At 34.1% G+C, this 288,358-nt stretch overlaps 13 protein-coding genes across 15 annotated transcripts; 5 read left to right on the forward strand and 8 right to left on the reverse strand.

Moving 5' to 3' along the window:
* Positions 1-7,622: 7,622 nt before the first annotated feature.
* Positions 7,623-33,506, reverse strand: LOC137918375 (organic cation transporter protein-like). Its single transcript, XM_068761157.1, has 7 exons — positions 33,318-33,506; positions 17,693-17,903; positions 12,616-12,716; positions 11,175-11,329; positions 9,879-10,511; positions 9,093-9,274; positions 7,623-8,346 (listed from the first exon to the last, which is right to left on the reverse strand). Exons 1-7 carry the CDS (start codon positions 33,488-33,490, stop codon positions 8,149-8,151), a joined length of 1,653 nt encoding a protein of 550 aa, XP_068617258.1. The 5' UTR covers positions 33,491-33,506; the 3' UTR covers positions 7,623-8,148.
* Positions 33,507-54,574: 21,068 nt separating this feature from the next.
* On the reverse strand, positions 54,575-88,362 carry LOC137918381 (organic cation transporter protein-like). Its single transcript, XM_068761165.1, has 8 exons — positions 88,121-88,362; positions 62,171-62,387; positions 60,882-60,982; positions 59,689-59,843; positions 57,313-57,688; positions 56,623-56,882; positions 55,953-56,134; positions 54,575-54,764 (listed from the first exon to the last, which is right to left on the reverse strand). Exons 1-8 carry the CDS (start codon positions 88,249-88,251, stop codon positions 54,612-54,614), a joined length of 1,575 nt encoding a protein of 524 aa, XP_068617266.1. The 5' UTR covers positions 88,252-88,362; the 3' UTR covers positions 54,575-54,611.
* Positions 88,363-89,715: 1,353 nt separating this feature from the next.
* Positions 89,716-132,258, forward strand: LOC137933811 (organic cation transporter protein-like). The gene is made up of 10 exons (XM_068777870.1): positions 89,716-89,780; positions 107,258-107,697; positions 122,013-122,211; positions 122,889-122,989; positions 125,286-125,440; positions 127,012-127,271; positions 127,380-127,589; positions 128,749-128,893; positions 130,384-130,565; positions 131,421-132,258. Exons 2-10 carry the CDS (start codon positions 107,351-107,353, stop codon positions 131,520-131,522), a joined length of 1,701 nt encoding a protein of 566 aa, XP_068633971.1. The 5' UTR covers positions 89,716-89,780; positions 107,258-107,350; the 3' UTR covers positions 131,523-132,258.
* Positions 132,259-139,177: 6,919 nt separating this feature from the next.
* Positions 139,178-158,681, reverse strand: Cln7 (CLN7/MFS domain-containing 8). Its single transcript, XM_068777924.1, has 7 exons — positions 158,372-158,681; positions 144,974-145,214; positions 144,116-144,418; positions 143,682-143,928; positions 142,165-142,291; positions 141,154-141,297; positions 139,178-139,462 (listed from the first exon to the last, which is right to left on the reverse strand). Exons 1-7 carry the CDS (start codon positions 158,561-158,563, stop codon positions 139,208-139,210), a joined length of 1,509 nt encoding a protein of 502 aa, XP_068634025.1. The 5' UTR covers positions 158,564-158,681; the 3' UTR covers positions 139,178-139,207.
* Positions 158,682-160,347: 1,666 nt separating this feature from the next.
* On the forward strand, positions 160,348-163,718 carry LOC137918386 (uncharacterized). The gene is made up of 3 exons (XM_068761174.1): positions 160,348-160,488; positions 161,863-162,017; positions 163,585-163,718. The coding sequence occupies exons 1-3, from the start codon at positions 160,443-160,445 to the stop codon at positions 163,639-163,641; spliced, it is 258 nt and encodes an 85-aa protein (XP_068617275.1). The 5' UTR covers positions 160,348-160,442; the 3' UTR covers positions 163,642-163,718.
* Positions 163,719-164,758: 1,040 nt separating this feature from the next.
* Positions 164,759-176,862, reverse strand: Sec3 (exocyst complex component Sec3). Its single transcript, XM_068777900.1, has 12 exons — positions 176,573-176,862; positions 175,152-175,433; positions 174,059-174,256; positions 173,305-173,649; positions 172,754-172,870; positions 172,255-172,335; positions 170,728-170,891; positions 169,198-169,592; positions 168,342-168,499; positions 166,715-166,826; positions 165,835-165,959; positions 164,759-164,857 (listed from the first exon to the last, which is right to left on the reverse strand). The coding sequence occupies exons 1-12, from the start codon at positions 176,783-176,785 to the stop codon at positions 164,759-164,761; spliced, it is 2,289 nt and encodes a 762-aa protein (XP_068634001.1). The 5' UTR covers positions 176,786-176,862.
* Positions 176,863-177,644: 782 nt separating this feature from the next.
* On the forward strand, positions 177,645-178,489 carry Pfdn2 (prefoldin 2). The gene is made up of 2 exons (XM_068777903.1): positions 177,645-177,978; positions 178,052-178,489. Exons 1-2 carry the CDS (start codon positions 177,839-177,841, stop codon positions 178,338-178,340), a joined length of 429 nt encoding a protein of 142 aa, XP_068634004.1. The 5' UTR covers positions 177,645-177,838; the 3' UTR covers positions 178,341-178,489.
* Positions 178,490-183,941: 5,452 nt separating this feature from the next.
* Mocs1 (Molybdenum cofactor synthesis 1) lies at positions 183,942-197,848 on the reverse strand. 3 transcript variants are annotated; one of them, XM_068777738.1, is made up of 11 exons: positions 197,529-197,848; positions 197,312-197,438; positions 193,872-194,039; positions 192,557-192,720; positions 191,725-191,809; positions 190,177-190,240; positions 188,952-189,090; positions 187,715-187,825; positions 186,706-186,826; positions 185,489-185,649; positions 183,942-185,416 (listed from the first exon to the last, which is right to left on the reverse strand). In XM_068777738.1, exons 1-11 carry the CDS (start codon positions 197,643-197,645, stop codon positions 185,015-185,017), a joined length of 1,659 nt encoding a protein of 552 aa, XP_068633839.1. In that variant the 5' UTR covers positions 197,646-197,848; the 3' UTR covers positions 183,942-185,014. The 3 variants fall into 3 exon arrangements, with proteins under 3 accessions (XP_068633839.1, XP_068633838.1, XP_068633840.1); XM_068777737.1 differs by having other exon boundaries at positions 183,942-185,649; XM_068777739.1 differs by lacking the exon at positions 183,942-185,416 and having other exon boundaries at positions 185,612-185,752.
* Positions 197,849-199,027: 1,179 nt separating this feature from the next.
* On the forward strand, positions 199,028-216,131 carry LOC137918493 (uncharacterized). The gene is made up of 16 exons (XM_068761315.1): positions 199,028-199,134; positions 199,259-199,454; positions 201,638-201,836; positions 202,666-202,825; positions 203,596-203,757; positions 204,769-204,923; positions 205,611-205,841; positions 205,915-206,113; positions 206,513-206,690; positions 208,736-208,906; positions 209,533-209,671; positions 210,696-210,875; positions 212,038-212,164; positions 213,188-213,325; positions 214,076-214,236; positions 215,952-216,131. Exons 1-16 carry the CDS (start codon positions 199,074-199,076, stop codon positions 216,129-216,131), a joined length of 2,637 nt encoding a protein of 878 aa, XP_068617416.1. The 5' UTR covers positions 199,028-199,073.
* Positions 216,132-228,527: 12,396 nt separating this feature from the next.
* On the forward strand, positions 228,528-233,472 carry Tbcb (tubulin-binding cofactor B). Its single transcript, XM_068777860.1, has 5 exons — positions 228,528-228,714; positions 229,935-230,134; positions 231,133-231,276; positions 231,753-231,911; positions 232,995-233,472. The coding sequence occupies exons 1-5, from the start codon at positions 228,592-228,594 to the stop codon at positions 233,110-233,112; spliced, it is 744 nt and encodes a 247-aa protein (XP_068633961.1). The 5' UTR covers positions 228,528-228,591; the 3' UTR covers positions 233,113-233,472.
* A 3,211-nt stretch (positions 233,473-236,683) lies between these two features.
* LOC137933806 (BRCA1-associated RING domain protein 1-like) lies at positions 236,684-238,741 on the reverse strand. The gene has a single exon (XM_068777863.1). The coding sequence runs from the start codon at positions 238,681-238,683 to the stop codon at positions 237,100-237,102; it is 1,584 nt and encodes a 527-aa protein (XP_068633964.1). The 5' UTR covers positions 238,684-238,741; the 3' UTR covers positions 236,684-237,099.
* A 3,617-nt stretch (positions 238,742-242,358) lies between these two features.
* Positions 242,359-248,125, reverse strand: Tango4 (transport and golgi organization 4). Its single transcript, XM_068777846.1, has 7 exons — positions 247,892-248,125; positions 246,672-247,051; positions 245,745-245,831; positions 245,078-245,163; positions 243,943-244,137; positions 243,008-243,328; positions 242,359-242,617 (listed from the first exon to the last, which is right to left on the reverse strand). Exons 1-7 carry the CDS (start codon positions 248,005-248,007, stop codon positions 242,426-242,428), a joined length of 1,377 nt encoding a protein of 458 aa, XP_068633947.1. The 5' UTR covers positions 248,008-248,125; the 3' UTR covers positions 242,359-242,425.
* A 1,386-nt stretch (positions 248,126-249,511) lies between these two features.
* On the reverse strand, positions 249,512-252,548 carry LOC137918438 (uncharacterized). The gene is made up of 3 exons (XM_068761243.1): positions 252,347-252,548; positions 251,567-251,672; positions 249,512-250,023 (listed from the first exon to the last, which is right to left on the reverse strand). The coding sequence occupies exons 1-3, from the start codon at positions 252,546-252,548 to the stop codon at positions 249,555-249,557; spliced, it is 777 nt and encodes a 258-aa protein (XP_068617344.1). The 3' UTR covers positions 249,512-249,554.
* Positions 252,549-288,358: the final 35,810 nt, after the last annotated feature.

Here is a 288,358-nt window from a genome sequence, read left to right on the forward strand (position 1 = left end):
ATACTGCAATTTAAAAAGTATGAATTAAAGACGGATCTTGGAGGCTCCGAAAGAATGCCGAAATTGAGACTATAGTAGCACAGCCAAATATCATTGGCGAATATAAAGCTCAACGAATCCGCTGGCTTGGTCACTTGGAGCGAATGGGATCGGATCGGAGCGTGAAGGTAGCGTACCTGGAAAAACCGAGGGGTCGAAGACCAGTGGGTAGACCCATGTATCGCTGGATCGATCGCGTTGAGGCAGACTTGCGCGAACTGAATGTCAGCCAAGGGCAGACGATGGCGCAAGATAGAGGAATGTGGAAGTCTCTCGCTTCGGAGGCCAAGACCCACTTTGTGTCACTGAGCTAGCGGAGTAGTAGTAGTAGTAGTAAAAAGTACGGTTTTTCTGTGTATAAAATATAAGTTCTTTATTTATTCTTCCAAATCTATTTCATCCACTTCAAAGTTATCTTCTTCTAATAAAACGCACTTTTACCAACGTTTTTTCCGGTAGAGCCTTGAAGATCTTCTTCGATTCAGTTTTAATCCCCTCAATCGTCTCAAAATAGCGTCCCAGCATTAGACTTGAGTTTTCTGAACAGCCAGAAGCTGCACGATGCGAAATCATGCAAATACACTGGTATTTGGTACCATACCTAATTTATGTCCATCAACACTACACAGCTCTACTCGGGTAGAGCGGTTTACCAAATGCGACGACATCTTACAACTGGAATACGTCTGTCCAGCTTCTGGTTTATTTTTAAGTTCACGAAACCTTCTGCTCCGTGAACTCAGTTCCGATGAAGCTGTAAAAGCCTTCGGGCTAAGAGCATCTTCAACCGAAACCATGTAGTTGTAGTAATTTATGTAATGCAATCACAGCGATTCAGTTCTCTTCATCATCCCACTATATTTTAATATCACAATATATAGTACAATATTTTGGCGCGAAAATAAACAAAACACAATGAACTGTCAGATCAAAATTGACAGATTCCAAATTCAAAATTATATTTTTGTTTATTTTTAAGTATATCATTATTTATGACCAGGCTATTTATACATAAATTACACTTGAACATATACATGTACAATATATTTGTCAATTAGAGAGAAGATACAACTATATATCCGTCAACAAGTCTTGAATTTTCTTTTTAAATATGATGTAATAACGGTTTCTTGACAGACGGTTTAGTAGATCATTTTGCTGTGATTATTTACTTGGTGTGCACAGTGTATTCATTCGGTGATATAATCATTTGGTGATGATTATTTGTAGTCTATAGGCTTCTATCAAGTTGAACCTATGGTATTTGAGCTTCTATGAACCGGGCGTGGACCAGATCGTGATCCACCTGGTAGCCGAATGCCCTGCATTTGAAGGGCTCCGAATCGACACCCACTGCTGGTCGGAGAAAAAGATTGAGGAGGCGACCATCGTCTCCATCATGATAGAAGAAGGAAGAGAATCCTTCCTCAAGTCCAGCAGGTTCGTGACAAAAACTGTGATAAATAAGTAGAGAACTAAAATTGAATATATTAGGACAAGTGAAAATTTAATCGTGATAAATTAAAGAACTGTGATATATTATATGTATAAGAGGAAAATGAAAATAAAAACTGTGATATAATAAATAATAATTTGACCTTACTGCAGTGATTGAGGATGGATGAAAGGTTTAAAGAGCATAAGAGTAAATATAAATTATGGAATGAAAGAGACAGAAAGATAGATATTGTAAGGAATGGAAGAAGACAACAAAAATCATAAAAGAAAGTGCGGAATTTAATATAGAAAATGAAACTCCTGTTTTCACATAAATAGCGGTGGAGTGGTGATCTCCAAAAACGCAGGCCTGTTAAAAAAAAACCTGTTGTATGTCTCTTGAGGTATCTTACAACAGCGAACGTGTTACGACTGAAATGTATATATAGAATCATTCTTAACACTTGTCGACGTAATTGAACGCAGGCCATTCGATTGTGGAATGATTTACCGCTGAATATAAAACGTGCTATCTCACCACCTATTTTCAAGAAAATGGTTAAGAATCATTTACTAGACCTATAATTATCTATATCTTAGTTCATTTCTTTTTCTTCTTCTGTTTCTATCTGAGGCAAGTGCGATCGAACCAATACTGATCGAAGTCAGTTAGATGTTTTTATTTATTATTGTATTATATTTATAATATGTATCAAACCTTATTTATTATAAGAATATATGTTATATACATATGTATGTATGCCTATGTATGTTTATGTTCATTTCTTTGTTAATGTATTTATATACTATATGTATTTTTTGTACACGTAAACTACCCATTATTAGTACTTTTACCTTTTCCATACTAGGGTTGTCTGTAAGAGATTGCCTTGTGTGATAAGACCGCCCATTGTACCTTTTGTGTATTTCATTGTAAAACTTATTAAATGTATCTTAACGTGTACAATAAAGTATATTAAATAAAAAAAATAAAAAAAATTGAGAAGATTGAAAAAGAGTTTAATTTATTGAAACTATATCACATTGTCCCACAGACATGATCAATTAGTCATTAGTAAAACTGAATTATCGACTAAACTTACTACTTCATTATTGAGTCGTAAATTCATCGATCGTAGAATATAACGTAGTGTTACAACCAAAAAAACATACCATTGCTCTAAATCTGTTATCAAAAACATATATATGTTGTTACTCTAAGCAGATGGTCTAATCAATCGGTTCTCCCACCTCATTTGCCGCACAACTACAAGATCTTTCTTCGAGCAAATCTATCTAACAAACTCTAACAATTCTCTGCAATAATATTAAAAACTTTATCGAACACTAAGATATGTATTTGTGCTTAGTTTCGATTGAAATTGTTAGCCTGGAGGCTTTCAAAGGTTCATCATTCAACTGAATTCACGTAGCGGAAGCCTCCGTGAACTCACTTCCGGTGTATATATGTATATATATTTATATAAGTATATTTGCATAGTGATGTATGTTTATGTACAAGTGTATTATAATTTGTAGTATATTTTAATGTTTCTTTTTTTATTATCTATACCTCTGTTTTCTCTATTATGTCTCTCATCTTCATCCAAACGTTGTATGGTAGAGATTGCCTAGAGCGATAAGACCGCCTATTGTATCTGTATATGTATCTATATTTTTAGCTTTTATCTGTTATTTTATGTACTTTTTGTGTACTATGAAGAGTAAATAAAAGCAGTTTTCAATATACATCGTGGCCATGTTATATATGTATTTATATTAATCTAATATATAAAATTCTCGTGTCACGGTGTTCGAACTTGAACTCCTCCGAAACGGCTTGACCGATTTTTACCAAATTTTACATGCGTTTTCAGTATGTCTGAGAATCGGCTACTATCTATTTTCCATAACCCTAAGTGATAAGGGTGGTCCACCCCTAAATTTTATTTTTAATTTTTAGACAATTTTTTTGGTTTTTATTTTATTATGATACAGCATACAAAAATACATACAAACCTAAATTTTCACCGCTCTACGATTAACCCTTACATTACATTTTTACATTCATTCATTTTTTTACATTCATTCTTATCTTACATTTGTTAGTTAAAAACTTTAATTTTTTTTGCAAAACAACGTTTGCGGGATCAGCGAGTATAAAATATAATTATTAAGTTAGGAATTTTCGACTGTATTTATACCACGTGAAATGTAATTATCGCATAGTTGCCCTCAAAATGTAAACGATTTGGTCATTACGTATGTGATTCTCGGGCGTTCGGATTGGATTTGGGTCGACTAGATTGATTGCCACAGAAATAATATGGGCCCACGTTTGAGTTGGAATTGCGAAATCCGCGTGAGCTATTCTTAACGTATTGACGTTTTTAGTTTTATAACGTTCTCAAATGGGAATAAAAACCTTTTATTATTACAATACTTTAGTATTTTAAACCATAAACGATAAATTATTGGTAAATACATAGAACTGTTTTATCAATTTTTCTCTAAAAACATACTAGATGGCGCTAGTCAATATGTCACATAGACGTAGTACTGTTTTACCGACGTTTTGTTCATTTTGAAAACCACTCTGTATGTGTGTAATATGTGGTCCAAAAAATAAATAATTACACATCATAATAATTATGTTTTTGTCTTCCTGGACCTTGAAGAGCAGTCTACCATCGTCTGCATATTAGATTCTATTTATTATTTCTGTAATACACTCTATTTAAATTATTTTTTTTAATTCTAGCAGCGATTTACACTCATTTTTGAATCGTCAACTAAATGTCAATGTTGTACCTCCATGCACGATTTCTTAAAACCTTTTACAAAATAGAACAACCTGGAAAAGATGATAACAGAGAGTGAACCATAGTTATGAAGCGACGAAGTAAAGGATGTCTGGTAGCAGATTTATATTTTCAAACTTAAATTGGAAATATTATATTTGACTATAATTTTAATAAATATATTATATGATAGAATATAAACGCGTATTTTATATTTAAATAATTATATTATCCAAATATCTTCAGTTGAGTTTCATATACTGTTTAAAATCAAGTCCTGTTTTCTTCGCCGCACTATCCAAAAAAGTTGCTTCACTTAAGTTGATTTCTCGACAAATATTTGAGTTTAGTTCAAGGATTGTTACTGTAAACTCTTGCTTTAAGATATCTCTATTAGAAAAAAAAATCTATCGGAGTTAAGTCGTGTGACCTTGGTGGCTATGGAATATTCCCAAAGCGATTGATCAGTTTTTCGGATAAAGTTTCCTGAAATAAATTCATCGATGCTCTGGCCGGATGTGATAAGCTTGCAATTTCGGCAAAAAGTTTATAGTTGTCACTGTTGATCTTTGTGCCCTGTCCACGAACATTTAAAAAAAAAAGCTTTTAACCAATTCAATGTTTTAGGAGGTTCTTGAAGATCGACTGGATCCTAACCATGGGTAGTTCATAGCCGAAGCAGTTGAACGATATCTCTGCACCTAGTGATGAGTTAAATTTACATCTGCTCTCTCACCTACCCGTCGAATACTAAAGTGTGAAGAAAATTGTCGACAGACAGTTACGTAAAAATCATTACTCTTAAAAAATGGCCAGGCGGCGCAAGTTCAATGTTCAATTGACAATTATAATATCGTGAATAAAAAATCCGCACAGTTATTGGTTTCAACGGTACCATTTTCACTATACATTATTCACTACGTTTTGAAATATTTATATTTAAAAACCAAAATATTCCACCAGACATCATGTAGAAAAAAAAATACATATTTTTTTTCTTTGGCATTCTATTTATCTGTGGCCAGTATATTCAAACTTCAATTATGTTTGTAAATTAAAAATATTTGTCTCCTCTTTCATTGTTTTTTACACCAGAATTAAAAACTGTCAAAGAATAACACCATTATTCATCCAAATGACACTAATTAAATCAAACATAGAACTAGTCAGTACCTTTTGAAAGACATCAATTACGTGACTTCCATTGCGGAATCTATTTCTGTTATGAAGGGCGCTCTAACCTATAAAATTACTGGAATAATGCGTTCTATTTCACATCTCAAGGAGATTTCAGAATAAAATATGATTCTACATAAAAATATGTTTTTATTATATTACTGTTTCAAAATAATTATTTAAAATTTATACGTAACTCCAATAAGTAAATAGTTTCAAAATAAATAAATAAATGTCAAGGTTTTCAACAAACAACAAAATCGATGTAGAGATGAAATCCGTAGACCAGGCAGTATAACACTTAGAACAGATGCCTTAAGGTTCTGTATTGAAGACCGCAGACTGACAGGCACAGTTTAATACGTCCATCTACACGGTGGACTTAAAGACCGTATTTTTAAGGTCCTCGGAAGACGGTGAATGTAGACCTATTTCAACCGTTCCTATTGGACATCTCTGAGAGAGACTATAATAATAATTATACAATTTTACTTCTTCTCTTTTGTATTTAGCGGACTTTTGACTTTTGTGGTTGAGTGAAGAGTATTTTTGAAGATATCTTCATAACTCTTTTTAGATCAAGGCTCAAACAAGTTATGTTAAAAATACGGAAAACAGCACAATAAGGTGACAAAACAAAATTATAAAAACACGTGCTGAATAACACATCGCCCATCGGTAATGAACATGAGGAGTAGAGGACGGTTGGCGATTTCTTCCGATGACTAAACTTTTGGGTTTGATCATTAATATGTATTTATAGTTATTCAATGTTCTTATGCTGAACAGATTCGCTTGCGCACGCGCGTGCGCACTCACACACACACACACACATACACACACAAACACACGCACACGCGCACACACACACACACACACACACACACACACACACACACACACACAACTGTAAAAATATTGAATGCATCAGAATGCATGAAAATGTTTACAATATCTTTTTATTTACAAATAACACGGATCTAATTACAAATTTATTAAATAAGTTATTATTCGATTTAAATACAATTCCAGTGTAAATGGCATGTCCAGATGGATTATTTTAATAAATATATGTACGATTAAAGATAGCTACGGTCGAACATATGGTAAGACAAGTCATGGAAAAATACGACAATCTTAAATAAAATTTATGTACAGAACCCGATGATATTGCACATCGACCTTTGGAAAGAGAGAGAGCACTATCTCTGTCCTACACTACCTATGTGACGTTTTGTCAGTCGTTGTATTTCGTGCGACAGAGATAACGCTCTACGAAGCCGAAATTAGCCGATTGTCTCTTTTCAAAGGTCGATGTTCAATATCGCCGGGTACTGTAATACTGTGATTAAAAAGTAAGATTAATTTGTTAATAAATTGTTGTCTTTATTTATTCTTCCAATTTCAATTTCATTCCCTTTAAAGTAATTCCTGTCAGATAAAACGCAATTTTGCCAATGATTTTTCAAATGGCCTCCTAAATCTTCTTCGTTTCGGTTTTTATTTCCTCTATCTTGTCAAAACTGTCACTGTATTGGTCTTAAGAGTTTTCTGAAAAGCCAGAAGTTGTACGAAGCCAAATCAGGCAAATACTGTGGTTGCGGAACGATACCAGTCGAGTTTTTGATTCTCTTTTGCACCAATTGAGACTTGATGCATTTGACACAAAAAAACCTTCTTTAAAATGACTGGGTTTCAAATGATATTTAAACTTTGTAAAAATAGACGCTTGGCAAATGTTATAGACAGTCTTACCCACCTTGGAAAAAATTTACCTGCCTTCCTAATGTTTAGAAGTTTTAAATGACAATTTCTCTTTACTTTTTGATCACAGTAGTATATTCAATACATAAAACCTTGAGTACATCTAGTTATAAACTTGTAAACTTGCCTAAAAATTATTGTAAAACTAGACAAGTTAATACTAAAGTGGAATGTTATGAAAATGTAGAAACAATAATAAATTACTCTGTAGAAAATTTATCGACTTAATACTAATTATCTTAATATCTATATATCTAAAATGTTCCTTAGTAAATAGGTTCATATTTACTTCAGTAATATGTGACGATATCACCACACATTTCCTGTAACTATAATAAAACCTTTTATATGAAATAAAAAATAAACTACACAATGATATGTAAATTATCGAGCTGTCTTAGTTGATTTTCATATTGCATGTACTACCAACAAAATATCTAGGAATACATTCAAAATTAATTTATATGCAGTATCAATCGGGGCAGAAATATCTCAGAGATAGAAAAAGATATATATATATAAAAGCGAAATATCTCTTACTATAAGATTTTTGTAGGTCAAAGGTAAATATCAGAAATCTGAAACAGACTTTAAAAACAGTATTGGTAGAATCATCAAGGTGTGGTCGGTAAGGTTTATGCCTATACATTGAAGTTGAAGCCTTTTTAAACCTGCCACTACGCCAAACAGTTTTTCCTACAACGCGGTGGACTACGCGCTATGAGAATCCATGAAATGCTGACAAGTTATATGTCTACGTTAAGATGATTCAAATCCGTTTTATTAGATATCTATATTACCAACATATGTTATTTTTGGCACCAATCTTATTTTATTAGAACAACTAATGGAGGTCGGCTAAGCTATTTATCTGGCTTTTGATGTAATGTTATGTAATATCTAAAGTTTATGACAAAATAGGTTGTAAGCTCTAACATCGCGATGTGACGACTTCTTGTTGGTTGATAACCATCTTCTGATCACGGGGTGCTGCAGATATGTGTTCAGCTTCGCGAATAGTGTCTGGTAACTTCGTGTTGAGGGTCTCAGGTGTGGTCAGCATCAATGCACCAGCGATCAGAGCTGTTGCACCAAATAGCACTGATGGCAGCCAATCGATGTATATAGCCTGGGAAGATATACAATTATATAGTAACCATCATCATTTCATCTAACTTTAATATTCCAGCGTGCATCTGTTCTAAACACTATATGGCACAGTAAAATTTTATGAATCGTACAGTCAGCGACAAATTCTTGAAAACCTAGAAACAAATACGTTTTCTTTTGTATTTGATAGAATTTATTCAACTTCCTTCAGCGCAGTAGTGCTGTATAGTCCAGTAGTTGAATCGACGTGATCTGATCACAGAGTAGCTCTTCTACGTTGTCTATAACCGTCTACTTTTCCTAGTGCCAGACATATGCTAAAGTTTCTGGCTGTTTGCGGGAGATGTGACCAAAATGCAATATTATAGATATACTAGTATTTTGGAATTTCTGATAAATTCTTGTTTATTTTATTGTTTTACCTCGAATGGTCGGTAATGTTATTATAAATAAGTATCCTGGTGTAATAATTGAAGTGAATATTTCAATGGTGGTGTAGATTCACCAACTAACTATACTCGACTTTGGAAAGTAAATTCTGGATTGTGTTCTACCACTGGTAATAGAATTGTTAGAAGCTGTATATAGCATGTCTTTTCAGTACGCAGGCACCCACGAGGCCTAGGTCTTTCCCAAAGATATCTATGGGTGAATATATCATAATCCTCACGCTTGGCACAACACGGGTTAGCAATCGAAGTATAGTATTATGATACGCAGTCCACTTTTTGTAGCATGTATGGTGGTATTTTTATATTAACGTACCAGTAAAGGCATCTGAGGAGCGACGATTGAACCGATGCGCCCGACCATGGAACAGAAACCCAGTAGAGAATGACGCGCGTGTGTTGGGAAAAGCTCCGACGTGTACATATAAATTCCACTGAAGGCTTGCGTAATCGCTATCTTTCCAATCAGGTACAACAGTGTGGCCAGCCAAGACATCGCTGGAAGAAGCAAACAGTAGGAATGATTATAAAATAAATTACTAGATTAAACTTAATATGTATCTGTATTGGAAAATATTGAGAAATCATTGGTCATTTTGGAAGACAAGAGAAAACAAAAACGTAATTTTTGAGACCTCTCCTTTTCAGTCAATTGACGCCCACTGCAAGGCATAGATCTCTTCCAAATATGGCCACGATTACCAGTCCTGCGCTGCCCGCTTCCAGCGTCTTCTATCTTAACCATGTCATCAGTCCACCTAGAGGGAAGCCATCGACGCTGCGTCTACCAACTGATGGTTGCAAATCGACAACCTTTCGGCCCCAATGACCGTCGATTGCACGAACGATGTACACCGCCTATTGCCATTTGAGACCAGCAATTCTTCAAGCTCATCTGATCTCGCTTTTCCTTTTTTTATTAAATATTACACTAATCTAATTAAATTTTAATATTTTCTCAGATTACCATAGACACTCCATCAGCTCCCGCTGTTCAAATATAAACTGTAGCATCCTCGGTACACTATCTCTAATAACATACTGTAAATGTCGACAAATTACTGTAATACTATTCATGGACTGTATGTATAATAATACATACATTTTGGGACAAAAGTGATAGCCACACAGGAAATCCCGCAGACAGTGTACGCCGCGAGCAGGGTCTTCTTCCTCCCGATCCGGTCGAGCACCAGCGCGTTAGTGACAACCGCGATAACCTCCACACTCACCACCAGCATATAGTTCGTATATTTATCACCAGCCAACGACACCGAATTTATCGCAAGCCCGTAGAATACGAAGGTACAGGTTATCCACCACCAGGAGCAAATCGCCAATCGTGTCATTATGATCGGCGAATGCATCACTTGTATCCACAGTCCCTTTTCTTCTTCCATCTCTTTCTTTTCCTCCGTTGTTTTTACCTTCTCCTCGCTCTTCAACTGTCTCATCGTTTCATCGGACAGCGTGACTTTATTCATCTTTGCCGCTCTCATTATTATCTCTACTGCTTCTTCTTTTCTGTTCTGCGATAGCAGCCATCGAATGCTTTCAGGTAGAAGATAGATGTAAGAAAGGAATAGTAAAGATGGAGGGTAGACCACGAGGATGAATGTGCGCCAATATTGAAAGGTTTTCGCTAGTAATGCGAAACTCAATCCTCCGAGCACCAATAATATTCCTAAGAATGCAGTTGTGAGAACTCGTTTGTCTTGGCCTAAAAGTTCGATTGCTGTAAATAAAAAGAGTATATTTAACATTAATTATGTTGAAAATTAAATAAAATATGCAACATGTCTTTACCTATAAGACTGTGACAGAAATATTGAAGAAGCTGATAAAGATTGAAATACGACAAGCAGAAAACATAAACTTATTAAGAACGAGATAAAGACGGACGACGTCTAGAAAGGTTTTGTTGGAGAGTCTGTAAAAGTAATCTTGTAGAAGAAAACTTTAAATCTCTTGACTCCCTCACCTTCCATCTCATGGGTGGTTAAGGACCGTTTTGAACAAATATAATTTTGGTACAGGCTTTTAATATTTACATTCTCTTCTTTCATCTATCACAAACTCTTCTATTCCTTTTCATACTAGTTACATCCAACTTGGGGAACTGATGAAATCAAAGTGGGGGAAGTCGCTGATTAGGGGCAGCATCGAGGTGACCTTTGGGTCAGATCTATGCTTTGGAATGTGCATCTATAGGCTGCCATGATAATGATGATTTGGACGATGTACACTGAACGTCATGCTCAGTATGAAAATAACACTTTAGGTTGATCAGAGCCTTGGGCGTCCATCAACAAGATGGACACGACTTTGTTGATGGTTCCTAGTGATACTATTGAAAATTTATGTGTGAAGCTTATGTCCAGCTATTGACTATACTAACTCAATATGTACGCAGCTGGAAAAGCGCTGGCTCCTGCGACTGTCTCCAGGAATTCCACCACCACGTACATCTCGTACGATATGGAGAAGGCTTTCAAGGAGCCGATGGCTCCCACCAGAGTACAGCTCAGCACTAACGCCCGCTTGCGGCCCCAACTGGATATCAAAATTTAATTTTAATGACCTAATCTTTTACAAATTTTTTCGTAGAAGAAATGAATTAAAAAGCGACGTCTTTTTTTTAGAAAAAATCTACAATAAAATCGACAAAGTACATTGGATATTTTAAAATGGGTTATAGAAAAAACGATATTTATAAGTCAACTATAATATTTGTGTATTATTACTGTAAAGGAAAATTGAGAATTTTAATTCTTTAAAAAAATATTGTGTACAATTCTGTCAGAATTTTCTAGTAAAATTTTTTGGATAGAACATGAGATATATAAGGCAATATTTTTTATACTTTTATGTACCTTAGGCTTTATAATTCATTCAATATATCTAAAATACAATTCCAGTGCCCACCTGTGGAAAATTTCTTTATATTAAAACGAAAGGGTTAAACTCGTGTCGAGTCCACTTTCGAATTTTACTCTTAATCATGTAATTACCCACCTGTGGGACGTGGGTCACATATTATGTATATATTGATAAAAATTGTTTTATGTACCATTCTTAATTTCAGTATATATATGTCTCTATATGTATATATGTACACATACACTGTATTTATAGATGTACATATACTTTATTGTTATTATAATCGTAATTAATACATGCATTAAAAAATCATTGACATTTACATTATCATATGAATGACAATTTTACGTCAACTAAGTTTATGTATATGTATACATACGAGTATGTATACACACATATATGTGTATATATATACATATATTTATTTAACATAATTGTAACTTTAACACGGTTATGGTCTGCTAGTAAAAGATAAAACAGTAAGTGATTATGTAACATGGTAATAGATGGCGCTGTAAATAACATTACGATAACTTTGAACTTTAAAAAGCTACTCTAATATAATTTCTAACTTATAATAATATTTATATTCTTTTCGTGGTCTTAAAATTCTGGAGTAAAGCCTACAAGGTGGACAGGAAACGAATCTGTTAAAGCCGTCAAGAGGATCTGGATCGCTTATCGCTTATTGCTTTACCGATCTTTCTGGATCCTGTTGAACTTAGGTCTCCTGTATAGACTTTCAATCCACAGTGTCCGCTACAGATTCCAAATGCTCCAGAGGCTGGGATTCTAGATCCAGACCACGTAATCAGAGCAAAATCATACCATATTCAGCAGCATATCAATTTATCCACCTGGAGATTTACAATCCCTGTCTGCATGACTTCGGGTTGAATGGATAAAGGGAATATTTAAAGAAATAAATAGAAGAAAAATTAAAAGAAGACATAACTCACCGGTCAGAGATATATCCGAGGATTGGAAGAGACACAAGCATTCCAATGTTGTGTATGGTGCCCACCAGTGTACGTTTCCACTCCTGACATGCCAGGTTGAACTGAAAATGAAAGAAAAAATCATGTCATCATTTACAGTTTTTTTATTTCTTTACTTTAGATCATCGCGGAAAATCCCGCGTAACAGGAAAAACACTTATCATTAAATTTGGTAGGAATTTTACATTAGTAGACTAGATGCTTCTTAACTGAGAATGAATTTTACGAAATTTATAGTTATATTAAATTTTGCCAGAATATGCTTTAGCATACAAGTTAAAAAAATGTATTTTATGAAGTCACATCGTCAAACACCAGTGCGGGCCACGAAGCGGGCGAAGTAGAGGTAATTGTTCTATAGCATTATAAAATTAGTTAATAAACAATATTATTATATTTTACTAATTATTTGCAAGCACTGATACCTCAGCGATAGAAGACTGAAGCTTACAATCGTGGGTCCTGAATTCAGTTCCTGAGATACAATCTTATATAATAAACAATTTGAGCAAAATTATTTAGGATTACCACTACTCTCACGCAAATTTCTAAAGGATCGATAGAAGCATTTTAGTACAGTGGTTATAGATGTAAAACTTTTTAAAAGTGATCACTTTGAAATAAGTAACAATTTTTTTTCTAATAAAATACATCATAACAATAACTTCTAGCAATGAAAAGTCTACCGGAACACAGAGTAAACAAATAATTACACTTAAAATGTAGCAAATTAATTGACAGTAAATGAGCTATAGCTATATGCTATTCAGCTATGCTATGCTATATAGCTTTTTCATCCCTTTAAAGCTTTTATACGTATGACCGATCATCCTATACACCAGTGACGTAACTTTATATGTTCAGAACTAAAATATATATATATACGATTTTCAAGTTTCAAGAGGATGGGCAGAAGTATCTTCTGCATACCATAATACCAGACTGCAATCGTCAACCCGCCTGCCAGGCGTGGTGATTATGGTACATTTTTAAAGTAATTATAATTAAAATTAATTACTTCGTACATACTACTCCACGTATTTTTATACAGGAATACGAAAGGCAGTATAAAGTCTGTAGGGATCAATAGTAAATAAAAAATATATTTAATATGTTGTAATATAAGAAATATAACGCGTTTTAATACTACATTTTCATCACCTTATTTATCAATTCTCAAACTATTGATTTTTGCAGAAAATGTGCTTTACCTTCACCCAATTAAAACTTTCACATATATATACAGATAATCTTGTATAAAGACAAGTCATAATATTATTAATGATAAAAATTCCATTAAAAATTTAGCAAACCTTATCTTTGTTTATAACCATAAAAGCCAATATAATATATATGTAATGATAAATTTTAATACATATAATGAATTAAAAATGTTAATTTCATAATAGATTTGATTATCGCAAAACATAATGAATTCTTGACCGGCTTATTGCAAATGCGTAACCTCGGGTCATACATTTAGGCTGCCGACTCACGAACTTCCAAAAATATATAACTTAATTTATTTGTACAATATTACTTAAGTTTGTTAAGTTATAAATATATATTAAAGCTAAAGAATAAATAAATAAATAAAAAATTATGAAAAAAATTATAGAAACCTGAATGGAATTTTGAAGATGTATGAAATGAATGTATGGAAAGGAATGAGAAATAATGTGAAAGTAATTAGACTAAACAATGAAAAACATTGGACGAAAAATAAGTATAAAAATATTTATGTGAAAAAATTATTATGTAAATAAAGGCATAGTCCACGCATGGGATTGAACGTGGGGCCTCAAAAACGAGGTTATAAAAAAGTTTGTAATGATTTTAAATACGACACTAACTTTCGATTTTATTTATCAACATCTCTATTATTGTTCTATTCTCTTTCTGTTCTCTCGTTCTGTTCTATTCTCAATGATAAAATAATTAAATCAAATAGAATTGTGAGACCTGATTAGTTTTCACCTTTTCAGATATAAGGTTTACTGCTAAACCTTAATACACACGAAGTTAAAAGCCTCCGCTATAGATTCGCATTTAGACTATTTGAAAGCGGTTTATACTAACACCAATGTAAAACTTGCCGGACGGACATATGTATTCGTACGTAGTCCAAAAAAAATGTTACAAAAAAAAGTATATTTTTAAAATATTATTGAGTACATACTCTACCGCGTATATACAGGATGAATGACTTTCACTTTAAAAGAGTGAATGTATGGCACATCGTCTGCAAAAAGTATTTTACCAAACAACCTATATAAACATGTTGCATTAGTTGCTTATTCGTACTTATATAATACCTTTTCCATATAAATATAAACATAAAGATATGTATAAGTGTATGTATGTATATATATTTTTTTGTTATTTCTTCGTTCTTTTATTCGTTCAGGAAACATAAAACTAGTCATATTTTAACAGGCGACTTATACATCAAGGGATCATTACAAGTTTCCGCCTTTAGCATTATTACATACATAGTGGGGACGTGCAAATGCATGTGCATGCACATACACATATGCATACAATATACAAATAATTAAAAAAGTTGTTATTTTTAATTCGAGTATATAATGTAGTGTATATAGTGATGTATGTATTTGTTTGTTTGTACACCCTGAACTGTCCTCTCCTTCATGTCTCTCATCTTCAATCAAAGGTTATCTAATAGAGATCGCTTCGAGCGATAAGACCGCCTCTTGTATCTCTATATAAATGGTTTCTCTTGTGTTATTATTATCTATGGTGTATAAAAAAATGTAAATAAATAAACACAATGAAAGGAAACGTCGCGTGCAATACTTAGTTTGGCATTATTATCGCAGGTATTCCAAATTGAAGTCGAGGACATTATTCAAGCGTTCAGTGCCGCTCGAAAGCGTTCTATTGACGCATGACATCTTGATATTCCACTTGTGATTTTAGGTCAATTGGGACAACACTACACGTTACTCTTATAAACTTAAAACATAACACCAAAATGCTTGATGAGGACCTAGGAGAGATGATCAGTTTTTATTAAACGGTTTTATTTAGTTCGTCCCGTACGGAATTTATTTGGATCAAAATTAGAAATTGAAATTTAAGCACCTTCCCGTTGTCAGATTGATTTAAAATTTGGTACACACATTTAATTTAGATGACGAAACAATATAATTAAATCAATGACATTATAAATCTAAGATGGCCGCCGATTCAAAATGGCGGATTACATATTTTTCCTTAACCCCCTCAATATAGGTATCAAATGAAAGGGCTACACTAGTAAAACACGATGATTATGTCAAAATTTAAAATTCAAGATGGACGCCGTTCCAATATGGCGGACTAGGTACATATTTTTCCACAACCACCACAATATGGGTAACAAAAAACCGTTTAACTTAAAAGTTTTTTTAATGTATTTATTTATGAAACTATTGGTAAAAAATACAATATGTAACAATGCTATATACATATGGGTATATAATAGTTTTTGTCTTTTATAGATGAATCGTTTGACCTCTGTCTCGTCTAATTTTCAATAATCACGAGGTCTAACATAGCACATGCTTGCCCAGAATAAATCAGAAATCCATTTACTCTTGTTTTGAAGACTCAGTTATATATCTGGACACAACGACGTCGGTAGGATGTTCCTTAGCTGTTTGCAATATAAAAGTATTAGCAAAACGTTTAGTGCTAGTGGAAGGAATTTCAACCATGTACGAAAGAAAGGATATGGTGGAATTTTTGGAGTAATTTTGGTTCACATTCTCTAAAATGAAGTCAAAAGAATACCGATAAAATGGCAACTGTTTACCGATGCTCCAAGATATCAATCTTAGAGCTTAACAAAGCCAATCGTTACTAATCAACCTCTTATTTATTTATTTACTTTATTGGAGATAAACAGTAACAAAAGACAGTAAGAAAGTACAACTTAGAAGCTTAGAAATATAAAATTAGTTACAATTGTTACCTTATAACTATCTCACTGAGAATATATAATGATTTATAGTCAAACAATGAAAAAACAAATAAAAACATTACTAAACAGGGATCAAAGACTATTGTTTATATATTTATATTATATAGTTATAATATGGTTTAAATTGTATTGTATGTACTCAATAATTTGGTATATTTTCTCTTGTCTCGTATCTAGAGTCAAAGTTTCAAGCTGGTATTTCGATGATCCATCCAGGCTGAGCTGTGAGTTGTCTTGGTGTTAAATACTGCCCAATCTTCCTCAATATGCTCAGTTTTCTGGCAGCTAATTTAGCTTTGGTCGTAATAAAATACCCAAATTTATATAATTAAATAAATATAAATTTTAATTTTAAGTATATATAATTATATATTTAAAATTACGTGAATAAATAAGAAAACATATTAATGTTGTCAAACATAAGAAAAACGGTCGTATTAACAAAATATTACTGTATTATTATTAAATACTTGCACTGTATGAAACCTTTTTATATAATAGTTGTTCTATATATAATGTTGTTTTTGGGATAGTGACTTTTGTCATATATACTATTATTTCTTATTAATTCTTTCTACATTTCTTCTACCTTTCCTCTTTTTATTCGATCCTTTCGTTCTTCACCTCGTTCCCCAACTTTGAATTTCTTCATCTTTTATTATTGTTTTTATACATTTTGTTATATTTACATTTCTCTTTATTTTACATTATTTGCTATTTTGCTATTTACAATCATTTTTTATGTGTCAACTTCTGTTTCTATTTATTACTTTTGTAGCGATTTCTATATAATAGTTATACATGATCACTACGAAATACATTTGTTTTTCTTACGGCGAAGGGACAGTAACCTTCCTCAAGTATATATCATCATTATTATCATCATTTCATCCGTAAGACCACTGTTGGGCATAGGTCTCCCCCATAGATTTGAAGCGGCTGCATTCAGCGTTTTCGCTTGTGGGTACATCCTACACCGCGGTTTCCGAATGGTCTACATGGTCTACTCCAAATAAAGAAGATCTAATAAGAGAGTTCAGAGTTTCCACCTACCTCTGCAACAATAGTATCCTTAGAAGCATACAGCCAATGATCACAAGCCCTCAACTCTTCGGTGAAGGCGCCGTCCTGACACGGCAGCTGGTCATCCACTAGGGCGCGGCTGAAACATCTCTTCTCCCGTCCACCGCTGGGCAAAGCACTCTCTAACCACGGGGGATTGTAGTCGGTGCTGTTGATGGCTTCACACTCCGGTACCACGCACCTGTGTTTCAAATTAACGGTTAGACTAATATGTGATTTTATTTTGAGATATGTACAACATAAGTAACAGGTGGCGCAAAAGTAATGTCAGACTGTGAAGGTGTCATAATTTTTACAAATAGCGCTAAATGTCACTGTGGATTTCACATTTATGGTGTAAATATATAGAGAATAAGTGGATAATAAGCAATAGAGCGATATACATCTTAAATATATGTAATTATTGTTATTGCATATTTGAGAAATTTACAGTGTATTGTTTTCACGCTATATGCTCGAACAATCAACCGCAAGTTTAAATTTTAAGGCTTTTTAAAAAATTCACGTTTACTACAACTAACTACGTACCATACAAGCCTTGAAAGCTAACATTGAAGAAGATATGCCAATTTGGTGTTAGATGTTTGGGAGCAAGAATTCAAAATGCTGTAATAAGAACGAAAATATTCATCAACTTGATTGGCAACTGGAGGTATATAATTCTTTTCAATTAACGTTCAAATAATCTATTTTCAATAACTGAGTCCCTTTCCTTTAAGTTATACCAAAATGATTGCGTGTTCAAATTATGACATTACTTTTGCACCACCTTTTATTATTAATGTAGTTTCTGATGTTAAAAAAATTATTTCTATCATTCTAAATAGGTTTCTAATCTTTACATTACACTTCAATAACACAGACACACAAAATTATACATACAATATTAAATATTACCAAATAAGTATTTATAATTAATTAAAATATTTCAACAAGTATATTTGAATGTAGAAGAATTGCAACAAGTAGATGGTAAACAGATTTGTATATATGTATATGTACAAATATTAATTTGTTTTTATATATCTACTAATAAGGTTAAATATAGACAATGTCACCATTGGTGTTAGAAACACCAGCATTGCCTGAAACGACCATATAAAAAACACAATACGACCTTTTTATAAGAAGATAAAAACATTAATGTGTACAAAAACTATGCTAAGGTCGCCCATTACATCATAGGCTAATATTAAAGATAAAAAAGATTATTGTAATTCTTAGTAAAAAGAAAAAAAAACTTTTCATGGATGGTTCATTTAAAAACGACAAATTCTTGACAAGACAGAAGCAAAAAAATGTACTACTTTGTATAATTATCTTTAACTACATAATAGTAAAATTAACACTTCGAGTAATAAGATTCCATTTCTTATAATAGAAAACATAACTGAACTGAAAAACTGAAGAAATTTTTAATTATTTATATAATTCTACATTTATTTTCATCCATAATAGTATATATTGAACACACAATTCACATAGTTTAAAAAGATACTGATATTAAAAATACTTCTGTAAAAACCACAATCACAGATTGAAAAAAGGCAATAAATAAATAAATAATTATGTTTAAATATCAAAATTTAAATCCAAAGTCGTTTCAGTCATCGAGTGTTGCAACTTACAATGTAGGTTTCATATAAAACGAAGTGTTGGTTGAACACGTGTAACCTGACTGAAAAACTTACACCTTTGGATAGCAGCCTTTTGATATTCAGAGCCGCGATGTCATAAATTAAGATTGGCTTCATAGTCATAGATCTTCGTAAGAAGATGAAACTTCAGAATAAGAAGATAGAATGTAATGCCCCTGGACCACGGCGACTTTTTATAGCGATACTTTAAGATAGCATCATGTACCTAGATATCTATGGGGGATATATCGCCACACTTGGGAGGCGTGTTTTCGATTGCTGTGTGGTATTATGGTACGCAGAGAGCGTTGCTGTCCATATGCCATAGAACTTTTTTATGATCTATAAATCCTACATAATTAATGCACAAAGTGTGAATTATTTACGATTGAATCCCGAGAAATAAAACCGCAATCTGCGATCGCAAGTCTCAGTTATCTATTGCTGGAATACCAAAAAATAATAAAAGTACATATCTACTAGAAATATTATATCATAACTTCTTTCTTAACGTGACTAATTTCGTAGGGAAGGTAATTCTATAATAGGTTTTCCAATTATTAATTCTGTATGATAAGAAATAGAAGAAAATGAAAAGGACAAAAGAGGAGCGTAGAAATAAAAAAAATATTGTAAATAATGACTCTTACACATAGCAGTATAGCACGAGAGTTCTGTGAAAACGGAGGCCATAAAAATTCTTATTTCGTTAAAATATGCCTTATATTTTTCTTTGTCAGATAGAAAATAAGGGGCGGTAACTCAATTAAATATCTTGTATATAGATAAAAAAGAATAGTCATATGTTGCTAGGCAAAAAAATCGAGGTCGGCACGAATGCAAATAATGTTTTTATTCTCAATTTCGTTAATGCACAGGTAATGTAATAATGGAGAGAAATAATAGAAACATTGCTAAGAAAACACATTATTTTCCACACAAATAACATAGCATTAAACATAATAATTAAGATTTAATGCAACACAAATAATTTGTATCAATAAGAATAAAGATATATAAACATTATTTCTAATCTTGAAGTGTACAAAAAAATATATTTATGCTGTCTTTATAATAAGGAAATTGAAATAATTAGAAAAATAATAATTTTGCAACACTTTCCTCCGCGAAAGTACAATGATTTTTGACAGTGTGATGTATATATTATCTGTGAAAAAAACATGACGTCGGTAGAAAAAATATTTTAAGAATACAATATTATTTATCTGTACTCTATATAGTCTGTTGACATTGGACTTTTTTTACAGAAATTACGTAATGTTATTCATTGAGTCTGCAAATTTTTATGAATTGTTCAGAAACGCTTTTACAATAGGATCCGAGATAATGTTTTTTCAAAATTTCTATTTGCCTGAATTTTAAAAAAAAATTAAAATGTTATATATTTATTTATTACACGAGCAGTACAAATAAATTAAAATTACAGTTTAAGTTACAGAATATATAATGGTTCTGTTATGTATTCCTTTATAGATAACACTAGATTAAAAATTTTCTTTATACAACATTGCAGGAAGATAATACCACGTGAAATCAAAATAAACTGATTGAAAAATGATGGAGGAGAAAATGGATGGCACATAAGATTGTAACACCTGGCTTACTACATATATATATATATATATATATATATATATATATTTACACTGTATATAATTACATAAATATATGTATATGTATATATGTACAGTGTTTCTTTTGCCTGCTGTTCTTAGATCTTATGAGTTCAAACAAGCAGTAGACTCGGATTGATGTCAACAGAAGTTGTGATCTATCTTATCGCGTTGAAATAAGAATTTTTAAATTTGACTTTTGAATATTTCTTTCGAACACACAACGATAATATACAGGGAGATTGTATATAGGTGTAAAAGTTTTGTGGAGTGAATTTATAGCTCATTTTCACGTTTAAATTTCAACCTTTTTCCAATAACCCTGTATAAAGTTGTCACTCTGATATATATTACTTTTTTTTTTCTATTGCAATACGAGAGGCTAAGACTTCTGGCAGTAGAAAGTCTATACGCACAGATAATAAACAAAAAATATTATATATAGATTTTTTTTTAATATTTGGAAAAATCTTAATCGTAATATTACACTGATTTTCGTACAAAATGTATCGAAGATAAAATTATAGCAAATGAAAAACATTCGCCGCTATAAACCTATTACATCAATAATAAATAATTACGTATATTTATACAAATTCTCAAATAAGATAATGACATTATTGTTGAACAGATGATATGACAAAGTGAATATTCAAGTACATATATTAATTATAAAAATCTTAAGAACTGTGACCCGTGATGTTATGAAAATATGTTAAATATTGATCCATTGTTCTTTTAAAAGAAGCTTATAGTACTGACATAGTATTACAATGCCTGATTTTGTAGTTTCAATACAACATGAAGACGTCGAATACAAACGTTCAAGTTTATAAAACAGTTACATGACGTGACATCTTTCCGTTCTGGTGTGCGCTGTGTTCCGGGCGTAGCGGGTTCTTTATTCGATATTTAAATTATTTTCACATCATCAAACGCTTTTAGATGTATTAATATCTATTCATTGATATAAATATTCATTTTAGATCATTTATTTAAGAAGAAGACTTGATGATGTAACAAGTACATTATTAACAATAGAGCTATACATACACTACATATATGACACCAATATATATATATATGTGTGTGTGTGTGTATGTGTTTACAGTGACATAGAACCACGAATCTCCTTGAGAAAGCGTTTTAAAGTCTAAAGTTTTAAAGTTTAAAGTGAATTCTTATAATTCTTTGTACGTTTACAAAAATTATAATATATTTAAAACCTTACTCAAACACTGCTCCCGATTCGAATCCAAAAGACGTAACCACGTGACCTTATGTGAAAACCTTAATATACTTCCGTTCAGCTTCCGGACCTTCTCATATGTACATTACTAAAAATTTGAAATAGCAAACAAAAAAATTCTTTTTTTTTTAAATTCCCTATCACAACGCTGTGCATCTTATTTCATGTAATTGTCAGCACTTCCTGCCTCCGACACAATAACATACGTTCCCATGTAACTACAACCTCATAAATAGTACTTTATTAACTATTATTAACATTGTTACTAAATAGATACCTTGTTACAAGTAAGCCCATGGTCAAGGCTACACTGTAAATACATATATATGTCATCATATAAGTTAAAAGATTGATGAACTAGGGTTTTATTTTAATTAAATACAAAATAACATTCGTCTTTTCCTATGATTACTCGACTTACTCAGTATTAAAATATATAACAAATATTATTTATTATTAATGACAACATACAAACATTAAAAAATGAAATAAATGTAGAAACAATGTCATTTAAATAATTAAAAAGATACTCTTCCACATATAATCTGAAAATAATTATAAAAAAGAATGAAAAATCTTAAAATTTAAAAAAATATGAGATCAAAAGTCTTTGTAAATCCTGACATTGGCCAGGCATATTTTAACATAAAAATAAATTAATAATTATATCAGAGTGACCGCTTCATTTATTTGAATGAATTTTAAAATCGATAAATTAATTTTGTGTTCGATAAATACACCGGCGATAAATATTGCACATCGACCTATGGAAAGAGATAATCGGCTAATTTCGGCCTCTCGGTACCAATATGCTTTTATCCAATTGTTTTATGGAAATAATTTTCATAGATAAATTTTGTATCAAATGTACCGTGAGATAAAAATCAAAAACACCGGAAATAACACTTGAGGCGCCCTATTAAAATTCTTGAAGATCCGTCAAACGCTGTACTTGTGAATTGCGGCTAGACTCTCGAGGATATCCTTCTGACCCATATTCGGACGAATCCGTCTCAGTCCAGTTCCAAACTCTATGACGTAATATAAGACTCATATTAAACGTGTCTAATGGTCAACGACAGGCTTTGTAAGAAGGCTCAAGATCACTCAGCAATAGAGAGCAGTGGCGTACCTAGAACTTTTGCCACCCGGAGCGATCTCCAGTTTGCCGCCCTTTCTATTATATGTCAATCAAATAGTAGTTTTTGATTTTAAAAAATATTGATATATCACTTCAAAGTAATCATATAAATTGTTCAAAAGAAATGACATTTATAAACTGACATCAAAAAAATTTAATTAGGAAAAATTGCCGAACAAAGTCGTAAAGATCCTTTTACGAATTCAACGAATTTTAATGAATACAATAAAATAAAATAATTATCTTGTTCTTGAATTAGAATCCAAAATTTACACTAAAATGCATTTATATACACCGAGGAATAATATTCGAAATCATAAAGTTAATCATAATTTATATAAATCAAATATTAAACTTATAATAATCATTTATTATTCAAGAAAGAAAATAAATTTGAAAAAAATGCCGCCCCAAGGTAAGTGCCGCCCGGTGCGGACCGCACCCACCGCCCCCCCCTAGGTACGCCACTGATAGAGAGTAGTAGTCAGCTATGTTCGGAGTTTCGCTGCGAGATCCAAATCATCGTGCGAAGAATTACTCGCTTGAAGTAGCAGCTGGTGAGACACATCGTTCGTGCAACTGATGGCCTTTGGAACTGAAAGGTTCTCGTGTGACGATATGAGACGGTAGACGTGGCTTGGGTAGACACCAGGTGGAGTGTCGAAATAGTAAAGATCGAAAAGTTACTAGATGGGGATGATGAATCTCCGTTGCGATTTCTATATCTAGCAGTGAAAAGAAGAAAGTAAAGAAGAAGATGATGATGAGATGGGCACGGTATACTACGCTATACAACTCAACAAACTAGACGAAATAATGTTATATTGAGAAAGTAATAAGAAGGTATTATTACTTCCCAAAGTGTTCACATCCGCACTTCATTTAACCGCGGAACTTACTCTTAACTTTAATATTGACCAAAATAATCAATAAAATTAATGATTTATTCGTTTTCCAATTTTGAACACTAAATCGTCCATTTAAACGTGCGTGATGTTAGAAAAATACATATTCCAATCCGACTAAAACTAAATTTCAAATAAATCCTTCAAATTAAAATCAAGCTACTAGATTTAAACACTTGTTAACTTGAAAGGAGTAAGGGTCGAATAAGATCCCAAGGCAGTCATGAGTAAAATGAACATAGGTTTAGTAAATAAGAGTCAAAACTGTTATAATATAACAATCTGTAATCCTGGAACGAAGACGAGGTAAGAAAGGTGATGCACGGGAGACAATTTGAATGTGAACAAAGATAAAGATTGTGAAGAATAGAAGGAACTTGTTACATGAGAGATTGTTAAAGATAGAAGAAAATAAAATAAAAGAATAAAATTAAAATTTTAAATTTGTAAACCACTCTAGATACCACAATAGCCGAAGCAATACACATGGCCAAAAATCGGCAATGATGTTGTAACGTTTATACGTGATGAACATTTCAAAAAGATCCGCAAAGAGGAGAATGTATAGAGAGTTCCTTTAGGGTCTTAGATAGAAGTACTTTACAAAAACAAGCAGCAACAGTCAAACCATTTTAATTATTAATTTAATATTCTTTATTACAAACATTTAAATAGTTTCACAATAATATACAAAAAAGTACAAAGGGTGGACTTATCACACAAGGCAATCTCTCACAGACAACCGTAGTATGGAAAAGGTAGAAGTACTAATAATGGGTTGTTGACGTAACATCAAATTAAAAAAAAATTTAATCAAAGAGATCTAAAATTGGACCTATATATTTTATTATAGAATAACATATCAAGCAGTTCTGAGAGTAGAAATAACTTCGAATTGCATCCGATAAATTGGATTACAAAAGTAATGTTAATACACCGACGACTGGATGTCAGATCATTGATAAATTTATGTTACATGTCACGTTGTATTTGACTGGAGCACATGTGAAGTATTTTGTAAATTCACGACTTGATTAATTTATTTATCATTGGAACAGGTAATGACATTTTTAGAAAATGTTCCCAAATCACTATCTATTTTCAAGATAATGGTTAAGAAATATTTACTAGATCTATGATTATTTATCTGCTAATTCATTACTTTTTCTTCCTCTGTTTTTTATTCTTTCTGAGGCAAGTGTGATCGAAATCGGTTTGATGTTTTTATTTATTATTGTATTATATTAATAATATGTTATATACATATGTATATATGTTTTGCACACGTTAACTACCCATTATTTATAATTCCTTTTTTTTCTGTAATATGGTTGTCTGTAAGAGATTGCCTTGTGTGATAAAAACGCCCATACTTTTTTGATATTATTAAACTATTTAAATATATTCTAGCGAGTACAATAAAGAATATTAAATAAAAATAATAAAATTAGACATAAATTACTTAAATGCACAATAAAATTTTTATCAGCACACAGAATAAAACCATCAAAACACTCAACAGCAGGAGTTGTGGCTGCCACTTGAACCTTTATTTTTAATCTGCCGCTTACAAAGATGCTAGTCCCGATCGACGCCATCTTGTTGATATAACTCGGACTTTGAGCAACGACAGAAAAACAACAGAACTAATGCACCTGTGCGGAATATTCGCAATATTAACACAGATGTCAATATAGATATATTTGACAAATATAATCATTCTGTCTGGAATTACCATTCGGTTTAATACACAAAACAGTATTCCATTTAATTTAGATTAGTGAACCTAACACGACACCTTGGGTTTGGTAGTCAATGTTTATTTATTTAATAACAAAGCATATTTTAATACATATTTTTAAACGGTTTTATTTACTTCGATCCGTACGGAATTTGTTTATTTATTTGGGTCAAAATTAGAAATTGAAATTTAAGCACCTTCCCGTTGTCAGATTGATCTGAAATTTGGTACACACATTTAATTTAGATATCAATACAATAAAATATAATCAATAACATTATAAATCTAAGATGGCCGCCGATACAAAATGGCGGATTACATATTTTTCCTTAACCCCCTCAATATGGGTATCAAATGAAAGGGCAACACTAGTAAAACATGATGATTATGTCAAAATTTAAAATTCAAGATGGACGCCGTTCTAATATGGCGGACTAGGTACATATTTTTCCACAACCACCACAATATGGGTATCAAAAAACCGTTTAACTTAAAAGTTTTTTAAATGTTGTTAACTTGCAAAAAATATGGCAGTTTAAAACCACATAAAGATTTCCGGTGATATTTCATATCTCATCATTAACATCTGTTTTTGCACGAAGCGTTTGTATAGGAAAATCCGACAGATTATAAAAGATAAAAAAATTGATGTTTGGTTAGACGAATCAGACATCGATGTAATATTTGCATATGCCAACAAAAATATTATCAATGTACTTTTAATTTATTCATTGCAAATATTTAATGGCTATAATTGTTTGTGTTTATGTATTTCAAATGAGATATCATTGTTTTTATGATTGTATACGTATTTTCAATTAACCTATATAAAGTAATCATTCTGAACTATATTATATATATGTGTGTATATATATAATGCGACAGATCAATGCCTTCTGGCGTTGTCTGATAGATAGTGAACAATAATTAATTTTAATATGTATTAATTCTAATTTCGAAAGGGCTTTCTTACTTGCATTATTTATTATTTTTGCAACCATTGATTTTTGGTTAGAGTGCACCATATATTAAATAATAATTAAGAGGGGCCGGTCTCGCGCCGGCGCGAGATGACCAACTAATCAAGTTTTATAAGTCAATTCGGTGCCGGCATCGCGAAAAGTAACAGCTGACTTGTCTGCACTGCGCTTGAACGTTGTAACTTCTAGTTTTTAGTTATCTTTTATATTTTTTTTAATGCGCCAGCAATATGAGTACGAGAAAGGGTCTACCACGTTCAAAACACTTGAAACCCTGCGCCGATATAAAGAATCCCTTTCGCAGTGCCGGTCTCGCGCCGGCGCGTGATGTTTTGATTTCGTTTATTATTTTTATAACCTTATAGTTGTTTTCTTGCAAATAGTATTTAATTGATGACATAAATCGTTTTAAAACAAATAAAAAATAAGAAAGAAGTTGACTTCTGACTGACTCCAATGTTCAAAACACTGGCAGTGAATAATATGATGTACTTTGAACGCTTTTTTTTACTTTATTATTATTCCGTTTTTATTGTAATTGCGAGCATATAAGATATACATTCGCCCCTTAAAAGATTTTGCAACTATAACCATTTAGTCTGTATAAATAGATATTTACAAAAAAAGTCTATTTACGTATTACATATTCTTAAAGTGTATGTATAAACGGGGTCATCGGTTAAAGTATATATAGAAGAATAATTTATAAGAATGATGTACAGTGTCCGGCTTCGATATCGCTCAAAGAGACAGTACAGTAATAATTTATGTTAAACAATAACTTTATTTAATTAACTTCGATAAGGATGAATACCAAGTGAATGACGGAAGGTTGAGTTACGTTCACGGCACCGTCTGTTTTATTTTGTTTGATAGTTGTTCCAACAGTTTCTACTGACGGAAGCTATTGGCCAGTGTCATATATAAATGATATATATATATCTAATATATAAAATTCTCGTGTCAAGGTGTTCGAACTTGAACTCCTCCGAAACGGCTCGACCGATTTTTATCAAATTTTATATTCGTATTCAGTAGGTCTGAGAATCGGCTACTATCTATTTTCCATATCCCTAAGTGATAAGGGTTGTTCACCCTTAAAAATTTTTTTTTAAGTTTTTGACGAATTTTTATTTTTTTATTTATTTATCATACAGCATAGAAAAATACATACAACCCTAAATTTTTACCCCTCTACGATAAACCGTTATTTTTTATTTGTTAATTAAATATTTTTTTTGCAAAACAACGTTTGCGGGATCAGCTAGTATATATATATATATATACATGCATAAATTTATGTTTGTCTATGTGTCATTTATAGACTTTAACTATGCATTTGATCATTTATTTATTTACTCTAAAAAATATACAATGGCGGACTTAACGCTATAGGCGTTCTCTACCACTCTACCTTAGGGCATAGGGGAAATAATCGAGGCAGGTGCTAACTATAATAAAATAGAACATACATACTAATGATACAATAACAACACTTACATATATACCTCGTATAAATATTTATATACAATACATAAATAATATGTACATATAATATGATACATATACTTCGTGGAAATAAATATAAATATTAATAATTATTAATACTACTACTACTCATTTAATAATCTTCAGCAAAGCTGTTGTGCATGAATCAACGAAGGTTTCGAGGTTAGTTTGAAAAAATTTTGACAGATGGCGCCACTATCATTCCAATGATTTCAATGATGCTGATTTGAAACGAAAACAGCGAACGAATCATGACATTTCGAGTTATGAGTGTCGTGAGAATTTATGTAAATTGTGAAAATCATGTCCGGTATACACAAATACGATAAAAACAAAATTCAAACTTTTTTTTGTTAAATTCCACGTGATCAAAGCCGCGTCTTACGGCCACAGATCTTCAATCCCCAACCACTGAAGAACTTTAAAGCTAATTACACGAGTAATTGTTGCATTGTCCAAAGCACGTAATATATCTACGTATTTTGAAATTTTCAATTTTATATGTAAATGCTAAAGAATATTGAACAACTGTTTAAATATTTAGCCCATCTCACAAAACACGCGTGTTTACTTGTCCGATGTGTGAAAATTATATTTAAAGAGTCTGCCTATATTTTTTTAAAGACATTAATCTATAAGCGGTAAAAAATTAATACGTAATAAAGAAAACAAAATGTTAATTTCAAATAGCGCTTATTCATATTGTTCCACGTGTTATTAATATTTATCGATTTATATCCGTGTAATAATAACACGGTAATGCAAATTTATGATTTCTTATTTAAATTGTATCAACAACAATAATTTAAATGCGAATATTTCTTAAGATTAAACTGATATTTCAATATAAAAGTTTAAATACATTCATTCGTTTTCGGCGGTAAAACAAAAATTACAAATGGCGGCATATTTTCTAACCTACAAAATTTACGTCAAAACTCGCGAGTCGTTTAAGAGATTTTTATATTGAGCTCCTGGAGAATAGTGTGACGCTGAATCAAAGATATCGTTATTATTTATACAGGATGTTTTGTTATAGATGTAAATGTGTGGTACACTACCGAAAAATCATTGGGTTTCAGAAATAATAATGTTTAATTAAAATTGTTTATCGTTTACTGTCTCCGTAAACATTGCACTGCAAGAAAAAAATGTAACATTTCTCCGAGTGATCATTTTATGCGTAATTAATGAAAATAAGCGTAAAACCTTTTTGCTGATAAATTACCTAATCTTCTTATACTAATCAGCCTGTATAATTATCTCCCAGCGCCATATTTATATAGATCCCTTTCCACTACATTTATTACGATCTATATTAAATACAAATGTTATTAATACAAAAAATACACTTTTATATACCGTTAGGTTTCACCGATTCCTGACAAATAAAAATTCAATTTTTTTTTTCATCTTAGAATGTTTTTTCAACAGATTATAAATACATCAGACTTGATAAGAGCAAGTGAAAGTTAAAAAAAACTTAACCATACATTTTTTTTAATTAACATTAAATGCGTGGAAGCGAAAAACCATTCTCTAAGTTTGCTGTCTTATATGAAGACAAACAAACAGGGCAAAAACTCTTAGCAGATATACGTTCTTATATTTTTTTAAATCTAGTATTTCTAATTAATATCTGTGAATCTATTTCGAAAGAGAATATATTTCGTAGAAACATTTAACTCGATAAGTCGAATATTAAGTATACAAAATATGTTTATGCTATTACGTCACACTTCCTGAGAAAATCTTTAATGTTTTTATGAACATACAATATATTTTCACACGTGTTGAGAAGCAACAGACGATATTGTATATTTATTTTTAATTCTTCTCTCAAAGGCATTTAAGAAGTTCAGATAACAATTCAAAACAATACAGAGAACTTGTTCATTATTATGATTTACAGGTGAAACGGAATTTCTCAGAGCTAACGTTTTCAAGTAACGAATTTAAACTTGTCATTTGTTCTTATGCGTCACAATTACAATTGCTATGCATCGTATGTAGCTTGAGGAAATGCGTAACAACTTCCTTTGCACGATCGACTTGCTGATTAGTTATGAGGTCAAACCAAAGAAAACTTTAAGAGTTTATATTAACATGTTTTGTCTCTCATCAACATTTCAGCCAGACAATTTCCACTGCTAGATAAACATTTGCTTCATATACAGCTTTTTCAATACAACTGGTCGATAGCAGACCTTTTGAAGCTTTAATTTCTGATGATGTTTTTCAATCATCATCATCATTTTAGCAACACATCAACAGCAGGATATATACCTCCTTTATAAATTTCCAGAAGGACCTAAACAAACTCGTCTGTATGTCTTTTGGTTGCAAGACATTACATTAACTACAATTGTAAATCCAAGTTGATGATTGTATCACAGAAAAGAGTTGACTCGGCATTCTATAATATTCGTGTGACTCAGGTAAAGTTTCGTCAAGATAAACCTTTTTGCTTCAAAAACTATTAATTCTTTTGTGGACTCATGTATACGGTTTTACAATTCATTAAAATAAAAATTGCCTTTATTTCTACTAAAATCGTAGTCGCCTCTTTGGCGTAGGCATTTCCTAAAACCATTGATCATGCTCCCATACCTCACGCATACATAAGAGTCCCTGTGTCTAGCTAAAGGTTTTGTTCCAACTTTTACTTGATCGTCCTCGTCTTTTGTGTCTCTTGGCACTTAATAAACCATTTTGGCCTTCTGATGTTCGACCTGTAGGTATTTCTTGTAGAATACGTCAAGTGTTATTGGACACGACACGCACAATATAATAATACTACCTAATTATATATAAGTATCATATTTAAGTTGTTTTCTTAAACCAATAACATAGGAATTTTTAATATTAATAGCTTGAGAACTGATTGTATTATAAAGAAAAAATAATTTTAACGCAGAGCAGTGTTATCTCAAGGGTTTAGAAGAGTCCAATTAAAGGGATACAATCTTATATCAGTAAGAAAAGGACCAATATTTAGCCACTTCCGCACATGCAGTGGTAGTCGTGCAATGAAATGCACCGCCCGCCAGCTCGCTGATAAATGCATATGCGGCAAACAATGCGAATCACACAACCGCCACCACCAAATTACTCAACACGTGTTTCACCCCTCTACGGGGCATCTTCAGGAGTTATAATATGTTACACCGATTAGTGCCAAACACAGAGTAGTGAATAGGTAATAATGAAAAATTCTTCTAGTAAACTAGAAGCTGGTAACAGGAGAGATGATCCATTTGTTTGTCTGTTCTAGATAAATTTCAAGAACAGTCTTATTATTACTTATATATTTTCAAGAATAGTCTTATGAGCGGTCTTATCACTCAAGGCAATCTCTTACTCAACCATAGTAAGGAAAAGATAATAGTACTTATAAAGGGTAGTTCACGTGTACAAAAAAAAATACATATTCACAAACATATGAACATAAATTTACATAAACACACATAGACATAGATACTTAAACATACAAACATACGTATGTAACATATATACTTATAATAAAAAAGGTTTAATACATATTATAAATATAATACAATAATAAATAAAAACATCAAACTGATTTGGATCGCACTTGCCTCGGATAAAATAAAGAAACAGAGGAAGAAAAAGTAATGAATGAAGGTATAAATAATCATAAATCTAGTAAATAATTTTTAACAATTTTCTTAAAAATAGGTTTCTATTTTCATTTCTACCGTAATGATAACATACATAGGTTGACAGGGTGACTATGTTTGTTGCGTTTACTCTCACTGTTTATATTCGAATTCGAATGCCAATTTAAATTGGGTCGTCATCAATGATTTGACCACTGCCATTCTGTTATTCCACTGCCTTTAAAGAACATTACCTGCTTGGGTGGTCGCATATATGACCTCCACATCGATAAGGATAAGATGCATACTCATGTGGTATCTTACTTCTCCCGCTAACGCTTATAACTTGATACTGAGGTAAAACTTAAGTTCTTAAATACCGGTTACACATCTAGTTTGTTTTTTACAAATAAAATGCAATTTTCAACCATATGACATTTAATCTACCGATACGTTTTATATGAATGAATGAATTGTTGTTTTTATTAAAATTTTAAGTTTAAATTTATATTGACTTGTCGTCAATATTTTTTCATAGAGAAACAACAAAACATATTACAATATATATGTAATTACGTACATTCTATAGACTACTATTTTGTTAAACAAAATAATTTTGTTCTTTCATGTTTCAAACTAGTTAATAAAACAAATTCATATATATATATAATATAATTTAATTTATAGTAAAAATATTATTCATTCAATACAATGGATTGTTATGGATTTGTTTCATCAATTAGTGTTAAAACGAAAAGTACAAAATGATTTTTTTTTAACAAATAGTAGTCTAAAGAATATATTATAAAAAATATTTAGTATATATTATAGAATATATTATTAATATATAAGATATACTGTCCAGTGGTGGATATACGACGTCCCATACATATCTTATAAAACCTGTGCGAAATGATTTGCATATAACGACCATAAGAAGGTTATATATCCAGCTTGTGGATACGTCAAAATACTTTCTAAACTGCGCTTGTCGATGTGTGTTTACAGCTTCTATGGCAAACTATATTTCTAAATAATCAAACTAAAATAAATAAAAAAATATATATTTTTGTACCTCTATAAACTTTCGATATATATTTTCTAAGCGTTTCTTATAATTTTATAATAAAGTAAAATTTTCATTAGTCGTGCTTATGTGATTTTAATGATAAATAATACCTGTATGGAACGTCGGCGGCTAGAAACACGTAGTTGATGGCATAATGGGCAGCGGCGAATGCTGGCAATGCCAGAAGGAAGTAATTGATCAGATGGAACCTTCTGAACTGACCAAGCTCATGCATCAAGCGATCTGTGTCCATCGCAACCGCTTGTTTTTCCTTTTCCGTCATAATACACTCAACAAGTATTTTGCATAACTTATATTTATCTTACTTTTGATATTTTAATTTAATTTTTCCTTTTTTTAACACAATTATTTCACAAGTTTTTTTTATTTAAATAATTTAAAACACAAAAATAATATATCACTGTAATTTAAAACGAATGTTAATCATTTGAAAACTCTATCGCACTGACCGTTTTTAATTACGCTCATGTATTTTCAAGATTATATACAACCTTGCGTTTTATTGTCACGATTAACAAAGATAAAAGTAAATAAGATGAAAATTATATATATTTAAATGGATTTAAATAAGGTTCGTAATGGAGGACGTGACGAAGGTTGCCGAGTTGAAATAAGGACACGAGTGGCATGCGAGCATGCGCCGGCGCAACTGAGATGTAGAGTCGGAAAAACTCAGCGACAACTTGTTTACAATTTCAATAATACACAATGAGTTTAAAGAGGTAATAGTGTGTGTTAACAAGTGAAATTCAAGTGTAAATGTCAGTCCGAAAATCTTTTTTTTTAATATGTTTCACTTCAGCCTAAATTAGATAATCAATTAGATCACTTATCATCTCAGCCGTGGGTCCACAGCTGGACTAAAACTCCAACATATTTAAAATAGCACCCCTTAAGAGGGCCTGCTTCCAGTCTAGCGATGACCCTGATAGGGTCAACGGATACTGGCGCAGGGTGGTAAGCAATGCAATAAAAAATAACAAAACCAAATAGGAAAACTTGAACCAAAATGAATAATATGCACATGTAAAAGAACTTATTAAATAATAATAGAATGTAAGACAAGACTAATGTATTAAAAAGTCTAATCTAAACAAACCTGTGATATTAAAAGATAAGGATGGAAAATGTAAGAATAAAATAAAGATTAGAAATAACATTGTACCTACCTATGAGTAAAAAAGATGAGGAAAGTAAGGCGATGAAAGCAAAAAGGAATGAAAGAACAAAAAAAATTGCAAGATATTGTGAAGGATAAAAGAAAAGAATAAAAGAAATTGAGAAGAATGAAAGTGAGTGTAGAATAAAGATAAAACCCTGAAAAAATTATTTGTAAATAAAGTCCCTGTCCCAAACTAAATAGGAGTACGAGAGGCTCCCAATAGCGGGGGACATATTAAAAAAAAACGGATACTGCGCACAACCTGATGATTGCAATACAGAGTAGAGATGATGAAGTGTTCATACGAAACGTAATTTTATAAACTGGACATTGTTAAGGCGTCATTAAAGACACAAATTATCTAATAAATAATAATAATCAGATGTCTTAAATATAGTCTTAAATAATTTACTATACTTAGCAAAACACTGTAAAAAAAAGCAAAAAAAAATTGAACATTTTGATAATGCCACTGTTATTGGGGCCTCACGTTCCATCATTTTATTTTTGGGACAAGGAAATGAACTTCCATATTTTTACCCTCTCTCTCTCACCCTTTACAGTACCTCTCTTTCTTTCCTATTTCATCCTTCATATTTTCTATAATTCTCACAACATTTATTAACATTACATTTACGCATCCCATCCTTTCATATTTCTTGAAATTTTATTTACATACATTTCCAATAGATTATTTTCAATTGTCGGAAATATTAAATGTAACAGTAAAAACATAGGCACGGACGCTAAAGTTTGTGGAATATAGATTCTATTTTTAAAAAATGTTCATCCTGTATTTGAACGTGGATTTTAATGCCACTACAACCGTGTGTTCTACTTGGTATGTGGTTACTGTCACTTCAACCTGTCAACTCCTGAGGTTTTGTCGCATTTATCATATCGTAAATAAAGAAAATTTAGATGAACTCCTTAAAATTAAATGCTACACTTATTGTGATACATTAATAATATATTGTGAGAAATTATTAGAAATTTTCAAAGTGATAATTAAAAATACATGGATTTAGAAGTAGTAAAAAATTATAAAATTTAAATTTGCACTCTGACTAAAAAGGTTACTCACCCCTGGTTTGATATATATTAGGTTCGTTTAGTTTATCTGAAACTGAATCAACTGATTCTTACATAGTTTTGACCTTCAAAATCTATTGGACTTCTATCATCATTTTAAACGCACCAAGGCATCACAAGTTCAAAATATTCCTCGCATCATACCGGAAAATCCAGTATAATTCGATCTCAAGGGAACGAATGAGGTCGTCGCGCTATATCCTTTTGTATGATTTTTAAAGTACTTCCGGTTTTTATTGCTTACTCATGTGATTTAGATAATCTCTTTAAATTATATTCCACATTTACTCACATCTTAATTCCCTAAGTATCATTTATAAGAATTGTCATGTGAAAAATACAAGAATAGTCCAATTAGACAGAAACAACAATCAAATTGAGTTCATATATATCTTCGTAGAAGTGGAGACGAAATATGTCAAGAGACGCAGAAGATGAACGGAAGATGCTAGATGCAAGTCATTATGGCAATCTTTAAAGCAGGCTTATGCCCAGAAGTGGTCATCTATCTGCTATCATAATGATCATTGTGGTCACTTTGCACTTTTTTGGCCCTCGCTATTGGGGGCCTCTCGTACCCCTAATTTATTGAGATCAGGGACTTTATTTACAAAATGAGTTTTTCAATTATTTTATCTTTATTTTTCACTCACTATCATACTTCTCAATATCTCTTGTTCTTACCTTTTATCCTTCACAATATTTTTATTTTGTTCTTTCATTCCTTCTTGCTTTCATCGCCTTCCTTCCATCGTCTTATTACTCTTAGATGGCTAGGTACATTTCTTTTATTCTTTATTTTATTACTTACATATTCTATTTTTAATATCACAGTTTTCTTTAGGTTTTACTTTTTTAATACATTACTACAATTACTTGTCTATTCTATTATTGTTTGACTAGTTCTATTGTTTGTGCAGTTAATTTCATATTTGGTACCTGATTGTCTATTCTGTTTTTTTTCCTTTTAACGATAACGATAGGAATTATGGGCGAAGGTTGTCGTCGCCCGTGTAACACGTTAAAGTCAACCGAATCTCCTTAATATCTGGTATTATTCTAATATATGGAGGGTAGCGTATGTCCAGCAGTGAACATACGGCTGAACTTATTATAGCATAATTTAACTTAAAAGTACATAAGCTTCTAAGACGCCTCGACAAATGAGCTATACATTTACCTTCAAAGCCTTTACACTTATAACTAATCACCCTGTATATATATAGTTCCCTGTTCATATTAAATTGTTTCATGCCAGGTATCTTTCCTACAACCTTTAGTCATAAATAGTTAGAATAGATGATCAAAGAATAATTATCTAATAGATTCAGGCGTTACCTGGCGAAAGTCCATCCTAAGTAAGAAAGGGAGTAATATATAGCTACTTCCGCTATTAAGCAATAGTCGTGCGCCAATCCGCTGATAAATGCGCGTGCGGTAAACAATGCGAAACACAACTACCACCGTTAATTTACTCTACATGTGTTTCACTCCTCCATGGGGCATCCTCAGGAGATGTTACACTGACCAGTGCCAAATCAGTGTTTGGCACTCGCAGGCGATGCACTTTATTGCACGACTACTGCTGCATAGCGGAAGTAGCTATATACTTGTCTCTTTCTGAGCAAAGAATAAATTTTAAAATCAAAATTAAAGTCGTCAACGTTGAAGTCGTTTCTGCCCATAGATGCCCACCGCAAGGTAAAGGCTTCCCCCAAAGATATCTATGGGGAGATATACCATAATCGCCACACATGGCCCATCCTATTGAATCTTGTTTGTTAGCAGTGTCAATCCTATATAATTAACGAACAAAGTGTGAATCATATAATATTGATTCCCTAGATAAGTAGGTACAAAATAAACTGTACAAATAACTAGTCAATTAATAATAGGAAAAATAAGCAAGTAGTATTGTATTAAAAAAGTCAAACCCAAAAAAGGATGATATAAAAAAAACTGGATGAGTAATAAAATAAAGAATAAAAGAAATGTACCCAGCCACCTAAGAGTAATAAGATGATGGAAGGAAGGCGATGAAAGCAAGAAGGAATGAAAGAACAAAATGAAAGATATTGTGAAGGAAAAAAGGTAAGAACAAAAGAAATTGAGAAGAATGAAAGTGAGTGAAGAATAAAGATAAAAATTTAAAAAACTTATTTGTAAACAAAGACCCTGATCCCAACAAATTAGGGGTACGAGAGGCCTCCAATAGCGGGGGCCATAAAAAAAATTGATTCCCGGGAAATCGAACCCGCGACTGATCGCAAGTCTACCAATGGACTACCACTGTTTGATAACAAGATAGGTAATAAGAGAATTCAACCTGACAACCTTATGCGGCATTGGTCACATCGCCTGGGTAGACAGTTAAATTATAAATACTAAAGAATCTTTCGCATTATTTGAAAACCGGTACTAAACATGAAAGTAGTGTATTACATATATTATTACAAAGTATATTATATATCATTAGTTAGTATTTTGGATATTTTTAATGACCCTCATTTTTGGAGATCTTTCGTATCCTCTACCACGTGTGTTCCTCAACGTTACGTTTTAGTTTTTTTTTAAATATTTCTTCCTTTATATCAGAGTTCCTCAAACTTTATTGTGTCGTAGACTCCTTGCCATGTTTTTCAAGTTTCTCAAGTTCAAAATGTATTGCGACCAAAAAGCGAATACCGACATCCTACAACTTACACAATTTTATAACCATATATAATATTTTTTTTACTTTATAGGTACTTTTATAAATAATATAAATGTTTTAATAATATAAGATAGTATGATGTAAGAAAATAGGTACTATCAGTGTATGTGTTGAGATCCACTATCGTGGACCCCCATTTTCATTTCATGGACCCCCAAATTTTTTTTTCGCTGATGTAGACCCCTTGCAGGTTGTCATAGACCCCTAGGGGTCTATATTGACTTTGGGAATCACTGCTTTATATCATTTATTCACATGTTTTATCTTTCCTCATTCGCAAATCTTCTTCCATACATCACCTTTATTCTAACATCTACATTCTGATCACAATTTTACTTTTTATTTTCATTTGATGAACGCCCACTGCAGGGAATAGGATTTCCCAAAAGATCGTGACGATGACCAATCTTGCGCTGCCCGCATCTAATGAGTTCCAGCAACCGTAACTATGTCGTTGGTCCACCCAGTGGGAAATCTACTCAGGTCATAAGATATAAGATTAAAACTAAGTAAGAAAAGGACCAATATTTTGCCACTTCCGCACATGCAGTGGTAGTCATGCAACAAAGAGCACCGCCCGCCAGCCCGCTGATAAATGCGTATGCGGCAAACAATGCAAATCACACAACTGCCACCGCCAAATCACCCAACAAGTGTTTCACCCCTCCACGGGGCATCTTCAGGAGTTATGTTACACCGATTGGTGCCAAATACAGAGTCTCTGTGTGTCTTCGATGGCCACTTTGTTGCATAACTACCACTGCATGTGCGGAAGTGGCTAAATATTGGTTCTTTTCTTACTTAGGATGGAAATCATTAAATATTTAAGATTAAAACTCTTCGTGTGCACATTTTCCATTAATATAAGATCTCCTTTATTTCAGAAGTGGGAAATGTACATACATCATTTGACGTTTCATTTAGAACAAATAAAGAACACGCAAACGGGAAAGTCCCGCGTATCTGCCCACAAATCGCGGTTTTACACGAATAAAAACTAGATAAAGTAAATATATTTCTTCTTCAATTTTGTGTTATGATGAAGCAATTTATGGTACCATCCATCGTGAAATCATGTCGTGAAAATGACTTAATATTTTAAATATGGTAGCAATTTTTACGAGTCACCTTTGCGGTCAATTCTTACCAATTTTATTAAATTTGTTTGTGACGTTAGATGTCTTAGATAAGGAAACGTTTGAACTACGGCAGATTTACGTTTAAGAAAAATTTTATAAAGAAGTTCAATTCGATTCTTGGTTAGGCTATTCTCGTATTCAAGACAAAAGGTATCTTTAATTGATAGGAATAGTATAATAATTTGAATAAAAAGATATTTAATACAGAAGATAAAAATGCATCATTAAAATTATAGCACACATTTCCTAACCTCAAATTATAAGAAGGATTGGAAAGTAATATCGCTTTCTTAAGTTAAACTCGCACGACTAAATTTTTAACAAGTTTTTATTTCAAATCAACAATATTTTCACCTTCGTTATCAACAACCTTTTGCCGTCTAGTATACAAAATCAATGCCAGAGCGGTAACAAATCAATCGGTTTTTCTGTAAAATATGTCGGCAGAAACCACATTACTTTCCAGTCCCCTAATATTTAAGCCTTTTTAATATTTTGAAGCAACGTCTTTTATAAAGTAAAAAATATAATTATTATTACAACGTGAGTTTATTAAACAAAAAAATATAAAGTGTACTAAATTTTTTTTAAACGATAATACAACTAGAGAATGAATAACTCTAACTACGGAATGAACAATATTTGTAAACACGGAAAACTCCCGGAATTATAATATCATAAAAGGTTCCAACATTCACGAGTCGTATCAAATGGCACGCGGTTTGTTATGGCGACGTGGTGATCAGCTGTGAAGACATTACTCGAAATACGTTGTCCGTTTCGATGGCGTACTGTACTGTACCGTTTCGATGATCTTGGTTCTGTTAGCCCTAAGGCTTTCACAGCTGGTCTGACTTAAGTTCACGGAGCGGAAGGGTCTAAAACTATACTAAAGACTAAAGCCTTCGTGTTTCAGAACATACATTTGACACTCCGATGGAGGTGGAAGCAGTTAAGACAAGGCTTACCTGGTCATGTCAGTGTTGATGTTGGCGGAGTGCTCGGGGAATGAGGATTATGGGACAGCATGGACCACTCGGCAATCTAAGGATCCTGATCCTGATCCTACCTCTGATCATCGACAGGGTTAGGCGGTCGTTCGCGTTTAGTTCAGTGTTTCGGTGGCGTACTTAAAGGTAAATCCCATGTCAAAAAAGGCTGTTGTTTTGTAGCGAAATAATCACTGTTGTCAAAATAATTTCTCTTATCTGTCAATCCATCGGTCTACGCATGCGCAAAGTTTAAGAACGCGCGGCGTATGATTGGAAGGCGGTTGTCAAAACCGCGTAGAAGGCGGAAAATGTTATGAAATATTACAATTTATTACGGCGTTGGTGTATCTGAAGTTGTAGGCGGATGACTTTTAAAATAAACTGTGTCTATCTTTCATGTAAGCGTTTTAATTTTTGTGCTCCAACTCGTTAGGTGTTGTCTCTAACAGTGCCTACCTAACCTGTTAAACTCCACCACAACTTGTGAACAACCTTCTGATTTTTGAACCAATTCATTGACATGGGATTCCGTTCGATTCCGCTCTTATCAAGCCGGGTGTGCGGGTTACCAATTGTGCGATAAGTTTATAGTTTTTTTACTTTAAATAAATAAAACCTACACTGTTTCAAGATCAAATACTTTTATTTTTAGTAACAGTTTAAAAACAATGCTTATAATAAACGCCTGCGACAATTAAATAGCAAATTTTACATGCCTCTGAATAGCTATTAAAAAATCATTAATATATGAGACAAGGGTGAAAAATGTTTTTAATAAACGAGCCAATTATTTCACATAGAGTAACACTTATCAATAATCTATAAAACATTCTTAATAAAAAAAACTGTAAAATTTAAAAGTAAAGATTTAAATATAAATTTATTTCAGAATAAAAAATATTTTGTACATGATTTGCCGTCTGTTTTTCATGACTGCTTAAGATAATAATAACATTATTTTTCAATTCAAATTATAACACTTTATTTAATTACATATAACTGAATTTTTATGGTTATGGAGAAATTTTTCTAAATAATTGTAGTATATACAGAACATCACGTCAAGTCAATGGTCACAGATAATATTATTTAAATCGATTCGATTAGCATTGCTTAGACTAAATATTTAAAATATATCATGAAACCTTATTTTAAAACTATAAATTCAAATTCAAAATATCTTTATTCAAGTAAGCATTTACACACATCTCTCAATAGTCTTTTATTTTAACACTATAAGGAATAAACTACAACTCGCTCGGAATGTTGATACGTTTAGAAGAGACGGCCAAAAACTCAACAGTTGCTATTTTAAATAAAATGTATAATTTGTACAACTCCCTCAGATTCAGCCAGTATATTAAAAATATAGTCTATAAAGAAAGATCATAAATTCAACTTATTTCAAATATTTAATATAACGCCATCTATTAACACATTCTAGAATTAATTCGACAAAATGCAATAAGCAACGATAGCATTGTTATGTAGTTTTTCGAGGTCCTGCGTTTGAATTCGATTATAAAATAATTATTATTTAAACACTTCGCAATTTTACGTGAGGGAACGGCAGAGAGAAATAGACGAGATCAAATTAATAGCTGACAATACAATAATCACATATAAAATTGACTCCGCCATGACCTGAATACCTTGTTTGTTCTTTTACTTTCAAGTCATTGATAATAGTTGAAGTATATATTGAAGAGGCGACTTCAGAAATAAAATTTTAATTTAACCTTAGACTTTATCATTGGCGAACATAAAGCTCAACGAATCCGCTGGCTTGGTCACTTGGAGCAAATGGGATCGGATCGGAACGTGAAGGTAACGTACCTGGAAAAACCGAGGGGTCGAAGACCAGTGAGTAGACCCAGGTATCGCTGGATCGATCGCGTTGAGGCAGACTTGCGCGAATTGAATGTCAACCAATGGTAGACGATGGCGCAAGATAGAGGAAAGTGGAAGTCTCTCGCTTCGGAGGCCAAGACCCACTTTGGGTCACTGAGCCAGCGGAATAGTAGTAGTAGTAACCTTAGACTAGCTGGAAACAGTGAGACGATGTATGGAAGTTAAGTATGGAGAGAAATAAAAGATATAGTGAAGGTAATTAGAGAAAAGAATGAAAAACCTTGAGAAAGACGAAAGATGAGTATAGAAACTAATTAAACATATTATATAAATATATATTATGTAAATAAAGACCCGGTCCACTCATGATAGAGGTTAACCAAGAGGTCCAAAAAACAGGGTCATAAAAAGAGAAAGAAATATGGTTACAAACGGCGCAAGACATCATGGCGATTTTTAAAGGAAGTCTATGCCATGTAATAGGTGTCATATCATATTCATATCAGTTGAAACGATAGTTCTGGTAGTTGAAATGGTTGGTTTAAAATAATCCCTGTGAACATTCCATTCCATTGACATTTACAAGGTACTATGATTAATTCACGTAATTGACCATTACCGAACTGCAAAATACATCTGCAATTATCACTGCATCTGCAATTAAATGCTGCACGCATCTCTTTCGCATTTAAATGCCAAGTACGTTGCAATCATTGTTTAGTGCAGAGTTCCCCAAACTTTTTTGTGTCGTAGACCCCTTGCCTTGTTTTTCTGTGTAGGGTAGACCCCCTACTTTCCTGATATTGATTTCCTGTAAATTTCTAACTGTAGTGAAGTTTAGTGTTAAAAACTTAAAGTAAAAACACATGTTAATTTATACATTTATTAATTGAATTTAAATTAAAACTACTCAAAATAAAATTTTGTATCTGTTATGTATGTATACGTAATATTAAATAAACATAAAATAAACTATAAATAAAATAACATAAGCAATAAATCAATATTTTTAGTGAGAAGGATGAACCTTATGCTTTGATAATAAATTATCAACATTTGGCGTCAATTTTGTAAGGGTTAATCTTAAATCTCCTCGGCTAATGATGTCCAGTCTGTGGACCCCCATTTTCATTTCATGGAGCCCCAAATTTTTTTTCGCTGACGTAGACCTCTTGCAGGTTGTCATAGACACCTAGGGGTCGATATAGACCACTTTGGGAATCACTGGTTTAGTGATAGCCATTTTTAACAACTAAATATTAAACAAGGCCGTCTAGATATCAATATGAAGTGGGTGTGGTTGATATGACATCAGCTGCGAAGATCAATGTCGTCTCATTATGTTATAATAATTAGTTAGTACTTTATCACCTCGTAGACATTATATCGAGAGATTTATTTATTTCTCGAATCTCTGTAGTTTCTATCGGTGTCAACAGATGGCGCTAGCCTATCCCCTCAAAAACGTATAAAAGGGGCACCGCGAAGTAGAATCGACATTAACAGAGAAGACTCCACAACAACATGTCGTATTTATATCACTGTCCACATACGAAATAAATAATTTAACAGCCTAATCGAAGCTCCAATAGCTTCAAGCTTAGACGCTCAAAAATGATAACCCTGAGAGATGTTTTTAAACAAATTGGTAGTATGACATATTTTTATAAATCAATATTTAAAAGTAAGAAAGGGGCCAATATTTAGCCACTTCCGCACATGCAGTGGTTGATAAATGATGAATGAACGCTGATAAATACGTATGCGACAAACAATGCGAATTACACAACTGCCACCGTTAAATCACTCAACACGTGTTTCACCCCTCCACGGGGAACCTTCAGGAGTTATATTACATCGATTATTGCCAAACACAGAGTGGTGGTTGAGTGGTTATCAGCGGGCTCGCGGGCGGTGCACTTTGTTGCACGACTACCACTGCATGTGCGGAAGTGGCTAAATATTGGTACTTTTCTTACTTAGGATGGACTTTCGCAAAATAACGCCTGATTCCATTAAATATTTATTTATAATTTTTTCATTTTTGTACTCTAGTTTTAATTTATATGTTTCTATTTTATTTTGTCTAGTTCTATATTCCAGTCTCACAATTTATACCTCATTCTACTCTTATCCGACTAGGACATATTTATTTTAATTACGTCACATATAACCTTTTTGCAGTACTCTAAGATGTTGCGTCTCTCTCCTTCTTCTATCAGAACGATATTACTCTTCTATATTCCCTCGGATCAGAGTGGATCACACAATAAATTTGTGAAACAATTATTTTTACATCACAATAATATTACTGAACTGTATCATCTACCACAGATCTAGTATTCTACTTGACCTATGTCATTTTGGTAGAAAAAAATAACCTTTTACCTTCAAGGTTTGTCTAAATTTGTGTAAATTTGCTTATATAGGGTGATTGTGATGTCGTTTGTTTAACATATACATCTTAGCCTTGGAATGATTTTCACTGAAGTTACACAAGTCTGCGTTTAGTTTCAAGTGATGAATGTGTGATAGTTATTTTATATTTCGATTCTTTAATAAATTTGGGTGAAAGGAATAAAAATTAATAAAAATTTCAATGTATTGTTCATTTGCTATAAAATAATATTTGATACACCCTATATCTTATCCTATGGTATATAAAAATCAATAGTTTCACAAACAATACATAACAATGATAATATATTAGGAAAAGATATTTTCAAAATTCGAATGAGACTACATATTAATATTTATTATTTTTTCCTTTTTGTCCCTACAGACTTTACCCGAGTTCTCGGCCTGCCGCATTATAAAAAAAAATGTAAGATATTTTAGATCGATATATACTAGGTATATTGAATATCATCCTTTAAATCTTTTAAATACGTAAAGTAATGTCGTAAAGTTTTTTTTTCTGATCAACAATATATTCACCTTCGTCATCAACAACCTTTTACCATCTAGTGCACAAATTTTCAATGCCGAAGCGGTAAAAATCAGTCGGTTTTTCTGTAAAATATGTACGAAAGAACATTACTTTCCGGTCCCCCTAATATATAATTAAAAAAACAATTGTAAATTAAGTAACAATAATAGTACAAAAAATTACAAAAATTATAAATTGTGAACTAAATCGTGACAATAAAAGAATGCGGCGAAGTAAAGGAGGCAATGTGTGTAAGGATTGTAAATGAATGAAAAGAGTATACAGGAGAATGTAAAGAATGAATGATGATATAGTAGAAGGATGACAGAAGAGAACGCTAGTAAAAAAATGTACTGAAAAATTTTTGAAACAAAAGTCACTGTCAGATTTTATATAGGGAAACGAGAGACGCCAAGAAAGAGTTTCATTAAAAAAAAGGTTTCACATCTATTTTAAATCACTCTAGTTTTGTATCTATATCTTTGTATTCTATTTTTATTTTTCTTTTCTCTACCTTATCATAAACTAACAACGAAGAAAAAAAAACGAAAATAATGCATTATTATAGGTAAATAAAATAAAAACTGGAAACTGTGATAAAGCGTAATAATTTAGCATATTAAATAAGAATAAATAATAGCACAAAATAAATATAAATTGAGATTAAACAATGTGATACGAGGGCCAAACTGAAAGTTTTTAGAACTGGCAACTTAAAAGCATTATATTAAAAAAATAAGTTTAAATTTTGAAAATAGAACTCTTTACCAATAATATTGAGTATACATTTCATTCATTTGTCATTTGTTTTACGATTTGGCGGCAAATTGAAAATTGTCTGTGCACGTCAGAATGAATTTAAGCCGAGAAAATTTTCGTGCAATGATTTTTTATGACTTTCGATGTCATATAAGTCAACAAGAAAGTTATGATAGACTTCGATTGGCTTTTCACGATGAAGCTCCATCTCGTGCCACAGTTTACAACTGGTTTAATGAATTCAAACGTGGTCGAACTAATCTCACCGATGATTTGCGTGAGGGACGGCCTTCTACAGCGACGACTGAAGACAATATCAGTGTTGTGCGGCGTATGATAGAGACTGACAAAAGAGTGACCTATCAGCAGATTCGGACAAGTCTAGGCATAGGTATGAGTCAAGTGCACAAAATCCTCCATGAACATTTAGCGGTCAGGAAGCTTTGTGCCCGCTGGATACCGCATAATTTGACCGAGGCTCAAAAACTCCGCCGTGTTGATTGGTGCCGAGAAATGATCCAAAAATTTAACGGAGGTGACTCAAATGCTGTGTTCGACATACTAACGGGTGACGAAAGCTGGATTTACTGTTATGATCCGGAAACCAAAAGACAGTCTGCTCAGTGGGTGTTTCCTTCCGAAGAGTTGCCAACTAAAGTGAAGAGAGGTCGAAGTGTTGGAAAAAAGATGGTGGCCTCGTTCTTCGGAAAGACAGGTCATTACGCGACAGTTGTCTTAGAGGATCAGAAAACGGTTAATGCAGAGTGGTACACTAACAACTGTTTGCCACTTGTCTTGGAAAAAGTTCGAGAGAAACGACCTCGCAGCAGGATCCTCCTTCATCACGACAATGCCTCGTCGCACACCGCCAGGCAAACGATCGACTATTTGGCGACCTCAGACGTGGAATTACTGGGTCACCCGCCGTATAGCCCCGACCTCGCACCCTGCGATTTTTATTTATTCCCGAAAATAAAAGAAAAACTTCGAGGAAAACATTTTATGGACGCCGAAGAAGCAGTGGCTGCGTTTTAAAACGCCGTCGAAGAGACCCCTAAGGCCGAGTGGGCAAGGTGCTTTCCTCAATGGTTCCATCGAATGCAGCGATGTATTGATGTAAATGGACGCTATTTTGAAAAGTTATAATAAAACTAATAACTTGCTAGAATGCTTAGTTTTTGATTTTCTAAGAACTTTCAGTTTGACCCTCGTATAACCCAGATCTGTGACATTAGTGGAACGAGGCGAATGAAATGAGGCGATGAATGAACGGAAGTATGAAAAAGAATGATAGAAAATTGTAGAATGAAAGAAGAGGAAAGATAGATATTTAAAATAATAGGAGAGTACAGAAATGAAGGGAAAGTAAAGTGAGATCATTAAATAATATCAAACTCTGTCCTATAAGATAGGCAGTACGAGTGGTCCCCAATAATGGAGGCCATATTAAAAAATCACTTCAGTACAGTCAGCTAAGTAAAAAGCCTCTCCACTTGATTACGTTTAAAAACCTTGAGTGTTACTAAACTTGCCAAACACCAACGTAACGGTATTTTAAGTAACCGCAAGCGGAAAAAAAACCTTAATAATGACTTCGAAAAGCGTTGCATTCTAATTGCAACTTACATCGCTTAAGTGAAAGTTCAACTTGAAGTTTGTAATATAATTATCGAACATCGTATTTGAACAGCAATTGCCCAAGGGTAAGATATTTTGATTCACGGAATACAATGTTATATAAATCAAACTTTGTGCACTGATTATATAAGATTGCATCTTCTCACAAACGAGTTCTGCGTACCATAATACCACACTACAATCGCCAACCCGCCTGCCAAGTGTGGCGATTATGGTATATCCCCACATCGATGTATGGTAAGAATGAAAGACATTGAAAAAGACGAAAGATTTTTTTGCAAAAATTATAACGTAAATACAGACTGTCCACTCGTGATAGGGGTTGAACTAGAGGCCATAAAAACAGTGCCATAAAAAAAATGTGAAATATACAACCGGCTGAAAAGATACATTTTCACATTAAAAAATTATATATTGTCTCGCTTCAATATATTATGTAAGTAAAGGACCAATATTTAGCCACTTCCGCACATGCAGTCGTACTCATGCAACAAAGTGCACCGCCCGCCAGCTCGCTGATAAACGCGCATGCGGCAAACAATGCGAATTACACAACTACCACCGTTAAATCACTCAACACCGTGTTTCACCCCTCCGCGAGGCATCCTCAGGAGTAATGTTACACCGATTAGTGCCAAACACAGTCCTTTTCTTACTTAGGATGGACTTCCGCAAAATAACGCCTGATTCCATTAAATATTCAATATATGATATAAAATATACATAATAACTGGCTATAATTTTGTTTTTATCGACTACAGTCAAAGCATTAGACTTCTGTCTCGCCTGATGTTGATTGACTATAATGCTATATGCTTGCCTAGATTATATTCATCCTTGGCTTGAAGACTCACAAGTAGAAGTTAGCTGAATAACAATGCTGGTAGGTTGTTATATATCTTAGCTGTTTGTACTATAAAAGTTTTATCAAGACCCCAGTGTGGGTGGAAGGAATTTAAACCATGTATGTCTTGAACTCGTGCGTCTTATTGTCTGATAGAAGAGAGAAGATAGCGTAGTTCATTAAAAAATGCAGAATAGAAAATTGAATATAGAACACATAATTGTAATACATATGCAGATAGTTTGAACTGTCATCTCTGAGCACCAACATATTTATTAATGTATTAAATATTAACTTTAATCGTTTTTAAATAAATAAAACAGACAAATAAATGTTTTTTATGTATTTAATATAAGTAGAAAAATAACAGAAGCCGTTTAATTTGAAACTTATTAAAATCAAATGACAATGCGATTTATGACTAAAATATATGTTTTTTGTAAGAGATAATATTTTTATAAATAGTTTTTTATTTTTGCTATATTTACAGAGCTGTTTAATATTATTTTATTTCATTTATTGAACCTGTAATTATATATTTATTCATTTGTTCTGATAATGTAATTAGAAAATATATAGCGGCCACTTGTGTGCGCTATGAGATTGCCAAATCTATTTAATTTGACTGAATGAAATCAAATTGAAATCATTCGTAATTATATTCTTTAAAGCTAGGGTTCCAAACCAAGACGGCTAAGCTATATTCGATTGGTGATAGAAGCTATTAGCCGTTTCGGCTTTTAAAGCTTCTTCGGACTTAGGACTCGCAGATCCAAAATCCGCGAGCTAATAGATTAAAAAAAAATTTTCGAAGGGTCCATAGCAAATATATATCGTTTTTTTATGACCACGCAATGTCCTCAATAGATTTGTAGAACAACCAATCTGCAAGCTTAATTATCACATAAAAATCCTTAACTTCAACTTATTTTTTATAAGCTTTTGTGTAATAAAATTAGTAGACTTCAATTCAAAAACATTACATTTGAATATTGTAAAACTAAACACAGTTAAGAATAAAAAAATTACAAATTTTAAACAATATAAAAATGTTTAGAATATGTAGAATTTACTAACCTGTACGGCACATCGGCGGCTAAGAAAATATAGGTGGTGTGCAGAAGTCCCACCTGGAAAGCAGCAAGCGCTACCATCACGTACACTTGCAAGTGGAACCTTCCTGCTTGGCCCAGCTGCTTCAACACCACCTCTGCCTCCACACCACTCCCATCATTCTTAACTTCCCCGCTCATTCTAACCGTTTTACTTCAATACGAATAAATATCACCACACTACTGGGTTCTACCACATTTATAGCTCTAAATTAATTGTTAAACAATTCACAATCAATAATTTTTAATTAAATTAATTGTTTATAAATAATTACTTTTTTTAATCATTCCTTCAATTGTAATGTCATCAAAATGTTTATATATATCAATATTTGCTTTATTAAATTATTTCTAATGACGTCAAATATCTGATCTTTTTGATATTAAATTTAATATGCTAATAATAAAACTGAAATATGAAAATATAGACAACTGTCAACGTAGTGAACGATAAGAATTTACGCACCGAACTGCGTCCACGCAGCCTACCTTTGTGCGCTGAAGACTTTAGAAAGCCTTAGATCATGGTCACACATCTTCAGTGTTGTCTTATTGCTTTTAGGAATTCGAGCGTGCTCGAAACTGATAGAGAATTGCCTTCGAAATAAAGGAAAATTCAATTGCGATTTTGAAAATTTGCTATGATAATTTTCACAGGCGCTTATAAATTTTTCGATCAAAAAACTATTATAGACTAGATGTTGATTCCGTTACGTCTAACATGGTAGCTACTTAATTAAAATAAATTAATTATTATACACATAGAAAAGAATCTTATATGTGTATGAGTTATTAGCGGTGTTATTCCTTTGATGTAGTATATGCGTTTAGTTTTTGAAAATTATTTACCACCTAAGCACGTTGAAAAGGAAAATGATAGCCAAGTTTGATCAAGGTGATGTATTCACAGATGAACAAAGAATATTTATAATTGACATAACCCTAAAACAAATTTCAATCGGCGTTTGAATTTGAATTAGAACGCCCAAGAATGATTGTTATAAAAGTATTGTGTTCGTAGTGGCCAACAATTTGGAGTGTGAATGCTACACGCTTATATATTATGTATTGATATAATTCTTCGTCCTACAGGTGTTAAAAACAATTAAACTATAAATAAATAAAACAAGACAATAATGTCAAGGAAAATAGATAAAAATGAAATGGAAAAATTGTTGATAAGATAATAAATACTTAATTAAATATATGTATGTAGATCTGAGAGTGCAGGCTAAGACGTCGTGAAGTTACAGGCTGCTTTCAAGCAGTTCTATTCGTAAGCTATTGTGGAAGCCCACATCCAGCTATGAACGAACACAGTCTACATTCAAATGGTTTGTACCCTTGATGAGGGTTGTATAACCCACATCAAGGGTATATATGGTATACATAGTATGCATATTTCGGGTTATGTTATCAAGAAAATCAAAAGACTGAACTTTTTATATTATGTAATATACAACGCATAAATAATAGATCATATGGAAGTATATATATGCTAGAACTAAAAACCAAGTAACACTCTTAGGATCTAAATGTAGCAAACACAAAGATAATAAGTTGCTAAGTGAAAAGTAAGTAAGTAACTAATTGCTTTAGTTTACTTTTTTTTTTTTTGATATGAGGCCTTCGCTATTGGGACCTCTCCTTCTACCCCTATTTTGTTGGGAACAGGGTTTTTTATTTCTTAACAATTTTTTCACATGAATTTTTTATTTTCGTCCTCATCTTCCATAGTTCACAATATCTTTTTTTTATTCCTTCTATCATTCCATAATTCCATCTTCCTTTCTCAATCATTCCATTTTTTTCATCCATCCTCAAACACTTCAGTTGTATTTTCTATTGCAGTATCACATCTTTATTTAGTTTATTTATTTTTCTCAATCAATTTGTTTCACAGATTTTAACATTTTTTATTTTAATTTAATTAAATCTATCTTAATAAGATTAAATATATAATAAGACTTTTATTTTATGTTTAACTATGTTTTATTCCTATTAATTACGTATTGTGAAACTTTCCTAAAGAATTTGATGACGGATTCTCTTGCAACCTTTTCCATTATAATGGAAGTAAGAAAAGGACCAATATTTAGCCACTTCCGCACATGCAGTGGTAGTCGTGCATTGAAATGCACCGCCCGCCAGCCCGCTGATAAATGCGTATGCGGCAAACAATGCGAATCACACAACCGCCACCACCAAATTACTCAACACGTGTTTCACCCCTCCACGGGGCATCTTCAGGAGTTATGTTAAACTAATCGGTGTATGTGCATTTCATTGCACGACTACCACTGCATGTGCGGAAGTGGCTAAATATTGGTCCTTTTCTTACTTAGGATGGACTTCCGCGAGGTAACGCCTGATTCCATTAAACATTATAATGGAGGCGAGTGTGGCCTCCTCAATCTTCCTTCCTATCCGGCATTCGGTCTCGTACACGTACATTCTGCTACCAGGTGGATCACGGTCTGGTTCACCGATGGTAGTTGGGACCAAAAGGTTCACAAGTGGGTAATCCAGGGTAGGTGGATTGACATCAGTTAAGATGATGGGAAGTCGCTAGGTGCAGTCAGCGCAAAACCAGTCACCATGACAATTTTTGGGTCGATGCCTATGATTTGCAATGGGCGTCCATCGGCTGAAACTAAAGAAGCAGGAAGTGATAAGGAACCACCACATATAAGTATGATAGTGGGTCGACTTCCAACTTGTCTTATAGAGAAATGGAGACGGCGGTATAAGGTCTTCAAATTCTGCAGCGAATTCCCAAAAATTAATACTGTAAAAAAAGTTGACAGACTTGTTTCTCGCCGGCATTGTTCATGTCCGAAAAATTTCTTAGCAACTAACTCCTTATCAAATATAAATCGAACAGGACGCCGTTCTACCAAGAGCTTCGATTTGGCATTTAACCAAGCCATACCAAAAACAGCAGAAAAATTCCACACATAACCAAATTATGGTTGATGCAGAGCAACTGTCTCTGTATAAAATACCGTCTAAAATTATTCAAGACACCCAGATTTTTACCAGCTAATGTAGATTTAGACTAAAAATAGTTTCCGTAGTTGAGCGTGACGGTAAGAGTCGATCATAGGAGATCAGATCTGTCAAAGGTATAAGAACATTTCGGAAGAGTTGAGATAATATATGTAATATATTTCCAATGCAAACATTATATCTATATTATGTTATATAAATAAGGATACATAAATATATAAATATTAGTGATACAAAATAAAAGGCTTATATAGAATTAATACCGTTGTAATCGAGTTAATATTATATGTACTTAAGGTATATTTACAATTTCGGAATATGATTCTAAATTTGAATTTTGGTCTGTTAATACAATGCATATATTTCATTACTTAATATCGTTAATTTCAATGTTTATTCGTGCATAGATATGTATTTCATCATTATCATTTTACAGCTGGACGTAAGCCTTCTCCATATATTTTCAAAATTAAGAAATAAAAGCGACCTCCATCCTTTATCTTTTGCTTTTGACAACATCGTCTGTCCACTTTGTAGATATACATCCTCTGCGTTTGCTAATCTGTGGTCTCCAAAACCTTAAGGCGCTTGGGGTCATCTGTTCTACAGGTGATGTCGTTTGTCCACTACCAATCCGCTAGGATTCCGGATAATTTCACTTGTCTTCGGATCTCCTCATTCCTGAGCCGAAATCAAAGTCACATTTCCATGGCTCACCGAGAAACTTTTATTGTAAAATGTATTTCCTATCACAGGCATTATCAGTTTAAGGTTCTGGAATACAAACCACGGAATAGCTCAGCGCAGGATGTTCAAATACAAACTAGACAGATGACTTTGTTCAGAGAATACATGCTGCATTCAAGCTATGTTATTGGAAATTTATAGGGAAGATCATGTACAGCTGTGGGCATCCAATGAAATTATATATATATATATATATATATATATATATATATATATATGTTTCCCAACCTTTTTGTGTCACACGCCTATGCATTTTTAAAATTCTTACGCCTCCCTATATAACATCATTCTTTTTTAAAAGTGAAAGGGTGAAGTGAAACAATCAAATTGCCCACCTGTGGAGCATGGACCCCGCGTTGGAAAACACTAGTTTAGTTTAATTCTTACATACATATAATCTAAAATTTAGTTTGACTAAATTATTTAGAGAGCTATTTATAGCTCTGTTATAATATATTCTGCTATAATAACGTTATTTTATAATGTTAACAAGTTAAAAATGTAAAACTTAAAGATAAAAACTAATAAAAAAATGTTTTTCGAAGGTTTACAACAACTCTAATAATTACATTGTACATTAAAACTAAGTTATATTTGTACTTCTCAACACTGTGGTCTAGGGCCTTTAAGTTGTGAAGACATTTGTTAAGAAAAAAGAGTTACAATGAGAGAAATAGCGTTGAAAGTATATTTCAAATACATTTCCCCCTTTAAATGAGTATATATTTTACATTTCTGTGATTTCATTCAAGCCTGAAACATCTTCGGTAACCCTCTTATAACACGGTAGATACATTCTATAACGTGATCACTTGACCCTGTATAACGCGATACGCACAAATTATTCAAGTTTAAATTTCAATTCAAGGAGGTCTCTACATTAAATTTTATTACGCAATTGACACAATGTGCTTACGTGAAATTGAGTGTCAACTGTAAATTACTGAAATTTTTATATTTAATAAAAAAACACGCAATGTTACCGTGTTATACAAGGTATTATAATAAGTAATAGCTAACAATTTTAATTCTATAATATGCTTCATTTTATGATTTATGTTCCGTTCCGCGAATTAAAAATTTCTTCAAAAAATGTTTACAGGCGTTCCCATAAATCAACGTCATTCAAAAGTCTCTTGACATGAGCATGCCTCAATCTATTTTGGCTTGTCGTTGATTTATGGGACACGCGTGTAATAAATTAAATTAATTTTAAATTAATCTAATGTATCTTTGATTATTCAGAAATTCTTTTGTAAAAGTATTGAATACTATTAACATATTATTCACATTTAAAGACCTGCCATGCGTCTCGGACGAAAGCCGGAGAATGCTCCACGAGCTCATAACGAATTGTCAAGAGTCATATAGTTGAGATATACTAAAGCTAGTGAGATCAGGCGAGCGACTGCTCCCGGGTGTTCTGGAGGTCGCGGAAGCGGTCGGGCAGGCGGCGACCCAGGGTATCAGGCACCAGACGAGTCAGCGCCGCGCTCGCTAAGGGCAAAGCCCCCAGCAGTGTTGGAGGTACCCATGTACCATACCTTGCCTGGAAAGAAATATCAAAGAAACATTTATAAGCTTCATCATTTCAATTCAAGAGAAATTTGAAGAAATTAAATTACAACCATGTATTTACATAAAATAGAAAAGAAATAAAAGATCATCTATAGGTATATAAAATGATTTTGTTTGTATGTCCTTTATAAAGTCATAAACTATGCATTTGATCATATGATGATTTAAGGCAAAGTTGTTGTAAATAAACCTACAAAGGTTTCTAAGTTAGTATAACTAATATTTTCGACAGATAGCGCCACTGTCATTCAAAATAAATTCGTATATCGCCGTGACAGTTCATGATGATTTGAATTGAAACGAAAACACCGAACGAATGATGTCGTTTCGAGTTGTGGTTGACATAAGAATATATGTAAATTTTGAAATTTATATCACTGCTCACATATATAAATAAAAGCGAAAAAAAATATGAAATACTATTTTCTTTGTTATATTCCAGGTGGACGCAGTCGCTGAGTACAGCTAGTTATATATTTCGCACTCAGTAAAATTTTATAATTTCCTGTACGTCATCATTATCATTTCATCTATAAGATGTCCGTTGTTGGACGTGAGCCCCTACTATATATTTCCAATAAAACAGTTTAGAAGTGATCTGTATCCTGCATTTTATAACAATGTTAAGATAATTTATTTTGTGCTATGTTATATAAAACTAGATTAAACTTATATTATGTATTGTTGTTGGTGTATATACAGTAATACCCCGCTTTACGCGAGGGATACGTTCCAAAAAAAATCGCGTTAACTGAAATTCGCGTATAACGAGGTTTAAGATTAAGTTTTCATCGTCAGAAATTATTACAAAAAAAATACAAATCATTTTAATCAATCACTTTAATTCTAGGAACACTTTATGTAATACATACTCTTTGTTTTTTACGGCAAAATACATCTATTGTCTTTTGGGTAACGTTTTGTTTACGTTCTTGTAAAATACGTTCATAACACCCAACAATGTTTTTAATTGTTTGACAGATGGTCAAGACACCATAGAGAAGTTGATGACTGCATTATATTTATACGCACTATTTCGCGTAATTCGAGGCATTTGAGCGCGTAATTTGCAATTCGCGTTATAGAGAAACCGCATATAACGAGGTCGCGTAAAGCGGGGTATTACTGTATTTCAAGTAAATAAATAAATATCACTCACCAGTAATGGCGTGAGTGGCGCCAGTATAGCGCCAACTCTGCCGCAAGTCGAACACGCGGCCAACAGACGCTGACGGGCGCGAGTTGGAAATAACTCCGCGGTATAAACATATAGTGCGTTCAACGCCATTGTAGCACCAACCTTACCAGCCAGGAACAAAGCTGTTCCCCACACTCCCTCCGCTGAGAAAGAAACAATAACACTTATTTCTGATAACATTAAACCTGTCAGTGTAAAATTACGCAGCAAGCATGTTCACGTCCAATTTCAAAGTAAAATAATATATAAACACATATATAAAGACAGACTTCAAGTAACTCTTGAAGTGTATCTGAAAACTATGTTTACTTAGATTAACTAACCTAACAAAGCACTCATATGAGGTAACAAAGTGGAAGCTGCGCATCAAAGAGGGGAATTCCAGAGAGTATATATGGGCGAAGTTCAAATGAAATACGAACTTCTGCTTTGGACTTCGTTTTGATATTACCACCCAAGATATACCGGCCTTTGGAAGGATCCCACAGATATATCAGAACACTGAGAGTTAAAAACTTCTTTACTATAACTAAAGATGACAGAACACTCAGGAGCTTTTGCTTGTGGTTCCTTTTTATATATTTTACCGTATTGGTGATCATTTTTAAAAGGGTAAGATTGTGATACTCACAGTCCGGAAGTAAAGGAATAGCAATAAGCGCCACTGCGGTCAAAAGCAACGCTGCAGTGAGCATTGGGCGTCTTCCGGCACGATCCAGTAGCAGCGTGTTCAACAGCAACGCTGGCAGCTCAGCAGCTGCTAGCAGTGCGTAATTGGCGTGAGGGCTGCCTGCTAGCGCGTGCGCTCGTACCGCCAGACCATAGAATACGAAGACAGCTGATGCCCACCACACGAAACACGTCAACAGACGCCGTCGCAGCTCTCCATACCTGTGCAGATCATAACTCAAATTGTTAAGATGTATCAGACATTGGTAAAACCTATATATAGAATATCTTTTGAAAAAAAAGTCTCTCTAAGAGCACCCACTCCTCCGCCTCCTTCTTTCCTTTACAATAAGTGGACGATATTCACAGTAGTTCAATATTCCACCAACCAGCAATCATTTTACCAGTCCCTATTTGCATATATAACATGTTCTAAGAAGATCTTTTGTGAAAATGTTCCGCCGTCATCTTTCTCAGAGGATTTTTAATTGGGTCTTCGAGAATGACTCTTCACCATCCAAACTGGTGATATTTCTTACAAGACAAGGCGTAATTCTTAATTTCATCATCCAATGTTAGGTTGCCTTTTAGATTAGGGATATAACACTTAGGTAGAGACATACGTTCTTTTGATATTAAAACATCTACTCACTTTATAAAAGCTCTGAATAAGCTTTCTTCCTCGTCATCTTCTACTTCATTCTTATCCTCTACAGGTCCAGACTGCGTGGCGAGCATTTTATCAATCGCGTCTTCTGGTACTGCTACTCTGTTCCATCTTGCAGCACGTTTAATGACATCAGCCGCTTGAGACAGTTTGTTATTCGCGACTAACCACCGCACGCTCTCTGGTAGAAGCCATGGGTAGAGAAGAAGAAGAAAGGAAGGAGGATAGGCTATCCTTGCCCACAGTCTCCAGTAACCCGTCAAATAGTCTAATAGTGCCAGTGTAGCGGCGCCGGCTGATAGAGGAATCCCAAGGAGAAGACTTGCCAGGATACGCTGTTCTACACCCAACCACTCGATCACTGTAAAGGAGAAATCATTATATCAGTTAAGTAATAATTAAACTTTTTACCTGCGAAGAGCCTGATTATTCAGCAAAACTCTTAACTTCTGCCATAATTTAAGCCATAGGACCTCCATTGCCAGAAGATTGATTTTCAATAGGTCAAGTTGAAACCAAAATGCATCCGTGGTCTTCCTATATCCAAGTACGTCCTCTGATATTAAGATTGCGAACGCTTAAACTAGATCAGAGAACCTGAAGACCAGAATCTTGGTTGAATAGAACACAACGAGTAACAAATGATCAAATCTGATTATGATGAACGAACAAAAGGCATGATCATTGCCTTCATGTCCACTGCTGGGCATAAGCTGCATCCAGCGTCTTCCGTTCTTAACAAGGTCGTCAGTCCTTGAGGTGGACCACCTTCTGTGCAGGTGTTCTTCGATAGTAGATAAAGTGGTCATAAGCATTCCTCATAGAAGCATTATTTGTTTGTTCAAGTTTTACGGACAGTCTTCTGCGCAGAGCTTGCCTGGAAGAGGACGCGACTGCTGCCCATGTACTACTTCGGTGTACTGGGGTAGCACCGAACAGGACTACCCATCAAAATCTATAGGGATTTCTTGAGGAGTTGAATTGACTTGAATAAGGCTAATCCAGTCCCAAAATGAGCGCAAGACCACTTGAAACCAGGCCACACAGACAAGACAAGACGGTTTAATATAGAAGCGTAAAGGAGGATAAAAATAACAATAATAAATATGGAAATTGTAAAATTTAAAATAGCAAGAAATATGACATGGGATGAGAAGCGATGTATGAATGAAATGTAAATAGAAGTCGAGGGATTAAAAGAAATTATAAAGGATATAATAAGAGAGATCGGAAAAGATTGAGATGTATTAGAGAAGGAGAATGCAAAATAAACAATAAATTAAAAAATATATTTAGAAGCATAATTCCCTATCATAGTTTAAGTAAGAGATAGGGCAACGCCAAGTTTCCATGAGCGGTGGCCATAAAAAATGTAAAGGCGTAGGTAGTTGACTAAAATAGAGTTACTAATACAACGGAGGCTAAAGAAAGGTAAATGGAGATGGCTATGTTCAGAGTTAGAGAGAAGGGATGAGAAGATCCACTGAAAAACCAAGGTCACCTCGAAGGTCAAGCTCGAAGCATTGCTCGTCTGAAATGACAGTGGGCGGGGTACACGCTTGTGCAACAGATGGCCGTTGGACCAATTACCAAATTAATGTCACGGGAAGTCCGGCGATCGTGGCAATTTTTTGGTGGAGACCTGTTCCTTGCAGTGGATATATATCGGCTTAAAAGGAGAAGAAGAGTGCTATCTTACAGAGGAAACTAGATATAACATTTATACACCAATACTTCACTTTGCGTCGTGGTTACGTTTAAAAAAAAAACACGACGCGAATTGAAACGCCGCAAAGTGACTTAAGATTTTCTATAGCAAACCATGTAAAGATCGAAGATAGGTTCCAGGGTCACAAAATTACTACTTTTTGAAAAGAAAATTGAACAAAGTAAACATTTAAAAAAACAAATATAATATAACTCTGCCAATAAATAAATCTGAATAATATTTACCTTTTTTGTAACCAGAAACAATACATTAAAATTTATATACATTTTTAATTTTCTTTAAAAAAAAGCACAATACACTATATTACAATACACTACGTAATTGAAACTGAACTCTAAAATTAGCAAAACAAAGTGAAAATAAAACTGTATTAAAATTGCGTTGATTTTTAGTTAGAAAGGGAATCCCTGAGTTTTAGTGACATGGCGCAATTAGAAACAAGTGTTGCCATCTTTTAGAAAAAAAAAATCAAAAAAAATTTAAAGTCTCGAACCCAAAACAACGCAACCTCGAAAATCTAACGACGCACAGTCAAAACTAGTACTAATTAAGCAGCGACGCAACTGCCAAACAAAAAAAGCAAAACGTAACTACGCAAAGCGAGGTATAGGTGTAGTATTTAATCAACTCACTGAGTACGAAAGCTGCTGGGTAGACACTTGCTCCAAGGACCGTCTCCAGGAATTCAGCCAGCAAGTACGCAGTGTACGATCCTGCAAAGGACTTGCAGAGTCCTAGCAAACCAGCTCCGGTACCACTTACCACCAGTGCTGCGCGTCTGCCCCATCTGGAAACCATAGATACAATATTTAATAGAATCAGGCGTTACCTTGCGGAAGTCCATCCTAAGTAAGAAAAGGACCAATATTTAGCCACTTCCGCAAATGCGGTGGTAGTCGTGCAACAAAGTGCACCGCCCGCCAGCCCGCTGATAAATGCGTATACGGCAAACAATGCGAATCACACAACTGCCACCGTTAAATCACTCAACACGTGTTTCGCCCTTTCACGGGGCATCTTCAGGAGTTATGTTACACCGATTAGTGCCAAACACAGAGTCGTAAAAGTTCGTAAAAGAGTCGTAATAGATTGAGAGGAGAAACCTTCACATCTCTTGATAGCATATTCATACTACTTTTTAGTATCAATGTATTTAACACTAAACATACCATAGCGGGTCAAATGACCCATTTTTAACTCAGCATCAAGAATTTATTTCTTTTATTTTTTTTCTTTGCGTTTGTAATAGAAATTGTCAATATACTATTCTGTTTAACTATAATACATTTTATTTTCCTGCCGTTCCTAATAACTATATTTCATACATTCAAGAAGGAAATATAAAGTCGCGTCATTTTACCCGTTATGATAGAAATAAGTGCCTACTAAGTGTTGGTATGATTAGTGTTAATTTTCTTGATTTGTTATATTACATTCCTATAAATTCCTTAAATATATATGTGATAGTGCTCATGTTATCACATTGAAATATAATCATGAAAAAGAGCTAGTTAAACTAACTAATCTTAAACTAAAATTAATTTAATATATACATCATAATATTCAAAACAAATGCTGATTTGACTGGTATCCTAGCGAATGATATCGTTGCAAAGTTTACAAAATCTGATTGTATTGTTATACTAGCAGTGAGGTATGACCGTGATTTTCAAAACTATTCTGAATGAATCAATTAAAAATAATATTACAGGTAATTTAATAAAAGTTACATTGACGATAGGCCGTGTATCGCATCCTGGTTTTATTTGTGTCCCTCCCTCATTCACTTAATTATGATCATAACTTTAATGTATAATTAACTTACTTATCTGAAATGTAACCCATGATAGGCAAAGACACCAGCATGCCAACGTTATGAACCGTGCCAACCAGAGCCCGTTTCCCTTCTTGACATGCCAAGTTGAACTGCAAAAGAAACAAATTATACATATTCATTTAATATCTTTTATTGTACAAGCTAGGATACATTTAAATAGTTTCATATTAATAAACAAATAAGTACAATTGGCGGTCTTATTACACGAGGCAATCTCTTACAGACGACCATAGTATGAAAACAGTAGAAGTATAAATAATGCATAGTTAACATGTACAAAACATACATATATACAAACATACATAAACATGTGTATACAGCCTATATGACTGGCTCCACCAGTACGACTGTCTGGGATCAACAAGCTAACTAAAGAGGCGAGTAGTAGGAGAGTCACAAAGCAAGAGTGGAAACGTCTGTCTCAACTTCTGCAGTAGAGATGGAGTGATGGAGGAAGAAGATTGCAAGTGTACCTATTCTTTGCTTTTTCTAACTTCTGCGACTAAGCAGGGCTACATCACGAATCTAGGCATTCGCAATGTAACCCAGAAGAGATCAGATCTTCTGCAAAGAGATGAGAAATTCCAGTACTTGTGAGTACTCGTTCCCTTAGTCACCTTGGACTTTGTGGACTCGGTGGAGTTTTGAACTTGGTGCCTGCGTTAGGAAGAGAGACCAAAAAGTAAGATGCTTTAAGCTCCAATGCAACTTTAGTAAATAAAAGAGGAGAAGGTTTTTATTATCTCGAGACAGGGCTAGAATTGAGTGTGCATTCATCAGCGGGCTAGGCAGGTAACTGTAACAGCTTGGACACTACGTAATGAAATGTGCGGAACTTTGAAAGTTTGTGAATACGCCACAATGATGTATCGTGGTAAATTTAGTTGGTGCAAGTTCTATATAATATCCCGACCTGTTATTCACTAGGTATGGTTTTTTTTCCATGACAAATAAAGGACTAAGATAGTTACCGTTAAGGTATTCCCTGTCTGACATGTGTGAGTCCAATTCTACGCAGCCAAGGGCTAGCGGCATTTGAATATATCGTCTTCAAGTCATGAATGAGTCCTAAAGAAAGAGACGCAGTGGTATAAGGCCGAAAGAGATAGTGCCTGTTCCCGGAAATGTGAAGGCATCCACGTAAAATAAAATGTCGACATATTATTTTTTTGTTTACCTGAACAAGCCACCATAAGTAAAACTTAACAGCCAGTCATTGTATCTACGCTAGCAGGATTTGAACTTGATCAGAAGCAAGGAAAACATGTCTACAATACCTCTGCAACGATGGTCCTCCGTTCCATGTACACGAAGCTGTCGCACTGCACACTGGAGCCGTTGTCGAAAGACTCCAGCTCGCAGGCGTCAGAGATCGCAAGACGCCTGGAGCATACATCTCCAGGTGGCAAAGCGAAGCTGGTCCATCCCGGAGACCAGCTCTCCGGTGAGACCGTTCCCAAGGTTCCGTTGTCTTCGCACTGCGATACGTGACATCTGATGACAAAACATATGTTTACAAAAATTTAATCTATACGAAAGCGTACTAAAGAGCGGAATTAATATCTGTTGTTGTTGAAATAAAAGTTCATACAATGTAAAATCCTATTTATATTAAAAAACATGTAACATTACTTATATCTAATATCGGATGATTAGATATAAGTGTTAATGGTTTTAAAGGGTGTATGTCTGTCTGCAAGACAGAGCTAGAGAAGCGAATAGAGATAGATAGCATTGCCTTCTTGGTGGATGAAATAAGTCGGGTAAGAGAACAAGAAAATTTATGTAATTAGAATTATCAATTGTAAAAGTAATAAAAAATACTAAATAAATATATAAAGAGTCATTGTAAAATTATTAAAAAGAAACAAATTTTGATATCTTGGGAATGAAGCTGATGTATGAAAGGCAGTGTAGGAACGGAATACGGATATTAAGTATTAAGGATATTGTGAAGAAAGACAGAAGAATAATAAAACAGCTTAAGAAGTATGACAGAAGAATATAAAAAACTGAAAATTTATTTAAGTAAAAAATTCCCTTTTTCACGTTTATAAGTGACAAAAAAAGAATGATTGTATCTATATTATTATGTCAGTTAAGAAGATTGGAAGTATTTATATTATTATAATTTTTGTGAATAAATTGTATACATGAGTACATCGTCAACATTTTTTGTTGATATATATTATATATAATATATATGATTGTACATATATAAAATAAATTAATTAGTAATTTGTATTTGCAAAAAAACTGTAGTTAGAATAACTGCGCAGTTAACAACACCGTTAACATCTTCGGAATAAAAACATAGTTGCAAAAAAATGATACAAAAAATAAGTAACAGATTTATTATTATAACTGTAATATTCTAAATGTGTTAAGCCTCACTTGTCTTGTATTATTTGAAAAGTACACTTTCAAGTACCATTGACCTACTTTAAAATTAAAGCGCCTGTCAGAATTATATCAGCAATTTTTTAAACATACAACAATGAGATACGTTACTTGCAGAAGATGATGGTAATTTGTAAATGTTTTCTAATTATGTTTGACTGCCTTTAAAGAAGATTTCTATGTAGTTAATGCAATGCAGTTTTATTTAGATTTAATGTAATTATTATTTATAATTAGCTGTCCTTAGAAACTATGCTTACAAAAGGAATGGTCACGAATGTTGAAATAAATATAAAAATTTCTGAGTGACTATTATTAATTATTATTGTTAAATCATTTGAAATTGATTCATTTATTGATTAAATTTTAAATAAACAAATTAATTCTGATGGACAAAAACACAGCTTTTAAACGGGAATATTAATTTGCAGCGCGTGGACTGTTAAACACATGTTTACATTTTTATTAGCATAATTTAAAACTAAGTGTTAAATCAAAAGGTTTCAAGTCATTGTAATTTTTATTATTTTTTAAAGTTCCTGTGCCCATTTTTTATATTAATGTGTTATGTAGTAGTGGGAAATTCGTTTATAAAAATTAATTTGATTGGTAAAGTCGATTCCAATTTATGATAAATATCAGGGGTGGCCAACCTTCGGTTCGCGAGCCATATGCGACTCTTTGAAGGATTCTTTGTGGCTTGCTATAAATGTAACCGAGTTCATTTTTCATTAATGTTTTATTTAAAAAAAAAAATCATTATTTTAAATTACTGAGCTATTTAATTTCTAAAAATATATTTTGTGTTTTGTAAAAAAAAAAATTTCTTTTTGCATTAATTTTTAATATGTATTTATTTGCGGCTCCCGAAACATTTTATATTTTGAAAAATGGCTCCGACTATCAAGGTGCTTGGTCATAATTTTTGGATCAAATTTATCAGATTCAGGTCATAGAGAGGACACATTTAAATATATATATATAAATGTTTATATATAATCTTGTATATATAAACACAAACCGTAATTACTTGGCTCGTGGATAAGTGACAAAGGTTATCTGCCATTGCGCAGTATCGGGTTCAATCCGGTGCATGCAGGTTCGTTCAGAAATATATTATCTCTCACGCCACAGAAGCAAGGAAGTTATTTACTTATATATTTATTCTATCGTTTTCACTAAGTTGACTGACGATATTGTTAAGATCACAAGAAGTGAGTTTCTCGTAGATTTTATAAACGGTTGTCAAGAAGCGGATTTCATCTAGCATCTTCTCAGAACTTAAACATGTTTATCTGTACTCTTTGTGGAAGGATATTCTGCGTCTCGCTTGACGGTCTGTGGCATCTACTCCTCAACTTTAAAGCCTTTCTTTCTTTGCACTATATAGCTTGCAGTTTTCAAAATACAGATAATACATGTACAAGTTAGTTATAGTTACTGTTATATTTATAGCAGATTCTACAAAGTTAACCTTTATTCTCACTATGTAGCCTGAAGTTTGCTACTTAAAATAATGACACGTTTTTAAAATAACAACAAAATACAGATAATATATGAATTAGTTAGATATAGTTACTATTATATTTATAGCAGATTCTCCAAAGTTAACCTTTATTCTCACTATGTAGCCTGAAGTTTGCTACTTAAAATGATGACACGTTTTAAAAATAATAACAAAATACAGATAATATATGTATAAGTTAGATTTAGTTACTATTATATTTATAGCAGATTCTCCAAAGTTAACCTTTATTCTCACTATGTAACCTGTAATTTGCTACTTAAAATAATGACACGTTTTTTAAAGAATAACAAAATACAGATAATATATAATACATGTATTAGTTAAATATAGTTAGTATTATATTTATATCGGATTCTACAAAGTTAATTTTTTGTCCATTATGTTTATTTACTTCCAACTACTACAACTTTTTTTAAGTTATATCTGCATTTATTTCTATATTATACTATGAATAGTAAAAACGTTTGAATAAAGAATGAGTATTGAAATTTATGAAATGAAAAATAAAATAATCATCCTGCGGACCATGGTAGGTTACTCTTCAAGGTCCAGAAAGACAGAAAAACAATTTTTGTGATATATAATTATTGATTTGGTCGGTAAATCAGTACTACGTCCATGAAGCTTATTGACTAGCGCCGTCTAGTATATTTTATAGAAACTATGATAAAATAGTTCTATGCATTTACCATATTCCGAAATAAGCTTTATTTATTTTTTCTTTACGAAGTATGTTGAAGTAGATAATAATTAGAAAATTGAAGTACGAATTAAAAACGTAATAGTACAAAGACCTGGTTAATATAGGATAAATGCGTAATGGCCACCAATTGAACGCACCGCTTACATACAAATGGCGGAAATTGAAAATTAGTCACGTCAATTACTGTTTTTGTGTTATTGGTGCAGATTATAATAGTAGTAATCAAAAGCGACTTTATTTATAAAATGTAAATTATTTATTAATATCTTTCTCAACCGCCTTAAATTTGTGGACGACGTCATCCTATTCTTGGAATCTTCACAGCAGCTAAATAAAATGATGATGTATCTCCAGCATATCAGCACAAGGGTTGGATTAGAAATAAACATATACAAAACAAAAGTCATCACTAACCACTCTAAAACATCCATAATGATAAATCACTTACTTATTGAGTACTTAGATTAATATATCTATCTAGGTAAACAGATTTCTTCAGTAAAGAAAAAAAATACAGAAGAATTTGACCAAAGATTAGTGATCATCTGAAATAAATACCCGGTCTCATAATAGTATATTCAAATCACATCTAGATAAGTAGGTACCTAATAAACTGCACATAAAATAACTAGTCAATTAATAATAGGAAAAATAAAATAAGAAAAGTGTAGTAATGTATTAAGAAAGCACAACCTGAAGAAAACCGTGATAAAAAAATAGAATATGTAAATAAATAATAAAATAACGAATAAAAAAAATGTACCTAAGAGTAATAAGATGATGGAAAGAAGGCGATGAAAGCAAGAAGGAATGAAAGAACAAAATGAAAGATATTGTGATGGAAATAAGGTAAGAATAAAAGAAATTGATAAGTATGACAGTGAGTGAAGAATAAATATGAAAAATCTGAAAAACTTATTTGTAAACAAAGACCCTGATCCCAACTAATTAAGGGTACGAGAGGCCTCCAATAGCGGGGGCCAAAAAAAAATTCAAAGCACATCTCCCACTACCTACCAAGAAGATAGTTATGGACTCTGAGATTTTACCACCTCACCTACGGATGCCAAACTTGGATGTTTAACTTGAAGACTAGTAAGAAGATACTCAGAGAAAAATGGAGAGAAGTTACTTGGATATCAAATTAAAAGACAAAATAAGGAACGCAATCATCCGCAAAAAAAAACGTGTATAACAGATGCACTTAATTATTCCCTTCAAAGAAAGTGGAGCTGGTCACGATGCGAGGTTTTAAAATGGATGGGACCACGAGGTACTAGATCAAGAGGCAGACCTAATGCCAGATGGGGTGACGAGATCGCGGCTACAGCAGGTGGCTTCAAGTTGCCAAAGGCAGAGAAAAATGGAAGGCTTTGAAGTAGGCTTTTACCCTAAAGAAGTCTATACAAACTTAGTACAAAATTATTTAATAAGAAAAGGACCAATATTTAGCCACTTCCGCACATGCAGTCGTGCAACAAATTGCACCGCCCGCCAGCCCGCTGATAAATGCGCACGCGGTAAACAATGCGAATTACACAACTGCCACCGTTAAATCACTCAACACGTGTTATATCTCTCCACGGGGCATCTTCAGGAGTTATGTTACACCGATTAGTGCCAAACACAGAGTGTGTTTTTTGAGCGATTGCAAGATAGATATTGTGAAGGACGAAATGAAAGACACAAAAGAGTTTATGAAGAAACGAAAGAGATAGAGAAATAAAAGTTTTAAATGAAAAAAAAAATATTTACCCGAATATCTTATGTCCCTGCCCCATCCATGCTAGAAGGAACAAGAGATCCCCCAAAAAACAGGAGCTATTAAAAATATTACGAAAGAATATATTAAAGTATTAGAAATATGGACCCATAGGAGTTCAGAAACGTTTGTGTTCTAATTCAAAATTAAATTTAACCGTCAGTTGGATACAAAATCTAAATGGCAGCTATATATATATATATAACATTTTAAGCAATATAATAATAGTAAATTTTGATAAGTTATTTATTATTCATACAATAAATGTACAGTACAATAAATAACTTAATGACAATATAATAAAAAAAATCGTTATCAAAATTCGCATTACTACATATTAAAATGGTCATTGTTTACTATATATACATGCGGACTTTGTACATTTTTTATTGGACATCACTGCCCAAATAGCATTTGAAGATTAGGGTATATGGTGGTAGGGGGCAGAGTGCAACTAGCTTAAGATCTCTTATAAAGTTACGCACGTGGGCTTCCTTGAAAGCCTCGGCTTCAGTCGAGATTTACTATTTTACCGGATTATGAAGCCGCTGAGATCTTAGATCGCGTCAGTGAAGGTTCCACGGATAGACTAAGTTCAAGTTCATTACGGACCTCGGCTTGTACTGTCACTCGTCAAATAAACTCGCTTAAAACTCCATCACACCCAAGCTTCGGTTCTTATTGACTGACTAATATCACTACTACCACCAAACTGTCAACGATACTGTCAAATTTTTTTTGACATATAGCATTACTATATTTATTATTTAAGCTATATATTTACCTCCTCAAAGCTTTTACACATATACATATATCATCACGTACAGTAATACCCCGCTTTACGCGACCCCGTTATACGCGGTTTCACTATAACGCGAATTGCAAATTTCGCGCTCAAATGCCTCGAAATACGCGAAAGAGTGCGTATAAATATAATGTATATCATCAACTTCTCTATGGTGTCTTGACCATCTGTCAAACAATTAAAAACAGTGTTGGGTGTTATGAACGTATTTTACAAGAACGTAAACAAAACGTTACCCAAAAGACAATAGATGTATTTTTCTGTAAAAAATAAGAGTATGTGTTGCATAAAGTGTTCCTAGAATTAAAGTGATTGATTAAAATGTTTTGTATTTTTTTGTAATAATTTTTGACTATGTTTAATCATAAACCTCGTTATACGCGAATTTCAGCTAACGCGATTTTTTTTGGAACGTATCCCTCGCGTAAAGCGGGGTATTACTGTATATACAAGCTTCAAATTTTAAAACACTAATTTACATATTTAACCCTTAATAGCCTAGAGTTTCAATTTTGATACCAATCTTTTAAACCGAATGTTCACATTACTATTAGTTTTTTTATATGTTGGCTGTACGTATTTTACTGTTGTGTAATATTCTTTCCAACGTAATTAAAATAAAAATCTATTTTTCCCTTCATCTAGACCCTCAAGCAAACACAGTAATATTAAAAAAAATCACTTTCGTAAATCAGGCTATTAAGGGTTAAAAAAAATTATATTTATAATGAAAGAACATAAGCGGGAAATTACAGTAAGCTAATACTAATTTATTTGAACCCGAGACTTCCGGGCAGGCCGGCTGTCAAGTGTCGCGTCACCACAACCGCTGCCTGACCACTTTCTGACCATCACGTGAGCGGTGTTCGACTTTCACTTGTTTTACTTATACGCTTTGTCTCGTATCTCTAAAGTGTTATTTCGTATATAGCACTACAAAGACTTTAAAAGTAAAACGGATTAAGTATATATGTATATACTAGTTGATCCCGCAAACGTTGTTTTTCAAAAAAAAATTAAATTTTTAATTAACATATAAAAAATAAGGGTTGATCGTAGAGGGGTGAAAATTTAGGGTTGTATGTATTTCTGTGTGTTGTATCATAATAAAATAAAAACTAAAAAATTTGTCTAAAAAATAAATAAAAATAATTTAGGGGTGGACCACCCTTATCACTTAGGGGTATGGAAAATAGATAGTAGCCGATTCTCAGACCTACTGAATACGCATATAGAATTTGGTAAAAATCGGTCAAGCCGTTTCAGAGGAGTTCAAGTTCGAACACCGTGACACGAGAATTTGATATATTAGATATATATGAGGAAATATAGTAATGTATATAAGTTACAATTAATAATAAATAAAGGTTTGTTATGATTTTCTATAGGCTCTATAAAATTAGGAATTCTTCTAGTGCTTATCTTCGTCATATCAACTGTTTGTCTAGATCTCTACAGTAGATCTTAACATCGCCGTCTGCCCACCTTGTAAGTGCACGACCTTCGCACTATTTTACTACCTGACCAACGCCAATTTTAATTCCCAATCCTTTGTGCAACATTGGTTACTTTTGTGCATCTGAGTATCACCCCAATTCTTATTTGAATTGAGAAGAGATTGCCTATTTATCAGTTCGGAAATATTCTTATTGAGTCTAAAAGCTAATTATGTACTAACTCAAAATATAAACGACCCAGTTATAAAGATTGCAACGAAAAAGGGTCACTGACCTCTTGCAATAATTCGGTTAAAACACACAAAATATATCAGAACAAAGTTCACCACAGATAATGAATATGATAAAAAACGAATGATTTATTTAATGAAGAAAAAAATCGATTCCATTGAGACATAAAAAAATAATCGATTATGATGTAATCTACACAAAAACGTTCGTTAATGGCAATAAACGGTTTATATTTGAAAGTTATACTACGGATTTTTTACGTGGTAATCTACGGTGTTTTTCCGTGAGTACTTACTTGTATTGGCGAAGTTCAATGCCAAGAGATTGTATGCTTTTGCCGTAAAAAAAATAAGTGAGAAAGAACAAAAAACAATCATTAACAGATAGCATTGTGACAAGTATTATTGAGTCGTTCAAAAACGATGATTTAATCTTGTAATATTCCCACAGTTGGGAATGAGAGGTTTTCATATAGTTCATGTAATAAGTAAGGGTTACTTCATATTTGTTACTCTTAATTTTTTAAACAATAAAAAAAATTAAATTTAAATCAAATAAACAATTAATATATTATCTACATACCTTTTATTTCGAGAATTAATACGTAAATGTTATCCAGTAATTTATTAATTAAATTCAAATTTAAAATATATTTATTCAAGTATATATGTACATTTTGGAATGCTACCTTTTACGTGATAAATATAATAAATAAAAATAAACTTGCACCTCTTAAATAACGTCTTCAAAAAGTTAATAAAACCTTCATGGGTCTAATTGTAAGTTTATTACAGTGTCACAAGATATCTTACACATTCCTTTACTTACTTTTATATCTAGAAATAAAAGTATATTATTAAATAAATCTAACATCAATCAAGAGTTTTTATTTGATTAAAATGTGTTGAATTTGGTTTGTTGACACATTTATATAGTTAATATTATAATGTACAAGTAAAAAATTGTTAAATTTTATTAAAAAGAGCAAATGTTGAGTTTCTAGCCGGCTTTTCTCAGCATATGAGCTTCGAATCGACAATTCAAGAGCGCATATAAATGCATGCTTGAATAAACATATTCCGAATTTTATTTTATATTTATTTGACTATGCCAAGTTACTTTTGTCTGTAAATTTGTGACAGCAGGTAGTTTGTCATAAAAACATTCAGAACTGCGTGCACTGGTTTCTTCCAGGAGGTTTTGATTTACTTATCATATTGTTTACTGATCTCTGCCTCTGTTATGACTCAAAGTTAAAAGATCACGCTTTTTGTTGCGTCTGTTTATCATTTAATTAGTAAACTGTAATAGTGTATTAGATTTATATGTAGCTATCTCAGGTTGTAAATTCTAAATAGTCATTTCAATTTCAAATACAGTACCCGGCAATAAATATTGCATATCGACCTTTGGAAAGAGACGATCGGCTAATTTCGGCTTCGTAGAGCGTTATCTCTGTCGCACGAAATATCAGTCCGGTATTTATTAGGAGCTGTTACAACAAGTATCATTTGCTCTCAAACATTTAAGTTCATTGAAACGAGCGCAGATATCACATTAAAAGTAATTATGTAAATATAATCAATAATAAAAATTGCAATAAAAATAAGCATGTTATATATATTTGAAGTTTTCAAATAAAAAACATAATTTGTGTTTTAATTAAATGTTATGTTATTTGGCTTTCGGTGTGCCGCGAATATCTAAGAACGATTTTAGTGTGCCATAGATGTGAAAAGGTTGCGGAGCAATTCTAAAGATAACATAGTTTTGGTTTGCATTGTTGGCACTCTTATAATATCTTGTCTGTTTTTATTTTAAGCTGCACAGACGTAAGAAAGTACTCAAAAAGAGCACAAAATAGTATTGTTAAAACTTAATATTAAATAGGTCACAAATTGTAAATAACATTATATAAAGAATAAGTAATTTAAAACTTTACATATAAAGAATAAGATCGTAAATATCAAAAATTAAATGTAAATATCGATAATATTTGCAAGTAGTTGATAAAAAGCAATCTAGGAAAAAAAGCCGAAATAAACGTACAAGTTTGCGTTGGTCGCACAGATAAACATAAACAAGAGAGTAGTAAATACGGAAGTGTATTGTAAAATAAAATAAATATGCACTCTGTATAAAAGGTCTCTGTCATCTTTCGGCAGAGTATATCTGATAAGTTGATAATATTAAAAATAAAGAATTTATTTTACATTCCAACTGAACTATTTTGATAGATATAAAACAGGTATTTTGAAAAGCTTTTTTTACCTTTTTAACGTCTTTTTTTTTGCAATTAAAAAACATATACTATGAAATTGTTAGAATCTTATGCAGGATGTGTGACCTCCACAATTCATATATTAGTGATATTGGTATACTCTCATGCTTTCTCGTATCTTTTAAAAGACAATTTCATTCGAAATTATTGAATACATACTCGTACAATACAATTTAAACTTCATTGGAACGTGACAGCTTGCTGTGACTCGTTATTGCGGTGTGTTCTGCAGAATGCGCTGGATCTTTGATTCCTGTTTAGTCTTGTTTTTCTTTGTTTTGTTATTGTTTGAATTTGTTTCATTAAATGTTCTTTGTGAGATAGTTATAAGGTAACAATTGTAACCAATTTTATATTTTAAAATTTCTGAGTTTGTACTTTATCACTGCCTTTTGTTACTGTTTATCTCCAATAAAGTAACATCTCGTCATAGTCGGCGCATCGAAAACGGGAATTCCACAAAGAAGATCATGACCCTCAGCTAGAAGTAAAATGATGAGAGGAGAAAGAGAATTCATCATCACCATTATTTCAGCCACGGGGTATCCACTGCTAAACACAATCTTCCCCCAGAAAATTACAATAATCGATATTTTTTCTCGCTCAGCCAAGGGGACGTTACTACTCGAGCAAATTATTTTTTATTTTATTCTTTTATTACACCTCCTTGTTCATCCTTCTCAATCTCTTATATTACAATTACCTTCTGTCTTTCACAATCTCTTACTTTCTTGACATTAAAATCATTTCCCGTTCACAACCTTTCTTCCATCATCTTCGTTCCTAAATCATAGTTTTGTCTCAATATTTCTATTTTATTTACATTTTAATAACAGTTGTTTAATTTTGTTGCACGACTACCACTGCAGCTAGCTATTTTATTATCTTTTCTTATTTATTAAATCTATATTGCTTTATCCAGGACTAGCTTGGGATCTTACTCGACCCTTTTTGACTTACTTCTAAGTCTTATTCTTTTCTATTGTATATACTAGTATTATGAAGAATTCTGGGCCCAGCGCTGCACTTACTGATCCATAGTCAAAACCTTAATGATCCAGCAACCATCTGTCCTGTGACCATGTGAACAGGTAATGGGTTCTGTTTGAAAGATTACATATTGATATTTAACTCGATTTTTTACTTAAAGCTGTAAACAAGTCAAAAGCCTTTCGTGTACATCTGAGTCACGTGAAAACGAGTTTTGTTAATAATAAAAAGATTTCGGATAACTCCACGAGTATATGCCGGTGTGCATATCAAGTCATTTCACGGCAAACCAGTCGAGTTGTTTCGTCTCTCACGTGAGACTTCATCTAAAACGTCACTGGCCTCCGCCAATAATTATAAAAAGTAAATAATATATACAGGATAAGTCAAAACAGATTGTAAAAGTTTAAACCGGTGAATGTATTCAGTAAAAACTCTTTATTCACTTTTTCACTGTTCGAAATTTAAAAAAAAAAGCTCGGAGCTAATGATTACATATATAATAATAAAAGGATTCCAATATATATCCAACTCTATATCCTTTGCAAATGCCGTCAGATGGACTAATAAAAAAAGTTATGATAAATTATTGAACTCACAGCCCATTAAAAAGGCTGCAACAAGCACTGGAAACGTGACATTTAACTTGAAAAACACACTGCGTAATTGAAACTGAACTCTAAAATTAACAAAACAAAGTGAAAATAAAACTGTATTAAAATTACGTTGATTTTTAGTCAGAAAGGGAATCCCCGAGTTTCAATAGCATGGCGCTATTAGAAACAAGTGTTGCCATATCTTAGAAAAAAAGAAAATTTCAAAAAAACTTAAAGACTCGAACCCAAAAACAACGCAACCTCGAAAATCTAACGACGCACAGTGAAAATTAGTACTAATTAAGTAGCGACGCAACTTTGAAAAAAACGCAAAACGGTACGACGCATGTTAAAGTTTATTAAAAGATGTGTTGTGGAGTTTCTTCCTGCTTCTTCACTACAACTATAACACATTGCGAAGCGGAGTAGATTCAAAAATAAAATAGATTAAATAAATAATTTGACGATATATAAGAGTTCTGTTAAAAGTTCCAATGTTGAATAAACGTTTCATCTTTTATATATAAAAGTATTTCAAAAACTCTTTTTCTCACAATATTATCATTTTCCATACATTAATTGACTGCAACTAGGAACTATATACATATTGAAATCATTTATACGTATAAGAAATCACCCTGTATGATTTGACTGTTCAATACAAATATTAAATAAATATATTTAAAAAACTTTTAAGTTAAACGGTTTTTTGATACCCATAATGTGGTGGTTGTGGAAAAATATGTACCTAATCCGCCATATTAGAACGGCGTCCCTCTTGAATTTTAAATTTTTACATAATCATCGTGTTTTACTAGTGTAGCCCTTTCATTTGATACCTGACAATCTGATCAATCTTACAACGGGAAGGTGCTTAAATTTCAATTTCTAATTTTGATCCAAATAAATTCCGTACGGGTCGAACTATATAAAACCGTTTAAAAATATCTTATTCTAGAGGTCATGTTTTATTGAGATAAACAACAACTTTTGTTTATTTACTTGATAAACAATGGTTTTTGTAAATACAATAAACTATTTATCCCTCACCTTTGACAAGATGCGGTCATCGACCTCTCGCTATTAAAGTCTTTATTGTATATACAAAAGTTCACGCTCCAATAGAATGATTATAGCACAGATAAATATATATTATTATGATTTTAATTTGCACAAAGCAGCACATAGTCAACATAACTTCATACACGTCACATATTATAGTTTTTTTTTTTGAATAGGGCAAAGGAATATCTGATAGGTCCTCTTATGTCATAACTATAGTAAAACCTTTTTTGATTTTCTGAATAAAATCTTTTATATAGAATTACTAGCTGATCCCGCAAACGTTGTTTTGCAAAAAAAAATTGATATTTTAATTTACAAATAAAAAATAGTAAATAAGGGTTGATCGTAGAGGGGTGAAAAATTATGGTTGTATGTATTCTTATATGCTGTATCATAAAAAAATAAAAACAAAAAATTTCGTTAAAAAAATTAAAAAATTTTTTAAGTGTGAACAACCTTTATCACTTAGGGGTATAGAAAATAGATAGTAGCCAATTCTCAGACCTACTAAATACGCATATTAAATTTGGTAAAAATCAGTCAAGCCGTTTCAGAGGAGTTCAAGTTCGAACACCGTGACACGAGAATTTTATATATTAGATTGGTAATACATGTGAAAGCTTTAAAGGTATGAATATATATCTCTGCTTTCAAGTTATGTACGGTACACCCTATCCGAGAATAGGTGGTTTCAGAAATAATATATAACGTAATGATAATATTTTAATAAAGGTGATTCGGATTCCTACATATTAAATTTAATTATTGTTTACTATCTGTCTCTGCAGGCTTTGTATAGACAGAAGTTTTTGGCCAGTCAAATTACAGTAAAAAAAATAATTTTAAAATATTTTGGAGTGGTAATAATGTTACATATAAAACTTTATTTATTTATTGAAAATTGATATAGGTAAATATATAAAATATCTTATAGAAGAAATAATTAATGTAAACCATCTCAGGATAATCGCATTATTTATTGAATAAAAATGAAATAAATAAATAAATTTTGCGTTCGAAAAATACTGATCGACGCCACTGTTATAAAAGATAATATAAAACCGCAACATAGCAATAGTAATACATGCGAAGTAAGAAATATAGTAGTTTTTTTGAAATTTAAAATACTGCGCAATTGCCAAAAAAATATTTTCGTAGGATACCTTTACAAATGTTTATGGAGCTTCATTTACGTGGCCAAGGGAAATCGAACTAAAGGATTCATACACACACACACGCACACATATATATATATATATATATATATATATATATATATATATATAGAGAGAGAGAGAGAGAGAGAGAGAGAGAGAGAGAGAGAATGAGAGAGTAAAATGGTCATCGGGCAACTATGGGATAGAAAAATGTAAGAGTTGGCATTGACAGATGTCACGGGGCCTGTCATAATTGCGATCATAATTGTTTAATTTTTTTTAAATCAAATGTTTTCTCTGCATTATCTCGTATATGTATAGGTGTAAATATATATACATATATATATGATACAAAGTTATTAAGTAAGCCACATAAACCCGTTTTAAGAACAAGTGAAAGGGATCTTTAAGTTTTGTCGTTAAATTGACCTGTATCAAGTTGTATATATATATACATTTTTATAACCGATGTATTTTATATTTTTGCATGGAACCTCTGATTATCATGGTCGACAATTTTATTTTTATTATTTTAATAAAATATTCTATATTGTACACACTAGAAAATATAGTTTTATAATAATAAAGAAAAAAAAGTATAATGGGCGGTGTTATCACTCGAGGCAATATCTTACAGACAACGATAGTATGGAAACAGTAGAAGGATTAATAATAGGTAGTTAACGCGTGCAAAATATACATATATACAAACATATATACATAAATATATGATCTACATTTATAATATACATTATAAATAGAGTAATAAATAAAAACACGAAACAGACTTCGATCGCTCTTGCTTCAGAAATATTAAAAAAAAACAGAGAAAGAAAATATATGATATAAAGATGGATAACCATTGATCTAGTAAATATACGTAGCACGTCTTATATTCAAAGTATGTTACATAAGGGATTAAAGATTTAAAAATCTTGAGGCATGACACAAAAAAGGTTATGTACCACTGCACCAAAGAGACATCGTATGCATTACGTAAATAAAAACAGTCGTATAAACACGCTGCCTGTCTCAAGGCTCACAGTAGTTGGATAAATAACTGTTAGTTAACGTGATTAAACATATATGTACACAAACATACATACATATGTATATCTAATATATAAAATTCTCGTGTCACGGTGTTCGAACTTGAACTCCTCCGAAACGGCTTGACCAATTTTTACCAAATTTTACATACGTATTCAGTATGTCTGAGAATCGGCTACTATCTTTTTTCCATACCCCTAAGTGATAAGGGTGGTCTACCCCTAAATTTTATTTTTTATTTTTTAGACAATTTTTTGGTTTTTATTTTATTATGATACAGCATACAAAAATACATACAAACCTAAATTTTCACCCCTCTACGATCAACCCTTATCTTACATTTGTTAATTAAAAACTTTATTTTTTTTGCAAAACAACGTTTGCGGGATCAGCTAGTAGTATATATTAAGTAAGAAAAGGACCAATATTTAGCCACTTCCACACATGCAGACGTAGTCGTGCAAAGTGCACCCGCCCGCCAGCCCGCTGATAAATGCGCTAGCGGCAAACAATGCGAATTACACAACTACCACCGCTAGATCACTCAACACGTGTTTCATCCCTCCACGGGGCATCTTCAGGAGTTATGTTATACCGATTGGTGCCAAGTGCTCATTCTGTGTTTGCCGGTGCACTTTGTTGCACAACTACCACTGCATGTGCGAAAGTGGCTAAATATTGGTCCTTTTCTTACTTAGGATGGACTTCCGCAAAATAACGCCTGATTCCATTAAATATAATATATATGTTATAATAAATACGCAATAATACATTTTACAAATATAATAATAAATAACAACATCAAATTGACTTGGATCGCAATTGCCTCGGATTAAAAAATACAGAAAAAATATACATTAATAAAATCGATTTTAATTAAAAAACAAATGACATAAGAGTAATGTGGCATTCGTCGAAGTTTTTTTATATAGTTGTAATGGAATAGGCGTTTGTCTTCCATCTCACCTGATGGAAAGTGTTGATGAAGACGAAGGTGTTACACGGCTCCAGAGTTCAGCTCATCAGGAAAAATAGACCCAGACAGGTCGTTCCAAATCTTGGCGAATCTCACCAAAAACGAATTGTCACACCGTTTAGTTCGACTTTTGGGTATGTCAACAACGTATGGATGAAACTTTTGCCTGCGCCTAGTAGTCTGATAAAGGAATGGAGATGGCTCAATCAGTTCGAAAAGAGCCTTCGAGCACTCTCCAAAATGTATCCTAAAACCGATAAACTGGCAACTCGAAGACGATGCCCAAGGGTGTGTAGTCTACTATTTGAGAGCTTTTCGTTATTAATTAACCTACGGGCTCTTCGGTCAACTGAGTTTTAGTGATATAGTCTGTCTATCAGCTGTGTGGAACACGAGTGAGAATCGTTGACCAAATTTTTGAATTATATCCCTCGGACAAATCGATTTTTTGGTAATAAATATGATAGCTGAGAAAAATCGATAGGTTATGTTACATATTTACAGAATTTTCAATTTACAATGGCGTCGTGAATTAAATTTCGAACGCAAGAATGATTTTAACATAAAAGTATTATGGCTGTACTGGCCAGCAATACGGTGCGTGAACTACATATATATATATATGTGTGTGTGTGTGTAACGTTCACATATATATGTATGTATACATATACATGTATAAGAGGATGTTCATTAAATATTCATTACAAATTAATTCAGATAACCACAACAGCGGAAAAATTTATAAAATCTATTACGCCAGTGAAAGTCACGCTTAAACATATACACAGGAAATCAGAACATCGTCCTGTGAATACGACAATAAAAAACAAGACGTAATAGTTTCACTACGCTAGAATTTCTATTTGAATATGTCGTTAGTATTAATATTATTGCATTATCAAAAATGTCACATATATGTAATGTTTTATAATTTACTTACAACGAGGTTCTTGAAGAGATCTTCACGAAAACATTATATAACTCGGCCGTCATTTAAAAATAAACCGAAATGCACACCGATGTTTCGTTTGAAGTTATTATTAAACTCAACTCCTACACGCCGTTCAATATAAATGTTATTTGTTAATCTATTTATAAGTTAAGATAAAGTTATACAGTGGTTAAAGAAAGTAATATTTTTAATAATGTTACGTGATAACACACGGATCCGAAACGTGGTCACTTACGGATCTCGAAAAAAGGCTCGCTATTTAGTAAACTCAAAAGGCCGAATCGAAGGTCTTAAAGGTGTATACCTACTACTACTACTACTACTCCGCTGGCTCAGTTACCCAAAGTGGGTCTTGGCCTCCGAAGCGAGAGACTTCCACTTTCCTCTATCTTGCGCCATCGTCTGCCATTGTTTGACATTCAATTCGCGCAAGTCTGCATCAACGCGATCGATCCAGCGATACCTGAGTCTACCCACTGGTCTTTGACCCCTCGGTTTTTCCAGGCACGCTACCTTCACGCTCCGATCCGATCCCATTCGCTCCAAGTGACCAAGCCAGCGAATTCGTTGAGCTTTATATTCGCCAATGATATAAAGGGTATACCGGAATAAAATAATTCCGACTTTTTCACGAACTGTAAAAAGCATTGGCAAAATTTCGTTTTATCGGACATTGCGACTTAGAAGGTGATGAAATTGATTTGGAAGAACACATTATTAAGACATTATTATAGTGTTGATTAAAATATGTTTTATTATTACAATAACATAAAATCTAAATTTGGCAACATAGTTTCTGTATGTAAATTAAACGCAATCAATCATTGTATTTATCGCCTATCTCACGTGATTCAAATGAGAAATATAAAAAAACACACGCGCGTATAAATTATTCATGAACTTGTCAATTTATGCGCAGTGCGAATTGATTTAAAAAAAATATTTGCAATAACAAAATACGATATCAAAGCGTCAGTATATGTTATCTGTTAAGACTGTCAAATATTTATGTCTTTATTAAAAAAAAACATTTAAAATTATTTTGTCGAAATTTAATTTAGTATCGTTGTTATTTATTTATTAACTATACTAGATTAAGATTAATTAATTATAAACAAAATGTATTTTTATATGGTTTAAAGCTTTTGTATTTGAATGCAACTGGCTAATTACTTCTGCCAACACAGAGTACACAGGGACAGATAGTAAACAAAAAAAAATTTATATTATCTGTGCCCGCGACTTCGATCTCGTGTAATTTAACAAAAAAAAAGTTATTTTGGTTTTTTAAATTTATGAAAAAAGAACCATACTCGTGTAAGCGTCCGGTTATTCGGCAAAATATAAAAACAATTGCCTCCTACAATTCTACGCTATACTAATGTACAATTTAATTTTGTCGCATAACATTGACAGTTGTTTTTATTACAGGTTTGTGGTACTTCTATATTTAGATCGTTCATGTGTCAAGTTTGACATTTCAATCTTGTTTACATTTATTTAAATACATAAACTTGTGATATATAGTTGTCCACACAGACTGACGCGATTCAGTTCCTAAAAAAATATTAAATCTTTTCTATTTTGTAAACTGTAAGATATGTGATAATATTTTTTCTTTATAATGCTAAGAGCTCTAAATTAAAAACATTTTAGTTAATTTTGTAAATTAAATCTTAATTGCTGATTTTTAATATATTCCATTTCCAAAGAGATTGGTTATTTGTGAAAAAGTTTTAAAAGGTAGAATGTATTGCGTATTAACAAATCTTTTAAAGTTGGAATACGATGGATGTTGCTGTTGTAGAAACGAGGGATACCCAAAAAGGAGGTCCATAAGAAAAGATGTCTAGAGAAATAGTCTGAAAATACAGATAAATTTTATGAGCTTATTACTAATGTAAGACTGTCGTAAAAGCTACCAGAATAGAGTCCGTTAAGATACGATGACACCGGTGTGAAAAGAAGATCTTAGGAGATCCTTTCTAAGTGTCTGTTTTAGACTTTTAACCCTTAATAGCCTAAAGTTTCAATTTTGATACCAATCTTTTAAACCGAATGTTCACATTACTATTAGTTTTTTTTATAGGTTGGCTGTACGAATTTTACTGTTGTATAATATTCTTTCCAATGAAATTTAAAAAAAATCTATTTTTCCCTTCATCTAGACCTTCAAGCAAACACAGTGATATTAAAAAAAATCACTTTCGTAAATCATGTTGTTAAGGGTTAAATATCTGAAATTTTACCTATCTTACCGATACTGACAAATCTTTTGACATGTGTAGTTAGCAAGCCATTTAACAACGAAACTATTTGTTTGTATGATTATAATATAAAAACATGACTTATCCTCATATACAGAAGCAATTTATTATAATAAAGAGATCCTAATTGATTGAAATAAGACATGACATCTCAAAAACAATTTATTCAAAACGCCCTACTACCATTCGCTAACAAAAACATCAATTAAGGTCATTGAACTGTACATAGATGAAATTCTAGCGCGTAGCCGACACCGTTTTACAACTAGTAACGCACTATTGAAAAAAAAATGTAACACACTAACGAATTGGTTAACACTGGAACGGTTTAATAAGGTATATTCACACTACATTAATTCGCGCGTTAATAAATATCATTTTAAATATATTTTTTTTCTATTAATTCTAATTTGTATCGCTGGTGTTTTTTTTTACAGTATTTATCTTTCGCTTTAACTAAACGCAGACAGTTGGGAGACGGTTGCCGCTGTTTGATACGGATCTTTCTTCTCCCAGCTGCGAGGCACGACAGCGTTTTAAAATTTTTTTTTACATTTTTTTTTTACCGAATTTTCACTTACGGGTAAATACAGCTAAAATTTATTCATATTAACAATACAATTTGGAATACACAATTATATATTGGTTGCTACATTATTTTATTTAGGTCGGTCATTTTAAATACCTTATGCTCTGTATGTACCTTGACTCATAATACCCGTTTTTAGGGAACGGCAGCCTGCGCCTGAAAGCGAACATTATGGTCGAACCGAGGTACACGACACAGCTCTTCTCAGGTAGAGCGCTTCACTACGTGCAAACGACTTCGTGCAACAGCTTTTGTTTATTTTTAAGTTCACAGACCCTTCCACTTCGTGAACTCTGCTCTGATGGTGTAAAAGCTCCAGGTCTAACAGCATCAACTTCAACCGAGAATAAGTAACTTGACTATGTCATCAATACGTCTAATGGGGGATTCACCACAAAAATAATGTCCAAAACTTTGTGTTTATTGTCGTATACAAATCAGCGTATAATGTTCGTCTTCTTAAAAGAAAACTTGTTTATTAAACCCTCCATTATAAATTCCAAAATCTGGACGCATACAGACGCAATGAAACTTTTTGACAGCTGTCAATTTAGGTAAAAATTATTTTACATACATCCTATACACATAACCTTTGAGGTCCGCTACCTTAAAAGAGGTCTAAAGCTCAGCACCCTCTGAGTCCTGCCCACTCGAATAGGCTGATTCTGTAAATACCACTGACAGCAGTGTAAGTAAAATAAAAAAGCGAAATGTCAAACGCACGAACTCGACAGGTAACTATTTTATTCGTTCAGGAATTATAAAAAAAATCGTAAAGAATCAACAGACAACACTCGATGAAACTGTTCGCGCAAACAGTTTGTCTGTTAAGGCCTTAAAAAATAGTTATACCGTAATTATCGCCTTACAACTACGTTATGTTTGTTATTTTAAATAAATATTGTTATTATTACATTTGTTATTATTAGCATCATATGTATATGTCATATAGAAAATAGAACAGGCACAAATTTTAAAATTTGTTCCTAAAAACACACATGAACAAAAAGAAACATTATATTCGTATTCTACTTTTTCTTTTCAGCCGATGTACGCCACTATGACCTGTCTTCAACTATATCGTCGGTCCAACTAGTGGTGGGCCTGCCCACACCGCGTCTACCGGCTAGTGGTCGCTCAAGTACCTTCCAGCCCCAGCGAACATCGGTTACAGGCTGCCACTTCAGATAAACAATTCTTCGAACAACCTCGGTGGTCTTGGTTCCATTGCAGAACTCCTCATTTGTGATTCAATTTCGCAGCGAAACTCAAAGCATAGTCCTCTTCATTGCTCTCAGGGTAACCTTGAGTCTTTTTATGAGGCCAGACGTAAGTGACCACGTCCCGGATCATGTATTAACACCGGCAACACACATTGGTCAAAGACCTTCAAACATTGTGGGGAAAAAAATAGGAGAATTTACCTAGACTGTGTTTTTATATAAAATTATTAAAAATCACATTAACTTATCTCTTTAATATTTTATATTTCAATCAAATTCAATAAAAATTAAAAAAAGATACTATTTTATAAAAAAATTGTAGAACGAATTATACTAATTATCTTTGTCTGATTACAATTTCATTAAAAAAAAAATTATAACAAATTTGACAGCCAGATTGACATATTAATAATTAATTAGCGTGAACAGCTTTTTAATATTTAACCTAAACTTATAAAATGTTTTGTAATTTAATGTTTTCTAAACAAAAAGAATCAAATTCTTTTTTATTGAATCTTAATTGTTTGTGTCTGTTTATGAAAATAAATAAATGTTAAGACTTCATGGTAAAAATATATGGTAAATATATTAATTATTATTGAAAGAATTTTTTTTAAAGTAACAGATGTTGTTTTGACAGACTAAAATAAAATTAAAAAGATATTTGACACGGAAGTAAAAGTAAGCGGCAGATAATAACGCGGAAGAAAAAAATTAAAATTTATTGAAAGTATTTTCAATTTTAGAACATTGGCCGCAAGATGGCGCTTAGCTAAAATCGGGCAAGAGGACATCCATGCATTTAAACCGGTGAGTCATTGCGCTCTTTTAGAAAACATAGCTAGCACATGGCAAGTGCGTGTTCTTTTTATTTCGGTAGTATGAAAAAAAAATATCGGTCACAGATAAAGGCCGCGTAAACCGGCGCGCCGGTTCGCCGTTCCCAATCTGTTTGCCGCCAAAATCTCGCTTCCTTGTACGAACATTCCCGCCATATTTTACCTGTTTACATTTATTAATCAGCATTTACAGCCGTTTGTTTATGTTAATTAAAATTAGTTTTGTATTATAACTTTTTATCAACAACAACTAATATTTTAAATGCGTGAATGGTGATAAAAATTTGTTTACGAGTTTGTTTTTTTGACATACATTTTCTAGTTTAGGGATGTAACGGTCCAACTTGAATAAACTACAAAATATATTACAAATACGGTTTTATATTTACTGTTTTATAGATTAAAAATATCTGCTATTTCTGCTTTTTTGTCGACCTGTCATTTTTTTAAATCTGTTACAATTTAATTTTTAAATAAATTTAAATTATATTTTTTTGAGTAGCTCATAGCTAATTATTTTTTTTTAAATATTAACAGTTATATAACAGCTATATTGCTATATAGCTGTTAGAGTAATGTTGTTATAAAAAATAAATATGTCATTCTTACATTCTATTTGCAATAAATATGACTGTATTTGAACAGCAGGTATATTAAACATTTTTTTTCTGAACAGGCGATAAACAAATCAAAATTGTTAAAGTGGTTTATTTTGTTAAATAGACGAATAACTATATGAATTTCGGAATATTATATTAAAGATCATTAATATACTGTACCAAGTTTATTTATAACACAATTATGACAATTTATTTATAGCATAGAATAAATTAAAAATATAAATTTTAAATAGCGTTCCATTTTTAAATTTAATCTGTTTTTCAATACATCGTGTTTCACGTTTTGTTATACATACGTTTAATATGTAGTAAAATCAATGACAAATTGGGGACAGTCATTACTAATGTGTTTTTATGTGCAAAAGAACGACAGATTAAATATGTTTTGCACGTTCGTATTTATCTGGTTTGTAATAAATTAATATTACATGTAATAACTGAAATGTACTCTCTGCAAGCGTCCTGGAGGATTTAATCTAGACAACACTTATTTCACCGTCTGCGTAGTCACGGTCACGTTTATTTCTGTTTATACATATAGAACATGTGCTGTGTGCAAAAAAATTATACTTTGACATCTATTTGTAAAAAAAAAATGTAACCCTATTTTTATTTAGTATCTCGTATATAAATCGAGAAATACTACTAAGGTTTTTACGATTAAGAAAATTAGATAATTTAATATTATTTCGTGTGAAATTTCTCGTGTTAATTAGATTTGAATTTACTGCGTAAGTTCGTTCGTACGCTGAAAATCTAAAACGTGGTTTAATATCTGTATGGATTAGTATTAAACGAAAACAGAATTTATTTACTTATTTCACATTAATTCAATAAATAATGTGACTAATCAGAAATGATTTTTTTTTCTATTACCTGTCGACAGGCCAGTATCTTCAAAACAACTGATACAGATTAAAAATGTTCTCCTTTATACTTATAAAACTGTAATACAAATAAACGTAGAAAACATTATATATTATAGTATAATTATTATTGTCTTTAAAAAACAAAATTTAATCATTAATCTAGTCATTAAAAAAAACAAATCCGGCACGCTGATCTATACAAAAAAAACTACCTTTATGTTAGACATCCTATATAAAATAATTAAAAAAAACATATTGAATTGTACGAATATATTGATACAGGGTGATAGGTTATAGATATAAAATCGTTAAAAGGGTGAATGTACAACTATTTTTTTGTCAATAATTATTCGGTACACTAACCCAAAAATCAAATGTTTTAAAAATAATTAACAACGTAAAGATAATATAGTACGAAAAAACATTTAAAAAATATTACAATTTTATTTTAAACTTATTAATTGTTTACTATTTGCACCAGTGAACTTATATTAGCAGAAGTTATTGGCCTGTTGTATTAAAAAATAATAAATAAATTAAAGTGTACATAATAACATACAAAGCATGAGATATACATTCACTCCCTTAAAGCCTCTGCAATAATAACTTTGTATATAGTTAATCTAACCACATGGCCTTATGTGAAAACCTTAATATACCACTGTTCAACTTACCGGACCTCCTCAAGAAAAAATCTAGGGCAGAATCTTTTGATGAGTTGACCCGGCACATAGTCCAAAACCACAAGGCATTTAACGGTCAGTAGCGCTAGGGCAGCGACTCGAAATAAAATAATGTACCAATTAATATATACTTGAGTACTTCTAAAGTTTCATATCACAGATTTTCTCAGAGTAAGTACGGTACTCCATTTTAATTACATTAATCTTTAAATAATCTGTTTAAAGAAGTCAACATTAGCCTCACAATATATTTATAATAATATTTTGTAAGTAAAAAATTATGGGACTTCAATAATATATTTACAAGACATCGTAAAAAACTGTCTGCATCAAAGTTTCGCTTGGGCAGCGACTTGAAATAAAATAATGTAGCAACTAATATGTAATTGAGTATTCCAAATTGTATTGTTAATGTGTATAAATTTTAGCTGTATTTACACATAAGAGAAAATTGTGTAAGAAAAATTATAAATAATTAAAAAACACTAGCGATACAAATAAGAATTATTAGAAAAATAGTTAATTAAATAAAACGCAATATTTAAAAGTAATCTATCGAACAACGCATTTTTAATTTACAAATATATGAACAAACAGACGTTGTTCTAACTTAACTATAAATAATCAATTCGAAACTTAATATATAAATAATTAATAAGTTGTTTTAAAAACATAGTGTTCAACATATTGTTACATATATTTTTGTTGCGTAAATAAATAATATTGATCTTTTTCTAACACGGGAGCAGATGTCATACATCAAAAATATGGTTTTTAATATTCCTGTCACATACAGTCAACTACAGACATGTGCCGTATTAAAAATTGTGTTTTTATCTTAAAAAAAACTTCTATAAAGTGATAGGAAATTTACAAATATAAATGAATATCAAAAAACGCTTCTCAAGTTATCTCGTGAACAAAGGAAATTAATAATTAGTTTTTACTTGTAGATAAGAATTCTTTTTTAATCTATACCAAATGATTTTACCGCGAAAAAAATACCATAGACAATTTACGACCTTGGCTTATTTACAACTCGAATGACAAGTCCTTGGTTGACATATTTAAATTTATTCAATGCTCAAACACGGGTACCGGGATACCGAATATTAAAAAGTAAACAGTATCTAAGGATATATAGCATATAGCTACAACAAAACAGCGTGTTCCGAAAAGCTCATACAACGACTTGTGTGTATGTAAATATATTAATTAAGATATTTTATTTAAATAATTATAAATAGCATATAGCTATAACTAAAAATAAAGCGTTTTCAAAAACTTACACTGACAGTCTGGGTACCTACATGCATGTGTATATTTATTAGTTAAGGTATTTATTTCAATAATTATAAATAACATATAGCTATAACTAAAAATAAGGAGTTTTCAAAATCCCTTTTACTGACAGTGTGTATATATGTATGACTGTATATATATCACTTAAGGTATTTATTGGAATAATTATAAATAGCATTTAGCTGAAAATAACGAGTTTTCAAAAGCTCTTTTACTGACAGTGTGCATATATGTATGCATGTATATATATATATATATATATATATATATATATATTTAGGTATTTTATTTAAATAATCATAAATAGCATATAGCTATAACTAAAAATAACGAGTTTTCAAAGCTCTGTAGGAGCTTAGCTAACAGTATATATATGTATGCATTACATATATTAGTTAAGATATTTTATTAAAATAATTATTAATCTAAACTTTCGGCAATTATTTGTGTCAAAAGTTTTTAACAAGGGTTAATTAGTACAAATGCCTTGGCATTAAGAACGCCATTTGTGACACTATACACAAAAAATATATAGTATGATTGTTTATTTTTAAAAGGTTTGAAGGGGTGAATGTATAAAACGTTTTATAAATTAATGTATGGTACAACCTATCCTAAAAGAGTGCTTTCAGAAATAATAAACAACGTAGTAATTATAAACTATGAAAAAACTTTTTCAAAGTTCGGATATGTAGTAGTATATAAAAATAATTTATTGTTTACTATCTGTCCCTGTAGACTTTGTGGTGTCAGAAGTTATTGGCCAGTCGCATTAAAGTAAAAAAAAAATTACGGGACATTTTTCAGGTTGATCACTTTATACAGGTTGATTGTAAACAGGTGTAAAATTTTATGTGAAAAAATACAATAAATATGAAATACCTGTATGGTGTATGCGCAGCAAGGAAGACGTAGTTAGTGCCGTAGAGTCCTGTGAGCAGAACAGGTAACGCCAGGAGTCCTGCGAGACGCACCTGCCAGCGGCCAAACCCTCCCACGCACTCCCCTTCCATAGTCCTCCCACTCGAAACCGCACTAACCGAGATATAAACAATAACCAAACTATTGGTCGCACGAGAATTTATTTTCGTAAGTTATTCAGGACGTGACTAGATGTCCATCCAACTCGGTGGTCGGAGCGGGAATGCCTGCAACTGTACCGAACCACTATATGAAAGGAGATAGGTAACCAATTACTTGATAGTCTAACCGTTCTCTGATAATGTGTTTCGCGGTACAATCGTCTCTATTGCAATGTGTTACAGGTGAAAATCGAGTGTAATAGTGCGAGGAAGCAAAGCCACGTGTTCCCGGCGTCCGTACAATCGCGTACAATGGACGTTTAAAAATAATAATGTTTATTATTAGTTGATCTAAGCTGGTAGCCCAGCTGGCCGACGTGGAGGGCATTGACATTTGGTCAATTAGCTCTAACGTTGCATACGCACTGTCTTGCACCGAATGCGTGCACCGTGAGATCACGATCCCAACATTAAACGACCGGCCATGCAATTCTTAGAATAAAACTTTTGCCGGTTAGAAATAGTTACAGCGCCTGCTGAAAAAAAATAGCAAAGTTTCAACATTAAACAAAACGTTTTTCTGAAAGATACAAATTGGGAAAACAGTTATTGTATTTATTTACAAGTCAAATCCTCGTTCGAATTTCAAACACGCGAGAATGATTTAATACCAAAGTCTTTAGTGGCCAGTATTACAGAGCATGAATTCTAAATTCAAAATATCTTTATTCGAGTACGTGTGTATATGTACTTATGAATCGTCGATTATTTTAATATTATATATAGTAAGCTACCATTGCCTCGGAATGCAACTGAACAGTTGCTCTTTTAAATGAAATTTAACAACATTTCATGTGTACATTATAATATCAATTATGTAAATGAGTCAACAAATCAACACACTAAAAACTCTTGAATGTAAAATAAATAAGATTTATTTAATAACATGCTTTTAATTTTAAATTTAAAACTAAGAAACGAAAGGTGTAAGATATCTCGTTGAAATTTTGATATATATTCATACACATATACCCGTAAAGAATGCTAAAATACTTAAAAAAAAAAACAAATGAAATGGTCATTTCGAAACACGTTTTATTCTTATACTTTTTATATTGAACTGCGAATGTACGAACAGATAATACGAGGTCTGTTTGTCGCAGACAGTTGTCTATATTTCGATTTAAAAACTTCATTAAAATTTCTTTTTGTGTTAATTAGCTTTAGTAATTTACCTACCAGAATATTTAGTTAATAACCCTGTTATAGTTTTACTGGTATTTTAGAAAATTTAGTAAAGATTGAAGTGATTATAAAACTTAAAAGTGACGGTCATTATGGCGATATTTGCCTTGTGTGCCTTTATCGGCTGACGTGATATAAAAAAGTAGACAATATTTAACCAAAAACAAAGCTGGAAGGAGAACAAGATCGTACCAACAGGTAGAGATCAATAGAGAAAGAGATTGTAACGGCTAATCTCTGTTTGGTGTAGTTTGAGAGTGCCATACCAGAATTTGGTAAGTGAAAAAAAATCTTCTTCGAAATTTACGTTCCTGATAAGCGATTGCATGAAGTTGAGTTCGAGTAAGTTTTCTTTAAGTTTAAAAAATCTTCTTCGAAATTTACGTTCCTGATAAGCGACTACATGAAGTTGAGTTCAAGTAAGTTTTCTTTAAGTTTAAAAAATCTTATTCGAAATTTACGTTCCTGATAAGCGACTGCATGACGTTGAGTTCAAGTAAGCTTTCTTTAAGTTTAAAAAATCTTCTTCGAAATTTACGTTCCTGATAAGCGACTGCATGAAGTTGAGTTCAAGTAAGTTTTCTTTAAGTTTAAAAAATCTTCTTCGAAATTTACGTTCCTGATAAGCGACTGCATGAAGTTGAGTTCAAGTAAGTTTTCTTTAAATTTAAAAAAACTTCTTCGAAATTTACGTTCCAGATAAGCGACTGCATGAAGTTGAGTTCATGTAAGTTTTCTTTAAGTTTAAAAAATCTTCGAAATTTACGTTCCTGATAAGCGACTGCATGAAGTTGAGTTCAAGTAAGTTTTCTTTAAGTTTCTACAATAATTTTCATGTTATATGAAAAACGTCTAACAAAGTTCGTAAAGTTAGATAAAATATATTTTGGAAATGATGATTTTTATTACCACAACTGGACTATGGCCTCTCCCATCCCCTAGGAATTTGCCTTGGTCCTCCAAAGGCTATCACCGTAGGTTGTTAGTGGGCGGGAATCCCACATAACCCTGCCCTGCCTCCAGAGAGCAGGATATTTTATATCCATCCAGAAAATTTCATTTTTACCAAAAAAGGCTTCTATAAATTTGCAATAGGTACGGTTGGAAGCTGCCTGAATTCTTCTTTCAGAGACTTAAACGAGGTCGTCTGTTCATTTCATGTGTGGACATCCAACACTTGGCATGCCGATTCAAATTTACTTGACTGAAATTTTTTTCTTTCATAGGATATTTATTTATTTTGCACATTTCTATTTCTTTACACATTTATTATGGACAGAACATTACAATTAAACAGACGTTGTCAAGTTGGTCGAAAGACACTTGATGCAGGCCCTTGTCCAGCTTTGGGCATTCTGTAGCCGAATTATGATAATATGATGTGTATATTATATTTAAGATACAAGCTGTAAATTTATTGTAATATAAAAAAGCGAAAATTTTTCAGATAAATCGGTTTATTGATCGAATTATTGTTCAAACAATTGTTTTTTTTTTTCAGATCACATTTTTCTTTTTTGCTTCTTAATTGTTTACAATTTTGAATATTTTTTCTAGTCCTGCTTTTCTTTCTTCTTTCAGACTATGTCTTACCTGACAATATTTGTGTTTATTTTATATTGCTTTATGATTGACTGCTCTGCAATATCTAAGAACAGGCCAGCGAGGTTGATCGTCTTCCACTAGGCAGCCGATAGTATTTGCCTCTGCTTGAGTATTTATCTCTATTTCGCCATATGTTCGTAGTCTTTCGTATAAGGGACACTAGGTGATCAGGTGTACCGCAATCTGGTTCATGGTAGAGATAATTTAGGTCAAAACTGATTCAAATATTTTCTATGTTATGGATTGTTAGTAACTTAGTACTGTTAAGAAATATTTAAAATACAATACGAAGTGCAGGAGGTTTCAATAAAATTAAAAAATTAATATGTTACTAACTCTATATCACCTTTAACTTATATACTATATACACTAAATTGTATACTTTATATTATATATGTCCTATCATTGGGGTGTCTCCTTTATTAATGCCGATTCTACCGCGCGGTTCCCCTTTTATACGTTTACGAACAACTAGCGCTATCTGTCGACGCAGGCTGAAACTATAGAGTTCCGAGATATATATATATATAACTATAATAAAATGTATCAAACACATACTACACATACAATTCGTACATATTTTTATAATACACGGTGTATTATATATTATACGATATACATCTGTTAATATTTTTTACTTTTAAGTCCACGAAGTAATTTAAATTTAAAATGATAATTTATACTTTATAATTGGCGTAGTGTTTTCTGTTAAGCATGAGTCAGCGTACCCTCTCTGAGCTATACCTATTTCATTGATTACACTGTCTTCAAAGTTCTTTTTTTTATTTAAGGCCTCCGCTGTTGGGACCTCTCCTTCCACCCCTATTTTGTTAGGAACAGGGTTTTTTCTTTCTTAACAATTTTTTTACATGAATTTTTATTTTCGTCCTCGTCTTCCATAGTTCACAATATCTTTTTTCTTCCTTCTATCATTCCATTCCTTTCATCCATCCTCAAACACTTCAGTTGTATTTTCTATTGCAGTATCACAGCTTTATTTATTTTTCTCATATACATCAATTTGTTTCACAGATTTTTACATTTTTTATTTTAATTTCAATAAATCTATCTTAATGAGATTTGTCTCCAAAGTTCCCAACCTTTAGGTTATACCTATAGGGGCAGTACACCCGTCTGAGGGCTAGGATATTTTTACAGTAGATCTGCCTCCACCGTCTCTAACAGCAATACTCTTTAAAGTGAGTACACCTTGCGCAAACGCACTACCTGACTCTCCAAGCTGGTGATGGAGACGTAAGTCTCACTTCCCGTACATCACCAAGAACACCCTAACAGTTCAATCCTCGCCCGTGACCAGATCTGTATGTAGTACCCGAGTTATTGGTACAAAACCTTTCCGTTGGATATTATCTAGCATCTCTTGCTGAGCAAGCAAGTACCTGACCTAAATGAATAATAATAAAACTTTAATAGCAACTACATACTTTCTATATAATTAAAACAATTTTATTTTCGCCATTTCAGTTTAACATCAAATTTTTATGGTCGTTTTTAAAAATATATACTATATACTTCCGCTATGCAGCAATAGTCGTGCAATGAACTGCACCGTCCGCCAGTCCGCTGATAAATGCGCGTACGACAAATAATGCGAAACACAACTACCACCGTTAATTAACTCAACACGTGTTTCACCCCTTCACGGGGCATCTTCAGGAGTAATGTTATACCGACTAGTGCCAATCACCGAGTGATTAATTTATATACATAGTGTTAGTGTACAGAGTCCATTGAGATCACACTTTTATTACAGTAAAGTGTTTTCGTTAATGTGACCGCCAAGCACCGAGTGCATTGTTAGCCGCACGCGCATTTATCAGCGGGCTGGCGGGCGGTGCACTTCATTGCACGACTACTGCTGCATAGCGGAAGTGGCTAAATATTAGTCCCTTTCTTACTAATAAGAGAATTTTCGGGAATATTGTAGAAGCTGAATACAACATGTTTATTATCCAACTTTTTTGACGGTTTATGCTATTAAGGAATAACTGTGTAATATTTTTTGTGAAAAACGTGTCAAAACGATACTTGTACGTAACGATACGATTCTTGAGAAGTTGGAAGTCTCTTAGCATGAATTTTTCTTTCTCGGCACTGATTCAAAAATATCTCGATCCACTATAGAACTGAAAACAGGTAGACGATCTGATACGTATGGTGTAACATGTTTCAGAGTGACTACTTTTTACTGGCTGTTAAACAAAGGGGTAAAAGATTTAAGTTTATAAATGAGCTAAACATTTTTCCCCTTAAAGCTTTATAACCTATCACCAACTATCCGGTATTATAAGACTGTTAAAATTATATCAACCATGTAAATTTTCATTAACTTTCCAGTCATGTACAAATAAATAATGAGGGAGCAATTGATTTTTATATGAAGGTAGTCTTGAAATTGTGGAAACGAAAGAGCATTAATATAAGAGTATTCTCTTAGAGCCTGTAGACGCACTTGTATTACAGAAAACAATCAGAGAACCGCAGGCACCAGGTCCGCTGCTTAATGCATCAGGGCCACATGCAAGAACCAATGGACTTGAAATTGATTGAACATCGAAACCTTTTTCTACCCACATCTGAACATCTGATCGATCTCAATTCTCTAGTTAATTATGTTTTAAGGACTATAGCATGCCATAATCTATTTTTCAGACGTTACACTCATAGGTATAAAGGCATAGGTCTCCACGAAACATCGTAATATGAATGGTCCTGCGCTCCACGCATCGACTTTTCCTTACCTTAATTATGTTATAGGTCCGCTAAGTAAGAAAGCCTTTAAAAAAAAACGCCTCCCCACGCCGCGTTTATCGTTTGATCTCACACGAAATTCCAAGCATAACCCTTTCCATTGCTCTCTGCGTGACATTGAGTCTTCCTATACAGCCTAACGTAAGTAACTACGTAATACCACCATGCTCTAAAGGCATTGATAATTCCAGATTTCTTCATCAATCCCTAACACTAGCATTATATTTCCCTGATGATGATGATATATTATAAAACCCTGAAAAAAATATTTGTAAATAAAGTCTCTGTCCCAAACAAAATAGGGGTACGAGAGGCTCCCTATTGCGGGGGCCATAAAAAAAAAACACTAGCATTGAAGAATTTTCTCATAGAATTCGTGACTCTTTCGATAATTGCCTTCAACGCTAAAATGATTTACGTTTATTCAATTAAATGCATATAATTTTAAATGTTCTTCATATAATTTATTGTTATATGTATAAATTAGCATACATTACATTAATAATTGTATTATGAAATAGGACAAAAAAGGTTTTTCCTTGTTTTTTCCTTATGAAGATTTTTCCTTATATCGATATTAATTGATACGAATAATTATTAAACCTTACTGTGGAAAATGATTCAAAACAAAACTAACCGGTATACGTAAAAAAAAGGACCAATATTTAGCCATTTCCACTCCACTTCATAGACAGAGACTCTGTGTTTGGCACTAATCGGTGTAACATAACTCCTGAAGATGCCCCGTGGAGGGGTGAAACACGTGTTCATTGATTTGACGGTGGCAGTTGTGTAATTCGCATTGTTTGCCGCATACGCATTTATCAGCGGGCTGGCGGGCGGTGCACTTTGTTGCACGACTACCACTGCATGTGCGGAAGTGGCTAAATATTGGTCCTTTTCTTACTTAGGATGGACTTCCGTAAGGTATCGCCTGATTCCATTAAATACATAATACTGTGATCAATAAGGTGAATCTGTTTATAAAGTTTAAATTCTACTTCATTACAAGTTATCCCACGCACTTTTGCCAAAGCTTTTTTTAGTCAAAATCAGTCGAAATAATCTTTTTCCGGTACAGCCTTCAAGACCTTTGATTCGGTTTTTATCTCCTCAATCGTATCAAAACGGCGTCCCCACGTTAGCCTTTTTAGTTTCCTGAATAGCCAGAAGCTACACGGAGCCGAATCATACGAATACGGTGGTATTTGGTACCATACCAAATTTATGTCCAACAATACTACACAGCTCTACTCGGGTAGAGCGGTTTACTACGTATGAACAACGTACAACTGGAATGCGTATGTCCAACTTCTGTATTATTTTTAAGTTCACGAACCCTTCCGCTCCGTGAACTCAGTTCCGATGGAGCTGTAATATCCTCCGAGCTGACAGCATCAACAAAGTTGTAGTAGTAATTTATGAATACGGTGATTGAAAGGGGAGAGAGAATGCTTCCTCAGCTACTGCAGGAAAGGTAATAAATGCAATAGGTAAAAATAAAACAAACATTAAAATATAGAAATAAAAGGAATATAGTCGTAACAAAAATAGTGCATTAAATAATATAATATAAGATGATAATTACAAAGAAAATACGTGTTAAATATTTGAACAATAAATAATGTTGCAAAATAAAATAGTAAGGAAATCTAGAATGTAGTGGTTGAGGATGGATGTATGGCTAATGGAATGAAAGAGAAAGACTGGGAAAATTGTAGAATGAAAGAAACAATACGACAGATAAAATGATACATGAAAGAGAAGAATGATAATAATAAAAATATGAATAAATTACCAGAATTAAAAAGTCCCTGTCCCACACGAGATAGGGGAACGAGAGGTCCCCAACAGCGGGGACCATTAAAAAAAAAATACGGTGGTTGAAACAAATATCTATGTGACGTTTAGTCAGTCGATGTATTTCGTACGACAGATAACACTCTATGAAGCCAAAATTAGCCGATTGTCTTTCAAAAGGTCTATGTGCAATATCTATCGCATGGTACTGTAATATGTTTCTTTTATTCAACACCTCCTCAAAAGTAATGTTTAATATTTGACTTTATAAAAATAAATATTCAACTCAATAAAGTTAACTTACTTTAAATACAGTGATAATTAATTATCTGTTGTTACATAATAAAGGAAGCCTGGATCTTAATTAGTTTGAGGCAAAACATCGTATGCTTTAAAAAATTAAAATTCTCAAACATATATGGAGATGAAATAGATATGTATTGAAGCCCTTAAATGCTTGACCAGTTTTGATCCGGTGGATCTCTTGTTACACCCTGTATATATTTTGTCTTGTTCCACCTGCTTTGCTGGAGAGATGTTATAATGCGAATGTAAATATTTTTTTTTCATTTTTATAGCTCTTTCTCCTTTTTCTCTCTGTTATATCCTACACCAAATCTTTCATTCCTCACTCATGATCTTCTGATTTTCTTTCACATGTCGCCTTTCTTTCCTCGTCTATATACCTAATTACATTGATTATTATTTCGAAGTATATTAACATATTTATTTATTTTACAACCTGTATATTAGGAGTCGGTTGAAATGTGACCTTAATGTGTATATATATACAAAGTTTTTCAAGGCACTATCAGGTCATCGCTCTTAGTGTCATTTTCCTTTTCTCATTGATGAAAAGAGTCGCTTAACTACCCATAAAGAGAGTCATGAGTGAGATTTTGGAGGACAAAAGATAGTAACAGACTTATTCCAGCTCTATGGTATATATCGCACAGAACAGCGGCTGTTATAGCCTCAAGATTCTAGAGTGGAGTCCAGGGATCAGGAAGCACAGAGTAGCGTATTATAGTTTTCAAAAGAGGATGGATGTAGTTTAAAACTGGTCATTTTAAAGTGAAATAATATATATATATATATATACGATACGAGACTATTCAAGGCCACGAACGCATTGAGATAGTTCATTTCACTTAAATGGAGAGAGATATAAATATACTTAATAAACTTGTAAGGAACATAGTTTTGATATAATATTACGTGTTATAATGATCTAAGCGAACGCATATGAAACAAGTTTCATGTTTAGAAACGGAGGGTAGTCTTGGAAAGTTGTAGTGGGGACATTGGTTATAAAAGCAGGTTTTATTGCAGTTGTTATGCCGTTTACTTTGCCGCTGTGAGACGCGAGTGACATTCTTTTAAGATAGCTATACATTGAATTTGATTTTATACATAAAAGTGTAACATAGTTTATCTAAATTAAAATTTATTATTGTTCATTGGTGACATTCATAAGGGTAATTATAAAAGTTTACAAATAATCAATTATATAACCTATCATATGGTATTAATATATTTAAAATTTCGAATATATTATCGCATTGTACACAACACTGTGTGATTATAAATTCATGTTTAAAAGTAAGTTATTCAAAATAGAATAGATAACATCTGTTATCGATATACAGCTGTCTATAGCTCGTTTGGATAATAAATACGTATATATATATATATATATATATATATATATATATGTATGTATATATATATATGTATGTATATATATATATATACGCTAAGAAAAACTGATTCATAATTATTGACGCCAAATATAAAGTTATAACAATACATAATTACATATTTAATCAATTTTAATTACCAAATAAACATATATAAAATAATTTACAGTTTGATAATCGTTTTACATTTTTTTTTAAATTTACCTATAAAAACTTTTTAAATATTAACAAAAATTTTATAACCAAATCGTAGTTAAAAAAAAATTGATTGTATTTTTATATTATCTGTGCTTAAATTTCCTGGCAATTCGTTAACCTTTGACATTTACTTTCATATATGTTATACATTAAATACAATATAAATATAAAATACAAAGTCTTTTATGTTAATATATGTGCATTTAAATCTTTATTCTATATAAGATCTCCATCTTTAAATTTATATAATTATTTAACACCGTTTATAAGTTCTAATTACGTCACGAATTCCCGCTCATTACATACAGATTCGTAATTCAAAAGTAGTATAGTATAATAACCACAGATTATAAATATAACTATCTGTCACGATAGACGTGACTTAGCAATGAATTATATATTCGAATCTTATAATTAAAGGTTATTTAAGAACATTGCATCTATTGTTATGTATTTTAGTATGCAATTTTATTTATTCCATTTCCTTTGCGTAAATTAATGTTGATTTCCGACAAGGGAACAGACGATGTAAAATTTAATTTGTGAAAAACATTAAAATTGATGAGAATGCTTTTACGGTATGTTTATTAATATTTATCGACGCAAATTCCGATGACCGGCTGAAAGGTTCTTGCGTGGCAGCCATGAGTCACGAAAAAAAATTCTTTTCAGCCAATAGACGTCTACTATCAGGCTGCCCTATCCTGCGCTGGAGTGGGTAGATAACCCACTAGATGGACCAACTACAGTTGAGGTCGCGGAAGTCGCTGTATGCGAGGAGCGCAAGATAGGGCAGCCGGGTAGCATAAGTCTAATGCCTGAAAAAAATTTTTTTTACCTAAGAACTTGCTACAAAATTTTACATCAAAAAAAATAATATAATCTATTTAAAATTACGACACGACTAAGGAAATACGAATAAATACTAATCTATTAATCTTGTAAATAGTATGTATAAACTTGTAATAAAATATCTTTTGCTGTGCTATTTGTGTCTGGCTGATTTTGACTACTTTTAAAAAAGTTACATTTTAAATACAGAATCGAGTTATAAAACTTTTTCATGTTTTTATGTTTCATTTGTTTTTAATCCTGTCGAAATGAGCAATTGTAATAAAAAATGAAAAAAAAAATGCAACGCAAACCGTAATAAAAATTTTGAGACGTTTATGGAACTGCGGTATAATTAGGAGCAGCACAAGTGAGTAACTGTTTTAAATTTAAGAATTTTAATGTCAAAGATGCTTATCGCTCTGGTCGCACAGATACTGATAAAATGGACGCCATATTAAAAAAAAGATGATTAAAGATCGACATTTAAATTTCTTCATACAGAGTGCATAACAATATTCTCCCGGCACTAACCTCAAAGATCACGAAGATACATCGTACAAAGCCTTCCTTGTCGCTCCTATAGTAGAGTTTTCACAATCCAAGCACAAAACTACACACGTTGCAGACACAACCCTGCAAGCGCTTTTCTAATTAAAACAACAGCCTCTCTACCCAAGACACATCGAATATTACATCGCATTTGACAAAATAGAACCAACCACACCATTAAAACCTGAGGATGACAATATGGAGTAATGATGAGGAAGTGATCGCACAGAAAGTAGTTTAAAAAACTGGACCTTGTTAAAATAGAAAATGTGAGCAAAGAAAAAGATTCGGAAATATTAAACGTAAATTTAAAACAAAGTTACATACGCTAATGTCTGTGGAATAAAGATCCTAATAATAATAAAAAAACAAACAGAATTTACCACTATATAGCTACTTCCGTACATGCAGTCATAGTCGTTCAAATTGCATGCGTCCTATGTACTGGGGATGGACTTCCGCAAAATAACACCTGACTTCATTAAATATTTAAGAATTTACTACACTGTACGACTGTACGACTCACGCCTCCTAATCACGAAAAGCGTGGGAGATCTGAGATAGCATCCACATCCTCCCTCAGATTTCCGAGTGGTCCAGTTCCAGTCCCAAGCCGCACACACAACACTTCACTACACACTTACAGCGCACAGCTCTACACAGGTAGAGCTGTCACCTTCGTACGAACATCATCACGCAACCGGTGTACGACCGCTCTGTAATTGTTTTTACAAGTTCATGAAGCCTTACCGCTCCGCAAACTCATGACAAATCTGTTAAAGCCTCCCGAGCTGATAGCATTAATATGAACAGAGATCGGCATATTAGTAGTTGCAACATAACCAAAGGAAGAATAAATAAAACAATACATAGTTTTTATATATTTGAAAAAAGCTGTGTATACAAAAACACCCAATTTTTTATGATCTCACTGAAAAGAAACCGTGCACTCATTTGTGATATCTTATGGTGACGATATAAAAACTATACCTTTTTGAAGACATTAATGGTTGGTGATGAAAATTGAGTCATGTATTACAAGGACATGCGAAGAAAGTAGTTGAAAATCAGGCGTTGAAGACTACAGAACCCGGGTTAACTTAAAATAAGGTGATTGGGGGAGTATTGTTCATCATGCGCTTCTACTGCTAGGCAGAACCATCGTTCGGGATCTCTGCTGTCAGCAACTGAAAAAAAAAGGCAAGATGCTGAAAGAGGCAAACCACACATCGTAAGCTCCTCCGAAAAAAATAAGAGAACGTGACTGAGAGATTTCCAAGAGATGATATTACCACCTGTTTCGATCATTCGATCCTTCAGAACTCTTAAGGAAGTTTCAGGCTCATGACAAGGACTGCCATAATAATTGATCACGTTTTATGGATCAGAAATCCCCAAAAATTCCACAACAATATCATCATTTTTTCACCAACAAGATGTCAAAATTTCATCAAACAAAATGACAAAAATGACTATTGTATAAAATGAGCATACATAAATCAAACTTGACTTCATTCTAAGCATCAGTTCGACACATTAAATAAGTTATTGTTAAGCTTATATGAATATTACAAGAAGTAACTAAATACATGGCCCCCCGAGAGGGGAACTCGGGGCTATCATCCATTACGCGTTTAGCATTCAGATTTAATGGTGCCCAATACGACATGACACTTCGCTAGTGCAAACGACGGATGTTGGAAAGCAAAATTCTCTGATGACGACCACCAGCTGATAGACACGACATGGGTCGACCCCCCACTATGTAAATCAACATAGTTAAGGTAGGAAAAGTCGCTGAATGTGAGCAGCTCTGAACCGTCTTTGTGGCGATGTTTGGTGGAAGTCTACCCTTGCAGTGAGCTTCCATTGGCTTAAAAGAAAAAGAGACCTCGACTTGGACATAAATACACGAATAACAATTATCTTCTGTCATTAGTACGGTGTTCTGTGACGTACAGACAGTTTTTTTTTATATATACAAAAGAAATTTTAACAGCGTAAACTTTGAACTTTGCTTTGGCCAGATCAAGGCCAAAGTTAAGCAAGGGGGAAGTCTTAAAATTAGTAAGTTTTAATTTTCTCATCTTCATCATCTTGATGACACCTCGTTTCATTATTATCTTAGGCATAGAATTTTCACAACTGGATATAGACTTTTCCCATCTACCTACAGCACCAGTGATAAACGACCTGCAAAACTTTTGTCTTGTAGGTAAATGTCACAGATTCTAAACGACCCTTACCCCCCATAAGGAGGTCTATGTTACGAGGAATAGAAGTGAAGAGTTTCATGTACGAACAAAAGTAACCAGCATGACTAAGAGGATTGCCAAGTTGAAGAGTTGATGAACAGGCCACATGGCTTGCAGAACAGATGGCCGCTAAACCTTTGAGGTTCTGGATTGGAGACCACGGAACAGCAAGCATACAATGTTGTAAATGTCGGTACTATTGTAAATCTTTATTGAAGTCTTATGCCCAGCAGTGAACGTGTTAAGCCAGTGCTGGATGAATAAATATGTATTTTAAATCATATTTATTCTATTTGATTTATTCTATTTGAAATATATGATTTATTCTATTTGAAATATATGACAACACAGGGAGGCTTTATATTTCTAAGTGATGTCAAAAATATGCCTACAAGAAAAACCAGATTTAAACCTCATAAATAAACCTTTTAACCACTGCGCCGTATCTGTAAAAAGCGCGAGATAATTTTCAAAACTTTATCAATAGATAAGACGATAAGACCGTTGTCGTGTATCTTGCTAGACCAACGCTATCTCAACGACCGGAGATTACTTAAACTAATCTATTTTAATCTAAAAAAAGACATAATACCAACTATATACAGTAGTATCTACTAGTATCTCAGCTAGTAACCGGTCGACATTGCATTGTTTGAACGATATTGCTAGAACATAATTCTTAATTACACCAAGAATATCACCATATACATGTTGGAACTCTCTCCAGTGTCAACAGATGGCGCTAGTTGTTCGTAAACGTATAAAAGCGGCACCGCGCGGTAGAAACGACATTAATAAAGAAGGCTTGAACGATACAACATATACATTATTTCAGTCAAAGTACGCCCACAGCTGGACTTAGGCCACCACCACATATTACCAATAATACCGGTTGATAGCGGTCTATATACAGCATGTTTCTATAACATTAATGAAGTCGGCTGTTCACCTTGGTGATGAACACTCTAGGCTGTGATAGATTTGGGTTTCTATTCGAATCCACCGACAATCGTAAGAGTGGTATGACGTATATAACTAATATATAATATTAAAATTTGTTTCACTGATATATTGGGAATAAACTTTAGTAGTGAGTGGAATAAAATAAAAATCGGTAAAAAAACTTTTAAGTTAAACGGTTTTATTTGATACCCATATTGTGGTGGTTGTGAAAAAATATGTACCTAGTCCGCCATATTAGAACGGCGTACATCTTGAATTTTAAATTTTGACATAATCATCGGGTTTTACTAGTGTAGCCCTTTTATTTGATACCCATATTGAGGGGGTTAAGGAAAAATATGTAATCCGCCATTATGTGTCGGCGGCCATCTTGGATTTATAATTTTATTGATTTTATTATATTGTATTGTCATCTAAATTAAATGTGTGTACCATATTTCAGATCAATCTGACAACGGGAAGGTGCTTAAATTTCAATTTCTAATTTTGACCCAAATAAATAAACAAATAAATTCCGAACGGGTTGAACTAAATAAAACCGTTTAAAAAATGATAATTAAAATAAATACAAAACAAGATGGCGTCACACGTCAATGAGTCACAGAAAAGGCCGAAGTATTTTTTTTCTTAAGTAGATTCCTCTGTCATACTATTTAAAATAATATGACCATAAACCACGGTATCACAAAAGTCCTAACCTGTTATGAACTATCAACGCAATACAAGGAAAACAACATAACACATTCCCATTCACACTCACAAAATAGACTATTACATTGATTTCAATTGTCAATCCATGAATAATTACAAATTAAATAATAATTTTCTGTCCTTCTCTTTCATTAATTTGATGTAATATATATTTGTATGTCATTTACAATTTCTACGTATATATGTGCTCGAAGATTCGCTGGGATATCGGATGAGAAATGAAGAGATATACAAAAGATTCAAGGTCATCAACGTAGCTTAGAGAACTGCGTTTTAAGTGGCAGTTAACTAGGCACATCACTTGTATAAACAACTGCCATTGTGACCGAATGGTACTGGAGGTCACGAGAAGTAGATCGACACGGGAAATTTATGGGAACCCTATTCCTTGCAGAGATCATCTGTCGGTTGATATGATCCACTATCACCAGATCGACAAGAAAGTCTATATAATAAGAATATTCAACCGTAAAAGAAATTAGAATTAAATGTATAAAGAGTCACGATAGAGTTGTAAGAGAACTAAATTAAACTAGAAAATAAGTCTTGCTATAAACAAAATGTGATACGTCGTCGTGTCGATGTTCGAAAGGAATGCTAAGAATTTTTACAATTAAATATATTTTGAGGGAAAACAGAAGAATAATAAGAGAGTAAGAAGTATAAAAGAAGAATTATTCCTACATGAAGAGGGATACCCAAAAACGAAATCAAAAAACCACCAGATCGACTTAACGTTGATTTATGGGAATGGTTATATGAAGCTAGAACGATTCGTAAATAAATGTTACACAACCGCAAATGACACATAATCAAAACAACGCAATTGCACGTGTCGAGTTGGTTCAATAAATACGTTTGTTATTCTATTGTCAGTTTACTATTTACACGATTCTATAGTAGAATGAAATTTCCTTAATACTACGTAACTAAAAGGAAATATGTCAATAAGATAATAATTAATAAGATAAGTTCTCTATTAACAAATGTACAGTACTCGGCGATAAATATTGCACATCGACTTTAGGAAAGAGACAATCGGCCTATGTGACGTTTTGACAGTCGTGCGGCTGAGAGTTTCCAAAGGTCGATGTGCAATATTTATCGCCAGGTATTTTATAAAAATAGTTATTAAAAAATATAAATATCGTCATCATCATCACCATCTTCACCAGTGTCATCATCATCAACCTCTAAGATCTTTTGCTCGTAGGGTGGTGAGTGACACTGTTAATAGAAACAAAACAGTATAGATAAGTAGGTACCTAATAAACTGCACATAAAATAACTAGTCAATTAATAATAGGAAAAATAGAATAAGAAAAGTGTAGTGATGTATTAAGAAAGCACAACCCAAAGAAAACTGTGATAAAAAATATAGAATATGTAAATAATAAAATAAAGAATAAAAAAAATGTACCTAGCCACCTAAGAGTAATAAGATGATGGAAGGAAGGCGATGAAAGCAAGAAGGAATGAAAGTACAAAATGAAAGATATTGTGATGGAAATAAGGTTAGAATAAAAGAAATTGAGAAGTATGACAGTGAGTGAAGAATAAAGGTGAATGAGAAGAAAAAATCTGAAAAACTTATTTGTAAACAAAGACCATGATCCCAACTAACTAGGGGTACGAGAGACCTCCAATAGAGTGGGCCATAAAAAAAAACCTCCAAGATCGCCATAATACCCGTCTCACGTTACCGCATAAAATAGTTGACTACTATATTTTAGCTATTATTAGTGACCAAACAATTTTCGTTATCATCAATTAGCCGTTGGAATTCCACCACTGGATTAAGGCTTCTCCTAAAGATATCCAATAGCACCGGTTGGAAGCCTCCAGCGTCTTTCAATAATGTTCACAAGATCACAACATCTATCTACTTTGAGTAAGCACATCTTTCCATGGCTTGCTGGTCAATGTCACTAGTCCAGAAACTTAAAGTTCCATCGGCTGTCTGATCTATTTGTCGTGTGGCTCAACTTGCAAATCCTTTTGGTTATTCTAGTTACTTTTGTTCGTATACGGAACTCTTCATTTCTAATTCTATCTCATAGCATAGATTTCTTCATGGGGGGAGGTGGTCGTGCGACTATAAGCTTGTCAATGAAACCCAAAGTGGACAGAACCCAGGTGGAAAGATTGCCTTGTTAAAGTCATTGGAAAACGTCGAATGCAAGCCACTTACCAACAGTCCTGTTATAAGTATATGGAGGAGACATATGTCCAGCTTCAGCCGTAGTTTACCCTGGTTTTCCAATAAGATTCCTTGGAGAAACTTGACTAAGTCTGTCCAACTTATGGAAGGATGTTCTTCGCTGTGCTACCGGTCTGTGATTTCCAATCTAGAGTCTTATGATCCCATGGGTAATCTTTATGCATGCTATGTAGCCTGCTTAATATCATGAACATATATATAAATGTATAAATGACTGTATGTATAAATGTATAAAGTTGTTATTGAATATTTTATAGTCTTATAAGAGGAATATTTTATGATAAATAAATACAATGACTTGTGACAGTCTTGTCAAAAAACCACAGTAAAGAAATGTAGTTTCTTTATATCTCCCCTTTTCCAAAAAAGAATTCACAAAATCACAAAATTCACAATACCTAAAATATATACATATATATATATATTTAAATGTATATATATACATATATATATATATACATATATACATATTCACGCACGATTCGCTAAGAACTAAATCCATGCAAATGTATTTGGTACCGTTAATACCATTGTAAGGCATTATTAGTATTAGTTATATTTGAACTGTTACGATTTACCTTAGATAAGATTCCGTAAGATATATCGCTATGATAGATATTATCAATTTCAGCCAGAATTGCTCGGAAATTGTACAAATATTAGAGATCTTGAAACTTAGTGGCTGAATTCTTTATTGCCTTTGTCGTTTTTTAATCCTTCTCACACGTACACACACATGCACATCACATTGTCATCCGAGTACTTATGTCATTATTAATCACGCCATCTTTGAAGAATAAAAATTCAATAACTTATTAATTAGTTCACCAGTGGATGGCAATCCCAGGGAAAACAAAGTCGAATGTTTTTTTAACTAACATAATAATTTGGAGATATCAATCTATGTATAGAGTGACCTGTGGCAGAATTACAATTTTAAATTCAAATTAAATAAAAAAACTCACTTCAATTAACTATTTATATTAGTAAATATTGAAAAGTAAAATTATGCGTATTTTCTTATTTAAATATAATATTATCTAAATATAGATTATTCTTAAAATCTAATGTCGGTATTTCGTGACACTCGCAGCAGAAGTGATTATTCTATAACACTAACCTCGCGAAAGATATTTTCTTTAGTTTAGGAGACTTTATCCTTCAGATAACCCCATAAAAAGTCGATAGGGAAACGATTCGGACTGTTGAGTAGCCATGGGCGCCAGAAATTACGAAGGAGCGTTATGATCATCTAGTCCTGTGAAGTATGGTATATGTCTAAATGAATCCATATTTCTCCTCTTCACGTCATAATATGACTACTACTTTATCTATTTAATTCATCAATTTTTTTTATAAATTTTCCCTAATGTTATTATGGAATAAAAGAAAACTGTGCCTAAAATTTAAAAAAATAGGTCATGGCCATAGAAACTGTGCATTTTGACAGTTCACAGTGAACTTCATACGTTTGACAGTTCGCTCTGAAGCTCGCACGTTCACGCACTGCAAATTTATAATATCGTTTACCAGATGCATCGCACTTATCAATTAATAAAGTGTCAAAGTTATCTATGGGGAGAAATACCACTTTCACCACGTTTGGCAGACCAGTTGGCAACCTCTGTGTGGAATTATGGCAGAGGACACTGCTGCCCATCCCCTTAGAGAATTCTTTGTGAGCAGTGACAATCCTATATAATTAATGAACAGAGTGTAAATTATACCAGCCTATTAATTATACCACTCTGAAATTTGTTACTTTAATTTATTTTTTCATAGTGCCAATAACTTGTATCAATACAAAGGCTGTCGGAACAGCTGGTTATAAAAGTAGATACTCAATAATCAAGTAAATACGAGTTCATAATGTTTATTTTTTAATACGAATAAAGTTTCTCGGTTGAAATATTTATTGCGTCATACTTCATTGCCTGAGAAGCGGATTCTCCTTGTTTATCTTATAGGTATATCATTAATATAGTTTGAACCTTATTACTATACTTCTTGGTTAGACAATGCAAAATTATTTATTCTATTTGCCGACGTTTAAATGTCAAATTAATTTACCAATATTATAACTATATTTACAATAAGTATTATAAATGTAGTTTAAAGGAATATATTGATGGCTTATATTTCAGGTGTAGGCGTAAGAAATTTAATTTTCTTTTATCAGTCAGTGTAAAACTGATAAAGCGAGAAATCTTGCCTTGAACGGTAGTGGCGGCGGCGACATGGACGAGCGAACACCGTCTCCGCAAGACGGTGATACAGGCGACATGAGACACGACGTAGAAAGAGACGGTGAGCGAAGTCCAGGCGATCCAGAGCGAGATAGTGGCACAGGCAAAACGAGCTCGGCTACAGGGAAAACGAGCTCAGTTACAAGCACGCCGACCTCTACCGGTGCGGGCGGAACGAAATTAATGACCGGACAGGATGCGTTGGAGTCCGCGTTGAATCTACTCGGACCTTTTGGACCTTATCAGCGCTATGTGCTGGTACTTCTGTGTATACCAAACCTGCTGTCTGCGATGTATTCCCTTAACTACATCTTCGTGGCGGACGCCGTGTCATTTAGGTAAGATTTTCTTGAGATAATACATACACAATCTTTCAAACAAGAGATACAGTAAAAAGTGTATTTCTCCCAATATTTTCGTTTAATACCTCTGAGCTATCAATGTAATATTTTTAAGATGTTTTAAAACGGAAATCAAATTGGTACCCTAGATTGTTCAAAAAATATCGATAAATTTTAATACAAATTTAAACAAAATACAATATTACATCAAATTAGATCTATCGGCTGTTTAAATAATGAAGGCCTCAACCCGAAAAGAACAGCTGAAATAATTAAGCGTGAAATACATATTTAATAAGTATTTATATATCTTGAAATCTTTCAAGTCATTTACAGTTCCGTAATCATTTGCATACAATTTCTTTAGCAAAATTATATCTAACAATATGGTGTTCTATTATAATTAAAGGTATACGTTGCATATAGAAACCTTTACTAGCTAGAATAAGTCGATTATTAGGTATATATAATTTGTTTTTACGCTTAAATTTTTTACGTTGTATATAACATATGTCCTGGGACAATTGGCCTTATTTGATTCGTGCTTTTTCTTTATCCTGGTTTGAATATGATATGAAAGATGCATTAAAAAGAGTTAAAAATAAATCTTTTATCTTATTTTTTTAGTAATGATGGCCTCTAATATACGCTTTTAGTTTTTTATTAAAATACCCTACAATGATATCTATTAACTTAAAATCCTTGTCTAATCCTGATTTGAGGATTCCAAACGCATTCTGATATATGAACAGCATCAACAAATACAGTCTGCTAAGTTTTTGTTTAATTTCACTAAAATACTTTATTCAGTTGCAAAAACAATCATTCAATACATTTATTATCTCTTTTATCAACTGTTACACTATGATATATTACTATTATCTTACACTATGCTGCATCATAATTATTCTTATGAAATAAAATACATAAATACAGAAAAAACCTTTTTTTTGCATGTAACATTTATCACTATTAGTGTGTTAGTTTATTACATTGATATAAAATCATTAAAATATATATGACTTGTTACAAGTGATTTCCATTTGCTGCAATAAAGTCCTTTAAACTTTGAGGCCAGATGTCAATAGTAACAGACACTCTTTCTATCAAAAAATTCTTCACTGTCAATCGTATGGATTGTTATAGGGACTCCAAATTATCATAGCCTTCATATAAAGCCTTACACTCTTAACCCTTAATAGCCTAGAGTTTCAATTTTGATACCAATTTTAAACCGAATGTTCACATTACTATTAGTTTTTTTTTAAAGGTTGGCTATACGAATTTTACTGTTGTATAATATTCTTTACAACGAAATTTAAAATAAATCTATTTTTCCCTTCATCTAGACTCTCAAGCAAGCACAGTAATATTTAAAAAAGTCGCTTTCGTAAATCAGGCTATTAAGGATTAAACTTACTAAAAATAATAATCTAATGAATTAAAATCAGGACAAGATTATATTCAGTCTTCAGTTCTGATTAAATCTGTTCATTTGTAATCAAGATTCAGTAGATCCAACTTTATGACCCGGCGAGTCTTGATGAAAGGATTATTGGTTATTTGAACATGATGTTGTTAAGATGCTTTGCTATCATTCGATAATGGTACATATATATACACATGTGCTGATATTTTGATACCTTTTATACAAAAATATTACAGTACCCGGCGAAAAATTGCACATCGACCTTTGGAAAGAGACAATCTAATTACGGCTTTGTAGAGCGTTATCTCTGTCGCACGAAACACGACTGACATAACGAATGATATAAGGTAGTGTGGGACAGAGACAGTGTTTTGAAGCCGAAATAAGCCGATTGTCTTTCTCCAAAGGTCGATGTGCAATATTTATCGCCGGGCACTGTGCTGAGTCATATCTTCATAGCTATAACATTACTGAAGTCTGTTAAATTTCTCGTTATACTTATGTTGGCTAATTGGAAAGCTTCTTTAGAACTTGAAGCAGAAATAAAATTATTTTGTTGGTTCGTAAACACAGTCGGTGACCTCTTTTTTCGTACCACTTAAGAAGTTGTTTTGATATTTAATGGATTCAGGCGTTACCTTGCGGAAATCCATCCTAAGTAAGAAAAGGACCAATATTTAGCCACTTCCGCACATGCAGTGGTATTCGTGCAATAAAGTGCACCGCCCGCCAGCCCGCTGATAAATACGTATGCAGCAAACAATGCGAATTACACAACCGTCAAATCACTCAACACGTGTTTCGACCCTCCACGAGGCATTCAGGAGTTATGTTACACCGATTAGTGCCAAACACAGAGTCCACTTAAACTTCCTGTAATTCGCATTTATCAGCGGGCTGGCGGGCGGTGCACTTTGTTGCACGACTACCACTGCATGTGCGGAAGTGGCTAAATATTGGTCCTTTTCTTACTTAGTTGTTTTGATTTTACCACCTTATTGTTTTTTCGTCTGTTATTCAAGTCCTAAGTCATCTTTTAAAATACAATACATAGTTCTAGGTACTATCTTCGTCACTAGAGATAAAATCTTTTGCTTACAAGTATGATTTCTTCGAATCCTTTCCCTTACAACTTTGATAGTCTTTTTCTTATAAACACTAATTAGACGGTCAGATCTTTTTCAGTCACAAGCAGACGTTTCATTTCACCTATCAATAACCAGATACACACACATACCAGTATTAAGCGTATGAAGAATTTTAAAAATTGTATTTGACGACATATCTACTTTATGTAATTCAATCACAGCAATTCGGTTCTCTTTATCATCCCACTACATTTTAATATCACAAAATATTTTACGATATATTGGCGCGAAAATAAGAAAACACAATGAATTGTCATATATAATGACAGATTCCAAATTCAAAAGTGTTTTGTTTATTTTTAATTGTAACTGTATTTATGGCCAGACTATTTGTATACGTACATGACTTGCAGAGAACGTCCATCACCTTACGTGATGATGACATTTGTTAGGTAATATTTAGGATACTTTATATTTTTTTTATTTCATATCAAATTGAACCGGCCTATATAAGTACAAATATAAAATTAAGTATGAAAGGTTAATATGCGTAATGATCGAAAGAGGATCCACAAAAGAGTGAACTAAAAAAAGATGATAATTCAACCATCACTGGACCAATTGTGATGCGATTAATCTTTTATAATTACGGACATATAAAACGTAATGTTTCGTCTAAGCCATATCCTTAAAATAGAACTGTGGGACTTTGATAATATATTATGATCTCTTTGCAAATTGCATTATAAAATATTTCATTTAGATAAACTTCATGAAAGTCGTTAAGACTATGATATAAACGCTATCATAATCTATTTGCATTGAATAAGATAATTAGTAGTAGTAGTATATATATATATATATATATATATATATATATATATATATATTATATACGTATATATATATATATATATATATATTAATGTATAGTTATGTCAGAAATATGATAACATAAGTACAATTAAATCTAAGATAAGAAATACATTCGATTCACGTGTTTTAAAACAAAAGAAAGTATTAATTGTTTTTCAAAGTCATTATTTGTTAAAGTAAGTACATAAGTATATTCTCAGATATGTAATCAAGAATATGATTACCGTAAATATATATATATATATATATATATATATATATATATATGTATGTGTGTGTGTGTGTGTAAAACTTATTCAATTTAATGTTTCAATCTAGATCAAGTACATCGAATATCATTTTCTCTCGCGACAGAAGATAAATTACAAATATGCTGTTGGTAAAAATGACTAAATACCTGTTAAATTAATCCCAACATCTGCATTAAATTAAACAAAATCTGTGATCGCCCGAGGTATCCTAGTGGAATCCCTGCAACCCACTAATCTGGTGAAGCATTAGTGGTGGCCCTAGTCGAGTCTTCCCGACAAGCCCGAGGTCTTCACTACCTTAAAAGGATTCACGACTAGGTGCCTATGCACTGTCGCCTCGAGCCTTCTGAATTTGCAAATGTTATTTTTTTTATATGACCTTATATGAAAGCCTCTCCATCCACCTATTTTATTGTTGTGACAGGGATATATTTAATAAATACATTTTCATTATTCTTTTTATTTGCACCCTCTTCACTCTTCACTGCAACATTCTCTCTCTTTCTTTTACAGTATTTATACACTCTTTTTCGGCGCCACATTCTTTGATATACACAGTTGGTTACAATATGTTTATTTGTTTCATAACATTTCTCAGCGATACATTAGCTTATTATTTTTTATTTTTATCAATCACCTTCACAGTTCTGTGACAATGTCTTTAAGTAAATTCCATATAGGCAGCGGTAAGAATCGGGTCCTAAGAAAAATAATTAAAACGATTAAAGCCTTCCATCTTAGCCTGTTCAATAATAAACCACTTTCTTTTTAATTATAAATTGATAAGATATTAATTATCTAGATCTTAGATTATGTTATACTCTCTGTTTATTTATTTATAACTTGGGTAAAGATTCACTTGATGCCTTTATAGTCTATACACTATACATAAATTTTATCATACTAGTATTTTTAATGCTTTTGACATTATAAGTTACTTGTTACATTTTTATATAGTGTGCAGACGATAGTAGGCTGCTCTTCAAATGTCCAGAAGGACAGGAACACAATTTTTATGATATATAATTTTCAGAGCGCGTATTATACGCAGACAGAGTGGTTTAAAAAGAACAAAACGTCGGTAAAACAGTACCACGTCTATGAGACTTATTGACTAGCGCCATCTAGTATCGTTTCAGAGAAAATATGATAAAACATTGCTATGTATTTATCAAGTCAATTGTTGTTTTTTAAATATTTAATTTTATGTATATCACTACATATTTTCCTAGAATAAATAAATATGTGTATTTTACATGTCGGCAGTTGGGATATGTCCCGGGTCCACCGTCAGATAAATCCATCTTGTATAGTTAATCTAGGCATGATTAAAAACTCCGAAATAAAACCTTAGATATCACACTAACAAGGCTTTAATTAAATTTCGATAATAAATTACAAAAAACAATGCAAATTAACGCGGATTAAATCAGATTTCGGTTGGACGTAAGCGATTTCTCAACAGCGACCGTTACGCGCAACGTTCAATCTTGAACTGTCAAAATCAACATCGCTGCAAGTTGATTTTATCGTTTCACTAGAGTAGGAACTTCCGGTCAGTTCCCCTCTCGTCCACTTCCGGAAGTAACGTTCCATCCTCTTGTACTAGATGGCGCCACTGATCCGCCATCATACAGAAGATACTATAATAAATATATATATGTAAATACAAAGGTACATATTCTTTCGCTTTTGACGATATATAGTTATAGCGAACGGGTAGGTTTTCAATTATGGTTGTAGGTACATTAGGGAATTCCCCGGGAAATGTCTTGGCTTGATAAGAGGCAAAGCTGGACTGCCACTCCAAAGGAACCGAAGAAGACCAATGACAGGATTTTAGTGGGTAGGAATCCCACATAATCTTGTCCTTCACCCAGGGGGCAGGGTATCTTCAGTCCATCAAAGATCCCTCGTATAAACAGAAAAGGTGACGGTGAACCTTTTGAGCTGGTGGCGACCACAAGTCTGTAGACGTAACGTGGGTAGACCGAAGATATGGGTAGAGCTGGGTTATCATGGCAATTTTCTTGTGGAAGACCTAGGCCTTGAATGGGTGTCTATCGACAAATATGATGACGATGATTGTTAAATTACATTTAAAATAAACCTATAGAGACCTGTTTTACATATATCATTGACACTTAACATATAATTAAATTAGGTAGTATAATTAGAATATAAAAACTAAAAATAGAATCAGTCAGTTATAAATTCGGTCACCCGTATTAATAAAGAGCGCGTGTATATGTCCAAACGAATTAATTGAATGTGCCGCAAACTACAATACGATCACACCTTGTACATTCGAACGCCGCACCGTTCTGAAACGGATACACGTGTTCTAGGTTCCGGACGCGACGACTATAAGACAAGCCACGTACACTGCACACCGTCACCTTTTGATCACCAACCGGATTAGTCAGAAACGAGGTCGGATCTTATATCAGGAGACGCCAACTCCTGAACATACTAGATAGAAGCCTTGCTGGAGTTTCTTCCACCACTTCACCCAGCGCTTTCCGAAGTGTTGGTATTGATATTAACCAGACAATAGGAACCGGACAAACCGAAGTTCGACCCCTAGGTTGAGTACTAAGCAAATATTGACAGGGGTCTTTGAGCGAAGCCCTGGGAGCGAAGGAGCGTTCACCGAAGGAAGTTCTTAAGATAGGCGCTCTCTGTACCCTGCCACCTCATACTCGAGGAATTTTTAAATGCCATTTGAGTAGTAGACAGTCCGGTCCAAAAAAAGGTGCAAGTAATACGTACAATATAATATAAAACCATGACAGGGGGAGTTTTGGGGTTTAGGTGTGAAAATGTGAAATATATTTTTTTATGCTAAAGCAAAGATAAGTGTTTATAATTTATTAACTTATTAACTAACATCTTGTATAAAGGAATCATTGTAATATGTTACAGTATTTTTATTGGAATGTTACAGACTAGTAACTTCTAGTAGTAAAAAATGTATAGAGATAGATAATGAACAATAAGTAATTTTAAAACATGGTATTCCGAATTCGGAAGCCTTTACTATGTCATAACGTTATCTATTATTTCTGAAATCGACGATTTTTGGATAGGATAACAGCAACATTAGCCTATCACCTGTATACCTATTATACATGTTAATCCAAAATTAAGTATAACAAGTTAAATAGTATCAAGCAAGTTGTTTACTTGCTCCAATATTATGTAATCAATTTACATATAGAGCTACCATGACCCGCCATATTGCATGTGCACGTGATTTCATTAAAGTGGTCTTAAACGAGAATGCAGCCTGAGTGCCTCCTGCATCTCCCTTGACACGCATCTGCGCTTATGTTTCTAGGCACTTATTGGCATAAACGAATTTGTTCCAGCGTTGTTATTTATTCACGTTTTTTAATAAAAAAATTGAAATAAAATTGTAACATTTACATTAAAGATATACATAATAAATTAATTGACAATAAAAATGATTCGACAAAATTTTTACATCATTAAAAAAAAACATTGACATTTAATGTTTTTAAATTGACAATTAGCGTTGTACGTTTTTTATCTGTATGTTTTTGACGTTTACGTATATTTGAATAAATTTCACAGATTATCTTAAAACCAATTAATATTTTAAATGTGTTTTTAATGTAATAATAATAATCTTTTTAATTTTGTTTACAAACGAATTACTCTTTTTAAACATGGCTGCTGGTAATAAATGACTGTGCTTCTTTAAAAAAATTAAAAGAGAATATGACAATGACAGTCATGTATTTTAACTTTTTAATTTTACAACGTATATATTTTGTTTTTAATTTTCTAAACAAATGTGTTAAAGGATCAGACTGAAATGGCTTATTACTACTAACTTAAAAATAAACTTCATAAAACCTGTCATAAATTTTAAAATAATAAATAATTGTTGATAAAACAGTTTATTTTATCATTGTGTACACAGATATAAGCCAATAAAGAGGATCTCAATTGATTTCATCGGTGAATATACGAGTAATATTTTTATTATCTTTAATAGATTTTCGTTTCTTACTGTGTAATCTACACAAATAAATAAAATTTGAGTGTCTGTTTCTAATATTAAAATAACCGCTTTTTACTACATGCATACGGTACGAAACCAAAATTATATATTTTTTTTTGAGTTTTTGTCTCTCTGTTCCGATTAATCTTTGGTATGGCTGGACCGATTTTGACTTATACTGGCAGGTAGCTGATATAATAAGGAGCAACTAGGCTTCTTTTGTTTTAGAGAAAATCTTTAATAAAAAAATTAAATAAAAAAGGTTTTTTGTTAGTTTTTTTATATTTCTCGCAGACGAAGTCGCGGGCACAGCTTGTAAATAATATTATCCACTCAAAAGTTTAATTTTCAAAACAAGTAATTAATTACGTATTAATTTTAAACACTAACCAAAGTCGCGGGAATAAATTAATGTTGTTTACGGGTATTATGTGGGGCGACTGGCAACACAGATCTGTACCTAACGGCCAAAAGCAGGCGAAGGCAATGATGGAACGCGCGGATACTCGGCGCCAGCATTAGCTATGTTTTGCCGCCATTTACATATGTGTTGCCACATTATCTATGATAATCAGCTAACATTAATCGACTGTGGGTTTTACACGTAATTATAGCAATGCTGTAAATATTCAACGAGATTGCAATGTATTATTATATTTACGTAACCTTCAAATTCGTTGATATTTGTAAACATTTTTGTACAATTTTTTATCTGTTATGAATTGAAATAACTTACAAAATAAAAGAATTAAAAAAAAAAACACTTTATTTATTTCACACAAAATATACATTGTTATAGGCAAACCTCTTCTTGTCACTTCTCTTTTAGGGGTAAGCTATTTCTTGAAATTTGTAAGTCCATAATGTTTGTGTAACCCTTCGCCTCTTGCCACAGGTATGGAGGAAAAACAGTAAAATATATTAATTTTTTTAACTTTTTAATGTCCTTGGATTACCAAAAACTAAATACTTACTTATTATACTTTTTTTAAGTTTTTATGGCAGTTTCTCAATATTTTCGAAATATCCCCCCCAAAATAAAGCCTTGATCAGTAGTAAGGGTAATCCTTTTAGTTTTTTGTGATCGCTTCTCAGATCAGACGACGTTTGGCACGTACCTTTAGGTTGAAGAACTCAATTATCTTCATCTCAATCGTTTCCTCATGTCTGATCGTAGCTAGTCATATCTGTCTTCGCTACCATTATTCCAGCCTTTTCTGTTCTTTGAAAGGTATATGGAGTCGTACACGGTGATGTTATATGTCTTAGTAACTACGTTAGTCCAGCGAGTTGATGTTCGTTTTTTCTAGTCTTGCTAGAACATGTGTTGTGTAGTTTCTTTCTGCTTCTTCTCCACAACTATAACACCTTACGAAGTATAATAGAGTCTAAAATAAAATAGATTAAAAAATGTTGACGATGAATAGGAGTTCTGTTAAAAGTTCCAATGTTGAATAAATGAATTTAAACTTTATCTTGTTTTTTCGAGCTGGTTTCCGCAATCGAGTGGTGCTGCGCTCATTTTGCGTGGGAGCTAGTTTTACTCATGCCAACCCAACTTCATGAGAAATCCCTACAACCCTTGATGTTACTAGCGATCTCGGGAAGACACTTCTGTGGTCTGAGTAAGTAACTGTGTTTGGCACTAATCGATGCAACATATCTCCTGAAGATGCCCCGTGGAGGGGTGAAACACGTGTTGAGTGATTTGGCAGTGGCGGTTGTGTGATTCGCATTATTTGCTGCATACGCATTTATCAGCGGGCTGGCTGGCGGTGCACTTTGTTGGATGACTACCACTGCATGTGTGGAAGTGGCTAAATATTGGTCCTTTTCTTACTTAGGATGGACTTCCGCAAGGTAACGCCTGATTCCATTAAATGTCTGAGTAAGTGACCATATTCAAGCGCTTTTTGGTTCTACATTGCCAACAAATATAAGCTTCTTCTGTTATTCCCCTTTCTATATAGATAGCCCTTTCGTTGTAACGTGACAAAACGTAAGTAAACTGTAAATAGTGGGGTCCTTATTTATGCTTTTTAAGAATAGAAGAATCAGGAAGCGTGACCTCGTGATGCGTAAAGCAAAAAATTTCTCGAATGCGTCTATTATTTGCCTTTTGAAAGGAATAGAGTCCAGGTTTCACATGAGTGCGAAAGAAAAATTTCTTTCAAAAGGCTTTTTAAAAACCCTCGTCTATTCCATGTTTTGGTGCTTCTGTAGATCCCCCTGTTTCTCCATGTCTTCTCAAATCTTCTTCAATCTGTTCATTTATTTGCACTCCACCATATTACTATGATAATATTTGTACAACAACTCAATTAGATTTGTTTGTGTTTATTGTTTTATACTGGTATTCCTGTCATAAGGTAGATGTATCTCTTCTTCTTTACCAAGATACTGCAAAGCATAAGGCTCCACCATAGATCGCTACAATGATAGGTCCTGCGCTTCCTGTATCCAGTGAATTACCACCTAAACTATGTTGCCTGTACACTTAGTGGGGGGTTTACCGACGCCGCGTCTACCAACTAGTGGACGCTACTCAAGAAACTTTTAGCTTCGTTAGTTTTTATGATACATCTTTAGTTAATATTAACACTTTGCCGTCTGACCGTTTTGTAAAAATTTATTCGCTTGGCGCCGGCAGCGCAGAAAAAGCGAATTACTTGGCTTATCGCCGGTTTTGACATTATCGGGAAATGATGAATTGTAAAGTTTTAATCAGTGCTAGTTCTCATGCGTTCTCAACCCTGTTTTCCTAATTTCAGTTAAATTTCAAAGATATACATACGTAAATAAATACAAAATTTGTTTGTTTTATACTTACTTCGCTGGCTCAGTGACCCAAAGTGGGTCTTGGCCTCCGAAGCGAGAGACTTCCACTTTCCTCTATCTTACGCCATCGTCTGTCATTGGTTGACATTCAATTCGCGCAAGTCTGCCTCAACGCGATCGATCCAGCGATACCTGGGTCTACCCACTGGTATTCGACCCCACGGTTTTTCCAGGTACGCTAACTTCACGCTCCGATCCGATCCCATTCGCTCCAAGTGACCAAGCCAGCGGATTCATTGAGCTTTATATCCGTCTTGATTTCTCGCTGGTCCCACGATTTGTTTTATATCTTTGTTAATTTCCATTCTCTTTGGTATTCAGTATTTTTCTTTCGTATGGTATGTAGCAAAACGGTGTCCAAGATGCGACGTCTAATTCGCCTTTTAAATATTTCACTATCTTCATTGGATTCTGCTCCATTTTGTAATATTTACTAAAATATTAATTTGCTAAACACCTTTGATAGATATATATGCAGTATAATACGCTTAGATAAAAACATCGCGTGCTATCATTATGGATTAATACAACATTCATGATATTATTGTTGAAACGGATTGTTTATACAGATTATCGCGCAGTACTAATTGATTAAATGATAAATAAATATTTGTGTAGGATTAATGTAATAGCTTGTTTAATACAGTCTTAAATTTATTGTATTATGTATTCGATAAATGGATTAAAAATTTCAATTTATATTTATTTCAAGTTAAATTCACAAGACTAAATGTTAACAAGTTTTTATTTCTAATCAACAATATATTCTCTTTCGTAATCAACAAACTTTTGCCATCTAGAATACTAATTTTTTATACCGGAACGGTAATAAATCAATCGGTTATTCTGTAAAATATGTCGACAGAAACTACATTACTTTCGATCACCCTAATACATCTTTCACGGCTCTTATAAAATCTTTAAAAATTATCTTTATAATTCAATGTATCTATAATATAATTTTTATTTTTAATTGACTAGTTTTAAGCAGATAGCCTTGAAGAAAACTGTGTGCCGGAGGAAATATTTTCAAATTAAGACCTCTTTTGGTGTCTAAAGTCTTAAGCCAGATGTTGTCTCTTACGTGCGATAACTTTTCTATTCAATTTTGTTTCAATGTGGTCTGATCTTTCTACAATCAGGAGCGGCTCTAGCCCCGTGTAGCGCCCGTGTGCAATGAAACCCTGGCGCATCCTAGGCCTGACCCCCCCCCCCCACCGCCCCGCGGCTATGACTATTAACTTTGTCGTCGTAACAAGAAAGTTTTTTCATATTCCAACAAGCTATTTTATAGGTAAGTATAGCTTACAGTATGGTATTAGTTACGGCCTTTATTCTTATGACGGCGGAATAACACTTATTGTTTTTATGCCTGTAGCGCATCTCTGTTGCGAAACTAAGCGGCGAACCGCGATAGTTCATGTTTCGTCTTGTGTTTTAAGTTTTATGGTGAAATGTATCGAATTTCTGTTTCGCTGCCCATAGGACGCGTCGCAGGGTGGTAATATAATCCAGAATACCATGCCACCTATCAACCTTCCTTTGTTACCGCCTTTTTTTGAACTTTTTAATATATAAAATATTATTTTTGTTATTTTTGAACTACGCATGAATAAACAAACATAAGATATTAAAACGTACGTGAATAAGTACGTAATTGCAGTCGGGGACGGCAAGTTTTTCTAGATCGCGTGAGGTGAATAACCCCTTGCAAATGTCGTTTTGCTCAGAAATAGCACTGACAAGTGACCAAGTGTCTAAATTTAGTGCGAGTGGTGCCGGTCCGAGCAAATGCTGTCCCTTCACGATCGCAGTCGTCACCGCCTTGTACCATAACGCGAGCGATCGAGGAGAAATCTTGTATCTATTTATAGCCGCCATCTTATTTATAGTAAATTAATAATATAAACACACAGCCTTGACAAATTTATTCGTAAACAAGTGATACAGGGTGTGCAGATCAAAAATCTTTCATATAGATCGATAAAAAAGCACTTCCTTGGCCTTTAAAATAGGTTATTGTGGAGCATATGTTATTTATTCATCTATATACATACATACCGATATATATATATAAGTATATGTATATATATAATACTACTTATATATGATGCTACAGAGAACAGTGCTGCCCATCCTTTTGAAACTTGTTACAGTGCAAAGGTAATCCTATGTAATTAATGCAAAAAGTATGAATTATATGAGATCGTGTCCCGCATCGAACCCGCGACCTACGATTGCAAGTTTCAGTCTTCTAAAGTATGTTACCACTGCTCAATGTCAGATTAAAAATAGGAAAATAAACATTAACATGTTACTGCGTTGGAAAATAAAGCAAGAGATATGTTTACAGTTTGGTGGTATATCAAGTAATTTAAATTATTTGTCTGTATATTTACGTACACATGGCATATATATACATGTATATACACCGCCCGCTTCGCATGGACCACACTGTGTTATATGATTGTAATTTGATAATACCTATTCTAAATTTTATTTATTTAATCTCAAAAAATATTCAGGCCAACATTTATACCGATATAACTTATATTTTAAAAATATGCATATTGTTTCTTTTAAGGAAATCTCATTTTTCAAACCGCTACCAGCATCAAATGTACTGCATGTAAAAAGACGTCCAATGGAGTATATAGTCCTTCTGCGTTAAACATTCATTAAATCCTTATTGTCCGCTGACCTAGTAACGTTCCAAAAACAACTACGACGTTCTTATTTAGGAATACAATCTTATAGTACAGTCGAATGCATACTACGTTGGCTAAGTCAGCGGACAATTATTTATTCTTAACGCAAAACGACTACGTTTATTCGCGTTAAGAAAATAGTGACCCAACTTCACTCATGTGTGACGTTATCATTTTTAAAATTGACCAAAACGTATCCGTAAACTTCTTTTCTAGTTAGGTGATACCGTGGTCGTCCTCTGCGCGGAACGAAGGACTCCGATAATTCCATTCGGAACTTAAAAAGGTCTTACATCAAATTTTCCATATGAACAGGGCTTTCTAAGCTTGTAAAGAAAAGTGTAAATAAAATGGAAAGATATTATCAGAACTGTGATAATGTAGCAAACTTTGGTCTAGGAACGAAGATGAGAGAAGGAAGGTGATGCACGGAAGTCGGTTTGAATGTAAAGAAAGATAGAGAATGTAAAAGACTGAGAGAAAAGAGTTGTAACCACTGTCCCAAACATGGCAGGGTAGCAACGAAATGTCCCCAAAAAGACTTTTGACATTATCATTTCAGCCGAAGACTGTTCACCGGTAAACAAAAGGCTCTCGTATAGATTGTCAATAAGACCAATAGAACGCAGCCTACTTCCATAATTGTCCGACGACCTAAACCTTAACAGTGAACAACCTTAAAGCCTCGACTGCTGTTTCCTCTGCGCGTTATATGACCAGCCCAATACGCTCTACTCTGTTGGCTACTTTAGTTCATAGACGGATCTCCTTATTCCTTATTCAGTTTCATAGAAAAATCTCGAACATAACCCATAACCCTCTCCATAGCTCGTTCAGCAATTATGAGCTTTATCCATAAGCCGACACGGTGGTAATTTTAATACCAAGTAATTTGGCGGTGGTGGTTGAGTGATTCGCATTGTTTGCCGCATACGCATTTATCAGCGAGCTGGTGGGTGTTACACTTTGTTGCACGACTACCACTGCATGTGCGGAAGTGGCTAAATATTGGTCGTTTTTTTACTTAGGACGGACTTCCGCAAGGTAACGCCTGATTCCATTAAATATTTAATGACTTAACTCACGTTGCAGATGTCTCGTCCCAGAGTGCGAAGGCTCCGGAGGTTCCTTCCACAACACGTCAGTGCTGGAACTGCTGGGAACGAACCCGTGCCGTCGTTATGAACCACTAAGTGAAGACTTAACCTGCTCTAGAGATCAGTTCCATGAGAACCACACTATAGAGTGCAATGCGTTCGTATACGAGGACTACAACACCGTTTATTCAGAGGTAACAAACTTTTGGTATATTATCTGCTTTGATGTGATGAAAGCAGGATGTTGATTTGTATGCTACATGTAGAGAAGGTTATATAGATCCAAAATATCGTACAGATTGATATTTAAAAGGCAGGTGATGTGCCTTTAAGTAGCACGTGTAAACGAGTGACGTCAGGAACTGGGGATGTGGGGTTTAGTTTTTGCTTTTGGGAACGTTAAATATTAACTGAACGAAATGGCGTCTCAAATTTTATATATATATTACTTTATTTATGTATATATTTTTAAATGTTTTATTATGTAATTATTTTATCGTGTTTATTTTAATTTATTTAATTAACTTCTAATTTGTTTATTTTGTTTATTTTATTTATTTCACTTTATTATTTTTTACCTTATTTAATCTGCCTATTTAGATCCAATTTGATTTCTTAAAAAATAAATAAACATAACTGTATAGACAACATATTTTGAGGTTGTGTTCGCAATTTTTAATCAATAATAGTATTCGTAAAATAAATTTTATAAAATCAAACAACGAAAATATAATTCTAAATCTGTGAGAGTTCTATTTTCGAATTTTAAAATTATTATTTTTAAGTCGACCTAACTTAAAGCTTTTGGTATGACTAACATATACCCCCACATACATAAATACAGATTGCCTTAAAGAGATATTGTTCACAGTTCGGTCTGGCGTGCCGAGAGTGGCTGCGGACTTTGGTAGGCTCGGTAAGGAATGCTGCGCTTCCACTAGCTCTTCTCCTAGCAGGTTATGTCTCTGATAGGTAAGGACCTTCCAGAAAAACACATTATTCTTAAGAAAAAGTACTGACCTTTTTCTCTCCTTTTTATACTTACATCTACTCCTAATCTCTGTCTCTTTCTCGCTCTCTGCATAACAATAATAATTGTCTTAATTTAAAACAAAAAATGTACTGACTTTTTTCGCCCTTTTCTACTTGCATCCTCTCCTTTTCTTTGTCTCTTTCTCGCTCTCTACCTAACAATAACAACTGTCTTAATTTAAAACAAAAAATGTACTGACTTTTTCTCGCCCTTTTCTACTTGCATCCTCTCCTTTTTTCTGTCTATTTCTCGCTCTCTACCTAACAATAGTTATTGCCTTAATTTAATTTGAAAAATGTACTGACTTTTCTCTCCTTTTTCTACTTACATCCACCCCCGATTCTCTGTCTCTTTCTCGCTCTCTATATAACAATAATAATTGCCTTAATTATGTTTAAAAAATGTACTGACTTTTTTCTCTTCTTTTTATACTTACATCCACTCCGATTCTCTGTCTCTTTCTCGCTCTCTACCTAACAATAACAATTGCTTTAACTTAATTTTGTAAATGTACTGACTTTCTCTCGCCTTTTTCTATTTGCATCCACTCCTTTTCTGTCTCTTTCTAATTCTCTATATAACAATAATAATTGTCTTAATTTAAAAGAAACAATGTACTGACTTTTTCTCGCCCTTTTCTACTTGCAACCTCTCCTTTTCTCTGTCTCTTTCTCGCTCTCTACCTAACAATAATTATTGCCTTAATTTAATTTACAAAATGTCCTGACCTTTCTCTCCTTTTTCTACTTACATCCACTCTGATTCTCTGTCTCTTTCTCACTCTCTGCATAACAATAATATTTCCCTTAATTTATTTAAAAAATGTACTCACTTTTCTCTCCTTTTTTTTACTACTTGCTTCCACTTCTATTCTCTGTCTCTTTCTCACTTTCTATATAACAATAATAATTGTCTTAATTTTAAATAAAAAATGTACTGACTTTTTTCTCACCTTTTTCCACCTATATCCACTCCTATTCTATCTCCTTCATGCTCTTTACATAGCAGTAATAACTGCTTGGCTTAATATAAGCTAGCATGGGATAAAAAATAATGCAGTGCTTTTTCACGTCCAACAACTGTCTGAATTTTTGAAAACTGTTAGTCTTGCATAAATCTTAAAACATGTATTTACTTTTTTCTCTCCTTTTTCTTCTGACATCTGTTCCTATTATCTGTCTCATATATAGCAATAATAACTACTTCACTTAATATAAGCTAACACGGGATAAAAATAATACAGAGTTTTTTCACGCCTAACATCTATCTGAATTTTCAAATCATTGGTCTAACATTAAACTTAAAGTCTGTTTTGACTTTTTCCCATTTTTTTCTACCTTTCTCTTATTCTGTTCACTTTTACTTTCCTAAGATGAGAGCATTTCATTTCATAAGATCAAGTCAAAATATGTCCCGCAGTTATTGTGCTTTCTTGGAAGAATTGCTTAGCAGTCAAATGATTAAAATAAAAGTTCCTCTCCTCAATATTAAAGGTACGGGAGGCTCTAAAATTGGGCCATAAAATAAAAAAGTGCTGTACTTTGTACTTGTAATAATACATGTAACAAAGAGAAATAAATATACAATACACTGGCTACTAAATTTTGTAGGAATGTCAAAGACATGGTAAGTTCGACAAGGCGCTGTAAGGTTTTCAATCCTATAATTTAGTTTTTTAAAAGACTAATTTACATATAAGAGTTTCATAACTTTATTAAGATACTTATTATTATAATAGGTAAGTAGTAGTCTTGTGCAAAGATAGCCCAGTGGTAGAGGACTGAGAATTGCGAACGTGAGTCGCGAATTCAATTCTCGGAATACATAATTCACACTTGTGCATGGGATTACCTCTGTTTAAAAAGAAGTTTCTACAGGATGAGCAGCAGCATTCTCTACGTACCATAATACCACACTACGATCGCCAAGCCGCATATCAATCGTGGCGATTATGATATATCCCTTCCATAGATATCTTTGGGGGTAGGCCTGTCCTACAATTGGCTTCTATGGGTTGAAACGATGACAAAGTGGTAATATATATCTTTATAGGATCCATGTACATGACTAACGTGGTTGTCAAAGTTTTGAAGTGAGATTCAAAACGAAAAATTGTCTGTTCAGGAGCAGTATAACACACCCTAGAAGGCTTCGATGGTGAATCTTTTTTCAGAATGAAGACGCCAGTAAGCTATTGGCAATATTAAAAATATAACGGAAGTTGAAATACTACAGATGGGGTCGGCTGACCGCGTTCTGCGTGTTCTCCACATGCGCCGGAGTGCTGGGGCTGGTGAAGTCCTTCTCCATCAACTACAACATGTATTTGACGCTGGAGTTCCTCGAGGCGGCCCTCGGGTACGGCTTCGGCAGCGCTGTATACGTCATGGGCGAGTCTTGCTTATGAAAACTTAATATTCTCGCCACGATGCCATTATCCCTTCTTCTTTTTACCTGATGAACGCCCACTGCAAGGTTTAGAACTCCACCTAATATCGCTATGAAGACCGGTCTCCCACTGACCGCATCTCGTGTTTGGGGTCCGAGTTCTCGTGGTAAATCCAGTCTGGCCAATCTGATCTAAGTTGGCGTCATGTCCAATACAAACAAGACCGCATCTCGTGACCTTCACCACCCAGTGATGGCCTCCCTCGCCGCGTCTACCGGCTCGTGGTCTGGAGAACCTTTCAACCCCAACAGCCATCGGTTGCACGATCCATATGCCCCGCCTACTAACACTTTAGACAAGTAATTGTTCAAGCTACATCAATGTTCTTGGTTATTCTGCAAATCATATTTCTGATTCGATCTCGTAACGAAACTCTGAGCATATCCCTCTCCCTTGCTCTCTGGGTGATCTTGAGCTATTTAAGACCCGTCGTAAGTGGTCATGATAATTCCAAGATTCTTCATCAGTCCCTAACATTAGCAGTGAAGAATTTCCTCATACAGTTCGAGGTTCTATTAATGTTACACATAATATGAGACACGGCCCCCAAACATCGAAATACACGAAAATATTTTTTTCCTCTTCCTAGGAATATTCTAGAATATTATTATTGCAGGATCTGTTAAAGCACCTAATACCGCGATATCAAAATTTTTCATTAATTATCGATGTATGAGAAATTTTTAAATATTCACTAACAGTGGCAATGGATGTGGTCATATTGGCTTTATGGTCTTTGAAGCTGGTTAGAATAAGTATAGTTCTTCCTCGTCATATGATTATAATGAGAAAAAAAAATCAAGTAGTCTGTAGGTGGCCCACAGGATGGACCGTCGACATAGTCAACATCAATAAGTAAAAAAAGGACCAATATTAAGCCTCTTCCGCACATGCAGTGGTAGTCGACAGTCAAGTGATTTAACGGTGGCAGTTGTGTAATTCGCATTGTTTGCCGCATGGGCATTTATCAGCGGGCTAGCGATGCACTTTGTTGCACGACTACCACTGCATGTGCGGAAGTGGCTAAATATTGGTCCTTTTCTTACTTAGGATGTACTTCCGCAAAATAACGCCTGATTCCATTCAATATAGTTAACGTCGTTGCTTGTTTTCGGTTTAAGTTGATGCTGATAGCCCAGAGGCTTTTACAGCTTCATCAGAACTGAGTTCAAGGAGCGAAAGCATCCGTGAAGTTAAAAATAAAACGGAAGCTGGATATATGCATTCCTGAGTAGAGCTGTGTAATGCTGATGTTGTGTATGCGGCTTGGGCTGTCCCAGCGTGGACCACAGGCGAGCCAAAAATGGATCCGGATCCAATCTTGGTTCACCCACGCTGTTCGCGGTTAGGAAGCGGGCGGAAGATCGTTGGGGGAGGCCTGTACCTTGCAGGGGGCGTGTGAATTAATAGTCATGTATGCTTAAATAATTTCAAATTAAGAACTGTATCCACATAGAGTTGATAATATTCTTTTTCATTTTATTAAATCTAAATAAATAACATACATTACAGTGGTGGAACTGGCCCGGCCATCTCTTCGTGCGCCGTTTGCTTGCGCCACAGGTGTCGCGTACGGGGCTGGTGGGGCCCTGTTCGCTCTGATAGCCTGGAAGCTGCCATACTGGCGCTCGCTGATTCGAGCTGCGTACACACCAGCGCTACTGCTGCCGCTGTACTGGTACCTGATGGATGAGAGCCCTCGCTGGCTCCTCTCAGCCTCACGTTCTGAAGAAGCCGCCCAAGTTTTGCGAAAAGCTGCTCGGTGGAATAAGGTAGCTATCTAAATATATTATACAATAGTTACTATGATATATTTAGGTCTATCATCCCTCCTTTTTTGTGTCACAAATTGCTGAATTGTGAAAATGCTCAATTTCTAGGTGAAGATCGACGAGGATATACTAAAGTATGTGGCAGCCGATGAAAAGCAGCAGCTGACGGTGAAGAAGGTTAGAAGCACGTCGTGGTTGGAGCTGGTGAGATCGCGGCAGCTAGTGGCTCGGCTGGCTGTCTGCGGCTGGTGCTGGGCGGCAGCGGCCTTCGTGTATTACGGTTTAACCATCAACGTCGTAGCACTGTCTGGCAATAAGGTACAATTCTCGATATGGGAAGATGTATTTCTATATTTCTCTTAAAAAGTAGTACAATGTACAATAGAAAAGAATAAGACTCGGAAGTAAGTTAAAAAGGGTCGTACAAAATCCTAGGCTAGTCATGACTTAAGTATATATAGCTTCAGTAAAAAAGAAAAGATAAATCGAAAAATTGAGTCAAAACTGTAATAATGTAGCAAACTGTGATCTAGGAACGAATATGAGCAAAGGAAGGTGATGAACCGGAGATGATTTAAATATGAACAAAGATGGAGCATGTGAAAAACGAAAGAATAAAATTATAATAATGAATGAAATGAAAAAATAGTTAGGCAGGTCCAAAAAGGAACCCCAAAATGGACATATAAAACAAGAAAAAAAATAAAGCACAATTCAGATTTCATTTTTCATTTACTGTTCAACTAAACTTTCTTTTCCAACTGGTACGAATTTAACTGATACATAATTATAACAGATGTTACTTCGTACAGTGAACTATGTCTTTATTACAAACCATATCTGACAATTGTAATATTATCATTAAATTCAACTGCTAAATTGTCCACCTGATTTGATTTCTGTTATATAGCGTACAGGGTGATTTGTGGTTTCAGCCTATTTATATCCACTGTAAGGTATAGGTTTCCCCCAAAAATATCTATGGGGGATATATGGCAGGCGGATTGGCGATCGTAATGTGGTATTATGGTATGCAGAGGACGCTGCTTCCCATCCTTTGGAAATTTGTTTGTGAGCGTTGTATACCAGGAATAGAACCCGTGACCTAAGATCGTAATTCTTAGTCCTTTACCGCTAGGGTACGACTGTTCAAAGGGTTATTGGTTATATATAAAGATTTTACACCTATTACCAAAAATCCCGTTTATCACATATGGATAGCAAGATATACATCAAACATATATATCATTAGCATTATTAAATCGGATGCAGATGGAGTACTACTCCATCTCTTATGATATACTTCTCACTTTCTTGCCAATCTTTAAACGATATCTAGAACTATTAGAAATAACTCTATTTATTAACTTCCAGAGAATTTTAGCCACAACTTCTTCTTTATTTTTCTGTACATTGGTGCTCTATATCTCCTGTCTAATTCTTCACTGGTATATTAACGTTCCATTTGTCCCATCAGCACGCGAACTTCGCTCTGAACATGGGAATGGAGATAGTTGCTTCTATACTCATCATGATGTCACTCGAGCGCTTCGGAAGGAAGAAGAGCATCTTCGCCTCGTTTCTGCTGTGCGGTTCCGCTACCATCGCTCCATTTTTTATCTGTACGTATATTTCGAGTGTTACCGTATTTAAAAAAATGTCAATTTTTTAACAACTCTACTATTTACATTTGTGTCTTATATTGTGACGACCACAAGCTGGTTGACGCGGCTTAAGGAGGCCTTCCACTAGCTGGAACAACGACATGTAAAAGTCGCGTAAAGTCGCTGAATGTGGGCAGGGTAAGACTGATCACCGTGATCTTTGCGGGAGGTCTGCAGTGGGCGCCCATCGCCTGACATGATTCCATAGCCTGAATTCGTTGACTGAAATCATTTATGTTCGTGTATTAGATGTATCTCCTACTCTCTTTCTATATAAACATATAATAAATGATGGCAACTCCAATGATTTTATAGTCTTGTAAGAGCAGATGTTGAAAACACTTTTTCTATATTACTTTACCTATTATAACTATCATATTTCAGCCCAAGGGCTTCCACTGCTCTATAGACCTACTTTCCAATTGGTCCGGTTGGACGCGAACTGTATCTGGCCTACGACTAAGTTTTTTATGATCTTCGTTTTTGGAGACTTCTCATTATCTCTGCTTTGTGTGGGGTTAATACATTATTCTTTGTTTACATTTGTCTTCTTTCTTCCTTTACAATATCTTTCGTGATTTTCTTCCCTTTTATCCATCATAAAATCTTTCTCTCTTCAAGCACTCTTGTTTTTCCTCACACCGTCTCCTTTCATTCTTCTACACCATTCCCAAAGTATCACAGATTATTTATCACATTATTGTTCAGACTTTTGTATCCTAATTTTTGTTGTATTCTTTCTGTCCTCATAATAGCTTTTGTGCTTTTTCTTCCCTTTTATCCATCATAAAATCTTTCACTCTTCAAGCATTCTTGTTATTCTTCCAACCGTCTCCTTTCATTCTTTTACTCCACTCCCAAAGTATCACAGATTATTCATCACATTATTGTTTAGACTTTTGTATCTTAATTTTTATTATATTCAATTACTAAAATATTATTCATGTTTATTATTTTTTTTATCTATTCTTACATATTTTTGCATCCTTGTGGTCTTACCCGTTCTTTTATCAAGTTTTCTCTCCTCCTTGTATATTCAAGTCATACGATGCACTTGTTGGTCCTAACACTCTACTCATTACACTATACACGGTTGTAGTTCTCCGCTTGTAGACGTCTTCGTCATAACTGAGGTACGATCCCCAGCGTAAAATTTTAGTCCGTGGACCTCTGTTCGGGCTCAATTTCGATGAAGCTGTACAAAGGCTGGACCGGCTAGCAGCACAACATCTAATACATGAAATAATAAAAAACTTGTCGGTCTGTGGTCTTCACACCAGGATGTTAAGGTTACAGCGGCCATCTGTTTTGTGCGCTAAAATAACTATGGACTTTATAAAACTTTTTATCAAGAATCTGTGGCATTACAAGAGAGTTTATATGAGGCATACAAAGTTGATTGACAGTTTACATCACAGTGGAATGTGTAACATGTGGTATGTTTTCAGCTCACCCGACTGTGAATCTTGGACTGTATTTCGTTGGGAAACTGGGGGTGACGGCCGCGCTGAACTCTTTGTACGTCTTCACCACCGAACTCTTTCCCACGGCTGTTCGGGGCCGCGCCCTCGCTGCCAGTTCACTGCTGGGCAGGATCGGCTCCGTTCTGGCTCCGCAGACACCATTGCTGGTAAGAACAACAGCCCTCATTACTTATTAACACGTAGCGACATCTAGTGGTGTAACTGATTTGCGAACATTCTTTATTTGAATTTTACTTCTTATTTAGAATATTGTGAATGTATTTGATCGAGGGCTCAATTGTCCTATGCAGAGTCCTTATGGCATGTATCTATTACTAATAGCTGATCCAGATGAAAAGCAAATGTATTTATAAAATTCAGATGGATCTTCCTCTCTTATGGCATCCATTTAGAGGTGTGAGATCGGTATCATAATCATAAATATTTAAGCTATATGATGTCCACCGATGGGCATAGGCGTCACACATTGATTTGTAATGAGACCAGATGAAAGCGGTCTGCGTTCAGCATCTTCTACTATGTCCAGCATGTTGACTGAGGTCTTACGTTGCGCTTGCGCATGGTTTCCTCCCAGAATCTTAAGGCTCCATTAGTTATATGCGCAATATATGGACTATCCACCACCACTTCAACTTCTTCCATCGAACATAACAAAGTAATATGTCCACCTCGTGGGCTGCTGTCCAACGCTGCGCTTGCCCGTGGTCTTCATTCTAGAACCTTTAGGCTACACTAGCTATAAGCATGCTAATTCAAACTTCAAATTCTCTGGGCTATTCCGATTACTTTAGTTCACAACAACAACAAACTCTTATGAACTTTTTTTTATAATTTTCACTTAAAAATATCTGTAATATAGTATTCTTTTTATTATTTTGTATATATATATTTCAGTTAAGTTTACAAAGCCAAGAAAAACATTTAACACGGCGTAATTTCTATTGCTATAAATTTCAAACTTCTTTTAATAAATCCTCTAATCAAACATGTATGGTCGGCAGAGTAAGACGGTGCAAGCAATACTATATGGCGCCAGCTCGCTGTCGGCTGCATTGGCGCTGCTGGCTGTACCGGAGACACGTCGAGAGCCGCTGCCGTACTAACGGACCAATACGATTGGCAAGACCTAGTTGTGGACTTCATCATCATCATGCCGATAGACGACCACTGCAAGAAATAGTGGGAAACTTAAACTGAAGATCGCTACGGTGATCGGTCTTGCATTGCCCGAATCATCATCGGTCCACTTAGTGGAATGCCTGCCCACACCACGTCTACCGTCGACACGTGATCGCCAAGCAAGAATCTTTCAGCCCCAACTAGCTTCAATTCTTCAAGAGTCGATGATCTTGGTTCTTCTACGGATCTCCTAAGTTCTGCATTCTACAGCGAAGCTTCGATCATAGTCCTCTCCATTGCTCTGATTGATCTTGTGTCTTCACATAAAACCCATCACTGAATCAGCAACATGCACTGGACCTTCGTATTATTCTGGGAACAATCGAGGGGCCCTGTAAGACTAGACGCACTGCCCTGCCACCTCATATATGCGAATCAGCAAAAGTTATTTGGGCAGCAGTGGCAGTCCATTAAAAAAATCCCTAGTTTTCAGTTGCAGTGGACAATTACGAACTCTTATATCTTTGTGTATATATCAAGATGATATGCCAAGTGTTAAAGTCGCAACCCAAGTCTGGTCTGGTCGAGGAAGCTCTAAACCCTAGTCAGTTAATGGAGCTAGGCGATCTAAGAACTGGATTCCTGGACCTGGAACTGGACCGAGTCTGGATTCCCCGAAGAACCTTCGAGCTTCTTTACTTTAAGAGGTTTTATTCTAAGCACCTTTTTTTTTGTTTTTGTGGGGGAAATCTTCCGGTATTCAAGATGCACTGCCTCTGGGGGGAGGACAGGGGTATGTGGGATAAGCACCTTCTGCAACCTGCCATTTAAAACCTGAGGAATATATAAATGCCACTTGGACAGCAGTCTAGCCAGGTCATAAAAAAATCTCGTTAGGTAAAATTCCTTCTCAAACAAATACAGATTATTGAACAAACAATAAACTCGGAGGAGATTGTATTGTGAACACGCAAATAAACATCCTATATATGGCATGTATCACTTAAAATACTATAGGCTGCAGTTCATGTTTGGTAACTAAAAGATTAAACAGTAGTGTATTGTAAAATCAACTTCGAATAACAAGCACCGTTACATTTTGTAAATAAAACAAATACTTTTAAGCATTGCTAATCAGTTTGTATGTGTCAAACAATTGATATAATGTACATTTTAATGTGTTTATAATTAAACGGTTTTATTTAGTTCGACCCGTACGAAATTTATTTGTTTATTTATTTGGGTCAATAGAAATTGAAATTTAAGCACCTTCCCGCTGTCAGATTGATCTGAAATTTGGTACACACATTTAATTTAGATGACAATACAATATAATAAAATCAATAACATTATAAATCTAAGATGGCCGCCGATACAAAATGGCGGATTACATATTTTTCCTTAACCCCCTCAATATGAGTATCAAATGAAAGGGCTACACAAGTAAAACACGATGAATATGTCAAAATTTAAAATTCAAGATGGACGCCGTCCCAATGTGGCGGACTAGGTACATATTTTTCCACAACCACCACAATATGGGTATCAAATAAAACCGTTTAACTTAAAAGTTATTTTACCGATTTTTATTTTTACTAATGTCAGTTTCGTAATGTTGATTTTATAGAGAAGGAAAAATATGGAGAGACTTCTAAATCTATTATCACGTGAAATTCAGCATGATTATAATCCTAGACATATTTATCTTTGTATTATCTTTAACATACATAAAATAAGTTTTGATTTTTTAATGGATGTATTTAATTTTTTTTCAGAGATTTTAATAAACAGAAGAGTATATCTTATCCCAAAAAGATTACCTTCACCATTCCTATATTAAGCCGTAATAAATTTAAGTAAGTGAAGTAATACGTAAAAAATTTTTAAGTTGTACTTATATTTGAATTTTATTTATAAATTAATGACTATAATATACTATCTTATAATTATTATTTAAGATAATAGTTGAAAGCACAACAAGAATGGCTACATTATCCAACTGTCAATGCACGAATTCAAATTGACATTTGAATATAACTTCAAACTGTCAATATTACAAATTGATTGGATATAGGTGTAAAAGAAAATAGTTTTTTAAATCACTCAGTATAAAGTAAATACTCTGAAACTCCATTATAATGCGATAACACACTAACTTCTGACAATGTAATCTGCAGAAACAGATAATGTTATTTCTGAAATCAACAATTATATGGATAGGATTATCTATACATTAATTGACAGGAAATGAGATATACATTCACCCTTTTAAATCAATTTGCTTTATTATTTATACCTATAATCAAGTACCCTGTATATTAAAAACTAAAGTATTGACGTTTAAAAATTTAGTGGTTCGTGTACATGCGAATAAATACGGAGCGTTTTTTATTCGGATTCTACATCCACTTTTATACTTCACACCTTTTATCTTGGCTCCTGAAATAATTGTTGCTAGTTTAAAAAACGATAGAATATGCTTTTAATAATTGAGACAATTAAATATTTTAAAATAATATGAGAATTTAAATTTTAAGTTCTTAACAATTGTTTGGCGCCGAAAAATTAGAAAAAAAGCCTATATCTTTTTTTATTTAATCTATAAAAAACATTTTCCATTTTAAATAAATGAAATATATAGCTATCCTTAGATTCACTGTAAGCAAAAATATAATAAGAAATGGATATTTTATTATAAAATCTGTATAAATATTATTCATTGTACGTATTAATAATACGCGCCAAGTTTTTTGACAGTTTTCAAACACAGATAATAAATACATCTATAATGTTGTAAAAAATCTTTAATGTTATACTTAATGTACTTACATATGCTGTGATATTAGCATTTGAATTATACGTAAAATGTGTTTAAATAAATAACAAAATTATTTCGGTTTTTTACTTTCTTTCGTATATATGTTAAGATTGAAAAGACGCTACGTATGCCGCATTCAACCTGTCAGATATCCTTAAGGGAAGCAACTGCTAAACTATTGACGATATGTACTGAAATGATTTTATATTGTTAACAATGTTCTGTTACGAGTTTGGAATGATTTTTCTGCTAAATAGCACATGAATATAGCTTCATAGCATTTTGCAAAATGACATGCAATCAAGTTTGACATTACTGGCTGTCGCTTATAGCTCAAGCGTAGCTGTCAAAATTTAAAAATTATACAAAAACTTTCTTGTATTGCTTTGGTCTCAACTAAGATAATACATTTTTTAATGCGATTATTGAAGAATAATTTAAAATCTTCACTATCTGTCTCTTTTTATATGACAAACCCGCGAGTTATTGGCCGTACCAAAAATGGATGTAGATTAAAAAATCAAACGATTTGTTGGTAAAAAATAAATTTATTACTAAAATTTACATAAAAAATATAAAACTAACAAACAAATTCTTTATCTGGAACCCTGTGAATAAGGCACAATGTTTTCATTAAAAATAATTAATTCAACATACATCAAAAACTTTATCCAATTTTATTACAATAGAATTACACATGTTCATTTTCTAAAGAAATATTGAGCATAATATGACATGATATAAACTAAACCATTACACCATATATATTAATAATGAAAAACATTGCCAGTCTGTCTAAATAAATTCTAAAATGTACAAAATAATGTAATAATAAAGTCAAAATTGTAAATAATAATTATAGAACACTTAATATTTCTGTAGTAATTCGTACAGATAAAAGTTATAACATTTTACAATAACACCCATTTATGACATATAACGGGCGTGGTCAAGCTTCTAGATGATTCGAGATTTTTTTAAAAATCTAAACTTTTGCTGATCGCTATTAAATATGTATTTAAAAATTGTGTATAAAAGTAAAAAATATAAAAATTATGTCGACAGCATATAAATGGAAGTACAAAATATTTGTACATTATTGTATATATTAAATAATTAAACATATTTATTATTTCACTTATATTGATGATTCTTTAGAATTTGGATCTTGTACAACACTTCTCAACAATTATTTCAGATGTTGGTTAGTTAATACTGAACGGTATTAGAATTTTACGGTAATTTTTTTTTTAATATAGTGACACAAAAATTCAAAGCTATCTCTGGCGCATTTATAGTAATCCACAGATATACTTCAGAACCGTATGTGGCTCGCAAGCCGCAGGTTGGCTACCCCTGGCATATTACATTCTGAAATAAATATTTCATTCGCACTGGACCAAATAATAGAATAAAAATATTTTTGTAAAATTTTCTTAAAAAATAATCGATAGGCAATAATAGTCATATTGATCGTCAAAATTAAAAAAATACGTTTTTTTTTACCAAAAATGTTTTACTCTTCACAATTTTTACATATTTTCATTACGACAACTAAACGAAATTACTATTTTCGTAATTATTTCAAAATAAAAAAATTATAAATTTGACATGTACATAACACATAGTTTTTTTAAAAAAAAAAACCTAATAACAGTTTGTCCGAATACTGGACCCAGTCGCAAAACCATAACCAAATAAACTAGTATGCATATATGTTTACAACCATATAATAGTAAGATACTGTGATGACCACCTAAATATCTAACACAAAAGAGACCGCCGGGATCAAAGAACGAATTCCGCAAACGATCCAGTCGGGGCTGACGGCGAGATTTCAAAATGGTGCAGGTGAGATAATTAAAGCAATATATCTAGCAACGGTTGACCTACTCTAAAAGCCTAAAACGCCAGGACATACAGAAACTGTGACAGATGGTGAAGGATGAGGTAACTCCTGCTCAGAAGTGCCTTAAAAGAGGAAATAGACCATATGTACTTACAGTCTGAGACTGCTTGCAGGTAAGCACGGAAAAAATAAATAAATAAGCTTTGTATGATATATAAATATAAATAGCGAATAAATCTCTATTTATGGACACACACACACACACACACACACACATATATATATATATATATATATATATATGTGTGTGTGTGTGTGTGTGTAAACAGAGCAGGAGCGGAGGAAGTTAGCCTGAACAGCCACTCTATCAGAGAAAGCTGCGGCTAAATCCCCCCCGCGAAGTAATGCCTAACGGCCATGCCGTGGGGACCAGGGATACCGAAGAGAGAGGATTGTTTTTAGTCGGTATTGATCTAGATCGAGTCCGACATACGGGGCACCAACATCAGGCCCTATGATACGTAAAAGTATTTTTAAACCTCTATAAAAAATATATATATATATATATATATTGCACATCGACCTTTGGAAAGAGACAATCGGCAAATTTTTAATTTTTTCTATTTTGCTAAGGCATTGAAAATTACAGTCTTAACAACGCATGGTCCGTAACTTAAAATAATTACTTAAGTTATAATATTCTAAAGCACAATTGGCGACAAACAACTTAGTTTAACTTACCCTTACAAATTAAAGACTAAATAAAACACCGCATAAATTGAATGCATGTGGCGCCATCTACAATACGATCACAGCTTGTACATTCAAACGCCGCACCGTTCTGAAACCGAGACACGTGCTCTAGTTTCCGGACGATGCGACGAATATAAATCAAGCCACGTACACTGCACACCCTCATCGTCGGTTTTCGATTACCAACCGGTTTAGTCAGAAACAAGATTGGATTGTATGTCAGGGGAAGCCAACCCTGGCCATACTAGATAGAAGCGTTGCTGAAGTTTCTTCTGCCACTTCTTCTCCCAGCACTAACGCTTTCAGAAGTAGTAGCAGTAAAATTAGCCAGGTAAATAGCAACTGACCAAGCCAAGGTTCAGCTCTCTCAGTCGCCCGAGGTTAATCACTCCATAGAGCCTTCACTAAAGTGATCTCAGAGCTCAACGGTATACCACTCCGATAAAATAGTAGTACATAGCGGAACGAGCCGAATAAATAGCACACTAAAACAATTGTCACTACGTATCAAACAAATAACGTCAAACAAATAAATAAGACGTATCAGTATTATCTTTCATTAATCTTTGTCTTTTAATAATACGCCAAAAAAATAAAATTACTACTTTAAAATACTTCTTAATCATTTGTTTCTATTAGTGTGCGATTATAGTGTTACTGCAACCGCTGTACCGCGCCTTAGGTATGTAAGCGGCGGGAAGGGGAAGAGTATGAACCGCTTTTTTTCATTACGCCGTCAAGGATGATCTTGCTTTCTCATCTGCCACTCCGCCGCGCTTTCTTATGGCACGGTACAGCTATTTCGGTAGTACTATAGACAACCTAAAAACGAATCTTTCAAATTGAAAATTCAAATTAAATTCTTAATTATATTAACTAACTCCACGCAAAACCAAAGAGGTTACATTTTTAATACGATTTTCTTTTTGTTTGATACAGAAGAATAAGATTTTTATTGAATTTTATTAACACGTTATAATTAAAAAGATAACAACATATATCTGTGTAACTCTATTTTGTATTTGAAAAAAAACAATCGCGATACATAACAGACTTTTTAAACAATATATTTAGACAAACATACGTAAATTTAAATATCGTATATTTACAAAATTAATTATCTGTTCCATATAACCTAACTAATAAAACGCTGCCCTACCATGACAGCGATAGTTAAAAATATTAACGAAGTAACATTATTAAAAATATAAATCATTTATGCGATATATAAAAATATAGTCATTTATTCTTAATATGATTAAAAAATTATAACAATGTAAATATTTATTTTGTGTATAAATATATTTCATTTTGCGCCACAAAACATTAGAGTACTGTAACCGGCAATAAATATTGCACAACGACCTTTGGAAAGAGATAATCGACTAATTTAGTCTTCGTAAAGCGTTATCTCAGTCGCACCAAATACGACTGACAAAACGTCACATATGTAATGTGGGACAGAGATAGTGCTTTACGAAGCGGAAATAGCCGATTGTCTCTTTCAAAAGATCGATGTTCAATATTTATCGCAGGGTACTGTAATGGTTAAAAGTTCATTCATATCTGAATGGCCATTTATTAGTCAGAATCCAACCAACAATAAAACGGGTGTAGTGACAACCTTAGTCAATGTCTCCCTTTAAGGAGGCCCTAGGTACCTGCCATTTTATGAATAACAAACCAAGCTTCTAAGAAACAGATTAATATATATATAGCTACTTCCGCTATGTAGCAGTAGTCGTGTATTAAAGTGCACCGCCCGCCAAACTCACTACCTCGGTGTTTGACACTGGTCGGTGTGACATCTCCTGAGGATACCCCGTGGAGGGGTGAAACACGTGTAGAGTAAATTAACAGTGGTAGTTGTGTTTCACATTGTTTACCGCACGCGCATTTATCAGCCGACTGGCGGGCGGTGCACTTCATTGCACGACTACTGCTGCATAGCGGAAATAGCTATATATATATATATATATATCCCTTTCTTAGTTAGGATGGACTTCCGCGAGGTAACGCCTGAATCTATTAGAAAACTAAGCTTCCTTAAAAGGCCCGAGTTACAATGCACCAGCCGTGCACTGCTCGCATCCATCTTCGTGCATCATCATCCATCCATTACCACTTCAGACGAGATAAATTGAATTAAAAATCTTTACATGAATACCGTTTGTCTCCATGGCAAGACTTCTGGACTCTATTTGAGGAAGTAGTATATAATGAGCTACCAGAAGACAGTACTGAAGTCTTCAGGGCTCCGCAACGTGCTTATCACGCAGCGGCTGGAGTTCCGTTGGTGGCGCAGGGCCCACGGGAACTGGGAGGGGGGCAACTTGTAAACGGGGGTAGACCGCGCGTAAAGCAATCAAAGCGGTCAGTGTGATGGCAGCCGTCGCCGAGAACGCAGCTGCCGGGCCGCGCTGCGCGTACACGCCCGCCACGAACACCGGGCCCAGGGCGCGAGACAAGCATCCAGCGCCAGTCAACACGCCCATCCACACACCCTGTAGATATACAAAACTATTTTAATTAATGGTTTAATTAATCCTGTCTTCGTTGAATCAACTTCGGTCGCCCTGTATATATAGTATTTGAAAATAATCTTGTTACAATAATACAATATCAAACCTATGTAAATGTGTGTTAATAATAATTCTAACTAGATGCTTTTATACAGGGTGACTTTAAAGATTTAACTATAGAGGTGATATATAGATATATAGAGGTGAATATATGTTTGCTAACAAAAATATTTGTGTGTCTTTGAAAAGAAATTTATTTATTTTTTATTTGAATGTGACATAACAAGAACTTCTGGTAAACTGTGAATAAAATAATAAATAGATGAGTGCTAGAGAATTAAACAATGAAAGGAAAGGAAAGTTAGATCATATGACGAATAAAAGAAGAGTAAAGAAATAAAAAAGTATGTGGAAATAATTTTCAAACAAAAAGTTTAAATGTCCTGTCCAAAAATCAGGTAGGTGCGTATAAGATAAAGTTTTAATTGTAAATATTAACCTATAATTATTAAAATACTAAATAATAGACAATAATGTTAAATGAAAATTAGAAAAATAAACACACATGTTATATAAGTACAAGCCGTAGTAGTGATAGAGAAAGTGATGGATGAAAGAAGAGATAACAGAAGTTGTGGTGAAAGAGAGAGAATGCTAATTTAACAAATTATGTAACAAATATTTTGAAAGAAAAAGTTCCTATCATAGAATAAGATAGGTCCGAAAAAAGGGTCCGGAAAAACGGATCCAAAAAATTCCAAAAAAGAACAGATGTAAACAATAATTAATTTTAATTTAATATTAATTTCAATTTTCAACGCTTTTTCTTACTATAATATCATTATGTCAACTATTATTTTTAAAACCATTGGTATTTGGTTACGGTGTACAATATATCAGGAGAACCGGAAAGCAATGTCATTTTCACTTCAATCAATTTTTACAATATTTAATGGAATCAGGCTTTACCTTGCGGAAGTCCATTCTTATTAAGAAAAGGACCAATATTTAGCCACTTCCGCACATGCAGTAGTATGCGGCAACAATGCGATTGTTTGCCGCATACGCATTTATCAGCGGGCTGACGGGCGGTGCACTTTATTGCTCGACTACTACTGCATGTGCGGAAGTGGCTAAATATTGGTCCTTTTCATATTGACAATTTTTACAAAAAGCCCGATTGATTTGTTACCGCTCCAGCATTGATTTTAATACTAGATGACAAAAGGTTGTTGATAACGAAGGTGAATACATTGTTGATGTTGAATTTAAATTAAAGCGACATTACTTTCCGGTACCCTTAATATTAATTGACAGCAAATGAGCAAAACCAATTATATCTTTTACTCTTATAACCAATCATCCTGTAAGTTCGAAATTCAAAATAAACCCAAACATAGATCTAAGATAACGTATTATCATCATAATATCAGCAGTAGAATGTCCACTATTGGACAATAGATCTTCAGCATAGATCAGGTGAATAATTGCTGTGTATCCACGAACAAAACCTTAACCAAAAGTCACTGAAAATCAATACCAGAGTAAAAAAAAAAACTAAACGAATGAAAAAACATCATAGGACACGTCCACGGCTGGGCAAAGATCTCCCAGCATCAAGTATCATCTGAAACAAATTATAGAGTTTATATATATTTTGGATGCGATATTACCTGCGGCCTCGGGCCCAGGACCTTGGAAAATATGGTCTGTATGAGTGTAACACCCAGAGGATATCCCACCGACACGGACGCGTAAGCCAGCAGGAACTGCGTCAGTGTCAAAGCCCTGGACTCAGCGCACCACGGCTGCGTGTCCTGAAAAGACACGAAAAGTATTTTATTTTCAACTAACTGTACTAAGATTCATCGAAATGACGAATAGCGCCATCTGTCAAAAATTTGTAGATTTACAGTCGGCTTCCAAATTCAAACACATATTCGAATTTGAATTCAAACGTGCGAGAGTTTTTTATAACTAAATATTGTGGCTGTAGTGGCCAGCAATGAGAAACTTTCTTACACGAATGCTACAACTCTTTAATATATTTACATATACATATATGTGTGTGTGCGCGAGTGCGAGTGCGTGTGAGTGCGCGTGTGTACTGTATCGTTAAACTGGTATAGTTTCCCATAAAGGAGTTACTAATATTAATCTAAGAGAATAAGCTTTTAAAATATAAGCTTTTCATTCTTTACATATATCAGAACAGAGCACTGGTAACGTGGGAACTGAGAGCGTTGCGACTGTAGATCCCGGGCTCAATTCCCAAGATACAATCTTATTTACTTGACAACTTATTTATTAATTATATGAGATTGACGCTTCTTATAAACAAGTTTCCAGAGGATGGGCATCCACGTCCTCTCCGCACCATAATACCACACTACCTCCCAATTAATCTGCCATTATAGGTATTATGGTATATCCCCCACTTGAAGGGGGGTGTTGTTAACCTTGAAGTGGGCGTCTATGGTCTGATACGACATAGATCAGATTGTCATATATATATATACACATACATGTATATATATACATATATATATATATATATATATATATATATGTGTAGCAATAGCCAACTAAGCTGTAATACATAAATAAAGTATGAAAATTATCACCAAGTTATCAAAGAGCGCAGTGTTCACCTGTATTTCTGGTTTTTACATGGTAAACCTTACCTGGGGGCAACCGCCATGTGCCTCCGCTAGTCCTGGGTCAGCCAGCGGTGGTGGACCTGGTCCCCACGGGATGCAGAGAAGTGACGCCACGCAAGTTGGCAGGAATCCGCCCCACAGCATCAGCGCACTGTCGATCCACGCAATATCATATCACCAATCATATGCTTAAATGCCTTCATTAATTCTTCATATTACTGGCCACTATATCAAATATACAGAAACTGTTGCATCATACGCGGCCCGCGAAAAAAAAAAATTAAATTGGTCCACCGATTAAAAAGGTTGTTCACCCCTGTACCGGAGATATAAAATATCTGTTATTGACTACAAAAGTAATTAGACTATGTTAAGGCGAGAAAATTAATTATAAACAATCATGAGTGATAATTAGTCTGAAACAATACACTATTAAGAGCGGTATGAATTCAATTTCAAAATATCTTTACTCAAGCAGGCATATACATGCTTTTGAATCGTCGATTATTTTAAGATTATATACAGTAAGCAAGCTTGCCAGAAACTTAACAGTTGCTCTTTTTTCATGTGTACATTATAATATCAATCATGTAAATGAGTCAACAAAACAAATTCCACATATTACGATCAACCAAAAACTATTGAATGCTATAATAAAATTTATTTAATAATATACTTTTAATTTTTAGAATTGTAGCGATAAAACTGCATATATTACTGCGCACTACAAAACTAGGAGCGTTCATATTTATAATAGGTGTCGCAAAAAAATTATGTGAACGTGACTTAATTTTTACAAATGGCGCCAAACGTCATCTTTCATTTGACATTTATATATCTCGGGCCAATCCTTCAAATGAGGCAATATTAAAGGTTGTATAACATACAGTTTTTTCATACTTAATCCAGCTGCGTATATTACTGTGCGCTTCAAAACTAGGAGCGTTCATATTTATAACAGGTAGCGCAAAAGTAATGTCATAAGGTGAACGCGACTAAATTTTTACAAATATCGCCAAATGTCACTTTCATTTGACATTTATATATCTCCGGCAAATGCTTCAAATAATGTACTATTAAAGGTTGTAATGCATACTGTTTTTTCATACTTATTCTAACTTTAAACTAATTGACCTAATTTGAAACGTTTGTTATCAGTTGTACCGCAGTAGCTTTTATCAGCAACGCACGACAAGCAGTTAAAATTACGATATACTTATCAGGAATCGAACCCTTTCTAAAACTATTTAGTTGGTATTTTTTAACATTCATTTTTGAAGTGATAACATACAAGATATTAGGAATGTTAACCCTTTCCTTACCGCAGTCTGTTCCGCCGAAGTGACGCTACTGAACCGAAAATGTTCTCCACGAACTGGACATTGCATGGCGGTAAGCTGATGTACGAATTTTCTCATTTATGTTACATATTTAAAGATTTTACTAACCTACTAAAGTACTAAGCTATTTAACTACTAAGCTACTCAACTACCATACACTGTATATTATCAAGTTCCTGCGTTAGGTTAAGTGATTCTAACCGTTCCTCCACGAGCCTGGTGAGAGGTGGAATGACAGCGAAGACCAGACAGGCCACCAGGGCGCCGGCGGACATCAGCGCGCCCAGGTACTGCAGCGCCTCCGCCTTGCCCCACCCGAACTGCTCCATGGTCAGCGTGCTGGCCAGCGTCTCCAGCAGTACAAAGTTGAACACCAGCACGAAGAAAGCCCCCACCAGCATCCAACTGCTCACGTAGTCCGGCTTCAGTGACTTCAATACTTCTTTTTCTATAAGTTTTAAGTAAAAACCGTTTTAACATACCACATAGTACTTATTCAGAAAGTAATACGAAATACATCTTTGGAATTAATTTATAAATAAAAAGTTCTTTTATTTCAATTTCGATTTTGCTCGATCATCATCACCACGACCATCATCATTACATTTTTAGAAGAGATGTCTTCAAATATGTACCTGATCGTTCACCTCTCGCACGCACTGCTTCCCGTAGAGCGATATCGCTGACCTTGAAGCAGCATGGCAGAAGAAGAAGAAGGTTGATGAAGCCCAGCCCCGCGTTGAGAACTCCTGGTGCGCTGTACATGTCGAACCTCAGGGAGGGTCCCGAGGAAGCTCCAAGCGGTGCAGCCGCCGCCTGCAGAGCTGGTCCGGCTACGAACCCAAGGACCTGCGCGAGGGAGACTGCAGCCACGGCACGTGTTCGCTCCGACGCCCGGGTGGCAGCTGACAGGTAGGCTCTCGCCACCGCCACATTCGCTGCACACCGCATTTTATTTAATTTATTAAAGATTATACAAAATTAATCGTAATTTTAATGACAGACAACAATATGTGCCAAGTTAACAAGAAAAAAGAAGTAAGAAAAGGGCGAATCACACAACCACCACCACCAACTACTGTCAGAATTCAAATCGGCATTCGAATTTTAAATGATCAAAAGTAATTTAATTTTAAAAACTATAGTGGGCGTAGTGGCCAGTGATACTAATTATTCTCATATAAATACTGCTTATTCATCGTGAACGTGTTTATTTATTTATTTCAAATATAATCGTTATCAATTTCAGCCGTAAAGCTGAAACTGTGGTAACAGTTGGATGTAAGCGTCCACCATAGATTTCTATTAATGCAGTTTATCTGTCCACCTTATGGGTGAACATCCTTCGCAGTTCTTGCTGGTATACCGTGAAGACCACGCCACTCCAGAAACTTATCCAGCGGACAATCGTTCTGCGCGCTATGATCTACTATCACCCACTATGTAGCAAAACTTTTTATAGCATATTTAATGTTATAATATAAAAAACTTACATGAACTGACTCCTATAAGGAATCTAGCTGCGATCATGCAATGAAGTGCGTATGGTCTGGTGAGATGGAGCTGGGAGTAGAGAGCGGACGCTAACACGAAGAGACCCAACGTGGCGGCGAGCGGTGGCCTCACGCCGGCGCGATTTGCCCACAGGCCCAGCAGTGGGGACAGCAGCAACTGTCCCAGAGGACTCGCTCCGACCGCCACGCCCAACATTTCTTTCTTCGTGCCCGGTTGTAACTGTCAATATCAAAATATATATATGTACAAAATTCTATATGTACCTCCAATATGAAAATTAAATATATTGTTTTATAATGAAGAATGAAGAAGAATGAAGTAACGGATATGTCCCAGCGGATTAGCAAGTTCAAGTTCCTGTGGACAGACCACATATGCATCCTGCATTGTCCACATGAGACACAATATGACTTTAATGGAATCAGGCGTTATTTTGCGGAAGTCCATCCTAAGTAAGAAAAGAACCAATATTTAGCCACTTCCGCACATGCAGTGGTAGTAGTGCAACAAAGGGCACCGCCCGCCAGCCCACTGATAAATGCGCATGCGGCAAACAATGCGAATTACACAACTGCCACCGTTAAATCACTCAACACGTGTTTCGCCCAGGGGTTTGTTGCACGACTACCACTGCGTGTGTGAAAGTGGCTAAATATTGGTCCTTTTCTTACAATATAACTTGTTAATGTCCACAGACGCCGTATGCAAATCGCCTCCAACCGGTTCTATTCAAAATTTTATTGAAGATGCCAATGTACAGCAGTGGACGTCAGTCACAAAGGCAACAGACAAAGAAATTTAATATTAAGGTACACAGTGAGTGAGCCCATAGATAGAAGCGCCTGGGCAGTTGGCAGACATATTTGATACCACCATGTCGATCTATAGAAGAAGAAAGAAGAATGGTCTATAATATTAGGCGGATCGGAAAGTAATGTCGTTTTTGTCGAAATATTTTACAGAAAAACCGATTGATTTGTTACCGCTCCGGCATTGATTTTGTATACTAGATGTCAAAAGGTTGTTGATAACGAAGGTGAATATATTGTAGATTAGAAATAAAAAACTTGTTAGAAATGTTGTCGTGTGAATTTAACTTAAAACGACATTACTTTCCGGTCTCCCTAATATATATTTTTTTTTATTTTACTATATGTTGTCGGTTTAGTATAGTTTATCTCCAAAATAACTAGACCTATTTTAAGTTGACTGATACTGACAAATAGCTGATTTTATAAGCTTAGATTAGGTTAGCCTACTTCTATTTTAGATTTTTTAAAACAAAAAAAAAGTAAAAAAAATTGTACTTAAATTTCACGAGAACAAAGTCCCCGGAATGGCTAGTATTTTAAAATATTTATAATCTATAAATAAATCAAAATTTGTTTTTCGACTACGACACTTTAAAAAAAAACACATTCATTAGTCGCCAGAGGAACTCGTCTAAATAAACTTGGCATTGACATACACATTAAAATGTAACGACATTTTTATTTATTGCCAAATTATTGCAATGTATAAATTAAAAATGATCTGCAGATGAACCAAAGTCACCGACGTAGCTCGAAGAATTGCTCGTCCGAAGAGACGGCGGGCAAATCGCTCGTTCAACAGGCATTGGGACCTAAAGGTGCTTTAACAGACTTCGGTCTGTCTTCTAGACAGATCTAGAAGAAAGTATTAAAGCAAGTAACATCACCTTCCTGGTGGGCGACGAAGAACATCACTCATATTACAAAGGTTGCACAGAACAGGACAGAGTTCAATACGAAGTAATAACACTCAGTTACGGAGTCTCCCTGCGAAGCCTCGAGGCCGTCGAGGTCTTAGATCGCTTGGATGAACGCTCCATGTTGTGATTATATTCAGAGGTACCTTCGAAGAACCTGGACTGCCACTCGATAGTAATCTCAAGGACAATTAGTTTCGAATTTCGAAACTTTGAATGTTAAGTGGACGAGAAAGTCATCACACTCTTAAGGAACCATAACACAATCTGTGTGTCCGAGTCTCGGTGAGAAAGAGATATCATAGCACTAACCTTGCGATAACGTCTACTAAAAACACATAAAGTGAATTAAAATTAAGAAAAAAGATTTATTATAACATCTACGCAATGTCTCGCTCGGCTTCGCTGCATTCGATATTACATAAACCCAGAAACACTAGAAGTGTAAATAAACACAACTATACTAACAAATCACGTGCACGAATTTAACAACGCATAAGGTGTTATGTTCCGAAACAAAAACAAAATACTATAGTGTTACCGAAACCGGTGTACCGCGCCTTAGGTATTGGTGCAACAGGTGGAGGGGGAATTTTGACAGCTCCGTTCCGTAAGTCCGCCATAAATTGACATGACGGTAGCTACTGTTTATACGGGACTTTGTGTCAGACACACATGAGATAATATACAAAGATAGGTCGCGAGCTAATATATATACTATACTATACTATACAAAGAGAAAAGCAAAGAGATAAGGTCTTTTGTATCAAATTTTAATGCCAAAGCGAGACGGATGATACTAAAAAAAACCGTGTGTTATAGACAGCTAATCATCAATTTAAAATTACAGGCTGACTTGAATTTAATTCGACAAAAAAATATAGAAAAAAAGTGACGTTAATGATTTATAAATAATCAGAAGAAATGTTTAACGAATTTGAAAAAAGAACACTATAGCTGGGTGACTATTTATAAAAATAAATACAAATATACAATTAATTATAGAAACTTAATTTTTTACATGAAACATCGATAAACCCAAAAAAATGCATGTAACATAACCTATAAATAAATGCAACATTTATTATTTTTTTTAAATGTAAATTCCTTTCGCAACAGCTAAGGTCACAATTACGTACGAATATGTAAGTATGCATACATTACTTATTCATATAACCTTACTTAGATAAGTATAATTTGTTACTTTGAATTAAAATATAGATAAAAAATAAATTATTGTGTTTTAGTGCGACACGCTTGCGTTCCACAATAAACACTAATTGAGTTTGTGCCTTTGACACTTTGAATTTAAAAAAAAAAACAAATCGTGACTAATCTGTGGTCTTTTATGAAATATAGGTTCATTGACGTCTTTCCTCTCGCTCTCTCTAGTGATCTAAAATATCTTAAATCAAATCAAAATCGGATAAAACAATTGAGAGAAAAACTTCCAGAATATTCCACAGTAATATATAAAAATACTGCATTGTCGTATTTTAGATCGAACTTATTATTATTTTCAAGTACATTGAAACATGTGACAATTTTCCTTGGATAATTATACTTAAAGACCATAAGGTCAATAAGTAATATGACCTATTTAATGAAATGGCATGAATAAATACATATTTAATTTGTATGTACAATGTATTTATTTCTAGTTGAACTGCGGTAGCTAAACGGTAGAGGAATGAGATTTTTAATCATAGGTCGTGGGTTTAATACCGGATGCAATCTTATATAATTTACACTTTGAATACTGCTCAAGTTTCTAGTTCAACATAATATCACATATATCATCCCATAAATATCTTTGCGGTCGAACAATGTCGACGGATTTATATACGATGGAGGCAGCGAGACGTGTAACTACTATTTTTTTCTAAATTTCTGAAGGTTTTTTGCAACAAACTTTCAAAGTACTATTGTCAGTATCAAATTAGTTGAAAGGAACAAGGAGGTCTTCTTAAATTCACTACGTGGATTGTCAACTCCAAGCACCATACACGGTTCTGTCTATACTTCGATATATCTCTCTCTCATATCTAACAATTCGCTATATTTTCTTATCTAATACAGTGATTCCCAAAGTGGTTTATATCGACCCCTAGAGGTCTATGACAACCTGCAAGGGGTCTACATCGGTAAAAAAAAATTTGGGGGTCCATGAAATGAAAATGGAGGTCCACAGACTGGACATTATTAGCCGAGGAGATTTAAGATTAACCCTTACAAAATTGACGCCAAAAGTTGATAATTTATTATTAAAGCATCAGGTTCATCCTTCTCACTAAAAATATTGACTTATTGCTAATGTTATTTTATTTAAAGTTTATTTTATGTTTATTTAATGTTACGTATATTTTACATAACAGATACAAAATTTTATTTTGAGTAGTTTTAATTGAATTTCAATTAATAAATGTATAAATTAACATGTGTTTTTACTTTAAGTTTTTAAACACAAAACTGCACTACAGTTAGAAATTTACAGGAAATCAATATCAGGTAAGTAGGGGGCCTACCCAACACGGAAAAACATGGCAAGGGGTCTACGACACAAAAAAGTTTGGGGAACTCTGATCTAATATATAATTAAATAACCTTAAATATAAATGGCGGGGAAAAACTGACAGGTGTTAAAAAAAGATAATATTGTTTGCTATAAATGTTATAATATTAGCGTGAACTGCTATAAGTTGCTATAGCTTTGTCTATAAAGACAAAGATGAACAAAGCTTTAACAATAGCAGACTATTTAGCAACACGAAGTGTTGGACCGGTGACCTGTGACCGCTATTTGTACATATCGGCTTCGTTAGGTCGAAACAAAACATGAATCACGCAGTTGTATCAAATTGTTACCGGAAATATCTCATAAAAATGAAATAACGCAAATTAAGGCAACAAAATGCGAAGTTCTTCTCACTTTTAACCCAATTTTTCTCAATTGTCAACGCCCAGTTTCATTTCGTTTGAAATTGGAAGTTATAGACACAGATATTATCACATATATAATCTATAACTAGTTTTTATAATAAATTTATTTTTAATATAAAACAAATAATAATGCAATTTATACAAAACAAAATATTTATTTATTTAAATTTGTATATACCGACTACAAAAGAATAGGATTATAGCTACTGACATTACTAAATCTGCAAGGACAGATAATAACAAAATACATCGTGCATTATTTGACAGCATATGAACTACACATTCATCTGTATAAAGTTTTTAAAACTACTCATCCTGTATAAAACGTGGGAGCATCTAAATTCAAAATATTTTTTAAATAAATTCAAATACATAACAAGATAAAAGTAAAATCATTTCAAAATATCAAGTGAAATGTAAGTGATAATAAATATATGTCAAGTCACCAGGCAACAATCGTTTTCATTATTTTTATTTTGTTTCGTAATGTATTAATTATATTCCACAACAATGGACGTGACACTATGTTGATATCATTTAATTCTAAACATCATTATAACGCTTCGATGTTCTTTTGCAATTGTAAATACGACATTGAATTGCGCCATTTTGAATTGTTAATTTTATATAATCTGTTACATGTAAATTGGCGGGAAAAATGAAAACACCTGATACTTATTATTTGATACGCTTATACTTGACCACAACTTCCTTCAACGTAGATATAATCTTCAACTAAATTACCACAGGATGATTATTTATGTATATATAAGATTTAAAAGCTCTAAATTTATAATATAATATATCATTTACATAAAAATAACCTAATCTAATATAGTAAAAAAAATCATTTCAAAATTTGGATAACAACATATATATTAAATTTAATTATTATTGAGTATTTGCCCCAATGGGCCTGTGTTTACCAACCTTTTTTGTAAAATGCCACATCTTAAAATTATTATGCCTCCTATGTTACATATATTATTTCTATATTAAAGCGAAAAGGTTAAACTCGCGTCGACGCCATTTTGGAATTGTCCCTTTTTAATAATCAAACTGCCTCCCTGTGGGGTGTAAGCAGTTCATTGTAAAACAGTGCTGTAGACTATGTATTATTGGCATATCGTATTTTAAAAGAAAAAAAAATGTATTTCAGAGTAATAATTTCACACAGGATGATGGAAATAGGTGTTAAAACTTTTGACGTTTTTGCAAGCTTATACACTTATAACCAATCAACTTGTATTTCGTAAGATGTTAAGTGATGTATTTTAATGTTTTAAAACAATAGAGTATTTGCTTGAAGAATATAGTGTCTTGTGATAATCACTATGTTTAGCCACGCGTCTAGACTATTAGTGAACATGTTTATAAGAACTTCGCTTCGATCGCATTGTCTGTTATATTTTAACTCTAGCTGACTCTATAGCCGATGTCCTGTTTTAACTATAAAAAATAGTTCAAAACTTAATCTATATATACAAAAATGAATGTCTGTATGTCCTTTATAAAATCGTAAACTATGCATTTGATCACGTGATGATCTTTAGCAAAGTTGTTGTGCATTACCCCACGAAGGTTTCTAAGTTAGTATAAACAATTTTCGACAGACGGCGCCACTGTCGTTGCAATGAATTTCATATATTGCTGTGACAGTTCATGTTGATTTGAATTGAAAACAGCGAACTAATGATGACATGAGAATTTATGTAAATTGTGATATTCATGGCCAGCTCGCATAAATAAAAAAAAACGAAAAAATGTTGTTGAATTCCACGCTGACGAAGTCGCGAGGCACACATAGTAAATAAATAAAACAGTGTTAATAATATTTTTAAGTACATAAGAATTTAAATTCTATTTTGTTGTGCCTAAATAAATAATGTTGATGCGTTTTTAGTACATGTGTAGGAGACGTACTTTTTTTCATGTTAATACATTACCCGGCGATAAATATTGCACATCGACCTTTAGAAAGAGACAATCGTCTAATTTCTTTGTACACCATTATCTATGTAGCACAATATACAACGACTGACAAAACGTCACATAGGTAGTGTGGGACAGAGATAGTGCTCTACGAAGACTAAATTAGCCGATTGTCTCTTTCCAAATGTCGATGTGCAATATTTATCGCCGGGTCCTGTACATTGATGCGACACATTTATCTATGTTGTTAGTTCAAGTCACAGTAAATATTGGTTTTCTTGCCTAAGAACCTTAACCTAAACCCTAGATGATGATTTACAAATGATAACTACAAATAAATAGATAATTGTTTTAAAAGATCGACACGGACAGTGTTTCACACTTTCAAGGTCTTCTAAGACGGGTGTTGAGCAAATTACATGTATTCATATTACATACAATTATGTTGCATGAAAATCAGATTTTCCTTCTCTCTGACACACCTAATTCACATATTTTATAACAACAACGAAATATTCTAATCGAACATACTGAAACCTCTCAAGTGTGTCTTATCAACCAAGCTTTACCACGTCTGACCACTTGTATACCTCAGGTGATGACTGGCATCTCCACAAAGATGATTACGGTGATGTGTGATATTATATCATCACGGCACACGACTACATTTTTAACAAGTTTTTATTTCTAATCAACAATATATTCTCCTTCGTTATCAACAACCTTTTGATATCTAGTATACAAAATCAATGCCGGATCGGTAACAAATCAATCAGTTTTTCAAAATATGTCGACAGAAACGACACTACTTTCCGGTCCCCCTAATAAAACGTTTTTTTTACGAAATTTCAAAATGTACATACAGATTAATTAAATGTAAACATAAAAGATTTAATTAGGTGAATGTACAGCTTATATACTGTCATTTGCTATTTCGAAAACAATAACAAACGTAATGAAAATATTTTCAGAAAAATCGATTACCCCATTGACTGCAAAGTAATTCTTGCAAGAATATATATATATATCTATATATATATATATATATATATATATATATATATATATAGAGATATATATAACGTAAAAGCGCTGCGTCACCGTTTTCGTTGCGTTCGGTGTTCGAAGCATTGAAACGATTACAAAATTTGTGTTAAATCGATTAAATTAACACAGGATGATTGTTTATCAGTATATTGTATTTAAAAGGGGTGAATGTATAGCTTATTTATATAAAAAAGTTGGTTACCGAAATTCGGATTACTACATATATAGCATACCAAGCTGAACAGGCGCGTTTATAGATCAAATTGGGCACTCTACTACATCTACATTATTATTATATTATTAATTATATATATATATATATATTATATATTAATTATTATTTTGTATCTGTCCCTCTAGACTTTATACAGCCCCCAGTTATTGACCTGTCTCGTTTCAATAAAAAAAAAATGTAAAATATTTCAGAATGATCACTTTATACAGGGAAATGGATGATGTTATAATCTTTAATGTTTTTTGCTAAGAAAAAAACTATATTTTATTTAATGGAATCAGGCGTTACCTAGCGAAAGACCACCCTAAGTAAGATAAGGACCAATATTTAACCACTTCCGTTCATGCAGTGGTAGTCGTGCAACAAAGTGCACCGCCCGCCAGCCCGCTGATAAATGCGTATGCGGCAAACAATGCGAAATACGAAAAACACAACTGCCACCGTTAAATCACTCAACACGTATTTCACCCCTCCACGGGGCATTTTCAGGAATTATGTTACACCGATTAGTGCCAAACACAGCGTCCACTATGTATTTATCATTCGCTGCCTGTGAAGCGAAATCTCTTGCCTTGTGGTCTAAAAGGTCAAATTCTACATTATGTGAATTGAAAACTATATTTTTACTTCTATAAATTTAACACCTAAATCCGATCATCCTATATAACGACTATTACAGTATTTATCAAAAAAAACTTGGGAAAACGTCTTATAAGAGCAGTACTTTACAACCTTTGTGTCATGTCTCACTGTAGCCTTTCTAAAATTCTTAGACCCCCACTATGTCACATAAATATATATATGTAGCCCACTTTGAATTGCCCTCTTCAATAATCAAATTTTCCACCTGTGAGGCATAGGCCCCACGTTAGTAAATACTGTTTAAGAATGTGAAAGATTTTTAAGTGATATTAAAGTTCTATATGGTCAAAGTGACCAGAATAGACATTATTCACAAGGCGCTGGGCGAAAACCGCTTCTAATCGATCCTATTGTAAATCTATAGAGGGTGGCCTATGTCCAGCCGTGGACGACAAACGCTTTAATGTTGATTATGACCACAAAAAATCCGTCCGAGTTTTTCGTTACACAAATAAAGATTACCTTGTATTATTAAAACAAATGATGCAATATATATAGATAAAATAACATATAAAACGTGATACGATGCCCGTCAAATACATCAGTGGCCAGAATCCGACGTAAAACAATACATGTCCATCATGTTGCGAATGCCAGAAATCCGAAAATAGAAAGCGCGGGAAAACAACCGACCGCAATGTAAACGATTTTGTTTACGTCAAATTATTAATCGTGCTGGCCATCGACATTGTTATGATTAAAAAAAATCAAATTGGCAAATCAAAGTTATTAGCTTACATTTATCTGTTGAAAAAGAAAACAAACATTGATGAAAGTGAATAAACAAACAGTGAAAAAAAAAGAAAACAAAAAGAAAACATACAGTGATGTCGTCTGATTATTTTGATTTAATTTATGCTAATAATAAAGAGTATATGTATAAATCTGTGTTAAAGTTTATTAAAAGATGTGTTGCTGTGGTGTTTCTTCCTGCTTTTTCTCCGCAACTATAACACCTTGCGAAGCAGAGTAGAGTCAAAAATAAAATAGATTAAAAATATTTTAACAATAAGTTGACGATCAATAAAGGTTCTGTTAAAAATTCCAATTTAGAATAAACGGATTTCATCTTAATATTTATGTATGAATATATAATTAAATGTAAATTATACTAAGGTGTTGACATTAGGAATGTGTTCTCTGTAAGCAACTGTATTCGTTTTATAAAAATTCTCTTATTTAAATTTCAAAAGAAATAAAAAAAATCTACTACAAATGAAACTATATTTAAATAATATATTAGTGTCAGGAATGTATTTATCTACTGCTTTTTTTTAAATATCCTCGTTTTGAAGTCTATCGTTCAACCCCTGTCATGGGTAGACAGCCTTTATTTACATTAAAAAAAAATACATTTTTTTTCCATACTCATCTTTCGTCCTTCTCAACTCTTTCATACCTGTCCATACTTTCCTTCCATATATCGAACTACGTTAAGGAAATTTCAAAAGAGTGAATATAATTTTTTTTCGGAATATATCTGAATTTATTATTAGAAATTGTATTAGCCGCCCAGCGGAATAGGAAGTTAAAGTGACAAAAAATGGCTGGGATCTTAGATTTCTGTATTAAAACCCAAAGACTATAAAAAATTATGTAGAAAAAGCTGGACTGACAACCTTATAATCTTCGAAAAATGGAGGATCCAGTTCTACTAGAAACTAATGGAGTGACATCGATAATTTCCAAAAGATATAAAAGATGTTACAAAAGTAATATCGTGTACATGTAAATACATAGACATACTCCATGACTTATTGACAGCTAATCTTACATATTTTTACATCGTAAATGTCAAAGCGCAGTGACATTTGCCGCCATTTGTAAAAATTAAGGCACATTCACATTATGACGTTACTTTTGCGTCACCTGTTACATGTCATATATCTTGAATTATTTGAAACTAACAAAGATCAACAACAACAATACAAAAGTTAAAACATTAACAACATACGTGTTTATATATAAATAAGAAGAGCGCATGTCTATATATAGACTTCTCATATCAGAACGCGTATGGAATTCCAACAGTTTTATCAAGTTGTAAGTTATTATTAAAAAGGTGATCAAAATATGCTAATTTCCTCTAATTGAGCTTGTCTGGCTTTATTTTGACGAACAAAAGTGACCTAAAAATGATCTAAAGTGGTAAATAATATAAATATAATATTAAAAATAAATATAGAGTTTATACAGGCCACGAAATAACCGAAATAGAAAAGTGGTTCAAGTGGCATTGGGCACAAAATAGATGGCCGATGGATCCTTAACCTCTCGTATGCCAAAGGTTTGCCAGGCACAAACCCTACAATCCCACCACATTACGACGAGCGAGTAACGCGTTGGTGTTTAGACACTCTGTATTTTTCGTTCGGAAACAAATCCTTGTTTTTATCTATAATCTGCAGTATATCTGGATTAAAATGCATTTTGAACTGTATTTTAAGAGGTATTCGATAAAATATAGCTTTTGTCGTTTCCGGACAAATCTCTCCTAAGGCAGATGGACAGCTTGAGCAGATCTAGATTAAGGCAATCAAAGGATTAAAGTTTTGGATTGGAGACCATGGGCGATAAATTCAATGCGAATTTGAACGTCCATCCACTAGTTGGATAAACAACTTGACTATGTCATCGGAAGACCAACGAAGGCCGCTTCGAATCGGTCTTATTGTAAGTCTTTGTAGAGACCTATGTCCAACAGAGAACGTCTTAATATTAAAACTATAATGAAGTTTATTGTAGTAAAATGCGAGTTAATTTAGTATCGAAAACCAGTTTCTTTAACGGTACTATAAAATATGACTTTTTGGGCTCTTGCCTCATGATATATATTATACTAATATGCCATGACTCAAAGTAAGTAAACAAAATACGGTGCTACCCAATAAAAGCCAAAGTAAAAAGCTCATTGTTATAGATAAAAAAAATCATGTCATTCTATGACCTCCGTACTCACCTCGTCATCTATTTAAATAAATAAAATTGTTGAGTCTGTTAGTAATATTAAAATTATCGTTTTTTAGTACATGCATATTATATATTGATATACGGTTCATTTACAAGAATTACAATTTTTATCAATTTTGTTTATCTGTCTGTTTGTTCCGGCTACTTTCTGAAATAGATGGATTGATTTTGACGGGACATATAATGGCAGATAGCTGATGTAATAAAGAGTAACTTAGGTTACTTTAGAAAAATAATTAAACTAAAAAAAATTGTTAAACTCCACGCGGACGAAATTCCGGGCACTGTTAGTAGAAAGTAAATTGTGATCCATATTTTCTTTTCATCATCATCGGTAGGCGGAAGGCAAAGGAATCCCCCAAAGATCGCCACCTTTCCGGGACCTTGAATATACTTTCTATCTTCTTTTAAATACTACTTTTCAAACTTGTTACTTTTTTATTATAAGCATCGATTTCCAGATTCAGGTTTTGAATAATGCACTGTGTTAAATCAGACGATCTTAAATTTTACGATCCAACCTCAAAACCAACATAAAATAAATACTTTAACTTATGTCTTTAATATATTTATATATATCACGCATTGTTCCTCTGACAATATGAGAATAATTTTATGATAAATACACAATGATAAATAGATTATAATCTCATTGTACTCGTTCACGACAACTTCATTTCAAATACATATAATAATAGTATTAATTTACAACATCATGCAGTTGTTTAATCTGTGGCATATGTATCTAAACAGAAATTATAATATTTAAGTAAATGTGAAATACTAAACAGAACTAAGGTCTATTAAATATCTTGAAATCATTAACCTTAATTGCTTTAGTAATATAGTGTGTTGGGTGTTACATTCAAATCAATTTTCGTTAATAAAAAATCGATTTAAATCTTAATGTTACGAAATTGTTTTTTTTTTATAATTATATCATTATTTTTAAACAAAACAATTATCATTAGTTATAAATTATCACAAAAAATATTATAATTTAACTAGCAGAAAGTTATTAACTATTGGAAGAAAAATAATGCCTAAGCATTAAAAAGTTCGATTAAAAAGAAAATAAAATCTGACAATTAACCCTACGTATATTTTGCCAAGAAAAAACTATTCGTTATAATTATCCGGAGTAAAAATGTAGTTAAATTTGTTACTGATAATATGAATATAACGTAATAAATTCTACGGTCGTTGGCCTCTCATATATTTGTGACCCATTAGATAAGACCTCCCATGGACAAAACTTTTACTAAAAGAAAACAAACGTACGGTACAAAGACACAATGTGCAGCCATTTTAATGTTCCTTTCGTAAGTATAATTATATCTACATATACGAGTAATATGTTTATCTTTAACAAGTGTATACAATGATAATTTATTCATAAAACACGTGTATCTTTGATATGTCTTGAAAACATTGAAAACAGATAAAACTGTTTAAGAATTACTATTTGTTATTACAAAACAACCTGACTAGGTTTGTTGTGGGCTCTTTTTATGTCACGGAGCATTCAGAACTTAAGTTGAAAGATGCCATTATAAGGGAACAAAAACATATTTTAATTATCAAATTCTTGTATCATTTACACTTTTCACTTTCCATGACATACACAAATAATCGTTATAAATGGTACGAAATGTAAATTAATATGAATAAATAATATAAGTGTATAATAAACAACACATTCAGACTCTATTCTCGGATTATTTGTTTTATATCTGACCATTAATAACAAGATTTAAATGCTATTCATACACATTTTACATGTTATTTATCTAAGAAAATGTACTTAAATGTATCATATACTACATTGATAAGGTCTCGGTGATATAAAATAAAGATAATCGAGAGAAAGTGAATAAATACCATGTCAAGATAAGGCCAGACGCCTGTAAGAACGATGCTGAACCCAAGGGACATCTGGAACATGGTGAAATATATGACGTAGACGCTACGCCATCGCTGACGATGCTCCAGCGCAGTCTCCAGGGCATCTTCATCTTCCACTTCCCGCGGGATCTCCTCCGCCCGTCCGAACAACCTCTTTAACCACTCCATTCGTTATAACTGTATTACACTACAACTAATGTGTATATTGAACAACATTATTGTTTCACATCACAAACGAAAATAAACAAAGGATCGGACGAGTGACTGCGGCACGTCCTCCCCTTACGATGCGTGCGGGCAGACTGATTGGTGATTCGGTATTTACTTTCGGTATTTGTGATTTCGCTGGCGCGGCCTCTACCTACCTACGCCGTGCGTGTCGGCATGCCGATAGGGCTCCGAACTGCTCCCGTAATCCCAGTCTATTTATAAATAGGTATATAAGTGATAAATGTGGTAAAAGGAGAATCTCTTGTTCATTATTAAATCGTACTTTTATTAACTTTAATATAATGATCCACTTTAGATATTTTACAATGATCACTTGTGTATCATAGAAGAATTTCAAGTCTCTTGAAAAGAGTCTACATCAGCATTCCCCAACATGGGGCCCACGCTCTACAGGGGAGCAATTTGAAAATGGACTCGACATGAACTTAACCCTTACGCTTTCATATAAAAATATATATGTTACATATGGGGGAGTAAAAATTAGAAAGGCTTAGTTGGGGCATGGCACATAAAAGGCTGAAAAATACTGGCCTACATTAAAGTCAAGATTTTTTTTCTATAAAGTTTTGTATTAGAACCCTTGCCACAGATTACAGTTAAAAGCGCGTTAATGTTGAAATTATCGAAAATATTTTCAAATTTAGAATTAATGATGATTAACGATATTAATCGGTTCAAATGCATTGTGATAAGAACGCACTGCAAAGACCGATATTTTATCACTATCACAAACGTTCTCACAATGTTTAGTACTGTATTACGCATTTGTTTATTTTGATAAACTTTTTTAACCTAAACACGTCGTATTCAACGACATAAGTTGCGAACAAACTATCCAAACTTATATATAACTGCTTTTCTGATAAGTATTTAAACACAAATTACTTTCTAAACTTCTCTCAGGAAATAAATTGCACGCACAGCTCTTGGCGGCACTGTCCCGTTATAAAATATTGTAAAACAAAATAGTTTTAAAATAAGTAAAATAAATTAGTCGAGTCGTATTTACTGTCGTTGTCTCATTTCAAAAACGTCTCGAGTTGAGAGATGGGGTCCCAATGAAACTTTTTTCTAAAGATATTCCTAAGTAAAGTCGAGACAGTAAATTCTAACGCTTCATTGTTAAGTTTTTTGTTAATTGTTAATAAGAAAAGTACAATTTTGACATGTAACATTAGGTGTAAACTCAATGCATCTAGACTCTTAGTATTTAAAACCGAATTATTGATTTCGAAACAACGAATAACATGTTACAGAACACTGTTTACTTCCTTATATCTAATTAATACAGTTTCTTTATATCAAAACTATCTATGTATTTATAATTTGTTTAAAAAAAAAAGTTATTTTCCGGTTAAATTAGCTGTCATTATGTTTCATTTTCTCAATGGAACCCCGCACTGGGCTCAGAACCAGCTCCGTCCAAATTTCATTTTTCTTTACTTCGTGTTATATTCCTTTCTCAGCTATTTTTACTATTTCAAAAAAAATTATAACATATGTTGTTTTATACCGTTTCATTCATGTAAAATTTACTAAAAAAGTCAATACTTACAAATTATATGCAAACGTGATATTGGTGAAAACACAAAATAGCAAGGATTCAAATTAATACAAAATTAAAATATATATATAAAAATAATCGATTATTTTGAATCATTCGATTACCTAAAGGTTTTTGTTTTATCTGTTGCGCTTTACGTAGCTGCGATTAAATCGATTTTCATACTAAGACATTTTGAAGTTTCACTGCGGAGATCATTCCTTGAATTGGCCCCTTAAACACATCAGTGGAATAAATAATTTATTTTCCAAAATGTTTATCACAAGGCCGGTGGTTTCCCGACTGCTACAGCAAACAGGTAATTATTCAAAAAATTTTAATTTTGAAATTGGAACTACAACCAAATTTTAAATTTGTTTTTATTTCGCACACGAAATCTTCCGTCCCAGAGCTTTAGTTATTAATTTTAATCATGAAAATCGCTTATCTTTAACTTTTTAACATATTTCTGATCATAAAGAGATATTTAAGTGAAATAATGTTGTTACATAACATTAAAAATAACCTTAAAGTTAGATTTCTTATCATTGGTTGATTTGAAACGTATTTTGAGTTTCCTTATTTTTCATTTATCATTAAAAACGAAGATAAAATTGCTTTTACAACTCTGAACATTATTTCTACATTATATCATTACGAAACTTCTTTTTTTACTAAAAATATACATACATAAAATTCCATGTTATGTATGCGTGATAACACAATTATTTTTAAAATAATGTTCGCCTGAAAGTCATTTAACTAGATGAATGTATATATAGACATATAACTTATTTGCTGCAGATTAAGTTTTAGTTGATTTGTTACTGACTTCATTATTCCATCACCCTGCAAGTGTTTTGTGATTGATATAATGTATCTGTAATTGCTGCATTATCATGTAAATGATTAAGTAATTCCAATATCCTGTCAAATGAATATAATTGATATTCAGATAATTGAAACACAAAAGATTCACTTTAGGCCTTTATTTGTTTCACACCATTCATAATCATATGAAATATTAATAAGTAAATGTTAGCTAGCATACATCTTCTACTTTAATTGTAGCATGTATTTTGTGTATTGAAATTACTTGATGAAAATTTTTCTGCTTATAACTTACAATACATTAAGTGATGAAAATTAATGTAATGTTCTTGGCATATTGAAAAGAGCAAGTGTTAAGTTTTTTGCTGCTTATTCTCGGCACATATCTGCCTACTGAATGTGTTGGCAGAGGAAATATATACGTAATTGATGTTTCACAAGTGCCTTTAAGTTAAAGCAGACCTGCTCGAAATAAATAAATTTAAATGTATCAGTTAATAAAAGATGTTTGAAAATTGTGAGACGACATAAAATGATTTTCATAATCATAATCTCGATTGGTTTTGGCAGAGCTTATGACTAAGATGTGAAAAGGACCCTGGATTTGGACACATAGCTACAAAAAAAATTACAATTTATTTAAATCATTATATACTAAAACCTGTTTTCATGCGGGTTCAAGAGGGTAGGGTATAGAAGGTATTACCTAAAACTTTAAAAGTGGCAAAGCTTGAGGATTCCTTGACTTGACATACTATAATTTTAATTGATTGGTATTGATTCATAATGTCGCTCAGAGCAAAGCAAAATTATCAAAGATATGCCAATCTCAACTTGTTCTATACTTGTCTTGTTTGTCCAGTGCGTCGGTACCATGCTGGTGAGTTCAAGCCACCCAGCATGGATGAGCTTCCCCTCCCGAATGGCTCTTGGAAGGCTAACTATGATGCCAAACAGCGCCACTACAATGCTGTGCTGATCTTTGGCATTTCCTTCGCTGCATTCAGTATTGGTGTGGTATGTATATCTTAACTGAAGATTTCATTAAATAATTCACTCAATAATTTCTGCTTTGTATTATCATAGATTCTGAACAGGGTTAGTTGGAAGTGATATATAGGTAATGAAACTAGTTTCTTTAATAATTATATTTTGTATTGTGCTGCGCTTATTTAATGTCGGTAAAGCAGTGGCTGTTTAACCTTGATACTTCATAGATGGCGCTGTTAATAATGGTGTCCATTGCTATCTCCTGTCAGTAAAGCAGTTGGTATTGGTGATGTTGAAGTGTTAGTTTAAAATATTGCAAAATAAACCTTTAAAAGGTATCGGTATATTAAATAATAATCTCTTGTTCTAAGACAAGAAAAAAAAACGCAGTTACCTGTCCAGGCCATGTTGATTTGTGAAGGTTGACATGTAGACTTTCAGTCCAAGACGCGTCAGTCAGTGATGACCATATTTTACGAAGGTTTTCATTTCGTTCTTACATGTTGTTGGGCAGTGCTGTCAAACTAAATCTCATATTAATTGACCCGCGTGGCCCCTCTAACTTTTCCATATAGATTTTTTGGAAAAATTGTAGAACTTTGAAAAAACAACAATTGCCATACAAAGTAATTTATTAAAAAAACTGTCCATAAATAATTGACTTTAATTGATTTTTGTCACAACCGAGTAACTTTTAAGTTAAAGATAAAAGCAAAAAACAAAATTAAGTAAATTTTAAACAGATTTATGACTTTTAATAGGCCTAAAGAAACTTGACTTTAGTCAGCACTCACCGCATTGGCAGATGTGTTGAGAGTCGAGAAAAATTGACTTATTCACATATCTATATGGCATTAAGTACACCATTGAAATAAAACTGTTAGTTATAATTTTTCTTTTACAGTTTATTTTAAAATTACTATTGACACACATAATATAGAATTGTTCTTAGATATTTCAAGAAAAATGTATGAGATAACATTCTCTTCTTTAAATGAATTAACAACAGTTTTTACAATGGCCATTATCTGCAATGAGCCCACAAACTTTTTCAGGATTTTTAAGAATTTCACTTCAAATGTATATTGATGGCTATATTCAAGTTTTTGAAGAAGCAATGGTAGTCTAATGTTTATCTGAATTTTAGACAGATTTAAATTTTTATCTAATTTTGCTACCTTTTTTTTTAATATCATGCAATCAGTTGACACTATGAACTGAGGGTTCTCCTACATGGAGATAGTAGAAAAGAAGAGTGCACTACATCTTTCAAATTCCACTTCTTTTATTTACCTTAGTGGAATTGGTACATAAAGTACTCCACATGTACACATGACACTACGAGCAAGATATTATCATCCAAAGGTTGTCTGGTAGAGATCACCTCGTGCAATCCTCTTGTTTCTTTTTTTTTCCTCAATTTATTTTCTATGGTGTACAAGAAAGTGTCAATAAATATAAAAATATATGTTAAGTGATAGTGTCCAAAGAAAATACACCTAATTGAGATCTCGAGATAAACTCAATGTTTGTCTGTGTCCCAACAGTGGGCAAATAGTTATGTTATAAAAATTAATGTATGTTTCTTTTACAGGCCAAGGCTTCTGGACTTGTATACCTCAACTACTCTCCCCCCAAGTCTCTGGATTAAACAACGAAACACTGTTATGTTTGTGTATGTATTGAAATTAATCACATAGATTAAATAAACAATAGTATTTAAAATATTATCTGTATTTTTATTTAATCCTCCATTCTATTATCTGTATTATTATTATATTAATACATTCTATAAAAAAGGATTTAAAATCTTAAAGCAACTTATTTACTATATCTAGATGCATAATACATTTTATTTATATTAAATATGGTACTTATGTTCTAAAATAAATAGTACTTTATATACAAGTCTTTATAAACTCAACATTTGCTAGACAGGACGATAGGTTATAGATGCAAAGGCTTTAAAAGGGTGAACATATATCTCATATGTCCATAAGAAACTTTTAATCTTTGATATCTATTTCCAATCACATAACACTGCTGTATATTAAAGGCGTCTGTTTGTAACATTAAAATAACCGCTTTTTACTAGACGCATATGAATATGTACACGGTACATAAACAAAAATTACATTTTATAAAATTTTCGTGTCTGTTCCGGCTGATCTCTGAAATGGCTGAACCGATTGTGGCGGGACTTATACTGGCAGGTAGCTTTATTTTAGAAAAATTGTTGAACGAAAAAAAAATAAGGATAATTTTATACTTAATACAAAGTCCCGAACATATATACAGCAGCACATATAACATTTATATACAGGATCAAGGACTTAGTACATTTCTATTGATTAAAATTTTACCATATAGTATAAATCACATGACTATATTTAAGTAGTTATATATCTATACTATAGAATCTTTTGTAGTTTTTCGAAGCATAAGGAGTATTACAGTACAAGGTATTTGATTTGGCACAGATTTTTTTTATTGTAAGTTAATATTTTCTGACGTGCCAAATCAAATGCCGGGTACAATAACATATTATTGGTTAACTATTATATATATAGTATATTGGTTCGATAGTGGCATTATATATAACCCTCATGTCTGAGGCTTTTTCATCCGTACAGGTGATACAATCGACATCAACTAAGAATGTAATCCATCTTATATTAAATTTAATTATAAACATATTAAATTCAATATGAGTTTACTATCTGTATCACAAACAAATATCTTTTTACACAATCGGAGTGATTGAAACATCAATGCTCCCGAGCTATATCTGAGAACGCGTCTAGTATATCCTGAGTGCTGAGTGGCAGGGTTAATCCAGCTCCTGGGTAACAGGCTGCGATGCGTGCCTAAAAAAATACCTTGTTAAACTCAACAATAACACATAATATAAACAATTCTATAAAATTCTTAATATAAATTACCTACTTCTTGCTTAATATAAATTACTTCCTTGGCTTCCATTTTGTAATTAATAATGGTTCTTGACTAACACATGCAATCGTGGGTCTTGGGTTCGATACAATTTGTGCATTAATTATATAGGATTGCCACTGCTCACAAACAAGTTACTAGATGATGAACAGTAGCGCCCTCTACGTACCGTTATAGCAGAAAGATAGCCAACTCGCCTGCTAAGCGTGGCGATTATGGTATATCCGTACATAATTATTTTTGGGGAAGGCCTATGCCTTGCAGTGGGCTGAAATGACCACAGCTGGACATTGATCTCGCATATAAATTTGAAACCTGCAACCAAATTTTTCCAACTACCAAGGTCATCATGTTCACCATGTGAATGGAGATACAAGTCTACAAATTTTGTTGTTGTAATTATTGTTTGATGTACATTGCTGTAGTAAGGATTTACATTGAGACTATATACTCGTACTGTAACATGTAATACCCGACTCTTTATTTATTTCATATGTTCCCTAAGAAAAACGTCTATTAAAAAATCGTGTGAGTCAGAGCATTTTCATCTAAGAAATGATTTGATATAATATTATTATTATTGATTTAAAATAAAGCATTTTGAATTTTGGAGATGGCCAATGCCTAGAAATGAAAAAAATAAATATATATTATTTCAAATAGACTTTTCTAAACACCTTCGAGAAGTCGAAACATTGATATAGTGAATATTTAAATATGTATTCATATATAAAGTACAGTCAGGTTTTGAATTTTAACTCTATGGAGAAGAATCTGACAATAAATTCGATCATCAATATAATCTTTAATACAATATGCCTTAGCGTATGATCTGAATTCCTTGGAAACATTGTAAATTGTATCTTGACATGTTTCGCTGATCAGCTGATACCTGTAAGGCGACATGCTGGGCGATGAACTCCTCCTGCATTGCGCGCCATACCACCTGCAGCAGGCCCCCTTCCTCGCTAAGATGCTTCTCCACGGTACGGTAGAGCCGATGCAGTGATTTGCGAACTACCCGCGGGAAAAGAGACCAAACCAACATCAAATTAACTAAACAGATTTCGTACTATCACAAGTTAATGGCCACACACCATTAATAAAAAAAAAAACATTATTTTTTTTCAGAATATTGACTTTGTTAATTTTTTTAAACGTGAAATTTAAAAAAATAGTATTGCTATCGACGAATACTGAACGTTGCGACTGTTAAATGACAATATAAATTTGGAGCGCGTGAACTGTTAAATGTGAGAAGTGACAGACGCGCCAGCTGTCAAATGCGCTAACTGTCAAACGCGCGAAATTCACAGCGAATTGTCAAATTGGCGAACTTTTAAAATCGCAAGTTCAAAGCGAACTGTCAATCGCGCAAAGTTCAAAGTGAACAGTCAACTGTGCGAAATGTATTATATTATACTTATAAGTATTTATACTTGAACTGTCAAACGGGTAAAGCTCAAAGCGAACCGTCAAAAGCGCAAAGTTCAAAGCGAACTGTCAAATGCGCAATTACAATAGTCATTATATTTGTTTAAATTCCATTAAGTTTCATAATTTTTTTTTCCAAAACAACTTTCTAAAAAGGATTGCATTTAAAACTGGCATAGTCGTTCTTAAGTTATATCATGACCGGGGAAGAAAAAAATTTTAATTTTTCAAATATTAAATAAACTTTATAAATGTATTATATCTTCCATCTCATTAAACCATTACATGCATTATGGTCTAGGAGTAAACATGTCCAGGTTCTGGAGAGATGAGTGTACCTTCATGTGCAGGATACATCGCAAGTAGACGCCTCAGCTCGTGCTTGCTGAAGGCTGCACGGTAGCACACCTCATCCTCACGAACTCCGGACGCAACTGCTTCCGCTACACCCTGCGGTAATTGTTTATTAGTGTAAAAGCCTTCATCAACTGACAAACGGCCACTACAAGTCCTACGTTGCCTACATTCAGCGCCTTTCCTTGACCTTCACAATGTTAAGTAAGAAAAGGACCAATATTTAGCCACTTCCGCACATGCAGTGGTAGTCGTGCAACGAAATGCACCGCCCGCCAGCCCGCTGGTAAATGCGTATATGGCAAACAATGCGAATCACACAACCGCCACCACCAAATCACTCAACACGTGTTTCACCCCTCCACGGGGCATCTTCAGGAGGATAGGATGGACTTCCGCGAAGTAACGCCTGATTCCATTAAATACTTCACAATGTTGTCAGTCACCGTAGTGGAGAAATACCCACGATGCATCCACCAGCTCCTAGTCCGGGCCTGTTCCACTCGATAACCTTTCAGCCCCGACGGTCATCTTTTCATTTACTACACGTGCATTGGACACCCTATCCAACACTGAATAATTATATATAATTAAAAAAGGCGTCTTTAAAATTCGGATTAATATATATTACAATTAACTATTGTTTACTATCTTTCCCTACAGACGTACTGCACGAAGATATTGGCCTGTCATATTCCAATTAAAAAAAAACCTTACACCCTGTTATGCATGTCTTAAAGTTAGGTTGGCTTGGCAGGGTATTGGATAAATAATATTACAATTAGGCAGTGATTCACGTGTCTTGTATTGCTTATAGTGCCAGATAATAATGATGTCCATAGACTACATAACACACCCGACGATAAATATTGCACATCGACCTTTGGAAAGAGACAATCGGCTAATTTCGGCTTAGTTATTTTTTTGTTGCCCCCACTATTGGGAGCCTCTCGTACCCCTATTTTGATTGGGACAGAGACTTTATTTACAAATTGTTTTTTCTCTTTATTCTACACTCACTTTCTTTCTTCTAAATTTCTTTTATTCTTTCCTTTTATCCTTCACAATATCTTGCAATTTTTGTTCTTTCATTCCTTCTTGCTTTCATCGCCTTCCTTTCCTCATCTTTTTTACTCTTAGGTGGCTAGGTACAATTTTAATTCTTATCTTTATTTTATTCTTATATTTTCTATCCTTATCTTTTATCTTATATATCACAAGTTTGTTTAGATTAGACTTTTTAATACATTAGAGTCTTGTCTTACATTCTATTACTATTTAATAAATTCTTTTACATGTGCATATTATTCATTTTGGTTCAAGTTTTCCTATTTGGTTTTGTTATTTTTTATTGCATTACTTACCACTCTGCGAGCAAACGATTAGCTTAGTAGAGCGTTATCTCTGTTGCACGACTGACAAAACACCACATAGTCAGTGTTATAAAGTTCGATGTGCAATATCTATCGCCGGGTGCTGTAAACCAAATTTTAAACTGACGATGTAATAAATCTATTTTGACATTTAGAAAAAAATGTAGGAACATGTATGTATCATGTATGTATCGGGGAATTCCCGAATCTACTGGTGTGTGAATAAGGCTGTACGAACTTCAAAGAACTGCGCCAGCTTGTCCAACGGTCGGCCGAAGTACTGGGTGACGTAGGCTTTTAGGGCCTCCGCGTAGCGCGCGCGACACTCGCGACGGAGCGCGTCCAGCGCCGGCGCACGCAGCGACGACACCACCGCGTGCAGACGGTGGTAGTTCTCTATATACAGGATGATTGGAAGGAATAAATAACACAGGTACATGCTGTCCAAAAATCAAGGTTTCAGAAATATAATACTTTAGAACAATTGTTCTTCTTACATGGAGTTTATCATGTCTGTATCTAGTCAAATTTAGAACAATTGTTCTTCTTAGTTGGACTCTATCATGTAGATATTTAGTCAACTTTAGAACAATTGTTCTTCTTAGTTTGAGCCTATCATGTCAGTATTTAGTCAACTTTAGAACAATTGTTCTTCTTATTCGGAGCCTGTCATGTTAGTATCTAGTCAAATTTAGAACAATTGTTCTTATTAGACGGAGCCAATCATGTCAGTATCTAATCAACTTTAGAACAATTGTACTTCTTATTTGGAGCCTATCATGTCAGTATCTAGTCAACTTTAGAACAATTGTACTTCTTAGTCGGATCCTATCATGTCAGTATCTAGTCAACTTTAGAACAATTGTACTTCTTAGTCGGATCCTATCATGTCAGTATCAACTTAAGAGCAATTGTTCTTATTAGTCGAAGCCTATCACGTCAGTATTAACTTTAGAACAATTGTTCCTCTTAGTTGGAGCCTATCATGTCAGTCTCTAGTCAACTTTAGAACAATTGTTCTTCTTAGTCGGAGCCATTTACATCAGTCTCTAGTCAAATATAGTTAAGAAATACATAGGTGAGCATATACTTGCCCATCTGTACGACAGCACGCGGCGTTCGTGGGTGATCAGCTCGCTGGATGGCTCTCAGCATAGCGCCACCTAGCGACAGGTACCATCGCTCCAGGTCAGCTCGTCTTCCACCTCGAGCGAAGATAGCTTCGCATGCCGCTGCCATCTCCTCCAAGTCATGCACGAAGGATAGCACACCACACTTGGGTTTTTTTCCAGCTTGTTTGACAGCGTCGGGTAGTGCAGCCAGACGCTCGGCTACCGCTCGATCTGCGCCGCGTTTAGCTGCTACGGCTACCGCTGCTAATGCCGCACGCCACCAGCGGCCCTCCTCCCCTCCCTCCCGACCCTCGCGACCCTCCCGGCCCTCTCCTAATACACGCCGACCGGCACAAGCCAATGCACGCATCGCACCGCTGTAACATTTACACTGAAATACAATCTGAAAAAGTTTTGATAAATACAATAGAACTGTTTTATCTTATTTTCTATCAAAACCTACTAGATGGCGCTGGTCAATAAGCATCATAGGTACTGTTTTACCGACGTTTTGTTCTCTTTACAAACACAGCGTGTAATTATATCATAAAAATTGTATCACTGTCTGCAAGTTAATAATAGATTATATAAATTAGATACATAATAAGAATGTAGATTTAAAATACCTACAAAACTGTTTTTGTGCGGTTCTTTTGTAGGGATATATATCTACGATTTTTTGTGCGGTTTGTGAAAAATATTAGTTAAAATTAAATGACACTGCAATCAAAAAGTAAGGTGAAATTGTCATTTAAAACTGCCGGGTATTAGGAAGACGAGTAACATGTTTTTCCTAGGTTGGTAGGACTGTCTATATAACATTTGCCAAGCGTCCATATGACACAAGATTTACAGTACCCGGCGATAAATTTTGCACATAGACCTTTGGAAAGAGACAATCGACTAATTTCGGCTTCGGTACCACTTTCGGAATCACTGCCTTAGACCTTTTTTTAGTTCTAAATCTAAATTAAAAAAATATCTTTAAATAAATGTTAGATATAAAAAATTGTTGAATATCATTTAAAAAGAGCAACTGTTTAGTTTCTGGCCGGCTCTTCTCAACAGATCAGCGTTAATATGTGGTAGCTCTTTGCTTAAAATGTAATCTATTAATAATGCTTATTTGAATAAAGATATTTTTGAATTTCGAAAACCGACAGATCGGATGGTAACTGAATCGAAGATCTACAAATAAGGCTTTGAACCAATTTAACACCTGAAAGATCCCGTGTTGTTATATTACAAAGTATATTGGTTATGTTTTAGCAATTCCTACTTATTACATATGATTATAATACCTTTTTTATGCGTACCCTATCTATCACAGAAAAAACTTTTTGATTGTATTGCCAAAACTATTTTATACTCACTCTTTGCACGTATCAAAATTGTACACTCCCTATAGCATATATATACGACATTATACATTTTTTACATTTCAGAATTTTTTGATCACGAACAAATACAATGGCTGTTGGCATTTGTAACAAAAATACATAATGAACTTACTATGGCTCGCTGCGCTCTAAATGTGCCACTAGTGCTACCAAGTCGGTTTCGAGCGAAGGGAAAAGCTCGCTCATGAAGCGACGTGTTTCTGCTCCGCGTCTTGTCGCCTCCCCCTTATCACCTCCATCACTCTTCTCACTTCGTTCACCATCGCTGTTCTCGCTCTAAACATTTATAACATTATTGTATTTACTTCTCTAAGTTATATGTTTGTATGACGTCTTCAACTGTACATCCACTAACATTACAAGCTAATATATGTACACTAAAATCTAATGTATTCATCAACTCAATCTGAGGATTAAAAATAAACTTTCTATCCCCACTATTGGGCTCCGAAAAGTGTCTCACTCATTTGTAAGTGTATACGATTCTGTAACAAACTACTAATTTAGAAAAAATACTTAAGCAATTCAACAAAATGCATATTAGTCTATTTCAGACTATGTTCACGATAAAGCTACTTTGAAAGCCTGTTCCAATAATCAGCTCATGTTCGATTTTAACAGGTCTAAATAATTCAGGAGGTTATAGAGATATTGGTATTATACCTCTAACTCTACCGCATACAAATTCCATCTTTTAATCCGATTGCAAGGCATCAGTCAAACGGTATCACTCCTTGTGATTGGTGGCAAAACAGTCCACCAATCATAAAGCAAAAACAGTCCATCAATCACAAGGCAAAAACAGTCTACCGATCACAAGGCGAAAACATTCCACCGATCACAAGGCAAAACAGTCAACCAATCACAAAACAAAAACAGTCCACCAATCACAAGGCAAAACAGTGCACCAATCACAAGGCAAAAACAGTCCACCGATCACAACGCAAACAGTCAACCAATCAGAAAACAAAAACAGTCCATCAATCACAAGGTAAAAACAGTCCACCGATCACAAGGCAAAAACAGTCCACCGATCACAAGGCAAAACAGTCCACCAAACACAATGCGTGATGTATCATAGAGCGTTTTTTTTTTCGCCTAACGTAAATATAAAGCGCTCCGGCGTGTGATCGACGTATATAACTGCTACAAGTAAAACTTGTATGTCCGTGTTAAGAACTGAGCGATCTTTGACAGTTCCAATTCTACGTGCCTAGATGTAGCAATAGAAGTGGAAGATGAGAGAGGAGAAAGAAAATAAAATAGTAACAATGAAAATAAAATTATTGCTAAATCAAGTCCCTGCCCCAAATAGGACAAGGGGAATATGGGGTTCTTGTTCTGCTATCAGTCCTCCTAGTGGGGCGCAACCCACACAGCTTTCACCTGCTCAAGGCCGCAACCAGAACCTTTAAGCTCCAACGGCGATCGTTTACCAATCTGCCCAGCCAACAGCCAATTCAGACTAGAAATTCAATGGCCTTGGTTTTCCTCACCATACCTGTCCAACTGGTTGATCTTAAGCTTTATAAGGTCCACCGTAAGTGACCTCTAGGATCATAAAACCTATTTCATTGACTGGGTAATGCTTGTCCAGGTAAATACAGGATGTTATTGTAATTTTGTTTGTTTTACATACCTTAATATCGACGTCGAGATAGAAGAATTGTGTACAGAAGTCCTGTTCAGCATTGCATAGGTCTTCCACCAAATTGAGCACCTGAGAAGGAAGCGCTATATAAAAATACAGAAATTCTTGACTCTGTGTTTGGCACTAATCGGTGTAACATAGCTCCTGAAGATGCCCCGTGGAGGGGTGAAACACGTGTTGAGTGATTTGGTGGTGGCGGTTGTGTGATTCGCATTGTTTGCCGCATACGCATTTATCAGCGGGCTGGCGGGCGGTGCATTTCATTGCACGACTACCACTGCATGTGCGGAAGTGGCTAAATATTGGTCCTTTTCTTTCTTACAGAAATTCTTCTTACTATAAAGGATTGACTATATTTATTATGGTCGAATCTATCCCACATTCAGATTAAATGTTTTAGACTGAGAAGCGGAAAAAGAAATTCAACAGGACTATGTTTTTTTTTTAAATTCACATTTAGGTTATATTTTATTTTTGATTAACAGACCTCATCGAGGAGTTGGTCCGCCTTCTCCGGGGGGGCGGTGGTGAGGGTTGCACGTGCATTATCACACGCCGCGCGCACGCTGCGCTCGTGAACACGCGCCCACGTGCTCACGTACACCTGCAAACGATCCAACATACAGGATGTTACAAAAATACATTTGGTTTCATCATCATGATTTCAGTTCATCATGGACCAGCAAGAGCCTTATTAAGGTCGTCGGAAGACGCTGGGTGAAGATCGCTTCACCAGCTTTTTACCTGCGCTATCTAGTGTATTTTCTGTAATATTACATCAAAAATTCGAAATCGATTCCGGCAAATATTAAAACTTTACTAGGCGACATTAATCTAAACGAAGAGAAAATAAACAAATTTTGTAAAATCCAATAAAACATTCACTCAAAACGAAAATAAACCTGTGCACTGAACAGCTCAAAAACTCAATATTTTATTTGAAATAAATCGATATTTAAATTTTAAATCGATTAACAATCGATTATTAATATGATCGATTATTTTTTCGTATCTGTGGTATAAATTATACAGCCTCACCTTAACGAGTCCGTCGTAGGCCTTCTCGTCCATGTCTTTGAGCCAGCGCATAAAAGGCGCATAGGGGAGTAGCTCGGCGTGGTGCTTGCCAGGTTCGTGGGGCTCCTGTGCCGCATTTCCAAGGTGTATGAGAGCATTGTTAAGGTGCCGAGCAAGCGCTGCTGCTAGCTGTTCTCGGGCGCGTGTCAGTCGACGAAGACGCTCCCGAACTGCTGTCAAACGCCGAGCCGCGCTATCGGAGCCTTCGCCCTCAGGACCGCCTCGCAACGCCACCCGTAGAGCCTCTGCCGCCTCCAGCGCTCGACTCCGTCCTTCAGCGGTCGCCAGGGATATCTGGTACACATACTTATTAATCTAAATCCACTAGCGGTGGTTACATTTAAGATTTACACTTATATACCGACTCATCACGGTATCTCTGAAACCATAAGGCTTAGAGACTTGAAACTTTATAGAAATATTATGATATATAGACTATAGATCAGCTAAGATAGTGATAATCTATCATCAAACAAAATTTTATCGACAATGGGGGTTGTATTTTGTAAAATGTGTAGCGAACTGTAGTCTCTCGAAATATACTATGTACATCATTCAGATATATAAATGTTAGCTTTTATATAGCAAATATTTTGTCACGCCAACATAGACCCCGTCAAGCCGCCTTCGGATCCTTGGGTCCACCTGAACCACTTTGCTAAACTAGCATTAAGTTGATTGAACTTAGCTGAGAGAACTTTGAGTTAGGATGTACCTCAGAAAGGGAGTCAAGATCCCGGAGCGGTGGTGCATCCAACCACCGGTAGAGGCGCTGCAGGTGTGCGAGAAGCGCCCGAGAGGCAGCGTCGGCGCGTGCCGCGTCTGTGCGAGCTGCAGGACCTCGAGCCGCTCGTGCTGCGCCCTCATATCGCGACAGCCGAGCACCCAGCTGAGCGCCTGCTGCTCCGCCAGCCTGTTATATCAGCACATCTTCATCACTATTTAATAGGTATTATATAGAACGCAACAGATGGGGGCAATTGAGAGAGGTCTATGCAAATGCAAGTTGTGCGATATAAAACAAAACTAATATAACACTGCAAATCTAAAAGTAACATAGCACAAAAGATAAATGAATCTATAAATATATTGTTTGCACATGAAGGCTCAACCAATTTACTGTTCTGTGGTCTATTCAATCATATGCACATAAATATAATTTAATATTTACACTATATTTTAAATACAGTACACATTAACTTTATTTATTTGTCTTGAATGCCGCTTGTCATTGGTGTCGCCATATTGATGTATTTCTGAATATGTATAAAATTTTATTTTTCCCAAAGTAACCTATATACAAGAAAAATAAAACAGATCTAAAAATATAATTATTACACATATCATTTACAAAAAGGGAAGAATTAAAATTATAGAAATTGTCAGTTGTCCCAAATTATTTGGACCTATGGCATAGTTAGGGTTGAAGAAAGTAACTGGATTTGGGCAGCACAGGACCAGTTATGGTAGCGATCTATGAAGAAGAAGAAGTTGCATTATTATCATGTTCTATTTTTACCAGTATTTACACTGTACCTATTACTGTACATAGGCCTTTGATAAAGATTTCCAATATGACTAGTTGGAAGTAACTTCCATGTCTTCCGGAGATCTAAATGAGGTCGTTTGTTCACCTTATGGGTGGGCATACTTATCATATCAACATTAGGTGTTCGATTTTTAAAGAGTATAGCAGATAGGTAACTACACAGGTTTTACTGCCTAATTATCACATATCAACACCTGTTTTATACACTTTCTAGGAATACAGGTGCAGCAGTGTATATGAGAAAATGAAAATCAAGTACCTCAAGACGTTCAGCTAAGCGAGCTCCTCCACCCTCAGTGGCTGCTGCCAGCATGCCGGCAACATTAAGCGCGTCGAGCTTCGCCAGGCGCTCTGCAAGCCGGCGTACCCACTGCTCGGCATCAGGCTCGTCTGCTGCCTCATCATCTAGAAGTGCAGCCAGAGCAGCTTCGCCCAGCGGAGCCCCAGTGTTTAGAGCACGTACCAGCGCCCGCCGGGCCGGCTCCTCCGTGCATCTCCAAGACAGCGTCTCCGACCCAGCCTCCAAATTCAATGTTCCATCCTTTAAAGTGAAAACAAACATATTAATCGTCCATCTATCTTATTCATAATATATGTGTGTGTGCATAAATAATTTTTTACAAATTGTATATTCTTTACTTATTAATCTTAATCAATTTCATCCCTTTCAAAGAAATTCATGTTCAATAAAGTAATGTACTACTGTGGGCAGCAGTCTCGTCGCAAAATAGAAAAAAAAATAGTTAAGGAACCTGTTGTGCGATGTCAAAGGATTTTTAGGTGTGAAGCACTGCTACACATTAATTTCCAATAAGTTTCCAATGGGACTGTTTGGAATCTCTCATTGTTTGCATTTGTATTGACTACATATTTTATTATTTTTCTTCACAGTATGTATGTATAAATCAAACACATACTCATGTTTATATTCAGAAATCCATTTATAAATTTAGATATTATATTAAATTTGTCTAAACAGAACAAAATACCATATGGGGTCTAAAAGACGACAGCTGATTATAGAAACAGAAATTTTGGATACTGTGTAGAAACAAAATGTCTCTGGACAAAACAGCTCTTCAATGTGGTCCTAAACCAATCTTAATGCAATGGATATAAGTTCACTAAAACCTAAGTGACTTAAACATTAATAGTAACAGAGACAGAAAGAAAAAATTGTTCAGGTGTTCTTCTCGGTAAAAGTATTTTAGACCAGTATTGACATTTACAAGTAGACAAAACCTTTGTTGGATTTTATAGTTTTAAGAAGTAAAGAACTAATAACACATGTTTAAATTTTTTTTGGTACCACACTCTGCAGATATTTGGACAAACTTGCAGTTACAATTAACACACAGGTTTTAGTTGAGCAAACTTTATTTTTCGAAATCACAGAGGTGCTGATGTTAGTTAGTTACACTAGTTACAGGCTGATCCGTGGATACTCGCTACATATGCCTATTTGTCATACTGATTCACCTAAAATACTTCTAATGTTAGCACTTTTCACTATTACTACTTCTATTGCATCAATTGTTTTGACTTCACAACCACCGCTAATTAACAATTGGAAATCTATGGGGCTGAAATGATGATGGTGATTAGGGGAACCTCCTGAACAAAAGAAGTAAAATATGTTTAACTTCTTGGGTTAACCCATACCCAGGAAAAGATACTTACAGGTAAGTCCGCAATCAGTCGTACAGAATGCAAGGGCCAAGAGCGCAGAGGAGTACCAGCTTCACTGAGTAGCAACGTGCCATCGTCTCCCTTGCCCCCGGAGCCCGCCACAACACTCAGCCGCTGCCGTCGCTCTTCAGCACCAACTACATCCGCCCCTGCCAACTCCTTACTTTCCAACTCACGAACTACATTACCTTCTTCCAACTTCATTATAACACAAAAAATAGCAATCTACTATGAATATACCAAATATTTAGATTTTATAACAATAATATAATACCGATTTTATAATTAACTAAAGTAAACAAATAAAATTTAACAAATAAATCTGTCAATTTGACTTTGTCATAATGACAGTATAATATTTTTATATAAAATTTTACCTAAAATTATACGTATAGAATAAAGTAAATATTTCTCAATATTTTGTAAAACAATATTTCAAAATCAGTTTCTTTAGTGCCTATTTAAAAAATTGCAATAATAAAAGCAATTTGCTTTGTTAATATGTCATAGACGTAATAAACACGGCACTTTTAACATGTAGCTGCTACAGTATAAACGAGCCCCGATCGAAGGCATGCATTGTGCAATATACTCCTTCCCTTGGAATAACTATTTTATTTAATAAACCATGTGTTTTGGAGAGCCTACTGTAACAAATACCGGGCTCAGATAAGCGTTGCCATAATAAACAAGGTTCCATTTAGTAGGCCACGGAACTGTTGGAATCCTTAATGATATTATCCCTGCAGGTACATAAAAACTTTTGTGATCTTATCAATCCTAGTATTCTATTTTGAACAGACAAGCAGATAACTTCATACACAACGTTTAATTTTAGTTATGATACAGAACATCTTTAGTCCTAAAACATGTTCATGATAACTAAAAACGATGCTGACGACTTATTTAGGAGGAAATAAACAAAGAGTATTAGTGATAGAAATAAGATATATTTTTTTTACTAACATAGCAATTAATTAAAAAAAAATACATAAATGTCTAAGTGGCTTTATGATACCGAAACCTTTGCCATTTGATATTTCTTTCCCAAAATAAAGTATTTGTCAAGAATTTCACCTGCGAATATATAGTGAAAAATAATTATAAATAATCTTTATAACCGTTTCGTTTTTATCAATTTGTTTTGAAAATTGTTTTAATTTTCATATCGTTTGCAATATTATGAGCAAAACGTTCTTGTCACTCGAATCGTAAATATAACCTAAAAATTTACTATAGTTATTAAAATAAATTAAAATGGCTAGCAGCAGTAGTACGAATAAAGGAAAAGCGAAGCCTGCGGATGAAATATTTTCCGGTTTCCAAAATTTGCGCACGGAACAAAGGCAATTAGCGAATAAAATATCAGAATTGGAAATGGATTTGAACGAGCATAAGTGAGTAATATTTATTAATAATTATATCACAAGTGTTCACAAATCACCACTTATTCCATTATTAACGTTGCAGGATTGTAATAGAAACACTACAAGCGGTAGATAAATCGCGAAAATGTTTCCGCATGATCGGCGGGGTGCTTGTTGAGCGGACCGTGGGCGAAGTACTGCCAGACCTCGAAACAAATCAGGAACGGTTGCCCAAAGCTATTCAGGCCCTAAATGAGCAGTTAGCCCGCAAGGGGCAAGAGATAAATGAATATATCGAAACCCATGATATACGAGTTCAGCGCGCTGACCGGCCACCAGACGCCGCGCCGGAACAGCCCACCAAATCCAATGTCCTCGTGTCGAGCGGTTGACAACTACCTTCTAGAAACTTGCTTATGCCATCACTTTAATTGTAAAGTTGTGTATCTATCAAATCTATTTTATTGTAACATTGTTATAAATGCTCCTTTGTTATGATGAATATCTATTTGGCCAAATGCCAACACCATTTTAGTTATAAGATGTTGGCTGAACATTGGAAGAAGTGAGAAGAAGTAGCCAGCATCCAGTATCTTCTCATGATCTTAACAAGATTGTCTGGTTGATCCTATGTTACAATTCTTGCTTATTAAACTTTAACATTTATATCAACACAATAACTCCTCGGAACTTTTTTAGCTTGTCCCTCACAGGTGTGGATCGTAACTTAAACTTCAATGACTGTACTCTTTCCTCCATGTAACATGTTTTGTTTTTCTGGTGGATTTTCAAAGCCATGTTCAGTGTGTGTATTTTTTTAGTGCTCAAATCATCATTGTCTAAATTATCAAAAGTTTATTGTTTTATCTATAGCTTTTATATTATGTAGAAAAATATTTGGCCTAAGAATTTTCCTTTAAATGATACCAAAACCATATTTCAAATGCAGTGGTGATATTGCCAGCACAATGGTTTTGGTTTATAACTTGTTCAAACATATGTATACAAGAATGTAATAAGCCATTTAAGTTTTAATTAAAATTTAATTTGTCAATACTTTTTATATCTACATCAATGTCATCAATCATTATTGTTCAAGATAGGTGTTCATAGACCTTTCCTATATATCTATTTGATTTAGATATATTAAACTTTTACACTAAATAGTGCTGAAGTTTTTCTAATTTATTAGTGAGACCGGAAAGTAATTTTACTGAAAAACCGATTGATATTTACCGCTCTAGAATTGAGAATTTGTATACTAGGTGGCAAAAAGTTGTTGACAATGAAGGTGAGTATATTGTTGATAAGTAATAAAAACTTGTTAAGAATGTGAATTTAACTTAAGAAAGCGATATTACTTTCCGGTTCCACTAATATCATTTGAGTATATATGAAATGCTTTTGAATGATGGTCATGTAAGATAAATCATGAAAATTATGCCCAAGACCATATAATATCACAATTAACTGTAATCATGTGTGTGGAGATGCTAGTCATCACCTGAGGTATACAAATGATGAGATGTGGTAAAGCATGTTTGACAAGACACATGAGAGATTTGAGTATAGATGGTCTGATTGCCTACCATGGACCTACCACTCACTTATTTCAATCACATGATGTATCTGTATTGTCAGACAATATAAGGCGCAATGGTAAACTCATATATTTTAGAATAGAAGGCTTGATATTTGTCTGCTTCCCCGTCTTGCAAGTGGCATTAAGGATTTGCGCACACATAAAACAATTGGCATTTATATAGTTGCAAAACAATGAATAAATTTGACTTATGGCAACTTACATACTTTATACATATACTAGCAGGGGTTGCCAAGCTCTGATAGGGCAAGCCATTTTTCGAAATTTGAAATTTTATTGAACACTCATTTATAACACGCAAAAGAATGTTTTTTTTATTACAAAAATCAAATTTTTTGAAAACAAAAAAAGTGCAAAATACGTGTATTGAAGTGAGATATAAATGCACACTTATCTAACAATACTTAAGATGCCAGTTAGTTGGTTGCGATCAGTATTTGGATTTTAAAAATTTTATGGTTGAATAATAATAATAATTATTAACACCAGTAATTTGTTTCTATTTTCCAGGAGCTGACATAGGTTATATAAATAAAAATATTGAAATAATTGAAAAAAATTAATTGGAGACAAAAATATAAATAAAAAGATTGAGAAATTATTTGAGACAAAATTAATTGTTCAGGGCTGCATGTGGCTGCGTGCCGCAGTTTAGCCATCCCTGTACTATTACTAATTTTATATATACTATATATACACTTGAAAGACATGAGAGAATGTTTAGTAGACACATCTTTACAATTAAGAGTGTAATATATCAAACTTATACAGTTAAATAATACATTAGCTTGCATAGTTATGGCTCGGAATGTTTATTTTGTGCCTAGTTATTTATTTAATTCAGTTCAGACTCAAATTATAGCTCTGAAAATATGAGCATTGGTATATATGAATAATAGAATATGCTGAACTAACCAGTGGACATTCAATGAGCCTGTATATGAATGTATTTTTTTTATATAAAAATTAAAACTGAGTTTTCAATACATCACAGTTATGTCTATGTGCTATTTATTTAACTAACTGTTCCCTGCTTGCTTACGAAGCCCCACACTGCATTTTGTCCGTGTAGTTTTTTTACAAGCTACAAAAAATTAAGTGGCAGAGTTTTATAACCTATAAAAATTATAGTTGAAATAAATATTTTTTTTTACTTGATAAAAGGAGAGTGTAAGGTAAGGAGGAGATATAACAGAAAAGAAGAATATATTAGTGAGCCCGGAAAGAAATGTCGTTTTCTAAAGTAAAATTCACATGACTGCATCTATAACAATTTTTTATTTCTAATCGACAATATATTCACCTTCAATCTTTTGCCATCTAGTCTATGTCTTCCAAGTACTTAATGACCTACCAAATGACAATCAAATATGGACATACGCACAAAAGACATTACTTTCCAGTCCCCCTAATATATTCATATGGATCTAGTAAAAGGCGGTTATTTCAATATAACAAACAGACACTACAATTTTTTTTATTTGTATAGATAAGATCAGACCTAAAAACAGATATAACAACTGCTTGAAAAAATTTTATATACAAAATTTACGCATATAACCACTTGTCTAAATGTATTAAAGCTATATAATGACTGTATTTTGATAGCATATAAACTAAATTTATACACATGACTGTTAATAACACTTAAACAATAAATAAATAAAAAAACAAGTTTTGATATATCTTTTATTATTTATAAAATACAAAAATCATGTTCCCCTTTTATTTATATAAAAATATAATAGAAAAGTATTACGATACTCTGACTATGCTATTGACCAGAGGTTCCCATTTATAAGGTCTTTAAAATAAACCTCCAACTATTAACACAAGTTATTATATGAAACTTTTAAGTTACTTCAAAAGTTATATAGGTTAGGAGACAAACATTTCAAGTTTACTCACTGAACTGATACCAAAGTTTCTATATTTGTAATAATTTCATATCAATAAGAAACAAAACTGGCAATAGAATTTTTAAACTCTGGTGTGGAGGTTTTATATATCTGTATATTTCTTAAAAATAACCCTTGACCAAATTAAACTGGAAATCCCTGGCATTAACAAATCATATATTTTATGTACAAAATAGACTTCACGACTTTTCGCCAGTAATAAATCTAATTATATCAACTATAAAAATTGGATATATTCTGCATGCTATCTATTCTATATATCACTACCTAAACCTTAAGACAGCATACATATTAATATAAACAGAAAATTATTATTACATGTATATGTTGTCATGTACTCACATTTATTTTGAAATTAATTATGGTAAAACTTATTGCTTTATTAAATAAGATTAAAATAGTAATGGCTAAAATTACAACATTTAATTGTGGATTCATATCCCATATTTATGTAACTTCATATTATTAATGCAATTATATTTACTTTCAGATAACAAAGGTGTAAAATTATTATTTTTACGATTTACATTTAAATCGATCATTCGTGCGAGTTGCCAGATACATTTAATTGTAATAAGTTTGCTTGTTCACCATTTCCTATATATCTAATTGTTCTATGCCTTAAAAATTGGCAGATAATCTGGTCCTTGGCTTATTATTCCTTTTTTTGCATGCGTTTCCATTATATGGCGTTTATTTTTAGTATATTTTTCCACTACCAAGTATTTTTTTTATTCTATATCCTATGTTAAACCATAGATAGCTTAAATATATTTAATGTTTATAATGCTAGAAAAGTGTTTAAATAATTTTTATAATTTACGTATAATTACATTTACACTTTACAAATCCTTAAGCCAATTCGTGCAATTAAAAAAAATGTAAAAGTCACGTACAAAAGGATAAAGAAATTTTAAAAAATATATATTTACCATCTAAAATAATAAAATACGAAAACAATCTAAAACTACATTCGAGCACAAATTATTAAATCAACCGTTACAGATATATAATTTGTTGTACGATTGTATATTTCAATCAATAAGTTCGAAACTTCATTTTATTTAAACCATATTTTGATTTTTTTATAATTCGTCAACCATAAGATCAGTGTATCTGAACACAGATTATCGAAAGATATTTGGCCGACTGTCATATCATAATGTCAATAGATTCATTAGCTTTTTTTAGGAAAAAAAAATGTAATTCATTTGTTTTTACTTTAAAAGTTGTTTCTTATTTAATACCATAAATAAGTATTTTAGTTGCATTGATAGATGTGCAAAGTAATAAATCATTGTATTTTTGATATTAAAATTATTCGGCCAAATGTCACTTCGACTTCTATCTGTCAAATTAAAGCCAGTCGATATAATGTTTAGGAAACAAAGAGTAACGACATCAGATATCTCAAATACCGAAAGCAAACTTGATGTTTCACAGAATGAACTCTAGAACATTCTAAATCTCACAAATTTCTTCGTACAAATTAGCACCAACTCGTTATACACGTGTATATTTACCTTAGCATACGAACGTCAATTTCGACCCTTTTTAATATAAAAAAATTGTTCTGTCTTACAATGTAATGTTTCGAGACTAGAAAAGAAAAAAAATAATTCACAACTGCCTTTATATTCAAAATAGTTTCAGGCCTTTTGATTTTTTTAAATAGCTGTCAAAATACATATCTTTTCCCGCCACATATAGATGGCATAAATTTAAAGCGAATACCGAATGGTATTCTACTAAATTATATAAAGAGATAACAAAAGCATAAAATTAGTAATTTATTATTCATGTTTATATAATAAATTCCATATCTTTGTAGTTGTGAGGTCAAAATATTTGAGGTTATATAGTGCATCAAAAAGGCAAAGGCAATAATATCGTACAGATGCATTATGTTAAAAAAATATGCATTGTTTTTGACAGGACGGAAATAACTGTTACAATGAATTAATTCTTACAACGATGCAAATGTAAAATTAGTAAGTAACATAAATGTTTAAAACTTACTAGCACCAAAAGCTGCCGTGTTTGGCAAATATAAAGTTTAAGTTATTTCTTATTGTTTATCTATAGCATCTACGCTTAACTAAGTTATCGTCATTGCCAAAGCAATATCAGCTGTTTTTAAAAAGTTTGTGAAGTGAAATATTCAATTAAAACTTTCTTTTTTACAATATAAAAACTACCAACCCATAATATGTTATATATATTACCTTATTATACATGTTATAAATTACCAATATATACATATACGCCGAAACACCTCAATTTCAGACAGCGTCTATATATGTCGCTGGTAGCAGATTGCGCTTTCGTTTGACGTCAGATAGTAGCATAAAAGGGCACCCGATTGGATATGTTGGATATATATAACATATATATATATATATATATATATATAACACATATATATATATATATATATATATATATATATATATATATATATATATACTACGTATTTCAATAGGACGGTCCTCTATTTAGGAACTTTACCAAATAAAGATAGATAAAAAATAATTTAGTAAGCTCTGGGAGTGGAATGTTTTGTAACTACCCTCAACTTTCCAAAAGCCTCCACTGCTGGGAATAGGCCTCCCTAATAGATTTCCAATAGGACCTGTTCTTAGCATTCAGGGTTTTCCGAGATTGTCAGTCCACGTTGAACATCCTGCACATCACTTGTCTCTACTCCAGAACCTTAACACTCCAGTGGACATCTGTTCTATGCGCCGTGGCCTGAGTGCCATTTCAACTTACCAGCCCGCTATGTCGGACCTATTGGCAACCTATAAAGGAGGCCCATGTCTTGCAATTGACGTTCAACTGATAAAATTATCATATAGTATATTTTAATGTGTAATGAGTCATAAAGTATAATTTTTTATAAGAAAGTGTAGTTAGAGAATAGAGATATAAAGAGCATATATCGGTTTGACAATACGTTACAGATTATGTAGGCGCAAATGCAGCCGCCATTATAAAATTTATATATTTTTTTCTACGCATAAAATACCAACATTATATAATTACAAAAACCTATATTTATTTATTATATAAAGATTCTTTATAAAGGAAAACAAAGTTTAATTCTATATGGTTCATATGTTTCGAATGGACAATACTTACCGAGGACATAATTAATACAGTTCGTTCGCGTTAAAAATACAGTTATCATTATTTCTGTCCGTCGACCTAACCACGTTCCGTAACCAATGACATCGTTTCCAATTCAAAAAAGTGACTGAGACATTGTTTAGAAAGCAGCGGGTTGGGGCAGCGGGTTGGGCCAGCGGACAATGATCATTATTAACGCGAACGGACTGTGAGCGTGGAATGCAAATGATTTCTACAATTTAGGCGGTAATATTTTAGATCGTTACATCACTGGAAGTGCATGATGTTTGTGAGAGCTTCTAGCGCAGCGACTTAGTCGGCGGACAATGATCATTATTAACGCAAAAGGGCTGTGAGTGTGGAATGCATATAATTTTGAAAAATATAGACTCTAACGTCATGGGTCGTTACACCGCTAGAAGTGCATGAGGTTTGTGGGCGCGTATGTCTCGTCGCGTTTGATTGGTGTGGTGTCGTGTGGGCGGAGTTTTGGTCCGGACTCGACTGGAGCCTCCTCCGCGAAGTCATGACTACCTCCAGTTTTACTTACAACACGAAGGTCTGTGATGACGATGCGGCGGTCTACTGACTTGCACATGTCGTAGAGGGCCAGGGCGGCAACGGCGGCTCCGGTGAGGGCCTCCATCTCTACGCCGGTCCGGGCAGAGGCTCGAGCGGTGCAGCTTACGCGTATGGCGCCTCCGTGGGCACATTCCCCACGGGGGAGTGTTACACGTACGCGAGCTACCTCCAGCGCCAGGGGGTGACAAAGCGGGATAAGCTCTGCAGTGCGTTTGGCAGCGAGGGCTCCTGCTACCTGGGCCACTGTTAAAGCGTCTCCTTTAGGTAGACGAGCGTCTCTCAAGATACGCAGAAGCCGAGCTGATACCTTAACGAAGCACTCTGCTTCTGCTGTGCGTGTTGTGACTGCCTTCGCGCCGACGTCGACCATCCTCGCTCGTCCTTCTGCATCCAGGTGTGTGAGGCCTCCTGCGTCAGTGGAGTAGCAGCGTGCGGCAACGCGGAGCTGCCTGGGTGCCCTCGAGAGTGCTGTAACGTTCCCACACCAATGAACCGCCCGCTAGGCCGCCGGCCCACTATCCTCCTATCAGTATCATGGGACGGTTCTCCATTCGCGAGAGATTCTGCATGCCTACGAACATTAGAAGATAGAAGCCTCGTAAGGAAGCGACGCGACTAGCATTTAGAATAACGTGCGTTAAAAGCGAAAGATAACGATGAACACCATAATGGTATATTAGCAGGAAACATTTATGATATGATTTCGGAACGTAAAATTTTGAAAATTAAATTTGTACATGCATGACGAAAAGTGAAATTGTAACAGAGGAAATATTAACATGAACTATTTTTCAGTTATAGGTACATACTTGCACCCAAAATTTTTAACATATATAAATGATTAGCAGCATAGTATAATTAGTAGGGGATGCAGGGGTGGGGGTTGTTGCAAATGGTTAATGTAATTAGTATTGTAATGTACCCAGTTGAGATGCAAGAATGAAAGGGCTTTAATCTATGACGCAGTCTCAGCGGAATGGCGAATATCACAATGATAGTAGGCACTCAGGATTGTGAGACAAAATGATTGTAGTCTACTGTCAGATGAACTTCTTATTTCAAAAAAAATTATATTAGAAGAAATAATTTACTTAATAATTGACTTATTATATATGTAAAAACTATTTAATATCAACCGGCGTCAACAGATGGCGCTAGTTGTTCGTAAAAGTATAAAAGCGGCACCGCGCGGTAGAATCGATATTAATAAAGAAGACGCCACAATAACAAGACATATGTATATACTGTTAAATATATTTATAAGGTAACGAGACATAATGTGTAAAAGCAGTGTTGTACTGAATTTTGTATAGCGAAACCTTCGTAAGCGGCATTGTTGTATAAAAATGAATCTTATGTCTTAGCAATAAGGTTTGTTTTACCTTAAATGGAAACCTGCTATGTTGTGGGGGGAAAATTTTTTTTTTTTTATATCTATAGGGCGTATTCGCCTCATGCGCAATGTTAGGCGAATGCGCCAATCAATAATGAACATTATGAATATGAACATAAGATGCAATTTACCGGCGTGCTGAGGTTTTTTCTTGCGTAAAGCGGTGCGTATCAAAGACCGTAGCTCGTCGTCAGCTGCGCCAGCTCGCATCGCCTCCAAAAGGGACACTTCCGCCGCGCCGAACAGGCACACCTTCGAAAATATACCGTCACACCTTAACATAAGGCATCATTTCCATTGACAATGAAACGGAAATCTTTAAATTCATCTTGTTTCCAATTTTAAATTTACTCGCGAAAACATTTAAAAGCATATGATGTTCACGTGATATATAGACAAATGAATTGTAACTTTCTATATTAATCTTATAAGTGTCTTTGGAAACCATTTTAATTTTTAAAATCCTAGAACAATATTGCACGCCAGAGGATACATTCTTAAATTAGCTCTTTTGGTATCTAAAGTCGTAAGTTAGATGTTTCCTCTAACGTGCGATCGCTTTTGGAACAAAACTACTGTCTATACAAAATAACCTTAGTTTGCATAGTTTGCATTTAACGCCGCTAGATGGCGCTATAGGTTATATTAAAAACAAATGTCTTCTTCTAAGAATAAAAAACTTTTTGAAGCCAAGCTTCGAACTGTTAAAGATGTTATGTCTGTCGATAATGAGTGAAATATAAAATAATAACTAAATTTTATTTACGGAACAATGTCTAATTAAAATAATTTTGCATTTGACACCGCTAGATGGCGTTAGAGGTGATATTAAAAACCTACACCGATTTCTAAAACAATGAACTTGGGTATATATAATTTAAACACTCCGCTTGGATAGAACTCCGCTGTTATAGAGGTTACGTCTGTCGATATAAGTGAACTATACAAAATATAAAAAATTAACTTATGGGACCTCTATGTCGATTTCTAACCGCTAGATGGCGTTACTTTAAAACTAAGTAAGTTTCTACTAAATTTAAACTTTTGGCGTCACATAGAGGTCACTACAGAGCCAATGAAATTTGTCTATGACCAAATAATTGAATTCCTTACGTAGGGTAGATGAAAATTCGTAGGTACCTTTAGGTTTCCATCCGCTGTGAGACGTAGACGGTTACAGGTGGAGCAGAAGGGCTGCGTCATAGACGAGATGAATCCCACGCGCCCCACGTGACCTTCCACCTGCCACACCTGCGTTCACAATTTAAGTCTACATACAACTTTTCTCACGCCAGCTAAAACTCAAGACACCATTTTTCTGATCGCACCACGTACTTCGAGCAATAAGGCTTAGTTTATCTTATGCGAATACATACCGTTGGTCGTAAATGAATTCTAATGCTATAGTAATAGTGCTGTATTTCCCATCTTGGCGTCCACACTCCACAGGACAATTTGATTGTTAATGGAGGCAATTTGAAATATCACCCGATACGAGTTTAACCCTTTCGCTTCAAAATTAAAATTATGTATATATATGCATATTGTTATTCAAAAATCAGTTCTATAATTAAAGTGTAACTTATTTTAGGTTTAGGCGATATTATTGTACAAAAATGAACTCTAGGACTATTGCAATAGCGTGTAGTTTTCCTTGGGTGTGTGTACGACATTTCTTTACAATAAATTCGTAGATTAAAGCAATTGTGAATATTCTAGATTAATGCACGATATGGTTATACATAAAATGAATTCTGTACCATTAGCAATAGTGTTTAGCTTAGCCTAAAGTAAATTCTATATCTATAGCAATAGTGTGCAATTTGCTTAAAATGTATAAACAATAGTGGTGTGTAGGTTACCTAGGTGTTCATTGTTTATATTTCTGTACATAAATTAATTCTTGGACTAAAGCAATTGTGTATATTATCGATGAGTGCAAGACATCTAGTCTAATATATAAAATTCTCGTGTCACGGTGTTCGAACTTGAACACCTCTGAAACGGCTTGACCGATTTTTACCAAATTTTATATACGTATTCAGTAGGTCTGAGAATCGGCTACTATCTATTTTCCATACCCCTAAGTGGTAAGGGTGGTCCACCCCTAATTTTTATTTTTTATTTTTTTAGACAAATTTTTTGGTTTTTATTTTATTATAATACAGCATACAAAAATAAATACAACCCTAAATTTTCACCCCTCTACTATCAACCCTTAATTTTTTTTGCAAAACAACGTTTGCGGGATCAGCTAGTTATTATACAAAAATGATTCTATTCCCATAGCAATAGCGTTTAGTGATGTATAAAAATGAATTATTTGTATACAGTATTAGAGTGTATTTTACCTTGCATATGCATATACGGTACTTACGGAGGCGGTGTCGCATGAGGGAGAGAGAGCAGGCACGAGGCGTGGGTACCTCTCGCGCACGGCACTCAAGGCTTCCTCGTGAGGAATCATTGTTGAATCATCCCAACGGTTTCCCATGAAAGGCATGAACTCTATAAACCTGAAACGCGAGCTTGGTTTAAAATTCTCCTGTTCATCTTTATAACTTGCGTGCACGTGCACTTGTTATTACAAGCTGAATCAAAAATGATATCATCAGGAAAAACATCAGATATGTATATGTTGGCTCAACTGTTGTCTTTGAAAACCTTCTTATTCACCAAATTGTATTTTGTTCTAATACAGATATTTTTTTGTTATTGCCGTCAAAATTAGAATTAAAAAGTATTGTATGGATTTGCGATGTAAAAAATGTATTTATTATAGGTGAACTGCGTTATTTCAAAATCATGAAAAAAAGAGATGAATGTGTAGTGGAGTAACAATTCATTTATTTTACAAATATATAAAGCATTCTGATAATGCAAGACGCAGATATAATTGCAACCTTCATTTTCAGAAGTACTCTACAAAAACCAAAAAACATCAACTATAGTCATAAAACATTAATGTATGTATGTAAAAATTAATTTCTTGTTGCTTAGCGCAAATTTTAACAATAGCACTTTTTTATTATTTTCTTTATGAGATTAAAAAGGTTTTTGTGGAGAGAAATATAAAATATGTTAAGTAAAAAATATTTTTTTCATAAAAACCGACAAATAAATTGAAATACCTTTATCTGTGATAAATAATCGACATCAATTAAAAACGTATTAGAATGTAATTAATCAAAAATTATTAGTGTACATAAAGCTAATGTTAATTTTAATAATTTAATTAAAGAAAATTATTTTACTAGAATTTTATTATCATTGTGATAAATCTAGAATAGTGTAATGAGATAATTACTAATTTTTAATGGTTACTTGCGCATCTTCAATAATTAAACCAAGTGTAAACGCATCTTTACTTTTCATCATAGCCATACATCCTCCCTACAATGTATGCCTTTCACTTGATTACAGTAGACCGCTGCATCTATATGTATAGTTTTGAGGACCTTCTAATCGTAACATAGAATTTTTCTCCAGCAACAAACAACAAGGATAACATTTACAACCATGTCAAAGAGACTATGAAAATTTCTTATGAAACACATATTATTAGTTTTTAATTTTTTAAAAATTAAAAACATATCACTTACCTAACTTCGACTTCTCTATCTCGCGTGAACTCCACAAAGTCACATATTTCGTCGTCGTTGAAACCTAAAAAAATATATAAATGTAAATAAATATATATATTCACACATAAGTATAATATGCAATATTTTAAATTATCACTTTATCATCTCAAATACCAACTGCTTTACCGACCGGTGACCGCAATGGACGCCGTCATAACACCATTATTAACAGCGCCATCTATGAAGTGTCAAGGTTCAACAGACACTGCTTTACCGACAGCAAATAAGTGCGGCACAAAAAGTCAAATTACAGTACCCGACGATAAATATTGCACATCGACCTTTGGAAAGAGACAATCGGCTAATTTCGGCTTCGTAGAGCGTTATCTCTGTCGTATTTCGTGAACTAGTTTCTTTGCATGTACATTAAGAGTAGTCATACACGAAACGCGTATTCTAAATAGCAGTATAAATACGCAATACGAAAATTTACAAAACTATACCCGCGAGAGGGAGATGGTTTCGATGGCGTTCTTACAAATAATGCATACTGTTTAAACTATAGCTTTATGCTATAAGCTAACAACTTTTATGGGTATAAAACTTGACCAAAATATCTGGGAAGTCCATCTCCTGCAGCAAAAGTCGTACGACTAAAATGATAATGATGAAAACGATGTTATACATTCAATTTTATTTATGTATTTTTCAACAAATAAATGATTTTTATTATTAGTACTGTGACGCTCAAATATCTGACACAAAGGAGACCACTGCGAACAATGGATTAATGATATGAACGAGACAAACGGGGCTGACGGCGCGAGATCAAAAATGTGCAGGCAGAGTTATTAAGGGAATAAAGTTATACGGACTTTTATTATACGTTCCTTGCTTTATTGAATCTTTCATTGCAGCTGCTATACGGTTAGATGGAAAGGCCCATATTAAGTATTGTACATACTCGTCAAAACGACTAAGTTTAAACTGAGTTTGAGGATCAACGACGATAGGTTTTGCAATGGCTGTATCCAGCGACCTCCTTTGACCTTGACCATATCTTTGGTCTACCTCGTGGATGGGTCTACCAACGCCGCGTGGCTCGTGTTCGCCACTCGTGAACCTTTTGGCTCCAATAGATGGGTTCCAGTTCCAGGGCTCCAATAGTTCCTGGTGCATAGCCCCTTCCATTGCTCTCTAGTTGATCTTAACCCTTAATAACCTAGTTTCAATTTTTATACCAATCTTTTAAAGCGAATGTTCACATTACTATTAGTTTTTTTATAGGTTGGCTGTACGTATTTTACTGTTGTATAATATTCTTTCCAACGAAATTAAAAAAAAATCTATTATTCCCTTCATCTAGACCCTCAAACAAACACAATAATATTTAAAAAAAATCACTTTCGTAAATCAGGCTACTAAGAGTTAAAAACCTTCTTAAAGGGCCTATCCAAAAGACTACGTCTTAGAGTCACGAGTCATCATCGGCAACACAAAGTGATCAAAGACCTTCCTTTTTAAACAGTGATACAGGATAAAACACAATAAAGCAACATAACTCACCTCGCATCAGCACTGTGTTGACTTTAACTGGCCGGTAGCCCAGCTGGAGCGCTAGATCTATACCAGCCAGGACCTTTGGTAATCCCTGTTAAAAATAAAACTATATTATAAGGAAATGGTTAACAAATATTTACTAGACGTATGATTATTTATTCTGTAATTCATTTATCTTTCTTTATCCTTCTAAGGCAAGTGCGATCCTAGTCAGTTTTATGTTAAATATATTATTGTATAACATTTATAAAATACTGTACCGTAATATGTATTATACCTTATTTATTACATGTATATATGCTACACACATACACACACACACACAAAAGCGCGCGCGCGCGCACGTGTGTGTGTGTGTGTGAATGTTTTGTACACATTAACTATCCTTTATTTATACTGCTACTGTTTCCATACTTTAGTTGTCTGGAAGAAATTACCTCTTGTGATAAGACTACCCATTGTACTTTTATTATTATTATTTATTATTATTATAATACAATTTATATGTTTTCTAGCGTGTACTATGAAGGGTACTAAATTAAATTAATTCCAAGTGGTACATGTTCAACTTGGAATAATTTTGATTTTTATTATAACTTGCTACCTTCACAGAGTGACAAGGTTTTTGTATGGTGAGACATCACTGATTGCATTCACGGGTCGTAGACAGATCAGAACTAAATGGAAATTATCGGAGTAAGCTTTCACCCCAAAAAATACTTATATTCCTAAGTTATTCTAACCAAATACTTATAATACATATTCAAATTACAACATAAGAAAAAAAAATAAAGGCTTAATTATTAGTTATAAAAAATGTATCAAAATCTTGGTATACCGGTCGTCTTGCCATGCGTTCGTATCGATCAGGTCGCAGGGAGTCCAGGGAGATGTTGATAGCTGAAAGTCCTGCGCGCTGCAAGGCGGGAAGTCTTCGTGTCAGCACCAGCCCATTGGTGGTCATGCTCACTGTACGAATGCCCGGTACACTGCTCAGTTCCCCTGTTAATTTTATTTATTAAGAAATGCCTACAATATTACATACTAAATTTTAAGCTTGATTGGTTCCTACTATTGGATTATCTATAATTAAATTATCTATTTAAACATATGTGTTTGGTTAATTTTGTAATGTTCCCAAAGTTCGGATACAAATTTCCTATTACAAAGAAAACACTATCTATTACATTAAAAAAACATCTTTAGAATGTACAGTATTAAGAAGGATTTGCAATGTAATGTCTATAGCGCTGTAGAGATAAGATCCGATCACTGCTCTCGGGGCTGACGACCCGCGTAACAATTTAAGTTATGGCCTCCCAAAAATGAGGTAACATTTGCTTCGAATTTTTAAAAATGTATTTATGTTTGTAAAAAGTTACAATAATTCCTTTTTTCACCGAGTTACAGTTAATTTTGTAAAAGGCTTAAAAAATACAAGTAAAGCCTTATTATATTCTGAAAGCAGCACCTGATTGGACACTTAAGCTTGACATGTATGAGAAACGGTATAATCTCTGTGAGGATGTAACAATAGCCTTTTTGACCAGATTTATTTCATGTTCAAGAACTTTAAAACATATATTAATAAAAACTTACTGTTATATGGGAATATAGCTAAAATCGACAAGACTAAGGTAAATAAATACTACCACCCAGTCAATAAAATAACTAGGAATAACTATGTAGTGAATTTTTATGCAGTGGACGATAGAGCGAAAGGTATAAAGGAGATATCTCTGTATAACTAGCTCAAGGGTTTGGGTCTGTTGGGAGAAAATGTTAAATCATACTTTAATGAGGTAGCAGCTTTTATTTATATACATAAGAAAGAGCAGACAGTCAAAAAGCGATACATGTTAATACAAAATAAGATTAGACCCATTACAAGTTTGGTTGAGTAGTAAGAGAAAATTAGTTGAACATGATTGCCATTGTGCATGTGGCAAGTCCAAACCTGCTATATGGGTTATCAAACCCTCTCCCTATAATGCGGTGAAATAAAACGGTGCCTAAGGCACTGTAAAGACACCTTCCTAAATTTGCTGTATTTTATCTACCCTGAATAACATTCTCGACCCCTATCGCACACATTGATTTCATAGAAAGCCAATAAGTTATGTAATTACATAAGGAATATTATTAAAACTTACCAATTATCTCGGCTAAATCTGATCTTAATGTAGGCTCACCGCCAGTAAGCCTTAACTTATGTACACCAAGCGAAGCAAATACATTAACGAGACGGTGCAATTCATCTCGCTTCAGTAGATTCGGGCGAGGTGTTAGTTGAACACCTTCCGCTGGCATGCAGTACTGACCTGTACATCATATATTTGTATTTGTATAAGAAATAATAAATTACATTATTTTTACTTAAAAAACAATATAAAATGGGTAAGCTATTTGAAACTTTGAAATTATTTTGTTTGAAATATTTCAAAGTTATATTTTAAAACCGAATAAGAAAATATTTTTATTTCTTCAATAATTATATATATATGAGTATTAAGTAGGTTTGATAATTGTTTACCTTATATATCATAAATAATTGCAAATATGTAAGCTATAACATATGAAATTTATTTTCTGGTGTAAAGTAAAAGATTAACAAAAACCCTAGATTTTTATGTTTTTTAAGTAAAGATTATAAACATACATTTACATAGTTAACCTATAAAAGGGGTGGCAAAACTGCAGCTCTTTGATCAATTATTTTTGGCTCCGAATGATTGTTGAATTATTTCAATATTTAAATTCATATAACCTATGTCAGCTCTTGGGAAACCAAAACAAATTACTGGTGTGAATTATTATTATTATTATTCCACCATAAAATTAGCAAAATCCAAACACCAATCACAATTAACCGGCATTTTAAGTATTATTGGGAGTGCTGTCATATACATGTGCCATTATATCAACTTCAATACACATATTTTATACTTTTCTTTAAATAATTTATATAAATAACAGGTTGTCAAATATCTCCCTTCCGCTTTTTTTGCTCTTTATTCAATGTTGTGTGTTCAAATATGCGCCGTTTTGTTCGATAATCTGTTTCCATCTAGACGGCAACTTCATAATACCTCCCTCGTAGAAGCCCCCCTCCTTATTTGCGAAGAACTCGGACAGCCACTTTTCACAAACCTCTTTTGAGTTCAACTTTACACCACCAAGGGCGTTCGCCATGGACAGGAACAGGTGGTAATCACTTGGCGCTATGTCCGGGCTATATGGTGGATGTGATAAAACCTCCCATACGAGCTCCCGTAGCTTCTGTCGAGTCATCAACGAAGTGTGGGTCTGGCGTTGTCCTGGTGGAACACTACACCCTTCCTGTTGGCCAATTCTAGACGCTTCTGGTCGATCGCCTGCTTCAAGCAGTCCAGTTGTTCGCAGTAGATGGTAGAATTAAGCGTCTGGCCATATGGGAGCAGCTCATATTGGATGATTCCCTTCCTATCCCACCAAACACACAGCAAAACCTTCCTGGCCGTCAATCCCGGCTTGGCCACTGTTTGGGACGATTCACCGGCCTTCGACCACGACCGTTTTCGCTTGATATTGTCGTATGTGATCCATTTTTCGTCGCCAGTCACCATCCCCTTCGTGAATGGGTCGAGTTCGTTCCGTTTCAGCAGCATATCGCAGGCGTTGATTCGGTCCAGAAGGTTTTCGTGCGTCAAATCATGCGGCACCCAAACATCAAGCTTTTTTTTGTATCCAGCCTTCTGCAGATGGTTTAAAATGGTTTGGTGACTAACTCCCATCTCCTGGGCGATGTCACGAGATGCCACATGCCGGTCTAACTCGATGTAGTCCATGATTTGATCGGTATTTGTCGTCACAGGTCTTCCGCCGGCTGGCTTATCCATGGTGTCGTTTTCGCCGTCTCTGAATCGTCGAAACCATTCCTCCGCGCTTCGAAGTGATATAGTACCATCCCCCAAAACACCATTAATCTCACGGAACGTTTCTCTAGCGGATTTGCCTTTAACGAAGGAAAACTTTAAAATAGCGCGAATTTCGGCGTTAGTGAACTCCATGTTTACACGTCTATAACTGTTGAACGCAATATCCAAACTAATCATGCATAGCGTCGTTTTGTAGGTTATGTCAAGACCTTTCAAATTATGTATAGAATGCCAGATACGAGCTCCGTAGCGCTTTGTACATAGCCGCGAAATTCGAAAGACAAAAAGGCGGAAGGGAGATATTTGACAACCTTTTATGAATGTCTGTTAAAAAAAAATTCTTCTGCGTGTTTTATATGCATATTCAATAGCAGCTCGCAAAAAATTTCAAATTTCGAAAAATGGCTCGCACTATCAAAGAGCTTGGCTATTTCTGTCAAATAAGTCACATTAGAAATTTTTATTTATCACCCACTTTGTCTTTAATAAATACAATGTTTTAGTAATTGAGGTAGTAACACTGATATGCAGGCATTTCTTCGCTTTGGATGCTTAGCTGTCGCCTAATTAGTGAAAAAAGAAGAGAGGTATCACAATGAGGAGGAAATCTCTCCTCAATTACTGATTTTCAACTCCTCGCAGTCACTGGATGAAAGGAATAGAAATAATACTATGTTATATTATAACAATTAAAATAGATCTGTATACTAACTTTGTAAGATGTTAAAATTTGCTTTAATGTTTTGAGTGTAAAATGATTCATATACATAATATATATAGATAATACATAACAAAAAATTTAAAAGTATAACATGGTGTTTTTAAATTTAAAAAACTAAAAACAAAATTTCAAGGTGGGCTTGAATGTCTGATTTTAAAAAACACCCACAACCAGACACAGAGATATCCACTAATTCTGCAAGAAAGTGACTTACAGATGAGGCCTGTTTTCTGTGGACTGTAACAAGGTTGTATGTTCTTGTGGGTCTATGATGGGATCTATAATGGACTTACCTGTTACATATTAATAGACTGTAGCTTTTTAGGTGTTGATTGAATAATTATTTTAAGCAATCTAAATTATGAATATTACTGCAGAAACAAATTTGATTCCGAGTAATTTAAGTAATTTATGTTTAAAATTGTGATAGAATTGAATCTATCATCCCTAGTTCCACATGGTACTAATTTATCCTATTCAAGAGAAAAGAGTGAAGCAAAGGTACCATTTCGCTACATGAAGTCAGTGGAGCAACTTATATGCAATACTGGAATAAGTAATTCAAGGTGTTTTTTAATTAATTATTAAAGGGTTTAATAGATGGGTAAGGTAAGCAATTTCGCTTACATATCTTAATTTAAAGAGTCCAAACTTGTATCAAAACCATAAGTTTAAAAAAATTGTAAACAAACAGACATTTCGGGCAATTGAAAACTGGTCAGATAGTCATTCAAATTTTTAAGGCATTTATTATATGTTTGATAGTAGCTGTTCTGCATCGCACACCTAATGAAGGCTCCCTAAAAGGTTTAGGGACCATGTGGCAGTAGCAATGTTCCTACCAAATTTCTAGTTTCTAAGCTTTATGGTTCCAGAGATATTAATTTGAATCAATATGTAAGTGGAAATGTGATAGATGTATAGATAATAAGATTTAATATGATTTTCTACTAACATCGTAAATTGCACCTCTCGGTAAGTGATATACGTAAGTAGTCATGTCGCCGGCCTAGAAGATCGGTCAGGGGCGCAGGTTTCACCGCCGACGGGTTCGCATCCGCGTTGCCCGCCGCGTTGGCAGCCTGTTACAATACAAAAGCGTAAACAAAGGCAAGGCCATATTTAACCCAGATATTTCAATATATATACGGTGTATAAACAATGACACTTACGCCGCTATATAATTTGCTTTCAGCTCTAAAAATTGTCCTTGCATGCAGTAACTTTGCATCAGGTTTTAATACCGTAGCACGCAACAGAAACGACAGGCTATTTGAGTACGATTTCATGGTATATTATTTACGTAAGTAATCTATTTATTCTTCCAAAACAGAACTTACAGATGTATTTAAGCAACCACTAATTATTTATTTAAAATACCAAAGAACATGTCTTAGAAACGACTAGCTTACTTATCACAACAAGTGATTTAAAACAGAAAAAATAAACGATAAGACCGTATTTGTCCTAATTATCTGTGAACCCACCAATTTAGATTCAAAGTGTAAACATAGTTAATATCATCGCGATGTCAATGTCAATTGTCAAACGTTGTCTCTATTACGGCAATGACCTTCAACTTTTTGCCATAGAAAAAAAACTTGAGTTATTTTATGTCACTCGGCGTGAATATTTTACTACGCATATTTATATTGTTTTTGATTTCATCCAACACTCATAGAGCTTTTCATAATAAAAAGCCTTCGAACTGTACAAGAGTATTCTAAAAATTTGTTCGGCTTGTGTTATATGGAAAAAAATTGAGTTTTATTTCTTTTTATTAAATTTTACCAATAAAGTCTTCCAAACATCTATACGAATTTTCGTGCTTCTGAATCTATTTTCTTGAGTTAATTCTCCTTGGATTAGTTAATTTTAGGGAGCAAATTTATGTTATCCAGTATCGAATTAAGGACCTAGGGCGTTGTCCCCAAAAAACACGGGTGTGTTAAACTCCCATTGCGAAACATTTCTTCTTAGTAAAATGAGTTTGTGTAAAACATTGTGAATCTCCATGTATGTGATTAGCCGGTTTGGTTGACTCATATTTTCACACTGTAGCAAGTTTTCTACCACAAAAGTAGTAACAAATTCATCCTCCTAATTTTAGCGACCGAAATTAAATTTATCACCCTAGCGTTAAAGCTAGCAAAAATAGTAATCAAGTAATGAAGATTACAAAAAATAATATGAAAAATAGAGCCGATAGACACAGCGTACGTGGACCAGGTGGACCGACGAAAAATTTAAGGTCGCAGGAAGTCACTGGATGCGAGCAACATAAAACCGGTCATAGTGACGATCTTAGGAAGATGCCAATGCCCTGCAATGGGCGCCCATCAACTGAAAACGAAAAGGTAAATCAAAATCTACAAATTGTACTATCGAAATTTCGAAAAATATTTTTTTTTCAGACAAATTATATTGTTGGAAATAAATTAAAGTTGCCAGCGTTTTGTGCATAACATGTTAAACTAAGACTCCTATAGTTACCCCGCAAATGATTCAAGTAACTCATCCAAACTTTAACTAACAATTTGTTATTTGGCAGAATGTTGATTGGTTCTAAATGACGTTTATTTTTAAAAATATTAAGTGTTTATACATAGTCTAATATCTAAACGTCACTGTCGTTTTTAGATTGTAAACATATATTTTTGTTCGTCAAATTCTCCTTTAGATCTGGCTTATTAAAAAACAGTTATATTTATTCAACGATGTCTCTATTCCCGGCTTATTCCCCAAATGTATTAACAGAGAACAAAGACGATGAGCAAGGTATATTATAAAGCACTGTTATAATATAAATTAATTACCGCCGGTTATTTGATTTTTTTGTTCCATAGAAATTTTCGATGCTGGAAAGTTAAATAAAACTAATGTAATAATTGTTCTTTATTAGTGCGGTGGGAGTCTGATCCTCCGTCCGAAACCAATGATGTAATGGAAGCAGAGCTTTTGGCGAGCGACGTTGAAGAAGAAACTGTTAGTAGACGTGTTGAGACAATACCAGCAAGCAATGATGACTTTTACGTTGATTGTAAAATGGATTGTGGCAATCTGAGAGTCTCAACTCTTTACTATCCTGGCAGGCCACAGTAAGTTTTTACATCAAAATAGTGTTTTCTCACTGCCTTTTTATTTATATATTCCTTTGCACATCTCTCGAAGTGATTACCGTTACTGCACCTGTTTCTGCACTAAATAATGCTCTTATATATCTTAATTGTAAATGCTAACAGCAAAACAAAACAAGTTTACATCAGTTACATATAATATAGCTTAAAATTAAATGTTTGTCTATTGTAACCACACACAGTCCTTGCCATAGTTATGCTACTTTATGTATTGAATGTTATAAATTAATTATACATAAAAACAGTGTAAATTGGCTATCTATATAATAATGAAATTACATATAAACAATTTATGTAAAATAAGTGATAGACTATATTTTATATTTCATTACAATAATATTATGATGGAAAAAATGCATGCTGCATGCAAGTGTTTATAGAGGTTCTTGTCTAGTGATAGCACTTATTATTAATTGTATTAGGTGTTTATGGAGAGTGCTTTTTAATTTATTTAATGCCGTTAGTTTTAGAGTATGTTATTTCTGACAATACAGAATGGCAAAAAGGCCATGGCAATACAGAAGAATGTTGGAATGGTACATAATTCCAGATCCAATACTTGCTAGGTTCAATTAGAGTTTATATTTTTGTGACCTTCATCACTTAATCTAGAATTATGTTTTGTTTAAGTTTTGAAAAAAGTTTTAAAGTGGTGAATGTGCGTGTAGCCAAACTGTCTACATGGTTTGCAATAAAACAATTTTTTTTAAATGTTAAATAGAAAAGAATATAAAAAACAACATATCAAACACATACACACAGACATAGAAAAATATTGGAGAAATAAAATGCTATCGACATAAAATTTTTGGCTACCACTTGATACTCTTCATGTATATATACTTTAAACAAAATCACACATGATTTGCTAAAAGCTTGTTGGTTAATTAGTCAACAAAAAGCTTTAAAGCTTTTACAGCTGTGTGCAATCATCCTGTATTAAATGACTGAAATATGTTACAATAACTTGAACTTCTTCCCGAAACAAGTGTCCACACAGTGTAACAGGAACTTAAAGCTAACAGGAGGTATAAAGCAACACTGGAAAGTCACCCTAAACAATTTGCATGCAGCTGACAATACCACAGATAATCAACTGAAAAAAATCTTTGACTGAAAAAAACAAATGTTGGGCTAAAAATTCTTTCAATAAAACACAAATTAAATACAGAGATATATCTAATGTGAAATGTATTCTAACCATTTCTTATCATTTGCGAAAACCTTGATATATCTTCATTCAACTTACCGACCTTGTCAGAAAAAATCTACAGCAGAACCTTATAATGAGTTGGCCCTAGATTATTTTTAAACCTCAAGGTATTTAACGGTCTGTAGTCCTTGGGCAGCAATTCAAAGTAAAATAATGTAGAAATTAATCAATAATTGTCTTGAATTATATTGTTTATATGAATAAATTTTAACTGTTTTTACCTATATGAAAAATTGCAAATAATTATAAAACACTGTCATTATATGCAGCTGAGAGAAGAAAGATCCTATCAAACAGCGGCAATCCCTCTCCCAACTGTCTGTGCTCAATAAATGGGAAAAACAAAATTGTAAACCAACCACCCTAGTGATACAAATTAGAATAAAAAAAAAACATTTTGTATCATCCATCACATCTGTTAGGTTTATGAACTAATTGAATGAATATGAATGAAAATATAGAGGAAAAACAAAATGGCTCTTAGGCTTCATTCTGGACATCAGCAAAGTTTTCATATCTCATGTAAAAAGCAGTTTCCCAATTGAAAGGTTTATGGTGCAATTTAAGATGTACAAGAAATGCTAGAGGAGTGTAAATGTAATCATATCTAGGAGGCTCTGTGAGGCCTTGGGATGTCTGAACCCAATGTGGGGTTTTTACAAGCCATATTGTCAAAACCTGAAACTGAAACCGTTAGGCTGATCTATGACTGTCAGGGTCTCCCAGCAGGCGTACCTTATAATTTTTAAGAATGGAAATTTGATTCTATGGTGTTGGCATGTGATTTAAAGATAAAAATCCTGTCAAAATTATGATTAAAAAATCATTACATTGTGTTTCTGGTGTTCCTTATACCTATTACATATAGATATAAGGAACACCAGGAACACAATAATTATCCTGTATAATGTGTAGTATTTTTTGTTTGCAGGTACGAGTCAAGCACGAGGCGTTTGGACGAGGGTCGACAGAGTGGAAAGGAAAGAAAAGCTCGCCGTCGATACTTCAGGAAGCGTGTACCGGATGACCCTGACACAGCAGCCGTTGCTGAACGTGCATCAGCATACCGACGTCTCCTTGATGACTCACCACATGATGTCTCTCTTTGGGAGAGATATATTGATTTCATGGTACGTAACAATGGATTATGGTTAGGTTACCCACCTTTTTTGGTCTACTACTCCCTTTACAATAATAAATAATTCCTATACCAATTAACTAAATAGTCAATAATACTTCCACGGTTGAAGCTACATACCATGGATAAATAGGGCTGGTTTGAAGCGCTCTGTATCCTGCAACTTTCAACCATGTTGAGATGTCCTATGCTGCTCCTGTATCCGGGATGTGCTTTCTACAATAGCAAAGCGTTAGGGAAAATCGTGATGTGATCCTTGACCGGGAGATACCGCGGTCAACCACATCGCGCAAAGGGCGATCATAGGGTTTCTTTTAGTGGGTGGGAATCCCTCTGAACCCTGTCCTCCCCCCAGAGGTGGAGTATCTTGATTCGGAAAATTTCTTAGGAAAACAAAAATAAAGCTGTGACAATCCTTCAGCCCGGGTTCACTAGAATAGCGCTAAGGTGTACTTTCGTAAGAGGCTACTAAAATCCTCAATGCAAACCCAAAGAAGAAGGGCAGGAGAAGAAGAGCAGCAACTTGGGTCAACAAGGTCTCGTGTTGCTTCGGTACAGCAAGCATGGCGGAGTAGGCACAGCTTCATAGATGTGCTTTGGCATAGTACTAAGTACATAGTAAAACTACTAAAGATTATCATCGAGAGGTTTTAGCGGGTAGGAATCCCACATAAACCTGTTCTTCCTACAGAAGACAGAGTATCTTCTTTCCATCCATAGGATTTCTCTGCCAATACCAAAAAAAAGGTTAGCTGTGACAGTGATATAGTAAAAAAACCAAAATAATCCCGACAGTATTGTATATTTTGATAAATATACAGGAGCGTTGCGCTTCGGAGAAGGAAGCGGTGGAGGCGGTCGAGCTGGCCGTGGCGAAAGCCGGTGGCTCGCGGGAGCTGCGCACGCGCATGTACGCAGCACTGCGACGCACGCTGCCATCGCAGCCATACGCTGAACGTCTTCGCAATTCCCTGGCCAAGGGTAAGCTATATAGATCAGATGGACACTGTTGCCTTAAACTTCTATAGTGAACATCAGAGACCAGAGCACAAAACACGATCTCGTTGTCGTTTCAGACCGCATAGGCCTCCGTCAACGATATCTATGGGAGGATGTCGATCGAAGTTTGATATTTTGGTATACAGGCGACGCTGTTGCCCATACTCTTTAAACTTATTTGTACAGTGACAATACTATATAATTAAAGTAATAAAATGTGATTTATATGAGATTGTATCCTCAGTCCACTCTATTAAAAATATCTAGTAGTGGGGGAGGAGGTAGCATATAAATAACAAGCGGCGACGGACTGAGCTCACTCTGTGTTTGGCACTAATCGGTGTAACATAACTGCTGAAGATGCCCCGTGGAAGGGTGAAACACGTGTTGAGTAATTTGGCGGTGGCGGTTGTGTGATTCGCATTGTTTACCGCATACGCATTTATCAGCGGGCTGGCGGGCGGTGCATTTTAATGCACGACTACCACTGCATGTGCGGAAGCGGCTAAATATTGATCCTTTTCTTTCTTAGGATGGACTTCCGCAAGGTAACGCCTGATTCCATTAAATATCAAAAATATTTATTGAAATTAGCTATGGTCAAGTCTATTTGCGCATGCAATAGGTAAGCATATTTCTAAAGTTTATGTTAAATTTATATAGTTTAGCTATTTGTGTCTATTTAAAATAAATATATTCCCTGTTAAAATTAATACTCTTGTACCTGGTAATAATAATCCGTGTATTAATAGAAAGGGATATGAACATACGACTGGAGCTCTGGCTGGAGCTGATGCGTGCTGTGGGTTCGGCAGCGGAGGGGGGAGTGCAGGCTGTCACGTCCGTGGTGGGGGCCGCCCTCAACGACACACGTAATATGCACTCAGCCTACGCAGACCTCCTCTACGAGTATGGTCAGTATTCATACTAAAATCTTTTGGACATATTTTTTGGTCTAACCCTGTTTACATCCAGCGATTTTGACTATGGTGACAGTTCACCTAATGAGGGTTCTACCCACGCCAGGTCTACCGTCTCGTGGTCGCCAATCCAACCTTTCAGCCCCAACGGTCGTCAGTCGTACGAGCAATGCGAGCTTTCACTTGTAAGTTATGATCATCGTTAAGGGGGAGTACAGTCTGATATTGGTTGCCGTGAAATTGGGATTTTCTCTCATTCTTCATGACGCACGATCATTAATTATAACAAATGTCTGATGGTGCTGAAGTCTTCACTGCTCGTCAGGTCACTACATGAATGTTGAAGTGATTTATTAGCATGATGGCTTTGGTTCAGCCGGTAAACACCCACTGCAAGATATATGCCACCCCCAAAGATCGCCACGATGACATGTTTTGCGCGGCCTCCAGCGACTTCCATCAACCTTAACTAGGATGTCGGTCTACCTAGTGGAGGGCTTACCCACGCTGCGTCTACCGGCTCGTGGTCACTTAAGAAACTTCCAGTCCCACTGCAAAGCACAGACTTCTCACAAAGATATTTAAAGGGGAAATACCATAATCGCCATGTTTGGCAGTCGAGTTTGCTATCGCTGTGGTATAACGGTACGTAGAGGGCGTTACTGTTCATCATCTTGTAACTTGTTTGTGAGCAGTGGCAATCCTATATAATTAATGCATAGTGTGATTAATATAAGATTATGTCTCGGGAGTCGAAAACGATCGCATGTCTGTCTACCTTTGGACAACCAACGGCTTCTTAACGTAGTGGAATATTAAAGTGAGGTATTGGAAGAAGCCCTGGACTTTATCTGTTAAAAGGTCTTATTAAAAACCGTTTAGCGCTCGGTCACTTCTATGTATGTATTATAATGATTCATGATACAAGTTAATAAAGCGATCATACGTATTTTACTAGCCTACAAAGGTTTTTAACACGGTTTCAGGAGTGTAATTATGTTGCAGGCGTATACATCCGCTCTGGTGGGCTCTGGGAGCAGTTGGTGCAACTGATAGAACTGGTGGCGGCTATGAACTTCCCACGCGGTCCCTTCCCACCGCCCAGGGACCACGAGCTGGAGCGCCGCGCGGAATTACGACTCCGGGACATCGAGGATAAGGTCCAATCAGTCTTCTATGGATTAGTTATAAGAGAACTCTATCATTATATATTTTTGACAACAGATGGCGCTCATAAAAAATATTAATTCATTAATTTAGGAGTATTGCGTAAATATTAATGTAAACATCTATAATCTATAAATCTGGCTTCCGTGGAGATCCACAACTTCAGCTCGTTTTGTAAAGAAAATCACATGAGAAAAATACTATTGAGAACATATGTAACTACATTCTTCTTATCCTTTATCTTTCGCTGTTTTTTTTCCTTTACGGTCGTCCAGGAATGAAAAACGTCAGCTACGATTCTGTCTTCTGTCTGTTCTTATCTTTCGAAGTAATTCGTCTGTTGTGAGCTAAGTCGGAGAAATTTCCCACAAATCAATGTCAAGAAAACACTCTTTGTCCCACAAATCGACGTCAAATTGAAACTATTTTTTTTTCCATAAATCAACGCCAAGACGACACTCATTGTCCCACAAATTAACGCCACGAAGACACTGTCCCACAAATTAACGTCACAAAGACTCAATGACCTGTAAATCAAAGTCAAACGATACTGCTTGACGCTGATTTACGGGAAAAGGGGTGTCTTCTTCTTCACGAAGAAGCTCATAACAGCTTAGCTCATAACAGACAAATTGGTGACTGTCACCGGGTTGATAGTTAATAATAGACAATACACACAGGCCATAGACAGCGGGCTGCCGCTGAGTGCGGTGTGGGTGCGTGTGGAGAAGGCACGAGGAGCGGCGCATTGGAGACCATGTGTGTCAGGAGGCGTTGCAGGGAGCGTTGTAGACGATGGAGGGGATCCACAGCGCACGCCGCTGCCTCATGACGTTGCTGAACTGTTGCTGCCCGTTGTCGACCCTCACCAGCTGTTCCGTCTCTCTGTTCGCCTTCTCATGCTGGCTAAGGTAACCCACATTTGGACAAAAATGCCCATATATTAACAAATTTGTTGCTTCTATATATATAAACTTGTATCAGGTGCCGTTGGTGTGTGGGAATGGATGGTCGGGACGCGGCTCGCTGGGTTGCCGATGGGAGTGTGTAGAGGAACTCCTCCCACTGTTGAGCGAGGCACGCACGATGCACGAGCAGCACGCTGCCCACGCCAAACCAGCGCACGCGCAGCGGCTATTGGCTCTCTTCCTGGATCCACCACACTACTTCACCGACGAATACGGTACGGTTTAACCATTTATTATTTCAACCGTAAGACTATCAAGCGGCATGTGACCTTGTGAAAGTCTACTCCAGAACTTTAAGGTACCAGCGGCAGTTCTGCACGTTATGTGCACTGCACTGCCACTTCAACCGCCATTAGAAAAGGATGACAGAAAGTAAAAAAGAAGTCGAAATTCGATGTTAAAAAATCAACACAGCTGTTAGTTTGACTGTGACTATACAATTAGGTTTGTAATACACTGAAGTGATCGATTAAAAATGGAAATAAATGTTATAAGAAATGATAATATGAGATTTAAAAAGGGAGAAGAGATTAATAAGCGGGTGGCCTTACTTGTATCAATTAGTATGTATGTATCTGGTCACTGTGAAATTAGTTTTCTTAAAATTTTTTTAGGGTATCTGACCTGGGTGACCGCGTTGTGGGAGGGTGCGTGTGAGTGGTCGTCGGGTTTGCACAGGACCGCGCTGCTGTGCTGGCGGCTGCGTTGGCTGCGAGCGCTCGTGATGGTGGCGGACGGTGGTGGGGATGCGGATAGTGGTGCGGAAGTTCAACGCATGCGCAATGATGGAAGGTTCACTTAATTTTTTTAATTATTTATTTCCAAATTGGCCTGTTAATATTTCATAAATTTACATTCACTTCATCGAATAAACTAAAAAAAAATGTTTACATATTGTAAACGTTCATTTACAGTGACCACTTGTGTAGTTCATGAAAAAAGTCACAGAATAACCCAATTCGATACAAACCAGAATTAGTCTGGACATAGAGGATATCATCATCCTTCACGAGGGTTCCAAACGCGCGCTGATCAGAGTAGTGCCCACCACAAACTTACATGGGTTTTCTTTATATGATCACTTTTAATTCGATGATTTAAAGATTCTCCGCTCCACGTGTTAATGCTTGATAGCCCAGCGGTAGAGGACTGAGATTTGCGATCATAGGTAGTCGATTCGATTTCTGGGATATAGTCTTATTAGACACTACTCACAAACAAGTTTCCAGAGGACGGACGGCAGCGACATCTGCATCATACCATACTGCGAATGCCAACCCGCTTGCCAAGCGAGGTGATTATGATATATTCCTCGTAAATATCTTTGTGCTTAAAAAGTCTTAAAGGAAAATTGTTCCAATAATTACGTGAAATCCATGGAACCCTGTTGCTACGAAAAAAGTAGATCCATAAATTCTATCTGCAATAGAAAAAGAAGCTTCAAAATATTCGTACGCTTGAAAGATGGAAAAATAGATTCCTAATATAATAGTGATGAATAAACCTTGAGTTATTTGGGAAAAATTATTTTCTATAATGGCATGGTATATTCCTCGTAAATATTTTTGTGCCTGTCTTACATTGGGAGTTATAGGCTGAAACGTTGTCACAAACCATATTCTTTCCCCAATTAGAGTATTGTTACGTACCGTGGGTTCTGACTCGGAATGAAACACCACTGGTTCACAAGGAGTCCTTTATTCATAAATCAGATGGTCACCCTACTTTAACATACATACCTTCGCTTAGTCCAAACTACGCTTCCAAATAGCTCAAGAAATTACTGTCCAAATAACTTACCATATAGTCACTTTGTATCACTGATCGTAGATATTAATCTTATAACTCGAAAAACAACACTGAACTGTCGACAAAGGGAGTACGCTTATACTACGGATAAGGTTGTAGTAAGTTCGAGTAACACGTGGTAAGAATTTTCGAGAACCGTACACAAAAATTTATTACTTCAGGATCACGCGTGTTCTTGATCCTAGGGTTCAGTGTTTGTTGTTTAGAGGGTTTAGAAGTTTTTAAAATTAGAAAGTCGTGGTCACAATGACCAGTTGAAGTAAGCACTTTGGAACATACGGACGCATCTCTACATTGCTTTTGTTTAATCTAACAATAACTACTGGTCTATTGAGACAAGATGTTAAGTTCAAATGTATCTTCTTGGGATAGGATCTTGTCTATTTAATGGAATCAGGCGTTATTTTGCGGAAGTCCATCCTAAGTTAGAAAAGGATCAATATTTAGCCACTTCCGCACATGTAGTGGTAGTCGTGCAACAAAACGCACCGCCCGCCAGCCCGCTGATAAATGCGAATTACACAACCGCCACCGTTAAATCACTCAACACGTATTTCACCCCTCCACGGGGCATCTTCAGGAGTTATGTTACACCGATTAGTGCCAAACGCAGAGTCTGACTGACTGACTGGCGGTGCACTTTGTTGCACGACTACGACTGCATGTGCGGAAGTGGCTAAATATTGGTCCTTTTCTTACTTAGGATCTTGTCTGTTATATGTAAGCCTATATATATGTAGTACACACAGTGCGATTATATATGAGCGTGTGTGGTAAGGTAACCACATGGTAACTTAAATAAAGTCAACTCTAAAAGAATGCGTCATAGTACATTTTATCAAAAAAAAAAACCTAAGGATAGTTCGCGCTTTGTCAGAGAGCGACGGACAATGGTTATGCGTTTCAGCGATTTCTAATCATTTTGAGTGGTTTTCTTTGTGAAACACTACCTTTAGCTATACTGTGCCAATTTTCTGCACCAAAATAAAGTCTTTATAACCATACCCATAAAGTTCAATTTCCTACAGGTCATTACTGCGGCGGTTAGCAGGGTCTGCTCCGCTACCGTTCGCAGAGTGGGCGCGGCTGGAACGAGCTGTGGGCGGGACAACGGGAGCGGTGCGGGCCGCACGACACGCCCTCCGCGCCGCTCTCACAGACCACGACACGCCCCATCATCATATCTTGTATATAGCCAGGTACAGATTATCACCTTTTCTAACTCTGATATTGATTCATTTAAAGGTCTTTAGTGATGACATTTTTTGAAAATTAAGCCACAAATCATAAAAGGTTGCAAAAGCTAGAAATGCTAACAGTAGCCAGCAGCAATCAACTCCACTCTACTCGATAGCAGATGTCCACTGCTGGAAAAAGTTCTGCTTAAAGTTCGTCACAATTACCAGCCCTGACCTGCCCGCTGTCAAGGACTTCCCGCGAAATTGACTATGTCGTCCCACTTAGTAGGACACTGATATACAGCTATTTATATATGCATGGTTGTGCGAGTGTGCCAAGGTCATCAACGTAGCTCGAAGAACTGCTTGGCTGAGTCGGCAGTAAACTGGACACATTGCTGATGCAGCCTGATGGCTGTTCGAGCCGTAGAGTTGAGTGGCGATCACCGGCTATGTGGGTGAAACCTGTACTAGATGGACGGACGACTTAATCAAGATCACCGGAAGTCGCTATGGATGGCAGTGGACATCTATCAGCTGATATGATGATGATATATAGTCATAAATATGACTCTACCACCTGGTTGGAAGGATCTTAGGAAGCTGATAGCAAAAATAATATTTTATTCAAATACAATCGTATTCAGGGTTGTTTGTGAGGTTGGTGATGGAGACGGAAGACCTGGCGATGTGGGACTACCCGCGCTCATCGCAGCCGTGCTCCGTCGTCCGGACCTGATCGACGCGACCCCTCAACCTGCTGATGTGGAACAGGCTTTGAGACACGTGAGTCTTGGAACTTATTTGTCTTTGTTACCTCGTGTGGGTCTTGTATTATATATATACATTAAGGCAAGTCTGTGTAGCTGAACTGTTTCTACTTTTTTATGGTCCCCGATTTTGGGTGACCTCTCGTTCTCTCCTACCATAATAAAGTGAGAACGCGTGATCCTTTCTCATTATTAATATCTTCCCTTCATTTCTCTTCTCTTTCTTATACAATAAATTTTATTCCTTTTCTTACCAAATAACTTTTCTTAACAAATTTAACATTCAATACATTTTTATGATAATCTTCTATCACGAAACTTTTCATACATTCTTGTAGGTGAAATACTTTACCACCATTTTTCTTCAGAAACTATTTGATTTCATTGCCATGTCAATAAAGAATCACTAATGAGTAAGTAGTTTATTAGATTTTTTTTAATCAGCCCTTATGTTTTTTTTTTTCAAATTTGTTTTGCGAATCGATTTTGAACCGGTTTTTCAAAAATGGCGACCATTTTATCCGTAACTACGCCACTAGAGTGAGAGAGAGAACCGACTTTTTGCGTCTCTTACTGACACTGCAAATTACGTTGCATTTTTTCTTATAAGTTGAAGTTAAATTTTTATGTGTAGACTTATACATTAGATTGATACTTTTAACCAGAAAGATTAAAAATAACCCTTTATGTGATGTGTACGTATATGTAATAAAGTTCCACGACATCACCTTTCTTTTTCTTAATTTTTATTATTAAACAAATCTTATTTCAATTGAGTTTTTAGAGTAGTATTGATATTATATTTTTAATTTCATTTGAAAATAACAACTGTCGTGTTTCTTGTATTATGCCAACTTGAATAAAGATATTCCGAATTTTGATTATATAATGAAAATTTTCTCGAAACATTATTTTATTAAATGGTTTCGTTTATATATATATAACCATTTTTATGTCATCAAAACCAACCATATACAAAAATACATTCAATAGACAAGAGATTTTATTACAAGTTTACATGTTCTGTATATATGATGTAGTGTGAAGAACAGTGTGAACTGCTGGAGCGAGGGTTCGAGTCTGATAATGGCAGGGCGGAAGCTGATGAGTTGGAGACGCTGATGCCTAGTGTAGCAGAGTGGGGTGCCGTGCGTGCGCTACTAGCGCCCCCTGCTCGCCGCGCAGCTATCCTGTCTCAACTCCTCGCAAATCCTTACACGGTATGTAAAATAAATCACATTTATTTTCATTTTTGACTCTATCTTACAGCAGACTTCTAGTACCATATATTTTTAATTTTTTTTATCGGTTTCTCCTGTTTGGTCTGGGTGAGGGACGTTTCAATTTCGGGCAATAAGCCTTTCAGATATATTTTTTACATTAACATTCGACTTCTTTCTTCCTCCACAATATCTTTCATGCTGTTTCCCTCTTTCATCATTCTTCTCTGTTCTCCAAATATCACAGATTATTAATAACATTATTATTTCCTTGTTATGTGTTACTTCTGTATCTTACAATTTATTATATTCTACAACTAATTTATTATTATTCATCTCTATTACTTTTGTTATATATTTTTAGCCAGTTCTAATATTGTTTTGTTAAACCACGGCTTATCTATGCTAATTTAAACAAGAGAAAGAGAGTTCAGAAGAGAAATTAGGAGTTCAGCAGAAGATCCAAAGTCACTGACGTAGGTAGAATGATTGCTCGTATGAAGTGGTGATCGGAGCACATCACTCGGTGTAACCGTTGGGGCCGAAAGGTTTTTTTTAAGGCCATGGGTGGACAGGAAGGATAATTAATTCATATAAAAACTTTTACCGTCACATTTTCTTTAATTCCTTTCCATACCTTATTGCCTTTCATATATTGTCTCTCAACCTTCCTTAAAATTCCTGGAAGCTACTGAGGCTGTAAGATTCTCGAGTGGCGACCACCAGGCGGTGGATGCGGCATTAATAGGTCACCACTAGGTAGACCAACGACATGGCGATCTTTGGAGAAGGCCTATGTTTTTTTAAATTTTTTATACATGCCCACGTTTGTGGGGCTTCTCGTACCCCCCTATCATATTGAGGACAGGGATTTTTTTCTGTTTTTCTTTTCTTATCACTCTCCTCTTTCGTTCTTCACAATATTACTCTTGTTCTTCCATTTTCTCACTATATTACTCTTCTTCTCCGATTTTCTTACCATTCATTTACGAAGGAGAAGAAAGAGAGACGAAATGTGAATGGAATCCTTTTGGTAACACAGTACAGTTTCAATTAGCCTTTGCCATGATGTGGGCGTCTATGGGCTGATGTGATGATAATTTAACAACAATTTTGCAAGTTATGATTGGATCCTTACATTATTATCACCTGTTGTGTTCAGGGTGGCAGTGCGACAGCTGGGCGGTACTGGGAGCAGAGTGCATGCGCGTGCACAGCGACCACGCGGTCGTCGGCCACAGCACGCGCCCTCGTGCAGCACAGCCCACACACCTACTATCTCGCTGTTGGTCAGTCAACCGCATTCTTCTCCACAGTGAACTACTGGCTGACATGTGTAGCTTCGACCTACCACCAGTTTTATCTTACTTAAGTACACTGAGAAGAGTAGGCTTAATAACGACAACTTTTTTTAGTTTCGGTGGAGGAATCCTCTGCATGGAGTCTGAGAGATCGTGGAGTCTCCATTAGGAACTTTTCAATATTGCTACAGTTCTGTTCTTCACGGTACCCCTAAAAGCCTTATGGTGCCATTGCAACGGTTTAACACCGAGTCTATCCATCGTCTGCCTCAGAGAAGTTGAAGCTGGTGGTAATTTAAGGCCCCCATCCTAAATACCACCATTCTCCGGAGAACCGTCACAAGGCGCGTCGGGGCTGACGACTTTATCTCCGAGTAGGATCTGTTCTGTATCACAGAAGGTCATGATCCTCCAAGTCGATGATCAGCCCAGCATTACCTGCAGACATGGAAGGGTTCTGTCAGATCTTGTCCACCAGGATCCGACTGCCATGTCCGGTAACAACGACACCTTAAATCAACTCTGATATGCCTGGTAAATGTCAAAGATGAAACTTACAATTAAAACTGCACTCACACTACGGTGAATAAGGTGGAGTTTAAAAATTGTTCAAAAATAGTAGAGTTATACCCTTCTCTGCAGCTATGCTACTCCTCTTAATAGAAGAGTATCGGAATATTATCATTATAAAAATACCGGATGTTATGTTAATATTCTACCGATTCGATTCACAATAGAGAAATAATTATATTAAAATTTATGTGTATGATTTTTGGACATGATGTACAATATATTGATTGATAGGAAATAATTATGTTCTGAAAGTTCTCGAGTATTGGTCACTAGCTGGTACACGCAGCGAAGATATTTGAGAGAGGCTTATGCCGAAAGGGCGAAACGTTTTGTATAATCAAAGATGTACATTGTATTATATTTCCCTTGAAGCTTATGGTGTACGATTGCAGCTTTTACACTTATTTACAATCACATTGCTTGTTTTGTTTTATGCAGCGGGCGCAGGTGCTCCGCTATGGGCGCGTGCGGGGCTCCCCGCGGACAGGGCGGCGCCGTTGCCGGGGGGCGTGGCCGCATTCGCTTCACTACTACCTGCCTTGTTCCGGGCCATCGATTCAAATTGGGCACCTCTGGGTATAGTCGTCTTTAACTTCGTTACGGAGTTTTGGGTGATGATAATGTAACTTTTTGATTAATATATTAGTACACCAATACCTCGTTTTGCGTCGTTTCGTTTTGCGTTTTTTTTCGAAGTTACGTCGGTGCTTAATTGGTACTAATTTTCACTGTGCGTCGTAAGATTTTCGAGGTTGCGTTGTTTTGGGTTCGAGTCTGCATTTTCTTTTTTTTTTCAAAAGATGGCAACACTTTTGTTTCTAATTGCGCCATGTCATCCAAACCCGGGGATTCCCTTTATAACTAAAAATCAACGCAATTTTAATACAGTTTTATTTTCACTTTGTTTTGCTAATTTTGGAGTTTGGTTTCAATAACGTAGTGTGTTGTGCTTTTTTAAAAAGAGAACAATAAATTTATATGAATTTTAACGTGTTGTTTCGGGTTACAAAAAAGGTATATATTTTTCCAATTTATTTATTGCCAGAGTTATACTATTTTTGTTTTTTAAATGTTTACTTTGTACAATTTTCTTTTTAAAAAGTAGTATTTTCGTAACCCTGGAACCACCTATCTTCGATCTTTACATTGTTTTCTATAGAAAATCTTAATTCACTTTGCGGCGTTTCAATTTGCGTCGTGCTTTTTTGGAACGTAACCACGACGCGAAGTGAGATATTAGTGTACTAGTATTTTGTACGTGAAACTTTTTTTATGTGGTAAATATTAAACGCACAAAAAAAGGTTTTGAGTGAATTTGTGTTGTAGAGAGTGAGGTGTTCGCACGTGGCGCTCGGCGGGTGCTGACCGAGAGGGTTGGCTGCGGTGCGCTGGGAGCGGCGCTTCGCCTGGAGGCAGAGGGACATGCAGCGCGCCCTCGCCTGCCCCACGCCCTCTACGCCGCTCTCGCCGCTGCACCTCAACATAAGGTTATTATACTCTATGTCATAAAAGGACCAATATTTAGCCACTTCCGCACATGCAGTGGTAGTCGTGCAACAAAGTGCACCGCCCGCCAGCCCGCTGATAAATGCGTATGCGGCAAACAATGCGAATCACACAACCGCCACCGCCAAATCACTCAACACGTGTTTCACCCCTCCACGGGGCATCCTCAAGAGTTATGTTACACCGATTAGTGCCAAACACAGAGTCTGAACGCATTTATCAGCGGGCTGGCGGGCGGTGCATTTCATTGCACGACTACCACTGCACGTGCGGAAGTGGCTAAATATTGGTCCTTTTCTTACTTAGAATGGACTTCCGCGAGGTAACGCCTGATTCCATTAAATTATACTCTATTGCTGGGGTGGCCAACCAGCTGTTCGGAAGCGCCATACGGCTCTTTGAAAGATTATCTGTAGCTCGCGATAAATATAACAGAGTTCGCTTTTCGTTTTTATGTAACTATATTATAAAAAAAATTTGTCGTTTTGTATGTTTCAATTTTTTTAAATTGCTGTAATATATTTAATTTCAACGAATATATTTTTTTATATGTTATTTTTTCTTAAATCGTTAAAATTTGCGGGTCGCGAAAAATTTCAAATTTCGAAAATTGGCTCGTATTATCAAGGCGCTTGGAGACCCCCGCCCTTTTGTTTAAGGAGCTGATGTCGTTGTCGCTAAGGTAGTTAAGAAAGGCAGCCTTATACCAGGATGCACTTGATTACCAGGCCGACTTAGACCAAACATTATTCTTCTTTTGAGTCAATAAATGCCCACTGCAAGGTATAGAACTCCCCCAAAGGTCGCCACGATGGCCGATCTTGCTGCCCGCAACCTTGACTATGTCGTCGTTCTACCTTGTGTGGGGTCTACTTACGCCGCGTACACCACTTGCGGCCGTAAAAGCCTCCTTACCGATGAAAAAAGAATACACCTACTAAATTTTAAACATCGAAGCCTTACGGTTCCAGAGATATCGTGATGAGTCAGTACATACATATGTGGATATCTCATATATTTATATATATATATGTGTGTGTGTGTGTGTGTGAGTAAACCCTAAACTGCCCTCTCCTTCATGTCTCTCATCTCCATCGAGCGATAAGATCGACTTGTACCTATATATAAATAATTTCTTATTCCATTCACATATATATATATATATATATATATATATATATATATATATATGTGTGTGTGTGTGTGTGAGTAAACCCTAAACTGCCCTCTCCTTCATGTCTCTCATCTCCATCGAGCGATAAGATTGACTTGTACCTATATATAAATAATTTCTTATTCCATTCATATATATATATATATATATATATATATATATATATATATATATATATATATATATATATATATATATATATATATGTGTGTGTGTGAGTAAACCCTAAACTGCCCTCTCCTTCATGTCTCATCTCCATCGAGCGATAAGATCGACTTGTACCTATATATAAATAATTTCTTATTCCATTCATATATATATATATATATATATATATATATATATATATATATATGTGTATGTATGTATAAAGATTTTTTTGTAGTATTTTAAATTGAGCTTCAAGATTTTGGTTATATTTTATTTATATAAAAATTTACAATTTTATATATATATATGAATTTATATATATATAAAAAATCTTTATATATTTCTCGTCACATAAACAATATATGTTGACAGTGGCTGTACGTGCGTGGTGCGGTATGGTGCGGAGGGGAGGCGGGGGCATTAGCCGATTCACTTCTGGAAAAGCTGCTCCGCCTTCACGCTTTACCGCATGAGCTGGAACCTCTGGAACCGCAGAAGCCGGTCCCAGCAGACAGAACTCAGACAGAAACACAGAGGGCACAACAACCTTGAATTTTTCTTGACAGCTGATAATCGCTTGTCTTGCAGGGGGAATAGTGGGGATCCATTTCCCACTTATGATCACTTGTGAACATCAAAAGAAAAATGCTAGAAGAAATATCTTAGACATCGAGGAAGCCAAGAGGGTTCCAAACGCACCCTATCTGAGAAGAGCCCACAGTAAACACAGACGGGTTTTATTGGTAATATCTTTCTAAATTAACTTAATTGTTAAATCAATTGCTTTCCAGGCATGCTCACTAAAAATCTTATATACAGTATGTTCTTTTTTAAAAAAATATATTACCCAGAGTTTTATGAACTTTTTGTTTAATGAATTAATTATTGTTTTATGATTCCAAAATATAATTGATTGCATGTAAAAAATGTCTGGCAACATTTTTCATATGAATGTAATTGCATGTTCAGTATATTGTTTAAATAAGTAAATACCTAATAAGATTAATTTAGAAAAAATATATTATATTAAAGTAATTTATGAATTTAAAGTCGAATATGAAATAAATGTGATTAGCAATGTAAAATAAAATGTTTTAATTTTTGTTTTATTTACCACTAGTGTGGACAAATCTTTACTTTTATACAACCGATGATGAGATATCTCCAACAAAATTAACATTATTTACAGGTAAATCAAATAGTACGCAAGCACCGGACTAATTTCAATTTCTCAGCTGTCAGTCAAAAAAAGTGTAATATATTGCAATAATCACCCAAAAAATACTTTGTAACCTCTCGATTGATATATACTGGATAAATGTCTGGAGTTTCTTCATCCACTTCTATCAGCGCTACCATTAGCCGTTGATTGGTGACGCCACCTACAAGACCATCACGCCCGTCATATTCAGACGCCTTGATACCGGGACATCTGCTCTGGTCTCCGGACGACACGAGGATCTAGACATCATACAAAACATTTCTCCGTTTGGAAACCCTCAAGTAGTGGTCAACCACTGTGGTGGTAATAGCAATCGACCAAGTCGTGGTTCCGCTCTCTCGAGTGCTCAAGAATCAAAATGCTAAATGTGTATTATCGTCTAGTGACACCTGAAGCAAAGTCACCCTTGTGAGCGCCTTTAAACCTGGTCGCTCTATGGAGCGTCTCTAAGAGCGCGGCGGTTTCCGAATTCGGTGAAATTGTAGTATGTAGCAGTTCGTATTGTATCTTCCCAGAGATCCATTCACTACCTTTAAAAAGTTTTATACTAAGTACCTTGCCCTCTGCGCCTCATTCCAAGTCCAAAAATCTACTGTTTTTTTTTGTTAGAGACAAAAAATTTCCAGCAACCGAAAGTAAAGCTTGATGTAATGTAGCTCCTTGCCGTCAAAGTTTGATGTCCGTTTTAGAAACTAGGCAATCGTTAGCAGTTAGAAGTTTAAGTTCCAAATGTTTACTTTAACACGCTAAAAACTTATATAAGTTCAAAGTCAGGGAGAGTCCATCGTGCAGTTATAGCCCAGTGGTGGACTAGACAGTGGTGCACGCGATAACGACCTTTCCCGTATTCGTAAAAAAAATATAAAGAGTGTTGAGTTCAAGGTTCAAACAGGTGGAAAATGGTACTATCGCCTCCCTAATGGCAGATAAATAATGACGACGCAAATTCATAGATTAGTGCAGAAAAATTGTGAAAAAGGTTTTAAAAATAAATAAATAGTTGATGAAAACTACTACAAGGTCGGGTATATTAAAGGAAAAAATGTAAAGTAATAAATAGAAACAGGAACAAGGTATTTTAAATTGTAAACTAAATAATATCAAAGAATTCGACGAAGGAATAGAGATGACGCATGTAAGGCTTGTGAATGAAAGGAAGGTAACAACAAAAGTAAATAATTAGAAAAACGAACAAAAATAAAATAGTAATCAAAAATTAATGCTAAATAATGTCCCTGACCCAAATACGATAGGTCCCCAATAACGGAGGCATAAAAAAAATCTACACGCAGATCTTTATTCTCCATTTACCATGGCGCGCCTGTGGTTCGGCGTATAAATCTGTTTTGTATGATTTGGAAAGGAGAAGAAGAATTAGCATAGAAGAAAGTGAATTAGCCTGCGCGGAACATGGGCTGATGTTTGTAAGAACGGGTTTAATTACACCTTTATAGAGGGTTACTTTATTTGACTGTGACATTTTGGACCGGCTGCTTAACGGATTAAGACTGTCTGAAACGAATGTCGTTTCGTGCGTTTGCGACGTGAGTACTTAAACACTTTGTAGGATTCTCCCTAGGGTCGGGCGGTCTAGATGTATCAACAACACGAAACCCTTAAAAGTGTTGAATATACACACTTTTAAGCAAGCTTATCCCGTATTTATGTCAACGTAAGTGAACCATTTTATTTCTGTGGGATTCCCCTTTTAGATGCACCGATGACGATGACGTAATGTTGCTGCCATAATACCGATGAAAATAAAGAATTATATTTCTGTGGTATTCCCCGTTGCGATGCGCCGCTGTCGATGACGTAATGTTGCTGCCAAAATACCGAAATAAATAAAGAATTATATTTCTGTGGGACTCCGCCATTCGATGCGCCGCTGTCGATGTAACTACCAAAATACTGAAATAAATAAAATAAAATTTATTGTTACGAGACATTTATTCCTTCTTATAATTTTCTATAGTTATTGGCAGCCCGTTTTGCTACGGTCAATATTATTGTCTTACTAAACATATTTTGAAAATTGGAAACTAAAAAATAAAAAATATTATCCATGTTATGACGCATGCAATAAATATGACTCTTGAATGATTATAACTATTGTATATATTCATAATTATACAGCATATATATTAATTATATACAGGGTGATTAATTACATGCGTAAAAGCTAGAAAATGGTAAATTTATAGCTCATTTGTCAGCAAAGAGCTTTTAAAGCGAAAGTATACTAAGTGTTAAAGTAGGGTGACCATCTGATTTGTGAATAAAGGACTCCTTGTGAACCAGTGGTGTTTCATTCCGAATCAGAACCCACAGTACGTAACATTATAATTATGGTATTTATTTTTTCTGCAACCGTTGATTTGCAATGAGCTATACATTCACCCGTTTAATGCTTTTAAACCTATAACCAAACAACCTGTATATCTAATATAGAAATAGGTTATCGTGAATCATATTAAAAAAACAATAGTTATACTTCGAATCCACAATTGACTTATTGTTGAGGATATCATATTTAATATAGCAAACTTATAAGTCAGATCTTATACGCCTGATTAAAATCGCGCCATTAATAACGTCAACTGTCAAATTATATTTTTTAAATTGTTTTAGTAAAGCACACAGAGTATAAATAAATTGACGTAAAATACCTGGTGATATAAATACGGTCGACGATACAAAAATTTTGATAGAAGTTGTCACAGAAGTGACGTAGCAGATGTCAGGAGGTGTTTTGAGAATTTACACAATTGGGGGGTGTGGTAGCTGCAAAAGTGGGGGCAGCGGTTTTCGGGCCATGCGGCGCTGGTGGCGCTGCTTGGTGGCGGCATGCGCGCTGGTGGCGTGTGCCAACGCGGAGAACTGCACATCGTCAGGTGGAACCCTCGCCAGGACCTGCAGGAGGGCAACCAGTACAACTACTGAAGACATTGAACTTGATAATGACAGCGATTCCGCGCCTTTCATGGTATGCATTAAAAGATATTTGATAAAAGAGAAATAAAATCTAACTATTGCTCTAACTCATTATTTCTCAAACGTGCTCCAGTTGGACTCCTAGTGGTCCATGTGACACTCAATAATGGTCTACATCAGAGTACCCCAAACTTTTTTGTGTCCTAGACCCCTTGCTATGTTTTTCGTGTTGGGTAGACCCCCTACTTACCTGATATTGATTTTCTTTAAAATTCTAACTGTAGTGAAGTTTAGTGTTAAAAACTCAATGTCAAAACGCATGTTAATTTATACATTTATTAATTGAATTTAAAATAAAACTCAAAACTCAAAATAAAATTTTGTATCTGTTATGTAAAATATACGTAACATTAAATAAACATAAAATAAACTATAAATAAAATAATATAAGCAATAAGTCAATATTTTTAGGAAGAAGGATGAACCTGATTCTTTAATAATAAATTATCAACATTTGGCGTCAATTTTGTAAGGGTTAATCTTAAATCTCCTCGGCTATTGATGTCCAGTCTGTTTCTTTTTTTCTTCATAGGTACTTTTATAAATAATGTAAATGTTTTGATATTATAAGATAGTATGATGTAATTAAATAGGTACTATCAGTGTATGTGTTGAGATCCTCTATCGTGGACCCCCATTTTGATTTCATGGACCCCCAAATTTTTTTTTCGCTGACGTAGACTCCTTGCAGGTTGTCTTAGACCCCTAGGGGTCGATATAGACCACTTTGGGAATCACTGAACTAACCAAATTCTACATTTTGATCAAGTAAAAACTCTTGAATGCTATAAAAATTTATTTAATTATAAATTTATAATTTTAGATTTAAAACTAAGAAACAGAAGGTTTAAGATAAATTGTGAAACTTTATAATTTTTTTATATATAATCTGTAATATTTTTCAAGACCAATTTTGTTTATAATTCCTAAGCGGGATTAATTTATTTGCTTTGATATTGAATAACTAAAATATTGGCTTGAATTTACCTTTCAATGTAGGCAGATATTTTAAAATGCTCAGCGAATGTTTACTCGTATAAACTTCATGAGTTTTGAGAATATGGTAGAAATATAACTGACGAAGATTCACAGGAACTAGCTAAATTTTGAAAGTACTTTATGAGAAAAAAATTCTGGAAACTTGTTAATTGTTCTTTTAAGGATTTTTTAAATGTAATATCTCATATTGATTATTGTAAGGTCTTATCGGATCAGGATATTTGCAATTAATGTTGTTTTATTTTTACTTATGTTCCGTGATAAAAGGGAAGCTTATTTTAATTCTTGTATTTATTCAAGTAGCTTTTATGGCATACTTCTCTTGTACAGTACCCAGCGAGAAATATTGTACATCGACCTTTGGAAAGAGACAATCGGCTAATTTCGGATTCATAGAGCACTATCCCTGTCCCACACTACATACGTGACGTTTTGTCAGTTGTTGTATTTCGTGCGACAGAGACAATGCTCTACGAAGCCGAAATTAGCCGAGAGTCTCTTTCCGAAGGTCGATGTACAATATTTATTACCGGGTTCTGTATACAAGTGATTGGTTTAATATATCACGCCATATATTGCACTAACTGTATGTTAGATGACCATTTACAAATGAAAATTTTTAGTAAATAGGTAATTATTTTAAATAATTAAAATGGACGGTATGTTGGTTTGTGCGATAACCTGAGTCAATACTAAGTTGACCAATAGATGGGGTGGGTAATTTTTACAGTTTTTTTTTTAAATTAGCAAAATACACAACTCACTCTTCGAAGGACATACTTCAACTGGTCAATGTGAACAAGGCCTTCTAATTTACTTTGATGTGATTATTTCTTAACACGAATATATGGTTTCTGGTTCATTCAATTTATCAAGAGTGGTTGATTGAGAAAAATGAGCGAGTCATGCTGTAAGATAAAAAAAATTTGATACGCACACTAGCATCTATACATCTTATACGTTTGTATCATACTGACAAACTTACCATGTTATAAACTTACTAATAGCCTTCAGTTTAGGTACCAAAACAATACAATCATAAGCTTGTTTTAATAAATAACAAAACAATTATTAATAATATGCTTTAATAAAAACCCTTACAAGAATCCCTAGAGACACGAGTCATATTTTATGATTCGGAGGTCGATAAAGAATGCCTCTATTCTTTAACTTCGCTCTTTATTCTACATGTTTAATAATTTATTTACGCATTGGTATGTATGAGTGTTTATATGTGTGTAGATATAAGTAAATGATTATATAGCGTACACGTGTCTGCGTATAAATATGTTTATGACTCTGTATGATGTATACACGTATGTACAATATGTACGGTTGCAAAATTCGTACTTTAAAATTAATATTTTTACGTAACCGTTAATTGAGACAGTAGGAAAAAGACAGCGTTAACTTTAAAGTACTCATGCGGGTTTTTAATTATAATATTGCATTAAATGAAAAAAAACGAAATTTGTTTGACAAATAACAGTTTTGTTATCTATACAATATAACGTACGATGGTTACGTGATGCTCCAAGTGAAGACCTGATTTTCTTTGTAGTGATTAATTGGCATACACATGCCTGTGAATGTGTAAATGTCGAAGATAGGTAGTTGAGTGAAAGTTCGTCGATTGTTGCTAATCGATTTGGTTCTTGATTCTCTTCTGGCTTATTTCTACGCTTTTTCGTTCTTTGCTTCTCTTGATTCCTTTTGGCTGGCTAGGCTATATTCTAATATTGATGCGTGCTGTTAGCTTTTGGCTTCTTTATATTGCTGGTATATATACATTATGCATACTACAACTCGTGGGTGAGTGAACCAGCGCAGGTCTGCGTGCGTTAAGTACTGTGCGAGCGAGACAGCACTAGCGATTAATATTTGACGTACTATTGGTTGATCGGGCGATCCCCATAGTACGTATATGTGTTTATATGGAGTACACGTGTCTGTATGTATAAGTGGGTATAAGAGTGTATATATATACGTTTACGTGTGTAGTTATAGGGTATATACGTGCATATGTTATCTGCGGGTGTGTGTGTGTATTCTTTTACCTGCATAGTGATATGACATATACGTGCCTATGTTATCTGCGGATGTGTGTGTATTTTTGCGATTGTTACACTTGTCCGCAGATCGTGGTGGAGCACGAGGATGGTTGGAGATGTGCGGCTTCGCTGGTGTCGCTGCGTACGGGAGTGACGTCTGCTCGTTGTGCTCGAGGCCGCTCGGCACAGCTACCGCGAGGGAGGGTAAACGACCTGCCGCGCGAGATTTGGGCTCTGGCGGCTGCGCAGCTGGCGAGGCCTTCGCCCTCGGGCGCTGTACCTGGAGCCCTCGCCGCGAGACACGCATCTCCTGCCTCCACAGCTAGACGTGTGGCACGCATAGCTCTCGCCGGCGATCGCCGCAGGGTATGCCTATCTCTATACACCAAAGATTCCTGTTAACACAATATATGCAATATATGTCAATGATAACCTTTTTATTTTGGTTTCTATGGTTGTTTCTATACCGATTGCTAGTATATGTTCCGGGATAACCCATCATAAATATAAAAATGTGAATGAATAATACATGGTGTGGGAACATAGATAAGTAAATATATAATATAACGTAACATCGATTTTAACATGCAATTGATTGTACTATAGTCTTATCCTAAAACCTATAGGGAAATCTATGTGGGAGATATGTCGACGAATGATGAATGTTCAGGGTGATGACGCGCTGCTGGACGACATCGCAGTGCTGGAGCTGGAGACGCCGTTCGGAGCGTCTGCGCACGCGCGGCCCATCTTGATGGCGACGTCCAGAAACGAGTGTGAGAAGGAGGCGGCGTGTCACGCGGTTCGCGCAGTCAGTGGGAGCGGAGCGCATCGCGTGCGGTTCCGCGTGGTGAACGCGGCGCTGATGCCGGAGACGCATTGCTCGTCGCGCGCCCCCCACTGGTCCGAGGTCCGCGACCGCGCCCTCTGTCTTGCCGGAGACGAGCTCTGCCACGTAAGCGCTACAATTTTGTTTATTTTTGGAATAGAGGTCTCTAGTGGAGACGTTCTGTTGTATTTGAAATAAATACATTTAAAAAACTTTTAAGTTAAAGGGTTTTTTGATACCCATAGTGTGGTGGTTGTGGAAAAATATGTACCTAGTCCGCCATATTGGAACGGCGTCCATCTTGAATTTTAAATTTTGACATAATCATCGTGTTTTACTAATTTAGCCCTTTCATTTGATACCCATATTAAGGGGGTTAAGGAAAAATACGTAATCCGCCATTTTGTATCGGCGGCCATCTTTTATTTATAATGTTATTGATTGTATTATATTGTATTGTCATCTAAATTAAATGTGTGTACCAAATTTCAGATCAATCTGACAACGGGGTAGGTGCTTAAATTTCAATTTCTAATTTTGATCCAAATAAATTCCGTACGGGTCGAACTAAATAAAACCGTTTAATAAATACCTCATACCTATTCCATACAGTGTCCTGTTTTACAGAATGCTCGCATGGTGAGGTCAAAATAGCTTTATTAAATGAGTTTATTACCATTATTTACAATCATCAGCTTATAATTAAAGTTACGCTATTATGGTACGCAGAGCGAAAATTATTTTTATCTAATGTATTCAGGCGTTATTTTGCGGAGGTCCATCCTAAGTAAGAAAAGGACCAATATATAGCTATGGCGGAAGTAGCTATGTGTTGGTCCTTTTCTTGCTTAAAATTATTTGTATTAAAACAATTTAATTATATTTGGACGTCATAGGAAGAATGCCAGAGTAGCCCCGTTTGATAGATACCAGTATCAAATTGGATTCTGTTTCCGTTATCGTAAATGTCAACGTGACAATTCTGTCCAAAAACTAAAGTATAAATGATAATGATGTTGGTGACTGTACACGGTTGTGCACGCGAGTTTACACGGAATGCTGGTTGCAGAACGACCGCGGCACGGGCGTGGTGTGCGGCGGCAAGCTGTGCGGGGTTCTCAGCGACTCCGTGGCGGACGATGCTCAGCGCCCCGACGGCTGCGGGGACACGCACGTCGCCATGAGCGTTGCCCGATGGCGCGCCTTCTTGCACTGCGCCCACACGCTAAGCGCCTGTGGCAGGTACAACACCAGATAACACACCTGTAAAGAACGCGAGGCAATCGACTGGCAGCGCCATCTATTGGCGTTATCCTAAATTATTTAGTTATAGGTATAAAAGCGTTAAATGGATGAATTTATAGCTTATTTGTTATTAATATACGGTACTACCATTCATCAATGATTTAAAAGAAATAATATATAACAATGATAATATAGAAAGAAAAAACCTTCACAAAATTCGTATTGCAACATATTAAAATGAATTATTGTTTACTATCTTTACCTACAGATTTTGTGCTGCCAGAAGTATATTACCTGTGCATTCTAATGTATGAAATAAATTAATGTAACATACTTCAGCTGTGATCACTGTAGGAAATACATGTAAAATATGCTAGTTTTGACCTATATATTAACGCTTTTAAAGTTTTTACACTAATAATCATACACAATGTATGTCGAAACGCTGTAACTTCGGACGTCGTCGATAGATGGCGTTAAAAGTCAAATGCCTCGCGCTTCTTGGACGAGTCTATATATTAGATATTTAGAACAATATTTTTTAGATCTTTTGCGTTTGCTTTAAATTTTTCGTGGACTATTTTTTGTTCCACGTAAGAAAACTCCACAAGAGAAAATATGAGATCCATAAATCTCTTTCCGCAGGGGTGACTGCGAATCGCTGTGCAGTGAGCACAAGCTTCTTAACGGCGACTCCGTAAACACAGATGCAGAGACCTCAGATACTCCGACTTCATTGGCAGTTTCTACACCAACAAGTATATATCAAAAATTTTATTCTTTCTTCAATTTTTTCTAAGTGTTGTAACCTCTATTTCTGATAAATTTAAAAAGAACTGTCCAAAGATATTTCGACAGCCATGATGTTTTAAATTTAATGAAAGATCAATATATATAATTATAAAAAGGGTTGTCTAGAAGAAGCTTCTTTTGCCTATGTAATAAGATTTCTTTTTAGGACTTTTTTATATTTACAGATACTATGTTATGTAGGAGCAGTGGTAGCCCATAGTTATATGACTGAGACTTGCGATCGTTGGTCGCGGGTTCGTTTTCTGGGATACAGTCATAAATACAAGTAATATTCTGTGCATTAATTATATAGGATTGCCACTGCTAACTTAAATGTTTCCAAAAGTTGAGGAGCAGCGTCCTCTGCGTACCATAATGCAACACTAATCGCCAACTCGCCTGCCGAACGCGGATGTTATGATATATCCCCCATATATATCATTGGTAAAAGTCTATGCCTTGCAGTAGGTGTCTATGGTCTGAAGCTATGATGTCATATAGCAAATATATGCGAAATAAAGTTCATGTTAATGTCTTTTTATTTATAATTCGTTACTTCAACAAGCTAACCAATTTAAATATACAATAATGCATAGATTATATATTATTAATCACACAAACTATACATAAACCAGAAATAGTTATATTGGATTTGTGTTAATTAGTATTATATTATCTGTGGACTCGATTTCTATTTTTTTTGTAATAGCCTAAGGCAGTATTTTTCTAACTTTTATGCCTTACTTACGCCCCCTATGTAAGATAGATATTTTTTTTTATATTAAAGCGGAAGGGTTAAACTATTGTCGAGTCTACTTTCAAATTGCCCCCTTAACTATCTATTTGCCCCTCTGTGGGACGTGGGCCCCACGCTGGAAAACATTGGCGGTGTAAGGTGTAATTTAATCGCCCGATAATCAATAAAATTATATTAAAATTGTTAATTACAATATAAAGCAGTTCCATAAGCTGTAAAAATAACCTCAGCTAACCGATTTTGTTTTGTCTATGTAAAATTATTCTATTTTTAAAATATGGTTGTCATTTATTTGAAGGTGCAGAAGGACCTCATAGGAGCAGTTCGCCTGCGCTGTATTCAGTTGGAGTGTCCCTCGCGGCGCTGGCCCCCGACCAAGGGACGCCACTGGCCGCACGGCCCGCGCTTGAATTCGAACCGAATCGTCCCGATTTCAAGGTATTTTCGTTGGACCAATAGATGATAAAAAAACGTTAATCTCCTAACGTTAAATATTCCACAGATAGTATTTTGACTAGTAAATTAATAAGGTTCTTTTTGAACTAGTATTTATAGTGTAAATTAAAAGATTTCATGTCATAATATTGCTTTTCCGAATAATGTTTATGTCACTTGCAATCAGATGTATACTCTGTGGTAGTAGTTCTGGTAAACAAATTTGTAGATTATAAATATTTCGATCCGTTTGAAGAATTTTAATCAGTATAGATTAGTAAAGACAGTTGACTGATTATGATCTGTGGTGGACTCGCGGGTTAATAATTGGATGATAGCATATGTAGTTTGAAGAAACTACAATAATTTCTAATATTATTGGGGTTACAGGCGGGAGAATACGGCGACAACGCAGCCGAGTACGAAGAAGCTGCGCCAACAACACGACGACGCGGCGTCATGATGTCCCGCTCAGCCCCTCGCGTCATGAACACCGTCACGCGAACCCACCCCACCTCGCCATCATCACACACACTTCCTCCAGCTGAGTCACTTCGCTCCAAATCTGCCGCCCACTTCCACTTGCCCCTCACGCCTTTATATTATTTATACTCGCTGATGCTGCTAGCTATAATAAAAAAATTGAAATTTTAAATGAGGAATATTGTATACGTTCTAATTTATAAATGTCGTATTTTAATTATGAATATCGTTTTGTGTTTTGTGAATAAATTTATTTATCGAAATATTGTCTTGTGAAATTTAACTAACATTTGCGAGTGCGTATTAATACTCCTTGCTATAATGCATTGAATTAGACAAACAAGTAAAACAGTAGTATACATTTTGAAATAAGTAAGAAACCCCCAGGCCCAGTTGTGTATAATAGACTGACTGCTTCACATTAGTATCTCCTAAAGGATAAATAGTGCTATTGGCCAGTACGGTGAAGCATTAAAATCCATTGAAAATTAAAATTATTAATATCATTTAGTGATTAACACGTTATTAACTGACACAATAATTTTAATAATTTATGATACCACATTTTTTGTTTTGATACTAACACGAGGTGAATCAAGTCATTTACCTAAGCATGTACACTACATGCAATCCTATGCAGAATTAGAACTAGCAAATATAATCAAGACAAGTTCAATAATATTGAGTTCTAGAGTTTTGCGGGAATAAACTTCGTAGATAGAATTTAGTTCACCTCTAAAAGACATATAATCCAATAGCAGTAAACGATAAAGTCACGGTTCAAGTCTTTGGAGAAAAATTGAAGCGTCTGACACATATCAAGCGATAGGTCTTGTCGTTGGAATTTTCCTGGAGTGTGCACTTACTCACTGCTCTGAGTGTCCGCCTAAGCATTATAATAGTTTATTGGCATCCCAACCTTGTGAAAAAACTACTATATATAAATCTAAAAGCCTGCGTTTATATATATTTTCACCTTTATGGTTCGAGCAGTAACTATATACATTTAAAGTCAGAGCGCCAACTAGTTTTTAGCCACTTTAAGCCCTGTAAAGCTAAAAAAAGTTAAATTATTCCTTTAGAAGTCAAATTATGCTATTTAACTTTATAATCTGTGGTATAATTTGACAGAAATAATTTGTTGACATTAGAGATTTGTGTGAAATTTTCATTGTTTATTATATTTTTGTGTTAAAACTCTGATCATGGAAGGAGTTCATGTAATAACGCCAGACTACATAAATGTTCATATAACGCGGTCCGACGGCGAGGATGGGGCGCCCGTAGAGCGTCGGTTTAAGAAAGCGATATCCGTGCTTGAGTTTAAAGTAAGCGTGATTCATACGTTGATTTCTTTTATTTCTTTTGTACGAACAGCTCTTTGTATAGTTTCTTAAATACAAATTAAATTAAAAAATACAAAATAACAATGTAACTTTATTATTAAATTTATTTATAACACTACGACAGTTGAAAATATTTATTATTTTTATATCAATGTACATAAAGCGGCTTAATTCTATCGGCCGTTGTTTCTCATAACACGTCTATCACAAACTTGCAACTTTTGCGTTATTATAGCTTATCGAAGCTATAGTTTCTGCAAGACTCTTTGTAAAGTTAAAAATAAAATTCATTTATTAAAAGTTGGAACTTTTAAAGGACTCTTGTTGATCGTCTACGTTTTATTTTTGTCTCTACTCTGCTTAACAAAGTGTTATACTAGTGGAGTAGTACCAGGAAGATACTCCGCAACACATCTTTTAAAAAGTTTAACAACTCTTATTTATGTATATACACTCTTTTTATGAATAGCCAAAATGAAAACAAAATAATCAAGCGACATCTCTGCTAAGAATTTTGTCATTGAAAAATTTTTTTTTAGATAATATACATTTAGCATTAATTTGAGTGATAATGATGGTAATCCAAAAAAAAAATACTATGATTTGGTGTGTTACAAATGTATATCTTCATTCTGTATTTATTTTGCTAGCTTTCTACAGGACAGGTGCCTCAGACATAGTGTCCCACAGAAATTGAAATATACAATTTATATACTTAAAAACCAAGTGAAAAAAAAAAACAAAAATATAAAAAATTCACAAATTATAAGATATGTACATATCAATCTTAAGCTATATGTGTTCATTTATTCACACTAGGTTTCTTACATAGAAGCTTCCTAATCGACAGAGGGGCCAGGTGACCCATTTTCTGATAGTATCTAAGCAGGGTTTTTTGTAAGCCTAAGACGGTTAAATTAATTATTCTTAAAGATTGGGAAGCCATTACGCATATGCCTTTGGAATAACTTGATGTAAGAGATCATGAGAAGTGTCCGCAGCTACCGTAGCTGTCTTTCAACATGTCTTGGCTAATGTTGTGTCTTAATTTGTTGATATTATAGGCAAGGACTTTAAAAGAGGCCTATGTCATGCAGTAGACATCTATCAGCAGACAAAGATGATAACGTATCTTGAATAAATGAGAAGGAATATGCTTGATTTGAGAAGTAAAATCAGTATTACTTGATTGTTACTTTCAGACAAAATTGGAGCTGGTGACAGGTGGCTCAGCCTCCACCATGAAGATTAAAGTGTATGACAACAAAAATAACTTTGTGTGCGATGTCGACAATGATTCCGCTCTACTTGGATCATATCCAATTGATGAAGGCATGAGGATACATGTTATAGATAACTTTGCACTGGTTAAAGATTTTGCTTCATCTGATAGTGCTGAACGGTGAGACATTTTTCATTTTTAATTTATAAGGATTTATAATAATACCATAGATTATCCAATTAAATCACAATTTTTTTTCATGAAAAACTTTTTGTTATGACATGATCTTATGCTTTAAATTAATAAATAATCTCAACCATGAAAAACACCATTAGAGAAAGAAAGAGATAATAGTTTTGTCTTATTTGTGCATACAGATAATATAGATAGGTCTTTAAATTAGGTATAGATATCTATAGGGAATTTTTATTTGCAGTATAAGGGTTTGAGTGTCACAAAAGGTTGAAATGAAAATTCTTAATAATTGAGTGGGACAAAATTAGTGAAAAGATAAACTCCAAACATACTTGGGGATCTTTTAAGAAATCAGTAAAAGTTGTGTTATGTGTTTTAAATTTTATATAACAATCACTAATATTTAAATAAGAAGTATGTTGTTAACTAAGTTGTACTTAAAAAAAAAACTATGATAAGTGTGCACATGACAAGATTAAAAACGACATCATGTATAATATCTATTTTTATGTTTAAATTCGGGATTTTAATTAAAATTATTTTAATAGATTTACGCATTATGTATTTATATAGAGCTGTGCCCGCTAATTACAAAAAAAATTTTTTTATTTGTTTACGAATTTCTCTAAATTAAAACTATTCATTATCTATCTACATTACTCATTATTACATAAGCTACCTTCCAGTATAAGTACTGTCAAAAATAGGTTCAGTCATTTCAGAAATAGCTGGAACAGACAGACAAAATTTAAAAAAAATTATTTTAATATTGTAAATAGACTCAAATTTTATGTCTATTTATTTTGATTAGGAAATTATATCAAGTATTCCAACCAACCAGTTTGTATTGGTTTGTATTAATAAGAAAAAAAAACTAGAGATGTGATTTTCAAAATAAATTTAGCTGTTTGATTCAGAGTTATCTCATACTCTCATGCTCATACATTAAGTTTAAATCGTTGCTCTCTGTTGAACATCTCCAGGTTCCGTTTATCTGAAGAAGAATATGAGAAGAAAGGGGATACATTGCGTTCATTCCTTCAGCGCAACAAACTGGGCAAGTACAATGAAGAGGAGATGACTAAGCTAAAGGAACAGCAGCAACAGGAGTTGGAGGAAGAAGCTAAGTATGTTCTATTAATATATGTGTATATATATATATATATATATATATATATATATATACACATATATACATATATATATATATATATATATATATATATATATATATATATATATATGTATATGTACACACACACACATATAGATATATATTGTAAATTCAATATTGCACTACCCTCATACAGTACATATATAAGGAATGTGGTGAAAGACTGAGAGGCGCTGCAAGGATGGTAAGCAGGAATGAATGAGTGATAAATAAAAATCATGAACAATAGTAAATAATAGTAGTAATATCATATTAATGTAAATGTGTTAAATTTATTCAAGGGTGTAAAAATCCTTTTCATAAACAAGTTAGATGTGTATTATATGTACCTAAAAAAGGGATGTTCGGTTCAAAAACTTTGAAAAAATATATTGATGGAGCATTTTATGGTCCTTAAATATGAATATTGATTGTTATCTGTGTCATCAGCTTAGCTGCCAAGGTGTTGGTGGGGGCGAGATGTGAGGTCCGGGCTCCGAGACAGCCGCCCCGACGCGCGACGGTTCGCTATAACGGGCCCTTGGCCGGCGCTCGGGGGCTCTGGATCGGCGTGCAGTACGATGAACCCCTCGGCAAGAATGACGGCGAGTAAGTTTGCAATTTTATCAAATCATTCAATGCTGTAAGCTAGATTTTTCCAGCTAAATGTGGTTCTAGTGGAATACTTGTTGTACCAAATATGGGAGAAATGGTTTGGGAATGCCAAAACTCATAGCAAATAAGTAATATGCAAGTTTTTACAAGCACCAGTTGCTGAGCTTGATTAAATATAATTTGTCTACATTGAAAGATGAAGTCAAATCTTGGTTCTTCAATGAATAACCAAAAGGGGGTTCTAGAGTTCTCTTTTTGTCACGTCAACATAAATCTCAATGAATTCTCCGGAGAACCCTATTTTGTGAAAAACAGCTATTGACAATACAAATTTCCTTGAGAAAGCGGTTGAAAGAAATCAATATTCTTACAGTGGACTCTCAATATATTTATTATAATATTTTGTATGTTTACAATAATGATAATAAATTTTAAAAAATAGAGCACATCCATAGTGTATTTATAAGGCACTGAAAATCTGTCTGTACCAATGTTTCAACTGCAAAAAACAAATTTCAATTGTAATAAACTGAATCAATTTTTTTTTTGTAAAATTCTGCTATATGCTATTGGGCTACCATTTAGAAAATTGCATATTAAAAGTAAATTGATTCAAAAGGCTTATTATTCAATAAACGAATATTTAAATGACAAGAATCTTTGGCGATGATGTTGTTTGATTATTTTGATTTAATTTAGGGTATATAGAGTATAGATGTATATAAATCTGTGCTGTTAAACTATTCAAAGACGTGTTGTTGTTGAGTTCCTTTCTGCTTCTTCACAATTATAACATCTTGCAAAGCACAGTCGATAATAAAATAGATTAAATAAAAGTTGGTAAATACAGGTTAAGGGTTACAATGTTGAATAAATAAATTTTATCTTTTAAATAGTACAATGACTTCCAGATAAAACAAGGAATAGAGCAATCAGTCAATGGGAATTCATGTGTGATTATTACAGAATGTCTATAGCTAGACATAGCTTCCCTCCAAGAGGATCTTGACTTTAAAAAGGTCTTGGATTGCATAATTCTAACATCCATATGTCTAATAAAACAAATAATTGTTACAGGGTGAACGGAAAGAGATATTTCACATGTCCACCCAACTACGGAGGTTTTGTGAAGCCGGTTTATGTCACTGTGGGAGACTTCCCAGAGGAGAAGTACGACCTGGAAGATGAAATATGATCTGTATGCCCCAGTTTACTCAAACTTACAACACTTTCGGATAAGTAATGTTGCTTTTAAATTACTCAAGTAACAATAAAATTATTGAGCTTTATCATGTATGCCTGGGAAATAATTTTGATGCATTTAAATCTCAGTTTTTTATATTCTATTTGTAATTTATTAATTGCATAAGACTTGTTTACATCCATCATTATCAGTTGAACCATAAGATTTTCACTGCATACAATATCAATTGTGAATTTAATTCATTTAAAATTGGGTCATTGTGAACTTGACTTTCGATTGGTTAGGATTCCACTGAATTATCATTAGAATCCAATATTTATTATAGATTTATTTTAAATTGAATATGTATTACTTTTTTGTTTATAGATACCAGTCATTAGAACCATTTTAGTTATGGTTGAAATTTTGTTTACAATCATGTATATTAATTTATCTTAGTTTTACTTCATGCATGTTCAATTTGGTATTAAAAATCTATAATTTATCAAAAAAATCATTATTCAATATTGTTGTATAATAAGTATTGAATCTATTGCGTTTGGTAGTTCTGAAAGAATTGTCAAACATGACTGCTGGTGGGCTTATGTATGTAGTTGTGTGGATTTTTTATAGATCAAATACAAAATTTGGCAAACTGTATCACTATATAAATGCATAACCTTTTTAGAAAAGCTTACAATTAATAAATCATGGCATAATAATATTTAATATAAAAATAATGAGTGATATAAAACATGTACGATAGATATTTGTATTTTTTTACTAAAATATAAAATATATATGCCTAAATTCATTTTTAAGTCGTTTGCAATAATTTTAAATTTAGAATTAAAAAGATAATGTTTTCATTTAAAAAATTGTAACCAATGTAAAAACATTCCGTAAACTGGCAACATTTGTTTTGAACATTCGAGGCAGTGATTTTAAAATTGAGTTTAATTTGCAATATATTCATAAAAATAAAGAAACGAACTGAATTTGTGTTTTAATTTGTATGTAACAATATAAATGTTTTAGTTTTGATTACCAAACTAACTTTTTTTTTGAGCGAAACAGCTGACAAAATTCCATTTACAGAATCTGTTGGTTTGAGGTGACAGAGCGTTGAATGTGTCTAGCATAAGTGCTTCTTTAAAATAGCGAAGCCTGAAGGCTCCCAGGGAGTTTCAGCTCGAGCGCCTACATGTTACAAGAGTCAATTTCATCTTGTCATTATTTTATTCCTACTTGTTCGGAGGTTTTGCTGAGACCATCAAGCATTGTAGCCAGGTTTTCCAAGAACAATACTCATTATGAATTCTGAAACAGGAAATGCTAAAATTCACTGGATCATCGGTGATAGTCTAGTAGTTAAAAACCGACTTATTTCTGGTAACATTGTAATTAAAACGTATGTGCAAACCAGTGACGTAGCTAGGGGGTGGCGAGCGGGGCGGCCGCACCAGGCACCACAAGCAGGGGGGGGGGCACCAAAGTTGAAATTTTTTTTTTTAATTTTTTTTGAATGATGAATAATGAAATGTTAAAAGAAATATGAAAACCATAATTTAAAGTAAATAACATAAAAAGAATATCGAATTTTACTATTTTTGTGCTAAAAAAGTTGTTAAATAATATGAACATTAAAAAAAGTAAACGGTTACAAATTATAATATACACAGTGTTTAAGCCTTTCATTCGCAAAGCACATAAAGTGTTTTTTAAAAGGGCCCTAAATCACAAAAACACATATCTGTGTTCATGAAATGTACAAGAAGATATATATTTTATGTGTTCAACATTTAAAGACATGATCCTCTCCCTTAATGTATAAACCACAAAGATGGGTTCATAAAGGGTTCGAAAAATTCTGGAAACACATTTTTGTTTTATAAAAAAAGGAGGATCATGAGGATCATGTCCCTTTGAGAAAAAAATATTTTGATTTCTTACTAATTTATGGGCAAACAATAAAAAATTGTACAAAAAGGTGAAATATATATAAATAAAGAATTTAGACTCTTTAGAGGAGGGGAGGGGGGCACCAAGCGCAATCTGCACCAGGCCCCAAATACCATAGCTACGCCACTGGTGCAAACAAATAGTATAAAAAATTTCCTAGTAAAATTAGGATATACTATAACCCACTAAAATTTTTTTTGGCAACATTTTTGTGGCTCCCTATCCAATTGAGGAACATTTTTTAAATATTTTTTGTCTATTTTACTTATCATCATTTTACATATCTTCTTTCGTTCTTCATTCCATTCCATATATCACCAATTAATGTATTAGTTTGTTGATGTTGATCTGATGTTTATGAGGAGGCACGGAGGATTCTCAGAGTACCTGTATAAGTTTAAGCTCAATGGTAATCCCTCGTGCATCTGTCCCAGCGGTGGGCCGGTGTACACAATTACTTGCTGTCCCGTATGCTGGGGACTAGAATGGCGAAGTGGAAATTGGTGCAGTACTTGCGGCAACATCGCTTACTTTTTATAAGAGGAGAGCCGCCATACTCTTGCGGTTTTGATGCAGGGTGGTGGGTGACGTAGTTAGGCAAAACGAAACCATGTAACAGGAAGTCTGATGAAATGTGGGTGAATGCTGTATTTTTTTTATTTATTATGTTCCATCCCGTTTTATTGGGAACAGGGATTTACTGTATAAAATTTTCACTTCCTATTTATTATTTTTATACTCTTCTTCCATTCTTCACAATCTCTATCATTCTGTTCTTCTTCATTGTCTATATTTCTCTTTCACTCTGAAATCCTTTCATCCATCCTCAATTACTGCAGTTTAGTTTATACAATCTATATATCACAGTATTTTCAATATTAGTATTTACATATTTTATTAATTTCCATTATAATTAAGTTTAGAATACTGTATGTTGAATTTATGCTGAATGATGTGAATGAAAGAGGGAATAAAGAGAGAAATTTTGATTTGATGACAGATTCTTAAAGTGTATCTTTACATATTGAGAAGTAAATTTTATCTGCTTATTACAAGACATATTATAGAGGTAGCCAACCTGAGGCTCTGAAAAATTATTTATAGCTCGTGATAAATGTAACCAAATTCACTTTTCATTTTAACGTAATAATATTTAAAAAAAATAGTCATTTCATGTTTCAAAATGTTATAAATTACTGTTATATATAATTTACATTTGCGGTTAGTGAAAAACTTTAAATTTCGAAAACTGGCTAGTATTATTTAAGACCCTTAGTCAACCCTGGCATCAAATATCAATGGGTTGTATGAAATTGGAACTTACTTCATGATACGGAGCATAATTGAAGTCGGAGTTCAAATACCTGATAAAGCCTTGGTTTCAAGCAGTTGTCTTGCTTTGTACCTTAAATATATATAAATAATAACTCAAAGGTTCTTTTTATTTATTGATATGCAAATTCAACCAACTTAACAATGTAGATAACACAGAAATAACAGCAAATGTTTATATAAAAACCTTATATATACCTCATATTTATAGATATATAAATATGTACACATGTATATATTGTGCAATATAGCTTAGTGGTAAGGATTGAGAAATGCAATTACTGGTTGAGGGTTTGATTCCAGAAATACATTCTTACATAATTCACACTGTATATTTATTATATAAGATTGCCACAGATCACAAATAAGATTCTAGAGCATGGGCAACAGTTTCCTGTGCTTACCACAATTCCACTGGGATTGCCAACCTGCCTGCCAAGCATGGCAATTATGGTGTTTCCACCCATAGATATCTTTGAAGGAGGTCTATGACTTGTAGTGGTAGTAAAAAAGCTTAGTATATTTTCTACATCTATTTCCAACCACTGTATAAAGTAATCACTCTGTTTGAATAATTTGTTATATTCATTTATTTTTTCAATTGGTCAGACCAATAACTTCTGGCAGTATAAAGACTAATGTCCCATCAGCCGAATACAGCTTTGTGACACCCTGTATATGCAAAATAATTAATGTGAAATATGATTATGGCTCGCACAGTTCATATCTTTCAATACATTCAATCAACCAAGCAAGTGGAAGTGCTTTTAAATGTTTCATATTGTACATAGGTTCATACATGTCTTTGAAAATGATGTAATGCGAACATATTTCTAGCTTCCCACCCTTTTTGGCGTGATACGGCACCAGTTTTTCAGATTCCGGTATAGATTCAGGGTTTGGAACCCTTCTGAGTACAACACCATCGGCATCTGTTATCAATTTGCTTAACAATGTCTTATTTATGATAAGTGATTTAGAAATTTCATATTTAGTGTTAAAATTGTGCAGATAAAAGTGACAACCATTGAAGAGGCCAGGCAGTTGTTTGTATTTGTTGAATCTTGAAGTTTTTGGACCGTTATGTATCCTTGTGCCAACACCCTTGACTTCATAGTCGTTAAATGGCTCTATACTTTTCTCTGAGCACTTTGTTACCCATTCTGAGGATATGATCCAGACTCCATATACTATTCCCTGTAGGACATCCAAACTTGACGTACATATCCTATCATCCTCTGTATCTACAATTAAATGAGTGACCTTTTTAGTGAATTTCACCTCCGTATGAATATTGTTATGATGTCTAGCCAATAATTTCAACTTATTATGTACAGTCCTATATTGTGAAATGCAGTAAATTCTTATGTCTTCAAAGTCTAATTCAGTTTGAATGTTCGATACATGTGTAACATTTGCAGTCTGCGTTTCTTGTATATTTTGAGCAGCTTCTTCAAGCACTTTCCTTATTGCATCAGATGCTAACTGTACCGGTGTTTCACCTTTACAATTCCGAGCATCAAGATCAGCTCCATGCTTCACAAGCACTTCAACAATCTCTTTGTGGTTATACCTCACAGCTTCATGTAATGGTGTTTCATTCCCTACACCTGGTACATTGACGAGAGCGTTATACTTGAGGAGCAGTTGCAATAAGTCGAGCCTGCCGTTCTGGACAACCTCATGGAGTGGTGTCCAACCTGCATAGTCTTTAGTGTTGCAATTGGCCCCTTCATTCAGCAATTCAACAACTTTATCAATTTTACCAAGTCTGCACGCAACATGTAATGGTGTTTCGCCTTTAACATTTCGTTTTCCTGCTGTTCTATTAACCCTTGAATTGCTGTCTACAGAAATGACTGATGTATCAGGATTTTCTGTTTCGGAAAACTTTTTAATCGAAGACAACGATTTATTTTTAATTTCAGTTGTTTTAGTCGTAGACAATTTTTTTAAGCTTTTATTTTTCGTCACAGCATTTTTGTCACTTTCTTCATGTATTTCCGAGGTATCAACGTCTTTTTTAAACCGGGAAAATATTTTGTCCAATTGCATAGCAGAGTCTATGCAGGCTTCTAAACCGTCGTCCTTGTACACGCCGCTGTCGAGCAAAGGCGCTTCGCAAGTGGGACACTTCTCTAGTACTCGTAAATGTTCCTCGCATATTAAATGAAAACATGTTTTTAAAGTCACTGGTTTTTTTAATAATTCTGAGCAAAAACCACAAGTGTAGTCTTTTTTTACCGTCTCCAATGCCTCTAGAAATTTACTTAGTCCCTCCGAACTCATTTTAATTTCTTATTTACGGTTAAAAAAAACAACATAATAAATAAACTCAAGTTTTGCGCCGCCGATTTCTTATTTGACATTAACATTTTTTTTAATGCGAATGGCAAACAGCTTAAGGCATATACGTCATAAATATAAAATTTGGCCTGCGACATATTATTCTTTGAATACTTTTTAAATCGATCAATTAAAAATATTTAATTAATTTTATTTTGAAGGCAGCAAAACAGAAACAGGCTTTTAAAATCACAATTTTTAAGAGACGGACAGATTTAGTGAAAAACAATGACTATTTCGAAAGTCATACGTATTATATTTACGCTTGTATCAAAAAACGTTGCCAAATTCCTCTTTTAAATTTTAACTTACATACGTTTGTTTTAGTTTTTATTTTGTTCATATAAAATAATGTTTAATAAATTATTAATAAGTTTTAAATTATGTGCGGCCCGCCAAAAAAATTAAATTTGCCCCTTAATAAAAAAAGGTTGCCTATCCCTGACCTAGTTAATAAAATAACTAGGAATAAATTTATAACGAATTATAACAAAAAATTCTCTATGACCTGCTGAACAATATAGGCCTGTCAATAGCAAACATTGATAGAATCATTTTAACCCTTTCAGGACCATAAGGTTACGGTACCTTATTTAATCAATTTAGCTAGATGTAATGAATTAATAGGCATCCTAAAAACATAATTTACACTAAAAATTCAAAAAAGTTTTACATTTTTTTTGGAAATTTATGGGACAAATATGTCCCTATGGTCGCTAAGGGTTACTTTCTACTTAAACATCTAAATTTTGGTTTACTTGTTGGTAAGTCTGTTTTGTTGTAAATAATGTACATTTGTTACTTAGTGTACTTTTTTTACTTGTTTATGAATAATATAAATATAATAGGGCAAATTATTTGTGGTACTCGATGAAACAATCCCTGTTGTTAGATGATTGGTTAATGATTAGATGGATTGTTTTTTTGAGATGTTGAAGGTTCAGGTGATTCTTGCCGTTGAAGAGTCGGCGTTTCTTCAACCTCGACATCAAATACCCCTTGGTCATCATCCTGTACTAGAAGTCTTTGGTCTTCGTCATCAAGCACTAAGTCATCTTCCTCATCACTATTGTCACCCACAGAAATTTGAAGAATTTTATTTTTTCGAAGTTCAAAAACTTCACGTCCCTTACAAAACATATTCTGCGAAGAATATGAATAAGAAAATGATAGCATTTTGGTATATCACCAGGCCAAAAGTTAAGAAATTCCGTATAAAAAGTATCCCTTTACGCCGACAGGGACATCCGTGTCCCATAATCTTTATAACGATGTATCACAGAATACAACATAAATACATTACTACTGAATATTTAGAATAACAATTTACTTACCAGGTAATGATAATTTGACACTGTAAAAATTGAAAAGCACTTTTACAATATTAATTATTTATTCCAAACAGCAGATCATTCGCGCTAAAAGAACTCTAACGTTCCGGTGACGATAGACAATAAACGGTGTTAGTTATCATGTATTTCCAGTAAAAAATAATAAAAAGGTACTTTCCAAAATGTTAAAACAAAAAAATAATTTACAATTGTTACGTAAATATTTAATTAATCCATGATTTTTGCTTGGGACACCGGCGTCCCCGTGGTCGTGAAAGGGTTAAATTAAGAAAGGGAGAGGAATTTTGTATGTCGTGTCGTAAATTCTTCCTTGTTAATGCAACGATTCATTGCATCGTTTCAGGTAATCTTAACCCTTTCAGGACCATAAGGTTACGGTGCCTTATTTAATTAATTTAGCTAGATGTAATGAATTAATAGGCATCCTAAAAACATAATTTATACTAATAATTCAAAAAAGTTTTACATTTTTCTTGGAAATTTATGGGACAAATATGTCCCTATGGTCGCTAAGGGTTACTTTCTACTTAAACTCTAAATTTTGGTTTACTTGTTGGTAAGTCTGTTTTGTTGTAAATAATGTATATTTGTTACTTAGTGTACTCTTTTTTACTTTTTTATGAATAATATAAATATAATAGGGCAAGTTATTTGTGGTACTCGGCGAAACAATTCCTGTTGTTGATGGATTGGTTTATGATTAGATGGATTGATTTTTTGAGACGTTGAAGGTTCAGGTGATTCTTGCCGTTGAAGAGTCGTCGTTTCTTCAACCTCGACATCATATACCCCTTGGTCATCATCCTGTACTAGAAGTCTTTGGTCTTCGTCATCAAGCACTAAGTCATCTTCCTCATCGCTATTGTCGCCCACAAAAATTTGAAGAATTTTATTTTTTCGAAGTTCAAAAACTCCACGTCCCTTACGAAACATATTCTAAGAAAAATATGAATAAGAAAATGATAGCATTTTGGTATATCACCAGGTCAAAAGTTAAGAAATTCCGTATAAAAAGTATCCTTTTACGCCGACAGGGACATCCGTGTCCCATAATCTTTATAACGATTTATCACAGAATACAACATAAATACATTACTACTGAATATTTAGAATAACAATTTACTTAACAGGTAATGATAATTTGACACTGTAAAAACTTGAAAAGCACTTTTACAATATCAATTATTTATTCCAAACAGCAGATCATTCGCGCCAAAAGGACTCTAACGTTCCGATGACGATAAACAATAAACGGTGTTAGTTATTCTATATTGCCAGTAAAAAATAATAAAAAGGTACTTTCCGAAATATTAAAACAAAAAAATAATTTACAATGGTTACGTAAATATTTAATTAATCCATGATTTTTGCTTGGGACACCGGCGTCCCCGTGGTCGTGAAAGGGTTAATGCTGCTAGTCCGGGGGGCTTTTGAAACTTAATCAGAACTGAGTTCGCGGAACTGAAGAGTACGTCTGATTGCCCTCGCTGTGCGCTGCGGGAAGGTTTGGTTTGGTGCCTCATAAGTGTTTGAGTGCGATGTGGGCCTGCGCTTGCAGTGTTCTTAATGACCGCGTGACGTGTCTTCAGAACGCATTTGGACAACAATTTTATCTTAGGGTTTCTCCAACCCACATCACTTCCTTATCAGACAGTCGGAACCCTCCTAAATCGAGCGATGCTTTTACCGTACCATAGCGACGAAATTTCTATCGCCATCTCTCGGCGCTATCCGGGAACTAGACATTTCGAAAAAAAGGGAGTCTTCCATAGTTAATCAATTATCCTGTATTGTCTAATAGTTCAGCTATCAAGAACTCAAAAAAATATCCAATTAAATTTCAACCGATGGCCAAAACATGAGTTTTCTTTAAAAAAAACACGTTTTAATTGACATTACTGTACTTTCTTGTAGATCAAGAGTGCAAATAAAAAATATTTGTAGCAGTTTTGGTGTCATCTTATTGTAGAAAGTACCTTTAGATGTATTCTAAACTTTCGCTATATTTATTTCTCTGTTTTAGCATAATAATCTCTAAACAAGGTTCTCTAGTGGCGACCATGAGCTGATAGGGGCGGCGTGGGTACGCCCTTCCCGCCATTGGAACAACAACAAGATCGATTACTGCGGCGATCTTAGGACGGTGGAAGGTTATGAGGGACTGGCTGGCTATGTCTTTCCGTCTACCGGCTAATGTGATGACGTCTCTAAACACAACCAAGAATGAAAATGTATCGTAAGGTTTTACTAAACCTATACAATGAAATACTGAAAAATTACATGTCTGGTACTAAAAAGTATAATAAATGTTATACAAAGACAATTTATTTTAATTAAAACTTTCTTCTCTTCAATATCTCGGGGCGCCAATTAACAGGGTGTGTTTCCTCGGAGGCGGTTTCATCCTCCTTGTATATCTTGATAGTCTTGTCCGCCTCTGTGGTGATGAGCCTTGAGCCGGACTGGTCGAAGGTCATCGAGAATATTCCTGCTTCGGAGTCCATTGAGCCTGGTTGCACTGGTGCCTGTAAATTATTAATTTATGAAAACCATATCATCAATCTTTCACTCACAGGCTGTCTATCACTGGATGAAGGAAAGCCTTACACTTTATTTTCCTAAAATGGAGGGGGGGGCAGCTTGTCTTTTACTTTCTTGTGTTGACTCATAGAACTCCTGATATCCCAGGATCTATGAGCCTGTATTTCATATTGTAAAGTTACCATGACTAAGAGATGTATGTACATCTTAGATAGAAAAACAAAACTCAAATTGTATTGCTTATGTACAATTTCTAAAGTTTTTACTAACATTAATATCACTTTAGAAAAAAATTGTTTGTTGACATACAATAAGATGTACTTTTATCATTGATGTCGACAGCTGAAATGTAAGATTAATAAACTGTCAGTCACCTGTAGCCTTTGGAAGTTGTATCCAGTGCGCCAGTCCCAGAAGTACATAGTGCCGTTGTCTCCACCGCTCACCAGCACGCCTTCAGGGTTGACTGCCATACAGTTGACGATGGCGTTGTGTCCGGAGAGGTTCTGAATGAACTTGCCCTCCGGACACCTCCACTGCTTGATGTTGTCGGGGGAGGCCGATGCGAAGGTGTACTGCGTGGGGTGCACCACGATCGAGCGCACGGACTTCTTATGGTTGGTGAGCGTGCACATGGACTTGCCTGCTGCGAGGTCCCACAGTCGAATCGTGGAGTCATGTGAACCGGTGATTATCTGCAAATCAGATTCTTTAGTGATGATATAGGTTATAATTTCTAAAGCTTTAAATGGATGAATGCATAGTTTATTTGTTAGTAAATATTATGGTTGTCTGCAAGAGATTGCCTCGTGTGATAAGACCACTCATTACTTTTTTTGCTTATTATTAGGAAACTATTTAAATGTAAGCTAGCATATACAATAAAGAATATTAAATAAAAAAATTCACATCTATTATCAATCATCCTTTATAAGGTGTTCATTTTGAAATATGTTAGAGTTATTTTTTTTTTATTAGAATATGTCTGTCCAATATCTTCTGGCAGTGTATAATCTACAGGGACAGATAATCATCATTATCATCATATCAGCAGATAGACCTCGACTGCAACGCCCTCTCCTGAAGTTCGAGAGAGACGTCAAGAGAATTGTCACCCGACCTGGAGGGGAGTTACCCTCACCACGTCTACCCACTCGTACTCGAGAACCCTTCTGCCTGCCTGCTGCCACTGCAGACATGCAACTCTTCGAGCTACGCTGGTAACTTTGCTACAAGCTGCTTGTATTTGTAAGAGTTTTGTCCCATGAAAATGTGTATTAGATGCAGTGTTACAGTGATCTGGGGTTACCTGTGGTTCAGCAGCCTGACAGGCTAGGGCTGCGACGGTGTCTCCGTGTCCGGTGAGCGTGTGCACGTTGGCCTTGGTGCGTACGTCCCACACGCGGGCGCTGGCGTCGCGTCCAGCTGTCACTAGCACGTCGATGGTGGGGTGAAGAGCTAGCGCGTACACAGCTGACAGGTGGCCGTGGTAGTGCCGGATAACCTGCAACCACCCGACAATTAGCATTCTGCATTGTGTACTTAAAAGTTCCCACCAATTCATTCTCTCTGAGGCACTGCCGATGCAACAACTAAGGCAACTATTATTTTCACTTTTCTACTATTTTTTAAATTATTTAGAGAGACTTCTGTCTTTTTTCTAGCTTGAAAGAGAAGTATTTCTACATTGTACAACTTCAAAACTAGATTCACATTGAGCTCTCCCTTATTAGAATCCTTCAATTAAAACCCCGCCGGGGTTCCAAACATGTCCTGATCTGAAAAGAGCCCACAACAAACTTTCTTATTTCTTATATCGCATGCATCTAATTAAAAAGTCCTGATTGATTTATAAACTAAGATTGCCAAAAATCTTATTACACTCCTATAATAACACTTTGACAAGGACTTTGACTTGCTTTGTTTCAGTTGATGCTAGTGCTGCCCAGGGGGCTTCTTTCACCTTTGTCGGTACCGAGTTCACTGAATGGAAGGGTCATTGAAAAGATCTTAAAACACATACAAGATTGTATTCCATTTAAATTGATTAAGACTAGGTTTAATCTAATCCACACTGACGTCATTAAATGAGATGTTAAATCATGGAGCATGGTTTATCTAAAAAATGAAACACAACCTGATCATTTTTATAGAGCAAAAAAATAAAAAAGAATATCATACTCGCTCTACAGGTAAAATAAAGTTTAATGACATTTTATATTGAAACCTATTTCTGGCATGTACATTATACATATAACATTCTTATAGCACAAATATAAACCTGGATAGTTCCTTGTGATATCATCATCATATTAGCTGATAATTGTCCAATGCAAGACATAGGCATCGGACAAAGATCACCACAATGATCAATCTAGTTTACTGAAATACATGATAAAAACTTATATCTATTGATAATATTTAATCACCTATTATTCGCTAACCTTATTATATTCCAAGTCCCAGCATTTAACTTGTCTGTCCTCTCCGCAGCTGAACAGGTAAGGATGTCGAGGAGATACCTCTAGACCTGCAGATATAAAGATTCAATATTAACAACAATTCTTCTATAAAATTATCTGGATTTTATTATTTATTATATTCATATATATAGATATTTGATTATACATGTTATGGTACATTTATGAATAATTATACTATAAAGTAGAGATATAGCAATAAATGTACATAGCAATTTGATTTTACTTTTTTATTCTATTTTTCGTGTTTTATGATATTAACTATTTTCACCTACCCTTATTAATTTGTCTCTGGTAGACAATGACTTCGGCATTAAATTCACCATTATTTGTGTATGTATTAAAAAATTTTGAATCTCATAATCATTGTTAAATTACAAACTATGCCAATTGTACTATTATAAAGATAAATAAATTAAATTTAGACCAACTTTAACAAGTAAATTAAGCATAAAACATTTGTATATCAGTCGTGCAACAGAGATAACGCTCCATGTAGCCGAAATTCGCCGATTGTCTATTTCCAATGGTCGATGTGCAATATTTATCGCCGGGTAATGTAACATTTTGTGTAAGTTATAAAAAAAAGAATAATTAATTATTGTAGTCAATAAGTTTTAGGAGTACTAACCTCTGACCGTGCTGACGTGACCAGTGAGAGAAACTTTCAACTTGCCCGTAGCCAAGTCCCAGATCTTGATTACCCTGTCCGCAGCACCTGATACATGAAATTTATCTATGGTGAAATCTTTTTTATTTTTGAGGTATTGACAAATTTTTTAATTATAGGAGTCGTAAAACCCTTTTCAAGTCAAGTATCATTGATTTGACTCTTTACTTTGTTGTTCATAAAATGTTTAATGAACACGCTTTCACCCTAACAACTTAGCCACCACATTATGAACAGCCAGTTACTCTAAATGCCTAAAATGCCAGGACATACAAAAACTTGGTGACAGATTGTGAAGGTATCTCCTGCTGAGGAGTGCCTTGAACCAGGAAAAGGAACATATCTCATTATCTATGTCTTAGACTTGTATATTATGTCTTAGACTACTTGCAGATAAACATATTAAAATTGAAATATCTGTGCATAATAACTTTTAATAAAACTATACTGAATGGTTACTCTAATGACACATAAGTTCTTACTTTCCTTTTTTTTATCTTTTATATGCAAAGTTCTGTTTCATTTGATTCACTTTTTGTCTTGAAGACTCCTAAGTTATAATTAGCTGGAAACAATGAATCCAGTACATTGTTCTAACATGGCCTTTTGTGCTATAAAAATATTAGCAAAATACATAGTGCAGGTGGAAAGAATTTCAACCATGTAATGTGAAGAAAGATAGGGATTATTTAGTGTAATTCAGCTGCACACTCTTTAAAATGTAGTTTGTAGAATAGCACTTTGAAGCATAGCCCTCACCAAAGCATCATTACCAATAAGCCTCTTGGCTTATCTTTGTATGGAGTCCTAAGCTTTGAGCTGAGTTTGGTATTAAGGCACTTTTATTAAGAATAAAATGAAATAATAAATAATTATGTTGTACCCTACCTGTGGCAAACCATTCATTGCCAGGCTCCACGGCTACACATCTAACCCAGCCAAGATGTCCAGATATGACTCTAAAAAGTTTCCAAGGCGCATGCCATTTGGGTCGTGGGGCTGTGGGTGGTCTGCGGGGTGCAATAGAAGTAGTGCCTGCGGCTGTGGGGCCAGCAGCACCAGGGGCTGCAGGCGCCGCCATTGACCCAGGGTTATAAGGCAACATTGCTCCATCAGAACCCAGTGCCGCGGACTCTGCCATGTCAGTATCATGTGGTGTGTCTGGTCTGCTAAGTGCCTCATGTTGTTTAACTGCCTGCGCTGTTTCCACTGCTGACATTACCTGACCATAGCTATCACGAGCTTTTATTCCTTTTAATACTTTCTCCCTAAAAAAATTAGAACTTTATTAACAAAACAAAAACATTTTCACTTTAGTTTGGGTTTAGAAACATATTTTTTTGGAAACCAGAAGTTGTGGTGCTGGGAAAGAGATGTTGTAAACAGCTACCCACCATCAGTACTTCCTACCAGAGATAAAATTTATAACATGGTAACCATCAATATGGGTATGTTAGGTTTAAACTTATTATCAGAATAAAATGTATCAACATAAAATCTATGAGTTAAAAACCTGCCCTACTCTAAAAATGCTTAAAATCTAGAAGAGCAGAGTAATAGCAGTCAAGACTGTAGGTGTATTTTAGCAAAATGTGCTGCAGTTGAAATTTAGAGGTTAATTAAGGATAGTGGATAACCCCACTTATATAACTTACTAATTAATTTGAAGCACTTGAACTTATATGTAAACTTTGAATCTAAAAAATCATACATAATAAAATACTTGGAGGAGGCATCATCAACCCTTCCTTCTACTATTAAATGGTCAAATACAATAAATAGTTATATATAAATTAATAATTTATATGTAACTTATTTAAAGTTATAACTTAATTAAATATTACTACCCTCGGTGTTGTGCTAAATTTTGTAATGAAAATCTTAAAACTCAGTTAATTTGCTTACATTTATAAAGTTAGGCTCTATTGCCTAAATATAAGTAATGTTTAAGTTTCGTCACCATCATCTCAACTGTAATAAGCTATAGGCTACCCCCAGACACTTCCAGTAGGACCGGTTGTAAGCGGCCTACCCATTCCCGCTTCTACTTGCCAAATCGCTGGGCCAAGTCAGGCTATGGTATATGTTTAAACAAATATTTCACTTACGCTTTTTCATCAATTGGAGGTAACATGCTTTGGTTGGATAAAAACATATCGTGAGATCTTTTCAGTGATCTAAACACAAGCGTGTGAACGGAGTGTTTTATCACTTCGTCCGCCATTATGATTAAATTAATTACTTTTTCATACTACGTATATATTTTCTTAGGCTATATTTTTAATAAATCATTTATTCCTATGATGTATAAAGTGAAATCAAAACCGTGAAAACGACGCGCTTTGAATTGTCAAAGATGACAGATACAATACTGTTTTGACATTTACAAGAGTTTTTCTAGTTTTAAAGGCAAAGACCATAAAGAATGTATGTTCTGCCATTTAGCAAAAATTATATTTGATTCTTTCTAATTCGTGATGTAATTATGGGTAAATATAATAATCCTTTTAATGCATCTACCGAATAATGCAAGAATATTAAGGTAAAAGTTTGTTTTTATTAGTTATGGTAATTACAAAATAGGACCACGAAAATATATATAAAAAAGTTTATAATTAGTATCATAAAATTATTTGTAGCGATTAGGGCGATAATTCACTTAAAACATTAAAATAATTATGAAACATTTATTAATACAAGTACAAAATAATTTAAAAACTATTCGTGTTCAAAACTCAATCTTTTTATTCTTATTCATTTATTTTTACTTTATTTAATTAGATAAGAAGAAAAAAGTTACATGAAATTTTAAAATTAACAATAGACATCGATTTTATTTTATCTACACAGATTGATAGACTTAATTAAAGATAGTGTGACTAGAATAAGATAAGTTACTGAACTATACTAGAATTTACGATTTACAGCTCTTATTTTATTATGAAGTATTGCCAATAAGAGATGTAGAGAAACACACGGTTTATTAATACAAAACTAATTCACAGTATAAACAGGTTACAAAAATGTTTTTTTATTATTTTGTGACATGGCAAAACTTTTCATATTGCACTTTGAATATTTATAAGGATCCGGAAAGTGATGGCGATTCTATTGACATATTTTACAGAAAAATAGATTGAATTTTTCCGCTTCGACACAGAAAATTTATATACTAGATGTCAAAAGGTTGTTGATTAGAAATAAAAACTTGTTGAAAATGTAGTTGTGTGAATTTAACTTAAGAAAGCGACATTACTTTCCGGTCCCCCTTTATTAAACAGTATTTACTTAATTTGTAGAAGTATTAATCCATATTTACATTAGCATGATAATCCAAATTTTTTTTTTTCACTTAGAAATACCTTTAACACTGCTTTGATATGATTTAAAATGGAATTAGTTTATTGATTATACAGATTATGCAACACTATATTAATTTATCCTAATTTTAAGCACATTTCAAATTAATTATCTGTTGAACATTTCCATCACTGAATAAAAAAGGCGGGAAAATTAATGGCTGTGTTCCCAAAATGCTAGTATCTAGTGTAAAGTTTTTTTTTTCTTCTTTAAATGTAGTAGTTTATAATGGATACGAGATGAAATATTAATCGAATAGTTCAAACGATTTTATGAATAAGATGTCCATTGGAGTTTTAATGTATTTTACGGTGACTAGACAAGTCGATCGACGTTCGTGTCGCCGATAAGCTGCCACTCGTAATCTACATCTGTTGAGTCGGCGACGGAAAAAACCGCGCCACTCTCGGTTCAGATGGCTGATTTCTCGGAGTTGTTGGCGTCGCTCACGCGTCTTGAATGCGGAGCCCTACGAAGAGTCCTCGGTTGGAGGTTCAATGGTGGTAGGTTCGGTCTCTCGATTCTCGTTGGAGAGGACACCAGTGGCCTCGTTCGACGCAGGGTCTCCATACCGTTTCTGAAGTATTCTTCTGTTCTATCCGAGTAGCTCTCAATGAGGGGAGCCGGGTCTTCGTACTCCACGTTGAAGTGTCTTGTTATTGCTAAGTCTTCTGGAGGACCTAGTTTATATAGCGGAGGTTCCACACATTCGTAGTGATGATCCTCGGTCTCATCATGAGGGTAGGTGTCAGCGACGAAGTGGCGGGTGCCTCTTGGTGTGAGGGCCGCCCAAAGGACGCGGGAGTCTAGAGCGGCGCTGCCGTAGAGGGCGTTAGAGCCACTGGCCTTGCCTGTTCCACTTTTGCAGCCACCGCGCGCTCTGCAAAGTATTTAAAGTTATAAACAAACTTAATAATTAGTCTTAACTAAAGTTATGATGATTTTTTAAATTAGTTTTGAAATGTATGATTTATCACTACAGTTAAAAATTAAATGAGTATAGTTTGCATTTGACTTAAAATTAAATTGAGCTTGTTAAAATTGTCTCTAATTTGAGATGCAATGAAAATATATCGGTTTTTGTAATTATATAAACTTTTGTCTATTTGATTTGATTGTTTCAAATAAATTATTAAACAATAAATAAAAAATAAATCGAGTCCAGTATCCGAAGCAATACACACTGCTGAAGATCAGCACAGATAAAGTGTCATAGTGCGCGATAAACCTCTAAAAATGAGTCAAGATTAAAAGTCAAGAGGGATATGTAAGGAGGAGGAATGGTGAATAAATAAATAAGTGAATTTAGATTTATTCATGTGGCGAATACTGCAACCGCCGCACAGATACAGGCGCAAACCCTGAGAATGGCAATATTGAGTAGGGATGAGAAAGTGGTCACAGGAACTGTAATGTTCAAAACTGAACATTGTTAGGGCGACATTAAAATAGATTGGGAGACTTAGTAGTAGCAACCAAAAACATGAGGGAAAAAATCGTAAATATTAAATGTAGTTGTGAAAATAAAGGTACGAACACTAATCTCTGTTAAATATAAATTCTAATTATAAAAATCTCAAATAATTTCGATAATAATTTATTTTAGGTACACCAGCAGTACACTTAAGTTAAAAACTAAATTAAAAGTTACTACTGTATTAATAATGGTTCTGTTATGTGTTCCTTTATAGGTGACACAACATTAAAAATTTACTATATATAACATCGTAGAAAGATTAGACCAAAGCACATCAAAATTATAGAGAAAAGTGATCGCAGGTGAGAAAAAACATCTGGCTTATGATTATAGGGACAAAAATATTTCTTAATTTGAAAATGTCTCCTCCTTCTTCAAGGCTGTGTGCTTAAAAATACTCAATTAAAATTAAAAATCATGTTATAGATACAGTGAATTATAACGATGGTTTCTAAGACTATAACAGTTGCAAAATATGTCCAAGACGTTGATATTGTCATAAAACGCAAGTACAGAACCCTCTAAACAATAAACACTAAAGCCTAGATTAGGAACACGCGTGAAATTGAAATTATTTATAATTTTTTGTGTACGGTTCTCGGATATTCTAACCGAGCACTATCTCGAACTTACTAGAACCTTATCCGTAGTATAAATAAGTGTTCACCCCATATCTACAGTTCAGTGTTCTTTTTCGAGTTATAAGATTAAGATCTACGATCGGTGATACAAAGTGACTATTTTGTAAATTATCTGGACAGTGATTTTTTGAGCAATTTGAAAGCTAAGTTTGGAGTAAGTGAAAGTATACTTTGTGTTAAAGTAGGGTGGCCATCTGATTTGCGAATAAAGGACTCCTTGTGAACCAGTGGTGTTTCATTCCGATTCAGAACCCACAGTACGTACCAATATTTCCTTTAAGATATCTAATAAAACTAATACATACTCTCTGCATTTGAGTAGAAACAGTGCGAGGAGTGCCGCTATGCAGAGGACAGCGATGCAACAAGTGATGAGGACCAAAAACCAAGTGTCGTCATATCCGGCCGGTTCTGCAAAATTTTTTTTAAAAAAAACTTCCTCTATGAAACCGGAGAATTATTTAATTCTTATTTTATACTAGCTGCCATTCGTGTGAGTGATTTCGTAAAATTTATTTTAGGTTGTTCTCATCAAAAATTTTTAACATATCGGTTAAATAATTGTTTTTAATGATTTCTCTAAGTTACACGAATTAAAAATTACGTTCCACATCGAGATAATTTAAAAAAATAAATACATTTGATTCGAATTATTCTGTAAACGTGAAATTACTGTGTTGTAAATTTATGCATATGATCAAATTGACCATATCGCAACAGCTCGCATACTATATGTATAACAAATCGAGACACACGTAGAAAAAGTAGTTGTAAAATTTAATTTAAATAACTTTCTTAATGTGGCGTAACTATTCGAAATTTTTGTATACGGTAATACTAACCATGGCCCTGCAGCTCGCATACTATACAGGGCGATAGGTAAAAGCTTTTTATTTACCTCTTTAGAGATTTTACATCTAAAACCAATCATCTTACTTTAAATTCATACATATGGTCAAACTGACCATATGAAGGCAGCTCGTACACCATAAATGTGTTTCACAATACATAAATAAACATTTTACTAATTATTTTGTAAATATGGCGTTGGTGTGATGTTAGGTTATGCATATAGTCATACTGACCATGACGCGGCAATTCGTGGTACTCCACGCCCGGGAAGAGGGAGTTGAGGTCGTTGTTATGCTGAGGCGGACACTTGGCAGCCTTGCATGGTGGTGTAAGGTTGGCAGCGCTGGCGAGGAAGGCCGGCAGCGGAGGTGGTGGCATGCGCGCTATGGAGTCTGGCGGCGGCCCCAACGACAGGCACTCTGACCCGCAAGACATCCTGGCTTAAAAAAACATATTTTTAATTATCTTTCAGTCATTTCTGTAAAATTGTTTTGTAAAATCATATAATATATAGACTCTCTGCAAGATATAAGGCTTCCCCAAAACCAAACCATGGATAATATTTTTTTCAAAAATAACTTTCATATAAAACTTAACAAAATGTTTACACCAAAATTTTTTAACTATTTATTGAATTGAAAAGAGTATAGTTTGACAATTATAAGACATACAGACTTCATCATCTCTATTTGTGTCAGTCGTTAGACGTCCGCTGAAAAGAGAGGGCATTCCTCAAACATAAACTAATGGTGATAAACTACCTTACGAAATTGAATTATAGGAGCTACATTACGTCATCATCAGCGGCGCATCGAACAGGGGAATCCCACGTCAGAGCGCTATATATTTACGTCAAGTGAAAGAGAGCGCTAAATAATACTTTTCGCCTTGTGATTGGCTGACGGTTTTGATTGGTTCAATATCGTTCATAGTTTTAATAGTCGGTATAAATATGGACTAAGTTTGATCAATATACACACTTCTAGTTAGGACTTCGTGTCGTCACTACCTCCAAGACTTTGAAGAGGTTATGAGGGAGACGGGAGACTGAGGATGCAGGGATAGAAATCTAGGAAGCCTATGGCTCAGTAGTGCTACTTCTTACGGCTGGAATGTTTACCGAAGAGCCCATTTTGAAAAATGATGATAATGATATAGGGTTTCAAGCGCATCTTGATTTGACTAAACTCCACGACAAATTTTGTCGGGCTGGTCCAAGTGTTGGTCCAAGTGACCACAAAAAACAAGAACAATATCATTAACACAGTAGTAGAACAATTCATTTATATACAGGATGTAATTAATTAGAGAATTTAATTTCCAAGCTGTATTTTTATTTAAAATTCTTTACTCTGTAGGGTTTTTTTCTAAGTTTTTTTTTTTTTAACTTATGGCATGATAATTCCGTGGTGTTATTAGAGAGTTTATCGTCTGTGATCTGAACAGGTTTACGCTTTTTTCGTCATCATCAGCGATATAAAGTACACAGCTGAAGGCATCTTCATACAATTCCAAATGGTCCAGTTCGAAGCGGCATCTAGCGATTTCAAACGACATTAACCAGGTCGTTTGCCCACTTTGTGGGCAGATGTTCAACTGTGCGCTGCCAGTCCATGATCCACTCCTGAGGTAATCTCTTTCTGCCTGCTCTTTGTTAGTTATCTTCGTTCGTCTACAGGTCTCCTCTCTTTTGATTACATCTACTAGAAAAATCCGAGCATATGGCGTTGAGTTACTTTGAGCTTGAAAATTAGACTCAGAGTGAAACAGATAGATAGAGAGAGAGAAAGAGAAATGTAGTTTATTTCCATTCTTCAACAGCAGCATTCAATTTTTTTTAAGTTCATATCGACAGAATTACAATAAACTTTAGTGGTTTAAAAAAAACACTAAATCAGGCCTTGTTCCTCAACAGCGGCATTCAATTTTTTTTTAAATTCATATTGGCAGAATTACGACAAACCTTAGTGATTTAAAAAAGGAATCAAAGTAGGCACTGTCTGTCTCTAGATAGAATTACGCAGAAGTATCGTCTTAGACTGGTGTACCGAATAATTAATTTGTGAAGTCATGAAGAGTAGGTGTATAGATATTTATAAATTATGTATAATACAGTGTTGCAAAACCTCCCCCATATGGTGTCTGGGTCCACCTGATCAATAACACCACTCCAACTATTTCTGGGGTGTAGTAAAAGCGACTAGTAGGACAATATTCTCCACCGTGCAAGTCCCATGCTTGGATGCAAAAGGATGAGGGTTGTTTTATGGCGCCCTTTTTGGGGCCTCTCACTCTATCTTATCATGGGTGGGCAGGGAAATTTTACTGTTATAATTTTTTCACATATTTTTTTTTATTTCTACACTCTTCTTTTATTTCAATATTTACCATTCTTAAAGATAAAGAAAAAAGGTAAATTTCGTTACATTTTCTCAAAATCTTTTAAATTTAATTTTAAATTTTGTCTCTTAATTATGTCTTTTGTTTTTGTCTCTGCTCTGCTTCGTAAGGTGTTATAGTTGTGGAGAGTGGAGAAGAAGCAGATAGAAACTAATTCTTCTATTATCCATCACATTTATTTCTATCATTTCCTTTCTACACCTGGTTTTCTTTCCATACATCGTCTCTTTTTTATCGCCATCCCACCAGAATACTACGTGTTACAATATTAGTTTATTCCCTTATTTTTAATAAAAATAATCACTATTTTACATTTTCTCAGGAAAACTCTTCGTATGGAAAAATTCGTGGGAGGCACGACCCTTAGCTTGTGATGGGAGATAGTTAAAAATAATAATAAAATTTGTATTAAGTCGAAATATATATTATAATTATTTATTATTTAATTTTAATACAAATCGGTAAATGAAGAAATGATATAGAAAATAATTATTTAAATTTTTCTTACAGGTAAATTACAAAAAACAAAACAGGTAAATAGATTATATTAAGCCAAAATATTTATTGCGTATCAATTTTATTTACTAAAATTCAATTAAAAAATGAAAACGCATCTATGAAAACTATTCAATTAATAAAATTTCTTTATAAAAATATTTACATTATTTCCGATTGTATAAAATCAAAACATATTAAAATGGATTATATTTATCAAGTTCCCTTTAATATGGCTTAAGAAATAAACATAAAAAATATTTTATTACCTAATTCTCAAACAAGATATTTACAAAATGGAGGCATTATTCATTCCGCGAATCCACTATTTATTGTATTGTTTTCTTCGTTTTAATTATATAATTTTAGTAATAAGTATAATGTAAGTAAAAAGGGATAAAATACGTATTAAAACAAAAATAACTGAATTATTTTTGTTTTCATTCCATAGGTCGCAATTTTAGAAAATGCTTTAGTATTATTTAATTATATTTTATTAAGAAAATTTTAACTTGTCCGCCGTTTCACTGCCGGTTATTGATATACAGATAAATGTAATAATATTTCTGAGCATAACAATTGTAGCATAGCGAGCAATTTGTTGTGTTAAATAATTAAATATAAAAGTTCGTAATACTCACATATATACTTCTTTATATTTTATTTAAAACAAACCACAGCACTTTACAACAGTGTTAGGTTACACTTGCACAGAAATTGGTACAGGGATGAAGGGCGCAGGCGCGGCCTGTTATTATAAACACAACAAACAATCTCTTTTATCTGATCCTTTTTATAATTTACTCATTCAACGAACATTTTGTATAGACATTTCAAGTAAATAGTACAACCAAAACCGCAATGGAAAAATTGTTTTCGATTGCGTGGTCATCGTTTAGCACCATGGTACAAGTCAAATTATTGATTCGCGCAAGCGCGGGAAACGTTTTAGCGACCCTTACATTATAGTACTATATTACACGATTCAAGTGGGTGTCAATTATGATTTGCTGTCTCTTTCCATCTAACTAGATTTGTGTTTGTGAAAAAGAGACGGATAAGTAGCTTTTTTTCTATTTAAGCGCTGTATGACGTTTACGATCGGCCTGTGTTTTAAGTACTTTTAGGGTTTATAATAAATATATTATAATTTTTAGACTAAATAGTTTTTATATAACATTAAAAATACAGAGGAATTTTTGTTGTCACCAAAATGTTTATATGTTTTTAATAAATATTAGTGTCATACTTTAATAATAATAAAAAAACCCTTTTTTTTCTGAAGTAAACGTTAATTAGTTTAGATTTAGATACGAAATGTCGGGCTGCTTAGTGGCGGATCCATGGAGTGACCTGTTTTAAAGGCTTTCAGAAAGGCTGAACCTCAACTTGATCATCAATTTTTATTTTCGATTAGTAACTAATACTAATACTTCGAATTGTTAGGTTAGATAAGAAGTGGCGGGAAACAGTCGCTGGGGCTTCGAAGAGCACTTCGATCGCCTCGTCCCCCGGATTGAGAGGATAGCGGGTGCCATGCATAGACTGCTGCCTAATCTCGGGGGACCCACGGAGGAAGTCCGCCGCCTCTATGCAGGGGTCGTACGGTCCGTAGCCTTGTACGGGGCGCCCGTGTGGGCAAAAAGGCTGGCGATTCGACGCTGTAGAACTAAGATCTACAGCGTCCAGCGGAGGATGGCCATACGGATCGTACGCGGATATCGCACGATATCGTTCGAGGCGGCGACAGTCCTGGCGCGCTTTCCGCCCCTGGACATTCTAGCGGAGTCGGATGCGAGGGTCTACGACCAAGTCCGCACTCTCCGCCGAGACGGCGGTGGCGAGCCGAACCGTGTGCTCGAGGCGGTCAGACGGCAGGAACGGCGCAGGGCGCTTGCGACGTGGCGCGCTAAGCTCTCGGAAGAGCGCTATGCGCGCAGACGCGTCGTTGGAGCGATCCTGCCCGTCTTCGAGGCCTGGATGCAGCGACGAGACGGAAGGCTCACCTACAGGCTTACGCAGATGATCACCGGGCACGGTTGCTTTGGTGATTACCTGTGTAGGATTGGTCGCGAAGCGACGGCGAACTGCTTCCACTGCGGAGGAGCCGCCCAGGATTCCGCCTCGCACACGTTTGCGGTCTGCCCGGCGTGGCAGTCGGAGCGGCGGATTCTGGCGGACGAGATCGGACAGGACCTTTCCTTGCCAGCAATCGTGTCGGCGATGCTGAGTGGGTCATCGGCGTGGAGGGCCGTGGCCTCTTTTTGTGAGACCGTCATGGTCCAGAAGGAGGCAGCCGAACGGGATCGGCAGAGGACAGATCCCGCTCGGAGACGACGCCGTCAGCGCAGAGACGTGCCTCGCGACGGCCCTCCGAGGAATGGTGCTCCCCTACCATAAACGGGGCCTTCGGAGTCGCGGGAGTTTAGGGTGGGGGCCCTAAACTCCCATTAGCTTCGGCGACTCTGAGGCGGACGATGGTTCGATGTGGTCCCGAACCATCGTGATAGTACCACGAGGGTTTCGGGGGTAGCGTATCCACGCATACCCCGGGACGGGCTATCGAAAAATAGCAAGGCGCAAGGGAAGACCGCGGGGCGATCCCTGACCGGGAGATACCGCGGTCCCCCGTTTAGCGCAGAGGGCGACCACCGGGGGGGGTTTTAGTGGGTAGGAATCCCACATACCCCTGTCCTTCCCCCAGAGGCAGGGCATCTTGAATACCGGAAGATTTCCCCCACCGAAACAAAAAAAAAAAAAGAAGTGGCGGGAAAAACACCGACAACGCTTCTATCAGAGACGATAAAGATATGACGATAGAGATTTTATAAATGATTATAGTAATGTTGGTTATGGTATTGGCATTTTCTGATGTTTTAGAGAGATGCAATCGATTTACAAAATTCCTATGAAAAACGCATTTTATATTTATTTATAGTCTGGATAGCAACAAGTAGAGTGACCACAGAAGAAAAAGTTTAGTACCGTGCCTTAGTGACCATTATACTAAATTATTCAGGATAATCGGTATTATCCGTCCGTTAATTTCGATTTTTTTGGTCACCTAAGTTATTTCGATGTATTTTTAGTAGCTGACCATTAGGTATTAGCGTGTAAATAAATTTTAAATGACTCGATGTTCGTGTTCTGTTGTTACAACGGAGTAGAGTAATAAATAATTACAGAGGGCTGTCAAGCAGCGGTAGGCTAGCGGTAAGGGTGTATTAGGGACCTCTTGTTCCTCTTTCTTATTTTAGGGACAGGCTATTAATATCAATATTTTTTAAAATTTCTATTATTATTTTCATGCTCTCTCTTTCATCCTTTACAATTACTCTCTCTCGCTCTCTTCCTTCTTACGTCCTTCAAATTTTCTCTATTTCTCACAGTATTAATTTACATTTCATTTACACATCGCCTTACATTCTTCGCCGCATTTCTTAAACTTCTATTATCTACGTTTCCATTTATTGTTATTTTTCTAAATTTTATTTACTTTATATAATGTATATACATCATTTTTACCATTATAAATATATATTCACAGCGTATATTTATTTAAGTAAACTAGCAGTACACATAAGTTAAAAATACATTAAAAGTTGCTGCATTGTTCTGTTGTGTGTTCTTTTATAAGTGACAAAACCATTGAAATTTACTGTTTACTATATTAAAAAAAAAACGTACGAAAAAAAATTTACCCCGGCGCGCTTCTTCAAGGAGAGGTTTTAAATATACTCAATAAAGAATTATTTAATGAATACAGTGAATTATTAAGATTATTTCTAAAGACTATGAGAGTCTTCGTATTCTGTTATAAGAACTGCACATTAGTGAGAATGGAGGATAACCATAAATTTGTCCGATAAAGGGGCCCACGCAGAATGGCTTTTATAAGACGACGGGGCAAATGGTACGGAACATACAGCCAAATAAAATCTTATATACCTACATATACATTCAAATATATATGTAAAAATATCAGAGAAAAGCAATCTCCGCTCGAACCACAAAAGAGAAATTCATGGAATTTCGAAAAAGAAACTTTGATTAGGCTTCTGTTCCTTTATCAGCGCGAAACGCTTTCAATTGGCGGGAAATGATTTTCTGATATGTTACAATATTTGTTTCTTTGTGAGAAATTTCTTTGAACACTTCTTTTGTGAAGGTTTTATATGTAAATGTCAAAATGTATTATTATAAAATTGTAAGTGGATTGTCTATGGTTTCTGCCATTTTAGAATAAAAAAAAACAAATGTCAGATGGCTATAAATTATTATTAATATTTAATTAATAACTGTTACGAAAATTTGCGTATTATATTAACAAATGAGCAATAAAAATAATATTATCGTCACTTTTTACGCATTATTGTAAATTAGCCACCAATATACATGTTTAATGGACGGAGGTATATTGCCATCCGAGCTCATATGACCTTTCTTCAATAAAAATACGCCTTTATCGGATGAAAGTGATTCATCACCCGAACGTTGGTGAGGAAGATGATAGCCATGAATGATCGAAGAAGTTGTATTCACATATGTTCATAGAGTATTTACAATTTATATGACTTTAACACAAATAGCGGCACCATCACTAATGGCGTCTGAATTTAAATCGATGTTCGAATTTTAATTCCAACGCGCTAGAAGGATTTGTTATAAAAGTACACTTATATAAAAGTATATAAAAGTACATTCAAATATTTCTTAATGTTTTTAGTACATTTTGTTTGATAACTCTTACATCTTATTATTATATATTTATATATACACACTCAAATACCTCACTTTGCGTCGTGGTTACGTTCCAAAAAAACACGACGCAAATTGGAACGCCGCAAAGTGAATTAAGATTTTCTATAGCAAAGCATGTAAAGATTGAAGATAGGCTCCAGGGTCACGAAAATACTACTTTTTAAAAAGAAAACTGAACGAAGTAAACATTTAAATAACAAAAATAATATAACTCTGCTAATAAATAAATTGGAAAAATATTCACCTTTTTTGTAACCAGAAACAACACGCAAAAATTTATATAAATTTATTCTCTTTCAAAAAAAATCACAACACACTACGTAATTGAAAATGAACTCTAAAATTAGCAAAACGAAGTGAAAATAAAACTGTATTAAAATTGCGTTGATTTTTAGTTAGAAAAGGAATTCTCGAGTTTTGATAGCGCAATTAGAAACAAAAGTGTTGCCATCTTTTGGAAAAAAAATTAAAGAGTCGAACCCAAAATAACTCTACCTCGAAAATCTAACGACGCACCGTGAAAATTAGTACTAATTAAGCAGCGACGCAATTTCGAAAAAAACGCAAAACGATACGACGCAAAGCGAGGTATTGGTGTATTGTGACAATAGCAGCCAGCATTATGGAGAGCGTTACTCATGTTTTGACAACTATGTTGTATTGTTTTATTATTAATATTTATTCGGCTGCCATTTGACTTGACGTCTTGTCTTAGAAATGAATAATTAATTCGAATAAAGCGTTATTTTGAAACGACAGTGCTTATATTTTATGCAACGTCTAAAACCCTTTTCATAATTTTAGAGTGACCATTAAATACAATTTATTTATATATTGATGTTTGAATTTATTTTGATAGGATGCTCATTGCTGCATAAATAGCATTTAAAGATTCTGCGGGTATGAAGTGGCAAGGCGCAGAGTGGGTCTAGTGTAAAACCTCTTTTAAAGTAGCAAATACTATGTTTTACCAGATTGGAAGACCTTTTCTATGGAGTGACTAAGTTTAAGAACCCTATTACCCCCCAACCTTTGTTTGGGCTGTAATCCTTCAATAACATCCGACGTTCTAGATATATACAGGAAATTATATAAGATTAGGACTAATATATAGCTTCTTCCGCTATGTAAAACTACCGTCGATAAATCACTCAATGAGTGTGTGTAATATGCATTGTTTGCCGCATGCGCATTTATCAGCGGGCTGGCGGGTGGTGCACTTTATTGCACAACTACTGCTACATAGCGGAAGTAGCTACATATTAGTCATTTTCTTACTTAGGATCGACTTCCGCAAAGTAACGCCTGAATCTATTAGATATTTAATATAAGATTTTTAAATGATGTTGACATGTTGACAGTTCAATGTTGTTTTTCGAATTAGAAGATTAAGATCTACGATCAGTGATACAAAGTGAGACTATACGGCAAGTTATCTAGACAGAGATTTCTTGTACGATTTGGAAATGAAATTTGGACTAAGCAAAAGCATACTTTGTGTCAAAGTAGGGTGACCATCTGATTTGTGAATAAAGGACTCCTTTTAAACCAGTCGTGTTTCTTTTCGAGTCAGAACCCACAGTACGTAATAATACTATGGCAGTATATATTTATTACGTCAAAAAGAGTCAAAGTCTTTCAGCTTGATGATGAAGTAAGTAGCAGTGCTACAATCGAATAATTGTTACGTAAAACATGGATCAGCACTTTTTGCCATCAAGATCGTTTATTGATTTACTCTATTTTATAATGATAACATGTATACAGAGAAGAATGTCGAAAGAGATGAGTAAGAAGGAAATAAGTGTCAAGTTGCTCTGATCTCTAAGAACATAAAATAAAGATAAGGGGGTAGGTGGAGGCTCCAAAAGAGGTCCGATCTGTTAGAATGATTAAAATAAAATTCGAAAGCGTACATCATTATTCGAATTCCCACATACAAAGTTTTCGTATCTATGTTGACAATTCTTTAGTTTGATTTATAGACTTCCGGTGGAACAGGATATTGCAAGCAAAATCTTGTTATGTGATGTGATACAGGATGATTGGTTATAGGTGTAAAAGGGTGAATATATCTCATTTGTCAGAATAAATCTTTTACTTTTGCTTCTATTTTCAATGTATAAAGGGATCATTATGAAATATGTTGTATTAATTTTTTTCTATTGGAATGCGTCAGGACAATTACTTATAGCAGTGCAAAGTTTCCAGGAGTATAAAGTAAACAATATTTAATTTTAAAACAGAGAAATCCGAATTTTTAAAACACATTTTTATTATACTATCATTACATTATTTAATATTTCTAAAACGAATTGATTTTTGAAAAGTGTGAATCACATTAATTAATGAATATATACCTCTCTTAGAAAACCTGCAACCATCCCACCTTTTTATCTACAGGATGATTCGTTTTAGGTGTATTACCTTTAAATGAAGGAATGTATAGCAAATTTATCAGCAAAAAACTTTAAAGCTTTTACAACTATTTCTAATCACTCTGTATTTGGTGATAATAGTGAAACATATTACATGAACTTATTTTTTTTTAACTGGAATGCAACAGGCCAATAAATACTAGCAATATTTAATGTAACCGTTTTCAGAATTCGAATATCTACATTCGAATTTTTAAAACGGTTTTTCTTATTATATTTTCGTCACGTTATTCATTATTTATGAAACACAAAATGATCTATAAATTCACTTTTTTAAAGCTTTTGCAATAATAATGCTGTAAAATCTATTATTATAATAAAATGTGTAAAATCTTAATTAATTTAAAATCTTTTACATGAAGTATATTCAACTACATGTCTGTTTATACTCTGTGCGAGGAATTTAATTAACCTTTTTCCTTTGTACAGAAAACCTCTGTGGGTTATGATGCTTTGTGATGCACGGAATTGGACGTTTCTAAGGCATGCGTTTTGACATTTAATATATATTATTTTTTATTATTGAAAATACAGAATTTCTCATTAGTTAAAAGTGTTGCTTTAAAAAAAATCTATAATTATAGTTTAAAGTATTTTCGATTTTTTAAATTAATTTTAACGTAAAAGGTGTTACGTGTTTTTGAGTTAATGGGTAGATAATCAAAATGGACATTTTATATACAATACTATTTATGTATAACTATAGATGAGTGTTCATCTGAAGCATTCTCCATCCCTATGTCTCTTTCCCTCACACACACATGTACACTATTTCGGTCGCGGTACCAACCTAACGCAAAATGGGTTCGCACCATCTTTCTGCAAACATAACGGTATTTTGAAAACTCGCTTGACTTGGGATGGAAATCTTTGGATGCGATAGTGCAGAGTTTCCCAAACTTTTTTGTGTCGTAGACCCCTTGCCATGTTTTTCCATGTTGGGTAGACCCCCTACTTACCTGATATTGATTTCCTGTAAATTTCTAACTGTAGTGAAGTTTAGTGTTAAAAACTTAAAGTAAAAACACATATTAATTTATACATTTATTAATTGAATTTAAATTAAAACTACTCAAAATAATAATTTGTATCTGTTATGTAAAATATACGTTTTGATATTATGAGATAGTATGATGTAAGTAAATAGGTACTATCAGTGTATATTTATATAGTGTGTGTATATATATATTTTCATTTCATGGACCCCAAATTTTTTTTCGCTGACGTAGACCCCTTGCAGGTTGTCATAAACCCCTAGGGGTCGATATAGACCACTTTGGGAATCACTGCGATAGTGGTTCTATGTGTGGAAACGTCCAATTTTAGTATAAATAGCTTGCGTATACTCAAGATAATTGCTTCATAAAAGAGAATTGGAGTACAATCGTGGTCTACGCAGTATTGTTTTCAGTACGTATCGCTGAACCAGACCGAAATGCGTTTCAGGTAAGGCTACATCTCGCAGGCTCGAAGTTCGAAGAAGTTGCCTCCAATATGGACGTCGTACGACTAAAATATTGACAATGATAAATATCATAGAAAAATAAACCATAAAGATAGTATGAAAAATGTAATAAATAATAATAAATCAAATTAAAATAATTTTAACTTGTTTTTAAATTTACATAATCAAGACACCATGAAAATATAGCTTGATAATAAAAAATGAATGATTTTTAATAGATAAGTTATATAAGCTAAGGTTAAAATACAAGATATTTTAGTTGAATGTATGTCTCATTTCATTTTAATTAAATACGGACATTCTTTCAAAGTATTAACGGTTTTATAAATGAATAAATAATGTAATGACAATATATTAAGAAATATTATTTTTATAATTTTAATTACTGCGTATTAAAAGTATTTATTTGAATGACGTTGAACTGCCAGAAGTTATAAGCGTCACATTCCAATAAAATTCCAGAGTAATAATTTTATACAACGTGTTTTGAAATAGGTGTAAAAGTTTTAAATATTTTTGCTGACCAGTGAGCTATACATTTGCACCTATAAAGATTTTATATCTATAACCAATCACCCTGTATAAATTTAGCGCTATCTTACATAGCTTTATTTCGTTTTAGCTGAATTGCGAAAACGAAAACAAACATCAAATAAAGGGCGCCATTTCTTTGACGTCATCAAGATGGCCACCCCATTGATAAACCGCCATGACAGCCGGCGCGCGGACTGCGCAGGCCCACGACTACACAGCCATTGATAGACTGCTTGGAGACATTTACACTGTACGATTATCAAGAAAATAGATCGCACGACATTTATCGTGAAAAAATAATAACAAAAATATAGTCTTTATTCATCCCAATATATATAATGGCGAGTGTTTTAATATATGGAATAAAACGGTTCTGAACAGTTTTAAGTTAAATTTTGTGAAAAGTGATGTAAATGTGTAACGGGAAACCGAGGACACTCGCGCTATTTAATTTGGCAAACGTTGTCGCGTGATATAAAGATTAATAATTAATTTGAACTGATTTGATTAATAAGTTTAAAATAAAGAAATCGCTAAATACGTTGCTAAGCGCTAAACTCGAGAATTGTTTGAGCAATACCGCATTTTTTTTCATATTTTCGTTAAAGCACCTGAAATTTTCTTGTGATTAATCACAAATTTCAAACTATATTAAAACACTAGTTAGTAACCGTTGTTAGGCAATTTTTTTATTATTATTATTAGGATCTATATTCCATTAACGTCCGTGCCTTTGTTTATACATTTCGTTTTGTTACTAACTACTCAGTCTGTCTACTCAGTCTCTTAATCTATTTTAACGACGCTTTAACAATGTTCAGTTTTTAAAATTAAGTTTCGCGCGACCACATCCTTATCCCTACTCCATATCGGTATCCTCATGTTGTGCGCCAGTATCTGTGCGGCGGTTGCCGTATTCACCACATCGATGAATCTTGCGATCTCATCTTGAATCACGTAATATATGCACGAGTTCGTGTGAGGTGATATTGTCATCGTATGATGGACACTATTATACAGCCCGAGGGTGTCTGTTGTTGGAACAACAATAGTGACCGTCCCGTTCTTTAGCCCATGAGGCTCGTGGATGTTGATCATCTTTGAACCTGACTCTGCACCGTAGCCTTGGCTAAAGAGAATTTGTTTGTCGGCATGAGTTGGAGTTAGGTACAGGGTGTTTCTCTGTTTCGGGATATTCTCCACAGAGTAAAGACGCCTACTCAGGAATTGCACCACCCCCTTGAACGAATATATACCCTTGTACATCTCCTTTAGGATAAACGCCACGTCCATCGGGTTTATAGGCAAATGCTTATAAACCCAAGCAAATTCTTATATATTTTGTTCCGATTCGTAAAATAAAAAAATTTTAAAAAGTTTAATAGGTTCAATGAGCCTTCTAGTACGTAAGTAATAATTTATATCCAACACAAACATTAGATCGGAATGTTCTAGTCAATTAAATCGTGAGTTGAAAATATTTTATTAATAAATCGTGTTGTATAAAATGCTTTTTCATGAGCAGCCTCTTTCAGATTTCAAGCAATAATAATATAGACTACAGTAGACGTCACACCCGTTTCCGAGCGTCTGGACGTACGTCGCGTGCAGGTGAAGTCGCTTAAATACGAATAATTTATTTATAAAACCCTTGTTTCAGTTTTTCAATGTCATTTGTAATTTAAAAGTGGTTAAAACATATCTATTTAACTATTAATTATCTTTTAACTTTACTGTAGTATGAAAAAGTAAATATTTCTTCATTAACGCGAACTTCGGAGACATCGCGTAAATACTGGTAAGTGAAATTTTTTTTTTTATTTTAGTCTGTGTTTTTATCGTATTTAATATAAATATTTTTTTATTTTATCTGTGTGTTTTGCTTATTGTACCAATTTCTATGAAATATTAATTTTCTTCATTAATAAAATAATACGCCGCATATTTATTTATTTAAATATTTTTTCGTAAGGAAACAAAACTTTTTTTTTTTCAACAAAACCTTTTTGCGGTATTTTTGTTTTAAAATTTATTTTATGTTCTATTAAATAATATTCAATGTTATGTATTATCTGTACTCGTATATTCCGTAGATCCGTGTAGCTGCCAGCTGGCATGATATGTGCTAACGTATAAATTTTTAATTATGTACTGGCTGTATGCTTGATATTACCTTTGTCTTATTTTTGGAAGTCCTTGGAAACTTCAAACTGTATACTTTAAGGGAGTTTTACTAAATTTTATTTTAACATGGAATAAAATATAATTGTGACAATGCATTGTTATCAATTTCTATAATACAAAATTTACACAGCAGAAGTTAAAATGGATAAAAAAATAATTTACGCATTACGCATTTTTTGTCGATGCTTTAAAACTAGCATAATAAAATAGCTCACTAGCATTCAATAATAACTCGCAAATATTTATTGAATTTAAAATTAAAAAATTTGGTTTATCCAAGTTCAAAGAAAGAGATTTGTAAGCGAACAAAAGTAACTAAGGTAGCCCAGTATATTGCCAGGTTAAGATGGCAGCTAGGGATTTATGGTGATGACTCCGAACTCGCAAGGCCTGTCCAACTGTGGACATCCTATGATATATAATATTGATGATGTACAATTATGGTAGTTTATGGTTTTAGTCTTTCTTTTATGAATACCTGGTCAAGTTTTCAGACGACTAGAAAAAAAAAGCATTTCCTTCGTTATAAAAATCTAGACCTGCTATTCGGGATTCTCTGCTATTTTTGAGGGTAGATCTAGAGTCTTCCATATGGTGAATGTACGACGTGATTAAGGCGCAAAGAAATCTATGGGGACCTGTGTTCAGAATTTGCTGAGAAAGTAGCATAGCTATTTAGCTCAAAAGCGTTCATCGATTAGTCTCAAATATTTATCGAACTACCCTCAACGGCTTTTAATATACTGACCGAGCACTTTGTCATGCTCCACGGCGTTTATTACGTAACAAATTTATAAACCTATGAATATTGATTGTGCGTAATTACTCTGTACTTTCGTGATGGATGGCCCCATCTGTATGGAAGCAGTTTTTTAAAGATTATTTATTTATCACTTCGTGTATCATGTCAGTCACTAGACAGCTATTGCAAGGTTTACGCCTTCCTTGTATATCGCCAGAATAACTGGTATTGCTTCTCCAGTGACTTCCATTTATTCCAGCAACCTTAGTTATCTCGTTCCATCTGGTCTCGTGGTCACACCTTCAGAATTTTTTGGGTCAAATGGCTGTTTGCACGTGCTCCGCCTGCTTCTTCAGACGGACAATTCTTTGAGCTACGTCGAAGTAATTATTGATGGTGGACATTTTTAAATCTTTTGGATAGCATTAATAATAATGCTCCGACAGTAAAGAGATATTGTCACTTTAACATTGGAGCGTTCGGATCTCTGAAGACATTCATACTCTGTCAGTCAAACATAAGACGTAGAATATAATAAACTTTTGTATTGTATTGTAAACATTAAAATTACATTAGTGTATCAGTTTTCCCGACGTAATTCTTTTTTTAAATGTATTCCTTTGACTATTTGTCAGAAATGTAGATTAAAATTAATGCTATATTTTTAATTACGAATTTTTTGTTTATAAATAACATAAATTAGTGATAAGTTTTGTTAATATTTATTATATTATCAACTTCGATTTACGCTTGGTTTAATTGTCGCAATAAAAATGTTAAATCATTGGAGAGAGTAGGAAGAAACATTTGTTAAAAATAACTTAATTTTTTTTATTATATTTTGGTCTGTAACTATTATAAAATATATAAATTATTTATACAAAAATTTCACAAAAACTTTATGTTTTATTCCAACAATTGTACTGATCTAACTTTATAAATATTAGATAAAATTCTACAATGGTCAATTTCTATCTTAAAAAAAAAACAAATAAATTACCATAGATATTTTATCATACCTAATAAAAAATCTGATTTACTTTATGAAGAATAGTTACTATTTTTATATAATAGATATAACAAGAGCCATATACGCGACATGCGTTGGCCCCTCACTAAATTTCAATATAACAAGAGTGCCACCCGAGTATATATATGCTTTGTATGTTTACTTCACTGCAACGGAACGTTTATAACAAAATATAGTAATGTATATGACGGAAATAGATGATATCACATAAAGTTTAATAAAGATTTAACATTTTAATTATCTGCAATTATAGATTAAACATTTTATTTACCTATAATAATTAGTTATACATTTATTGTTATTTAATAATTAGTATAACTTTATAAATATAACAGAGATCGACAAACTTACCATGTCATACTTTATTATTAAATACAACAAGTTACATACAACTATAAATAAAGATAAGTTTATTTTTTTTAAAGCCAAATAATAATTATCGATAATAAGTATTAAAAACAGCAATTCTGTACAAAAATCCTAAATAGATTTTCAAATAATATTATTGATTTTTTTCACTTGTCAACGACAGTGTAAAATCAAGATGGCGGAAAAATATAAAAGATGCAAAGACCACAACATCGTAATGCCTAATCGAGAAAATTGTGTCGGTGAAATTAATTTACAACGCGATTTGAAATTCTAATTGCTTTAAGGCGTCGTCTACAGATAATTTGATTAATAAAGCCGTCGTTATGAAGTTCTCATACATACTGTATTGATTTAATAGTCAACCAGTGGTTGTATAATCTATATATTTTGTTTTTTTTTTTGTTTTTATAGTTACATCACTTAACTAGAAATAAAGCATTATTTATATATTAATCGATAATATACAATTAATGTAGATTATAATGCCAGTCTATTTTTTTCTTAGGTTTTCCAGACAATGACGCAATGTTTGTGAGGGATAGTTTTAGTGTCAGTCTTTGTTTTTTTCTTTCGTTAATAAGGTTTACCCAATATATTTGATCTACCGATTAGGCTTCTTTGAGGCTTTTGAGGACAGGACAAGTCTCGTAGTCGCACTTAGAGGCTTAGGGATTTTCACGGTAAGGCCTCTCGCAGTCGCCGATTTTTTGTAGATGTCGTGCGGCTATATCGCGAAGCGCTAGCGACCGCTGTGTGCCTTCGACCACGATTCAGTAAGGTTACAAAAGTACCAGCTAAATGGTATCAGTCACATTGTCTTTGGTGCTGCTTTTGCGTTAGCAGCTGAGGCGTGACTTAGGAAAACAGAACTAATATTGGATGCACCCATTTAATGATGAGAGATTACTTGATGGACATCATGCAACAATGTTTAGAATACTAAAAAAACTTACACTAATGTTCGATTCTCCACTCACGCGCGACCTTCACTCCTTTCTCTCTCCATCGCGATGCCGTAGCACGTTGGAATATTTACTGTAACGCGTTGCAAATTTGATTAACAAGTTTTGGGGCCTAAGGGTGTGTTCGTGAGAAGTCTGGATCGGGATACTTCGCGAGCTGGCCTTATTCCGTAACACCTCTTGTTTAATGAACGCAATCAAAGTGCCACAAGGAGTAAATCAACCGATATCCTTGCTCCTTGGAATTTAGGAGAAACGTTTGTGTAGTTAATTACGGCGTACCTCGTGTGGCGCCATCTTGAGACACTGCGCGATTGACGTACGTGACGATAGACTGACAATGTATAACAATTGAAAATCGGTAATTTAATATGCAATTACTGTATACATTAATATATTATTATTGTAAACCGACCTTTATTTTATTGTGTCATGTTTAACGATTTTATTATTTTCCCGTTTCTATACAGAAGAAATTTGAAAGTAATATTCTTTTTTTTTGAAGAAAGTATATTATTCTATTCAAGAATACTATACTGATGTTAATGCGTGGAATTAAATGTTGTTGATGCTCACTCGGGAACCTAATTATTGTAGTGGACTCTTTATAAAACTATATTTGTAATGAGTAGTCGTTGAGTTTCGCGTCGGTTCTTCGTAGCAGAACTGCCTTCCGAGCTGGTGGTAGCTTCCTGCAGGGATAACGGTGACGATATTTTGTTTTTTTAATTTAATTCTCTAGCCCGCAATGCTTTTATGATATTTTTGGAGCAGTTTTTTTTCACTCGTAGGGTAGTATAGCGTTCACGTTCCATATTACTGGCCACTACGGCTACAGCGTTTTAAGTAAAATCATTTTTCAATTAAAATTCGAATGTCGATTTGAATTCGAACGCTGTCAGTGATGTCGCTACCGTTGTAAATCCTTTCCATCTGCTAGACGCGTAAAAAAAAGATTTTATATAAATTTAAGACACCATGATATTATTAACTATATATACTATTAATATTAGATTAATGATGAATCATTATTAGAGATTAACTTACGTGGAATGTCTCGTAAGTTATAATGGAATAAATCTAATAAGTTTATTAAAGAAAAACTCGTAAAAAATTTCTATTATAGTGCTGGAAGGATTTTTAAGTGATTATAATCTTTAAATGCTCTGACAAGTGTAAAGCTTGTAGCAGGATTTTCTTAGCAGAACATGTGTTGAACTTACATTGGTACGTATTTGATTTTAACCACGCCATAGCACTCGACAAAGTCGATGTTCGACGCATTTGGGTGCCCTTGTGTCGGAATGCTAAGCTAAGCTTGTGGAGCGATCTATAAGCTGAGTGATCTACCAATCCAGTGAATTTGAAGTATGTAGCAGCGCGGAATAAAACTCCTACGGGCTTAAAATGGCCGCAGCAAGGAAAGTTTTTTTAGTTTGGCGTATTTATTTTATTATATTTTTCGTCAAACAGAGCACTTCATTCTTTTATCTGTATAAATTATAGAAGTATAAATATATGTATATATATCTACATTGTGAATATTAAAGTACGTTCACATTATGACATTACTTTGGCGCCACTTTATAAATAAGGAAATTTGTTACTTGCGACTAGAGGGTTGGATTCAGGTAGCTCTTGACAAATTAAAAAAAAATAATACTATTAATTATAATATCAATAACAGAAGTATTTATATATATATATATATACATATATACTTTTGTTTTTAATATTATATTTAATAGTATTTAAATAATAACATAAATTTATGTAACTAATATAATATTATATAACATTTGAACACCTGCCCACCAATTACCTCTGCATTCTTCTCCTTATGGTTTTGAGCTGATGGGCGCCCGCTTTCAGACATAGGTCTCCCCCAAAGACCGCAACGTTGACCGGTCCTGCTCTGCCTCCATCCAGCGACTTCTTGTGGTCATAGCTATATCGTCGGTCCACCTAGTGGGGGTATACCCACGCCACATCTACCTCCAGTGGTCGCTACTCGAATTTTTATTATTTCTTCATGCACGAAAAAGGTTTTAATGCAGAAAAAATTACGTCAAAAATTATGAAAACCATACCAAGAATTAAATTAAAACAATTATCAATTAAAAACAAATATCAAATACTTGATTAACAACGCGTCTTAAAATTTTCTTTACTGATAATACATTTACAATTTTTATTTTATTTCAATTTTAATATTAAAGTTAAGTGTATATGTCAATTGTTGATTTCATTTTTTACTAACAAAAATTGTTATTTTTAACCTAGCGAACGTTGTTAATAAATAAAATACTCATTCGAAAACACTCGATTAGATTTTTTTTTATTTTGTGAAAAGACTATTACATTTATGAGAGCAAAGTTTAAATAATACGACTCCAATATGAAAGAGCGATATTGAACCTTTTTGAAAGTTTTTTTTTTTATTGACGGACAGTCATGATCTGCTGCCTAAATAGCATTTGTAGATCCCTTGGGTGCAGGAGAGCTTGACCTAATATCTATTTTAAGATAGCAAAGCACATAGGCTGTCTAGGAAGCCAACTCTTAGATAAAATCAAATCCATTACAGGCACTTTCGAATTGTCAATCAACATATGTCGGCATTGTTAACCCTAAGCTACCACCAGCTCGGAAGGCAGTTCTGCTTATAAGCCGATGAGAAACTTAACAGTTGCTCTTTACAAATATAGTTTTATAAACGGTGCTTGACAATAATTAGCTTCTGGACATTAATAACATTTAATCCCACGTATTAACATTAACATAATATACTTGGATATAACAATATACTTTTCAATAATATTTTTTTAATATATGTTTTATATCTCTCCCGCGGCAGATTGGAAATAGACTGTTGAATTTTATTGTACATACGTATATAAACTCTTTGTTCAATATAAATTAATTGTTATTTGACTTTGAAGTCAACCCTATTGACATTTCACAAAGGCGTAAGAAATATTATTGAGATAGAGGCTTAATGGGTGCGATTTGTTTCAAACAGAAATAAAATTTAAATATTAATTATTGATAAAGCTGGTATGGTAAAGCTGTATTGTAAACGTGTTACTGGCTACTACGATTTTAATACTTTTTTAAAAGTCGAAAAAAGTTTTAATTTTAATTAAAGTCGCGGACCCTTTCGCTCCGTGAACTCAGTACCGATGAACCTGTAAAAGCCTTAGGGCTAACAGCATTAACATCTTCAGAAGCAATAGAGGCACGTTCGCGGTCTAACGAACACACAAACATACACGGACACCACTCCATTCGAATGTTTATATGAATTTTTTTTTTATTAACAAAATAGTGTCTATTAATTATTATAATTAGTTATTAGAATTATTTGGCGAATATAAAGCTCAACGAATCCGCTGGCTTGGTCACTTGGAGCGAATGGGATCGGATCGAAGCGTAAAGGTAGCGTACCTGGAAAAACCGAGGGGTCGAAGACCAGTGGGTAGACCCAGGTATCGCTGGATCGATCGCGTTGAGGCAGACTTGAGAATGTCAACCGAGGCAGACGATGGCGCAAGATAGAGGAAAGTGGAAGTCACTGAGCTAGCGGAGTAGTAGTAGTAGTTATTAGAATAGTTTTTTCTTTTTACTTAGATTAATCAAATAATTATAATTGTGATGAATGTAATATATATTATTATTAATGTAGGAAATAGGAAATAGTCCGGTCTAGATGTCGCCATTATATCTCTAGGGATTATATATTAGTCTGTGTTCGTCATAAGTTTTCAAGCATGAACGGAGTCTAGAATAGAAAAAGGCTTTCGTAGTGTTTTTATTTTTGATTCTTTTTTTTCCTAAATGATTGAAAGTAGGATCAGAAACGGTCTTTGTTACTTACTTAAATATTTTAATTATTAAATATTTCTTTTTCATCATTAATCATTCATTACTCATCATTCATAACTGCTGGATGTCCACTGTTGGACATAAGTCTAATGTATTTTTCTTATTTTTATATTAAGAACTCGTTTATTCTTCATTATAGTTATAAATAAAAATAATACATTATTACGATAAAAACAATCAAAAATAAAATGTAATTGATTTAAAAATGAAAGCTCGGTGTGCCACAAACCTAAGTTTATTTTGCGTGCATCAGGCTTCTATCGTGATTAAAGGTGAGCTTGTGATTGGTGCTGCGTAATGTGGTTTTATCGTTGTATCAGACACTCGATGCCGCGATTGGAGTTGAGAGAAATCAAATGAATTGGCACTCACAGACTCTCTAATTAAATTGATCATTCGTTTTTGGAAACGCAAAATATAATTACGTATTAAATTTTGATTTTTATTATTAAACATAAAAGGTTTAAAGATGTGAATGTATTGCTCATTTGCTGTCAATTAATATGTGGTATTTTAGCGAATCATATGTGATTTGATTATATGTACGAGTATATACACCAATACCTCGCTTTGCGTCGTTTCGTTTTTTTTGTTGTTGCGTCGCTGCTTAATTAGTACTAATTTTCACTGTGCGTTGTTAGATTTTCGAGGTTGCGTTGTTATGGGTTCGAGTCTTTAATTTTTTTTTGAAATTTTCTTTTTTTTTTCCAAATGATGGCAATATTTTTGTTCCTAATTGCGCCATGCCATAAAAACTCGGGAATTCCTTTTCTAACTAAAAATCAAGGCAATTTGAATACAGTTTTATTTTCACTGTTTTGCTAATTTTAGAGTTCAGTTTCAATTACGTAATGTGTTGTGCTTTTTTTAAAAGAGCATAATAAATTTATATAAATTTTTACGTGTTGTTAAAAAAAGGTAAATATTATTCCAATTTATTTATTGGCAGAGTTATATTGTTTTTGTTTTCTAAATGTTTACTTTGTTCAATTTTCTTTTAAAAAGTAGTATTTGGGTAACTATGGAACCTATCTTCGATCTTTTTTTTGGAACGTAATCACGACGCAAAGTGAGGTATTGGTGTGTATATATAAACATATATATATATGATGTGTGTCGCACGGCAGCTGAAAATCGTTCTTTTATATTTTTTTCAATTTAAAATGTTTAAAAAGGTTTTATTACGAACCGTATTGACTGTATGGCTAGAGTACTTACCGCCATTGGAGCCAAAAGGTCGTCTTTTGACCAGAAGCCGGTAGATTCGACATGGGAGCATAACTACTATAGTACCTGGCAATAAATGTTGCACATCGACTTTTGAAAAGAGATAATTGGCTAATTTCGGCTTCGTAGAGCATTATCTCTATCCCACACTACCTATGTGACATTTCGTCAGTAGTGAGACAGAGATAACGCTCTACGAAGTCGAAACTAGCCGATTGTCTCTTTCCAAAAGTCGATGTGCAATATTTATCGCCGGGTACTGTATGTGATCCGACGACATAATAGTCCCGGAAAGACTGGCCTCGTGTCTATTTTTGCGTGTGTCCTATGTCTTGAAGTTAAAGGTTTATGTAATAAACGTTATAACATATAGTATACAATTAGAGTACATGCTGTAATTCAGCGACATTTCGCTACCATATTGTCTAATATATAGTGGACTTTATTATAATTAAAAAAAGATTGAATGTCAGCTTCAGAATGTCCTAGTAAATAAAAGTGTAAATAAAAGAGTTTATACTTATTTTATGGCAATAAACAATTTTAATTATATTTCTTTAGTCTATTGATCTGTGTTGAAGTAGTTGGATGCGAGTAGCGCAATGTCAGTCGTAGCGATATTTGGTGTAAGTTTATGCTATGCAGTAAGTATCTATAGGCTGATATGAATGTAATATATATTAAAACCTATCTCAAATTTTCACGATGTCTTGAATTGTATTAACAACATGATTTTACTCCTAAAGGATATTGTTAAAGTGACCACAAAAGAAACCTTGTCCGAGTTCATTGCAGTCCTCATATCAAGGCACGTTTGGGACTCCCGTAACTTCAACTTGAAGGCTGTCATTAAAGAGGAGTTCAACCTGATTCTAGTTTCAATTAAATTAGTTTCTTCTATCATTAATGACGTAATAAAGTGGTCAATTTAAATGATAAACAGAATATCAATAATTTAATTAAATGAAACAATATTTATATATTAAATTTTAACGACGTCAAATTTTTTTCAAATTTGTCTCTTATATCAATAATGATGTACGAAAGTGGTCAGTTTAAATGATAAACAGAATATTAAAAATGTAATTAAATGAAAAAATATTTATATATAAAATTTCAACTAAAAGACTATGTAACAATCAATTCATTTATTTCATACTCGTGCCGTAGCTGTATCGATCTTATTAGGACAATTTACACAAAAAAAGGTTATTGAACGACACAGACAATCTAATGTAGCATAATAATATGTATTTAAACCTTCAAAACTTTTAATGTTAACGATTTTATTATGTATTTAAACATCCTTAAGTATTATTATATACATTTAATTGTTAAGTGTTAACACTTTTGATTACTTTATTAACACTTTTTTTGTAACTGTTATAAAGATACATTGTTTTATTTGTTATTTTAATATTTGTTCACTTGTATTGTTATTAAAATCGTTAACATTTTGAAGGTTTAAATACACATTATGCTACATTAGGTTGTCTGCGTCGTACAATAACCTTTTTTTTGTGTAAATTGTTCTATTCGGATCGATACAGCCACGGCACGGGTATGAAATAAATGAATCGGTTTCTACATAGTCTTTTTGTCGTTGAAATTTAATATATAAATATTGTTTCATTTAATAACATTTTTGATATTCTGTTTATCATTTAAATTGACCACTTTCGTAAGTCATGAATGATAGAAGAGACGAATTTGAAAAAAAAAATTGAAACTAGAATCAGATTGAACCTGTCTATAATGACAGCCTTCAAGTTACGGGAGTCCCTAATATGCCTTGATTTGAGGACCATAATGAACTAGGAGAAGGTTTCTTCTGTGGTCACTTTAACAATATCCTTTAGGAGTAAAATCATATTGTTAATACAATCAAGACGAAAATAATGAAGTAGAAGAAGGTTTCTTTTTTGTGTTTCTTTGTTCTTCTTACAATATCCTTTGGACCTACGACATAGGTAAGATCGCGGGAATTAGATGTGGACTGCTCAGGACTGGTTATCATGGGATTTTACAGAAAGACATATACCTTGGAGGGAGCGTCTATCAGCTGAAAAGATGAAGAATAATGCTTAATTTCGGGCAAATCCATTATTATCATCGATGCCCACACCTGGACATAGACACCATAGACTGTCTGATGTAAACAGCATTTCTTAACGCCCTGCTGGTGGACGTCCAAAAACGTTTGAAGACCCCCGGTTTTCAAACCTTTAGGCTTCCGCTGTTACTTTTGTTCGACTTCAGAACTTCTCTTTTCAAATTGTATCTGCTGGATATCATTTTTTATTTATTTTTTATATATTACGACTCACATATCAAAATCAAATTTCATTAAAAATTTTCTGAATATTTTTATATTATTTATATATATGTATAAATATATACACACCAATTCCTCACTTTACGTCGTGGTTACGTTCCAAAAAAATACGACGCAAATTGAAAGACCGCAAAGTGAATTAAGATTTTCTATAGGAAACCATGTAAAGATCGAAGATAGGTTCCAGGGTCACGAAAACACTAGTTTTTCAAAAGAAAATTGAACAAAGTAAACATTTAAAAAACAAAAATATTATAACTCTGCCAATAAATAAATTGGAATAATATTTACACTACAACACACTACTTAATTGAAACTGAATTCTAAAATTAGCAAAACAAAGTGAAAGTAAAACTATTAAAATTGCGTTGGTTCTTGGTTAGAAAGGGAATCCCCGAGTTTTGATGGCATGGCGCAATCAGAAACGAAAGTATTGCAATCTTTTAGAAAAAAAAGAATTTTTCAAAAAATAAAGACTCGAACCCAAAACTACGCAACCTCAAAAATCTAACGACGCACAGTGAAAATTAGTACTAATTAAGCAGCGACGCAATTTCGAAAAAAAAAAACTCAAAACGAAACGACACAAAGCGAGGTATTGGTGTATATTAAAAGTCAGTTTATTGAAAACAGCTATATTTTTTATGACATTTAGATTGGTTAGGTATTTGTATAGACTTCAGTTAAGGTTAGGTAAACATCAGCCTTTGTTGTAACGAAAGCTATTTATATAAAGAACTGGGTTAAAAGCTTACAATATTTTTGTTGGGAATTCCGATTGTAACAAAAATCTAGTTCAATTTTTACTTTTTTTTTTGTTATAAATTATTTCTATTTTATTTTTAACTGTGTACCTAAACTTGTAGTGGTTCAGCGGTAGAGGAATGAAGGCTTGTGATTGTAGGTCGCGGATTCGAATATCGGGATACTATGTGAGATAATTCACAATTTGCACATTAAGTATATAGGATTGCCACTGATCATAAACAAGTTTCCAAAGGATGCAGCAGTGTCTTCTGCGTATTATTACGTACTGTGGTTTCTATCTCGAAATGAAACACCACTGGTGCAAAGGAGTCCTTTATTCACAATTCAGATGGTCACCTTACTTTAACATAAAAGTATACTTTCGCTTAGTACAAACTACGCTTCCAAATCGCTCAAGAAATCACTGTCCAAATAACTTAACAAATAGTCACTTTGTATCACTGATCGTAGACCTTAATCTTATAACTCGAAAAACAACACTGAACTGTCGACATGGGAAGTACACCTATTCATATACGGATAAGGTTCTAGTAATTTCGAGATAGTACTCGGTTAGAATTTTCGAGAACCGTTAACAAAAATCTATAAATCACTTTAAAGTCATGCCTGTTCACGGCACTTCTTGATCCTAGGGTTCCGTGTTTATTGTTTAGAGGGTTCTGTAACTCGTGCTTTCTAACAGTATCATAATACCACCATACCATACTACGATAGTCAATCCATAGAACGTCTATGGGTCAAAACTGCGATATTTAACCTAGTTGTTCATTTAGTTTTACAGACAGACTATATTATACTTTTTATGAATTTATTTATAAAACTATAAAAAAACATTATCATAATCCTTAAACCATCCTTCCACTGTCGGTCGTGGACCCCTCCCCCCCCGCGAAATTCGAGTAGGTGGGATTGGAAGTGGCCAGGTCATTTACAGTGTACAAGTTGGCGGGTTGGAGATCGCAAAATAATTTATGAGCAGTGGCAATGCTATATAATTAATGTACAAAGTGTCAATTATATAATATTGTACTCCGAGAATCGAATCCGCGACCTACGATCGCAAGTCTACCACAGCTCTACATGTTACATATAAAAACCCCTCAATGTGACGACTCCACAGTACAGACTTTTGATCACTTATTCGGACACTGCTCCCGATTCGCATCCAAAAGACGTAACCACGTGACCTTATGTGAAAACCTTAATATACCTCCGTTCAGCTTATCGGACCTTCTCTAGAAAAAATCTACAGCAGAATCTATTGATGTGTTGGCCTGGCACATTGTCCTAAATCTCAAGGCATTTCAGGGTCTGTAGCGCTTGGGCAGCGACTTGAAATAAAATAATGTAGCAACTAATATATAATTGAGTATTCCAAATTGTACTGTTAATATATATATATATTTTAGTTGTTTTTATCCATAAGAAAAAATTGTGTAAGAAAAATTTTAAAAAAATTATAAAACGCTGTCGTGCCTCGCAGCTGGGAGAAGAAAGATCCGTATCAAATAGCGGCAACCCTCTCCCAACTGTCTGCGTTTAGTTAAAGCTAAAAATAAATATTGTAAAAAAAACCACTAGCGATACAAATTAGAATTAATTGAAAAAAAACCTAAAACACTTATATACGGTTATAACGGTATTTATATATATGTATATATATATAAATACCGTTTGTAATATAAGTGATTTAGGTATTTTTTGTATGTAACCTGTAGAGCTGTGGTAGACTATATATATATATAGACTATTAATATTACCGCCAACTCGTACACTGTAAATGACCTGGCCACTTACAATCTCTCCTACTCGATATGCCTATGGGGGACCCCCCGTGGACCCCACGACCGACAGTGGAAGGATGGTTTAAGGATTATAATAATGTATTTTATATGAAAATTCGATACATAATTTTCAACATTATTTTAATTTAACAATAGTGTATACATATATACATATAGCATATAGCAGTCATTTTGCTAAATGATTTTTGATAGCTCGTAGGTAGTAACATTGTATGCTATGCAATGCTTTTTAGGCGAAGCATTTGACTTCTTTCTCACCTGATATTCGACGATCCATCAATCCTGTGAAAATTTGTTTGTGAGCAGTGACAATCCTATATAATTAATGTATAACGTGTGAACTATATATAATATCCAGAGATCGAACCCGGGAAGTACGATTACAATTCTGTGCTCTACCGCTAAGTCAGCACTCCTCTTATGTATAGATAGGGTTTTTTAAACATGAAAAATTATGAAGTAATATATCGTTGCTTACTCTAAATATATTGATAATCCTAAAAATACAACTTTTCAGGAGAGATGAAAAACTAAATATAGGTTATATCTCAAAAATTGTTGTCTAAATAAAGCGGTTAAAATATATATAGAAACAAAATTATATATATTCTAGCATGCCGAGTGGGTGTAAAGTTTTTATTTACATCGTAATATATTATTTTTTCTATTTTTGTTTGTACTTTACCTTGTTTATTTAAAGAAAAAAATTACTTTGCCTACCTACGCTCTTTTCATCCCGAAAATTATGTAAATAATTGACAAGGTATTTCAACTCGTAGATTGCAAAAATATTTAAAAACCTGAACCCACCCGAAACCCACTTAATGACCATCCCCTGCTCTATTTATATTTGGTAAACCATTCCAGTCAACGGTTGTCTGAAGTAAATTTCAGTTTGAGTTAAAAACCACCGTTTTTACTTTATTTTTTCCCGAAAAAAAGTAAAATAAATATTCGGCCAATCATTGCATTAATAGGGATAAATGTGAATCTAAAATCTTTTTAACTTTAAGTTGGATTTAATGAATATATGTGAAGGTCACATAGGACGACCTTTATCGTATTAAACTACACAGACTGTAATCTATAGTATCCGGCGATAAATATTGCACATCGATTTTTGGTAACAGACAATCGACTAATTTCGGCTTCGTAGAGCACTATCTTTGTCGCACACTACATGTGTGACGTTTTGTCAGTCGTTATATTTCGTGCGAAAGAGATAACGAATAACAGATAACAGAAACAAACACATAACCTACAAACTAAAGCAAATGTTTAACCACAAAGTTACAACTATATTATCTTAAACTTATCTGATATTCAAGTTTGGTGAACAATTCTAAATTTATAGAATAAGGTGACCCTTAACGTATGTAAAGGTTAGAAAAGTCATATGACGTCATTAATTTTACGAGGATTCGGTACAATAAAATTTTATCTTTATATGCTCCCAGTACGTTTGTCTGAATAACACGTTACGGCTCTTTGGTTCCAGCGTTCACTCAAAACGGGTTCCAACCTTTTTCAATTATTCTAAGCATGTTGTAAATATATTAGTAAAATATATGATCTGACAGGATATAGGTGTAAAAATTTTAAAAGGGTGAATTTTTCATTAGCAGTTTCAGAAATAATTATGTTACAAAGCACAATCTACAGAACCCTCTAAACAATAAACACGGAACCCTAAGATCAAGGAGCGCCGTAAATATGCGTGACCTTAAAATTATTTGTAGATTTTTGTGTACGGTTCTCGGAAATTCTAACCAAGTACTATCTCGAACTTTCTAGAACCTTCTCCGTAGTATAAATATGTGTACTCCCCATGTCGACAGTACAGTGTTGTTGTTCGAGTTATAAGATTAAGATCTACGATCGGTGATATAAAAGTGACTATTTTGTAAGTTATTTGAACAGTGATTTCTTTAGCGATTTGGAAGCGTAGTTTGTAATAAGCGAAAGTATACTTTGTGTTAAAGTAGGGTGACCATCTGATTTGTGAATAAAGGACACTTTATGAACCAGTGGTGTTTCATTCCGAGTCTGAACCCACAGTACATAACAATAATGTCGTAAGAGAAATTCAGATTACTACATTTTAAATAAATTATTATCTTACTTATTCTCTGTTGGTGTTGATGCTGTTAGTCAAAAGGCTTTTACAGCTTCATCGAAGCAGAGCTCACTTAGCGGAAGGTTCCGTGATCTTAAAAATAAAAAATCTGATCTGGTGCGCACCAGTTGCACGAAGACTTTCGCTCGTAGCAAAGCGCTCTATCCGAGTAGAGCTGTGTATTGTTTGTGTTGGTGTTGTGCATATAGCTTGGGATGGCAGCGTGGACCACAGGCGAGCCAAGGATGGATCCGGATCCAACCACGGTTCGACCACGCTGTTCACGGTTAGGAAGTAGGTTGCCGCGCTCTAAAAACGGGTGTTGAGGCGTGATGAGTAGCGTTTAGTTCTGTTGTGTATAGGCTGATGAGTGGAGGTTCTTAGGTGCAGTGGTCGCTGCAGTGAGGTTAGCGCTTGCAGTGTTGTGAGTGCCTGCAGCGGGTGTGGTGTGGTGCGTGTTTTGTGGGAACCCAGTTTAGGGGTGTTTCTTGGCATTTGTTTACAATCTATCCTTGCAGACTTTGAACTGCTAGAAGATTTAATGAAAAACTAGTAAAGACTCAATGGATTTATGTGATGCCGCGCCATCTTGCTGGAACCAGGTCCGTGCTGTTGAAGGCTTCAAAATTATGTACAATACCCGGCGATAAATATTGCACATTGACCTTTGGAAAGAAACAATCGGCTAATTACGACTTCTTAGAGCATTATCTCTGTTCCACAGTACCTATGTGATGTTTTGTCAGTCGTGAGTCGTCGCACAATTAGCCGATTATCTCTTTCCAAAGACCGATGTGCAATATTTATCGCCGGGTACTGTAGTTGGTTATTTGACATGTGTCCGGATTACAGGCACAGATAAATTAATTTTGATATAATTTTGACGTAAACAATCGGGTCAATTTATTTCTAAAAGACAACTATTTAGTATAGTTATTCTCGCACAAGATCTAAGATATGTTAAAGGAAAAAAATGTTGTGTTTGTCCGTTACACTTCACCTATAAAAAGCAAGGGCGAAATTTAATTAATCCAGACGAACCCCGGCCGACAGATTTATCCGAACATAAAATGGATCGACGGTATACGTAGGTAGGTCCGGAGGTTGGGAGGACTTAGGAGGGTGAGGGTGGCGGCCCTCATCGCAAAGTATTAATTCTGTCCACACAATCTGTTGAGGTGCCAAAGTGTAAATTTACTTTCTAACCCTATTTTTTTTATAGAAATTTATATACCATTAAATGCATATATACATACATGATATAATAATTCCTATTTCTATAAGTCACGCTATAACTTGGGAAAAAATTCACCGATTTTATTAAAATTCAATTCAATATATCTTTATATAAGTAGGCATTTACTCATGCATTTATATCGTTACAAATATTAAAAGCTCCCAAAGGTTTTACACATGCCTACTCTAGACGAATGATACGAGAGCTTCGTACAATGTACTTCGATAGTGGTACAATGTCGACTATCGTATAATTATGAAAAAGACTCAGATATTGCTGTGTCAAGGGCATGTTGCGGACGCCAGGGTTCCTGATTACTACGCAATCTTAAGAAGTCGAGCAGTTAGCGCGTGGGACAGGCTACGCAATAGTGGGAATGGTATTTTAGCTGTGATCGCGCGTGATGTGTACAAAAGTGGTTTCTATCAACACTGAACACACGTACACTAGAGTGTAAATGCCAAAATAAACACTACTATTAAAAAATATCTTAAGTATGTTTTTATATTAAGCAACTTTTTAAAATTAGTGTTGTAGTAAAATTGTATGACATATTAATCCATAACTAATATAGTCTTTAAGTAAATTTTGTTACTAACTTACTTATATTCTATGGACTCGATATATTCTGAAATATTTTTTTTATTATTATCAAGCTACCACCGGTTCGGAAGAACAGCCCGCCAGAAACTCTACAGTTATATAAAATGCAGTTAAATGAAATTTAAGAATTTATTTCAACATTTCTACAAGTTTATACAAGTTACTTTGTAGGTTATTATGAAAATATTTAAATTTCGAACGCAGATTGCATTAGCAATGTCGATGAATAGATCGCATGATTAAAATTAATAATACGCATTATATTAGAAAATAGGTGTAGCGAACCTATGGTCGTTGGGGTTGGAAGGTTCTCCGGCGATCATAATATACATATATATACACACACACATATAAGTATATATATATATAAAAATATATAAATGTCAGAGCATCTAGTGATACTCAAGTTTGTCCCAAAAACGTCTACCCTCACGTTTTTTGTGTCACGACGCAGACAGTTAAACATTTATCTTATTATAAGAGTCATCCACTACTCTTTATAATACAGAAAATCTTTTCTTTTTATATTTATATTTTTATTTTTTAAATATATATATAATATCAACTTATATTTTTATTTTTTAAATAGGAATACAAGCAATGGTTAGTATTATTATCAACTAGCTGTATCCTGCATGTTGTTATGGCACCAAATAAAACTCATTGGAATGACAGTGGCGTCATCTGCTTAAAATTGGTCATATCACAAACATGCGCAAAAAATTTGATAAAAATCTAATGCATAGTTTACGACTGTATATAAGACATACAGGCAAACATTATTGTTTATATAGTAGATTATGAATTATAGAGATATGTTATTATATAATATACATAAGAACGTCTTAGCATCGACCATTTAATTATTTTTCATTTCAGTCACAGGACAACCCTTATTTATTTATTTATGGTTCCGTTTTGGAGAACTCTCGTGCTTCTCTGCCACGTATAAGCAGATATTATTAACAATAAATTATTCGTATTTTTTTATATTACCTGCTCCTTTCTTACGATCTTTCATTCATACCTATGCTGTCCTTCTCACTCTGTTTTATTAAATTTTTCTCTCTTCTCTCTCATTTATTCCATTTTATTCCATACCTTATCACCTATCATACTTCGCCTCTCTTCCGCTGCATCTCCTCTGGAATACAATAATAATTATTAATTTCTATTTTCCGATTGCCACCATTAATAATCAAATTGCCCATCTGTGGGACGTGGGCCCCCCGTCGATAAACACTGGTCAATCACAATATATATACGTAATTCATAAATTGTTACCTTTTGAGATTTTATTCGTTAAAATTAACAGACAAAAAATATACTCTCCATTAAAATATATGAGTACCTTGTTAAACATTGAACATATTCCAGTACAAGATTTAAGCGCTCAAAATTTACGACACTATGCCAATTTAAAGTTACACGAGACGTAACTTGGAACTGTGACACGACACGTACTACAAGTTATATGTTACTTAATAAGTATTGATTTAAGTTAACGCAGTGTTAATGTTATATCTTAACATACAAATTACTAGCAAATGATCTTTGTTTTAAAAAAAATGTCCTCACAAGGATGCAACTAGTAATAAGTGGTGCAAAAGTAATGTCATAATGTGAATGTGTCTTAATGTGCTATTAACACATATTGAAAAATAATTCTCTCTCTCTTTCTCTTTCTTTATATATATATGTATATATATCTACATTGTAAATATTAAAGGACGTTCACATTATGACATTACTTTTGCGCCACCTTATAAACAAGAAATTTTGTTACTTGCGACTGAAAGATTGGATTCAGGTAGCTCTTGACAAATTTATTAGCAAACCACACAAAAGTGCGCTAGTTAAAATTGTTTATGTGTCTGAAATGGCAGCGTGGGGTGGGAATCGCTTTGACACCGACGGCAGTTGAGGACGAAAGGTACTCGTGAGGTGACCACAAGTCGGTAGACGTGGCGTGAAAGGGACTCCCACTAGGTAGACCGATACATAGTTAAAGATGCGGGAAGTTGGTAGATACGGGCAGGGTAAGACAGATCTTCGTCGCAATTTGAGGGAGTGGACTAAGTGGGCTAAACGTCATCGTCTTTTTGCCCACTGCTGGGCAAAGCCTCTCTTATAGATTTTCAATAGTACTAGTTGCAAGCGGCCTGCATCCTGTTCTGACCTTAAGAAGTTCGCCTGACCACATTATGGGCGGAAGGTATACTTACTGCTCCATGGTCTCCACTTCAAAAACCTTAAATCATCAGCGGTCACCTATGTGACCTGCGAACTGCTACTTGTCAACACTTCGTAGTAAGTTTCTTTCGTTCGTCTACTTCTCTTTTTATTAATTATTAATTACAATCGACCTTATCAGTATCGATTTTCTCATATTCTATTTTTAAATTTCAAATTCACAGACATTTATATACTAATATATAGCATATTAACATATACGTTAATATGCTATATATTAGTAATTATCTTTACATATTACATTTCGATTACCGGTAATAAAATACAACAATAGGATGTTCTAATTCTATTGTATTGTATTGAGTAATGTATTGCAAATGGCGCCCAAGTCAATTTAGTGTAATGAGGTTATTGAAGTCGTATCTATGATGTATATAATCTATGGTTCAGTGGTACTTTTTTATAATAAAACGGCGCCATTTAATAATCTGTCTTTGCTCTAGACGGATAGGTGAAAAAGTTACATAAATGTACATTATAAAAATGCCAATTAAATAAAATGTCTTTTTGGGACCTTTTTTATTGAAAGTCTACTTTAGATATGCAATTCTTCAAGCTAAGTTGTTGATTTTACTTCTGCGGATCTCTACATTTTTGAACCGGGCGTGGGTCAGACCGTGATCCATCTTGTAGCAGAATGCCCTTCATTTTTAGGGCTCCGATACGTGACCGAATGCCGGATAGGTACAAGGATAGAGGGGGCCACACTTGCCTCCATTATGGTAGCCCTCCATTAGGTAAACCAACGCCATAATGAAAGTACCCACTGTGACAATCTGTGGGGGCAACCTATGTCTTGCATTGAGCATTTATAAGCTGACATGTATGATTTTATTTAAATGTTAAAATAGCCCGTTAGATTAAATAAATTATTGTTGATTTTTGCACTAGGCTCGCATGCCACTTTCGCAGAGATTCGAGTGGTTCCAATTTAGTAATTTTTTTAGGAATAATGTCTTACACAGTAAAATATTTACAGTAATCGCTAAAGTGATGCAGCGAATTTGTGTTCATGTGTATGTATTTCTCTGGCCCTCTCTCTCTCTCTCTGTGTGTTTCTGTCCGTTTGCGCGGGAGTGAATGTGTGTGTATTCATACGTGCGTACACAATACATGTAATACATGCATTATGTTTAGATGTTGAGACTAAGAATGTGATTAATATTTAAAAATAAAATTGTCACAGATTATTGACAAAACACATAGAATATTAAAAATTTGTTTTGTTAATAAAAATGGAGTAAACAATATATTTCCAGAATCAATTTATTTTTTTCTTACTTAGATTACATTTTTAATTTATCTTATTGATTTATTTTAAATGAAATTATTCAAGTAAATCATTATTTACTTTACTAAATGTTATTTGTACGAAATTATGATCCGAAACAATAAAATATACCTCTAACTTTCTTAATGGACTTCAAAATTGGTTTTAAATTACCATCATTTTGATCTGTATACTTTCGAAACAATTTGACATAATTGATTGATATTTCATTCGATAGTATTACGATGTTTTGTGTTTATTTAAATAAAAATGAATCCGCTATCAGATGGCAAATCGTACGTGAGTCCAATTAACAAAAAGTAAATAACGGAATTGGATCTAGCCGATCCGACCGCGGCTGACAGTTCCCGCGTAAATATACACAGCCGCCATTTTGAATTCGCACGCAATAAAAGTATTTGATAAAGGTTAGCGGGAATTTGTTATTTTTACCCCCTGGCGCAACTATAAAGGACAGATAATATATATATATATATATATATATATATATATATATATATATATATATATAATGCCAGTGTACTTTTTTAAAGTATTCTTTTTTCAAAATAAAAATTATTAAAAAAATTGTACTTCTTACAATGTTGTTCAAATTTGGAACGTTTTACACAAATAAAAATATGACCTAATTCAATTATTATTTATTTTTAAACCGTGAGGTCTGTGAACTTACCAATAAGGCCCAAAATGATATACCAAATTTCAATGCCATATATCTTCACCAGTAACACATATTTATCATAGACCTTCGTATTAAAGCACTGAGGGATATTGAATAAGATGTTTCGAAGTTTAGCTAACGTGGTCCAGCTGTTTTTAGTTCGACGATTGACCTCTTTCTCAAAGTTATTCTAACTGGGATAATTTAAAATTTTACCAGACCATGTCTTTAGAGAAATAAACCTTATTTAAATAGAATAAAAAATATTTGTTGCATACCAGTAAAATAAATATAGATTTATGGGAATCTTCCTAGGGCCTGTAGATAGGTATATTAACAAAACGAAGTCCGAAGTAGAAGTGCGTATTTTCATGCGTGGTTCGCCGTATTTATACCGATGTAAATGAACAATTATATTTCTGCGGAATTCCCCTTTTCGACGTGCCGCTGACGATGATGTAATGTTGCCACTACAGATTAAAATTAAAAAGTATACAATTAATATTTCCAATTTGACGGTCATATTTGCAAAAGTAGGATCATTTTAATAAATCTTTTAATATAATAAATGTAGTTATAAAATCAACGGCGTGGACACGAGTTTAGCTGTGAATCCTTTGGAATGGTTCCGCAAACACCCAATTAAAACTTTCCAGCGACCGGAGTGCTGCTTCCATATTT

The sequence above is a fragment of the Battus philenor genome, unplaced genomic scaffold, assembly GCF_028537555.1.
Source record: "Battus philenor isolate CCGP_79_NKW_IND1 unplaced genomic scaffold, ilBatPhil1.0.hap1 SCAF_14, whole genome shotgun sequence".
Classification (NCBI taxonomy): domain Eukaryota; kingdom Metazoa; phylum Arthropoda; class Insecta; order Lepidoptera; family Papilionidae; genus Battus; species Battus philenor.

Coding starts and splice junctions, on each gene's coding strand:
- Pfdn2 (XM_068777903.1), top strand. CDS start 177,839: ATGGCTAGCAGCAGTAGTACGAATAAAGGAAAAGCGAAGCCTGCGGAT. Junction 177,979..178,051: donor ATGGATTTGAACGAGCATAA/GTGAGTAATATT, acceptor TTAACGTTGCAG/GATTGTAATAGAAACACTAC.
- LOC137918438 (XM_068761243.1), bottom strand. CDS start 252,548: ATGTCTTGCGGGTCAGAGTGCCTGTCGTTGGGGCCGCCGCCAGACTCC. Junction 251,673..252,346: donor CCACGAATTGCCGCGTCATG/GTCAGTATGACT, acceptor AAAATTTTGCAG/AACCGGCCGGATATGACGAC. Junction 250,024..251,566: donor TTTCTACTCAAATGCAGAGA/GTATGTATTAGT, acceptor AATACTTTGCAG/AGCGCGCGGTGGCTGCAAAA.
- Sec3 (XM_068777900.1), bottom strand. CDS start 176,785: ATGAAGTTGGAAGAAGGTAATGTAGTTCGTGAGTTGGAAAGTAAGGAG. Junction 175,434..176,572: donor GACTGATTGCGGACTTACCT/GTAAGTATCTTT, acceptor TTCACTTTAAAG/GATGGAACATTGAATTTGGA. Junction 169,593..170,727: donor TTAGAGCGCAGCGAGCCATA/GTAAGTTCATTA, acceptor TAAATGTTACAG/CGGTGCGATGCGTGCATTGG.
- LOC137918386 (XM_068761174.1), top strand. CDS start 160,443: ATGTTTATCACAAGGCCGGTGGTTTCCCGACTGCTACAGCAAACAG. Junction 160,489..161,862: donor CCGACTGCTACAGCAAACAG/GTAATTATTCAA, acceptor TTGTTTGTCCAG/TGCGTCGGTACCATGCTGGT. Junction 162,018..163,584: donor CTGCATTCAGTATTGGTGTG/GTATGTATATCT, acceptor TTTCTTTTACAG/GCCAAGGCTTCTGGACTTGT.
- Tango4 (XM_068777846.1), bottom strand. CDS start 248,007: ATGGCGGACGAAGTGATAAAACACTCCGTTCACACGCTTGTGTTTAGA. Junction 247,052..247,891: donor CCTCCAATTGATGAAAAAGC/GTAAGTGAAATA, acceptor TAATTTTTTTAG/GGAGAAAGTATTAAAAGGAA. Junction 243,329..243,942: donor GTCAGGCTGCTGAACCACAG/GTAACCCCAGAT, acceptor TCTGATTTGCAG/ATAATCACCGGTTCACATGA.
- Tbcb (XM_068777860.1), top strand. CDS start 228,592: ATGGAAGGAGTTCATGTAATAACGCCAGACTACATAAATGTTCATATA. Junction 228,715..229,934: donor TATCCGTGCTTGAGTTTAAA/GTAAGCGTGATT, acceptor TGTTACTTTCAG/ACAAAATTGGAGCTGGTGAC. Junction 231,277..231,752: donor GAGTTGGAGGAAGAAGCTAA/GTATGTTCTATT, acceptor CTGTGTCATCAG/CTTAGCTGCCAAGGTGTTGG.
- Cln7 (XM_068777924.1), bottom strand. CDS start 158,563: ATGGAGTGGTTAAAGAGGTTGTTCGGACGGGCGGAGGAGATCCCGCGG. Junction 141,298..142,164: donor CACATGGCGGTTGCCCCCAG/GTAAGGTTTACC, acceptor GTGTCTTTTCAG/GACACGCAGCCGTGGTGCGC. Junction 139,463..141,153: donor TCCTGGGCCCGAGGCCGCAG/GTAATATCGCAT, acceptor GTATATCTACAG/GGTGTGTGGATGGGCGTGTT.
- LOC137933811 (XM_068777870.1), top strand. CDS start 107,351: ATGGACGAGCGAACACCGTCTCCGCAAGACGGTGATACAGGCGACATG. Junction 127,272..127,379: donor AAGCTGCTCGGTGGAATAAG/GTAGCTATCTAA, acceptor CTCAATTTCTAG/GTGAAGATCGACGAGGATAT. Junction 128,894..130,383: donor CATCGCTCCATTTTTTATCT/GTACGTATATTT, acceptor GTATGTTTTCAG/CTCACCCGACTGTGAATCTT.
- LOC137933806 (XM_068777863.1), bottom strand. CDS start 238,683: ATGAGTTCGGAGGGACTAAGTAAATTTCTAGAGGCATTGGAGACGGTA.
- LOC137918381 (XM_068761165.1), bottom strand. CDS start 88,251: ATGGAAGGGGAGTGCGTGGGAGGGTTTGGCCGCTGGCAGGTGCGTCTC. Junction 62,388..88,120: donor GCTGCGCATACACCATACAG/GTATTTCATATT, acceptor TTTTGTCATCAG/ATGTCACGTATCGCAGTGCG. Junction 56,135..56,622: donor TATTCCTTTACTTCCGGACT/GTGAGTATCACA, acceptor TTTCTTTCTCAG/CGGAGGGAGTGTGGGGAACA.
- Mocs1 (XM_068777737.1), bottom strand. CDS start 197,645: ATGAAATCGTACTCAAATAGCCTGTCGTTTCTGTTGCGTGCTACGGTA. Junction 197,439..197,528: donor AAAGCAAATTATATAGCGGC/GTAAGTGTCATT, acceptor GTATTGTAACAG/GCTGCCAACGCGGCGGGCAA. Junction 189,091..190,176: donor GATAGAGAAGTCGAAGTTAG/GTAAGTGATATG, acceptor CTCGCGTTTCAG/GTTTATAGAGTTCATGCCTT.
- LOC137918493 (XM_068761315.1), top strand. CDS start 199,074: ATGTCTCTATTCCCGGCTTATTCCCCAAATGTATTAACAGAGAACAAA. Junction 202,826..203,595: donor TCGCAATTCCCTGGCCAAGG/GTAAGCTATATA, acceptor GTGTATTAATAG/AAAGGGATATGAACATACGA. Junction 203,758..204,768: donor AGACCTCCTCTACGAGTATG/GTCAGTATTCAT, acceptor ATTATGTTGCAG/GCGTATACATCCGCTCTGGT.
- LOC137918375 (XM_068761157.1), bottom strand. CDS start 33,490: ATGACGGAAAAGGAAAAACAAGCGGTTGCGATGGACACAGATCGCTTG. Junction 17,904..33,317: donor GCCGCCGACGTTCCATACAG/GTATTATTTATC, acceptor TTTGAAACACAG/GTGCGTGGTACCGGAGTGTG. Junction 10,512..11,174: donor TCCAGCTGCGTACATATTGA/GTTAGTATAGTC, acceptor TTTTATTTACAG/CAATCGAACTTTTAGGCCAA.